Here is a 288,358-nt window from a genome sequence, read left to right as displayed (position 1 = left end):
ATATAATTTTTTTATGTTTTTAAATAAAAACAAAAAACTTAAATAAAATTTATGTTTTTATAAAATAAAAATAAAGAAACTTTATAAAACTTAAATATTTAACAAAATCTTAAAAATACTTATATTTTTGTTTTTCTTTTTATATTTTCGAATATTTAAAACGTATTTTTATAAAAACGAATTTTAATAGAAGTAATCTAAAAATCTTTTTTTTTTTATATAGCGTTGCACTTCCGGCTTTTAAGAGGTTTAATCCCCGGCAGCGGCGCCAAAAATACTTGATGCGATAGCGGAGTGGTATAAAATACTATTAAATTTTTGCAGGAAATACTATTAAATACGATACAATTTTACACAAGATATTTATTTATTTATAGAATGGATATACTTAAACCTTGCTACAACACTTATATTCAGTGTACCTAATCGTACAGTAGTGTAGTTTTTAGTAAGTCCGGTTCGTTCCACAGGGAAAATCTTTAAACAAAGCTTAACGCTATATTAGTTTATTTTTATAAAAATACAAATATATATATATATATATATATATATATATATATATATATATATATATATATATATATATATATATATATATATATATATATATATATATATATATATATATATATATATATATATATATATATATATATATATATATATAAGTAATATTATTATTATAAAGGGGGGTTTTTACCATTTAATGACCGGTTTGTCGATTTTAAAACTTTAGTCGCAGTTAAAACCAAATGTAAAATATTAAAAATGAATACAAGACTTAAATTAAAGCATAAAGTAAATAACGATAATGAAATTGCGAATAATAAAAATGCGATAAAATAAACTTGAGATAATTAAAAAGTATGATAATTAAAAGTGCAATTAAATACAATAATAATAAAAATGCGATATTTAGAAGTGCAATTAAATATAAAATAAAGGAAATTAAATATGAAATAAAAGAATTATGCTTATTTAAACTTCCGTAATCATGATGTTTGACGTGTTGATTTTTGTTCTATGCCCATGGGTTAATTGTCCTTTGTCCTGGATTATTTAACATGTCCGTCTGGTTTTTGTCCATAACAGTCCATCAGTCATAAATATAAAATGCGAGTGTCCTCGTCAAATTATCCTTATACCCGAAGTTAAATATTCCAACTAATTGGGGACTTAAACTGTAACAAGATTTTAATACTTTGTTTAATAATTACACCAGGATGTCGACTGAGTGTAACCCAAGGTTTTAATATTTTGTTATCAATTATACCAAGTGTCCTTGTACATAATTTCACCCCTGTTTTAATTATTCTAGTGGCTATTAATCCATTCCCGTGTCCGGTTAAATGAACGATTATTCGTTGGTATAAATACCCCGCCCATCGTGTCCGATCGAGTGTATATGGTAATTTATAGGGACGCCCAATTGTAAATCTTTATATTAACATTAACAAACTATCATTTAGTTAAACAAATATAAAGCCCATTAATAGCCCATAGTCTAATTTCCACAAGTGTCGTTCTTTTGTCAAAACCCCAATTATGGTACAAAGCCCAATTACCCAATTTTAGTAATTAGCCCAACATCATGATTACTTCGTTTTAAATAAGCATAATAATAACTTAGCTACGAGACATTAATGTAAAAAGGTTGAACATAACTTACAATGATTAAAAATAGCGTAGCGTTACACGGACAGAATTTCGACTTACACCCTTACAATATTCGCTAACATACCCTTATTATTAGAATTATAATTAAAATATAAATTATAAATATAAATATATCGTATGAATGAGGAGAAAAAAGATGATATTTTACGATCAGAATGCGCGAGCTTTATAGGGGGTTTCTGAATTTGGGGCTCCACGACTCGCGGCCTTTTTGGCCTTCAAACTCCGCGAGTTGCGGAGTTTACTTTTACAGCTAAGAGGAGTTTGGCTCTTTGTTTACCGACGGTTTAAATATAAATATAATATATTAAATAATTATAAGAATTATTTAAATATTATATTATATTTATGTGCATAGTTGACTTGTAATTTTTAGTCCGTTGCGTCGAGCGTTGAGAGTTGACTCTGGTCCCGGTTCCGGATTTTCGAACGTCCTTGCGTACAATTTAATATCTTGTACTTTGCGTTTTGAATCTTGTACTCTTGTAATTTCGAGACGTTTCTTATCAATAATTGGAACCTCTTTGATTGTCTTTTGTACTTTTGAGCTTTTTGGTCGTTTGCGTCTTCAATTCGTCGAATCTGTCTTTTGTCTTCACCTTTTATTATTTAAACGAATATCACTTGTAAATAGAACAATTGCAACTAAAAGCTTGTCTTTCTTGAGGAATAATGCTATGAAATATATGTTCATTTTTAGCATTATCAGATGATCACCTTACAAGATTGGAAGTGAGCTAGCAAACTTGAAAGTATTCTTGATTTTATGTAACTAGAACTTGTAGAATATATGAAGAACACTTAGAACTTGAAGATAGAACTTGAGAGAGATTAATTAGATGAAGAAAATTGAAGAATGAAAGTGTTTGTAGGTGTTTTTGGTCGTTGGTGTATGGATTAGATATAAAGGATATGTAATTTTGTTTTCATGTAAATAAGTCATGAATGATTACTCATATTTTTGTAATTTTATGAGATATTTCATGCTAGTTGCCAAATGATGGTTCCCACATGTGTTAGGTGACTCACATGGGCTGCTAAGAGCTGATCATTGGAGTGTATATACCAATAGTATATACATCTAAAAGCTGTGTATTGTACGAGTACGAATACGGGTGCATACGAGTAGAATTGTTGATGAAACTGAACGAGGATGTAATTGTAAGCATTTTTGTTAAGTAGAAGTATTTTGATAAGTGTATTGAAGTCTTTAAAAAGTGTATAAATACATATTAAAACACTACATGTATATACATTTTAACTGAGTCGTTAAGTCATCGTTAGTCGTTACATGTAAGTGTTGTTTTGAAACCTTTAGGTTAACGATCTTGTTAAATGTTGTTAACCCAATGTTTATAATATCAAATGAGATTTTAAATTATTATATTATCATGATATTATCATGTATGAATATCTCTTAATATGATATATATACATTAAATGTCTTTACAACGATAATCGTTACATATATGTCTCGTTTAAAAATCATTAAGTTAGTAGTCTTGTTTTTACATATGTAGTTCATTGTTAATATACTTAATGATATGTTTACTTATCATAGTATCATGTTAACTATATATATCCATATATATGTCATCATATAGTTTTTACAAGTTTTAACGTTCGTGAATCACTGGTCAACTTGGGTGGTCAATTGTCTGTATGAAACATATTTAAATTAATCAAGTCTTAATAAGTTTGATTGCTTAACATGTTGGAAACATTTAATCATGTAAATATCAATCTCAATTAATATATATAAACATGGAAAAGTTCGGGTCACTACAGTACCTACCCGTTAAATAAATTTCGTCCCGAAATTTTAAGCTGTTGAAGGTATTGACGAATCTTCTGGAAATAGATGCGGGTATTTCTTCTTCATCTGATCTTCACACTCCCATGTGAACTCGGGTCCTCTACGAGCATTCCATCGAACCTTAACAATTGGTATCTTGTTTTGCTTAAGTCTTTTAACCTCACGATCCATTATTTCGACGGGTTCTTCGATGAATTGAAGTTTTTCGTTGATTTGGATTTCATCTAACGGAATAGTGAGATCTTCTTTAGCAAAACATTTCTTAAAATTCAAGATGTGGAAAGTGTTATGTACAGCCGCGAGTTGTTGATGTAACTCAAGTCGGTAAGCTACTGGTCCGACACGATCAATAATCTTGAATGGTCCAATATACCTTGGATTTAATTTCCCTCGTTTACCAAATCGAACAACGCCTTTCCAAGGTGCAACTTTAAGCATGACCATCTCTCCAATTTCAAATTCTATATCTTTTCTTTTAATGTCAGTGTAGCTCTTTTGTCGACTTTGGGCGGTTTTCAACCGTTGTTGAATTTGGATGATCTTCTCGGTAGTTTCTTGTATAATCTCCGGACCCGTAATCTGTCTATCCCCCACTTCACTCCAACAAATCGGAGACCTGCACTTTCTACCATAAAGTGCTTCAAACGGCACCATCTCAATGCTTGAATGGTAGCTGTTGTTGTAGGAAAATTCTGCTAACTGTAGATGTCGATCCCAACTGTTTCCGAAATCAATAACACATGCTCGTAGCATGTCTTCAAGCGTTTGTATCATCCTTTCGCTCTGCCCATCAGTTTGTGGATGATAGGCAGTACTCATGTCTAGACGAGTTCCTAATGCTTGCTGTAATGTCTGCCAGAATCTTGAAATAAATCTGCCATCCCTATCAGAGATAATAGAGATTGGTATTCCATGTCTGGAGACGACTTCCTTCAAATACAGTCGTGCTAACTTCTCCATCTTGTCATCTTCTCTTATTGGCAGGAAGTGTGCTGATTTGGTGAGACGATCAACTATTACCCAAATAGTATCAAAACCACTTGCAGTCCTTGGCAATTTAGTGATGAAATCCATGGTAATGTTTTCCCATTTCCATTCCAGGATTTTGGGTTGTTGAAGTAGACCTGATGGTTTCTGATGCTCAGCTTTGACCTTAGAACACGTCAAACATTCTCCTACGTATTTAGCAACATCGGCTTTCATACCCGGCCACCAAAAATGTTTCTTGAGATCCTTGTACATCTTCCCCGTTCCAGGATGTATTGAGTATCTGGTTTTATGAGCTTCTCTAAGTACCATTTCTATCATATCTCTAAATTTTGGTACCCAAATCCTTTCAGCCCTATAACGGGTTCCGTCTTCCTAAATATTAAGATGCTTCTCCGATCCTTTGGGTATTTCATCCTTTAAATTTCCCTTTTTTAAAACTCCTTGTTGCGCCTCCTTTATTTGAGTAGTAAGGTTGTTATGAATCATTATATTCATAGATTTTACTCGAATGGGTTCTCTGTCCTTCCTGCTCAAGGCATCGGCTACCACATTTGCCTTCCCCGAGTGGTAACGAATCTCAAAGTCGTAATCATTCAATAATTCAATCCACCTACGCTGCCTTATATTCAGTTGTTTCTGATTAAATATGTGTTGAAGACTTTTATGGTCGGTATATATAATACTTTTGACCCCATATAAGTAGTGCCTCCAAGTCTTTAATGCAAAAACAACCGCGCCTAATTCCAAATCATGCATCGTATAATTTTGTTCGTGAATCTTCAATTGTCTAGACGCATAAGCAATCACCTTCGTTCATTGCATTAATACACAACCGAGACCTTGCTTTGATGCGTCACAATAAATCACAAAATCATCATTCCCTTTAGGCAATGACAATATAGGTGCCGTAGTTAGCTTTTTCTTCAATAACTGAAACGCTTTCTCTTGTTCATCATTCCATTCAAATTTCTTCCCTTTATGCGTTAATGCAGTCAAGGGTTTTGCTATTCTGGAAAAGTCTTGGATGAACCTTCTGTAGTAACCAGCTAGTCCTAAAAACTGGCGTATGTGTTTCGGAGTTTTCGGGGTTTCCCACTTTTCAACAGTTTCTATCTTTGCCGGATCCACCTTAATACCTTCTTTGTTCACTATGTGACCGAGGAATTGAACTTCTTCCAACCAAAATGCACACTTTGAAAACTTAGCGTACAATTTTTCATTCCTCAATACTTCTAACACCTTTCTCAAATGTTCACCGTGTTCTTGGTCATTCTTTGAGTAAATAAGTATGTCATCAATGAAAACAATGACAAACTTGTCAAGGTATGGTCCACGCACTCGGTTCATAAGGTCCATGAACACAGCTGGTGCATTAGTTAAACCAAACGGCATGACCATAAAATCGTAATGACCGTAACGTGTTCTGAAAGCGGTCTTTGGAATATCATCTTCTTTCACCCGCATTTGATGATACTCGGAATGTAAGTCAATCTTTGAATAAACAGACGAGCCTTGTAGTTGATCAAATAAGTCATCGATTCTCGGTAGTGGGTAGCGGTTCTTGATGGTAAGTTTGTTCAACTCTCGGTAGTCGATACACAACCTGAATGTACCATCTTTCTTCTTGACAAACAAAACAGGAGCTCCCCACGGTGATGTGCTTGGTCGAATGAAACCACGCTCTAAAAGTTCTTGTAATTGGCTTTGCAGTTCTTTCATCTCGCTGAGTGCGAGTCTGTAAGGAGCACGAGCTATTGGTGCAGCTCCTGGTACAAGATCTATTTTAAATTCAACGGATCGATGTGGGGGTAATCCTGGTAATTCTTTCGGAAATACATCGGGAAATTCTTTTGCAATGGGAACATCATTGTTACTCTTTTCTTCAGTTTGTACTTTCTCGACGTATGCTAGAACAGCATAGCAACCTTTTCTTATTAGTTTTTGTGCCTTCAAATTACTAATAAGATGTAGCTTCGTGTTGCCCTTTTCTCCGTACACCATTAAGGGTTTTCCTTTTTCTCGTATAATGCGAATTGCATTTTTGTAACAAATGATCTCTGCTTTCACTTCTTTCAACCAGTCCATACCGATTATCACATTAAAACTCCCTAACTCTACTGGTATCAAATCAATCTTAAATGTTTCGCCAACCAGTTTAATTTCTCGATTCCGACATATATTATCTGCTGAAATTAATTTACCATTTGCTAATTCGAGTAAAAATTTACTATCCAAAGGCGTCAATGGACAACTTAATTTAGCACAAAAATCTCTACTCATATAGCTTCTATCCGCACCCGAATCAAATAAAACGTAAGAAGATTTATTGTCAATAAGAAACGTACCCGTAACAAGCTCCGGGTCTTCCTGTGCCTCTGCCGCATTAATATTGAAAACTCTTCCACGGCCTTGTCCATTCGTGTTCTCCTGCTTCGGGCAATTTCTAATAATGTGGCCCGATTTTCCACATTTATAACAAACTACATTGGCATAACTTGCTCCGCCATTACTCGTTCCGACACCATTTGTTCCTTTCGTTCTATTAACCCCTGGTCTGTAGACCTCACACTTCGCCGCGCTATGACCATTTCTTTTACACTTGTTGCAAAATTTGGTGTAGAACCCCGAGTGATACTTTTCACACCTTTGGCATAGCTGCTTCTGATTGTTGTTGTTGTTACGGTTATTATTGTTGTTGGGATGATTGTTATAGTTGCTGTTATTGTTGTTGTTGTTGTTGTTGTTGGGCCGTTTGTTGTAGTTGCGATTGATGTTGCGATTGTTGGGATAATTATTGCGATTATTGGTGTAATTGCTGTTGTTGTTGTATTGGTGATTCTTATCACCGTTTTCCTCCCACTTTCTTTTGACTTGCTTCACATTGGCCTCTTCAGCAGTCTGTTCTTTAATTCTTTCTTTAATCTGGTTCACTAGTTTGTGAGCCACTCTACATGCCTGTTGTATGGAGGCGGGCTCGTGTGAACTTATATCTTCTTGGATTCTTTCCGGTAATCCTTTCACAAACGCGTCGATCTTCTCTTCCTCATCTTCGAATGCTCCCGGATACAATAGGCACAATTCTGTGAATCGTCTTTCGTACGTGGTAATATCAAATCCTTGGGTTCGTAACCCTCTAAGTTCTGTCTTGAGCTTATTGACCTCGGTTCTGGGACGGTACTTCTCGTTCATCAAGTGCTTGAATGCTGACCACGGTAGTGCGTACGCATCATCTTGTCCCACTTGCTCTAGATAGGTATTCCACCATGTTAACGCAGAACCTGTGAATGTATGCGTAGCGTAATTCACTTTGTCCTCTTCAGTACACTTACTTATGGCAAACACCGATTCGACCTTCTCGGTCCATCGTTTCAATCCGATCGGTCCTTCGGTTCCATCAAATTCCAAAGGTTTGCAGGCAGTGAATTCTTTGTAGGTGCATCCTACACGATTTCCTGTACTGCTAGATCCAAGGTTATTGTTGGTATGTAGCGCAGCCTGTACTGCGGCTATGTTTGAAGCTAGAAAAGTACGGAATTCCTCTTCATTCATATTCACGGTGTGTCGAGTAGTTGGTGCCATTTCCTTCAAAATAGTCAAATGGAACAAGTTAATCATACAGAATATTAAGAGTAGTTAATAGTATTTCGTAGCATAATATGAACTCATTTATAAAAGCTTTTTCTTCATATTAGCGTTTTATAAGTTTAAATTCGGGTAGTACCTACCCGTTAAGTTCATACTTAGTAGCTAATATACAATTCAACTACTACAAATCTATATGAAAAACTGATTATAATAATATTTCGCGTTCAAACTTTTACACAATATTTTACAAACTTACAATACCGCTTATTTTACATTTAGCATGAAATATAGCACACAATAAATTTGATACAAGATGGTTGTGAAGATAATTCTAGCTAGTACACAAGTCGTTCAGCAAAGGCAATAAAGACACGTAATTCATACGTCCAGAAACAAGTCATGCATTCTGGTTTTACTAGGATTACTTCCCATCCTTGGTCTTGTGGAACATAACCGTTATGGCCGTTGATAAGACAGTGTGTTGTAACGTCATCAAAGGGACGAGGGTTACGTAATGTCCAACAGTCCCGTAACAATCTAAAAACCTCATTTATTACCCCAATTACCGACTCCGTCACTTGTGGAAACGTTTTGTTTAATAGTTGTAGCCCGATGTTCTTGTTCTCACTTTGGTGAGAAGCGAACATTACTAATTCGTAAGCATAACATGCTTCTTTATGTTGCATGTTAGCCGCTTTTTCTAAATCACGAAGTCCAATATTCGGATATATTGAGTCAAAATAATTTCTTAACCCATTGCGTAAAATAGCATTTGGGTTCCCCGCAATATATGCGTCAAAGTAAACACATCATAACTTATGGATTTCCCAATGTGATATCCCCCATCTTTCGAACAAAAGCCTTTTATAAACCAAGGCATTCTTGGAACGTTCTTCGAATGTCTTACAAACTGATCTCGCCTTAAATAGTTGTGCCGAAGAATTCTGACCGACTCTAGACAAGATTTCATCAATCATGTCTCTGGGTAGGTCTCTTAAAATATTGGGTTGTCTATCCATTTTGTGTTTTTATACTGTAAAATAGACAAGAGTTAGATTCATAAAAAAAATACTTATTAATACAAGCAATTTTTACATATATCATAAAGCATAAGCACACTATATTACATATATTACACCACGCGAATACAACTATCTTATTCCGACTCGCTTGTTTATTCTTCTTCGGTTTTGGTTCGTTTTGCCAAGTTTCTAGGGATACATGATGTTCCCCTAATAAGAGCCGTCGTTTTCCACATTGGTTTAGAAAAACCTGGTGGTTTAGAGGTTCCCAGGTCATTGTTACAACTTAAGGACTTCGGGGGTTGACGATACATATAAAGTTCATCGGGGTTGGAATTAGATTTCTCTATTTTTATGCCCTTTCCCTTATTATTTTCTTTTACCTTTTTAAATTCAGTTGGGGTAATTTCTATAACATCATCGGAATTCTCGTCGGAATCCGATTCATCGGAGAATTGGTAATCCTCCCAATATTTTGCTTCCTTGGCGGAAACACCATTGACCATAATTAACCTTGGTCGGTTGGTTGAGGATTTTCTTTTACTTAACCGTTTTATTATTTCCCCCACCGGTTCTATTTCTTCATCCGGTTCCGATTCTTCTTCTGGTTCCGATTCTTCTTCCGGTTCCGACTCTTCTTCCGGTTCCTCTTCGGGAACTTGTGAATCAGTCCACGAATCATTCCAATTTACATTTGACTCTTCATTATTATTAGGTGAGTCAATGGGACTTGTTCTAGAGGTAGAAATCTATCACATAATATCAAACGCGTTAAGAGATTAATATATCACATAATATTCACATGTTAAAAATATATAGTTTCCAACAAAATTTGTTAAGCAATCATTTTTCAAGTAAACACGGTCGAAGTCCAGACTCACTAATGCATCCTAACAAACTCGATAAGACACACTAATGCAAAATTCTGGTTCTCTAAGACCAACGCTCTGATACCAACTGAAATGTCCCGTTCTTATTGATTAAAAACGTTCCATATTAATTGATTTCATTGCGAGGTTTTGACCTCTATATGAGACGTTTTTCAAAGACTGCATTCATTTTTAAAACAAACCATAACCTTTATTTCATAGATAAAGGTTTTAAAAAGCTTTACGTAGATTATCAAATAATGATAATCTAAAATATCCTGTTTACACACGACCATTACATAATGGTTTACAATACAAATATGTTACAATAAAATAAGTTTCTTGAATGCAGTTTTTACACAATATCATACAAGCATGGACTCCAAATCTCGTCCTTATTTAAGTATGCGATAGCGGAAGCTCTAAATAATCACCTGAGAATAAACATGCTCAAAACGTCAACAAAAATGTTGGTGAGTTATAGGTTTAACCTATATATATCAAATCATAATAATAGACCACAAGATTTCATATTTCAATACACATCCCATACATAGAGATAAAAATCATTCATATGGTGAACACCTGGTAGCCGACATTAACAAGATGCATATATAAAAATATCCCCATCATTCCGAGACACCCTTCGGATATGATATAAATTTCGAAGTACTAAAGCATCTGGTACTTTGGATGGGGTTTGTTAGGCCCAATAGATCTATCTTTAGGATTCGCGTCAATTAGGGTGTCTGTTCCCTAATTCTTAGATTACCAGACTTAATAAAAAGGGGCATATTCGATTTCGATAATTCAACCATAGAATGTAGTTTCACGTACTTGTGTCTATTTTGTAAATCATTTATAAAACCTGCATGTATTCTCATCCCAAAAATATTAGATTTTAAAAGTGGAACTATAACTCACTTTCACAGATTTTGACTTCGTCGGGAAGTAAGGCTTGGCCACTGGTTGATTCACGAACCTATAACAATATATACATATATATCAAAGTATGTTCAAAATATCTTTACAACACTTTTAATATATTTTGATGTTTTAAGTTTATTAAGTCAGCTGTCCTCGTTAGTAACCTACAACTAGTTGTCCACAGTTAGATGTACAGAAATAAATCGATAAATATTATCTTGAATCAATCCACGACCCAGTGTATACGTATCTCAGTATTGATCACAACTCAAACTATATATATTTTGGAATCAACCTCAACCCTGTATAGCTAACTCCAACATTCACATATAGAGTGTCTATGGTTGTTCCGAAATATATATAGATGTGTCGACATGATAGGTCGAAACATTGTATACGTGTCTATGGTATCTCAAGATTACATAATATACAATACAAGTTGATTAAGTTATGGTTGGAATAGATTTGTTACCAATTTTCACGTAGCTAAAATGAGAAAAATTATCCAATCTTGTTTTACCCATAACTTCTTCATTTTAAATCCGTTTTGAGTGAATCAAATTGCTATGGTTTCATATTGAACTCTATTTTATGAATCTAAAAAGAAAAATATAGGTTTATAGTCATAAAAATAAGTTACAAGTCATTTTTGTAAAGGTAGTCATTTCAGTCGAAAGAACGACGTCTAGATGACCATTTTAGAAAACATACTTCCACTTTGAGTTTAACCATAATTTTTGGATATAGTTTCATGTTCATAATACAAATCATTTTATCAGAATAACAACTTTTAAATCAAAGTTTATCATAGTTTTTAATTAACAAACCCAAAACAGCCCGCGGTGTTACTACGACGGCGTAAATCCGGTTTTACGGTGTTTTTCATGTTTCCAGGTTTTAAATCATTAAGTTAGCATATCATATAGATATAGAACATGTGTTTAGTTGATTTTAAAAGTCAAGTTAGAAGGATTAACTTTTGTTTGCGAACAAGTTTAGAATTAACTAAACTATGTTCTAGTGATTACAAGTTTAAACCTTCGAATAATATAGCTTTATATGTATGAATCGAATGATGTTATGAACATCATTACTACCTTAAGTTCCTTGGATAAACCTACTGGAAAAGAGAAAAATGGATCTAGCTTCAACGGATCGTTGGATGGCTCGAAGTTCTTGAAGCAGAATCATGACACGAAAAAAAGTTCAAGTAAGATCATCACTTGAAATAAGATTGTTATAGTTATAGAAATTGAACCAAAGTTTGAATATGATTATTACCTTGTATTAGAATGATAACCTACTGTAAGAAACAAAGATTTCTTGAGGTTAGATGATCACCTTACAAGATTGGAAGTGAGCTAGCAAACTTGAAAGTATTCTTGATTTTATGTAACTAGAACTTGTAGAATATATGAAGAACACTTAGAACTTGAAGATAGAACTTGAGAGAGATTAATTAGATGAAGAAAATTGAAGAATGAAAGTGTTTGTAGGTGTTTTTGGTCGTTGGTGTATGGATTAGATATAAAGGATATGTAATTTTGTTTTCATGTAAATAAGTCATGAATGATTACTCATATTTTTGTAATTTTATGAGATATTTCATGCTAGTTGCCAAATGATGGTTCCCACATGTGTTAGGTGACTCACATGGGCTGCTAAGAGCTGATCATTGGAGTGTATATACCAATAGTACATACATCTAAAAGCTGTGTATTGTACGAGTACGAATACGGGTGCATACGAGTAGAATTGTTGATGAAACTGAACGAGGATGTAATTGTAAGCATTTTTGTTAAGTAGAAGTATTTTGATAAGTGTATTGAAGTCTTTTAAAAGTGTATAAATACATATTAAAACACTACATGTATATACATTTTAACTGAGTCGTTAAGTCATCGTTAGTCGTTACATGTAAGTGTTGTTTTGAAACCTTTAGGTTAACGATCTTGTTAAATGTTGTTAACCCAATGTTTATAATATCAAATGAGATTTTAAATTATTATATTATCATGATATTATCATGTATGAATATCTCTTAATATGATATATATACATTAAATGTCTTTACAACGATAATCGTTACATATATGTCTCGTTTAAAAATCATTAAGTTAGTAGTCTTGTTTTTACATATGTAGTTCATTGTTAATATACTTAATGATATGTTTACTTATCATAGTATCATATTAACTATATATATATCCATATATATGTCATCATATAGTTTTTACAAGTTTTAACGTTCGTGAATCACCGGTCAACTTGGGTGGTCAATTGTCTATATGAAACATATTTCAATTAATCAAGTCTTAACAAGTTTGATTGCTTAACATGTTGGAAACATTTAATCATGTAAATATCAATCTCAATTAATATATATAAACATGGAAAATTTGGGGTCACTACACAATTTCTTACCAAACACGTCTATCATTGCTTTAGCCGTGTTTAAGAATGGTCTTCCTAATATGAGAGGAACTTGAGAATCTTCTTCCATGTCCGGAATAACAAAATCTACTGGAAATACTAAAGTACCAACTTTAACTAGCATGTTCTCCATTATCCCTCTAGGATATTTTATTGATCTATCGGCTAGTTGTATACTTATTCTTGTTGGTTTCAATTCTCCAAGGTCTAGTATAGCGTATAGTGAATACGGCATTAAATTTATACTAGCACCTAAGTCTGCCAATGCTTCTATTGAACTAAGACTACCCAGAAAACATGGAATTGTGAAACTTCCTGGATCAGATAGTTTTTCTGGTATCTTATTCAACAGCACTGCTGAACTATTAGCATTCATAGTAACAGCTGAGAGTTCTTTCATTTTCTTTCTATTTGTTATTAGATCTTTTAGAAATTTAGCATATCTAGGCATTCCTGAAATTACATCAATGAAAGGAAGATTGACATTTATCTGTTTAAACATATCCAAAAATTTGGATTGCTCGGCTTCAAGTTTCTCTTTTTTCATTTTACTCGGGTAAGGAAGTGGTGGTTGGTATGGTTTAACATAAGGTTTAGCCTTAACTGTGTTATCTTCATTAACCTTTTCAACTACCGGTTCTTTTTCCTTATCTTGTTCAGGTTGTGGTTCTTGTGGAGTAGGAATAGTTTCATCAGAAGTTACAGGTATTTCAGGTGGTTTAAGTGTTGTACCACTTCTTGTGGTAATGGCTTTAGCTTTTTCATTCCGGGGGTTAGCATTTGTATCACTAGGTAAACTTCCCGGTTTTCTTTCACCTATTAACCTTGTTAGGTTACTTACTTCTTGTTCCAAATTTTGAATAGAAGCTTGTTGATTTCTAAATGCTTGAGCATTTTGTTCATTGGTTTGTTTTTGAGATGTGAAAAACTGCGTTTGAGTTTCAACTAGCTTCGTCATCATATCTTCTAAATTTGGCTTTTTATCATCAGTTTGTGGTTTGTTTTGAAAATTAGGTCTTTGCTGGTTGTAAGTATTGTTGGATACTTGTTGATTGCTAGGACCTTGTTGGTTGTTGTATGGAATATTTCGATTATAATTCTGGTTTTGATTGTAAATCGGTCTTGGCGGTTGATAATTATTCTGATAATTATTTCCAGGCCTTTGGTTTATGTATGAAATATTCTCTCTTTGTTCCATTGTTAGTTCAATACTGAGACAATCTTTTGTCAAATGTGGTCCTCCACACTGCTCACAACTAATTCGTACTGAGTGTATATCCTTAGTCATCTTTTCCATTCGTCTCTCGACAGCATCTATCTTTGCTGAAATGGAATCCAAGTCATGGCTAGAATCGGCTCTAGCTGCTTTAGATGATCTAACGATATCTTTTTCTTGGTGCCACTCATGTGAGTGGGAAGCAGTGTTATCAATAATTTTGTAAGCATCAGTTTCGGTTTTCTTCATAATAGAACCACCAGCTGCTATATCGATGTCTTTCCTTGTAGTGATGTCGCATCCTTGGTAGAATATTTGTACTATTTGACAGGTGTCTAAACCATGTTGCGGACATCCTCTTAATAACTTTCCAAATCTTGTCCACGCCTCTTATAGAGTTTCATTTGGCTTCTGTGTGAACGTAACAATTTTTCCTTGAAGTCTTACGGCTTTAGATGCCGGAAAGAATTGTTTAAGAAATTTTTCAACTAAAACATCCCATGTATCAATCGCCCCTTCAGGTAACGATTCCAACCAATCTTTGGCTTCTCCCTTTAAAGTCCAGGGAAATAACATGAGATATATCTGTTCATCCTCAACTTCTCTAATTTTAAATAGTGTGCAGATCCTATTAAATGTACGAAGATGTTCATTTGGATCTTCCTTTGGCGCACCACTAATAGCATCAAACAGGGTCGCCAAGTGGTCAGACTTATCCTAACCATGAGAGGATCTGTCTCGTAAAATGGGGAGGGCGCCGTGCAAATTAGCTGGATAAGACTAATGAACCAGATCCCCAGAAAGGATAATCTCCTTAAAGATCAAAAATCTTAGCTTTTAAAACAATCGCTACAAAACTCAATTGTTAAGTCGGGTTCAAAAAATGAATTATCGGAAATTTGAATTAGAGTACTTGGTCGACTGGATGATGATTCTAAAGAAAAATCAACGGCGGCAATATTTGCTAAATGTCTTGATCTGGTTACAGGTGGTGAACGTACAAAAGGTGGTGAACGTTTTGCTCGGTGCATTCACTGAATATCCTATTAGTTTTTAAAAGGAAATAAAAATTATATAAGTTATCCAATATATAGACTTTTCTGATTTTGTCCACGTTTCGAATAGCCAAAAGATGCAGCAGAAGGGCTGGATTCGTTTGGTCTCAATATAATTGAGTACTGTTTGGCTCCAATAACCCGGTCCACGTACAAATCCAACTATTACTACGAACCAGAAAATTTTGATGTCTATCAATTTAACCACTTAAAATAAATTTTCGTAATTTTAAGAAATTTAGATAAGAAGTAGAATAAAAATCTATGTCCTAAAACTAGAATTGCGAGAAATAAGAAAGAAAAAGAGCGCGTCGAAAACGGTCGAAAAAGAAAAAGGGTTGAAAAATAAAAGGCGTCGAAAAATAAGAAAGAAAAAGAGATGACTTATAATACTTTAAAACACTCGACTAACCCAACCTTATTACTATCACTAACTTAAAATTAAAATTGCAAATTGAGATTACTAATTGGAGTGATAATTGATACATAGGTAAAAGGCGTCGAAAAATAAAAATAAGAAAATAGCGCGTCTAAACTTAAAAAGGAACTAAAAACTTAAAAATTAAAAGTGGCGTCTAAAAATATTAAAGCTTACAAGTAAAACTATATCCCAAATGACAATAACTTAAAAAGGTACTAAAACTTAAAAAGGCGTCGCAAAATTCTAAAGCATCTAGATCTTAGTCTAAAGAAAAAGCACTTAAGGGATTTTACGGCAAAGCCTAAAAATCTATAAATAAAAATAACTATGGCAAAAACTATATTTTAAAGCTAAAAATGAGCGAAAAATACAAATATTACGCTAAAACAATTAAAAAGGGACAAAATATAAAAGTTGTAAAAAGTACAATTTTTATAAAAATATTATTTTTATATTATTTATTTTATAAAACTATTAATTTTAATAAAACTAAATAAACTTAATATTACAAATTAAGTAAATAAAACTAAATTAATTAATATTAATTAACTAATCAAACCCTAATTAGGGTTTTATTAATAAAAATTAAAATATACTCCGTAATTAATGCAAGATTAGGGCTTCCTGTGGCCTGTCAGAGAGAACTCCGCGAGTCGCGGTACTCCCAGCTGGAAAACTCCGCAAGTCGCGGGGTTTGAAAATTCAGGTGACAGCTGGTTTCGACAGGTTTCGGTTTTTTAATATTTATATATATATATATATATATATATATATATATATATATATATATATATATATATATATATATATATATATATTCTGTTTTTAATTTAATTAATATATTTATATAAATTTAATAAAACTTATATTTTTAAAAACTAAAATAGAAATAAAATACTTTATAATTTTATAAATAAAAATCTTAAAACTAGATTTATATATATATATATATATATATATATATATATATATATATATTTTTTCTTCGGTTTTAAATTTTTTTTATATGTTTTAAATAAAAACAAAATATTTAGATAAGACTTATATTTTTATAAAATAAAAATAAAGAAACTTTATAAAACTTAAATATTTAACAAACTCTTAAAAATATTTATATTTTTGTTTTTCTTTTTATATTTTCGAATATTTAAAACGTATTTTTACAAAAACGTATTTTTATAAAAGTAAACTAAAAATAAAATTTTTTTTTTTATATTTTTATAGCGTTGCGCTTTCGGCTTTTAAGCTAGATGTCCCCGGCAGCGGCGCCAAAAATACTTGATAGTTAAAGCTAAGGGGTATAAAAAATACTATTAAATTTTACAACGAAATACTATTAAATATGATACAATTTTACACAAGATATTTATTTATTTATAGAATGGATATACTTAAATCTTGCTACAACACTTATAGACAGTCTACCTAATCGTAAAGTAGTGTAGTTTTTAGTAAGTCCGGTTCGTTCCACAGGGAATCTTTTAACAAAGCTTAACGCTATATTAGTTTTATTTTATAAAAATACAAATATATATATAAGTAATATTATTATTATAAAGAGGGGTTTTTACCGTTTAATGACCGGTTTGTCGATTTTTAAAACTTTAGTCGCAGTTAAAACCTAATGTAAAATATTAAAAATAAATACAAGACTTAATTTAAAGTGTAAAGTAAATAACGATAAAGAAATTGCGATAAATAAAAGTGCGATAAAATAAAATTGCGATAATTAAAAAGTATGATAATTAAAAGTGCAATTAAATACAATAACAATAAATAAAAGTGCGATAATTAGAAGTGCAATTAAATATAAAATAAAGGAAATTAAATATGAAATAAAATAATTATGCTTATTTAAACTTCCTTAATCATGATGCTCGACGTGTTGATTTTAGTTTTATGCCCATGGGTTAATTGTTCTTTGTCCTGGATTATTTAATATGTCCATACGGATTTGTCCATAATAGTCCATCAGTCATAAATATAAAGAGCGAAAGCCTTCGTCAAATTATTCTTATTCCCGAAGTCAAATATTCCAACTAATTGGGGATTCGAATTGTAACAAGGTTTTAATACTTTGTTTAATGAATACACCAGGTTATCGACTGCGTGTAAACCAAGGTTTTACTACTTTGTTAACAATTACACCAATTACCCTTGAATGTAATTCACCCCTATTTCAACAAGTCTATTAACTATTAATCCAGTTCCGTGTCCGGTAAAATGAATAATTATTGGTATTTATAGATATTCCGCCCACCGTACCCAGTCAAGCGTGTGTGGTTATAAATAAATACGTCAAATTATAAGTTTGTATATTAAATTAACAAGGTATTGTTTAGCTAATATAAAACCCATTAATAGCCCATAGTCTAATTTCCACAAGTGTCGTTCTTTTATCCAAACCCCAATTATGGTACAAAGCCCAATTACCCAATTTTAGTAATTAGCCCAACATCATGATTACTTCGGATTAAATAAGCATAATAATAACTTAGCTACGAGACATTAATGAAAATAATATAAACATAACTTACAATGATTAAAAATAGCGTAGCGTTACACGGACAGAATTTTGACTTACACCCTTACAACATTCGCTAACATACCCTTATTATTAGGATTTAAAATTAAAATTAAAATTTAAAAATATAAATATATATTACGTATATAGATAGAGAGATTGATAGAATTATATGATATTTTTACGATCAGAATTCGCTGGCTTTTATAGGGAGTTTCAACATTTGGGGCTCCGCGACTCGCGTAATTTTTTGCCTTCAAACTCCGCAAGTCGCGGAGTTTGTAATTCCAGCTCACATCATTTTGTCTTTTAATTTGCCGACGTTTTTTAAATATAATATAATATATATATTAATTTTAAGAATTAATTATATATTATATTATATTCATGTGCATAGTTGACTCGTAATTTTTAGTCCGTTGCGTCGAGCGTTGAGAGTTGACTCTGGTCCCGGTTCCGGATTTTCGAACGTCCTTGCGTACAATTTAATATCTTGTACTTTGCGTTTTGAATCTTGTACTCTTGTAATTTCGAGACGTTTCTTATCAATAATTGGAACCTCTTTGATTGTATTTTGTACTTTTGAGCTTTTTGGTCGTTTGTGTCTTCAATTCGTCGAATCTGTCTTTTGTCTTCACCTTTTATTATTTAAACGAATATCACTTGTAAATAGAACAATTGCAACTAAAAGCTTGTCTTTCTTGAGGAATAATGCTATGAAATATATGTTCGTTTTTAGCATAATCAGCCGCACTCAACAACTTGGAATCGATTGTCACGAAAAGTTTAGCCCCATTGTAAAACTCGCTACTATCCGTATAGTACTAAGCATTGCAATCTCAGAGTCATGGTCAATATACCAATTAGATGTGAAAATGCTTTCTTACACGGTCACCTAGCCGAAACCGTTTACATGCATCAACCCATGGGATTCTGGGATCCTCAACGACCACATCACGTTTGTTACTTAAACGATCACTCTATGGTTTTAAACAAGCACCGCGCGCATGGTACCAACGTTTAGCGGATTATGTTACAAAAATTGTTTTTACTCATAGGAAATGTGACCACTCGCTTTTTGTTTATCATCACGGGCCCGACACCGCATACTTGCTTCTTTATGTAGACGACATTTTCTTGGTTAATTTTTCTGGATAATCTGCACCACTCTCTAATACTAAACTGCTCTCTGACAAATTTGCCATGAAGGACTTAGGCCCTTTAAATTCCTTTTTGGGAATTTGTGTTACTAAATACTCACGGTTTTGTTTCTTTTACAACAAGCATATGCAATGGATATAATTGAACGACCTGGAATGTCATCATGTGATCCCGTCTCTCCTCCGGTTGACACTCAACGCAAGCTCAGCTCGTCTGTTAGTGACTTATATTCTAGGCCGACACTTTATAGAAACTTGGCATGGGCACTTCCATACTTAACATTCACGCATCCCGACATCTCTTATGTGGTTCAACAAAATATGTTTGTATGCTCCTCGCATCTCTCGTTTTGACGCCTTAAATTGCATAATTCGCTACTTAAAGGGTACACTTACTGTGGACTTGCATATCACGCCATCAGCATCCCATGATCTTGTTTCTTTTACGGATGCCGACTAGGCTGGATGCTCGAATAGTCAGTATTCCACATCCGGTTACTGTGTATATCTAGGAGATAACCTTATCTGATGGTCTTCTAAACGTCGGGCAATAGTTTCACGATCAAGTGCGGAAGCCGAGTATTGCAGAGTAGCCAATGTCGTCGTCGAATCTTGTTGGTTAAGAAATCTGCTTTTAGAGTTGGGATGGCCAATTCTGAAGGCCACTCTTGTGTTTTGTGATAATATGAGCGCAATTTATTTATCAGGGAACCTCGTGCAACATCAACGTACTAAGCATATAGAAATGGATATTCATTTTGTCCGTGAAAAAGTGGCTCGAGGACAAGTTCGGGTATTACATGTTCCAATCCGTTACCAAATCGCAGACATTTTCACTAAGGGGTTACCACGGTTATTATTTGAAAATTTTCGATCCAGTTTTGCATTTGACCACTGATAGCTACGACTGTGGGTGAGTAATAAAGTCAACATAGTCAATAGTCAACATAGTTTGTTAATTATCAGATATATACTCTTATATCTCGATCATTATATCTTCGCTAGTATAGTTTTAAGTTATTTAGACATTACCTAAAGAATAGCTATTTTATACTGTATATAAACGATGGTTAATGGAATGCAAAATATATAAGTTTTACATAATCTTTCTGGTAGTATATTAACGATCGCAACTGGTAATTATTTTGTAAGAACCAATTATAATCATGCATAGTTAGTACAACCTTTGACTTTAACTACATGTAATATAATATCTCATAATACTACTTGTTTAAGTATTTCTTAAGATTATAAACATACTTAATTTGGTGTGTTTTATGTCTGTTGGTTCACTGTTATTAGTTTTTAGTGAAATACATATTATAACTTTAGAATAAAAATATTTGTATGAAGTCAACTTTTGAATGTAAAGAAAATATGATAACTTACTTGATATTTCAATGCCTTCTTCAGTTCTGTTAAAACTGTTCTCATTGTAGGTCGTATCTCTCTATCATCACTTAAAAACTGATACACAATATTTAAGAATGTAGTCAATGATCTTGGCATGATTTCTTCACTTATAGCTTTGAAAACTACTTCATTTTGTTTCTTGCTTTTAAACAGATGTTTCATGAAACTAAGTAGAGATTGTCTATCATTTTTGGGGAGTTTATACGTTGGTCTACCAGATAAAATCTCAAACAAAGCCACCCCAAATGAATAAACATCAAATTTTACGGTTAAAATACCCGACTTCAAATACATCGGGTCCACGTAGTCCATTGTGCCACAAGGATGATCAATGGCGAAGTTTGTTTCCTCATTCATTGTACACCTCAAAGAAAGTCCAAAATCACAAACTTTCGCCTTCCAATTATTAAACAATAGGATGTTTGCACTTTTTATGTCCCTATGTATCACCACGCCTTTTCCTTCGATACCTTCATGAAGGAAATTCAATCCCATCGCAACATCTATGCATATTCTAAGTCTGTTTCTCCATGTAAGACTATCATTATTTAAATGATTATCAAGACTCCCTCTCGATGCATACTCATAAACAATGAGTTTTTCATTTGTTTCATTAATATATCCAATAAGACCTATAATATTTTCATGATTATACTCGCAAAGAATCTGTAGCTCATTGTAATATTGTTTTTCGCCTTGTCCTTGACTTTTATCCAGCTTCTTTACAACAATGGAAGAATGTTCATTAGCATTTCCGTGTGCAAGTTTTCCCTTGAATACTAGCCCAAAACCTCCTCCTCCAATGCAATTTGCAGGATCAAAATCATGTGTAGCCAATTTAATGTCAATAAATGACATTCTCATGGGGTCCTTGTGGTTTTCCTGTCAATCAAGAGACACTAAATGAATAAGTTCGCCAATGATAATTATCTAGTAGCACTAATATTTGCACTTAAGTTTGTTAAGTAGATAAATATCTTTATAAATACTCCTTGTGATTATTAAAGACCAATCATATACATAATTAGCACAAGGATTACTAATGGGGGATAAAAGAAATGGAAGAGGATAAGATATTAGAATTCAAACTTACGTGAAAAGATAAAGCTTTCTGAAGTTCTTTGTGGACGACTTTAATTTCGGGACGTTGATTCTGAGATTCGGCCAAACACTTATAGGTAATATTGATAAATGTATCCAATGAATTTTCGTTGGGCCCTTTCTTTAGAAATAAATTATTTTCATAGTTTTCTTCTTTAATTGCAGTAGCTAACTTCTTATGTATTTTTCTTTCATCAAACCATTGTCGCACCAAAGATGCTATTCCTTCGTCTTCTTTGCCCTTATTAAATAATACTTTAAAATGTTCCTTATCAAATAGAAAGTCACACATAACTAGTCCAAAACAAAATACATCAAATTCTCTCTTTAGTTTTCCGGCCCCAATATTCTGTTGAGAATCGTCATTTTGATTTGAATGCATGATTACTGATTTTTCAAATCCAACTATCTTTGCCCCGAAACTTTCATCCAACTCAATCTTTAGACTACTTAAGTCACCGTGAATTACCATCTTTTGGTCATCCATGCCATTATGAAGATAATCTAATCCATGTGCAACATCAATGCAGATTTTCAAACGTTTTTCCCACGTAAGATTAGCATCATCGAAAATTTCATGAAGGTATTTATGAGGTACATACTCATAAAAAAGTAATATCCTATCACCATTACTATAAAATCCAATAAAAGATTGTATATTGGGATGCCTACAACTGTCAAGTATTTCTACTTCACTAAGATACACATTTTCTTCATATAAAACCAATTTGGCCGTTACAGTGTGGCGTCTCTTGAGTAGTTCATCGTTATTCTCTTGTTTCACGTAAGAGGCATATTCATTATCGTAATATTCAATTTCTTGTTTAAACGTATAATGATGGGGGTCCTTATAGAACAGCTCATAGAGCTCAATAGGGGAGGGTGGGGATGAATGAATGTGCGTTAGTTCGATCCTCAAATGTTCCCATCTCTTTACCTATAGCAATGTGAAAAGAAAGGAACGAGATTTACAACTTATACTTGTTGGAAAAAGAAAGGTATTTTTAAGCAAAAATTGATCGAAAATATTAACTTTTTGTGTGAAAATATCAACATTTATTAAAAAAAATTATTTTACAAAAAAAATGTTAACGTTTTCGACAACATCAATAGCATTTTTTACATGTAATGCTGTTGATGCATATTTTGTATGGCCGTCACTGGGCGAATAACGTCTATTCTTACATTGTACACCTAGTTAATATACACGCGTGAAACTGACCAGTTATAGGAGCATATGTAACTGTTGAGCTATTCATGTCGATAGGCCCATTAGGGCAACCTAAGTCTAGGTCGTCTATATATATCAGTTTATGTGTGTTTTTAGGGTTAAGAGATCAGGAGTCTAAACCCTAATTTGGAAGAGCCGTATTTGGCGATCCTGTGCATAGGGGAGATCATGCTCGATCTCCCCTGGCCACCGATATTTCTCAGTTTAAATCAATTGTAAGTTTAACGTTCATATTAATAATATTGATTTATGTTTGATTCATCGTGTTTATCTCTTCCGTCTTTGATTTTTGCTCGTTAATGGTTGTTTTGATCCTTAACCGGACCATCAAATTGGTATCAGAGCTGGTACAACCGAGCTCATGATTGGATCGAAAAAGACGTTAAATTTGCTGAAATTCGTTTTTAGATCTCACAGTTGACTTTTGTTGACTTTTTATGGGTTTTGAAGATCTAGATCGAATTAAGAAAAAGTGTTTAAATAGAAAGGTTGAAAATTATTTAGTGATCATATCCTCAAAGTTTCAGGTCCTGAATCGGTGTATTCTTCAAGTTATGAATTTTTTTTTATTTTGATTTTCGGATCTGAGATGGAGTGTTCTTGAATTTTCGGGTGTTTATTTGAAAAATCTGAGAATGGGTTAATGTTTACCGGGTCCTAATTGTGCTTACTGCAAATTTTCATGAATTTTGGTGAACATTTGATGAATTTCGTATGTTTGAGTTAGGGTTTCATATGGTATTAAGGATGAAGAAGAAACAGATACCAACAAGCAAAAGTGACGGTGGCATGAGTTGTAATTTTCGTGAACTTTGGTTATGGGTCCCACATGTCACATGGTTTCTTCTTTCCTTTTAATTTTCGACGAAACCTTTTTAATTTTTTATTTATTATTCGGTGGACCCCACATGAATCATTTGACAGAATCCTTATTTTCTCTTTCATTCAGGAGGGTCCCACATTCATTTAAATGTCAATCTTGTATTAAATTTAGACAAAATTGCTGAAATAGTCCCTGTGGTTTGTAGCAAAAAGCTGGTTTCGTCCCTATGCTTTTTTTTTGATGAATTTGGTCTCAGTGGTTTGTCAATGTTGCTGATTTAGTCCCTATTGCTGACGGCCGTCAAAAAATTTTGTTAACTCCGGTCACTTGCCAGACATGTGAGGGTATTTTTGTCCTTTCCTTTCTTTATTGACAATATTGCTGAAATCGTCCCTGTGGTTTGTAACAAAATTGCAGTAATGGTCCCCATGGTTTGTAACAAAATTGCTGAAATCTTTATCCCCAAATTTTTTTTCTTCTTCACCTTCATCTTTATCCTCAATAATTATGAACAAACCCTAATCTTTTTTATTTTCTAACAAAATTATGAACAATCATCTATCTATAATATTCGTTGTTTATTTGCTGTGATCAGTTTGAGATTGGCTTTATTATCATTTAATTAAAACCATATGATCAAATACACCAACTCATCTATTCTTCACAAATCACAAATTTTAATCAAAACCATTTGTTTATTCTTTCATCTTAGTATCAATATCATATCTTAAATACTTAACTTTGAATTTCGTTTGCCAAAAACGGTTCAGTAACACTGTTAATCGTCGGATACCTGAACCGTCAACATCATCGCACGAGATCTATACTGTCAACATCATTGTCTGATACTAGATCTGAAGGATTTGTCGTCGTCACCGGAATGAGGTTCATCTGGTGGTGGTTATTTTCTTGGTGGCGGCGGTTTTCGATTGAAGGTATCAATTCGGTAATTTGCGACTGAAGGTGAAAACAGTAGGGTGAAGATGACGGGTTGCATTTTGGTGGTATAGAAAAGGTTGTACGAATCGTATTTTAACCTGGACTATCCAGCAAAGGTAAAATAACATCTTCAACTAATTAGTGCAAATAGAAAACATCAATATAATCAATACAAAGGATTTGGAGAAGAAGATGAAGTATATTTTGTGTTTGATATGGATTTGAGTATAATTTAGAGTTTATAGTTTGTATATTTATTGATTCAATGTTTTGGTGGATTTGATTTTACCATGCTAATTAAAGTGTTTGAATAAAATGAAAAATTTAGGGCTTGTTCATAATTATTGGGGATAAAGATGAAGGTGAGGAAGAAAATTTTTTTGGAGATAAAGATTCAGCAATTTTGTTACAAACCATGGGGACCATTACTGCAATTTTGTTATAAACCACGGGGACGATTTCAGCAATATTGTCAATAAAGAAAGGAAAGGACAAAAATACCCTCACATGTCTGGCACGTGACTGGATTTAACAGAATTTTTTGACGGCCGTCAGCAATAGGGACTAAATCAGCAACATTGACAAACCACTGGGGCCAAATCCATAAAAAAAAAAAAGTATAGGGACGAAACCAGCATTTTGCTACAAACCACAGGGACTATTTCAGCAATTTTGTCTTAAATTTATCTATTCAACACCCAACATTATTTAACAGCCGTTAATTTTCAATGTTAAATCTCTAACGACTGTTAACCTCAGGGACTATCAGTGTAAACTTTTCGAAAAAATTTCAGAATTTTCATTTTAAGTCCCTCGACTTTCTGACAGTTTCATTTTCATACCCTGATCTTTGAAAAATTTACAAATTTGGTCCCTAAAGTTTCAAAGTTTCACATCTTTGATCCTCAACTTTTGTAAATTTTTCACTAAAGGTCCTTAATGTTAATTATTCATTATTTTCACACGAAACCTTTCTATCTATTATTCACTGAAGAAATAATTTACAGATTTAATGGACAACCTCCTTGTCCATTAGACTTATTTAGTAGGTGAGTACAACAATTGTTTTGAGAAGTATTAGTGGGGTAGTCGGGAGCATACGACTATTTATGGGCCAACAACGTTTATTATTTCGCACTTCTCGATATTCCGCTTTAGAGGGAATATGTTTGTTCCAATTTCGCCTAGTAGAGCGAACTGAGGTTGATGTTTCGCGATCATGAGATACAAATTTGATTTTCTTTGGTAGTTTGATGGCAATAAAGACTTATTTGAGTTATTAATTGTGGAACGGACTCTTCTACATATTTTGCCTTTACAAGAAGCAAGTCAGGATGAACGTTAGTGCTACGATGTCTAATAGGATACAGCTAACAGTGAGGGGGAAGATTCTACATTTTATGATTCTGAGATAGTCGGTTTGTTTGAAGAATTTATCAGAGATATCGATAGGGATCTCAGCTCAGTCTTAGGGGGAATCTTGCTGCATTTGTACTATGAGTTACACGTACGAGTTAAAAGAAACTACAGGATGACAATTAGCATTTCGACCTCAATTAGCGGAAACATTGATGTTCGAAGTTTGGGTTTTCATGTATTCTGGAAGAATTTTGATGGAGCTTGTGATTCACAAGTTTATGGTACTACATCAGAGATTGACTGAAGATTGCAAGAGGTGTTTACAATCATTCGCCAGCAACGTCCAAGGGGGAAATTGTTGATGCATATTTTGTATGGCCGTCACTGGGCGAATAACGTCTATTCTTACATTGTACACCTAGTTTATATACACGCGTGAAACTGATCAGTTATAGGAGCATATGTAACTGTTGGGCTATTCATGTCGATAGGCCCATTAGGGCAACCTAAGTCTAGGTCGTCTATATATATATCAGTTTATGTGTGTCTTTAGGGTTAAGAGATCAGGAGTCTAAACCCTAATTTGGGAGAGCCGTATTTGGCGATCCTGTGCATAGGGGAGATCATGCTCGATCTCCCCTGGCCACCGATGTTTCTCAGTTTAAATCAATTGTAAGTTTAACGTTCATATTAATAATTTTGATTTATGTTTGATTCATCGTGTTTATCTCTTCTGTCTTTGATTTTTGCTCGTTAATGGTTGTTTTGATCCTTAACCGGACCATCAAATGCTTTATGGAAAAAATAATTAATAACATTCAGTACGTGTTCATTTTTAGCATTGCTTGTTAAGTATATATACAATTGCATAACTCGCCCCCAACTGCTGTCCAGAAGGAAACGCGACCCAGTCCGAGGGCATGGGCGGTAAAACCCCCTCCTTCACTGGCCCACAACGCGATGTGCGAAAGGCACTCTTGGGTGGAATTCAAGGGTAACGGGGAAACATTATGTGCAATGCTGCACTCCATGGGAGTCGAACACATGACCTCTCGCTATGAGAGTCAGACCACTACTACAGCTACAATATAATGTTTAAATTAACTACCATTAATCAGGTATATATAAAAAATTATTAATTAATTACCTTCCACATGTCGGGTGATGATTCGTCCAGCGAATTCTCAAATATAGGATGTTTATGCACCTTATCCTTCTTCATCTACATCAATTCGGGGAAATAAGACACTGTTATTGCCTATTTCTAGTAAAATTTTAAAAAGGAACGCGTGCACATTAACTAGCTTTAAGTTCACAAAGTTTTCAACAAATTCGAAATGCTACTCCTCGGCATTTCACAACTCCAGAAAGGCGGTCCGAATAGTCTTTCTGGACGATGTCTCCTTAATATACGTTAAAATATATTTATTAACTCATAATTTTCTTAAATACCATAATTTATAATTAGTACACACATGAAAAAGTACACACTAAACTAAATTAATAAATATTAATTACAAATTCTGACATTTAAAATTCACGAGTTTATCAATAGCACCTTTCATTCTTAATGTGCACAACATGGACATAAATTAACAAAACCTTGTTAACAACTTACAAAATTTTGAAGTGTTGTCGGAAATAGTCATAGGATAATTCTTATACATCCAACTAAAAATTATTCAACCCTTCACCAGTTAAACCACAACCTCACTCAAAAACCTTATTCATTTTCAAAGTTCTTTGATCTATTTCAAACTTTAACAGACTCCTCTTTTGTTACTTCTAATATTGTAAAAGATGTAATGTCATGGGGAAAGAAGTCTTTAGAGATTATAATAAGTCTTACTAGAAAAAAAAAAAAAAAAAAGCCATAAACGAAAGCATTGTCTTGCTTGTAAAAGATTTGCTTTCGAAAGTTGATGCCAAAGTTTATACGCGTCTGGACGTAGTGTTGGATCCTCTTGCAAGCAAGAATACGCTGCTTCTGAAAAACATTTTAATGATTTGGGTTTCATTTGATTCCATATTTCAGGATGAATTATATCCTTCAGTGTTCCATTTTCATAATGGAATTTGGCTAGTGGAGCTAGCAAGTTATTCTCTTCGGATGCTTTCCTCGCGCACAACAATTCAAATAAAACGACGCCAACTGAGTACATATCTGTCTTGTAATTTACGCCTTCATTTTTTTCAATTGCAGGGTCTAAATACCCTTGTGTCCCGATCGTTGTCGATTTCACAACTTGGTTCCTTCGTTCTTTTGAATCTCTAATGGAATATTCAAATCCAGATAACCTAGGAGAATAATTTTCATCTAATAGGATAGTAGAGCTATTAATGTTACTGTTGGACGGTGGTATTATTACCACATGTTTTGTGTGGCTGCACATTGAAATCAAGTAAGTCAAATACACTATTCTTTTGGAGGTCACCTACAATTTTAGTTTGACCACATGATTGATATGGTTTATTTTCATACGTAGGTGTAAAATGAATGGGGGTAGGTTGCTGACTTCTTGGTTGCATGCATGCCATTCCTTCAACTATAAAAGGATGTCATGTAATGCATTTAGAGATCATCCCATTCTTCACATATCCCATCCCAAATATTACATACTTGGAAGAGTTCACTAATAACTCTTGTAAAAGTATTAAGAGAAAGAGTTAATTAGTCTTGTTCTTGCGAGAAACATTATAGAGTGAGGGAAGTGTAATAATCTAGTGAGTGGTCCAAATACTTCATTAGTATTTTCGGAGCCTAGATTAGAGTGATACATTGTAACCTCGGGTTTGCCATATTTGCTAGTAAAATTCATCTCTGCTTCCGCCGGTGGACTAGGCCTCACGCCGAACCACGTAAATCCTTGTGTCTTTATTTATTGCTTAATTGTTCTATTAATTTCTCGGATCTTGAAAGTGCGCTAAATCACAACAAACTGGTATCAGAGCGTAGCTGTGATTAAATATTCATGATGACAATAATAAGGTCCGACGTAGAGAAATTTAATGGCCAAAACGATTTTGGTCTTTGGCGAATGAAGATGCGGGCTCTACTGAGCCAACAAGGTTATTTGTTACCTTTGAAAGGGAGAGAACATCTACCCAAAAAGTTGACAGATGAAGAGAAGGATGAACTTCTGGAGAAGGCACACGGCATGATTATTCTAAATCTTGCTGATTGTGTGCTTAGAGAAGTTGCGGCAGAAACTACACCGGCTGGACTTTGGAAATAGCTAGAATCTCTATATATGACTAAGAGTCTCACAAACCGGTTGTATATGAAACAACGGTTGTATACTCTTCGGATGAAAGAAGGTTCACTAAATGATCACATCAATGAGTTCAATAAAATAATTTTGGACTTGAATAATATTGGTGTGAAAATTGATGATGAAGATCAATCATTAATTTTCTTATGTTCCTTGCCAAAATCATACGAGCATTTGGTTACAACTCTACTATATAGTAAAGATACTATTTCCATGGAGGATGTCAAATCTACCTTGAACTCTGTTGAGTTAAGGAAGAAATCCTTGGCGAATTATGTGGAAGAAAGTGCAAATGGTTTGGTTGTGAGAGGAAGAAGTAATGATAGAGCATCAAGTAGTAACAACAAAGGTCGTTCTAGATCGAAACCAAGATCTAGAAAGATCAAGTGTTACAATTGTCACAAGGAAGGTCACATGCGTAGAGACTGTCCAGACTTAAAAGGAAAAAGAGAGACTTGGAATGCAGCGGGAGCCGATAAAGTTGCCGCGGTTGCAGAAAATTATTCTGATGGTGCAAATGTTCTTAGTATTACCGATGGCCGCTCAAGTAATGAGTGGATTCTTGACTCGGGTTGTTCTTATCATATGTGTCCTATTAGGGACTGGTTTACTACCTATCAACAAATAGATGGTGGTAAAGTGTGACACCGCTGATTTTTTTTTTAATACGTGGCGGAAGCATAATATTAATTTAATACGATATCCACATTAACTATTGTTAATACAACCTGTGTCACGTGTCATTACAAAATACTTGTTTATACAGAGAAGACATATTTACAAAAAGATTATTGTTTTCATAAAGCAAGACAACATCAGAGTTGACTCATGTCAAACATAACATCATCATGCCCGTCTTCTCCCAAAAGCACTATCTACAAAAGCTAACAACCTGCAGGGAGGAGATGGAGGGGAATTAGCACGAAGCTAAGTGAGTACGACTAACTACAGGCCATGGCATACATAAGTGTTATACTAATCATGTCACATAGTCTAACACACAAACATCACCCAGTAGTGCAGTCTACAGAGACTCCGGCGGTTCGGCCAAACCATTAACCTCCAGTTGATCGGGCTGGGGTTTACCGGAAGTTCCTCCTACATACCGTGCTGCATAAATCATCCACACGCGACGTACGCGTCATTCAAACATATACTACACGGATGCAAATAGGCTACCACATGAGGAACCCAACCCGCAGGTTGATCTCTCCTATCGAATTAGGCTACCACAAGATAGGGACGCACTGGGCTCCAGCAGACAAGCATCAACTAACATGCAGTCATCACAAGGTACTAACTAATCACAACAATGAGTATATCTAACAAGCATGGCAATCATAATATAACATGCTACAATATACTATATTCTCCAGTTAGTCCCACTCACCAAATACCAGCAAACGAGAAGGTATTCAGCTATCTAATCACTGAACCTTCTCTTTCTCCTTTTCTCCTGAGAAAACATATACACAAGTTAGTTTCTGTCCGTTAACACCAAATAACACAATATAAAAATTTTTGTCAGAAAAACTGTCCGCTAAAATTTTTCTCCTTAACACCAAAATTTACATCAAAATCATCAAAATACAAACGGGCAGCATAACGGCTAAAACTCAACACTTTGGTAAAATATTCTGCCCTGGACACTCAGTCAGTCGACTGACTCTTACAGTCGGTCGACTGACATTCCCAGTCGGCCGATTCATTTGGTATATCCACAATCGGCCGAAAGTCAATACTCAGTCGGTCGGTTGTCTGTCAATCGGTCGGTTCACTACGTCGGTCGGTCGACTGTCGACTGACAGTCGGCCGACTGTGTTCATCTTCTTCAGAAACTGAACATAGGCTACGGACTTCAAGCTAAATTCACCAAAACTCGATCTAGAGCTCGTTTTCGACATCAAAACTTACTACAACTCAATTACTACATGTTATAGACTATAAACCCACAACAATTTGACCATAACAACACTTAAATCACTTGTTTTGACACAAATTCAAGCTTTTGAACAAATACACTTAAAAACACCATTTTAACACCAAATTGATCATGAAAGCTCATGATTCATACCTTAAAAGAATCAGTAGAGTGTAAAGAATGTGATTCCAAGACCAATTCGAGCTCAAGATCAACAATGGGGAATTAGGGTTTTGGTAGTTGGAGAAGATGAAGAACGGGGTGGTTTGGGAAAATTCTGGAAAATGCAAGAAAGGGATAGACACAAGTCTATTATTTGGGATTAAATCCCATACTGTGTGACACACGGGTATTTATCAGTTATCTGATATCTTTCGTACATCATTTGGTAACCCAAACGAAGTCCAAATTAAATAAACAAATCTGTTCTGTGACCCTTGTCACAAACTGGTCCTAACCACATTATTATTTAATTATAAATATTAAATAAAAATAAAAGCACATAGTAACACAATACTAACTTAAGGGCACATTAGTAATCTTACATCTAGGCCCGAATGAGGATGTTACAAATCTACCCCCTTAAGAAGATTCCGACCTCGGAATCTGGTCAAGGTCAAACAACTGGGGATAGCGCGCCCTCATTAACTCCTCGGTTTCCCAGGTCAAGTTGGAACCTAAACTATGTCGCCACTCTACTAACACCATTAGAATCAGCTTCCTTCTTAACTTGGTGACTTTCTTATCTACTATCTTAATCGGCTCTTCCACTAATTTCTTAGTCAAATCAACTTTCAAGTCTTTCAATGGAAGAATCTGACTTTCATCGTCTACTTTACACTTTCTTAAATAACACACATTGAACGTGTTGTGAATTCCTGCTAACTCTGAAGGAAGATCTAAGACTACCGTTTGATCGTTCAAAATCTCTATGATCGGAAATGGCCCAATATACCTCGGAGCTAGTTTACCACGTTTGCCAAATCTGATCACCCCTTTCCACGGTGATACCTTCAAGTATACACGATCACCTACATGAAATGTTACCGGACGTCTGCGCGGATCAGCAAACATCTTTTGTCGATCTCTAGCTGCCTTTAATTTCTCACGTGCAATTTCAACTTTTTCTGCAGTTATCTGAACAATCTCGGGACCTGCAAATTGTTTCTCACCTGCTTCTAACCAACACGTAGGAGTTCTGCATTTTCGACCATACAACATTTCATACGGTGGCATTCCGATACTCGAATGATATGAATTGTTGTAAGCAAACTCTATCAATGGAAGATGCGAATCCCAAGAACCACCATATTCTAAGACACATGCTCTTAACATATCTTCTAATGTCTGAATTGTCCGTTCACTCTAACCGTCTGTCTGTGGATGATATGCTGTACTCAGATTTACACGCGTACCTAGATTCTGTTGTAAACTGTTCCAGAAGTTAGATACAAACCTAGTATCCCTGTCGGTAACTATTGACAATGGTACACCATGTCGACTAACGATTTCTTTCAAGTACAACTCTGCCAAATCACTCAACGAAGCTGTTTCACGAGTAGCTAAAAAGTGAGCACTCTTTGTTAAACGATCCATAATCACCCAGATCATGTCGTGTCCTTTCTGGGTTCGGGGTAACTTGGTTACAAAATCCATCGTTATATGATCCCACTTCCACTGAGGAATTTCTAACTGTCTTAGAGATCCATACGGTTTCTGATGTTCTGCCTTAACTTGCGCACAAATATGACATTTTTCGACAAAATTTGCAACATCTGTCTTCATTGTCGGCCACCAATACAATGTTTTCAAGTCTCTATACATCTTTGTACTACCTGGATGCACTGATAATCTCGATTTATGCGCTTCAGTAAGGATTAAATCTCTCAAATCTCCAAGCATAGGCACCCAAATTCGGTCTTTATAGGTCTTTAATCCTCTAGAGTCATTGCATAGGTCAAATTTTCTTTTAGTCACTTGTTCAGTCTTTAGATTTTCCTCATTCAAAGCTACTAACTGTACGGTTTTCAATCGATCAATCAAGTCTGAAACTATCTCAATTCTCATAAATCTAACATTTTTGACTGTTTTCTTGCGACTCAGAGCATCTGCGACCACATTTGCTTTACCCGGATGGTATTTAATCTCACAGTCATAGTCTTTAATCAATTCTAAACATCGACGTTGACGCATATTTAATTCTTTCTGCGAAAAGATATATTGAAGACTCTTATGATCTGTATAGATTTCACAATGTGTACCATACAAATAATGTCTCCAAAGCTTCAAAGCAAACACAACTGCAGTTAACTCTAAATCGTGAGTAGGGTAGTTTCGTTCATGATTCTTCAACTGTCGTGAAGCATATGCTATAACCTTATTTCTCTGCATCAAAACACAACCCAGACCTGCACGTGACGCATCGCAGTAAACCACAAAATCTTCTGTTCCCTCTGGTAAAGCTAAAATCGGCGCTTGACATAACAACTGCTTAAGGGTCTGAAAAGCCTTTTCTTGTTCATCAGTCCATCGAAAGGCTACATCTTTTCTGGTTAACTTATTTAATGGACCTGCTATTTTAGAAAAGTCTTTGATAAACCGGCGGTAATAACCTGCTAAACCCAGAAAACTTTTAATTTCTGTTAGCATTTTCGGCGAGTTCCAGTTCATTACAACTTCTATCTTAGACTGATCTACTTTAATACCCTGTTCACAAATCACATGACCCAGAAAATGTACTTCCCGCAACCAAAATTCACACTTAGAAAACTTACCGTACAACTGTTCCTGTTTCAAAAGTTCTAACACCAATCTCAGATGTGTAGCATGATCTTTCTCGGTTTTTGAATATATCAAGATATCATCTATGAAGACAATCACAAACTTGTCAAGATATTGACGACACACCCTGTTCATGAGATCCATAAACACTGCTGGCGCGTTGGTTAACCCGAATGGCATAACTAAAAACTCATAATGACCATATCTAGTTCTAAACGCTGTTTTCGGTATGTCGGTCTCTGCAACACGTACCTGATGATACCCTGAACGTAAATCAATCTTTGAAAAGTAAGAAGCACCCTGTAACTGATCGAATAAATCATCTATTCTTGGTAGCGGATACTTATTCTATATTGTTCTCTTGTTCAAATCGCGGTAATCTATACACATTCGAAGCGACCCATCTTTCTTTTTCACAAACAAAACAGGAGCACCCCACGGTGAAGAACTTGGTCGGATAAACCCCTTATCTAACAGTTCCTGAATCTGAGACATCATTTCTCGGATTTCTGACGGAGCTAATCTGTAAGGAGCTTTTGCCACTGGCGTAGCACCTGGAACCAAATCAATTTTATACTCTACTTCACGTACTGGAGGTAATCCTGGTAAATCATCTGGAAATACTTCTGGAAATTCTGACACAACGGGAATATCGGTCACCTGCTTCTTCTCTTTCTTAACATCAATCACGTAGGCTAAGAATGAATCACACCCTTTCGTTATTGCCTTCTGAGCTTTCATTAGGGAAACCATAGGGAAGTTAAATCCACTGCGCTCTCCCCTAGCTATCACTCAGGATCCGTCGGCCAAACGGAAAGAAATCATCTTCTTATAACACTTAATATTAGCCCTATTAGCTCTTAACCAATTCATACCTATGACTACATCAAAGCTAGGTATAGGCATCAACAAACAGGTTAAAGGAAAGGAATGGCCGTCAATTTCGATGGTAATTCCAGACACAGATGATGTGCATGGAACCATTTTACCATCAGCTACTTCTATTCCCAAAGGCGCATCTAATATTCTAACAGGCAACTTCAACTTATCACAGAAGCCTAAGGACATAAAAGATCGATTCGCTCCTGAATCAAATAACACACGAGCTGGCAAGGAATTAACCAAGAACATACCGGTAATGACGTCATCGGTAGCGGTTGCAGCGTCTACCGTCATCTGAAACGCCCTTGCCTCTGCGGTTGGAGGATTCTTCCTCTTCTGCCCGGCAGAAGAAGCAGAAGATCCCCCGAAAGTAACTGACCTCGCCCCTGACCCTGCCCCAGAACCGGCTCTTGACGCGAATGGACAATCCGCCGATCTATGACCTTCCTTATGGCAACTCCAACAAACATTTGACTTAAAAGAACAAGCTGTTGATTCATGACCTTTCACTCCACATTTCAAACATCTTCGGGTCATTGGAGAACACGGTCCGGCATGAGTCGACTTACAAACATTACACCAATCAGGCTGACTTGAACTCGATCCGCTTATACCGGACTTACTCTTCTGTTTAAACCCACTCGACTTCTTCCCACGAAATCCTGATTGCTTACTTGATTGCTGACCAGACTGACCACCAGTTTGACTTTCTGATTTTCCCCCAAAAGATCCACTTTTTAAACTTTCTCTTTTCGCTGCCACGATATCACCTTCAGTAATCTTAGCCATCTCATGAGCCTGTGCCAACGTGGTTGCAAATCTCGCAACTGTTCTATATTCTGGCTTAATCACCCGCATAAAATGCTGAATCTTATCCTTTTCAGTCGGTACCCACTGTTGAACAAACCTTAACTTCGATGTAAAATCTCTGAAAACTTCATCAATCGTCATACTTTCTGTCATCTTCATACTCAGAAACTCAGTTTTCAATCTTTCCATCTCATACTCAGAACAATACTGCTCCCGAACCTTAGCAGCGAACTGTTCCCAAGTTATCTGACTGATCTGTTCTTTGGGTAAATATACAGTAATAGAATCCCACCACTCCATTGCTTCACCTTTGAGAAGCCTACTAGCAAACAGTACCATAGATTCAGGCTCACAAAAACATGCTTCTAATGCTCGTTCTACTTCTCTTAACCAATTGAGCATCGCTGTAGGGTTTGTGTGACCACTGTACTCAGGAGGTTTGCAGTCCATAAACTGTTTATAGGTACACTTCCTTCTTGTCTCAGGGACTTGAAATGGGTACATCATTTGGTTAGGAAAAGTCTGGTTAAACGGAAATGGCATTTGATAGTTTTGATAGGTATTTTGTGGAAATTGTGACTGAGAACTGCCACCGGATTGATTATAAAAATTAGGAGGAAAGGTTGTGTTCAACGCAGTGGTATTTAGGTTCCATTGCGCCCGTTCTTGTTCTAATTCCTTAATTTTCTCCTGAGCTTCTAGTAACCGACTTTGAAGTTCTATTACTTCTTGAGAAGTTTCTTCTTCTGAAGACACATGTCTATCTTCGTCAGGGGCTCTAAAAGTACCAGTTCCAGGGACAGTGGGGCCAGTAGCGTTAGCTTCGTTATCTGCCATTACTGCACTACCACAACACTCACACCAAAGCTTAGTATAAACTCTGTTAGTACTAACAACTAACACATAACCTGTCCTAATACTCACTTAACCCATCCCCAGCATGTTATGTTTGACATGACTCTTCTAAGTTTGGGAACATGACATGTAGATCACAATGCACATGCTGCCAAACTCAGCTCTGATACCAACTTGTGACACCGCTGATTTTTTTTTTAATACGTGGCGGAAGCATAATATTAATTTAATACGATATCCACATTAACTATTGTTAATACAACCTGTGTCACGTGTCATTACAAAATACTTGTTTATACAGAGAAGACATATTTACAAAAAGATTATTGTTTTCATAAAGCAAGACAACATCAGAGTTGACTCATGTCAAACATAACATCATCATGCCCGTCTTCTCCCAAAAGCACTATCTACAAAAGCTAACAACCTGCAGGGAGGAGATGGAGGGGAATTAGAACGAAGCTAAGTGAGTACGACTAACTACAGGCCATAGCATACATAAGTGTTATACTAATCATGTCACATAGTCTAACACACAAACATCACCCAGTAGTGCAGTCTACAGAGACTCCGGCGGTTCGGCCAAACCATTAACCTCCAGTTGATCGGGCTGGGGTTTACCGGAAGTTCCTCCTACATACCGTGCTGCATAAATCATCCACACGCGACGTACGCGTCATTCAAACATATACTACACGGATGCAAATAGGCTACCACATGAGGAACCCAACCCGCAGGTTGATCTCTCCTATCGAATTAGGCTACCACAAGATAGGGACGCACTGGGCTCCAGCAGACAAGCATCAACTAACATGCAGTCATCACAAGGTACTAACTAATCACAACAATGAGTATATCTAACAAGCATGGCAATCATAATATAACATGCTACAATATACTATATTCTCCAGTTAGTCCCACTCACCAAATACCAGCAAACGAGAAGGTATTCAGCTATCTAATCACTGAACCTTCTCTTTCTCCTTTTCTCCTGAGAAAACATATACACAAGTTAGTTTCTGTCCGTTAACACCAAATAACACAATATAAAAATTTTTGTCAGAAAAACTGTCCGCTAAAATTTTTCTCCTTAACACCAAAATTTACATCAAAATCATCAAAATACAAACGGGCAGCATAACGGCTAAAACTCAACACTTTGGTAAAATATTCTGCCCTGGACACTCAGTCAGTCGACTGACTCTTACAGTCGGTCGACTGACATTCCCAGTCGACCGATTCATTGGGTATATCCACAATCGGTCGAAAGTCAATACTCAGTCGGTCGGTTGTCTGTCAATCGGTCAGTTCACTACGTCGGTCGGTCGACTGTCGACTGACAGTCGGCCGACTGTGTTCATCTTCTTCAGAAACTGAACATAGGCTACGGACTTCAAGCTAAATTCACCAAAACTCGATCTAGAGCTCGTTTTCGACATCAAAACTTACCACAACTCAATTACTACATGTTATAGACTATAAACCCACAACAATTTGACCATAACAACACTTAAATCACTTGTTTTGACACAAATTCAAGCTTTTGAACAAATACACTTAAAAACACCATTTTAACACCAAATTGATCATGAAAGCTCATGATTCATACCTTAAAAGAATCAGTAGAGTGTAAAGAACGTGATTCCAAGACCAATTCGAGCTCAAGATCAACAATGGGGAATTAGGGTTTTGGTAGTTGGAGAAGATGAAGAACGGGGTGGTTTGGGAAAATTCTGGAAAATGCAAGAAAGGGATAGACACAAGTCTATTATTTGGGATTAAATCCCATACTGTGTGACACATGGGTATTTATCAGTTATCTGATATCTTTCGTACATCATTTGGTAACCCAAACGAAGTCCAAATTAAATAAACAAACCTGTTCTGTGACCCTTGTCACAAACTGGTCCTAACCACATTATTATTTAATTATAAATATTAAATAAAAATAAAAGCACATAGTAACACAATACTAACTTAAGGGCACATTAGTAATCTTACATCTAGGCCCGAATGAGGATGTTACAAATCTACCCCCTTAAGAAGATTCCGACCTCGGAATCTGGTCAAGGTCAAACAACTGGGGATAGCGCGCCCTCATTAACTCCTCGGTTTCCCAGGTCAAGTTGGAACCTAAACTATGTCGCCACTCTACTAACACCATTGGAATCAGCTTCCTTCTTAACTTGGTGACTTTCTTATCTACTATCTTAATCGGCTCTTCCACTAATTTCTTAGTCAAATCAACTTTCAAGTCTTTCAATGGAAGAATCTGACTTTCATCGTCTACTTTACACTTTCTTAAATAACACACATTGTACGTGTTGTGAATTCCTGCTAACTCTGAAGGAAGATCTAAGACTACCGTTTGATCGTTCAAAATCTCTATGATCGGAAATGGCCCAATATACCTCGGAGCTAGTTTACCACGTTTGCCAAATCTGATCACCCCTTTCCACGGTGATACCTTCAAGTATACACGATCACCTACATGAAATGTTATCGGACGTCTGCGTGGGTCAGCATACATCTTTTGTCGATCTCTAGCTGCCTTTAATTTCTCACGTGCAATTTCAACTTTTTCTGCAGTTATCTGAACAATCTCGGGACCTGCAAATTGTTTCTCACCTGCTTCTAACCAACACGTAGGAGTTCTGCATTTTCGACCATACAACATTTCATACGGTGGCATTCCGATACTCGAATGATATGAATTGTTGTAAGCAAACTCTATCAATGGAAGATGCGAATCCCAAGAACCACCATATTCTAAGACACATGCTCTTAACATATCTTCTAATGTCTGAATTGTCCGTTCACTCTAACCGTCTGTCTGTGGATGATATGCTGTACTCAGATTTACACGCGTACCCAGATTCTGTTGTAAACTGTTCCAGAAGTTAGATACAAACCTAGTATCCCTGTCGAAAACTATTGACAATGGTACACCCTGTCGACTAACGATTTCTTTCAAGTACAACTCTGCCAAATCACTCAACGAAGCTGTTTCACGAGTAGCTAAAAAGTGAGCACTCTTTGTTAAACGATCCACAATCACTCAGATCATGTCGTGTCCTTTCTGGGTTCGGGGTAACTTGGTTACAAAATCCATCGTTATATGATCCCACTTCCACTGAGGAATTTCTAACAGTCTTAGAGATCCATACGGTTTCTGATGTTCTGCCTTAACTTGCGCACAAATATGACATTTTGCAACATCTGTCTTCATTGTCGGCCACCAATACAATGTTTTCAAGTCTCTATACATCTTTGTACTACCTGGATGCACTGATAATCTCGATTTATGCGCTTCAGTAAGGATTAAATCTCTCAAATCTCCAAGCATAGGCACCCAAATTCGGTCTTTATAGGTCTTTAATCCTCTAGAGTCATTGCATAGGTCAAATTTTCTTTTAGTCACTTGTTCAGTCTTTAGATTTTCCTCATTCAAAGCTACTAACTGTACGGTTTTCAATCGATCAATCAAGTCTGAAACTATCTCAATTCTCATAAATCTAACATTTTCGACTGTTTTCTTGCGACTCAGAGCATCTGCGACCACATTTGCTTTACCTGGATGGTATTTAATCTCACAGTCATAGTCTTTAATCAATTCTAAACATCGACGTTGACGCATATTTAATTCTTTCTGCGAAAAGATATATTGAAGACTCTTATGATCTGTATAGATTTCACAATGTGTACCATACAAATAATGTCTCCAAAGCTTCAAAGCAAACACAACTGCAGTTAACTCTAAATCGTGAGTAGGGTAGTTTCGTTCATGATTCTTCAACTGTCGTGAAGCATATGCTATAACCTTATTTCTCTGCATCAAAACACAACCCAGACCTGCACGTGACGCATCGCAGTAAACCACAAAATCTTCTGTTCCCTCTGGTAAAGCTAAAACCGGCGCTTGACATAACAACTGCTTAAGGGTCTGAAAAGCCTTTTCTTGTTCATCAGTCCATCGAAAGGCTACATCTTTTCTGGTTAACTTATTTAATGGACCTGCTATTTTAGAAAAGTCTTTGATAAACCGGCGGTAATAACCTGCTAAACCCAGAAAACTTTTAATTTCTGTTGGCATTTTCGGCGAGTTCCAGTTCATTACAACTTCTATCTTAGACTGATCTACTTTAATACCCTGTTCACAAATCACATGACCCAGAAAATGTACTTCCCGCAACCAAAATTCACACTTAGAAAACTTACCGTACAACTGTTCCTGTTTCAAAAGTTCTAACACCAATCTCAGATGTGTAGCATGATCTTTCTCGGTTTTTGAATATATCAAGATATCATCTATGAAGACAATCACAAACTTGTCAAGATATTGATGACACACCCTGTTCGTGAGATCCATAAACACTGCTGGCGCGTTGGTTAACCCGAATGGCGTAACTAAAAACTCATAATGACCATATCTAGTTCTAAACGCTGTTTTCGGTATGTCGGTCTCTGCAACACGTACCTGATGATACCCTGAACGTAAATCAATCTTTGAAAAGTAAGAAGCACCCTGTAACTGATCGAATAAATCATCTATTCTTGGTAGCGGATACTTATTCTTTATTGTTCTGTTATTCAAATCGCGGTAATCTATACACATTCGAAGCGACCCATCTTTCTTTTTCACAAACAAAACAGGAGCACCCCACGGTGAAGAACTTGGTCGGATAAACCCCTTATCTAACAGTTCCTGAATCTGAGACATCATTTCTCGGATTTCTGACGGAGCTAATCTGTAAGGAGCTTTTGCCACTGGCGTAGCACCTGGAACCAAATCAATTTTATACTCTACTTCACGTACTGGAGGTAATCCTGGTAAATCATCTGGAAATACTTCTGGAAATTCTGACACAACGGGAATATCGGTCACCTGCTTCTTCTCTTTCTTAACATCAATCACGTAGGCTAAGAATGAATCACACCCTTTCGTTATTGCCTTCTGAGCTTTCATTAGGGAAACCATAGGGAAGTTAAATCCACTGCGCTCTCCCCTAGCTATCACTCGGGATCCGTGGGCCAAACGGAAAGAAATCATCTTCTTATAACACTTAATATTAGCCCTATTAGCTCTTAACCAATTCATACCTATGACTACATCAAAGCTAGGTATAGGCATCAACAAACAGGTTAAAGGAAAGGAATGGCCGTCAATTTCGATGGTAATTCCAGACACAGATGATGTGCATGGAACCATTTTACCATCAGCTACTTCTATTCCCAAAGGCGCATCTAATATTCTAACAGGCAACTTCAACTTATCACAGAAGCCTAAGGACATAAAAGATCGATTCGCTCCTGAATCAAATAACACACGAGCTGGCAAGGAATTAACCAAGAACATACCGGTAATGACGTCATCGGTAGCGGTTGCAGCGTCTACCGTCATCTGAAACGCCCTTGCCTCTGCGGTTGGAGGATTCTTCCTCTTCTGCCCGGCAGAAGAAGCAGAAGATCCCCCGAAAGTAACTGACCTCACCCCTGACCCTGCCCCAGAACCGGCTCTTGACGCAGATGGACAATCCGCCGATCTATGACCTTCCTTATGGCAACTCCAACAAACATTTGACTTAAAAGAACAAGCTGTTGATTCATGACCTTTCACTCCACATTTCAAACATCTTCGGGTCATTGGAGAACACGGTCCGGCATGAGTCGACTTACAAACATTACACCAATCAGGCTGACTTGAACTCGAACCGCTTATACCGGACTTACTCTTCTGTTTAAACCCACCTGACTTCTTCCCACGAAATCCTGATTGCTTACTTGATTGCTGACCAGACTGACCACCAGTTTGACTTTCTGATTTTCCCCCAAAAGATCCACTTTTTAAACTTTCTCTTTTCGCTGCCACGATATCACCTTCAGTAATCTTCGCCATCTCATGAGCCTGTGCCAACGTGGTTGCAAATCTCGCAACTGTTCTATATTCTGGCTTAATCACCCGCATAAAATGCTGAATCTTATCCTTTTCAGTCGGTACCCACTGTTGAACAAACCTTAACTTCGATGTAAAATCTCTGAAAACTTCATCAATCGTCATACTTTCTGTCATCTTCATACTCAGAAACTCAGTTTTCAATCTTTCCATCTCATACTCAGAACAATACTGCTCCCGAACCTTAGCAGCGAACTGTTCCCAAGTTATCTGACTGATCTGTTCTTTGGGTAAATATACAGTAATAGAATCCCACCACTCCATTGCTTTACCTTTGAGAAGCCTACTAGCAAACAGTACCATAGATTCAGGCTCACAAAAACATGCTTCTAATGCTCGTTCTACTTCTCTTAACCAATTGAGCGTCGCTGTAGGGTTTGTGTGACCACTGTACTCAGGAGGTTTGCAGTCCATAAACTGTTTATAGGTACACTTTCTTCTTGTCTCAGGGACTTGAAATGGGTACATCATTTGGTTAGGAAAAGTCTGGTTAAACGGAAATGGCATTTGATAGTTTTGATAGGTATTTTGTGGAAATTGTGACTGAGAACTGCCACCGGATTGATTATAAAAATTAGGAGGAAAGGTTGTGTTCAACGCAGTGTTATTTGGGTTCCATTGTGCCCGTTCTTGTTCTAATTCCTTAATTTTCTCCTGAGCTTCTAGTAACCGACTTTGAAGTTCTATTACTTCTTGAGAAGTTTCTTCTTCTGAAGACACATGTCCATCTTCGTCAGGGGCTCTAAAAGTACCAGTTCCAGGGACAGTGGGGCCAGTAGCGTTAGCTTCGTTATCTGCCATTACTGCACTACCACAACACTCACACCAAATCTTAGTATAAACTCTGTTAGTACTAACAACTAACACATAACCTGTCCTAATACTCACTTAACCCATCCCCAGCATGTTATGTTTGACATGACTCTTCTAAGTTTGGGAACATGACATGTAGATCAAAATGCACATGCTGCCAAACTCAGCTCTGATACCAACTTGTGACACCGCTGATTTTTTTTTTTAATACGTGGCGGAAGCATAATATTAATTTAATATGATATCCACATTAACTATTGTTAATACAACCTGTGTCACGTGTCATTACAAAATACTTGTTTATACAGAGAAGACATATTTATAAAAAGATTATTATTTTCATAAAGCAAGACAACATCAGAGTTGACTCATGTCAAACATAACATCATCATGCCCGTCTTCTCCCAAAAGCACTATCTACAAAAGCTAACAACCTGCAGGGAGGAGATGGAGGGGAATTAGCACAAAGCTAAGTGAGTACGACTAACTACAGGCCATAGCATACATAAGTGTTATACTAATCATGTAACATAGTCTAACACACAAACATCACCCAGTAGTGCAGTCTACAGAGACTCCGGCGGTTCGGCCAAACCATTAACCTCCAGTTGATCGGGCTGGGGTTTACCGGAAGTTCCTCCTACATACCGTGCTGCAGAAATCATCCACACGCGACGTACGCGTCATTCAAACATATACTACACGGATGAAAATAGGCTACCACATGAGGAACCCAACCCGCAGGTTGATCTCTCCTATCGAATTAGGCTACCACAAGATAGGGACGCACTGGGCTCCAGCAGACAAGCATCAACTAACATGCAGTCATCACAAGGTACTAACTAATCACAACAATGAGTATATCTAACAAGCATGGCAATCATAATATAACATGCTACAATATACTACATTCTCCAGTTAGTCCCACTCACCAAATACCAGCAAACGAGAAGGTATTCAGCTATCTAATCACTGAACCTTCTCTTTCTCCTTTTCTCCTGAGAAAACATATACACAAGTTAGTTTCTGTCCGTTAACACCAAATAACACAATATAAAAATTTTTGTCAGAAAAACTGTCCGCTAAAATTTTTCTCCTTAACACCAAAATTTACATCAAAATCATCAAAATACAAACGGGCAGCATAACGGCTAAAACTCAACACTTTGGTAAAATATTCTGCCCTGGACACTCAGTCGGTCGACTGACTCTTACAGTCGGTCGACTGACTCTTACAGTCGGTCGACTGTCGACACAACCGGTCGACTGTCGACACAACCGGTCGACTGACATTCCCAGTCGGCCGATTCATTTGGTATATCCACAATCGGCCGAAAGTCAATACTCAGTCGGTCGGTTGTCTGTCAATCGGTTGTCTGTCAATCGGTCGGTCGAATGTCGACTGACAGTCGGCCGACTGTGTTCATCTTCTTCAGAAACTGAACATAGGCTACGGACTTCAAGCTAAATTCACCAAAACTCGATCTAGAGCTCGTTTTCGACATCAAAACTTACCACAACTCAATTACTACATGTTATAGACTATAAACCCACAACAATTTGACCATAACAACACTTAAATCACTTGTTTTGACACAAATTCAAGCTTTTGAACAAATACACTTAAAAACACCATTTTAACACCAAATTGATCATGAAAGCTCATGATTCATACCTTAAAAGAATCAGTAGAGTGTAAAGAACGTGATTCCAAGACCAATTCGAGCTCAAGATCAACAATGGGGAATTAGGATTTTGGTAGTTGGAGAAGATGAAGAACGGGGTGGTTTGGGAAAATTCTGGAAAATGCAAGAAAGGGATAGACACAAGTCTATTATTTGGGATTAAATCCCATACTGTGTGACACACGGGTATTTATCAGTTATCTGATATCTTTCGTACATCATTTGGTAACCCAAACGAAGTCCAAATTAAATAAACAAACCTGTTCTGTGACCCTTGTCACAAACTGGTCCTAACCACATTATTATTTAATTATAAATATTAAATAAAAATAAAAGCACATAGTAACACAATACTAACTTAAGGGCACATTAGTAATCTTACATCTAGGCCCGAATGAGGATGTTACATAAAGTCCTTATGGGAAATGATGTAGCTTGTGAAGTTGTTGGCATAGGAACGATCCAAATCAAGATGTATGATGGCACGGTGAGGACTTTGGCAGATGTCAGGCATGTTCCAGAATTGAGAAAGAATCTTATTTCCTTAGGTACGTTGGACTCCATCGGCTGCGAGTATCGATCCCGAGGTGGAGTATTAAAAGTTTCTAGAGGTGCACTTGTCGTGATGAAAGGTGAAAGGTGTAATGGCCTTTACATGTTAAAGGGTAGCACGGTTACTGGAGCGACTGGAGTTTCTTCATCGGCTAAAGATGTAGATACCACCAAGTTATGGCACATGCGCCTTGGGCACATGAGCGAGAGAGGAATGATGGAGCTTAGTAAACGAGGTTTGCTGTGCGGTCAGAATATCGAAAGATTGGAATTCTGCGAGCATTGTGTATTCGGAAAACAGAGCCGAATATAGTTTGGCACAGCCGTTCACAGGACGAAAGGTACTTTGGATTATATCCATTCAAATCTTTGGGGTCCATCTCCCGTTCCTTCAAAAGGTGGTGCGAGATACATGTTAACCTTTATTGATGACTATTTGAGAAGAGTGTGGATTTATATCCTTAAACGTAAGGATGAAGTCTTTGTCAATTTTAAGCAATGGAAGATGATGATAGAGAAGCAGACTGGAAAGTTCATCAAGCGCTTAAGAACTGACAATGGACTGGAATTCTGCAAAGGTAAATTCAGTGAGTTCTGTAAGAACGAATGCATTGTGAGACACCACAAAGTGCGGTTTACACCACAACAGAATGGCGTTGCAGAACGGATGAATAGAATGCTCCTTAAATGAGCGAGGTGTATGCTCTCAAATGCAAAATTACCAAATATATTTTGGGCTGAAGCTGTCAACACAGCATGTTATTTGGTAAATCGGTCTCCATCAACGGCAATTGATTGTCAAACTCCTTTGGAGAAATGGTCAGGTTCCCCTGCAAGTTACAGTGATTTGAAGATATTTGGTTGTCCTGCTTATGCTCATGTGAAAGATGGTAAACTTGAGCCGAGGGCCAAAAGATGCATATTTCTAGGGTATGTAGATGGGGTGAAGGGTTATAGATTGTGGTGCCCTGGTGGTAAATCATCCCGGTTTCTTATCAGCAGGGATGTGACATTTGATGAGTCTGCTATGTTAAAAAAGATAGAGGAGGAACAAGTAGTTGCTGGAAAAGATCGTGAAGTTGAAGAGAAGGTGGAGCAAGAAATAGAAGTTCCACAAGGAGTAGTACAAGATACTCCTGTCGAGCCCGTTGTAGAAGACGTACATGACTCTGGTGTTGATCAAATGACATCAGAAGATCAGTCAGATGAGCAACATGATCTACAGAATTATAATCTAGCAAGAGATAGAGAACGACGAGCAATAAAACCACCACAACAGTTCGGGCATGCAGATTTGGTAGCTTATGCCCTGAGTATGGCAAAAGATATAGAGGTCCAAGAACCTGCTACATATCGTGAAGCTATTAGTGGCCCAGAATCTGAAAAGTGGTCTATAGCTATGAATGAAGAGATAAAGTCTCTTTATAAGAATCATACGTGGGAGCTAATGAAACCGCCTAAAGGTCAGAAGATTGTTGGATGCAAATGGATCTTCAAGAAGAAGGAGGGAATTCAGGGTGTAGAAGATGAAAGGTTCAAAGCACGCCTTGTAGCAAAAGGCTTTACCCAGAGAGAGGGAGTTGACTTTAATGAAGTTTTCTCACCGGTCGTAAAGCATACATCTATTCGCGTGTTACTTGCCATGGTTACCTTACTTGATATGGAGCTGCAACAACTAGATGTCAAGACGGCATTCTTACACGGTGAGTTGGAGGAACGGATCTTTATGTGCCAGTCAGAGGGATTTGTGGTCAAAGGAAAGGAAGATTATGCTTGTTTGCTAAAAAAGTCATTATATGGTTTGAAGCAATCACCTCGACAATGGTATAAGCGGTTTGACGTATTCATGACTAGTAAATGTTACTCGCGGAGTGATTATGATAGTTGCGTATATCAGAAGAAGCTTTCTGATGGCTCGTACGTTTATTTACTATTATATGTGGATGATATGTTGATTGCTTCGAAAAACATGTCAGAGATCGATCAGTTAAAATCTCAACTCAAAAGTGAGTTTGAGATGAAAGATTTGGGTGCAGCTAAGAAGATATTGGGAATGGAGATTATTAGAGATAGACGTGAAGGAAAATTGTATTTGTCACAAAAGAAATATATTGACAAGGTTCTTCAGCATTTTGGGATGGATAACTCCAAACCGGTTAGTACTCCACTTGCTGCACATTTCAAACTTTCATCGGCGTTGTCACTGGAAACTGAGGAGGAGGTGGAGCATATGTCACATGTTCCATATGCTAGTGTTGTAGGTAGCATCATGTATGCTATGGTATGTACTAGACCGGATATTGCATAGGCAGTAAGCGTGGTGAGTAGATATATGGATTGTCCAGGGAAAGCTCATTGGAAAGCGGTGCAATGGATTCTTCGGTACCTCAAAGGGACAACTGATATTGGCTTAGTATTTGATAGCAGTGGTAATACTAATGTTATCGGATACGTTGATTCAGACTATGCTGGTGATTTGGATCGGAGGAGGTCTCAGATTGGTTATGTTTTTACTCTCGGAAGATGTGCTATTAGTTAGAAAGCAAAATTACAATCGACGGTTGCTTTGTCAACAACTGAAGTGGAATACATGGCTCTGACTGAGGCTGTGAAAGAAGCAAAGTGGCTGAGGGGTTTGGTTGGTGATCTGGGTTTGCAACAGGACGAAACTGTGGTGCATTGTGATAGCTAGAGTGCCATACATTTGACTAAAAACCAAGTGTATCATGAGAGAACCAAACACATTGATGTACGGTATCACTTTATTCGTGAAGTAATATCTAAAGGGGTTATAATTGTGAGAAAGATCAGTACATCAGATAATCCAGCAGATATGTTGACTAAGCCAGTTACTACAAACAAGTTCGAACATTGTTTGGACTTGGTTGGCGTTCGAAGAAAGTGATGAGCCCGGGAGGGCTGACAGGAAGCAGAGATTGAGAATCGATAGCAAAGGAATGGAATGTTCGCCAAGGTGGAGATTTGTTGGACAGTGGTATTATTACCACATGTTTTGTGTGGCTGCACATTGAAATCAAGGAAGTCAAATACACTTCTTTTGGAGGCCACCTATTTTGGAGGCCACCTACAATTTTAGTTTGACCACATGATTGATATGGTTTATTTTCATACGTAGGTGTAAAATGAATGAGGGTAGGTTGCTGACTTCTTGGTTGCATGTAACACCGGCCATTTTTTTTTAATACACAGCGGAAGACTTTAATAATAAACACAATATTAGTCACGTCATTACATTAAACCGTATAATTAAGTTTAAGCTTACACAACAGTGTTACGTTATTACAAAACATTATTTAAACAAAAGTCCACATCAGAGTAGGGTTGTCAAACATGTCTTCTGCATCCATACCCATCCCGACTAGCAGTACCTAAACCTGCAAAGGGGGAAACATGTGGGGGATTAGCGCACCGCTAAGTGAATGGAATCTATCTAACAGATATATCTTAAGCCACACACAAGCTATATACTAACAACAACACTTGATAACTTCCAACTAGCATACAATAAGACAATACGAGGATCGGCGGCTTGTACGAGCACATGACTCTCAGCTGATCGGGCCTGAGTCTACCGATAGTCCCTGCTACTCAATTCACAGTATAGTTTTCCAGATGCAGGGGATGCATCATTCACACTATACTCCACAATCAGTAGCCTATGGACCCAACCTCCCCCTGGCACGGTTGTGAAGATTTTTCGTATGCCCGAGAGACATATTAAATTAATGTGGCTAATATGTTTTGATCCAAGTCGGGTCATACCCAATAACAAGCTTACCGACACCTTATTCGTATTTGATCTTAACGATTGGATCATTGATTAAATACGCGACACTTGAATTTTAAGGAAAAGGTTTCTTAAATAATATTACTTGATATGTTTATATATAAGTTATGGAACAACTTATATAACAAGGATTTAATTATTTATAGGTTAAATAATTGATTAAGTTATGATACATTTTATAAAATTGGTTTTATAAAATATACATAACAAATAATATATATACAAGTTTATAAAATGTATTTTATGAAATCAAGTTTTATAAAAACTGATTTTATAAAATCAGTTTTTTTTATAAAAGTATATTATATTATCGCAATGTGAGTGGCATGGGAGTTAGAATAAGCATGCATTTGTTTAATACTTGCTACCCATGCTTAACTAAGACCAAGGGGACTTAGTATTCTACACACACATGCATTCAAACATATCAAAAGAGCTAGAAAACTGCACAAAAATTCTGTTGGAGCTGAGCAAAAGCCGTGGTCTTTTATTGCCAAAAGGGAGGTCCAAATTTGGTTTTTACAAGCTCATTTCTAGTGTCATTTAAATCCTAACTAATTACAAAGGTGTTGGGGTTATTACTTGTGGGTATTTCAAGCTTGAGGCTTCAAGTAAGAAGCTTGTTCATCATCATCTTCTTCATCATCTTGTAGTAACCCTCAACTAGCTTGAGGAGGTAAAACTCTAAACCCACTTTTAGTTTGTAAGTATATTTCATGACATGATCTATTATTGGGATTTAATTTTAATTGGTTAAAGTAAACAAGTTTCAAATCGGGTTACATGCTTCCGCTTTCATATGAATCTTAATATGATTTTAGTGTTTATGAACTTGTTAAATCCCAACAGGTTGACCTCGTACGGACTCTAACCTCTCCTAGGCACGGTCTCCAGTCCCTAGTCTCCCTAAGCCCGACTGGTGCCATTCACACAGTGTACACATAATTCACATACAACATCAGGCAAACGATATGATTCTATCATAGCAATTCCTACACTATGCATGGTAAAAGAGTCAACCACAGTAGAATGATATGCTACTTAAACTCTATCCGTAGATAGACCCACTCACCAATTACCAGCAACTGCTCAGTTATTATTTCTGAGCTTCCTCCTTGTCCTTATCTCCTGAGAACAGCAAAAACCAAGTTAGAATAGTGTTCCATCAAGATTAGACACACTGACAGCGAATTATAGCAAAAGAGTAAAAATTTGCGTCCGCTAAAATTTTCATGCTTAACACTTATGCACTTTCAAAATTTACATCCTGAAAATCATAAAAATACACGGACAGCATAACAGCTATAATTCAACACATAGTAAAAATTTCACTGCCCAAGACCATCGGTCGATGGTCCCATCCATCGGCCGATCGTCAACACACCATCGGTCGATGGTCTCCCCCAATCGGTCAATCGTCAAAATTACATCCGCTGGTCAGAAATCATACACCATCGGTCGATGGTCTCGTCCATCGGTCGATCGTCCTCACCATCGATCGATGGTCAACGACCATCGGCCGAAGGTAGTTCATCAGCTGCAACAGCAGAAAAGTGACGGGTTTCAACCCAAAATCACCAAATCTCGACTTTGGACACGTTTTTGACCTCAAAACTGATTACATCTTTTACACTAGACATTTAGAAACATAAACCCACAACTTTTATGCACTAACAACAATAAATTGAACCAATTTGACACAAAACCCCATTTTAACAAAAACTAACTTAAAAACCCATTTAATCACAGATTTGATCATGAAATCTTACAAACTTTACCTTGTTAGAACCACAATGACACAAGAAACGTTTTGACACCAAAATCAAGCTTCAATTTGAGATCAAATGATTTAGGGTTGTTTGAGATGATGAAGATGAGGTTAGGTGAGAGTGTGAGTGAGAGAAAGGAAAAATCAGGAAACTTCAAGAAAGGAGCTGGTCACCAGCTTTTATTTGTGTTAAAACACAATACCCCATCACACACGGGTATTTACCAGTTATCTGATATCTTTCGCACAAGATTAGGTAACCCAAATGAGGTCCAATTAAAATAAACAAACCTGTTCTGGGACCCTTGTTACAAACTGGTCACAACAAAATTATAATAAAACACTAATAAAATAATTAAAAATAAAAGCACTTAAGACTAAGCATAAACCCTAAGGGCAAAATAGGCAACTTACAACTAGCCCGGGTTTCAGTCTGTTACAAATCCACCCCCTTAAGGAGATTCCGTCCTCAGAATCTGGTCTTGGTCAAACAAATTAGGGTAGCGAGTCCTCATCAACTCTTATGTCTCTCACGTAAGATTAGAACCCAAGCTGTGTTTCCACTCGATCAATACCATCGGTATCTCTTTATTTCTCAACTTAGTCACCTTTCGGTCAACTACACGGACCGACTCTTCCACTAATTTCTTATTCAAATCGACCCTTAAATCTTCTAAAGGAAGGAGTTGCGTTTCATCATCGACTTTACACTTACGAATATAACAAACGTTAAATGTATTATGAATACCGGCTAACTCTGGCGGAAGATCTAACACCACAGTCTGATCATTCAATACTTCACTGATCTGAAATGGACCAATAAATCTTGGTGCTAACTTACCACGTTTACCGAATCTGATAACCCCTTTCCACGGCAAAACTTTTAGATACACTCGTTCACCCACATGAAAGGTTACCGGACGTCTACGCGGATCAGCATACATTTTCTGCCTATCTCTAGCGGCTTTCAACTTTTCTCTCGCAATTGCAACTTTTTCAGCTGTCATTTGAACAATTTCGGGACCTGCAAACTATTTCTCCCCGGCTTCTAACCAACAAGTCGGAGTTCTGCAACGACAACCGTACAACATTTCATAGGGCGGTATCCCTATACTCGAATGATATGAATTATTATACGCAAATTCTACCAACGGCAAATGTGTATCCCACGAACCACCGTATTCTAACACACAAGCCCTTAACATATCCTCTAAAGTCTGTATCGTTCTTTCACTCTGACCATCTGTCTGAGGATGATAAGTTGTACTTAAATTCACACGTGTACCTAGATTTTGTTGAAGACTATTCCAGAAATTCGACACAAATCTAGAATCCCTGTCTGAAACAATCGATAACGGCACACCATGTCGACTAACTATCTCTTTCACATAAAAATCGGTTAACTCACTTAACGAGGCTGTCTCACAAGTAGCAAGAAAATGAGCACTTTTAGTTAGACGATCCACTATTACCCAAATCATATCATGTCTTTTCTGAGTTCGAGGTAATTTTGTCACAAAATCCATCGTTATATGTTCCCACTTCCACTCTGGAATCTGTAACTGACGTAACGAACCATAAGGTTTCTGATGTTCTGCCTTCACTTGAGCACAAATATGACACTTTTCAACATATCGAGCGATATCTGTTTTCATTGTTGGCCACCAATACACTATTTTCAAATCATGATACATCTTATTACTACCAGAATGTACTGTTAATCTGGATTTGTTAGCTTCTATCATGATTAAATCTCTCAAATCTCCAAGCTTAGGCACCCAAACACGGTTGTTTAAGGTCTTTAGTCCACGTGAGTCATCAATTAAGTCCACTTTTCGTTTGATCATTTGTTCAGATTTAATATGTTCGTCCTCCAAAGCACAGGCCTGAACGGTTCTTAAGCTGTTAATCAAATCTGGAGTTATATTCAAACGAAGGAATTTCACATTTTCACTTGACTTTTTACGACTTAGCGCATCTGCAACCACATTTTCCTTACCCGGATGGTATTTAATTTCACAATCATAATCTTTGATCAACTCTTGCCATCGTCTCTGACGCATATTCAATTCTTTCTGTGAGAAGATATACTGCAAACTCTTGTGATCTGTACAAATAACACAATGGGTTCCATACAAATAGTGTCTCCAAAGTTTCAAAGCAAACACCACTGCAGCCATTTCAAGATCATGAACTGGATAATTCTTCTCATGAACTTTCAACTGTCGCTGTGATGACCCGGAGATTTTCGACCAAATTTAAACTTAATCTTTATATGATTTCGACACGATAAGCAAAGTCTGTAATGTTGAGTTTCAAAATTCTTTGAACTGTGTTTAATATATTCAATTGACCTTTGATTGCTCTCGACGATTCACGAACAACTATTTGTAAATAGATATGTGTGTATGTATATATAAATAATTACATAATTATATATAATAAATTAAATATAATAGTGAACTGTTGTGATTTAATTTTTATGAAAGATAATGTAAAATAATTAAAACTTATTATTTTAAACAGAGTATATTAAATAAAAATAAATTCAAACATAATTTGTCAACGTTAACAAGGTATTAAACGTATAATGTTATATTTTAAATTATTTGTTCCAATATATTTAAAATATTTTATTACATAATAAAACTTAATATTAAAACGTATTGAAGGTTAATGGTCTCGAATATAATTGTTTAAGGATTATAATGCGTTGGTCACTCGATTATTATTAAATTAGTTTAGATACAAATTTATAAGAACCTTAAAATAAACGTAGGTTCGTAGATAGATTATGTAAATATTAGATTTGTTAAAATTACATTTACTTTCTTCTAAGATTTACTACTCCGCATATCTTAATTGAGACTTTTACGCGTAAGATATCAACAACAGAGCACGAGGTACCATTCCGTAAAAATAAGAAATTTAAATAAAGGTGTCGGTCACATTGAGAGACCATATTGCACATTTTTTTTTATATTATTATTTTTTAATATTATAGGTTATAGATTATGTATAGACGTAAATTGACTACCACTAATTCTTGTTCCATAAGCTAGTCGACATATACATAATATATTTTACATTCATGAAAGATCATTACAACATTATTGTTAACTCTATTACTACTTTCCTGTTTCTATTTCTTCTCTTATTTTATATTCAATCATCACTCAAACATGCATCACTCATCACTATCTCTCTTATTTTATATTTAATCATCACTCAAACATGCATCACTCATCACTATCTTTGAAGATTAATTCACAATCACCCTAATTCACAAACAACAAACACCTTCACAGGCTATTACTTGTTACTCGATGAAGACAATTATAGACGAAGACCATGCCATAACCTCATGAGTTTTTGTTTTTGTTTTTTTATCATTGAACACTATCACCATAACCCACCATGAGAACTATCACTTGTTGTTGTCACCATTGCTGCACTTTATTCGGTTTTTCTGTTGAACTCCACAGCCCCACCTGCTATTATCTTCCAACACCATCAAACACCTCAAAAACCGTCACTTGTTATTGCTGTCTTTGGCCGCCACAAACCACCACAACCAGCTGTAATTCTCGTGTCTGTTTCAGCTGAAAAACATCACCATCATCGAGGTTACTTATTGCTATTATACGTTTCTGTTTCTATTTGTTGCAACCTTAAAACATACACCATCACTGGCACTGTTACAGCTGCAACTTCTGCAAGGTGCCTGCTTCCCGTTCAAATCAAAATCATTTCCTACAGCTGTAATACATATCTGTTTTCAATTACAGCTACTGCTGCTACACCTGCAAACCATCAAACTAGAACACTTCTGATTTCTAAAGCTAAATCATGAACCAACCCATAACACCATCGAAAATTTTCTTCCTAAATAGGATCTGTTTACAATTTAGTAAAGGAAAAACAAAATACCCAAATCTTTCATAAACAAACCAGTCATAGAATATCTATTCTCCTATATCATCATCACCATCAGGATCTATTATTTTTTTTATTTTATTTTTTTTACACTTGCTAAATCAACAAATTGATGAGATCCCTAGAACAACCAATTTAAATAAAAATTAACGATTTAATTCGATTCGTAATAACTTTTTGGGCCTCGTAAGGTATTAACCTTAATCGAATTACACTCCTAAATTCCAGAATTTAAAGTCAACAAATAAAGATTTTCGGTCAACCTTTTGATTCAAGAACTATGAGGTGTTCCTGGAACAAATTAATAATCACGAGTGTTCTATAGATAATTCTAAACACTTTTCAAGAAGAAAACTATACCTGAACCTCATTAGGCTTCGATTTCTTATTTTCATGTTCATCGTCACCATCGAATTTATGCTTAACCAAAAATCTGAATTGTTGATATTCATAATCGTAATTCCTTCACAAAACTTCTTAATCGTGGATCTAGAAATCAAGTTCACCCGATTTTGTGATCTGATTTTGATAAAAGTTAATCTGGAAGGAGTTTGAGGTTCGTATGAAATTGGGGAAAATAAATCGAGCTGGAGATATGGGAACCGAATGATTTTAAGAGGATACAGGCTGGTTAATGGACTTTAGATCCTTAAAAGGCCCAACAAGTAATGGGTAGATATAATACTCTTATAGCCCAACGATGGGAATTTATTATTCGAATTGTATCGGGCTCAAGCGCAACCCATGCTCATCTCTCGCACGAATTACAACAAGGGTATAAACCTTAATCCTTTACGTTTGATATTAACTGTAAATAATTAATGTATTGATATTTTATTCAAGAACTAAATAATATTAAGCAACATAACTATAGTTATAGTTTCATGCATGAATACAAATATGATAACTATTATGATTTAGTTAATAATATTGCTAAAATTATTATTATAATTATTATGATCATAAAGACAAATAAGAAAATGCTTAATGTTATAATTAGATTATGATTTAAAAGAAATATCATTATCATCATTAGAAATTATAAATATGATCATTAATAACATTATTATTATTAGTATTATTTTTTTATTATCGTTATTAAAAAAATATCATTATTTTTAAATTTATCATTTTTAGTAAACTTAACAATTTTTTATTAAAATTTATCATTTATTATTATTATAAATATTATCATTGTTATTATTATTATTATTCTTATCATCATTATTTTTATTTATTATTATCAATATTATTTTATCAAATAACTAACTTTTTATTTATTATTATCAATATTATTTTATCAAATAACTATTAGTTATGTAAAATCATATTTACTACAAATAACATAACTATATTAATAATTTTATAATAAATAGTAATAAATGTAATTAATTAGGTTATTAATAAAACACATAATTAAGATAACAATTAAATCACTAATAATATATAAATTTGTTCGATTACCATTATATGTGTTAATATATATAAATGATATAGGTTCGTGAATCCGAGGCCAACCCTACACTTGTTTAATGTTGTCATATGTATTTTTACTACAAAATACATTAAGTGAGTTTCATTAATCCCTTTTTAAATGCTTTTGCAATATATATTTTGGGACTGAGAATACATGTGCTGCTTTTATAACTGTTTTACGAAATAGACACGAGTAAATGAAACTACATTCTATGGCTGGATTATTAAACCGAATATGCCCCTTATTATTAAGTCTGATAATCTAAGAATTAGGGAACAGACACCCTAATTGACGCGAACTCTAAAGATAGATCTATCGGGCCCAACAAGCCCCATCCAAAGTACCGGATGCTTTAGTACTTCGTAATTTATATCATGTCCGAAGGAGGATCCCGGAATAATGGGGATATTCTTATTTACATATTGTGAATGTCGGTTACCAGGTGTTCAATCCATATGAATGATATTTTGTCTCTATGTATGGGACGCTTATTTATGAGAAATGGAAATCTTGTGGTCTATTAAAATGATGGAAATGATTATTTATGTTAAACTAATGAACTCACCAACCTTTTGGTTGACACTTGAAAACATGTTTATTCTCAGGTACGAAAGAAATCTTCCGCTGTGCATTTGCTCATTTTAAAGATATTACTTGGAGTCATTCATGACATAATTCAAAAGATGTTGCATTCGAGTCGTCAATTTTATCAAGATTATTATTAAGTTAATTATAGTTAGATATATTATAAAATGGTATGCATGACGTCAACCTTCGATATAATGAAAGATTGTCTTTTCAAAAACGAATACAATGTTTGTAAAATGTATCATATAGAGGTCAAGTACCTCGCAATGTAATCAACTGTTGTGAATCGTTTATAATCGATATCGACTTCGTCTGGATGGATTAGGACGGGTCTTCACAGTTGGTATCAGAGCGATGGTCTTAGAGAAACAGGTCTTGCATTAATGTGTCTAATTGATAGTTGTTTAGATACATTAGTAGATCTGGACTTCGGCCGTGTCTGCATGTCAAACGTTTTGCTTATCATTTTTGTTGGAAATCATCTGCTTATCATCTTTAGGAAATTACCTGCTCATTATTCTTAGTCTAGACACATCTTACTGCATTGACTGCATGATTAGTGTATAGACAAAACTCATATCTTAGCATATCTGCTAAATCATATCTTAGCGTATCTATTACGATAGACTTTGCCTGATATCTTCTGTAAATTTCTCCGTAATTTAGGGGAATCTGGTACTATATATATCTATGCATATGATGCATTGAGAATACCATCAAACTATCAATTGCTGTCACTAAACTCTTCATACCAAAAATCTTTTCTGAGATCGCGTAAGATGGCCTCTACGAATCGACCAAGTTCCTCTGACTCCGAAGACAGCGTGACAGGAGCACACCAACCAATCAACTACCGTGATTACTGGAGAAAATAGGGGTGGGTTCGCGACATACTCACACTATGGAGAAGGGAAGAAGGTACTCCATATCATGAACCAAATCTACCACCTAACCTTGGAGTACTTGACCCGCTAACCGGCGAACCCGTTCGCAACACCGTTTATACCCTTTTTGCAAGAATTTTTTGTCTTGAGACTACCATTAACGGAACTAGAGAAGATATCCGACCTTTACCTCACATTGATAACCAACCAGGGTTAGTAGAAGAAGTTAGAGAACTCCGAGCTCGAGTATTAACTTTAGAGAGCACGGTACACAATTTCCAAGCACCAGCAGTATCACCAACACCAGTAACATCACCAGCTTCAACACCAACGGTACCAGTACCACCAATAACCCAAGTTTCAACAATCCATGCCTCACCATCTCATTCTGTACCTCGAGTATAATCATCGTTCTACGAATCGTTCTACATAAACTATCTTCGTCCTTCATGGCAATTATGTAATCTTTAATGTTTTAGAGATTATGTACTCTAGTTTTAGCCGTAAATCTGATGAGTTTAATATCACATTGACTCATTAAATCCATGATTACATCTGAAGAAAATATATACGTATATATTTTTTCATAAAGATTGTAATTAAAATTTCTTTTGTACGAACTGTTAATGGTGAAAATATTTTAACGGGTAGGTAATACCCGAGGAATATTTAGATTTCACCTTAATAAGTTACACTGTACATTCGTCAAAGCTGATTCAACAGTCATTTACTATCCTACTTACAACCACCGATATATGTATCCGTTCACCGCAGAATAATCATTTTCATTCAATTTCATATTTGGATTTTGACCTATCAGAATCCAACGAGTGGCATCATGAAGAAAACATTTGACAAAATAAAATTTGTTAGAAACAAATAAATTAACTATGAGGAATTTTGTTAAGAATCCACGCTAACTGTTCCTAGCTAATTGTTCCTAGCTAACTGATTACATTTTATTTATCGCAATTTACATTCTCGCAATTTACATTCTCGCAATTTTATTTATCGTCATTTAATTTCTGTTATTTACTTTTACGCACTTTAAATAACAGGACACGTATACAAGGTTTCGACATATCATATTGACCCATCTATATATATATCTTGGAACAACCATAGACACTCTATATGCAAATGACGGAGTTAGCTATACATGGTTGAGGTTGATTCCAAAATATATATATATAGTTTGAGTTGTGATCAATACTGAGACCGGTACACGGGTCACGATACGTATTAATTAATTCGAATATTATATATTAAACTATATATGAATTATTGGACTGTTAACTGTGGACTATCAACTGAGGACTATAAACACTGGACAATTAAAATGAATTAAAATATTGATTATAACATATGAAACCAAACAATTCTTCAAGTTTGACACTTGATTTCATCCTAAACCTCATTTGAATCTTGACAATTCCAATCCATGTTCAAATCTTTCACGATTCTCGAAAATACCTCGATCGAGAGGATGAACCAGCCGCACTTCATCTACGGAAGAAAAGATTGATGCATATAGTTATGCATCTGAAAAACTCTCGGAAACTGAGTAAACGTTTAACACGTAGCTGTGCTAATTCCTTTAGTGTTATTATTACCCAAAATAATTTAGTAATCCCTTTCAAAGTAGCAAATTTTGTCACAGCTCCAGCTAGTCAACTTCGAATTTTCAGACCAACCTTATTATAACCTTGATATATACGTTGTCTTTTCCCCTTCGTTACCAGAAATATTTTATATTCCACCATATTACCATCAGCGTTTAATCATCTAAAAACACAATTCTCCTGAAACCACCTCGGTTTGATAACCGATGACCCAGACCCGTTAACTTTGAAAATGCTGACGAAGCAGTATGTTGTAGATGGTCTTAATGGCCAAAAGTTGATGATAAAGAAGGAAGTGTTAGGAACGCTCGATAGAAAATTTGGTACTGAAAATCGAATTGAGCACACCATGAAGGAGACCAAGGATAAATACAAAGACTAAACCCTATATTCAAAGAATCCAGGTAATTCTGGATCCGATGAAATCTTTAGAGAATATCTTGCTCCGAAGTCATGTTAAAATCTTGCGGAAAATTTTTCCTTATCAACTTTCGAACTTAGAAATTCCAAAATATCATCATAAATATCTTCGATATTTCTGACGATATTTTCATAAATATTCTTGTCCGAAATTATATACCTCTTCGTGCTTCCTGTGTATCATTATATTGGAAACATTCAATAGAAAATTTAGTACCGAAAAACGGATTATGCGAAACTATGAAGGAAGCCGTGGACAAATCACAAGGAATAAGTTTGACTTCAAATAATCCAAATGATTCGGTTTCTGATGAAATCTTTAGCGAATACCTTGCTTCCGAATCTAAACCCTTACGGATAAATCTTCTTCATCGCCCATCGATAATAGAAATTCCAAGATATCATCGTATATCCATTTATAAATATCCTCCATATTTCTGAAGATATTTTCATAACTATTCTTATCTGAAATCATTTATCTCTTTGTGCTATCAGTGTTACATCATATAGAAACTGTTAGTTTCTATATTCTGTAAACTTTCAAGCTTAAAATACGAATGTTATTGAAGTAATGTTGGGAACTGATGCATGAGTTAGTATAATATAATGACATTTGATCAACGTGATTATATTACAGTAAGTCATGCTGAGTTTCTAAATGGGACATGATGATTCACAGATTATAACGTCATCATGTGCCATGTTACACGACTCTTACATTTTATCTGATATATAAACATATCAAGAACATATTTTCTTGATAGATCTATCTTTCCTGGATATTCTGGTAAATTGACGAATCAAGATCGTGCTATTACCATTTCTTTCTTAGAACATTAACTATGTTCATTTCGAAATTCATATCTATGAATTCTGGACCGTTGCTCGCTTTACTAGAGGTCGAGAGGATAATAAAAAGGCAAAGAGATCCAAAATATAAGAGAAAATATAAAGCCCAATGACAACACTGAAATTACAAACCGTGGATATCAGTACGTATAGCAATATAAAGACACGGGAGGATTATAAATACAATAATCCCTAGAGCATAATAGAAATAAATAGATTCTTCAGGTGGGAGTTGGAAAAGAAGAACGATCATTGCGATAATTAGAATAAGAACAAGGATTAGAACAGGGTTAAGAATTTTCATAAATCTTTTGAATTTGGGAATTGAGTATAAAAGTGGTGAAAACTAATGGAACGGAAAAAGGTAAAATTATAAAGGAAATATCAGGCAGAGTAATCGAGACAGATCACCGTATTTAATTATAGAGATCTTAATTCCCTTATTCGCCGAAGAATCAAATCTTTTAGATTTAGAAGATTTTCTTTAAATCCCTTGAATTCCGGAATTCAAACCTAACTACGTCAAAAAGATAAAAACAAATCTTTACTTCTCATTTCAATATTTTGTGATAACTTCATTCGTACTCTTCGAATAATCGAATTGTTTTATCCATATTACTCAATAAAGATAAAATTCTATTTTATCAACTCATATTCGTCATGAAGACATTCTTATTGTTAGACATGACGACCACACTCAAATTTCGGGACGAAATTTCTTTAACGGGTAGGTACTGTGATGACCCGGAGATTTTCGACCAAATTTAAACTTAATCTTTATATGATTTCAACACGATAAGCAAAGTCTGTAATGTTGAGTTTCAAAAATCTTTGAACTGTGTTTAATATATTCAATTGACCTTTGACTGCTCTCGACGATTCACGAACAACTATTTGTAAATAGATATGTGTGTATGTATATATAAATAATTACATAATTATATATAATAAATTAAATATAATAGTGAACTGTTGTGATTTAATTTTTATGAAAGATAATGTAAAATAATTAAAACTTATTATTTTAAACAGAGTATATTAAATAAAAATAAATTCAAACATAATTTGTCAACGTTAACAAGGTATTAAACGTATAATGTTATATTTTAAATTATTTGTTCCAATATATTTAAAATATTTTATTACATAATAAAACTTAATATTAAAACGTATTGAAGGTTAATGGTCTCGAATATAATTGTTTAAGGATTATAATGCGTTGGTCACTCGATTATTATTAAATTAGTTTAGATACAAATTTATAAGAACCTTAAAATAAACGTAGGTTCGTAGATAGATTATGTAAATATTAGATTTGTTAAAATTACATTTACTTTCTTCTAAGATTTACTACTCCGCATATCTTAATTGAGACTTTTACGCGTAAGATATCAACAACAGAGCACGAGGTACCATTCCGTAAAAATAAGAAATTTAAATAAAGGTGTCGGTCACATTGAGAGACCATATTGCACATTTTTTTTTATATTATTATTTTTTAATATTATAGGTTATAGATTATGTATAGACGTAAATTGACTACCACTAATTCTTGTTCCATAAGCTAGTCGACATATACATAATATATTTTACATTCATGAAAGATCATTACAACATTATTGTTAACTCTATTACTACTTTCCTGTTTCTATTTCTTCTCTTATTTTATATTCAATCATCACTCAAACATGCATCACTCATCACTATCTCTCTTATTTTATATTTAATCATCACTCAAACATGCATCACTCATCACTATCTTTGAAGATTAATTCACAATCACCCTAATTCACAAACAACAAACACCTTCACAGGCTATTACTTGTTACTCGATGAAGACAATTATAGACGAAGACCATGCCATAACCTCATGAGTTTTTGTTTTTGTTTTTTTATCATTGAACACTATCACCATAACCCACCATGAGAACTATCACTTGTTGTTGTCACCATTGCTGCACTTTATTCGGTTTTTCTGTTAAACTCCGCAGCCCCACCTGCTATTATCTTCCAACACCATCAAGCACCTCAAAAACCGTCACTTGTTATTGCTGTCTTTGGCCGCCACAAACCACCACAACCAGCTGTAATTCTCGTGTCTGTTTCAGCTGAAAAACATCACCATCATCGAGGTTACTTATTGCTATTATACGTTTCTGTTTCTATTTGTTGCAACCTTAAAACATACACCATCACTGGCACTGTTACAGCTGCAACTTCTGCAAGGTGCCTGCTTCCCGTTCAAATCAAAATCATTTCCTACAGCTGTAATACATATCTGTTTTCAATTACAGCTACTGCTGCTACACCTGCAAACCATCAAACTAGAACACTTCTGATTTCTAAAGCTAAATCATGAACCAACCCATAACACCATCGAAAATTTTCTTCCTAAATAGGATCTGTTTACAAATTAGTAAAGGAAAAACAAAATACCCAAATCTTTCATAAACAAACCAGTCATAGAATATCTATTCTCCTATATCATCATCACCATCAGGATCTATTATTTTTTTTATTTTATTTTTTTTTACACTTGCTAAATCAACAAATTGATGAGATCCCTAGAACAACCAATTTAAATAAAAATTAACGATTTAATTCGATTCGTAATAACTTTTTGGGCCTCGTAAGGTATTAACCTTAACCGAATTACACTCCTAAATTCCAGAATTTAAAGTCAGCAAATAAAGATTTTCGGTCAACCTTTTGATTCAAGAACTATGAGGTGTTCCTGGAACAAATTAATAATCACGAGTGTTCTATAGATAATTCAAAACACTTTTCAAGAAGAAAACTATACCTGAACCTCATTAGGCTTCGATTTCTTATTTTCATGTTCATCGTCACCATCGAATTTATGCTTAACCAAAAATCTGGGTTGTTGATATTCATAATCGTAATTCCTTCACAAAACTTCTTAATCGTGGATCTAGAAATCAAGTTCACCCGATTTTGTGATCTGATTTTGATAAAAGTTAATCTGGAAGGAGTTTGAGGTTCGTATGAAATTGGGGAAAATAAATCGAGCTGGAGATATGGGAACCGAATGATTTTAAGAGGATACAGGCTGGTTAATGGACTTTAGATCCTTAAAAGGCCCAACAAGTAATGGGTAGATATAATACTCTTATAGCCCAACGATGGGAATTTATTATTCGAATTGTATCAGGCTCAAGCGCAACCCATGCTCATCTCTCGCTCGAATTACAACAAGGGTATAAACCTAAATCCTTTACGTTTGATATTAACTGTAAATAATTAATGTATTGATATTTTATTCAAGAACTAAATAATATTAAGCAACATAACTATAGTTATAGTTTCATGCATGAATACAAATATGATAACTATTATGATTTAGTTAATAATATTGCTAAAATTATGATTATAATTATTATGATCATAAAGACAAATAAGAAAACGCTTAATGTTATAATTAGATTATGATTTAAAAGAAATATCATTATCATCATTAGAAATTATAAATATGATCATTAATAACATTATTATTATTAGTATAAATTTTTTTTATTATCGTTATTAAAAAAAAATATCATTATTTTTAAATTTATCATTTTTAGTAAACTTAACAATTTTTTATTAAAATTTATCATTTATTATTATTATAAATATTATCATTGTTATTATTATTATTATTATTCTTATCCTCATTATTTTTATTTATTATTATCAATATTATTTTATCAAATAACTAACTTTTTATTTATTATTATCAATATTATTTTATCAAATAACTATTAATTATGTAAAACCATATTTACTACAAATAACATAACTATATTAATAATTTTATAATAAATAGTAATAAATGTAATTAATTAGGTTATTAATAAAACACATAATTAAGATAACAATTAAATCACTAATAATATATAAATTTGTTCGATTACCATTATATGTGTTAATATATATAAATGATATAGGTTCGTGAATCCGAGGCTAACCCTACACTTGTTTAATGTATTCATATGTATTTTTACTACAAAATACATTAAGTGAGTTTCATTAATCCCTTTTTAAATGCTTTTGCAATATATATTTTTGGGACTGAGAATACATGCGCTGCTTTTATAACTGTTTTACGAAATAGACACGAGTAAATGAAACTACATTCTATGGCTGGATTATTAAATCGAATATGCCCCTTATTATTAAGTCTGGTAATCTAAGAATTAGGGAACAGACACCCTAATTGACGCGAACTCTAAAGATAGATCTATCGGGCTCAACAAGCCCCATCCAAAGTACCGGATGCTTTAGTACTTCGAAATTTATATCATGTCCGAAGTAGGATCCCGGAATGATGGGGATATTCTTATTTACATATTGTGAATGTCGGTTACCAGGTGTTCAATCCATATGAATGATATTTTGTCTCTATGTATGGGACGCTTATTTATGAGAAATGGAAATCTTGTGGTCTATTAAAATGATGGAAATGATTATTTATGTTAAACTAATGAACTCACCAACCTTTTGGTTGACACTTGAAAACATGTTTATTCTCAGGTACGAAAGAAATCTTCCGCTGTGCATTTGCTCATTTTAAAGATATTACTTGGAGTCATTCATGACATAATTCAAAAGATGTTGCATTCGAGTCGTCAATTTTATCAAGATTATTATTAAGTTAATTATAGTTAGATATATTATAAAATGGTATGCATGACGTCAACCTTCGATATAATGAAAGATTGTCTTTTCAAAAACGAATGCAATGTTTGTAAAATGTATCATATAGAGGTCAAGTACCTCGCAATGTAATCAACTGTTGTGAATCGTTTATAATCGATATGGACTTCGTCCGGATGGATTAGGACGGGTCTTCACAGTCGCGAGGCGTAGGCGATTACTTTATCTCTCTGCATTAATACACAACCCAAACCAGCAAATGACGCATCACAGTATACCGCGAAGTCATCTGAACCTTCTGGTAAAGCTAACACTGGTGCCTGACACAGTAGCTGTTTCAAAATCTGAAAAGCCTTTTCCTGTTCATCAGTCCATCGAAAGGCTACATCTTTACGAGTCAACTTAGTCAACGGACCCGCTATTTTAGAAAAATCTTTGATAAACCTGCGATAATAACCAGCCAATCCCAGAAAACTCTTAATCTCAGTCGGAGTCTTCGGAGAATTCCAATTCATTACCGCTTCTATCTTTATTGGATCAACCTTTATACCTTCAGCACAAATCACGTGACCCAAAAACTGCACTTCACGTAACCAAAATTCACATTTTGAAAATTTTGCAAATAGCTGCTCACGTTTCAACAATTTCAAAACCTGTCTCAGGTGTTCAGCATGTTCACTCTCTGTCTTTGAATACACTAGTATATCGTCTATGAACACAATCACAAACTTATCTAAGAACGGACGACACACTCTATTCATTAAATCCATGAAGACTGCTGGCGCATTCGTCAACCCAAACGGCATGACAAGAAATTCATAATGACCATACCTAGTTCTGAACGCTGTTTTCGGTATATCTGATTCAGCAACACGAACCTGATGATACCCGGATCGTAAATCTATCTTGGAAAAGAATGAAGCACCCTGTAACTGATCGAACAAATCGTCTATTCGAGGTAATGGATACTTATTTTTCACTGTTCTTTTGTTCAATTCACGATAATCAATACACATACGCATTGATCCATCTTTCTTTTTAACAAACAATACCGGAGCACCCCACGGTGAAGAACTCGGTCGGATAAACCCACGATCTAATAACTCTTGAATCTGTGACATCATTTCACGGATTTCAAACGGCGCTAATCAGTATGGAGCTTTTGCAACTGGAGTTGTTCCAGGAACTAACTCAATCTTATATTCGACTTCCCTTACCGGAGGCAGACCTGGTAACTCATCTGGGAACACTTCGGGAAATTCTGATACTATCGGAATATCGGCCACTGTTCTCTTTTCTTTCTTCACATCAATCACATACGCAAGAAACGAATCACAACCCTTTGCCATCGACTTTTTCGCTTTCATCATGGTTATCAACGGAAAATTATACCCGCCCCGCTCCCCCCGGGCCACAACACGGGTTCCATCGGTCGAACGAAAGGTAATCATTTTCCTATCGCACTTAATGTTAGCCCTAAGCGAGCTCAGCCAATCCATTCCTAATACTACATCAAAGCTAGGAATAGGTAACACTAAACAAGTCACCGGGAAAGACTTCCCTTCGATCTCTATACAAACCCCAGACACATATGTTGTGACGGGTGTGATCTTACCATCGGCTACTTCTACACTAACTGGCTTAGGTAACATAGTAGCTGGTAAATTCAACTTAGCATAGAAATCTAGGGACATAAAACACCTATTGGCACCACAATCAAACAATACGCGAGCAGGTATTGAGTTGATTAGAAACATACCGGTGATCACTTCATCGGTTGCCACGACATTCTCAACCGACATCTGAAAAGCTCTAGCCTCTATTGTTGGAGGGTTCTTCCTCTTCTGCCCACTTGAGGCAGTTGACCCTCCGGCTGATGCCGAACGCGCCCCTAACCCTGCCCCGGAACTACCACTCTTCGATGGACAACTAACTACACGATGCCCTGGTTTGTGACAACTCCAACATACACTATTCGGATACGGACATGCTGAAGACTCATGCCCAACAACACCACACTTTAAACATCTTCTTGTAGCCTCCGAACATTGCCCACTGTGAGAAGTTCGACACGTGCGACACCAATTCCCTTTACCTGATCCAGAGCCATAACTACTCTGACCACTTTTACCCTTCGATTTAAACCCACTAGACTTCTTGGATTTAGATCCTGATTGACCAGATACTTGCCCACCTTGTTGTAGCACATTACCAAACATTTTATTCCTGGTGGCCTGAACATCACTTTCTACCATCTTAGCCATCACAACAGCTTGAGACAATGATGTAGCTAATCTAACAAAAGTTCGGTACTCTGGCAGAATTATATTAACAAAATGCTGGATACGAGATGCTTCGTCTGGCACCCATTATTGCACAAACCTCAGTTTATCCATATACGTCTCTACTACCTCATCGATCGTCATTTGAGGTGTCATCTTCATTTCAAGAAACTCAGTCTTGATTCGATTCATATCAAACAGATTACAATACTGTTCACACACCTTCCCATAAAACTTCTCCCACGTGATCATACTCACTTGCTCTTTTGGTATACTGGAAATCAAAGAATCCCACCAAATCATAGCCCTACCTTTCAACATTCGACTAGCATACGTTACTTTCAGCTCAAGTTCACACTGACACGCTTCAAATACCCTTTCAATTTCTCACAACCAATTGAGAGTTACAGTCGGATCAGTACTTCCAGAAAACTCAGAGGGTTTGCAATCACGGAAGTTCTTATAAGTACACCTTTTGGTTGGTTGCATGTAAGGTTGTTGGAACATTTTCATTTGATATGGGTTCATCATCATGGGATTTTGGTAAGTAAAAGTGTTTTGTGGTGGCATAAAGTGTTGGTTAGGTATTTGATTCTAAAACTGGTTCTGGTGCACATTAGGTATCGTTTGGGATTGTGCGGTTGGGAATCCAGGTGGTGTATCATCATTTCCAGAATGCCTTGCTAATTCAAGCTCATTAATTTTGTCTTCAGCCTCTTTTAGCTTACTTTCTAACTGAAGGATGTAACTATTCTGTTCATCATCTGACTCAACACCCTCTTCTGGTGCTCTGAATGTTCCGGGGTTGGATGGGCCAGTTGCGTTTCTATCAGCCATACCTGTGCTACAAAACAGCTCACACAAAAGCTCAGTGGATAACAGTTAGTTCAATCACAACTAACACACGTATATCCTATACACACGTATATCCTATTTTCACTTAGCCCCCCACTCTCACAGACATGTTTGACTTGCCTCAGGGTTTGGGAACAAAGTACGCGCACGCACTTGCTGCCAACCCATGCTCTGATACCAACTTGTAACACCGGTCATTTTTTTTAATACACAGCGGAAATTTTCATGCTTAACACTTATGCACTTTCAAAAGTTACATCCTGAAAATCATAAAAATACACGGACAGCATAACAGCTATAATTCAACACATAGTAAAAATTTCACTGCCCAAGACCATCGGTCGATGGTCCCATCCATCGGCCGATCGTCAACACACCATCGGTCGATGGTCTCCCCCAATCGGTCAATCGTCAAAATTGAAATGTCCCGTTCTTATTGATTAAAAACGTTCCATATTAATTGATTTCGTTGCGAGGTTTTGACCTCTATATGAGACGTTTTTCAAAGACTGCATTCATTTTTAAACAAACCATAACCTTTATTTCATCAATAAAGGTTTAAAAAGCTTTACGTAGATTATCAAATAATGATAATCTAATATATCCTGTTTACACACGACCATTACATAATGGTTTACAATACAAATATGTTACAACAAAATAAGTTTCTTGAATGCAGTTTTTACACAATATCATACAAGCATGGACTCCAAATCTTGTCCTTATTTAAGTATGCGACAGCGGAAGCTCTTAATAATCACCTGAGAATAAACATGCTTAAAACGTCAACAAAAATGTTGGTGAGTTATAGGTTTAACCTATATATATCAAATCGTAACAATAGACCACAAGATTTCATATTTCAATACACATCCCATACATAGAGATAAAAATCATTCATATGGTGAACACCTGGTAACCGACAATAACAAGATGCATATATAAGAATATCCCCATCATTCCGGGACACCCTTCGGATATGATATAAATTTCGAAGTACTAAAGCATCCGGTACTTTGGATGGGGTTTGTTAGGCCCAATAGATCTATCTTTAGGATTCGCGTCAATTAGGGTGTCTGTTCCCTAATTCTTAGATTACCAGACTTAATAAAAAGGGGCATATTCGATTTCGATAATTCAACCATAGAATGTAGTTTCACGTACTTGTGTCTATTTTGTAAATCATTTATAAAACCTGCATGTATTCTCATCCCAAAAATATTAGATTTTAAAAGTGGGACTATAACTCACTTTCACAGATTTTTACTTCGTCGGGAAGTAAGACTTGGCCACTGGTTGATTCACGAACCTATAACAATATATACATATATATATCAAAGTATGTTCAAAATATATTTACAACACTTTTAATATATTTTGATGTTTTAAGTTTATTAAGTCAGCTGTCCTCGTTAGTAACCTACAACTAGTTGTCCACAGTTAGATGTACAGAAATAAATCGATAAATATTATCTTGAATCAATCCACGACCCAGTGTATACGTATCTCAGTATTGATCACAACTCAAACTATATATATTTTGGAATCAACCTCAACCCTGTATAGCTAACTCCAACATTCACATATAGAGTGTCTATGGTTGTTCCGAAATATATATAGATGTGTCGACATGATAGGTCGAAACATTGTATACGTGTCTATGGTATCTCAAGATTACATAATATATAATACAAGTTGATTAAGTTATGGTTGGAATAGATTTGTTACCAATTTTCACGTAGCTAAAATGAGAAAAATTATCCAATCTTGTTTTACCCATAACTTCTTCATTTTAAATCCGTTTTGAGTGAATCAAATTGCTATGGTTTCATATTGAACTCTATTTTATGAATCTAAACAAAAAAAGTATAGGTTTCTAGTCGGAAAAATAAGTTACAAGTCGTTTTTGTAAAGGTAGTCATTTCAGTCGAAAGAACGACGTCTAGATGACCATTTTAGAAAACATACTTCCACTTTGAGTTTAACCATAATTTTTGGATATAGTTTCATGTTCATAATAAAAATCATTTTCTCAGAATAACAACTTTTAAATCAAAGTTTATCATAGTTTTTAATTAACTAACCCAAAACAGCCCGCGGTGTTACTACGACGGCGTAAATCCGGTTTTACGGTGTTTTTCGTGTTTCCAGGTTTTAAATCATTAAGTTAGCATATCATATAGATATAGAACATGTGTTTAGTTGATTTTAAAAGTCAAGTTAGAAGGATTAACTTTTGTTTGCGAACAAGTTTAGAATTAACTAAACTATGTTCTAGTGATTACAAGTTTAAACCTTCGAATAAGATAGCTTTATATGTATGAATCGAATGATGTTATGAACATCATTACTACCTTAAGTTCCTTGGATGAACCTACTGGAAAAGAGAAAAATGGATCTAGCTTCAATGGATCCTTGGATGGCTCAAAGTTCTTGAAGCAAAATCATGACACGAAAACAAGTTCAAGTAAGATCATCACTTGAAATAAGATTGTTATAGTTATAGAAATTGAACCAAAGTTTGAATATGATTATTACCTTGTATTAGAATGATAACCTACTGTAAGAAACAAAGATTTCTTGAGGTTGGATGATCACCTTACAAGATTGGAAGTGAGCTAGCAAACTTGAAAGTATTCTTGATTTTATGAAACTAGAACTTTTGGAATTTATGAAGAACACTTAGAACTTGAAGATAGAACTTGAGAGAGTTCAATTAGATGAAGAAAATTGAAGAATGAAAGTGTTTGTAGGTGTTTTTGGTCGTTGGTGTATGGATTAGATATAAAGGATATGTAATTTTGTTTTCATGTAAATAAGTCATGAATGATTACTCATATTTTTGTAATCTTATGAGATATTTCATGCTAGTTGCCAAATGATGGTTCCCACATGTGTTAGGTGACTCACATGGGCTGCTAAGAGCTGATCATTGGAGTGTATATACCAATAGTACATACATCTAAAAGCTGTGTATTGTACGAGTACGAATACGGGTGCATACGAGTAGAATTGTTGATGAAACTGAACGAGAATGTAATTGTAAGAATTTTTGTTAAGTAGAAGTATTTTGATAAGTGTATTGAAGTCTTTCAAAAGTGTATAAATACATATTAAAACACTACATGTATATACATTTTAACTGAGTCGTTAAGTCATCGTTAGTCGTTACATGTAAGTGTTGTTTTGAAACCTTTAGGTTAACGATCTTGTTAAATGTTGTTAACCCAATGTTTATAATAACAAAAGAGATTTTAAATTATTATATTATCATGATATTATAATGTACGAATATCTCTTAATATGATATATATATACATTAAATGTCGTTACAACGATAAACGTTACATATATGTCTCGTTTCAAAATCATTAAGTTAGTAGTCTTGTTTTTACATATGTAGTTCATTGTTAATATAATTAATGATATGTTTACTTATCATAATATCATGTTAACTATATATATAACCATATATATGTCATCATATAGTTTTTTTTACAAGTTTTAACGTTCGTGAATCACCGGTCAACTTGGGTGGTCAATTGTCTATATGAAACCTATTTCAATTAATCAAGTCTTAACAAGTTTGATTGCTTAACATGTTGGAAACATTTAATTATGTAAACATCAATCTCAATTAATATATATAAACATGGAAAAGTTCGGGTCACTACAGTACCTACCCGTTAAATAAATTTCGTCCCGAAATTTTAAGCTGTTGAAGGTGTTGACGAATCTTCTGGAAATAGATGCGGGTATTTCTTCTTCATCTGATCTTCACGCTCCCAGGTGAACTCGGGTCCTCTACGAGCATTCCATCGAACCTTAACAATTGGTATCTTGTTTTGCTTAAGTCTTTTAACCTCACGATCCATTATTTCGACGGGTTCTTCGATGAATTGGAGTTTTTCGTTGATTTGGATTTCATCTAACGGAATAGTGAGATCTTCTTTAGCAAAACATTTCTTCAAATTCGAGACGTGGAAAGTGTTATGTACAGCCGCGAGTTGTTGAGGTAACTCAAGTCGGTAAGCTACTGGTCCGACACGATCAATAATCTTGAATGGTCCAATATACCTTGGATTTAATTTCCCTCGTTTACCAAATCGAACAACGCCTTTCCAAGGTGAAACTTTAAGCATGACCATCTCTCCAATTTCAAATTCTATATCTTTTCTTTTAATGTCAGCGTAGCTCTTTTGTCGACTTTGGGCGGTTTTCAACCGTTGTTGAATTTGGATGATCTTCTCGGTAGTTTCTTGTATAATCTCCGGACCCGTAATCTGTCTATCCCCCACCTCACTCCAACAAATCGGAGACCTGCACTTTCTACCATAAAGTGCTTCAAACGGCGCCATCTCAATGCTTGAATGGTAGCTGTTGTTGTAGGAAAATTCTGCTAACGGTAGATGTCGATCCCAACTGTTTCCGAAATCAATAACACATGCTCGTAGCATGTCTTCAAGCGTTTGTATCGTCCTTTCGCTCTGCCCATCAGTTTGTGGATGATAGGCAGTACTCATGTCTAGACGAGTTCCTAATGCTTGCTGTAATGTCTGCCAGAATCTTGAAATAAATCTGCCATCCCTATCAGAGATAATAGAGATTGGTATTCCATGTCTGGAGACGACTTCCTTCAAATACAGTCGTGCTAACTTCTCCATCTTGTCATCTTCTCTTATTGGTAGGAAGTGTGCTGATTTAGTGAGACGATCAACTATTACCCAAATAGTATCAAAACCACTTGCAGTCCTTGGCAATTTAGTGATGAAATCCATGGTAATGTTTTCCCATTTCCATTCCGGGATTTCGGGTTGTTGAAGTAGACCTGATGGTTTCTGATGCTCAGCTTTGACCTTAGAACACGTCAAACATTCTCCTACGTATTTAGCAACATCGGCTTTCATACCCGGCCACCAAAAATGTTTCTTGAGATCCTTGTACATCTTCCCCGTTCCAGGATGTATTGAGTATCTGGTTTTATGAGCTTCTCTAAGTACCATTTCTCTCATATCTCCAAATTTTGGTACCCAAATCCTTTCAGCCCTATACTGGGTTCCGTCTTCCCGAATATTAAGATGTTTCTCCGATCCTTTGGGTATTTCATCCTTTAAATTTCCCTCTTTTAAAACTCCTTGTTGCGCCTCCTTTATTTGAGTAGTAATGTTATTATGAATCATTATATTCATAGATTTTACTCGAATGGGTTCTCTATCCTTCCTGCTCAAGGCATCGGCTACCACATTTGCCTTCCCCGGGTGGTAACGAATCTCAAAATCGTAATCATTCAATAATTCAATCCACCTACGCTGCCTCATATTCAGTTGTTTCTGATTAAATATGTGTTGAAGACTTTTGTGGTCGGTATATATAATACTTTTGACCCCATATAAGTAGTGCCTCCAAGTCTTTAATGCAAAAACAACCGCGCCTAATTCCAAATCATGCGTCGTATAATTTTGTTCGTGAATCTTCAATTGTCTAGACGCATAAGCAATCACCTTCGTTCGTTGCATTAATACACAACCGAGACCTTGCTTTGATGCGTCACAATAAATCACAAAATCATCATTCCCTTCAGGCAATGACAATATAGGTGCCGTAGTTAGCTTTTTCTTCAATAACTGAAACGCTTTCTCTTGTTCATCATTCCATTCAAATTTCTTCCCTTTATGCGTTAATGCAGTCAAGGGTTTTGCTATTCTGGAAAAGTCTTGGATGAACCTTCTGTAGTAACCAGCTAGTCCTAAAAACTGGCGTATGTGTTTCGGAGTTTTCGGGGTTTCCCACTTTTCAACAGTTTCTATCTTTGCCGGATCCACCTTAATACCTTCTTTGTTCACTATGTGACCGAGGAATTGAACTTCTTCCAACCAAAATGCACACTTTGAAAACTTAGCGTACAATTCTTCCTTCCTCAATACTTCTAACACTTTTCTCAAATGTTCACCGTGTTCTTGGTCATTCTTTGAGTAAATAAGTATGTCATCAATGAAAACAATGACAAACTTGTCAAGGTATGGTCCACACACTCGGTTCATAAGGTCCATGAACACAGCTGGTGCATTAGTTAAACCAAACGGCATGACCATAAACTCGTAATGACCGTAACGTGTTCTGAAAGCAGTCTTTGGAATATCATCTTCTTTCACCCGCATTTGATGATACCCGGAACGTAAGTCAATCTTTGAATAAACAGACGAGCCTTGTAGTTGATCAAATAAGTCGTCGATTCTCGGTAGTGGGTAGCGGTTCTTGATGGTAAGTTTGTTCAACTCTCGGTAGTCGATACACAACCTGAATGTACCATCTTTCTTCTTGACAAACAAAACAGGAGCTCCCCACGGTGATGTGCTTGGTCGAATGAAACCACGCTCTAAAAGTTCTTGTAATTGGCTTTGCAGTTCTTTCATCTCGCTGGGTGCGAGTCTGTAAGGAGCACGAGCTATTGGTGCAGCTCCTGGTACAAGATCTATTTGAAATTCAACGGATCGATGTGGGGGTAATCCCGGTAATTCTTTCGGAAATACATCGGGAAATTCTTTTGCAATGGGAACATCATTGATGCTCTTTTCTTCAGTTTGTACTTTCTCGACGTGTGCTAGAACAGCATAGCAACCTTTTCTTATTAGTTTTTGTGCCTTCAAATTACTAATAAGATGTAGCTTCGTGTTGCCCTTTTCTCCGTACACCATTAAGGGTTTTCCTTTTTCTCGTATAATGCGAATTGCATTTTTGTAACAAACGATCTCTGCTTTCACTTCTTTCAACCAGTCCATACCGATTATCACATCAAAACTCCCTAACTCTACTGGTATCAAATCAATCTTAAATGTTTCGCTAACCAGTTTAATTTCTCGATTCCGACATATATTATCTGCTGAAATTAATTTACCATTTGCTAATTCGAGTAAAAATTTACTATCCAAAGGCGTCAATGGACAACTTAATTTAGCACAAAAATCTCTACTCATATAGCTTCTATCCGCACCCGAATCAAATAAAACGTAAGCAGATTTATTGTCAATAAGAAACGTACCCGTAACAAGCTCCGGGTCTTCCTGTGCCTCTACCGCATTAATATTGAAAACTCTTCCACGGCCTTGTCCATTCGTGTTCTCCTGGTTCGGGCAATTTCTAATAATGTGGCCTGGTTTTCCACATTTATAACAAACTACATTGGCATAACTTGCTCCGACACTACTTGCTCCGCCATTACTCGTTCCGACACCATTTGTTCCTTTCGTTCTATTAACCCCTGGTCCGTAGACCTCACACTTCGCCGCGCTATGACCATTTCTTTTACACTTGTTGCAAAATTTGGTGCAGAACCCCGAGTGATTCTTTTCACACCTTTGGCATAGTTGCTTCTGATTGTTGTTGTTGTTGCGGTTATTATTGTTGTTGGGATGATTGTTGTAGTTGCTGTTGTTGTTGTTGTTGTTGTTGTTGTTGTTGGGCCGTTTGTTGTAGTTGCGATTGATGTTGCGATTGTTGGGATAATTGTTGCGATTATTGTTGTAATTGCTGTTGTTGTTGTATTGGTGATTCTTATCACCGTTTTCCTCCCACTTTCTTTTGACTTGCTTCACATTGGCCTCTTCAGCAGTCTGTTCTTTAATTCTTTCTTCAATCTGGTTCACTAGTTTGTGAGCCATTCTACATGCCTGTTGTATGGAGGCGGGCTCGTGTGAACTTATATCTTCTTGGATTCTTTCCGGTAATCCTTTCACAAACGCGTCGATCTTCTCTTCCTCATCTTCGAATGCTCCCGGACACAATAGGCACAATTCTGTGAATCGTCTTTCGTACGTGGTAATATCAAATCCTTGGGTTCGTAACCCTCTAAGTTCTGTCTTGAGCTTATTGACCTCGGTTCTGGGACGGTACTTCTCGTTCATCAAGTGCTTGAATGCTGACCACGGTAGTGCGTACGCATCATCTTGTCCCACTTGCTCTAGATAGGTATTCCACCATGTTAACGCAGAACCTGTGAAGGTATGCGTAGCGTACTTCACTTTGTCCTCTTCAGTACACTTACTTATGGCAAACACCGATTCAACCTTCTCGGTCCACCGTTTCAATCCGATCGGTCCTTCGGTTCCATCAAATTCCAAAGGTTTGCAGGCAGTGAATTCTTTGTAGGTGCATCCTACACGATTTCCTGTACTGCTAGATCCAAGGTTATTGTTGGTATGTAGCGCAGCCTGTACTGCGGCTATGTTTGAAGCTAGAAAAGTACGGAATTCCTCTTCATTCATATTCACGGTGTGTCGAGTAGTCGGTGCCATTTCCTTCAAAATAGTTAAATGGAACAAGTTAATCATACAGAATATTAAGAGTAGTTAATAGTATTTCGTAGCATAATATGAACTCATTTATAAAAGCTTTTTCTTCATATTAGCGTTTTATAAGTTTAAATTCGGGTAGTACCTACCCGTTAAGTTCATACTTAGTAGCTAATATACAATTCAACTACTACAATTCTATATGAAAAACTGATTATAATAATATTTCGCGTTCAAACTTTTATACAATATTTTACAAACTTACAATACCGCTTATTTTACATAAAGCATGAAATATAGCACACAATAACTTTGATACAAGATAGTTGTGAAGACAATTCTAGCTAGTACACAAGTCGTTCAGCAAAGGCAATAAATACACGTAATTCATACGTCCAGAAACAAGTCATGCATTCTGGTTTTACTAGGACTACTTCCCATCCTTGGTCTTGTGCAACATAACCGTTATGGCCGTTGATAAGACAGCGTGTTGTAACGTCATCAAAGGGACGAGGGTTACGTAATGTCCAACAGTCCCGTAATAATCTAAAAACCTCATTTCTTACCCCAATTACCGACTCCGTCACTTGTGGAAACGTTTTGTTTAATAGTTGTAGCCCGATGTTCTTGTTCTCACTTTGGTGAGAAGCGAACATTACTAATCCGTAAGCATAACATGCTTCTTTATGTTGCATGTTAGCCGCTTTTTCTAAATCACGAAGTCCAATATTCGGATATATTGAGTCAAAATAATTTCTTAACCCGTTGCGTAAAATAGCATTTGGGTTCCCCGCAATATATGCGTCAAAGTAAACACATCGTAACTTATGGGTTTCCCAATGTGATATCCCCCATCTTTCAAACGAAAGTCTCTTATAAACCAAGACATTCTTGGAACGTTCTTCGAATGTCTTACAAACTGATCTCGCCTTAAATAGTTGTGCCGAAGAATTCTGGCCGACTCTAGACAAGATTTCATCAATCATGTCTCCGGGTAGGTCTCTTAAAATATTGGGTTGTCTATCCATTTTGTATTTTTAAACTGTAAAATAGACAAGAGTTAGATTCATAAAAAAAAAATACTTATTAATACAAGCAATTTTTACATATATCATAAAGCATAAGAACACTATATTCCATATATTACACCACACGAATACAACTATCTTATTCCGACTCGCTCGTTTCTTCTTCTTCGGTTTTGGTTCGTTTTGCCAAGTTTCTAGGGATATATGATGTTCCCCTAATACGAACCGTCGTTGTCCACATTGGTTTAGAAAAACCTGGTGGTTTAGAGGTTCCCGGGTCATTGTTACAACTTAAGGACTTCGGGGGTTGACGATACATATAAAGTTCATCGGGGTTGGAATTAGATTTCTCTATTTTTATGCCCTTTCCCTTATTATTTTCTTTTGCCTTTTTAAATTCAGTTGGGGTAATTTCTATAACATCATCGGAATTCTCGTCGGAATCCGATTCATCGGAGAATTGGTAATCCTCCCAATATTTTGCTTCCTTGGCGGAAACACCATTGACCATAATTAACTTTGGTCGGTTGGTTGAGGATTTTCTTTTACTTAACCGTTTTATTATTTCCCCCACCGGTTCTATTTCTTCATCCGGTTCCGATTCTTCTTCCGGTTCCGATTCTTCTTCCGGTTCCGACTCTTCTTCCGGTTCCTCTTCGGGAACTTGTGAATCAGTCCACAAATTATTCCAATTTACATTTGACTCTTCATTATTATTAGGTGAGTCAATGGGACTTGTTCTAGAGGTAGACATCTATCACATAATATCAAACACGTTAAGAGATTAATATATCACATAATATTCATATGTTAAAAATATATAGTTTCCAACAAAAATGTTAAGCAATCATTTTTAAAGAAAACACGGTCGAAGTCCAGACTCACTAATGCATCCTAACAAACTCGATAAGACACACTAATGCAAATTTTCTGGTTCTCTAAGACCAACGCTCGGATACCAACTGAAATGTCCCGTTCTTATTGATTAAAAACGTTCCATATTAATTGATTTCGTTGCGAGGTTTTGACCTCTATATGAGACGTTTTTCAAAGACTGCATTCATTTTTAAACAAACCATAACCTTTATTTCATCAATAAAGGTTTAAAAAGCTTTACGTAGATTATCAAATAATGATAATCTAATATATCCTGTTTACACACGACCATTACATAATGGTTTACAATACAAATATGTTACAACAAAATAAGTTTCTTGAATGCAGTTTTTACACAATATCATACAAGCATGGACTCCAAATCTTGTCCTTATTTAAGTATGCGACAGCGGAAGCTCTTAATAATCACCTGAGAATAAACATGCTTAAAACGTCAACAAAAATGTTGGTGAGTTATAGGTTTAACCTATATATATCAAATCGTAACAATAGACCACAAGATTTCATATTTCAATACACATCCCATACATAGAGATAAAAATCATTCATATGGTGAACACCTGGTAACCGACAATAACAAGATGCATATATAAGAATATCCCCATCATTCCGGGACACCCTTCGGATATGATATAAATTTCGAAGTACTAAAGCATCCGGTACTTTGGATGGGGTTTGTTAGGCCCAATAGATCTATCTTTAGGATTCGCGTCAATTAGGGTGTCTGTTCCCTAATTCTTAGATTACCAGACTTAATAAAAAGGGGCATATTCGATTTCGATAATTCAACCATAGAATGTAGTTTCACGTACTTGTGTCTATTTTGTAAATCATTTATAAAACCTGCATGTATTCTCATCCCAAAAATATTAGATTTTAAAAGTGGGACTATAACTCACTTTCACAGATTTTTACTTCGTCGGGAAGTAAGACTTGGCCACTGGTTGATTCACGAACCTATAACAATATATACATATATATATCAAAGTATGTTCAAAATATATTTACAACACTTTTAATATATTTTGATGTTTTAAGTTTATTAAGTCAGCTGTCCTCGTTAGTAACCTACAACTAGTTGTCCACAGTTAGATGTACAGAAATAAATCGATAAATATTATCTTGAATCAATCCACGACCCAGTGTATACGTATCTCAGTATTGATCACAACTCAAACTATATATATTTTGGAATCAACCTCAACCCTGTATAGCTAACTCCAACATTCACATATAGAGTGTCTATGGTTGTTCCGAAATATATATAGATGTGTCGACATGATAGGTCGAAACATTGTATACGTGTCTATGGTATCTCAAGATTACATAATATATAATACAAGTTGATTAAGTTATGGTTGGAATAGATTTGTTACCAATTTTCACGTAGCTAAAATGAGAAAAATTATCCAATCTTGTTTTACCCATAACTTCTTCATTTTAAATCCGTTTTGAGTGAATCAAATTGCTATGGTTTCATATTGAACTCTATTTTATGAATCTAAACAAAAAAAGTATAGGTTTCTAGTCGGAAAAATAAGTTACAAGTCGTTTTTGTAAAGGTAGTCATTTCAGTCGAAAGAACGACGTCTAGATGACCATTTTAGAAAACATACTTCCACTTTGAGTTTAACCATAATTTTTGGATATAGTTTCATGTTCATAATAAAAATCATTTTCTCAGAATAACAACTTTTAAATCAAAGTTTATCATAGTTTTTAATTAACTAACCCAAAACAGCCCGCGGTGTTACTACGACGGCGTAAATCCGGTTTTACGGTGTTTTTCGTGTTTCCAGGTTTTAAATCATTAAGTTAGCATATCATATAGATATAGAACATGTGTTTAGTTGATTTTAAAAGTCAAGTTAGAAGGATTAACTTTTGTTTGCGAACAAGTTTAGAATTAACTAAACTATGTTCTAGTGATTACAAGTTTAAACCTTCGAATAAGATAGCTTTATATGTATGAATCGAATGATGTTATGAACATCATTACTACCTTAAGTTCCTTGGATGAACCTACTGGAAAAGAGAAAAATGGATCTAGCTTCAATGGATCCTTGGATGGCTCAAAGTTCTTGAAGCAAAATCATGACACGAAAACAAGTTCAAGTAAGATCATCACTTGAAATAAGATTGTTATAGTTATAGAAATTGAACCAAAGTTTGAATATGATTATTACCTTGTATTAGAATGATAACCTACTGTAAGAAACAAAGATTTCTTGAGGTTGGATGATCACCTTACAAGATTGGAAGTGAGCTAGCAAACTTGAAAGTATTCTTGATTTTATGAAACTAGAACTTTTGGAATTTATGAAGAACACTTAGAACTTGAAGATAGAACTTGAGAGAGTTCAATTAGATGAAGAAAATTGAAGAATGAAAGTGTTTGTAGGTGTTTTTGGTCGTTGGTGTATGGATTAGATATAAAGGATATGTAATTTTGTTTTCATGTAAATAAGTCATGAATGATTACTCATATTTTTGTAATCTTATGAGATATTTCATGCTAGTTGCCAAATGATGGTTCCCACATGTGTTAGGTGACTCACATGGGCTGCTAAGAGCTGATCATTGGAGTGTATATACCAATAGTACATACATCTAAAAGCTGTGTATTGTACGAGTACGAATACGGGTGCATACGAGTAGAATTGTTGATGAAACTGAACGAGAATGTAATTGTAAGAATTTTTGTTAAGTAGAAGTATTTTGATAAGTGTATTGAAGTCTTTCAAAAGTGTATAAATACATATTAAAACACTACATGTATATACATTTTAACTGAGTCGTTAAGTCATCGTTAGTCGTTACATGTAAGTGTTGTTTTGAAACCTTTAGGTTAACGATCTTGTTAAATGTTGTTAACCCAATGTTTATAATAACAAAAGAGATTTTAAATTATTATATTATCATGATATTATAATGTACGAATATCTCTTAATATGATATATATACATTAAATGTCGTTACAACGATAAACGTTACATATATGTCTCGTTTCAAAATCATTAAGTTAGTAGTCTTGTTTTTACATATGTAGTTCATTGTTAATATAATTAATGATATGTTTACTTATCATAATATCATGTTAACTATATATATAACCATATATATGTCATCATATAGTTTTTTTTACAAGTTTTAACGTTCGTGAATCACCGGTCAACTTGGGTGGTCAATTGTCTATATGAAACCTATTTCAATTAATCAAGTCTTAACAAGTTTGATTGCTTAACATGTTGGAAACATTTAATCATGTAAACATCAATCTCAATTAATATATATAAACATGGAAAAGTTCGGGTCACTACAAAAATTACATCCGCTGGTCAGAAATCATACACCATCGGTCGATGGTCTCGTCCATCGGCCGATCGTCCTCACCATCGGTCGATGGTCAACGACCATCGGCCGAAGGTAGTTCATCAGCTGCAACAGCAGCAAAGTGACTGGTTTCAACCCAAAATCACCAAATCTCGACTTTGGACACGTTTTTGACCACAAAACTGATTACATCTTTTACACTAGACATTTAGAAACATAAACCCACAACTTTTATGCACTAACAACAATAAATTGAACCAATTTGACACAAAACCCCATTTTAACAAAAACTAACTTAAAAACTCATTTAATCACAGATTTGATCATGAAATCTTACAAACTTTACCTTGTTAGAACCACAATGACACAAGAAACGTTTTGACACCAAAATCAAGCTTCAATTCGAGATCAAATGATTTAGGGTTGTTTGAGATGATGAAGATGAGGTTAGGTGAGAGTGTGAGTGAGAGAAAGGAAAAATCAGGAAACTTCAAGAAAGGAGCTGGTCACCAGCTTTTATTTGTGTTAAAACACAATACCCATCACACACGGGTATTTACCAGTTATCTGATATCTTTCGCACAAGATTAGGTAACCCAAACGAGGTCCAATTAAAATAAACAAACCTGTTCTGGGACCCTTGTCACAAACTGGTCACAACAAAATTATAATAAAACACTAATAAAATAATTAAAAATAAAAGCACTTAAGACTAAGCATAAACCCTAAGGGCAAAATAGGCAACTTACAACTAGCCCGGATTTCAGTCTGTTACATTGCATGCATGTCATTCCTTCAACTATAAAAGGATGTCATGTAATGCATTTAGAGATCATCTCATTCTTCACATATCCCATCCCAAATATTACATACTTGAAAGAGTTCACTAATAACTCTTGTAAAAGTATTAAGAGAAAGAGTTAATTACTCTTGTTCTTGTGAGAAACATTATAGAGTGAGGGAAGTGTAATAATCTAGTGAGTGGTCCAAATACTTCATTAGTATTTTCGGAGCCTAGATTAGAGTGATACATCGTAACCTCGGGTTTGCCATATTTGTTAGTAAAATTCATCTCTGCTTCCGCGATGGACTAGGCCTCACGCCGAACCACGTAAATCCTTGTGTCTTTATTTATTGCTTAATTGTTCTATTAATTTCTCGGGTCTTGAAAGTGCGCTAAATCACAACAGTTACGGTGTATGATATAATCACCTTCTAACTTTGTATGAATATCACGTATTCCCCAGCAAACTAACCAGGCAATAGACAATCTCCGGATAACGTCAACGGTCAACGGGTCGGTTATAAATCGTTGGAGACTTCCCTTGCGATAATGGCGGTTTATGACGATCTTCTCACCTTTTTCGTTACAAAACCCAATCATTTCGACTATGAATGTATTTCTCCGAAAATTAGAAAGCGAGGAAACCTCAGTCCAGAACTCGATGTCTCCGTACCTACGTTTACCATCTAATCTCCGAGCAGCAATTTTAATCATTTCTCCGTTGTGCTCAAGTTTCCCTCTGTAAACGTTTCCAAAATCGCCTTTCCCGATGATTCTCTTTTCGGAGAAGTTGTTGGTTGCATCTAGTATATTTTGAAGTGGGATTTGTAAGTGAGCGAGTTCTGTGATTGCAGATTCCATATTCGTATTAATCAAGTGAAAATTAAGAACAGGTTATAATTGTCTGACGGGAAAAATTAAAGAAGATAGAGAATGAGAGAAGGGATGGTATGCAATTTGTGTTTCTTTTCGGTCAAACCGATTGAACTAGTGAAAACTACCATTTTTTTTCAATAAAGTATGACAACTACTAGAACCCATACGCGTTTATTATTATTATTATTATTATTATTATTATTATTATTATTATTACGGCTCTAGTTTTTGAGTCGGCAGCAAGCGTCGATTTATTGGCGACTTGACTGACTCTTAGAGCCTAAAGTAATTTTCAGGCAGGATTTAAACCCATGAAAATTTGATTTTACCATTTTCATGGCGTCTCAATTTTATTTTTAATTTAATTTAATATTTTTAATATTTTTTTCCTACTTATTGGCCGGAGGTCCACTCGGAAGCAATCTCTCTATCCGTCGAATAGAGAGAGGGATGATTTTCTCTACTTTTGAGAGTGTTTTCACTCTGGGTGGAGAAATGACTTGTCTTTATTCTCGGATAGGGGAAGGATTGTCTACATCTCACCTCCCCCATACAACACTTATGTGGTATTGGGTTTTATTGTTGTTGTTGTTGTATTATTATTATTATTATTATTATTATTATTATTATTATTATTATTATTATTATTATTATTATTATTATTATTATTATTATTATTACTACTAGTTTATAACCCGCGACTTCGCGGGTTTACGCAAAAAACTATTCGTAATAAGTCTAAATAATGTATGGATGTATGTCAACTTATTTATATTGATAATTATATTTAGCTCATCAGCATGCAAAACTCGCTACTCGTGAGTGTTCTATTGGGACTTTCTAAGGAGTCATTGGCAACTCGGGGTTAATTCGAATTAGGCGTTTGACCAACAAATCCGGGCGAATTTGACCTATTAAATGACGTGGACAATTTAATTAAATGGATTTTATAAAAATTAAATCGCCATGTTTTTAAACAACATATACATTTTTAAACCAAATGTATACATCTAAGTACATATGAAGTTTAAATTGAACAAAATATTCATACGTAGCTCTTGAAGTAAAGGTATAATGGTTCTAAAGATATACCATTCTATGGTAAAATCAAAATAAGGTTCTGAAGTAAATCAAAGTTCCATCTACATAATAAAATATATGCAAGTATCTCTTAGTAAAATTGTTTCTAACCCTGCGGCTTCAATTTCACAGTCAACTAATCCAAGGTAGATGTACATGGGAAAACAATGCATGTTAATCAAAATGAAATGTAACCTATAAAACATAATTATAATTAATTGGAGCAGTTAATTTAACTTGCCTTCAATATAAATCATATGCGTTCCGCTAATTGCAAAGGTTACTCGTGCAGAAAAAGAAAAATAAGTTAATAAATAACCTTTTAGAATCGTCTCCATTTCAAATATTTCGTTTGGAATTCCATTTTCGTAACACATGACGATAACAATAGTTTCCTGCAGAAACCACAACAACATGTGTACGAACCATAGTAGAAATGCGAGCAACCTAACAAAAGTCACGGATAAATGATAGTTTGATGAGTAACTGATAACATCGAATAACATTATTGCAAATTAAAATGGCCACACATTCGTTATGAAACTTTAAATGATGGCATATATGCCGCATCAATAGACTACTAATAACTGGAAGCATTTACGTTATAGAGCTACCGCTCTTCAGAGCTTTGTGATCCTCCAGATTTCCAACCTGCTGCTGATTCTTATGCTAAGAAATTTGACCGTTTTCTCTTATTTTTGGAATTTACGTTTAAGATATAGTGGTCAAGTTTAAGTTTTCACTTGTCTTCACTTTTATTAATATTTGTATTATATGTTTGATCTGTATTTATATTTACATACAGAACTATTTAAATATATACTTATATACAAATCCGTCTATTCAGTAGATCAAAATCATTTAAAGGGTCGAAATCGAAATTAGTTGGTCAAAGTTCACTAAGGTTAGTTGGTGATTGATCAATATCAATGTTATTCAAGTTCATAGATCAAATAATTCAGGCCCTCTCAAGATCGGTGCTCAAGTTCCGAGTGTCCCCTATAATTTATACATTTAATTACCTAGATTTCAAACCATCGCCATACTATTAACTGTTCTAAACGGGTCACATATCTTTAACATGATATATAGTCCTCATAAGATGAGTTGTATTTTTAAAATATTTTCAAACACTTGTACTAAATTTGGAAGATTTTTTTTTTTTTTTAAAATCATCTTATACAGTCCCTTTTCTAAGCAAAGGTATTTTAGAACAGGACTCACTTGCGGAACGAACTATCTCTATACAAAAATCAGAGATAGAAAGGTTATCTCGAGAAAACTTACAGTCTGTTGTAAAACCATTCCATAATGCCACAATCTTGGTCTTCATATTGGTTAATGCTTCATGGTCTGTAGTTCTGCGCTGACCAGGAAAACTATCAACGTCATCGATAAATATTATTGCATGTTGGATCTTATGTGCCAAACTAAAAACAATAGCCATTCCAAATAACGATCATCACCACTAATCAATACTTTGTAAAGAGAGAATATATCAAATATAAGGTAACAATATCCTGTACAATACTAAAAAATAACTACCTGCAATCAAAGTGCTTACGACCAAAAAGTTTCCCATTAGAAAAAAGGTCGGGCCTACGTAAAGGTAATATGACCGATTCATATAGTGTTTGCTTGATAGATTCCAACCCTCCAATGGAGTTAAACTTATATCTTTTGATCCGGGTTTATCACATTGCAAGCAATGACATCCTGGTACACATCGATCATAAGCAAAAACTAATCAAACTACTTATTAAATAATAAACTTTCTTTGCATATAACACCCCTTTATTCAAAAGTTCTCTTGTATTGTCAAAAGGGTGTTATAAAAAGAAAAGGTGCTAAGTGCAAAAACAGTAGTTTTTAATTTTTGAAAAATGTTTTACAGATTTGGCAGCCATTCCTAATCATATTGTATCCTTGGTTATTTATCAGAGGTTATCATATTATTGGTATTTCGTGGTTAATGGGTCATTTTGCGAAATTGACTAAACTATTTTGTTCCAGAGTATTAAAATGTTAGTGCAAAGTGTCACTAAAGATGAAATGCAATATTTAAGTGCCACTAAAAGTGAACCTATGTCTTGTACGAATTTTGAAGATTTCGGTATGCGTGATTCACCTGAATGCGGCGCATCACTTCACTGATGCGGCGCATCTATACACCAAAAATGTCCCGACAGTTTTAGATGCGGAGCTTCACTTAAATGCTGCGTGTCAAAAGAAGCCAATGCGGCGCATCACACTAGGATGCGGCGCATCCATGTCTGCAGGAAGTTGGTCACTCACCAACTTTCCCACTCCGGATTTTCTTGCTTTTCTTTTGCTTTTCTTGTTTAATGGGCATCTTGTCATCATGTTTTATGACTTTAATAAGTATGTTTGGTGTGTGCTTAATCATTTTGTTTTCCTTTAATCTTGTATTTAAGCAAGCTTGTAATTCATTTGGAAATCAATCCAAACACATTTAATTTTTCAATTGTTCTTACTTATTGTTTTCTTATTCTTTCATTTACAGCACTTAAACTAGTTGTTTTATGGTATCTAGAGCTTGGTTCTAAGATAAACTATTGCGTGCAAATACTCAAAGTTTACTCAAAGTTCCTAACTAGTTATCTTGCTATCAAAAATGGAAGGCTCAAATGGAAATAATGGTGGTATGGTCAATGGAATGGAGAATCTTGTAGGCAACAACTACAAGTATTGGAAGATGTGTATGGAGGCTTTTCTTCAAGGTCATGATCTATGGGAACTTGTGTCCGGAGGTGAAGCCATAATTCCCATAGAAACTCTAGAAAATGTAGAGTCAAGAAGAAAATGGAAGGTACGCTGTGGAAAGGCTCTATTTGCATTGAGAACTTCAATTAGCAAAGAGTTCATTGAACACGTTCGTGATATTACTTCTCCAAAAGAAGTATGGGATACTCTTGAGAAACTCTTTTCTAAGAAAAACACCGCAAGGTTGCAATTCTTGGAAAACGAGTTAGCAATCTCAAGACAAGAAGGTATGAGTGTTTCCGAATATTTCTTACGGGTCAAAAATCTATGTTCTGAAATTTCAGAGATTGATGACAAAGAGAAAATTAGTGAAGCTCGTTTGCGAAGATATTTAATTCGCGGTTTGAAGAAAGAGTATGTCCCGTTCATAACCTCTATTCAGGGGTGGGCTACTCAACCTTCGGTTGAAGAATTGGAGAATTTACTCTCTAATCAAGAAGCTTTGGCCAAGCAAATGGCTAAAGGATTTGAAAATGACGCAGTTTTGTTTTCAAAGGGAAAGAATCACAAGAAAGGTCCTTCAAGCAAAGAAAAAGAAGAAGAGCAAACTAGTTACAAAGGTAACTATGAGAAGAAACCTCCTAAATGTTACAAGTGTGGGAAGGTTGGTCACATCAAGAGATATTGTCGTTCCAAAGTCACAAAAGCAAACGTGGCTTGTTCAAGCAACGATGATGATGAAGTCAAATGGGAGCAATGTTTTACCGTTGATACGGTTGTCAAGAAGAATCAATGGATTGTTGATTCGGGTTGCTCTCATCATGTGACCGGTGATGGAACTCTTCTTCATGACGTTAGAGATGACAATCAAAATCGAGTTGTAATCACGGCCGACAACTCAACTCATCCAGTGAAAAAGGAAGGTAATGCTATTATTGATGTTAAGAATGATACATTTACTTTGGAAGATGTTTATCTTGTTCCTAAATTAACCAAGAACTTAGTTTCTGTACCTCAAATTACCGAATTCGGGAAGTATGTTCTTTTTGGTCCAACGAATGTGAAAGTCCTTGAGAATGTCAAGGAGATTGTGGGTGATGTTCTTTTCACGGGAGAAAAGAAAGGTTCTTTATTTGTGTTGTCCCCAGGTGAAGCTTATGTGAAGAAAACAAGCCAAACCGACAACGAAGCTATTTGGCATGCAAGACTAGGCCATGTGGGATATCAAATGTTGCAAAAGATATTCTCACATAAGCTAATTGATGGAATTCCTCAACTCAAGAATGTCCGTGAAGAGGTGATATGCCAAGGATGTCAATATGGAAAGTGTGACGATCGCTCCAAATCCATATGGACGAACACGTCATTCATTGATTTCATTGCGAGGTATTTGACCTCTATATGATACGTTTTGTAAACATTGCATTCTTTTGAAAAGGCACACCATAAATGAATATTTAAATCAAAGGTTTTCGACATCTGATGATTTCTACATATAGACAATCACCATAAATAATAGTTTACAACAGTACTTCCGTTGACAATGCAGTCAAAATAAGATACATGGTGATGATTTGGTGAATGCAACGTTTCCTTGGAAAATATGTCATGTAAGACTCCATGCACATAGCTTGTTTAACATCTAAGCAAACAGCGGAAGACTTCTAGGGAACCTGAGAATAAACATGCTAACAAGTGTCAACACAAAGGTTGGTGAGTTCATAGTTTTAGTGTTTCGCATAATCTGTATATAAAGGTGGATCACAAGATTTCAGTTGTTTCATCCGAAACGTTTATCAAAATATTCTACGAAATTGAGCACCCTGGTAACTAAACTTAACGTATATATAATTTGTACCTTTTGTATAATCATCTTAATAATACACGTAAACCAACGTGTACGCTTCTCAAATAGCATACGTCCGTTAAAAAGTTAGCGCTCTAGCTCGGACGGGGATATCAAGCCCTATGGATCCATATACAACTACTCGCGCCCACCAGTTCTTATAACTGGCACTTACTAGTTACCAAAGCTAAGGGATTTTCGGTTCAAACTCAGTGTAGAATTTAGTATGTACTTGAATCCATTGTGTTTAAAATAAAGTGCATGTATTCTCAGCCCAAAAATATAGATTGCAAAAGTAATTAAAAAGGGAGCAAATGAAACTCAACTTAGCAGCATATAAAGTCATTCACCAAAATGTGATCGAAACTCGGATTACCAAATAACCGTAGATCTCAACCTAGAGAACATATATTGGTCAACAAATGTCTATCAAGCTAGGTCAGGTCATAGTTTATAACAATCCTAATGCTCGAGATCGACATACAAAAGTTATCCAATGTCGTTTCAAAAAGTCAATTTTGACAATAATTCAACAAAACGAGACGTGCCTTATATATCGATTCATTTACTTGGCTGGTAATATTCAAAAATCCAATTTATCATTCTTACAAACAAGTTTCAAAAGCAATTTCAATCAATGTCAATCATAATTCAGTTGATCATATCTTTTAATTCGTTCACCGAAATTACGCGATTTTTAAATGAAAAGTTATTGATTTTTCGCCAGCTTTTCAAAAACATGCATATCATATACCTTTTATCAGTAATATATGTATTTACTTCGTGATTCATCATAACTGTTTAACGACAAAATTTAGCATACAAGCATGCATAAATATATATACTCGAGCACTAGACATGGATACACAATTAATGTATAAAAGATAAAATATGAGTGCTTACGTATCAATATTGAGATTCAATATTGTAGGAAAGTACGTAGACGTAACAGAGATGATAAACACTAGATTTGATTCACAAATATACCCTCGAACATTACCCATAACCTCCTTGGCAATAACCCACAATTTCCTTAGCTCTATCCCGCTCACAAACCCATTTTGAAGGTGACACGCTCATAACCTCGTCGTAGTATTTTAGGTATATATACTACTAATAATAATATTATAATAAGATTAATAATAATAATAATAATAATAATAATAATAATAATAATAATATAAAAAAATAATAATACGGAGGAATGAATCTGTCACGACCCGAAAAATTTTGACTAATTTTAAACCAAACTCTCAATACGATTTAGTATTTTTGACACAATAAGCAAAGTCTGTTATGTTGCGTCTCAAAATTTTGAACTGTTTCATATATTCAATTGACCTTCGACCATTCTCGATGATTCACGAATGATTATTTGTAAATAGATATGTATATATAAATAATTATATATAATTAAATATATATAATAATTTTAAATATATTAATAAACATAAAGACGAATGGCAATTGTATTTTTTTACATATTTAATTATTATATATATGTAAATAGATATGTGGAAGATTTTTATGATTGCTAATTGATAATGTGAATTAAATGGTACCACTTAATACTGTAAACGATATCGTTCAATATCAATAAAGGTCGACATATATACATCAGACAAATAAAAGAACAGGATATAAAATATAAAAAAAAAATTAAAGCAGATTAGGATCATTAACAGAAATTGTCTTATAGCTAATTGGAATTTGACATAATTCAAATATGGTACAAATCATTAACAGAAGAAAGTGGATAGAAAGAATCGCATAAAGTGAAATAAAATATACTGAATGTGGACGTGAAACAGATTAGTATTATTGAATCTGATTTGTATAATTTATAAATATATAATTAATATTAATAATTTTATAAATGTAAATATATTAACTGTTAATAATAAATAATAATAATACCGTTAATATTAATTAATAATAATACATAATAATTCTGTTATTTATAATAATAATTATAGTAGTATTAATATTAATATCTAATAATATTTAGATTACAGCTAAAGACTAAATTTAATCATATTTATTATTTTAAGTATTTATTATAGATTTGCGATAATCATAATTCTAAATTAATATATAAAAAATTTAATATTTAATATTACTAATATTGATTGATATTAATATTTATAATAATGAAAGTAGTAATGATATCAATAACATTATTAATCAATTGTGTCCAATTATATACATAATATTGGTAATACTGATATATAATAAGTAATAATAATTATCTTTTAACTTATAAATATCAATATATTAATATATAATATTTGATAATTATATACATATAATGTTTACGGTAGCAAAGTCATTTTCACTGTAGCACTGTAGCAAAATACGGTTTCACTGTAGCAATTTCACTGGCAATTATTATATATATATATAATAATTAAATATGTAAAAAATACAATTTCCATTCGTCTTTATGTTTATTAATATATTTAAAAATATTATATATATTTATTTATATATAATTATTTATATATACATATCTATTTACAAATAATCGTTCGTGAATCATCGAGAATGGTCGAAGGTCAATTGAATATATGAAACAGTTCAAAATTTTGAGACGCAACATAACAGACTTTGCTTATTGTGTCAAAAATACTAAATCGTATTGAGAGTTTGGTTTAAAATTAGTCGAAATTTTCCGGGTCGTGACAGTACCTACCCGTTAAAGAAATTTCGTCCCCGAAATTTGATTGAGGTTGTTATGGCTAACAGTAAAAATGTTTTCATGATGAATATGAGTTGATAATTAGGGTTTTATCATTATTGAGTAATATTGATAAAATAATTGAATTACTCGAAGCGTATGAATGAAGCTATCACAAATGAGTGAACTGAAGAAATAGAGATTCGTCTTAACTTTTGACAGAGTCACGTTTGAATTCCGTAATTCAAAGGAATTTAAAGAAAATCTTTTAATCAGAAAGAAAATGAAATAGCACAATTTATTAGGAATTTGTTGGAATTACGGAAGAACAGAAATATCAAGGAAATATTTCCGTGATATGCTCAGAAATTAAGTAGAATGAAAGAGTCGTGTAACATGGCACATGATGAAGGTATGATCTGTGAACCATCATTACGTTCCATTAGAAATTCAACATGACTTACTGTAATATAATCACGTTGGCCAAGCGCATTATATTATACTAACTCATGCATCAATTCCCAACACCTCTCCACAATTCATTCATAATTTATACTTAGACTTTACAGAAGTTTTCAATATAACAGAATACAGAAAACACGAAGAGGTAGATTATTTCGGACAACAATATTTATGAAAATATCCTCAGAAATATCAAAGATATTTATGATGATATTTTGGAGTTTCTAAGTTCGAAGGTTGACGAAGAAAGATTTTCCGCAAGATTTTAACATGACTTCAGAACGAGATATTCTCTAAAGATTTCTTCGGATACAGAATCATCAGGATTCTTTATGTACAAGTTTAGTCCTTGTAATTTGTTCACGGTCTCCTTCATAGTTTCGCATAATCTGCTTTTCGATACTAAATTTTCTATTGAGTGTTTCTAACTTTCCGTTCTTTATCATCAAACTCTTGGCCATCAAGACTATCTAAAACATGCTACTTCGTGCATTTTCAAAGTTAACGGATCTGGTTCATCGGTTATCAATTCGAGGTGCTTTCAGGTGTATTGTGTTTTGAGATGATTAAACGCTGATGGTAGTATGGTGGAATATAAAAGGTTCCCCAGTAACAATAAAGAGTACACATATATATCAAGGTTATAATAAGGTTGTTTCGGATGAAGAGTCGGAGTTGACTTGCTGGAGCTGTGACAAAATTGACTAATTTGAAAAGAATTGAAATGTTATTTTCGGTAATAACAAGGCCAAAGGAGCTAGCAATGATATGTGTTAAACGTTTACTCAGGTTCCGAGTGTTTTCAGGTGCATAACTATATGCATCAATCTTTTCTTCCGTAGATGAAGTGCGGCTGGTTCATCCTCTCGATCGAGGTGTTTTCAAGAATCATGAAAGGTTTGAGCGCAGATTGGAATCGTCAAGATACAAATGAGGTTTAAGATGAAATCAAGTGGCAAACTTGAAGAATTGTTTAGTTTAATATGTTATAATCAATATTTTAGTTCAATTTAATTGTCCAAAGTTATTAGTCCAATAGTCCAATAGTTCATATATATAGTTTAATATATAACATTCGAATTAATTAATACGTATCGTGACCCGTGTACCGGTCTCAGTATTGATCACAACTCAAACTATATATATATTTTAGAATCAACCTCAACCCTGTATAGCTAACTCCATCGTTTGCATATAGAGTGTCTATGGTTGTTCCAAGATAAATATATAGATGGGTCAATATGATATGTCGAAACCTTGTATACGTGTCCCGTTATTTAAAGTGCGTAAAATAAATACAGAAATTAAATGACGATAAATAAAATTGCGAGAATGTAAATTGCGATAATTAAATTGTAATAAATAAAATGTAACCAGTTAGCTAGGAACAGTTAGCTAGGTTCAGTTAGCGTAGATTCTTAACAAAATTCTTCTCATGATTAAATTGTTTGTTTCTAACAAATTTTATTTTTCTAATGTTTTCTTCATTATGCCAATTGTTGGATTCTGATGGGTCGAAATTCAAATATGAAATTGAATGAAAATGATTACACTGTGGTAAACGGATTCGTATGTCGGTGGATGTAAGTAGGATAGTAAATGACCATTGAATCAGATTCGAAGAATGTACAGTGTAACTTATTAATGTGAAATAAAAAAAATTCCTCGGGTATTACCTACCCGTTAAATTATTTTCACCATTAACAGTTTGTACGAATAAATTTTTAATTACAATCTTTATGAAAACATATATACACATATATTTTCTTCAGATATAATCATGGATTTAATGAGTTAATATGATATTAAGCTCATATGATTTTCGGTTTGAGCTAGAATATGTAATCTCTAAAACTATTAGGAACCACATATTCTTCGCAAAATATCAATGAAGTCATGGATCAATACTTCATCTTTCATTGTTGTTGATACTCCATGGTATATATGGTGCGTATGATGTTGATGTTTGTGGTAAAGATTTTGATATTGAGATGTGGGATGCAGATATTGATGTTGGTGGTGGTGATGGTACTGTTGGTGCCGGTGATGTTGCTGAAGCTGGTAAATTTTGCACCATATTCTCCAAATTGATTACTCGAGCACGAAGTTCGTTGACTTCTTCTATTATTCCGGGATGATTGTCGGTCGGAACGAGCGGATGAATAAGATTTAGAATTGTGGATAGAATATAATTGCGTCGAGCTACTCTGGAAATGAGGCTGAAAATGGTGTTTTGGATAGGTTCACCGGTAAGTGTTTCAGGTTCTTCACCCAGAGGTGAATTCGGTTGGTGGAAGGGATCACCTTCTTCTTGCCTCCAACGATTAAGTAGACTACGAACCCATCAGATGAATTGGGGATGGCTGATTGATTGATTCATTTTGGTGACGCTGCTTTTGAAGCTGGAGTGGGACTCCATATCGGAATTCGGGGCTTGAACTAGTGGTGAGTTCCATTTCGTACGATTAGATAAAGGGTTTTCGATATGAAAAGAATTTCGGATATCAGATGATATTCTAATTACATAGAATACTTAGGTTCAGTATAGAAGATCCCGTAGATTACGGGGAGAATTAAGGAAACGTGTCAGATAAAGTCTACAGTAACAGATACGCTAAGATATGAATTAGCAGATAGGCTAAGATATGAATTTTGTCTATACACTATCTATCAAATAAGTGCAGGAAGTCGTGTCTAGACTTAGGAATGATAATCAGGAAATTTTTCCACTAGGAATGATAAACAATACTTATAATATGCAGCTAAGGTCGAAGTCCAGACTCGCTAATACATACTAACGACTATCAGTTAGACACACTAATGCAAGACCTGGTTCACTAAGACCAACGCTCTGATACCACCTGTGATGACCCGTCCTAATCCATCTGGACGAAGTCATCAACATTTGATCCCATTGCGAGGCGTTGACTTAAATATGCCATGAATGACTCCATGTAGTATCTTTTAAATGAGCAAATGCACAGCGGAAGACTTAATTCGTACCTGAGAATAAACATGCTTAAAAGTGTCAACCAAAAGGTTGGTGAGTTCATAGGTGTATCGTAAACAATCATTTCAATATTTTAATAGACCACAAGATTTCATAATCATAAACATAATACACTCGCAAATGTATGTAAAGCATTCTAAGTGGTTGAGCACTTGGTAACCATACTTAACTATTAATCAACGTCGCATATTCCCTTTATTATGAAATCTCACTACAATGTACCAAGAGTAGTCACCGAAATGAAGTACTGTGCAACCGTTGAATACTGGTCGTCCAGTCCGGTTGGGGTTGTCAGGCCCGATAGATCTATCAACAGGATTCGCGTTTACAATGTCACATGTAAATATTAGTTACCAAGCTACAGGGAAGTATGCCAGTGGTACAACTCAACGTAGAATGTATTTTTAAGCACTTGTGTCTATTTCGTAAACATTTATAAAAACAGCGCATGTATTCTCAGTCCCAAAAATATATATTGCAAAAGCAATTAAAAAGGGAGCAAATGAAACTCACCATACTGTATTTTGTAGTAAAAATATATATGACGTCATTAAACAGGTGTAGGGTTGGTCTTGGATTCACGAACCTATATCAGTTATATATATTAATACATATTATTGTAATCGAACAAATATATTTATTTATATTTTTCTCTTTATATACGTAGATATATTAATATAATTAAGTTATGTAATTTTAATATATTTTTGTATATAGAAATCTTTATTTTTATACCTATAACCTTAACAACGTTGTCAAAACTTTTAATCTTAGTAATCATAATTATTTTAGTAACGATAATATAGATAATTTTGATAATTATAATAATGGTGGTTTTAACGATAGTAAAATAATAATTTTAGTAAAAATGATATAAAAAAATTTTTTAAAATTCTTTAATAATATCAACATAATTAATAATAATAATATTAGTACTAAAAATGATAATATCTATAATAATACTTATGCTTCTATTAATAATAATAATAATAATAATAATAATAATAATAATAATAATAATAATAATAATAATAGTACTAATTTGTTAACCTCAATAATAATACTAATTTTAATACTAATAATAATACTACTGATAATAATAATAACTAAAATGATAATTTTACTACTAGTGAGAGTTATGATAATAATACTAGTAATAACAATAATAATAATAATGATAATCGTAATTGTAATTATATTCATAATAATAATAATAAATGATAACTATACTTATATTAATAATAATAATAACTATAATTAACACTAGTAACAAGAACAATTTATAATTATAGTTATATCCTTAATAACTAATAATAATAATCATAACAATAATAATAATAATCTTAATAATAAGAATAAAAATAAAAGAAATTTGGTATACCCTTAAAAGTTTTGTGTAAAAAGAATTGCCATGGACAGGACTCGAACCCGAGACCTCCCGCTCGACCATAAATACATCAAACCGTTCCTCCAGCTTCATTTTATCTGATTAACCCTCACACCCAATTTATTTAATCTGTTTTATTTATTTCAAATTTTATTCTCCTACCTCTTCAGTAAAAACAAGTCGACCGAATACCATACTTTATAAAATGATTTACCAATTATGATTTGAGACTTGGAATTTACCTACAATTATCGATTGCAAATTTATAATGGTTGAAAAATAACTGAAAATAAAAAAAAAATTGAAAATAGCAGCGGCAGTCTGCTCGTGTAAAAGGAATAAGAACTCGAAATTGGTTTGAAAATTTGATGATGTTTTAGACTATAATTCCTGAACGAAATACATTCTAAATCTTCTTTATAAACTTATGGAATCCTCAATTTGACTCAAAACACTAAAACATGATCGAATTTAAACATGAACACTTAGTTTGACTTTGTAAAATAAACTTTGACTTCGAAAATTAAAAGTTGATATGAGGAATTGGAATTCGAGTTTTTGCAGAAAGTTTTAAAGGAGGATTACTAATAGAACTGTATTAATAGATTTTTTTATAAAACACAAATTCGATGTTTTTAGAAAATTAACTCAAGAACAGAGTTAATAACTGTTCTTCATTCTCTCCTGGTTTCTTTCGTTTAATTAAGGGCTGTGGAAGATTTTTATGATTGCTAATTGATAATGTGAATTAAATGGTACCACTTAATACTGTAAACGATATCGTTCAATATCAATAAAGGTCGACATATATACATCAGACAAATAAAAGAACAGGATATAAAATATAAAAAAAAAAAAATTAAAGCATATTAGGATCGTTAACAGAAATTGTCTTATAGCTAATTGGAATTTGACATAATTCAAATATGGTACAAATCATTAACAGAAGAAAGTGGATAGAAAGAATCGCATAAAGTGAAACAAAATATACTGAATGTGGACGTGAAACAGATTAGTATTATTGAATCTGATTTGTATAATTTATAAATATATAATTAATATTAATAATTTTATAAATGTAAATATATTAACTGTTAATAATAAATAATAATAATACCGTTAATATTAATTAATAATAATACATAATAATTCTGTTATTTATAATAATAATTATAGTAGTATTAATATTAATATCTAATAATATTTAGATTACAGCTAAAGACTAAATTTAATCATATTTATTATTTTAAGTATTTATTATAGATTTGCGATAATCATAATTCTAAATTAATATATAAAAAATTTAATATTTAATATTACTAATATTGATTGATATTAATATTTATAATAATGAAAGTAGTAATGATATCAATAACATTATTAATCAATTGTGTCCAATTATATACATAATATTGGTAATACTGATATATAATAAGTAATAATAATTATCTTTTAACTTATAAATATCAATATATTAATATATAATATTTGATAATTATATACATATAATGTTTACTGTAGAAAAGTCATTTTCACTGTAGCACTGTAGCAAAATACGGTTTCACTGTAGCAAATAGTGTTTTACTGTAGCAAATAGTGTTTTACGGTAGGAAAGTCGTTTTTTACTTGTATATATATATATATATATATATATATATATATATATATATATATATATATATATACATACATATAATTGTTCATGAATCATCGAGAGCAGTCAAATGTAATTTAATACATGAAACATTTCTAAAATTTTGAGATTCAACTTCATAGACTTTGCTTATCGTGTCGGAAACATTAAATCATTTAAAGATAAAGTTTAAATTTGGTCAGAAATTTCCGGGTCATCACAGTTAGGGGTGTTCATTTTCGGATATCCGAAATTCGGATATCCGAATTTTCGGATATCCGAAAATTCGGATAGTGAAAAACCCCATCCGAAATCCGAATCTGAAATTTCGGATATCCGAAGATATCCGATTTTCGGATATCCGAAATTTCGGATTCGGATATCGGATTATCCGAATATCCGATATTTTTTAAGAACTTCCAATATTTTCGGATATTTTGGATATTTTTCGGATATTTCGGACATTTTTTCGGATATTTCGGATAGTTTTCGAATATTTCGGATAATTTTCAAATAATTTTCGGATTTTTTCGGATTCTTTTCGAAATTTCGGATATCCGAATATCCGAAAATTTTGAAAACTCCATCCGATATCCGAATCCGAAAAATCGGATATCCGATTTTTCGGATATTTTCGGATTTGGATTCGGATTTCGGATTCGGATATTTTGAACACCCCTAATCACAGTACCTACCCGTTAAAGAAATTTCGTCCTGAAATTTAAGTGAGGTCGTCATGGCTAACAATAGAAATGTTTTCATGACGAATATGAGTTGATAATAGAGTTTTATCTATGTTTGAATAATATGGATAAAATAATCCAATTACTCGAAGCGTATGAGAGAAGTTATCGTAATCAAGTGAAATGGAGAATAGAGATGCGTCTTATCCCTTGATGTAGTAACGACTGATTTTCGGATTTTAAGGAATAGAAAATCTTCATAATTTAAATAAGATTTGATTTTTCGGATTTTGCAGAAATTAGGATTTTCTTTGATTAAATGCGTAATCTGCCTCGATTGCTATGTCTGATATTTTGCTATAAATTAACCTCTTCCGTTTCATTTATTTTCACCACTCCTATAATCTTCTTCCTTATTTCATACTTTCAAAAGATTGTGAAATGCTTCATCCAGTTCTGATTCTTGATATGCTCCTAACTTTCATATCTGTCATTCTTCTTTTTCATCTACCACCAGAGGAAGTTATTTTCTTCTACCATTACCTTGGGGTTATAGTGTTTTTCATTCTCCCGTGTCTTTATATTGCTATACGCATTGATATACATGGTTTGTAATTTATGTGTTGTCATTGGACTTTATATCTTTCCTTATTTTTCAGAGTCCCTGCTTCTGTCTTTTTATAATCATTGACATCCACAGTTAATGCTCCCTCCTATTTGCTGCGATTTATACTCCAATTTCTATTTCGGAGCTTTGTCCCTTCGTTTCTTCTTCTTGCGATTAGACATCTCTTGTAATGGTCCAGAATTCGTAGGTATGGAGTTTTGGATGAACATAGTTAATGTTCTGAGAAGGTAATTGTAATGGCACGATCTTGATTTGTCAAATTACCAGAATATCTGGAAAAGACCGAATCATTAAGAAAAATATTTTCTTGATATGTTTAGAGGTTAAATAGAATAAAAGAGTTATGTAACATGGGTCATGATGAGGGTGTGATCTGTGAACATTTATCAAGTTCCATTAGAAACTCAGCATGACTTACTGTAATATAATCACGTTGATCAAATGTCATTATATTATACTAACCCATGCTTCAATTCCTAACACTACTTCAAAAACATCTATTTTTCGAAATTTTCAGAAATTAGAAACTAAAATAGTTTCTTTTATGATGTAACACAGATAGCGTGAAGAGATAAATAATTTCGGATGATAATAGTTATGAAGATATCTTCAGAAATATCGAAGATATTTATAATGAAAGATATGATAATATCTTAGAATTTCTAATATCAGAGGATGATGAAGAATATTGTCCGCAAGGGTTTAGATTCGGAAGCAAGGTATTCATTAATGGCTTCAGCAAATACTGAATCATTTGGATTCTTGGAAGGCAGGTTTCGTCTTTGTGATTTATCCACAGCCTCCTTCATACTTTGCTCAATCTGTTTTCCAGTTTCAAACCTTTTCTTTTTCTGAGCTTTGCCAACACACTACTCTTTATCATCAAACTTTTGACTGTTAAGGTCGTTTACAGTTTTTGCTGCTTCATCAACATTTTTCTGAAATTCGGAGAACTAGTTTCGTAGTTTGGGGTGTTTTTCGGAAATTTCACATTCGAAGTATGTAAGTCCAGGAGGTAGACGTTATATGAACACATATAACTGTTGGCGTAGACGTGCTGCACGATTTCAAAATACTGCTTGCTAATTCCCGATAGTTGGTATGGCAATTGCTGTTACAAGATGTGGATGAGTACATGATACGGTTTCAATGAGTATAAGGATTTTTCGGAAGGTCAAAGATCAATGAAGTTGTTGGTAAATTTACTGCTAATGTGGTGGAACATGAAAGATTCCCCGATAACAAAAATGTATATGCCAAAGTTACAAGTCTGAAAAGTCATCGTTGACTGGTTGAACGGTTGATAATACTGGATACTTTGAAAAGAAATTGCAAGGTTATTTTCAGTAATAACAATGCTAAAGGATCTTTCACATTTTTGAAGTCAAAGTATAGCTTTGAAAGATGTAGAGATCTAAGAATGATATCACCCGTTAAATCTTGACTTGAATTCTGATCCGTCAATATCAGAATATGTAATTGAATTTGTATGAAAACGATTGTATATCGTTGTGAGCATTGTTAATAATTTTTGAATCAAAGTTGAAGAATGTACAGTGTAACATATTAATTGCAAACTTAAATATTTCCCGGGTATTACCTACCCGTAAAATTTTTTTTCACAATTAATACTTTGTACAAAGAATTTTCGTTACAGTCTTTATGAAAATATATGTATGTATATTTTCTTCAGATGTAATACAGATTTAATGAGTTAATATCATATTAAGCTCATTTGATTTTTGGCTTGAATTAGAAATGAATAATCTCCAAAACATTAGAGATTACCTAATCTTCGCGGAGTATTTCACTAATGAAATTAATACTTCATTATTTATTCTTATTGATATTCCTTGGTGAAGGATGTTGATGCTCGTGGAATTTTTGTAAACCTTACAAGGCACAGATAATGTTTTCTGGAAAGTTTCGAGTACATCAAAAATGAAAATGTAAAATCAATTATGTAATTGAATAATACACTTGGTTTATTAGGAAATGGAATTCATTGAGTTGAAACAGAGATTGTAGTTAACGATTGTTAAGTCATTAACGAAGGATGTATAGCATATTAGTAACATGAACTAACCGAGTAGTACCTACCAGTTATGATTCACATGTAATAGCTTAGTACGAAAAGATTTATTTTATTTTGAAATTTCATATATATATATATATATATATATATATATATATATATATATATATATATATACATATATATATATATATATATATTATATATATATATATATATATATAATATACATATAATTTCTTCAGGGAAAATGAGTTAATACTTCATAACTCGTTGATACAATATACGCGTTGTTGATTTGTGATGATGTTGGTGATTATGAAATTGGCAGAACTTGTAGTGCTACAGGTTTTGCCGGTGTTGGTGATACTGACGATACTGTTTATAATGCTGGTAAAACAAGTCTAGCTTGTAAATCGTGCACCATTCCGGTCAGGGTTTCTACTCTTCCTTCTATCATTTCGGTCCACTCATCTGATTTACGGTTACGGCTGGAATAGATTATCTCTAAGACTTTAGAGATTACATAATCGCCGCAGAATATTTCTCCAATGAAATTATGAATCAATATTTCATCGGTTATTGTTGTTGGTACTCCTTGGTACCTATGGTGCGTATGATGTTGATATCCGAGGTATAGATTGTGATGTTGGGGCGTGTGATGAGGATGTTATTGTTGGTGGTGGTAATGGTACTGTTGGTGTTGTTATCGGTGGTACTGTTTATGCTGCTGGTGCTGCTGCTGGTGTTTGTAATCCTTGCACCATATTCTCCAAAGCCACTACCCGGGCACGAAGCTCGTTGACTTCTTCTATTATACTGGGATGATTGGCGGTTCGGACAAGCGAATGAATAAGATTTAAAATATTGGATATTACATAGTCGTTGCGAGCTGTTCTGGAAATGAGGGTGAAAATGGTGTTACGAACGGGTTCACAGGTAAGTGCTTCAGGTTCTTCGCCAAGAGGTGAATGTGGTGGATGGAAGGGATCACCTTCTTCTTGTCTCCAATGATTAAGTAGATTACGAACCCATCCCCTATTCATCCAGAATATATGATGGCTAATTGGTTGATCCATTCCGGTTACACTGTCTTCGGAATTCAGGTGAATATCCATATCGGAATAGCTGTAAGAGTTTAAGGAATTTGAACTAGATACGGGATCCATCTTGTATAATTAGGGAGATGATTTTTGATATGAATTAGATTATAGAATTTAGTTTGATATTCTTCAATACATAATTTACATATGTATATATAATACCAAATTCCATAAATCACGGAGAAATTTTCGGAAGATGTTAGGAAAAGTTTACAGTAACAGATACGCTAAGATATGAATTTTGTCTATACACTATTCATGCAATCAATGCAGTAAAACGTGTCTAGACTAGGAATGATAAGCAGGTAATTTCTGACAAAAATGATAAGCAAAACTTTTGACATGCAGACACGGTCGAAGTCCAGACTTACTAATGCATCCTAACAACTATCAGTTAGACACACTCATGCAAGACCTGGTTCACTAGGACCAACGTTCTGATACCAACTGTGACGATCGCTCTAAATCCATATGGACGAACACGTCATTCATTGATTTCATTGCGAGGTATTTGACCTCTATATGATACGTTTTGTAAACATTGCATTCTTTTGAAAAGACACACCATAAATGAATATTTAAATCAAAGGTTTTCGACATCTGATGATTTCTACATATAGACAATCACCATAAATAATAGTTTACAACAGTACTTTCGTTGACAATGCAGTCAAAATAAGATACATGGTGATGATTTGGTGAATGCAACGTTTCCTTGAAAAATATGTCATGTAAGACTCCATGCACATAGCTTGTTTAACATCTAAGCAAACAGCGGAAGACTTCTAGGGAACCTGAGAATAAACATGCTAACAAGTGTCAATACAAAGGTTGGTGAGTTCATAGTTTTAGTGTTTCGCATAATCTGTATATAAAGGTGGATCACAAGATTTCAGTTGTTTCATCCGAAACGTTTATCAAAATATTCTACGAAATTGAGCACCCTGGTAACTAAACTTAACGTATATATAATTTATACCCTTTGTATAATCATCTTAATAATACACGTAAACCAACGTGTACGCTTCTCAAATAGCATACGTCCGTTAAAAGGCTAGCGCTCTAGCTCGGACGGGGATATCAAGCCCTATGGATCCATATACAACTACTCGCGCCCACCAGTTCTTATAACTGGCAGTTACTAGTTACCAAAGCTAAGGGATTTTCGGTTCAAACTCAGTGTAGAATTTAGTATGTACTTGTATCCATTGTGTTTAAAATAAAGTGCATGTATTCTCAGCCCAAAAATATAGATTGCAAAAGTAATTAAAAAGGGAGCAAATGAAACTCACCTTAGCAGCATATAAAGTCGTTCACCAAAATGTGATCGAAACTCGGATTACCAAATAACCGTAGATCTCAACCTAGAGAACATATGTTGGTCAATAAATGTCTATCAAGCTAGGTCAAGTCATAGTGTATAACAATCCTAATGCTCGAGATCGACATACAAAAGTTATCCAATGTCGTTTCAAAAAGTCAATTTTGACAATAATTCAACAAAACGAGACGTGCCTTATATATGGATTCATTTACTTGGCTGGTAATATTCAAAAATCCAATTTATCATTCTTACAAACAAGTTTCAAAAGCAATTTCAATCAATGTCAATCATAATTCAGTTGATCATATCTTTTAATTCGTTCACCGAAATTACGCGATTTCTAAATGAAAAGTTATTGATTTTTCGCCAGCTTTCCAAAAACATGCATATCATATACCTTTTATCAGTAATATATGTATTTACTTCGTGATTCATCATAACTGTTTAACGACAAAATTTTGCATACAAGCATGCATAAATATATATACTCGAGCACTAGACATTGATACACAATTAATGTATAAAAGATAAAATATGAGTGCTTACGTATCAATATTGAGATTCAATATTGTAGGAAAGTACGTAGATGCAACAGAGATGATAAACACTAGATATGATTCACAAATATACCCTCGAACATTACCCATAACCTCCTTGGCAATAACCCATAATTTCCTTAGCTCTATCCCGCTCAAAAACCCATTTTGAAGGTGACACGCTCATAACCTCGTCGTAGTATTTTAGGTATATATACTACTAATAATAATATTATAATAAGATTAATAATAATAATATTAATCTTAATAATAATAATAATAATAATAATAATAATAATAATAATAATAATAATAATAATAATAATAATAATAATAATAATAATAATAATAATAATAATAAGTTTAGTTATTTTAGGGTGTTTGGTTCTATTTGTTATGTTCATGTTCCAAAAGCTAACCGAACCAAACTTGACCCAAAAGCTCGAAAATGTATTTTTGTTGGTTATGATTCTCACAGGAAAGGTTGGAGGTGTATGGATCAAGAAACAAAGAAGTTTACCACTTCAAGAGATGTGGTATTTGATGAAGTGTCTTCTCAATTTTCTGAATCAAGCAAAAATGGTGAAGAAAATAGAGATTACAAATTTATGTTTCCTAGCTTCGACACTCAAGAAGAAAGTGAGAATGATGGTGTTTCTCAAACTCAAGAAGAGGCACCTAGTGAAGAAGTACCAACTCAAGTTAGAAGGTCAACAAGAGAAAAGAGACAACCAAAACATCTAAGTGACTATGAGGTGAACACAGTCACAACTTGTTTCTTTTCAGGTGGCTTAACCGAAGAACCGACATGTTATAAAGAAGCTAAAGATTCTTCGGATTGGAGAAAAGCAATGCAAGAGGAGATTGATGCATTGGAAAAGAATGAAACTTGGGAACTTGTTAAGAAACCGGAAGCATGTAAACCGGTTACTTGCAAATGGGTCTACCGTTTGAAGAAGAACTCAGATGGAACCATTAATAGGTTCAAGGCTCGATTGGTGGCTCGTGGCTTTTGTCAAAGTTATGGGCTTGATTATGAGGAAACTTTTAGCCCCGTGGCTAAAATGGTAACGGTGAGAACAATAATCTCACTAGCGGCTTACAAAGGGTGGAAATTGTGGCAACTTGATGTGAAGAATGCTTTTCTATATGGAGAGCTTGATCGTGAGGTGTTCATGGAACAACCTACTGGGTTCATTTCAAATCAATTTCCAGAATATGTGTGGCGGTTGAAGAAAGCTCTTTATGGCTTGAAACAAGCTCCGGGAGCTTGGTATGGTAAGGTTGCACAATACCTTGTCTTTTGTGATTTTAAGATTTCTGATGCGGATTCTAGTTTGTTTGTAAATAAAGAATTAGGTTTTCATATTTTGGTGTTATTATATGTTGATGACATGATTATCACCGGAGGAAGCGAGTCAGAAATCTCTCGTTTAAGTGATGATCTTTCAGTTCGTTTTGAAATGAAGAATCTGGGGGAGATTGGATGTTTTCTGAAATGTCCCGTTCATATTGATTATAAACGTTCCATATTAATTGATTTCGTTGCGAGGTTTTGACCCTTATATGAGACGTTTTTCAAAGACTGCATTCATTTTTAAAACAACCATAACCTTTATTTTATCAATAAAGGTTTTAAAAACAATACGTAGATTATCAAATAATGATAATCTAAAATATACTATTTATACTCGACCATTACATAATGGTTTACAATAGAAATATATTACATCGACATATGTTTCTTGAATGCAGTTTTTACACAATATCATACAAACATGGACTCCAAATCTTGTCCTTATTTTAGTAGGCAACATCGGAAGCTCTTAATATTCACCTGAGAATAAACATGCTTTAAACGTCAACAAAAATGTTGGTGAGTTATAGGTTTAACCTATATATATCAAATCGTAACAATAGACCACAAGATTTCATATTTCAATACACATCCCATACATAGAGATAAAAATCATTCATATGGTGAACACCTGGTAACCGACATTAACAAGATGCATATATAAGAATATCCCCATCATTCCAGAACACCCTTCGGATATGATATAAATTTCGAAGTACTAAACCATCTGGTACTTTGGATGGGGTTCGTTAGGCCCAATAGATCTATCTTTAGGATTCGCGTCAATTAGGGTGTATGTTCCCTAATTCTTAGATTACCAGACTTAATAAAAAGAGGCATATTCGATTTCGATAATTCAACCATAGAATGTAGTTTCACGTACTTGTGTCTATTTTGTAAATCATTTATAAAACCTGCATGTATTCTCATCCCAAAAATATTAGATTTTTAAAAGTGGGACTATAACTCACTTTCACAGATATTTCCTTCCTCGAAAATAAGACTTGGCCACGGATCGATTCACGAACCTATACAAATATGTACATATATATCAAAGTATGATCAAAATATAATTACAACCATTTTTATTATGTTTTAAAGATTTGAGTGTATTAAGTCAGCTGTCCTCGTTAGTAACCTACAACTAGTTGTCCACAGTTTGATGTACAGAAATAAATCGATATATATTATCTTGAATCAATCCACGACCTAGTGTATACATGTCTCAGGCTAGATCACAACTCAAAGTATATATATATTTTTGGAATCAACCCCAACCCTGTATAGCTAACTCCAACATTACTGCATATAGAGTGTCTATGGTTGTTCCAAATAATATATATACATGGGTCGATATGATATGTCAAAACATTTGCATACGTGTCTATGGTATCCCAAGATTACATAATATATTAAAATACATGTATAATACAATATAAGTTAGCTAGGATATGATTTGTATAGATTTGTTAAACATTTCCCGTAGCTAAAAAGATCAAAAATATCCAATCTTGTTTTACCCATAACTTCTTCATTTTAAATTCGTTTTGATTGAATCAAATTGCTATGGTTTCATATTGAACTCTAATTTAAGAATCCAAACAGAAAAAGTATAGGTTTATCGTCAGAAATTTAAGTTACATGTCAATTACTAAAGAGGTAGTCATTTTCGTCGAAAGAACGACATCTTGATGACCATTTTGAAAAACATACTTTCACTTTGAGTTTAACCAAGTTTTTTGGATATAGTTTCATGTTCATATGAAAAATTATTTTCCCAAAAGAACAACTTTTAAATCAAAGTTTATCATAGTTTTTATTTATCCAAACCAAAACAGCCCCCGGTTTCACTACGACGGCCTATATTCGATTTTATGGTGTTCATCGTGTTTCCAGGTTTTAAATCATTAAGTTAGCATATCATATAGATATAGAACATGTGTTTAGTTGATTTTAAAAGTCAATTTAGAAGGATTAACTTTTGTTTGCGAACAAGTTTAGAATTAACTAAACTATGTTCTAGTGATTACAAGTTTAAACCTTCGAATAAGATAGCTTTATATGTATGAATCGAATGATGTTATGAACATCATTACTACCTCAAGTTTTCTGGATAAAACTACTGGAAATGAGAAAAATGGATCTAGCTTTAAAGGATCCTTGGGTGGCTTGAAAGTTCTTGAAGCAGAATCATGACACGAAAACAGTTCAAGTAAGATTTTCACTCGAAATAAGATTGTTATAGTTGTAGAAATTGAATCAAAATTTGAATATGAATATTACCTTGAATTAGAAAGATAACCTACTGTAAATAACAAAGGTTCCTTGATCTTAGATGATTACTTGGAATGGATTAGAAAGCTTGGAAGTAGACTTGCAAACTTGGAAGTATTCTTGATTTTTATGAAACTATACTTATGGAATTTATGAAGAACACTTAGAACTTGAAGATGGAACTTGAGAGAGATCAATTAGATGAAGAAAATTGAAGAATGAAAGTGTTTGTAGGTGTTTTTGGTCGTTGGTATATGGATTATATATAAAGGATATGTAATTTTGTTTTCATGTAAATAAGTCATGAATGATTACTAATATTTTTGTAATTTTATGAGATATTTCATGCAAGTTTCCAAATGATGGTTCCTACATATGTTAGGTGACTCACATGGGCTGCTAAGAGCTGATCATTGGAGTGTATATACAAATAGTACATACATCTAAAAGCTGTGTATTGTATGAGTACAAATACGGGTGCATACGAGTAGAATTGTTGATGAAACTGAACGAGGATGTAATTGTAAGCATTTTTGTTAAGTAAAAGTACTTTGATATGTGTCTTGAAGTCTTTCAAAAGTGTAAGAATACATATCAAAACACAACATGTATATACATTCTAATGGAGTTGTTAAGTCTTAGTTAGTCATTACATGTAAGTGTTGTTTTGAAACCTTTAAGTTAACGATCTCAATTAATGTTGTTAACCCAATGTTTATTATATCAAATGAGATGTTAAATTATTATATTATTATGATATTATGATGTATGAATATCTCTTAATATGATATATACATTAAAATATCGTTACAACGATAATCATTAAATATAAGTCTCGTTTCGTAATTCTTGAGTTAGTAGTCTTGTTTTTACATATGTAGTTCATTGTTAACACACTTAATGATATATTTAAATATCATTTTATCATGTTAAATATAGTGTATCAATATCTTAATATGATACATATATAGTTAGTAGACGTTATCATAACGATAATCGTTATATATATCATTTCGAGTTTCTTAACTTAGTAATCTCATTTCTTATGTATATCACACATTGTTAATATACTTAGTGAGATACTTACTCATCATAATCTCATGTCAACCATATATATATATGTCTATATATACCACAACATGTAGTTTTTACAATTTTGTAACGTTCGTGAATCGCCGGTCAACTTGGGTGATCAATTGTCTATATGAAACTTATTTCATTTAATCAAGTCTTAACAAGTTTGATTGCTTAACATGTTGGAAACATTTAGTCATGTAAATATCAATATCAATTAATATATATAAACATGGAAAAGTTCGGGTCACTACAGTACCTACCCGTTAAATAAATTTCGTCCCGAAATTTTAAGCTGTTGAAGGTGTTGACGAATCTTCTGGATATAGATGCGGGTATTTCTTCTTCATATGATCTTCATACTCCCAGGTGAATTCGGGTCCTCTACGAGCATTTCATCGAACCTTAACAATCGGTATCTTGTTTTGCTTAAGTCTCTTAACCTCACGATCCATTATTTCGACGGGTTCTTCAATGAATTGAAGTTTTTCATTGATTTGGATTTCGTCCAACGGAATAGTGAGATCTTCTTTAGCAAAACATTTCTTCAAATTCGAGACGTGGAAAGTGTTATGTACAGCCGCGAGTTGTTGAGGTAGCTCCAGTTGGTAAGCTACTGGTCCGACACGATCTATAATCTTGAATGGTCCAATGTACCTTGGATTTAGTTTCCCCCTTTTACCAAATCGAACATCGCCTTTCCAAGGTGAAACCTTAAGCATGACCATTTCTCCAATTTCAAACTCTATATCTTTTCTTTTACTGTCCGCGTAGCTCTTTTGTCGACTCTGGGCGGTTTTCAATCGTTGTTGAATTTGGATGATTTTCTCGATAGTTTCTTGTATTATCTCTGGACCCGTAATCTCTATATCCCCCACTTCATTCCAAAAAATCAGAGACCTGCACTTTCTACCATAAAGTACCTCAAACAGCACCATCTCAATACTAGAATGATAACTGTTATTGTAGGAAAATTCTGCTAACGGTAGGTGTCGATCCCAACTATTTCCAAAATCAATAACACATGCTCGTAGCATATTTTCAAGCGTTTGTATCGTTCTTTCGCTCTGCCCATCAATTTGTGGATGATAGGCAGTACTCATGTCTAGACGAGCCCCAATGCTTGTTGCAACGTCTGCCAGAACCTTGAAACAAATCTACCATCCCTATCAGAGATAATAGAGACGGGTATTCCATGTCTGGAGACAACCTCCTTCAAACACAATCGCGCCAACTTCTCCATCTTCTCTCATTGGCAGGAAGTGTGCTGAATTGGTGAGACGATCAACTATTACCTAAATAGTATCATAACCACTTGCAGTCCTTGGCAATTTAGTAATGAAATCCATGGTAATGTTTTCCCATTTCCATTTCGGGATTTCAGGTTGTTGTAGTAGACCTGATGGTTTCTGATGTTCAGCTTTGACCTTAGAATACGTCAAACATTCTCCTACATATTTAGTAATATCGGCTTTCATACCCGGCCACCAAAAGTGTTTCTTGAGATCTTTATACATCTTCCCCGCTCCGGAATGTATTGAATATATGGTTTTATGTGCTTCTTTAAGTACCATTACTCTCACATCTCCAATCCTTGGTACCCAAATTCTATCAGCCCTATATCGGGTTCTGTCTTCTCGAATATTAAGATGTTTCTCTGATCCTTTAGGTATCTCATTCTTCAACTTTTCTTCTTTTACAACCCCCTATTGCGCTTCCTTTATTTGAGTAGTAAGGTCAGTACGAATAATTATATTCATAGCTTTTACCCGTATAGGTTCTCTGTCCTTTCTACTCAAAGCGTCGGCTACCACATTCGCCTTCTCCGGGTGGTATCGAATCTCAAAATCATAATCATTCAACAATTCAATCCACATGCGTTGTCTCATATACAGTTGCTTCTGATTAAATATATGTTGGAGACTTTTGTGGTCGGTGTATATAATACTTTTGACCCCATATAAATAATGCCTCCAAGTCTTTAATGCAAAAACAATAACACCCAATTCCAAATCGTGAGTTGTATAATTTTGCTCGTGAATCTTCAATTGTCTAGACGCATAAGCAATCACCTTCGTTCGTTGCATTAATACACAACCGAGACCTTGCTTTGATGCGTCACAATAAATCACAAAATCATCATTCCCTTCAGGCAATGAAAATATAGGTGCCGTACTTAGCTTTTTCTTCAATAACTGAAACGCCTTTTCTTGTTCATCCTTCCATTCAAATTTCTTCCCTTTATGCGTTAATGCGGTCAAGGGTTTTTCTATTTTGGAGAAATCTTGGATGAATATTCTGTAGTAACCAGCCAATCCTAAAAATTGACGTATATGCTTCGGAGTTTTTGGGGTTTCCCACTTTTCAACGGTTTCGATCTTTACCGGGTCCACCTGGATACCTTCTTTGTTCACTATGCGACCGAGGAATTGAACTTCTTCCAACTAAAATGCACACTTTGAAAACTTAGCGTACAGTTTTTCTTTCCTCAATACTTCTAGCACTTTTCTCAAATGTTCTTCGTGCTCTTAATCATTCTTTCAGTAAATAAGTATGTCATCGATGAAAACAATGACAAACTTGTCAAGATATGGCCCAAACACTCGGTTCATAAGGTCCATGAACACAGCTGGTACGTTAGTCAATCCAAACGGCATAACCATAAACTCATAATGACCGTAACGCGTCCTAAAAGCAGTTTTTGGAATATCATCCTCCTTTACTAGCATTTGATGATATCCAGAACGTAAATCGATTTTTGAATAAACTGACGAGTCTTGTAGTTGATCAAATAAGTCGTCAGTTCTCGGCAGTGGATAACGGTTTTTGATAGTAAGTTTATTCAACTCTCTGTAGTCAATACACAATCTAAATGTACCATCCTTCTTCTTGACAAACAAAACAGGAGCTCCCCATGGTGATGTGCTTGGTCGAATGAAACCACGATCTAATAGTTCTTGCAGTTGGCTTTGCAGTTCTTTCATCTCACTGGGTGCTAGTCTGTAAGGAGCACGAGCTATTGGTGCAGCTCCTGGTATAAGATCTATTTAAAATTCAACAGATCGATGTGGAGGTAGTCCCAGTAATTCTTTCAAAAATACATCGGGAAATTCTTTTGCGACGGGAACATCATTGATGCTCTTTTCTTCAGTTTGTACTTTTTCAACGTGTGCTAGAACAGCATAGCAACCTTTTCTTATTAGTTTTTGTGCCTTCAAATTACTAATAAGATGTAGCTTCGTATTGCCCTTTTCTCCATACACCATTAAGGGTTCTCCTTCTTCTCGTACAATGCAAATTGCATTTTTGTAACATACGATCTCTGCTTTCATCTCCTTCAGCCAGTCCATGTCAACTATTACATCAAAACTCCCTAACTCTACTGGTATCAAATCAATCTTAAATATTTCGCTACCCAGTTTAATTTCTCGATTCTGGCATATATAATCTGCTAAAATTAATTTACCGTTTGCTAATTCGAGTAAAAATTTACTATCCAACGGTGTCAATGGACAACTTAATTTAGCACAAAAATCTCTGCTCATATAGCTTCTATCCATACCCGAATCAAATAAAGCGTAAGAAGATTTATTGTCAATAAGAAACGTACCTGTAACAAGCTCCGGGTCTTCCTGTGCCTCTGCCACATTAATATTGAAAACTCTTCTGCGACCTTGTCCATTCGTGTTCTCCTGGTTCGGGTAATTTTTAATAATGTGGCCCGGTTTTCCACATTTATAACAAACTACATTGGCATAACTTGCTCCGACACTACTTGCTCCACCATTACTCCTTTCGACACCATTTGTTCTTTTCGTTCTGTTAACCCCTAGTCCGTAGACCTCACACGTCACCGCGCTATGACCATTTCTTTTACACTTGTTGCAAAATTTGGTGCAGAACCCCGAGTGATACTTTTCACACCTTTGGCATAGCTGCTTCTGATTGTTGTTGTTGTTGTTGTTGTTGTTGCGGTTGTTATTGTTGTTGGGATGATTGTTGTTGTTGTTGTTGTTGTTGTTGTTGCTGTTGTTGCTGTTGTGCCGTTTGTTGTAGTTGCGATTGATGTTGCGATTGTTGGGATAGTTGTTGTTGTTTTGGTGATTCTTATCACCGTTTTCCTCCCACTTTTTTTTGACTAACTTCACGTTGGCCTCTTCGGCCGCCTGTTCTTTAATTCTTCCCTCAATCTGGTTCACTAGTTTGTGAGCCATTCTACATGCCTTTTGTATGGAGGCAGGCTCATGTGAACTTATATCTTCTTAGATTCTCTCCGGTAACCCTTTCACAAACGCGTCGATCTTCTCTTCCTCATCTTCGAACGCTCTCGGACACAATAGGCACAATTCTGTGAATCGTCTTTCGTACGAAGTAATATCGAATCCTTGTGTTCGTAACCCTCTAAGTTCTGACTTGAGCTTATTGACCTCGGTTCTGGGACGGTACTTCTCGTTCATCAAGTGCTTGAATGCTGACCACGGTAGCGCGTAAGCAGCATCTTGTCCCACTTGCTCTAGATAGGTATTCCACCATGTTAACGCAATACCTTTGAAGGTATGCGTAGCGTACTTCACTTTGTCTCCTTCAGCACACTTACTTATGGCAAACACCGATTCAACTTTCTCGGTCCACCGTTTCAATCCGATTGGTCCTTTGGTCCCATCAAATTCTGAAGGTTTGCATGCAGTGAATTCCTTGTAGGAGCATCCTACACGATTTCTTGCGCCGTTAGTTGTATTGCTAGATTCAGAGTTATTGTTGGTATGTAGCGCGGCCTGTACTGCGGCTATGTTTGAAGCAAGAAAGGCACGAAATTCCTCTTCGCTCATATTCAAGGTGTGTCGAGTAGTCGGTGTCATTTCCTTCAAAATAGTCAAATGAAACAATTTAATCATACAGAATATTAAGAGTAGTCAATAGTATCTCGTAGCATAATATGAACTCATTTATAAAAGCTTTTTCTTCATATTAGCATTTTATAAGTTTAAATTCGGGTAGTACCTACCCGTTAAGTTCATACTTAGTAACTAATATACAATTCAACTACTACAATTCCATATGAAAAACTGATTATAATAATATATCACATACAAATATTCTTCAAACTTACAACTTCGCTATATTACATATAACATGAAATATAGTACACTATGATACATGACAGATTTGAAGATAAATCTAGTTAATACGCAAGTTGTTCAGCAAAGGAAATAAAGACACGTAATTCATAAGTCCAGAAACAAGTCATGCATTCTGGTTTTACTAAGACGACTTCCCATCCTTGGTCTTGTGGAAAATAACCGTTATGACCATTAGCTAGGCAGCATGTTGTAATGTCGTCAAAAGTACGAGGGTTTTGTAATGTCCAAAAGCCCCGTAATAATCTAAAAACCTTGTTTCTCACCTCAACTACTGAATCCGTCACTTGTGGGAAAGTTTTATTTAAAAGCTGTAATCCGATGTTCTTTTTCTCACTTTGGTAAGAAGCGAACATCACTAACCCGTAAGTATAACATGCTTCTTTATGTTGCATGTTAGAAGCTCTTTCTAATTCACGAAATCCTATGTTGGGATATGTTGAGTCAAAATAGGTTCTTAACCCGTAGCGTAAAATTGCATTTGGGTTCCCCGCATTTAACGCTTTAAAGAAAACACGGCGTAACTTAAAGTCTCCCCAATGTGATATACCTCACCTATCAAAGGAAAGCCTTTTATAAACTAAGGCATTTATGGAAAGTCTTTCAAATGTTTGACAAGTTAATTTCTCCATAACTAAATGTGCTGATGAATTCTGACCGACTCTAGACAAGATTTCCTCAATCATATCCTCTGGTAGGTCTTCTAAAATCTTCGGTTGTCTACCCTTAACGTCCATTTTGTTTTTATACTATAAAATAGACAAGGATTAGATTAGTAATAACAAACAATACCAGCAATTTTTACATAGAATATAAAAGTACAAGCACACTACAATACATTTATTACACAACATGCTCACACCCCTCTAATCTGAATCACTGGTTTCTTCTTCTTCGGACTTGGTTCTTTTTCCTAATCTTCTAGGGATATATGATGTTCCTCTAATACGAGTCATCATTTTCCACATTGGTTTAGAAAAACCTAGTGGTTTAGAGGTTCCCGGGTTATTGTCACGATATTAAAAATACGGGTGTTGACGGTACATATAAAGTTCATCGGGGTCGGAATCAGATTTCTCTATTTTGATGCCTTTTCCCTTATTATTTTCTTTTGCCTCATTAAATTAGGTCGGGGTAATTTCTATAACATCATCGGAATCCTCATCAGGATCCGATTCATCGAAAAATTGGTAATTTTCCTAATATTTTACTTCCTTAGCGGAAACACCATTGACCATTATTAACTTTGGTCCATTGGTTGAGGATTTTCTTTTATTTGACCGGTTTTTTGTGGTTCCTACTATTCCCCCCTCCGGAACCTCTTTTTCTTCCGGTTCCTCTTCTTCCGGTTCCTCTTCTTCCGGTTCTGTTTCCTCTTCTTCCGGTTCTTTGGGAACTTGTGAATCTTGCCAATAAATATTCGACTCTTCGTTATTATTAGGTGAGTCAATGGGATTTGTGCTAGAGGTAGACATCTATCATACAATATCAAACATGTTAAGAGATTAATATATCACATAATATTTAATGTTAATAATATATAGTTTCCAACAAAAATGTTAAGCAATCATTTTTAAAGAAAACACGGTCGAAGTCCAGACTCACTAATGCATCCTATCAAACTCGATAAGACACACTAATGCAAATTTTCTGGTTCTCTAAGACCAACGCTCGGATACCAACTGAAATGTCCCGTTCATATTGATTATAAACATTCCATATTAATTGATTTCGTTGCGAGGTTTTGACCTCTATATGAGACGTTTTTCAAAGACTGCATTCATTTTTAAAACAACCATAACCTTTATTTTATCAATAAAGGTTTTAAAAACATTACGTAGATTATCAAAAATGATAATCTAAAATATACTGTTTATACTCGACCATTACATAATGGTTTACAATAGAAATATATTACATCGACATATGTTTCTTGAATGCAGTTTTTACACAATATTATACAAACATGGACTCCAAATCTTATCCTTATTTTAGTAGGCAACATCGGAAGCTCTTAATATTCACCTGAGAATAAACATGCTTTAAACGTCAACAAAAATGTTGGTGAGTTATAGGTTTAACCTATATATATCAAATCGTAACAATAGACCACAAGATTTCATATTTCAATACACATCCCATACATAGAGATAAAAATCATTCATATGGTGAACACCTGGTAACCGACATTAACAAGATGTATATATAAGAATATCCCCATCATTCCGGGACACCCTTCGGATATGATATAAATTTCGAAGTACTAAAGCATCCGGTACTTTGGATGGGGTTCGTTAGGCCCAATAGAACTATCTTTAGGATTCGCGTCAATTAGGGTGTCTGTTCCCTAATTCTTAGATTACCAGACTTAATAAAAAGGGGCATATTCGATTTCGATAATTCAACCATAGAATGTAGTTTCACGTACTTGTGTCTATTTTGTAAATCATTTATAAAACCTGCATGTATTCTCATCCCAAAAATATTAGATTTTTAAAAGTGGGACTATAACTCACTTTCACAGATATTTCCTTCCTCGGAAATAAGACTTGGCCACGGATCGATTCACGAACCTATACAAATATGTACATATATATCAAAGTATGATCAAAATATAATTACAACCATTTTTATTATGTTTTAAAGATTTGAGTGTATTAAGTCAGCTGTCCTCATTAGTAACCTACAACTAGTTGTCCACAGTTAGATGTACAGAAATAAATCGATATATATATTATCTTGAATCAATCCACGACCCAGTGTATACACGTCTCAGGCTAGATCACAACTCAAAGTATATATATTTTTGGAATCAACCTCAACCCTGTATAGCTAACTCCAACATTACTGCATATAGAGTGTCTATGGTTGTTCCAAATAATATATATACATGGGTCGATATGATATGTCAAAACATTTGCATACGTGTCTATGGTATCTCAAGATTATATAATATATTAGAATACATGTATAATACAATATAAGTTAGCTAGGATATGATTTGTATAGATTTGTTAAACATTTCCCGTAGCTAAAAAGATCAAAAATATCCAATCTTATTTTACCCATAACTTCTTCATTTTAAATCCGTTTTGAGTGAATCAAATTGCTATCGTTTCATATTGAACTATATTTTAAGAATCCAAACATAAAAAGTATAGGTTTATAGTCAGAAATTTAAGTTACATGTCAATTACTAAAGAGGTAGTCATTTTCATCGAAAGAACGACATCTTGATGACCATTTTGAAAAACATACTTTCACTTTGAGTATAACCAAGTTTTTTGGATATAGTTTCATGTTCATATGAAAAATCATTTTCCCAGAAGAACAACTTTTAAATCAAAGTTTATCATAGTTTTTAATTATCCAAACCAAAACAGCCCCCCGGTTTCACTACGACGGTGTATATCCGATTTTATGGTGCTCATCGTTTTTCAGGTTTTAAATCATTAAGTTAGCATATCATATAGATATAGAAAATGGGTTTAGTTGATTTTAAAAGTCAAGTTATAAGGATTAACTTTTGTTTGCGAATAAGTTTAGAATTAACTAAACTATGTTCTAGTGATTACAAGTTTAAACCTTCGAATAAGATAGCTTTATATGTATGAATCGAATGATGTTATGAACATCATTACTACCTCAAGTTTTTAGGATAAAACTACTAGAAATGAGAAAAATAGATCTAGTTTCAAAGGATCCTTGGATGTCTTGAAAGTTCTTGAAGCAGAATAATGACACGAAAACAGTTCAAGTAAGATTTTCACTCGAAATAAGATTGTTATAGTTGTAGAAATTGAATCAAAGTTTGAATATGAATATTACCTTGAATTAGAAAGATAACATACTGTAAATAACAAAGGTTCCTTGATCTTAGATGATTACTTGGAATGGATTAGAAAGCTTGGAAGTAGACTTGCAAACTTGGAAGTATTCTTGATTTTTATGAAACTATACTTATGGAATTTATGAAGAACACTTAGAACTTGAAGATGGAACTTGAGAGAGATCAATTAGATGAAGAAAATTGAAGAATGAAAGTGTTTGTAGGTGTTTTTGTTCGTTGGTATATGGATTAGATATAAATGATATGTAATTTTGTTTTCATGTAAATAAGTCATGAATGATTACTAATATTTTTGTAATTTTATGAGATATTTCTTGCTAGTTGCCAAATGATGGTTCTCACATGTGTTAGGTGACTCACATGGGCTGCTAAGAGCTGATCATTGGAGTGTATATACCAATAGTACATACATCTAAAAGCTGTGTATTGTACGAGTACGAATACGGGTGCATACGAGTAGAATTGTTGATGAAACTGAACGAGGATGTAATTGTAAGCATTTTTGTTAAGTAAAAGTACTTTGATATGTGTCTTGAAGTCTTTCAAAAGTGTATGAATACATATCAAAACACAACATGTATATACATTCTAATGGAGTCGTTAAGTCTTCGTTAGTCGTTACATGTAAGTGTTGTTTTGAAACCTTTAAGTTAACGATCTCAATTAATGTTGTTAACCCAATGTTTATTATATCAAATGAGATGTTAAATTATTATATTATCATGATATTATGATGTATGAATATCTCTTAATATGATATATACATTAAAATATCGTTACAACGATAATCGTTACATATAAGTCTCGTTTCGTAATTCTTGAGTTAGTAGTCTTGTTTTTACATATGTAGTTCATTATTAACACACTTAATGATATATTTAAATATCATTTTATCATGTTAAATATAGTGTATCAATATCTTAATATGATACATATATAGTTAGTAGACGTTATCATAACGATAATCGTTATATATATCATTTCGAGTTTCTTAACTTAGTAATCTCATTTCTTATGTATATCACACATTGTTAATATACTTAGTGAGATACTTACTCATCATAATCTCATGTAAACCATATATATATATATATATATATATATATATATATATATATATATATATATATATATATATGTCTATATATACCACAACATGTAGTTTTTACAATTTTGTAACGTTCGTGAATCGCCGGTCAACTTGGGTGATCAATTGTCAATATGAAACTTATTTCATTTAATCAAGTCTTAACAAGTTTGATTGCTTAACACGTTGGAAACATTTAGTCATGTAAATATCAATCTCAATTAATATATAAACATGGAAAAGTTCGGGTCACTACATTTTCTTGGCTTGGAAGTTGATAAATTAGAAAACGGGTACTTTATCTCTCAAAGGGGTTATGCAAGAAGTCTCTTGGAACATTTCAACATGGGGGAGTCAAAGCCTATGACTACTCCGATGGAACCAAACCTCAAAATGAAGAAAGATCAAGGAAAAGAGCTCAAAGATGTGAAGTTGTTTCGACAAATGGTTGGAAGTTTAATCTATCTAACCATCACAAGGCCAGAAATTGCTTACTCGGTTGGCATTGTTTCACAATTTATGAAATGTCCAACTAATGTTCATCTTGATGCAGCAAAAAGGATCCTTCGTTATGTGAAAGGATCAATAGGCCACGGCTTGTGGTATAAGAAGTGCAATAATGTTTTGTTAAATGGTTTTGTGGATGCAGATTGGATGGGAGATGCAAATGATCGCCATTCAACTTCGGGTTACTGTTTTAACATGGGTTCTGCGGTTATTTCATGGTGTAGCAAAAAGCAAGATGTTGTTGCTTTGTCTAGTACGGAAGCGGAATACATAACTGCAACAATGGCGGCTCAAGAATGTATTTGGTTAAGAAGATTGATTGGTGACATACTTGAAAAAGTAGATTATGTTGTCAAACTGAGATGTGACAACGAAAGTGCAATCAAGCTTGCTTCGAATCCATTTTTTCATGCACGTTGATGTTATGCGAGGTGTATATAAAATAGCTTTATATTTTACAAGGAAATACTATTAAATACGATACAATTTTACACAAGATATTTATTTATTTATTGAATGGATATACTTAAACCTTGCTACAACACTTATAGGTAGTGTACCTAATCGTACAGTAGTGTAGTTTTTAGTAAGTCCGGTTTGTTCCACAGGGAATCTTTTTCACAAAGCTTAACGCTATATTAGTTTAAATTTATTAAAATACAAATATATATATAAGTAATATTATTATTATAAAGGGGGGTTTTTACCGTTTAATGACCGGTTTGTCGATTTTAAAACTTTAGTCGCAGTTAAAACAAAATGTAAAATATTAAATAAATAAAAGACTTAATTTAAAGCATAAAGTAAATAACGATAATGAAATTGCGAATAATAAAAGTGCGATAAAATAAACTTGCGATAATTAAAAAGTACGATAATTAAAAGTGCAATTAAATACAATAACAATAAAAATGCGATAATTAGAAGTGCAATTAAATATAAAATTAAAGGAAATTAAATATGAAATAAAATAATTATGCTTATTTAAACTTCCGTAATCATGATGTTTGACGTGTTGATTTTAGTTTTATGCCCATGGGTTAATTGTCCTTTGTCCTGGATTATTTAATATGTCCGTCTGGTTTTTGTCCATAACAGTCCATCAGTCATAAATATAAAGTGCGAGTGTCCTCGTCAAATTATCCTTATACCCGAAGTTAAATATTCCAACTAATTGGGGACTTAAACTGTAACAAGGTTTTATTACTTTGTTTAATAATTACACCAGGATGTCGACTGAGTGTAACCCAAGGTTTTAATACTTTGTTAACAATTATGTCAAGTGTCCTTGTACATAATTTCACCCCTGTTTTAATAATTCTAGTGGCTATTAATCCATTCCCATGTCCGGTTAAATGAACGATCATTCGTACATATAAATACCCCGCCCATCGTGTTCGGTCGAGTGTATGTGGTTTTTTATGGGTACGTCCAATTATAAATCTTTATATTAACATTAACAAACTATCATTTAGTTAAACAAATATAAAGCCCATTAATAGCTCATAGTTTAATTTCCACAAGTGTCGTTCTTTTGTCCAAACCCCAATTATGGTACAAAGCCCAATTACCCAATTTTAGTAATTAGCCCAATATCATGATTACTTCGGATTAAATAAGCATAATAATAACTTAGCTACAAGACATTAAATTAAAAAGGTTAAACATAACTTATAATGATTAAAAATAGCGTAGCGTTACACGGACAGAATTTTGACTTACACCCTTACAACATTCGCTAACATACCCTTATTATTAGGATTAAAATTAAAATTAAAATTAAAATATAAATTATAAATATAAATATTACGTATAGATAGATGGATGGATATATTGGATGATAAAAATGATCAGAATTCGTTGGGTTTTATAGGAATTTTCGTATTTGGCTGCTCCGCGAGTCGCGGCATTTTTGGCCTCCATACTCCGCAACTCGCGGAGTTCGTAATTCCAGCTCACAAAGGTTTGTCTTTTAATTTGCCGACGTTTTATAAATATATTATAATATATATATTAATTTTAAGAATTAATTATATATTATATTATATTTATATACATAGTTAACTTGTAATTTTTAGTCCGTTGCGTCGAGCGTTGAGAGTTGACTCTGGTCCCGGTTCCGGATTTTCGAACGTCCTTGCGTACAATTTAATATCTTGTACTTTGCGTTTTGAATCTTGTACTCTTGTAATTTCGAGACGTTTCTTATCAATAATTGGAACCTCTTTGATTATATTTTGTACTTTTGAGCTTTTTGGTCGTTTGCGTCTTCAATTCGTCGAATCTGTCTTTTGTCTTCACCTTTTATTATTTAAACGAATATCACTTGTAAATAGAACAATTGCAACTAAAAGCTTGTCTTTCTTGAGGAATAATGCTATGAAATATATGTTCGTTTTTAGCATTATCAAATATTCCCACACTTGAGCGTTGCTTGTCCTCAAGCAATATAGTCTTGAAATACTAGAATCACTTCTTTATTCTTCACACTTTGTACATCAGTGATTTCTATACGGTGGTATAAACAATGGTAGTAACGATATGGTTTACAGTCCCACATGACTATAAAAATTTAGATCCTTTAAGGAAATTGGATCTTTATGAAAATATTTGATCTTTTGAAAATTAAATCTAGCTTTTACCCTAGATAAGTTTTCCAGAATAACCCCTCACCGGTGTTTGCAAATTATTTTTGTGGGTTTGGTGGGTTTCATATTTGAAAATTTTAGCTCAAAACTTATAGTTTTGTGTCACCCACTTGCTAACCTTGTATTAGGAAAGCAACACGTCCAGTTTACTTGTCCCGTATATTACCTTTCGGTAAACTACCGTCCGGTTGTAAAGGAAAGCGTTGAACAAGCAACTGTTAAGGCAATGTCCCCTGGCATGCTTTTAATTATGGTCTATAACGTGTCGGACGCAATTACTATCCTTGGTAGGAGCAATAGTAAAGCTCACCCTTATGATTTTTCGATCTGGCACAAGGTCCTGTCTTTGACCATGCTATGCAACCACCGTTCTTACGGTTGACACCCGATTTGGTTCAGGTGACCTAATGAATTCCAGGTGAATTCCTAGGATTTTACGTTCAATGGTAATGAACGCATTGAAAATGGGTTTTTAGAAAACAAATCGGTTTGTAATTTTGAACAAAATATTTTCTCGTTCAAGCTCGAGTTTAGATATCATCGAATTCCATGAGTTTGTAATTCTCAATCTTTAAGGTCAATCTCTAGGATTGAGTAATATCAGTCTTAAAAGCTGATTTTTGATCTTTAAGGAGATTATCCTTTCTGGGGATCTGATTCATTAGTCTTATCAAGCTAATTTGCACGGTGCCCCCCCATTTTACGAGATAAATCCTTCTCATGGTTAGGATAAATCTGACCACTTGGCGACCCTGTTTAATGCTGAGGTTCGTGGATTTCCTGCTGATTTTAGTGATGACTTTTCTAGATTTTTCGTCAACCTACAGCTGGTCTGGACGACAACTTCCTGACCTAAATCAAGAAGCGCGTTTCTTTTTCGGAAGACTTTACTTCCTTTTAATGATGGAATTGATTCATCGTGTAGATCCATCTCTTCTTTTCTTTCATCGGGTAAAACAGTTTAGTTTAGTCCAAAGCAAAGTATTTTCAGTTATTTGTTACAGAAATATGTGACATATGTTTAAGATAACTTGGTGATTTTTCCCACACTTGGCTTTTATTTTCCTTTTTATTGTCCTCTATTCCATTTTAAATGAATTCTAACATTTTGGTTTGTTTCTCAATTTATGTCCTTTCCAAGGTAACAATAATTTCGGTGTTAACACCTAGTTTTATCATTCATAAATATGTATAAACATGATTTTGAGTTCATTTAGTTGAAAATTTTGAAAAATTTTACTAGAAGTGGGTAGTGTAGTGACCCGAACTTTTCCATGTTTATATATATTAATTGAGATTGATATTTACATGATTAAATATTTCCAACATGTTAAGCAATCAAACTTGTTAAGACTTGATTAATTGAAATATGTTTCATATAGACAATTGACCACCCAAGTTGACAGTCGATTCACGAACGTTAAAACTTGTAAAAATGACATGACGATATATATATGGATATACATATGATTAACATGAGATTATGATAAGTAAGTATCTCCATAAGTATATTAACAATGAGTTATATACATATAAACAAGACTACTAACTTAAGGATTTCGAAACGAGACATATATGTAACGATTATCGTTGTAACGACATTTAAATGTATATATATCATATTAAGATATATTAATATATCATAATATCATGATAATATAATAATTTAACATCTCATTAGATATAATAAACAATGGGTTAACAACATTAATTGAGATCGTTAACTTAAAGGTTTCAAAACAACACTTACATGTAACGACTAACGAGACTCAGTTAAAATGTATATACATGTAGTGTATTTAGATGTATTAAAATACTTTTAGAAGACTTCAAGACATATATCAAAACACTCATACTTAACGAAAATGGTTACAGTTACTTTTCCATTCTTTTCTTTCATCAAGAATTCTAGTCGTATTCTTACCCGTATTATACACAGCTTCAAAACGTACTTACTATGAGTATATACCAATAGGAACTAGCATGGGATTCCACTCTTGATTATGTCATGTATGACTAATCAATTTTAACTTCTACCATGTGCTAGTCAACTAACTAGAACTCCTTTTAACCCCACTCACCACTCACCAATTACCACTCATCATTCACTCCATTTCACTTCCAATTCTCTTTCTAATTCTCTCTCAACACACACACACACACACACACACTATTATGAACGTATTTTTCCAGTAGTTAATCATCATCTTCATCAAAAATCACTTCAAGAATCAAGCTATAATCATCATAGGAAGAACACTTCAAGAACACTTCAAAAATCCCTTCAAGTTTACTAATTTACTTCCAAGCTTTCTAATCCATTCCAAGTAATCATCTAAGATCAAGAAACCTTTGTTATATACAGTAGGTTATCTTTCTTATTCAAGGTAATATTCATATTCAAACTTTGATTCAATTTCTATAACTATAAACTATCTTAATTCGAGTAAAAATCTTACTTGAACTTGTTTTTGTGTCATGATCCTACTTCAAGAACTTTCAAGCCATCCAAGATCCTTTGAAGCTAGATCATTTCTTGTCACTTCCAATAGGTTTACCTACTAAACTTGAGGTAGTAATGATGTTCATAACATCATTCGATTCATATATATAAAACTATCTTATTCGAAGGTTTAAACTCGTAATCACTAGAACATAGTTTAGTTAATTCTAAACTTGTTCGCAAACAAAAGTTAATCCTTCTAACTTGACTTTTAAAATTAACTACACACATGTTCTATATCTATATGATATGCTAACTTAATGATTTAAAACCTGGAAACACGAAAAACACCGTAAAACCGGATTTACGCCGTCGTAGTAACACAGCGGACTGTTTTGGGTTAGTTAATTAAAAACTATGATAAACTTTGATTTAAAAGTTTTTATTCTGAGAAAATGATTTTTATTATGAACATGAAACTATATCCAAAAATTATGGTTAAACTCAAAGTGGAAGTATGTTTTCTAAAATGGTCATCTAGACGTCGTTCTTTCGACTGAAATGACTACCTTTACAAAAATGACTTGTAACTTATTTTTCCGACTATAAACCTATACTTTTCTGTTTAGATTCATAAAATAGAGTTCAATATGAAACCATAGCAATTTGATTCACTCAAAACGGATTTAAAATGAAGAAGTTATGGGTAAAACAAGATTGGATAATTTTTCTCATTTTAGCTACGTGAAAATTGGTAACAAATCTATTCCAACCATAACTTAATCAACTTGTATTGTATATTATGTAATCTTGAGATACCATAGACACGTATACAATGTTTCGACCTATCATGTCGACACATCTATATATATTTCGGAACAACCATAGACACTCTATATGTGAATGTTGGAGTTAGCTATACAGGGTTGAGGTTGATTCCAAAATATATATAGTTTGAGTTGTGATCAATACTGAGATACGTATACACTGGGTCGTGGATTGATTCAAGATAATATTTATTGATTTATTTCTGTACATCTAACTGTGGACAATTAGTTGTAGGTTACTAACGAGGACAGCTGACTTAATAAACTTAAAACATCAAAATATATTAAAAGTGTTATAAATATATTTTAAACATACTTTGATATATATGTATATATTGTTATAGGTTCGTGAATCAACCAGTGGCCAAGTCTTACTTCCCGACGAAGTAAAAATCTATGAAAGTGAGTTATAGTCCCACTTTTAAAATCTAATATTTTTGGGATGAGAATACATGCAGGTTTTATAAATGATTTACAAAATAGACACAAGTACGTGAAACTACATTCTATGGTTGAATTATCGAAATCGAATATGCCCCTTTTTATTAAGTCTGGTAATCTAAGAATTAGGGAACAGACACCCTAATTGACGCGAATCTTAAAGATAGATCTATTGGGCCTAACAAACCCCATCCAAAGTACCGGATGCTTTAGTACTTCGAAATTTATATCATATCCGAAGGGTGTCCCGGAATGATGGGGATATTCTTATATATATGCATCTTGTTAATGTCGGTTACCAGGTGTTCACCATATGAATGATTTTTATCTCTATGTATGGGATGTGTATTGAAATATGAAATCTTGTGGTCTATTGTTATGATTTGATATATATAGGTTAAACCTATAACTCACCAACATTTTTGTTGACGTTTAAAGCATGTTTATTCTCAGGTGAATACTAAGAGCTTCCGCTGTTGCATACTAAAATAAGGACAAGATTTGGAGTCCATATTTGTATGATATTGTGTAAAAACTGCATTCAAGAAACTGATTTCGATGTAACATATTTGTATTGTAAACCATTATGTAATGGTCGTATGTAAACAGGATATTTTAGATTATCATTATTTGATAATCTACGTAAAGCTTTTTAAACCTTTATTGATGAAATAAAGGTTATGGTTTGTTTTAAAAATGAATGCAGTCTTTGAAAAACATCTCATATAGAGGTCAAAACCTCGCAACGAAATCAATTAATATGGAACGTTTTTAATCAATAAGAACGGGACATTTCAGTTGGTATCAGAGCGTTGGACTTAGAGAACCAGAAAATTTGCATTAGTGTGTCTTATCTAGTTTGTTAGGATGCATTAGTGAGTCTGGACTTCGACCGTGTTTTCTTTAAAAATGATTGCTTAACATTTTTGTTGGAAACTATATATTTTTAACATATGAATATTATGTGATATATTAATCTCTTAACGTGTTTGATATTATGTGATAGATGTCCACCTCTAGAACAAGTCCCATTGACTCACCTAATAATAATGAAGAGTCAAATGTAAATTGGAATGATTCGTGGACTGATTCACAAGTTCCCGAAGAGGAACCTGAAGAAGAGTCGAAACCGGAAGAAGAATTGGAACCGGAAGAAGAATCGGAACCGGAAGAAGAAATAGAACCGGTGGGGGAAATAATAAAACGGTTAAGTAAAAGAGAATCCTCAACCAACCGACCAAGGTTAATTATGGTCAATGGTGTTTCCGCCAAGGAAGCAAAATATTGGGAGGATTACCAATTCTCCGATGAATCGGATTCCGACGAGAATTCCGATGATGTTATAGAAATTACCCCAACTGAATTTAAAAAGGCAAAAGAAAATAATAAGGGAAAGGGCATAAAAATAGAGAAATCTAATTCCAACCCCGATGAACTTTATATGTATCGTCAACCCTCGAAGTCCTTAAGTTGTAACAATGACCCGGGAACCTCTAAACCACCAGGTTTTTCTAAACCAATGTGGACAACGACGGCTCGTATTAGGGGAACATCATATATCCCTAGAAACTTGGCAAAACGAACCAAAACCAAACAAGAAGAAACAAGCGAGTCGGAATAAGATAGTTATATTCGTGTGGTGTAATATATGTAATATAGTGTGCTTATGCTTTATGATATATGTAAAAATTGCTTGTATTAATAAGTATTTTTTTTATGAATCTAACTCTTGTCTATTTTACAGTATAAAAACACAAAATGGATAGACAACCCAATATTTTAAGAGACCTACCCGGAGACATGATTGATGAAATCTTGTCTAGAGTCGGTCAGAATTCCTCGGCACAACTATTTAAGGCGAGATCAGTTTGTAAGACATTCGAAGAACGTTCCAAGAATGCCTTGGTTTATAAAAGGCTTTCGTTCGAAAGATGGGGGATATCACATTGGGAAATCCATAAGTTACGATGTGTTTACTTTGACGCATATATTGCGGGGAACCCAAATGCTATTTTACGCAACGGGTTAAGAAATTATTTTGACTCAGTATATCCGAATATAGGACTTCGTGATTTAGAAAAAGCGGCTAACATGCAACATAAAGAAGCATGTTATGCTTACAGGTTAGTAATGTTCGCTTCTCACCAAAGTGAGAACAAGAACATCGGGCTACAACTATTAAACAAAACGTTCCCACAAGTGACGGAGTCGGTAATTGGGGTAAGAAATGAGGTTTTTAGGTTATTACGAGACTGTTGGTCATTACGTAACCCTCGTCCCTTTGACGACGTTACAACACGCTGTCTTATCAACGGCCATAACGGTTATGTTCCACAAGACCAAGGATGGGATGTAGTCCTAGTAAAACCAGAATGCATGACTTGTTTCTGGACGTATGAATTACGTGTCTTTATTGCCTTTGCTGAACGACTTGTGTACTAGCTACAATTATCTTCACAACTATCTTGTATCAAAGTTATTGTGTGCTATATTTCATGCTTTATGTAAAATAAGCGGTATTGTAAGTTTGTAAAATATTGTATAAAAGTTTGAACGCGAAATATTATTACAATCAGTTTTTCATATAGAATTGTAGTAGTTGAATTGTATATTAGCTACTAAGTATGAACTTAATGGGTAGGTACTACCCGAATTTAAACTTATAAAACGCTAATATGAAGAAAAAGCTTTTATAAATGAGTTCATATTATGCTACGAAATACTATTAACTACTCTTAATATTCTGTATGATTAACTTGTTCCATTTGACTATTTTGAAAGAAATGGCACCGACTACTCGACACACCGTGAATATGAATGAAGAGGAATTCCGTAATTTTCTAGCTTCAAACATAGCCGCAGTACAGGCTGCACTACATACCAACAATAACCTTGGATCTGGCAGTACAGGAAATCGTGTAGGATGCACCTACAAAGAATTCACTGCCTGCAAACCTTTAGAATTTGATGGAACCAAAGGACCGATCGGATTGAAACGGTGGACCGAGAAGGTCGAATCGGTGTTTGCCATAAGTAAGTGTACTGAAGAGGACAAAGTGAAGTACGCTACGCATACCTTCACAGGTTCTGCGTTAACATGGTGGAATACCTATCTAGAGCAAGTGGGACAAGTACGCACTACCGTGGTCAGCATTCAAGCACTTGATGAACGAGAAGTACCGTCCCAGGACCGAGGTCAATAAGCTCAAGACAGAACTTAGAGGGTTACGAACCCAAGGATTTGATATTACCACGTACGAAAGACGATTCACAGAATTGTGCCTATTGTGTCCGGGAGCATTCGAAGATGAGGAAGAGAAGATCGACGCGTTTGTGAAAGGATTACCGGAAAGAATCCAAGAAGATATAAGTTCACACGAGCCCGCCTCCATACAACAGGCATGTAGAATGGCTCACAAACTAGTGAACCAGATTGAAGAAAGAATTAAAGAACAGACTGCTGAAGAGGCCAATGTGAAGCAAGTCAAAAGAAAGTGGGAGGAAAACGGTGATAAGAATCACCAATACAACAACAACAGCAATACAACAATAATCGCAACAATTATCCCAACAATCGCAACATCAATCGCAACTACAACAAATGGCCCAACAACAACAACAACAACAATAACAACAACAACAACAACAACAACAACAACAACAACAACAACAACAACTACAACAATCATCCCAACAACAATAATAACCGCAACAACAACAACAATCAGAAGCAGCTATGCCAAAGGTGTAAAAAGTATCACTCGGGGTTCTGCACCAAATTTTGCAACAAGTGTAAAAGAAATGGTCATAGCGCGGTGAAGTGTGAGGTCTACGGACCAGGGGTTAATAGAACGAAAGGAACAAATGGTGTCGGAACGAGTAATGGCGGAGCAAGTAGTGGCGGAGCAAGTTATGCCAATGTAGTTTGTTATAAATGTGGAAAACCGGGCCACATTATTAGAAATTGCCCGAACCAGGAGAACACGAATGGACAAGGCCGCAGAAGAGTTTTCAATATTAATGCGGCAGAGGCACAGGAAGACCCGGAGCTTGTTACGGGTACGTTTCTTATTGACAATAAATCTGCTTACGTTTTATTTGATTCGGGTGCGGATAGAAGCTATATGAGTAGAGATTTTTGTGCTAAATTAAGTTGTCCATTGACGCCTTTGGATAGTAAATTTTTACTCGAATTAGCAAATGGTAAATTAATTTCAGCAGATAGTATATGTCGGAATCGAGAAATTAAACTGGTTAGCGAAACATTTAAGATTGATTTGATACCAGTAGAGTTAGGGATGTGATAATCGGTATGGACTGGTTGAAAGAAGTGAAAGCAGAGATCGTTTGTTACAAAAATGCAATTCGCATTATACGAGAAAAAGGAAAACCCTTAATGGTGTACGGAGAAAAGGGCAACACGAAGCTACATATTATTAGTAATTTGAAGGCACAAAAACTAATAAGAAAAGGTTGCTATGCTATTCTAGCACACGTCGAGAAAGTACAAACTGAAGAAAAGATCATCAATGATGTTCCCATTGCAAAAGAATTTCCCGATGTATTTCCGAAAAAATTACCGGGATTACCCCCACAGCGATCCGTTGAATTTCAAATAGATCTTGTACCAGGAGCTGCACCAATAGCTCGTGCTCCTTACAAACTCGCACCCAGTGAGATGAAAGAACTGCAAAGCTAATTACAAGAACTTTTAGAGCGTGGTTTCATTCGACCAAGCACATCACCGTGGGGAGCTCCTGTTTTGTTTTTCAAGAAGAAAGATGGTACATTCAGGTTGTGTATCGACTACCGAGAGTTGAACAAACTTACCATCAAGAACCGCTACCCACTACCGAGAATCGACGACTTATTTGATCAACTACAAGGCTCGTCTGTTTATTCAAAGATTGACTTACGTTCCAGGTATCATCAAATGTGGGTGAAAGAAGATGATATTCCAAAGACTGCTTTCAGAACACGTTACGGTCATTACAAGTTTATGGTCATGCCGTTTGGTTTAACTAATGCACCAGCTGTGTTCATGGACCTTATGAACCGAGTGTGTGGAACATACCTTGACAAGTTTGTCATTGTTTTCATTGATGACATACTTATTTACTCAAAGAATGACCAAGAACACGGTGAACATTTGAGAAAGGTGTTAGAAGTATTGAGGAAGGAAGAATTGTACGCTAAGTTTTCAAAGTGTGCATTTTGGTTGGAAGAAGTTCAATTCCTCGGTCACATAGTGAACAAAGAAGGTATTAAGGTGGATCCGGCAAAGATAGAAACTGTTGAAAAGTGGAAACCCCGAAAACTCCGAAACACATACGCCAGTTTTTAGGACTACCTGGTTACTACAGAAGGTTTATCCAAGACTTTTCCAGAATAGCAAAACCCTTGACTGCATTAACGCATAAAGGGAAGAAATTTGAATGGAATGATGAACAAGAGAAAGCGTTTCAGTTATTGAAGAAAAAGCTAACTACGGCACCTATATTGTCATTGCCTGAAGGGAATGATGATTTTGTGATTTATTGTGATGCATCAAAGCAAGGTCTCGGTTGTGTATTAATGCAATGAATGAAGGTGATTGCTTATGCGTCTAGACAATTGAAGATTCACGAACAAAATTATACGACGCATGATTTAGAATTAGGCGCGATTGTTTTTGCATTAAAGACTTGGAGGCACTACTTATATGGGGTCAAAAGTATTATATATACCGACCACAAAAGTCTTCAACACATATTTAATCAGAAACTACTGAATATGAGGCAGCGTAGGTGGATTGAATTATTGAATGATTACGACTTTGAGATTCGTTACCACCCGGGGAAGGCAAATGTGGTAGCCGATGCCTTGAGCAGGAAGGACAGAGAACTCATTCGAGTAAAATCTATGAATATAATGATTCATAATAACCTTACTACTCAAATAAAGGAGGCGCAACAAGGAGTTTTAAAAGAGGGAAATTTAAAGGATGAAATACCCAAGGGATCGGAGAAACATCTTAATATTCGGGAAGACGGAACCCTGTATAGGGCTGAAAGGATTTGGGTACCAAAATTTGGAGATATGAGAGAAATGGTACTTATAGAAGCTCATAAAACCATATACTCAATACATCCTGGAACGGGGAAGATGTACAAGGATCTCAGGAAATATTTTTGGTGGCCGGGTATGAAAGCCGATGTTGCTAAATACGTAGGAGAATGTTTGACGTGTTCTAAGGTCAAAGCTGAGCATCAGAAACCATCAGGTCTACTTCAACAACCCGAAATCCCGGAATGGAAATGGGAAAACATTACCATGGATTTCATCACTAAATTGCCAAGGACTGCAAGTGGTTTTGATACTATTTGGGTAATAGTTGATCATCTCACCAAATCAGCACATTTCCTGCCAATAAGAGAAGATGACAAGATGGAGAAGTTAGCACGACTGTATTTGAAGGAAGTCGTCTCCAGACATGGAATACCAATCTCTATTATCTCTGATAGGGATGGCAGATTTATTTCAAGATTCTGGCAGACATTACAGCAAGCATTAGGAACTCGTCTAGACATGAGTACTACCTATCATCCATAAACTGATGGGCAGAGCGAAAGGACGATACAAACGCTTGAAGACATGCTACGAGCATGTGTTATTGATTTCGGAAACAGTTGGGATCGACATCTACCATTAGCAGAATTTTCGTACAACAACAGCTACCATTCAAGCATTGAGATGGCGCCGTTTGAAGCACTTTATGGTAGAAAGTGCAGGTCTCCGATTTGTTGGAGTGAAGTGGGGGATAGACAGATTACGGGTCCGGAGATTATACAAGAAACTACCGAGAAGATCATCCAAATTCAACAACGGTTGAAAACCGCCTAAAGTCGACAAAAGAGCTACGCTGATATTAAAAGAAAAGATATAGAATTTGAAATTGGAGAGATGGTCATGCTTAAAGTTGCACCTTGGAAAGGCGTTGTTCGATTTGGTAAACGAGGGAAATTAAATCCAAGGTATATTGGACCATTCAAGATTATTGATCGTGTCAGACCAGTAGCTTACCGACTTGAGTTACCTCAACAACTCGCGGCTGTACATAACACTTTCCACGTCTCGAATTTGAAGAAATGTTTTGCTAAAGAAGATCTCACTATTCCGTTAGATGAAATCCAAATCAACGAAAACTCCAATTCATCGAAGAACCCGTCGAAATAATGGATCGTGAGGTTAAAAGACTTAAGCAAAACAAGATACCAATTGTTAAGGTTCGATGGAATGCTTGTAGAGGACCCGAGTTCACCTGGGAGCGTGAAGATCAGATGAAGAAGAAATACCAGCATCTATTTCCAGAAGATTCGTCAACACCTTCAACAGCTTAAAATTTCGGGACGAAATTTATTTAACGGGTAGGTACTGTAGTGACCCGAACTTTTCCATGTTTATATATATTAATTGAGATTGATATTTACATGATTAAATGTTTCCAACATGTTAAGCAATCAAATTTGTTAAGACTTGATTAATTGAAATATGTTTCATATAGACAATTGACCACCCAAGTTGACCGGCGATTCACGAACGTTAAAACTTGTAAAAACGACATGACGATATATATATGGATATACATATGGTTAACATGAGATTATGATAAGTAAGTATCTCCATAAGTATATTAACAATGAGTTATATACATATAAACAAGACTACTAACTTAAGGATTTCGAAACGAGACATATATGTAACGATTATCGTTGTAACGACATTTAAATATATATATATCATATTGATAATGCTAAAAACGAACATATATTTCATAGCATTATTCCTCAAGAAAGACAAGCTTTTAGTTGCAATTGTTCTATTTACAAGTGATATTCGTTTAAATAATAAAAGGTGAAGACAGAAGACAGATTCGACGAATTGAAGATGCAAACGACCAAAAAGCTCAAAAGAACAAAAGACAATCAAAGAGGTTCCAATTATTAATAAGAAACGTCTCGAAATTACAAGAGTACAAGATTCAAAACGCAAAGTACAAAATATAAAATTGTACGCAAGGACGTTCGAAAATCCGGAACCGGGACCAGAGTCAACTCTTAACGCTCGACGCAACGGACTAAAAATTACAAGTTAACTATGTATATAAATATAATATAATATATAATTAATTATATTAATTATATATATATTATATTTATAAATAAAAACCGTCGGCAGAGAAAGACTCCAAGGGATTGAGCTGTAATTTCATTCTCCGCGACTCGCGGAGTTTGAAGGCAAAAATGCCGCGAGTCGCGGAGCCCCAAAAGTCGACTTTTCCTATAAAAGCAACCGAATTCTGATCGCAAATGATAATCTTTTTCTTCTTCTCTCATATATACGTAAAATATATATATATAATTTTAATTTTAATTTTAATTATAATTCTAATAATAAGGGTATGTTAGCGAATGTTGTAAGGGTGTAAGTCGAAATTCTGTCCGTGTAACGCTACGCTATTTTTAATCATTGTAAGTTATGTTCAACCTTTTTACATTAATGTCTCGTAGCTAAGTTATTATTATGCTTATTTAAAACGAAGTAATCATGATGTTGGGCTAATTACTAAAATTGGGTAATTGGGCTTTGTACCATAATTGGGGTTTGGACAAAAGAACGACACTTGTGGAAATTAGACTATGGGCTATTAATGGGTTTTATATTTGTTTAACTAAATGATAGTTTGTTAATGTTAATATAAAGATTTACAATTGGGCGTCCCTATAAATTACCATATACACTCGATCGGACACGATGGGCGGGGTATTTATATGTACGAATAATCGTTCATTTAACCGGACACGGGAATGGATTAATAGCCACTAGAATAATTAAAACAAGGGTGAAATTACATTCAAGGGTAATTGGTGTAATTGCTAACAAAGTAGTAAAATCTTGGTTTACACGTAGTTGATAACCTGGTGTATTCATTAAACAAAGTATTAAAACCTTGTTACAATTCGAATCCCCAATTAGTTGGAATATTTAACTTCGGGTATAAGAATAATTTGACGAGGACACTCGCACTTTATATTTATGACTGATGGACTGTTATGGACAAAAACCAGACGGACATATTAAATAATCCAGGACAAAGGACAATTAACCAATGAGCATAAAACTAAAATCAACACGTCAAACATCATGATTACGGAAGTTTAAATAAGCATAATTCTTTATTTCATATTTAATTTCCTTTATTTTATATTTAATTGCACTTCTAATTATCGCACTTTTATTTATTGTTATTTAATCGCACTTTTAATTATCGTACTTTTTAATTATCGCAATTTTATTTTATCGTACTTTTATTGCAATTTCATTATCGTTATTTATTTTACGCTTTAAATTAAGTCTTTTATTTATTTAATATTTTACATTAGGTTTTAACTGCGACTAAAGTTTTAAAATCGACAAACCGGTCATTAAACGGTAAAAACCCCCCCTTTATAATAATAATATTACTTATATATATGTTTGTATTTTTATAAAAGTAAACTAATATAGCGTTGAGCTTTGTTTAAAAAAGATTCCATGTGGAACGAACCGGACTTACTAAAAACTACACTACTGTACGATTAGGTACACTGCCTATAAGTGTTGTAGCAAGGTTTAAGTATATCCGTTCTCTAAATAAATAAATATCTTGTGTAAAAATGTATCGTATTTAATAGTATTTCCTGCAAAAATTTAATACTATTTTGTATACACCCCCTACGACATCAAGTATTTTTGGCGCCGCTGCCGGGGAACTCTTAAACGCCGGAAGCGCAACGCTATATATATAAAAAAAAAGATTTTTAGTTAACTTTTATTAAAATTCGTTTTTGTAAAAATACGTTTTAATTATTCAAATTAAAAAAAAAAACGCGTAAATTTTAAACTGTTTCAGAGTTGAATTTCTGAACCCCGCGACTCGCAGGGTTTGCAGCTTTGAGAACCGCGACTCGCGGAGTTTCTCTGACACCGACAGAAACCCTAATCCTGCATTTATTACGGATTATTATTAATTATTATTATTATTAACCCTAATTATTATTATTATTATTATTATTATTAAGTTTATTTTTAATTTAAGTTTTATTTAATTTATATTTTAGTTAAATTAGTTTAATTAAATTATAAAATTAATAGTTTTATTAAATAAATAATATAAAAATAATATTTTTATAAAAATTGTAATTTTTACAACTTTTTGTATATTTTTATATTTTGTCCCTTTTTAATCGTTGTAGCGTAATATTTGTATTTTTTCGCTCATATTTAATTTTAAACTTAGTTTTTGCCATAGTCATTTTTACTCCTAGATTTTTAGGATTTGCCGTAGAATTCCTTAAGTGCTTTTTCTTTAGACTAAGATTTAGGTACTTTAGAATTTTGCGACGCCTTTTTAAGTTTTAGTTTCTTTTTAAGTTATTTCCATTTGGGATATAGTTTTTCCTGTAAGCTTTAATATTTTTAGACGACTTTTACCTATGTATCAATTATCATTCCAATTAGTAATTTCAATTTGCGATTATAATTTTAAGTTAGTTGTAGTAATAAGGTTAGGTTAGTCAAGTATTTTTAAGTTTTATAAGTTTCTTTTATTTTTTCGTCACCTTTTATTTTTCAACCATTTTTCTTTTTCGACCTTTTTCCGAGGAACTCTTTTTCTTTCTTATTTCTCGCTATTCTAGTTTTAGGACATAGATTTTTATTCTACTTCTTATCTAAATTTCTTAAAATTACGAAAATTTATTTTAAGTGGTTAAATTAATAGACATCAAAATTTTCTGGTTCGTAGTAATAGTTGGATTTGTACGTGGACCGGGTTATTGGAGCCAAACAGTCCTCAATTATATTGAGACCAAACGAATCCTGCCCCTCTGCTGCATCTTTTGGCTATTCGAAACGTGGGCAAAATCAGAAAAGTCTATTGATTGGATAACTTATTATAATTTTTCTTTCCTTTTTAAAACTAATAGGATATTCAGTGAATGCACCGAGCAAGACGTTCAACACCTTTTGTACGTTCACCACCTGTAACTAGATCAAGACATTTAGCAAATATAACCGCCGTTGATTTTTCTTTAGAATCGTCATCCAGTCGACCAAGTACTTCAGTTCAAATTTCCGATAATCCATTTTTTAAACCCGACCTCACAATTGAGAATCTGGAGAATATTCAGGAACGGTTCGTAGATCCTGAACCATTAAACTTTCCTCCGAAACCACCAATCATTCAAACAGAGATTGTTGAGGAACGAACCATTAAATCAGAATCATCTAGTGATACCGATTCAACAAATTCAATTATGGAGAATCTGGAACCTTTAAGTATGGAAGACCGAATGAGAGCTAAACGCACTGGCCAAGGAAACGCAATTACTCATCCAGACATTAATGCGCCAGATTATGAAATCAAAGGACAAATTCTACACATGGTAACTAATCAATGCCAATTTAGTGGTGCGCCGAAGGAAGATCCAAATGAACATCTACGTACCTTTAATAGGATCTGCACACTATTTAAAATCCGAGAAGTGGAGGATGAACAGATATATCTCATGTTATTTCCCTGGACTTTAAAGGGAGAAGCCAAAGATTGGTTAGAATCGTTACCTGAAGGGGCGATTGATACATGGGATGTTTTAGTTGACAAATTTCTTAAACAATTCTTTCCTGCATCTAAAGCCGTAAAAGCAGAAATTGTTACGTTCACACAGAAGCCAAATGAAACTCTATATGAGGCATGGACAAGATATGGAAAGTTGTTAAGAGGATGTCCGCAACATGGTTTAGACACCTGTCAAATAGTACAAATATTCTACCAAGGATGCGACATCACTACAAGGAAAGACATAGATATAGCAGCTGGTGGTTCTATTATGAAGAAAACCGAAACTGATGCTTACAAAATTATTGATAACACTGCTTCCCACTCACATGAGTGGCACCAAGAAAAAGACATCGTTAGATCATCTAAAGCAGCTAGAGCCGATTCTAGCCATGACTTAGATTCCATTTCCGCAAAGATAGATGCTGTGGAGAGACGAATGGAAAAGATGACTAAAGATATTCACTCAATACGAATTAGTTGTGAGCAGTGTGGAGGACCACATTTGACAAAAGATTGTCTCAGTATTGAATTAACAATGGAACAAAGAGAGAATATTTCATACATAAACCAAAGGCCTGGAAATAATTATCAGAATAATTATCAACCGCCAAGACCGATTTACAATCAAAACCAGAATTATAACAGAAATATTCCATACAACAACCAACAAGGTCCTAGCAATCAACAAGTATCCAATAATACTTATAATCAGCAAAGACCTAATTTTCAAAACAAACCACCACAACAAACCGATGATAAAAAGCCGAATTTAGAAGATATGATGACGAAGCTAGTTGAAACTCAAACACAGTTTTTCACATCTCAAAAACAAACCAATGAACAAAATGCTCAAGCATTTAGAAATCAACAAGCTTCTATTCAAAATCTGGAACAAGAAGTAAGTAACCTAGCAAGGTTAATAGGTGAAAGAAAACCAGGAAGTCTACCTAGTGATACAAATGCTAACCCCCGGAATGAAACAGCTAAAGCTATTACCACAAGAAGTGGTACAACACTTAAACCACCTGAAATAACTGTAACTTCTGATGAAGCTATTCCTACTCCACGAGAACCAAAACCTGATCAAGATAAGGAAAAAGAACCGGTAGTTGAAAAGATTAATGAAGATAACACAGCTAAGGCTAAACCTTATGTTAAACCATATCAACCACCACTTCCTTATCCGAGTAAAATGAAGAAAGAAAAACTTGAAGCCGAGCAGTCCAAATTCTTGGATATGTTTAAACAGATAAATGTAAATCTTCCTTTCATTGATGTGAATTCAGGAATGCCTAGATATACTAAATTCTTGAAAGATCTAATCTCAAATAGAAAGAAAATGGAAGAACTCTCGGCTGTTACTATGAATGCTAATTGTTCAGCAGTGCTGTTGAATAAGATACCAGAAAAATTATCTGATCCAGGAAGTTTCACAATTCCATGTTTTCTGGGTAGTCTTAGTTCAATAGAAGCATTGGCAGACTTAGGTGCTAGTATAAATCTAATGCCGTATTCACTATACACTAAACTAGACCTTGGAGAATTGAAACCAACAAGAATAAGTATACAACTAGCCGATAGATCAATAAAATATCCTAGAGGGATAATGGAGAACATGCTAGTTAAAGTTGGTACTTTAGTATTTCCAGTAGATTTTGTTGTTCTGGACATGGAAGAAGATTCTCAAGTTCCTCTCATATTAGGAAGACCATTCTTAAACACGGCTAAAGCAATGATAGACGTGTTCGGTAAGAAATTGACCCTAAGTATAGAGGATGAGAGTGTTACCTTTTCAGTTGATAGAGCAATGCAACAACCACAATCTACAGATGATACTTGTTATTATATTCAAACTATAGATGCACATGCAGAATTATTAGAAGAATTTCCAGAATTACAAGGAACAGGAGAATGTTCTTTAGGAGAAGGTAATGAACCAATTGATGAAGCTGAAATGTTAGCCACACTTATAGCTAATGGATATGAACCAACAACAGAAGAAATTCAAATGCTAAAAGAAGAAGACAGATATCGATATAAATCATCGATAGAAGAACCTCCGAAATTAGAGTTAAAACCACTTCCAAACCATTTGGAATACGCTTATTTACATGGTGAATCTGAATTACCTGTAATAATATCGTCTTCTCTTACTGAAAATGAGAAATCACAACTCATTTCTGTGTTGAAAGCTCATAAACCAGCCATTGCATGGAAGATTCATGATATTAAAGGAATAAGTCCTTCGTATTGCACACATAAAATCCTTATGGAAGAAGGTCATAAAACGTATGTGCAACGCCAACGAAGACTAAATCCTAATATGCAAGATGTAGTTAAGAAAGAGATTATTAAACTGATAGATGCAGGTTTGATATATCCAATTTCTGATAGTCCATGGGTAAGCCCAGTTCAATGCGTACCTAAGAAGGGTGGCATGACTGTCATTACAAATGAGAAAAATGAGCTTATTCCTACTAGGACTGTAACAGGATGGCGTGTGTGTATTGATTATAGAAAATTAAATGACGCCACCAGAAAAGATCACTTTCCCTTACCTTTCATAGATCAAATGTTGGAAAGATTAGCCGGAAATAGTTACTATTGTTTTCAAGATGGATTTTCCGGATATTTTCAAATTCCAATAGCACCCGAGGACCAAGAGAAAACCACATTCACGTGCCCTTATGGTACTTTTGCTTACAAACGCATGCCATTTGGACTTTGTAACGCCCCTGCAACCTTTCAAAGGTGTATGATGGCGATTTTTCACGACATGATAGAAGAATGCATGGAAGTTTTCATGGATGACTTTTCAGTCTTCGGTGATACATTTGAATCATGTCTAGTTAATCTGGAACGAATGCTAATTAGATGCGAACAATCAAATCTAGTACTTAATTGGGAGAAATGCCATTTCATGGTTAAAGAAGGCATCGTTCTTGGACATAAAATTTCAAAAGAAGGAATTGAAGTGGATAGAGCTAAAGTAGATGTAATTGCTAAACTTCCACATCCCACCAATGTTAGAGGAGTTAGGAGTTTTCTAGGGCATGCCGGTTTTTACCGACGTTTCATAAAAGATTTTTCTAAAATTGCCACTCCTATGAATAAACTCCTAGAAAAGGATGCTCCATTCATCTTTTCAGATGAGTGTATCAAATCTTTTAATATTCTTAAAGAGAAACTCACTAATGCGCCGATCATGATAACACCAAATTGGAATCTACCATTTGAACTAATGTGCGATGCAAGTGATTTTGCAATGGGAGCCGTTTTAGGACAAAGGATTGAAAAACGATTTCAACCTATATATTATGCTAGTAAGACGTTACAAGGAGCACAAACAAACTATACAACTACTGAAAAAGAACTCCTTGCTATTGTCTTTGCTTTTGACAAATTTTGATCATATCTCGTTCTAGCAAAAACGGTGGTCTATACCGACCATTCTGCTCTTAGATACCTATTTTCAAAACAAGATGCTAAACCAAGATTAATCCGTTGGATCTTACTCTTACAAGAGTTTGATATTGAAATCCGAGATAAAAGAGGAGCAGAAAATCTCGCCGCTGATCATCTTTTTCGTCTTGAAAATCCCGAATTAGAAGTTCTGAATGAATCGGCCATACAAGACAACTTTCCTGATGAATATCTATTGAAGATAGATTATAAAGAAATCCCATGGTTTGCAGACTATGCAAACTACTTAGTTTGTAGATTCCTGGAAAAAGGATTATCGTACCAAAGACGAAAGAAATTCTTCAGTGATATAAAACACTATTTCTGGGAAGATCCACATCTGTTTAAAAGTTGTCCCGATGGAATAATACGCTGATGTGTATTTGGAGATGAAGCTAGTAAAATATTAAACCATTGTCACACAGGACCAACAGGAGGGCATTATGGGCCTCAACTAACAGCAAGAAAAGTTTATGAAGCTGGATTCTATTGGCCTACAATTTACAAAGACGCACATCTTCTTTGCAAATCCTGTGATGCATGTCAAAGGGCCGGAAAAATAAGTCAACGTGATGAAATGCCACAAAATGTCATCCAAGTATGTGAAGTATTTGACATTTGGGGTATTGACTTTATGGGTCCATTTCCGAAATCTCATAATAATCTATATATACTCGTAGCCATTGATTATGTATCTAAATGGGCGGAAGCACAAGCTCTCCCAACTAACGATGCACGAGTTGTAGTCAACTTTTTAAAACGTCTTTTTGCAAGGTTTGGAACACCGAAAGCTTTAATAAGTGATCGGGGTACTCATTTCTGTAATAATCAACTTGAGAAAGTTCTTAAAAGATATGGAGTAACTCATAAAATCTCCACCGCATATCATCCACAAACAAGTGGACAAGTTGAAAACACCAACCGAGCTTTAAAACGTATTCTAGAGAAAACCGTAGGATCAAATCAGAAGGAATGGTCCATTAAATTGGAGGATGCACTCTGGGCTTTTAGAACAGCCTACAAAACTCCAATTGGAACCACACCTTTTAGACTTGTTTATGGAAAAGCATGTCATCTTCCAGTAGAAATTGAACACAAAGCATTTTGGGCTTTGAAGACATGTAATCTTGATTTACATGAAGCCGGACGTCTACGATTAAGTCAACTAAACGAATTAGAAGAATTAAGACATGAAGCATACGAAAATTCGTTAATCTATAAAGAAAGAACGAAGAAATGGCATGATAAAAGAATCAGAAGTTCAAAAGAATTTAAAGAAGGAGACAGAGTTCTTCTTTTCAATTCACGATTCAAGCTATTTCCAGGAAAATTGAAATCAAGATGGTCTGGACCATTCATAGTCAAAAGAGTTTTCCCATACGGAACGATAGAATTAATAAATTCAAATGGGATTGAATTTAAAGTTAATGGTCACAGAGTTAACATTACATACATGGTCCGATGGAAGTCGACAACGAAGTTAATCACAATTTCGATACCACAGCTAACTAAGTGTGGGGAGAATCAAGTCTTTAAAGGATAATATGTATTTCTGTTAGAGTTAGATTGTCTGTTTTCATGTAGTTCTCGAAAATGGAACCCGAATGGTCTTTCCCTAGCAGACCCTAAAGAACTAGTCTTCTCCCCCCATTCTGAACTTTCATTTTTTTTAGGTTTTTAGGAAATGAAGACTGCCTGTGAACTAAACCATGGTCTAATGCTACACGCTTTGATCACTAAAAGAAATAATGACATACTACCAAGTGAAATAGTATCAGTAATCAGAGAAAGAATGGACGGAGTTAGAAAAGAATCCAGATGCGAAGATAATAAGTTACAATTTGGTAAAGGAAAATCAAAATCCGCAGCGAAAAGAAGAGCACGACACCTAGAAAGATGTCACAAATGCGGAAAATGGTCACATGGAGGTAAATGTTCAAATAATCAAACCTATTCAAATACCGAATTTGTTACTTTATGCAGATACGGACCGTTCATATGTTTAGAAGAAAAGACACTGAATGCTCGAGGTTACGCCTATGTAGCCATGGAAAACCAATTAAACCGACTATCTTATGAATGGGATAGATCATATAACTAAGAAATCTATCTCACAGGTATGTCTGTACAGTTTTTATTTTTATTTTTATTTTTAACCTTTTGATAATAAACGCTAATTTGTTCGCTAAAAAGTATTAAATTGGTATTGAATAAAATTAGGTTTGGCGACCGAAATTATTGATATCATTCAAAAATTTATTACATCACTGCGAAATTTAACGTTTATTCTTAAGGTATAAATATCTTTAATCAATCAACCCAAAATATTTCAAAAATTTGTCATGAGTTAAATTAGGTCTTGGAACCTAAATTACTTTACCGAAAAGAGGGGCGCATATTTTTGATAATATTTGATTGATTAAAGTGGGATAAAAAGACAAAAAGATTTTTAACTTTATTTTTACCATGTTTTTAAAATTAATATTTAAATCTTAAATTAATATTGTAAACTTTGTAAAAACAATATATTTAAAATTGTAAATATTTGAAAAATTAATATAAGTTTGGTGTGAATTTTTAAAGTATGAATTTTTAATTTTATGCATTTTAAGTTTGGTGTGAATTTTTAATATTAATTTTGAATTTTATATTTAAGTTGTGTGAATTAAAAAACAAAAATTTACTTTATCTCATTAAGTTAAAAATATGATTTTTAAAATTCGTCGTAAGTTGAAGACTAGGTCTTTGAACCGAAATTGCTTTACCCGAGGGAGGGACGAGAACTTTTATTATCATTATTTTTAATCTTATTGAATTAAAGTATGCCAAAAACATTAAAAAAACCCAAAAATCTTAGCTTTTAAAACAATCGCTACAAAAAGACAAATTTTAAAATTTTGTCGAGGGACGGACTAGGACATCGATCCGAAACGACCTCGTCTTAAATAACAAAGGAAACAAAATTTTAAAATTAAGTAATTAATTGTTTTATAAATTAGTGATTATAAAAAAAATATATATATATATATATATCAAACTCCGCGACTCGCGGAGTTTGAAGAGTAATTCACCGCGAGTCGCGGAGGGATCAAAATACAGAAAAAAAATATAAACGCATAACAGATCAGTCCCAACCCAAAACAAAAACATACTGCGAATTCTGCACGAAAAAACCCGAGAAAAAACCCCCAAAATCACAATTTTTAACCGTTAATCACCAAATCTTTTACTAAAATCATGTTGAGAAGGATGCTATCTAGGAATTACTCAAGAAAAACGGTAAATTTCTACACCTAAACACCATTTAATCTGAAATTTGGTGTTCTTCAGTCATTTTTTTCCCAATTTGATTTTGATGCTTTTTAGTGTAATTAGGCTTAAATTGTTTATGTATTATACTTGTATAACCTAGATTGATGCTATTTAACATGATTAGAAGCCTTAAACTTCAAATTTTGAATAATCTAGGGTTTGTGTTCTTGAGCAATTTGGGGCTTTTTGATATAAACAGGTTATGGCCAATTTTTGTCATAAATTGTTGCTAAATTGAGTAGTGTAACATGTCTAGGTAGTTAAATGATCCAAACTTTGAGCCTAAACATGATTTTGAGAATTAAAGTGGACTTTTTCAAGTCTAAAATTCATGAACTTGATTTTTGAAAGATAATGCCATTTGAGACTTGTTTAATTGCTAGTAATGATTATTTTGACATGTTATTTGAGTTGAATGCTTATGAACTTGGCGAACATTTTCGTATATGCTTATTTGAAAAAGTGTAGATTTGATAAAAATGTGAAAATAAGCTTAAGTTTAATATAAATTGATAATGTCATTATAATTATTTTGATTGATGATTTTGCTGACACTAATGCATATTTGGATGCACAAAAATTGTGTTTGATGTGTTTTGCAGACTGAAAGGGGTGAATCTTCATCCCAAGCCCGCAATGCTCCTGCTGAGAATATGGAACAACGGGAGGTGGATAACTACTACAAGCAGGATATACCTCATCCAGTCATGACCTTTTCTGATATGCACTTGGAAGAGTTGCACCCGAACCTGAGATTTGATAGACTTTGGATAGATTATCCAAAATATCAAAGGGGTTTGCATACTCTTCATTCTAAGGTTGTTGAGGTACCGAGGGTCATAGAATGGGGACCCTTAGAAGCTGTAGAATTGGCCGGGCCAATTAGGGAATTACTTGTACAGAGGTATGGTAATTCTTCTTTTAATGACTGGGTACGTTTATTCACCATGCGTAGACCTGTATATAAAGTATGGTGTGAAGAATTGTTATGTAGTATAGAGTTGAATGATCGGGTAGCTAGTTTAACCGATCGTTCTTTTATTAGATTTTTGTTAGGCGGTTCGATGCACCACATGTCTTTACTGGACATGGCTTAGGCTTTACCTATATATACGCCTGAGGAGTTAGCATCCGCTGATTGTAGAGGGTTGATACTAAACGGTAGAAAGATAGATGAAAATTTTGATACACACGGTGTGTGGAGTCAAATGACAAGCCATCACCGTTTCAAAGGGGGAAATTACTCTTATTTGGATATAGATAGAGCCGAATTAAGAGTGATACATAGGTTTTTAGCTAATTCGATTACACAAAGGGGTAAGAACAAGGAAAAAGTAAATGAACAGGATTTGTTTTACCATATGTGTATTCGAGACCCATAAAGCGCTGTAAGTATACCATATTGTGTGGGTTATTATTTATCAGCTATGGTTCGGGGGATGCGACCGCATAGCATAATAGGAGGTGGTATTTTTATTACTTTGATTGGTGAATATCTCGGTGTGGATATAAGTCGGGGGGATTATTAGTAGAAGAACCAGAACCCCGCGATAGTATAGGTTTAAATGTATACCATGGTGCGAAAGTTTTGAAGAGGCGAAATAACGCCGCAGTACGATACCATGGTAGACATCCACAGGTGGAGAGAAACCAACAGCAAGGTAATGTAGGAGGGGGGAATGAGATGCAAGAAATGCAAAGGTTTATAGCTTCTCAGGAATACGAAAATGCTAGACAGAGAGCATTTGAAGATTGGCAAGTTCATCAGAACCAAATCATAGCTCATTGCCAACATATAGGTAGAAACTATATTCCTACACCGAAACCCATATTCCCTCCCTGGTCTATAGAGATGCAGCCACCATATCCTACGTATAACCCTGCCGAAGCATTCTATAGCACCTATGGTTATGCCTGGAACCCCTATTGGTACCAGTATCATCCCTAGTATACTTAGTTTTATTTATTTTGTAATTTGTAATTATTGATACGTTTAATACTTTTGTTAATATTGTAATCATTTTTATAATTATCTAACTTTTATTCTTAGATTTTAATAATTTTTGAATGTGGGGTAATATACCAAACTTCAAAAATATATATATATATGTTTACAGTTTATCTTATGTACACAACAGGGTAAAACAGCGCATTTTCAAAGACTGGAATTAAGTTCAGCAAAAGCAACTAATTTTGACGACAAGATGCAAAATATATGTGAAATAACAACAAGACGGAATGAACAAATGATGTGCACCATTTATCATTCAGCAAACAAACGCCAATATATTTGGAAACTTTGGTAAAAATTTAATCATTTTCACACAAATCACCCTCAATAATTTAAATTGTTACTGATTTCTTGCAAATGAGGGCATTGCAAGATCTTAAGTGTGGGAAGGGGTTAAATTCTTTCGGATTTTAAAATTTTTATCTTAAACACTTGGTTACCATTAAAAATACTAGTAAAGCAGTAGTTGTATTAGAATCTAGTGCTCTCTGATAAAAAAGAACAGCCCTAGTCTTATATACTAACTACCCAATTCTAGTAAAATTTTTCAAAATTTTCAATTAAATGAACTAAAAATCATGTTTATACATATTTATGAACGATAAAACTAGGTTTTAACACCGAAATTATTGTTACCTCAAAAAGGACATAAATTGAGAAACAAACCAAAATGTTAAAATTCATTTAAAATGGAATAGAGGACGATAAAAAGGAAAATAAAAGCCAAGTGTGGGAAAATTTACCAAGTTATCTTAAACATATGTCACATATATCTGTAACAAATAACTGAAAATACTTTTGCTTTGGACTAAACTAAACTGTTTTACCCGATGAAAGAAAAAAAGAGATGGATCTACACGATGAATCAATTCCATCATTAAAAGGAAGTAAAGTCTTCCGAAAAAGAAACGCGCTTCTTGATTTAGGTCATGAAGTTGTCGTCCAGACCAGCTGTAGGTTGACGAAAAATCTAGAAAAGTCATCTCTAAAATTAGCAGGAAAGCCACGGACCTCAGCATCAAACAGGGTCGCCAAGTGGTCAGATTTATCCTAACCATGAGAAGGATTTATCTCGTACAATGGGGGGGCACCGTGCAAATTAGCTTGATAAGACTAATGAATCAGATCCCCAGAAAGGATAATCTCCTTAAAGATCAAAAATCAGCTTTTAAGCCTGATATTACTCAATTCTTGAGATTGACCTTAAAGATTGAGAATTCAAACTCATGGAATTCAATGATATCTAAACTCGAGCTTGAACGAGAAAATATTTTGATCAAAATTACAAACCGATTTGTTTTCTGAAAACCCAATTTTTAATGCGTTCATTACCATTGAACGTAAAATCCTAGGAATTCACCTAGGAATTCATTTGGTCACCTGAACCAAATCGGGTGTCAACCGTAAGAACGGTGGTTGCATAGTGGTCAAAGACAGGACCTTGTGCCATACCGAAAAATCATAAGGGTGAGCTTTACTATTGCTCCTACCAAGGATAGTAATTGCGTCCGACACGTTATAGACCATAATTAAAAGCATGTCAGGGGACATTGCCTTAACAGTTGCTTGTTCAAATGCTTTCCTTTACAACCGGACGGTAGTTTACCGAAAGGTAATATACGGGACAAGTAAACTGGACGTGTTGCTTTCCAAATACAAGGTTAGCAAGTGGGTGACACAAAACCATAAGTTTTGAGCTAAAATTTTCAAATCTGAAACCCACCAAATCCACAAAAATATTTTGCAAACACCGGTAAAGGGTTATTCCGGAAAACTTATCTAGGGTAAAAACTAGATTTAATTTTCAAAAGATCAAATGTTTTCATAAAGATCCAATTTCCTTAATGGATCTAAATTTTTATAGTCATGTGGGACTGTAAACCATATCGTTACTACCATTGTTTATACCGCCGTATAAAAAAATCACTGATATACAAAATATGAAGAATAAAGAAGTGATTCTAGTATTTCAAGACGATATTGCTTGAGGACAAGCAACGCTCAAGTGTGGGAATATTTGATAATGCTAAAAACGAACATATATTTCATAGCATTATTCCTCAAGAAAGACAAGCTTTTAGTTGCAATTGTTCTATTTACAAGTGATATTCGTTTAAATAATAAAAGGTGAAGACAAAAGACAGATTCGACGAATTGAAGATGCAAACGACCAAAAAGCTCAAAAGAACAAAAGACAATCAAAGAGGTTCCAATTATTAATAAGAAACGTCTCGAAATTACAAGAGTACAAGATTCAAAACCCAAAGTACAAAATATAAAATTGTACGCAAGGACGTTCGAAAATCGGGAACTGGGACCAGAGTCAACTCTTAACGCTCGACGCAACGGACTAAAAATTACAAGTTAACTATGTATATAAATATAATATAATATATAATTAATTATATTAATTATATATATATTATATTTATAAATAAAAACCGTCGGCAGAGAAAGACTCCAAGGGACTGAGCTGTAATTTCATTCTCCGCGACTCGCGGAGTTTGAAGGCAAAAATGCCGCGAGTCGCGGAGCCCCAAAATTCGACTTTTCCTATAAAAGCAACCGAATTCTGATCGCAAATGATAATCTTTTTCTTCTTCTCTCATATATACGTAAAATATATATATAATTTATATTTTAATTTTAATTTTAATTATAATTCTAATAATAAGGGTATGTTAGCGAATGTTGTAAGGGTGTAAGTCGAAATTCTGTCCGTGTAACGCTACGCTATTTTTAATCATTGTAAGTTATGTTCAACCTTTTTACATTAATGTCTCGTAGCTAAGTTATTATTATGCTTATTTAAAACGAAGTAATCATGATGTTGGGCTAATTACTAAAATTGGGTAATTGGGCTTTGTACCATAATTGGGGTTTGGACAAAAGAACGACACTTGTGGAAATTAGACTATGGGCTATTAATGGGTTTTATATTTGTTTAACTAAATGATAGTTTGTTAATGTTAATATAAAGATTTACAATTGGGCGTCCCTATAAATTACCATATACACTCGATCGGACACGATGGGCGGGGTATTTATATGTACGAATAATCGTTCATTTAACCGGACACGGGAATGGATTAATAGCCACTAGAATAATTAAAACAAGGGTGAAATTACATTCAAGGGTAATTGGTGTAATTGCTAACAAAGTAGTAAAATCTTGGTTTACACGCAGTTGATAACCTGGTGTATTCATTAAACAAAGTATTAAAAACTTGTTACAATTCGAATCCCCAATTAGTTGGAATATTTAACTTTGGGTATAAGAATAATTTGACGAGGACACTCGCACTTTATATTTATGACTGATGGACTGTTATGGACAAAAACCAGACGGACATATTAAATAATCCAGGACAAAGGACAATTAACCAATGAGCATAAAACTAAAATCAACACGTCAAACATCATGATTACGGAAGTTTAAATAAGCATAATTCTTTATTTCATATTTAATTTCCTTTATTTTATATTTAATTGCACTTCTAATTATCGCACTTTTATTTATTGTTATTTAATCGTACTTTTAATTATCGTACTTTTTAATTATCGCAATTTTATTTTATCGCACTTTTATTGCAATTTCATTATCGTTATTTATTTTACGCTTTAAATTAAGTCTTTTATTTATTTAATATTTTACATTAGGTTTTAACTGCGACTAAAGTTTTAAAATCGACAAACCGGTCATTAAACGGTAAAAACCCCCCCTTTATAATAATAATATTACTTATATTTATGTTTGCATTTTTATAAAAGTAAACTAATATAGCGTTGAGCTTTGTTTAAAAAAGATTCCCTGTGGAACGAACCGGACTTACTAAAAACTACACTACTGTACGATTAGGTACACTGCCTATAAGTGTTGTAGCAAGGTTTAAGTATATCCGTTCTCTAAATAAATAAATATCTTGTGTAAAAATGTATCGTATTTAATAGTATTTCCTGCAAAAATTTAATACTATTTTGTATACACCCCCTACGACATCACATATTAAGATATATTAATATATCATAATATCATGATAATATAATAATTTAACATCTCATTAGATATAATAAATAATGGGTTAACAACATTAATTGAGATCGTTAACTTAAAGGTTTCAAAACAACACTTACATGTAACGACTAACGATGACTTAACGACTCAGTTAAAATGTATATACATGTAGTGTATTTAGATGTATTAAAATACTTTTGGAAGACTTCAAGATATATATCAAAACACTCATACTTAACGAAAATGGTTACAGTTACTTTTCCATTCTTTTCTTTCATCAAGAATTCTAGTCGTATTCTTACCCGTATTATACACAGCTTTAAAACGTACTTACTATGAGTATATACCAATAGGAACTAGCATGGGATTCCACTCTTGATTATGTCATGCATGACTAATCAATTTTAACTTCTACCATGAGCTAGTCAACTAACTAGAACTCCTTTTAACCCCACTCACCACTCACCAATTACCACTCATCATTCACTCCATTTCACTTCCAATTCTCTTTCTAATTCTATCTCAACACACACACACACACTATTATGAACGTATTTTTCCCGTAGTTAATCATCATCTTCATCAAAAATCACTTCAAGAATCAAGCTATAATCATCATAGGAAGAACACTTCAAGAACACTTCAAAAATCCCTTCAAGTTTACTAATTTACTTCCAAGCTTTCTAATCCATTCCAAGTAATCATCTAAGATCAAGAAACCTTTGTTATATACAGTAGGTTATCTTTCTTATTCAAGATAATATTCATATTCAAACTTTGATTCAATTTCTATAACTATAAACTATCTTAATTCGAGTAAAAATCTTACTTGAACTTGTTTTTGTGTCATGATCCTACTTCAAGAACTTTCAAGCCATCCAAGATCCTTTGAAGCTAGATCATTTCTTGTCACTTCCAATAGGTTTACCTACTAAAATTGAGGTAGTAATGATATTCATAACATCATTCGATTCATATATATAAAACTATCTTATTCGAAGGTTTAAACTCGTAATCACTAGAACATAGTTTAGTTAATTCTAAACTTGTTCGCAAACAAAAGTTAATCCTTCTAACTTGACTTTTAAAATTAACTACACACATGTTCTATATCTATATGATATGCTAACTTAATGATTTAAAACCTGGAAACACGAAAAATACCGTAAAACCGGATTTACGCCGTCGTAGTAACACCGCGGGCTGTTTTGGGTTAGTTAATTAAAAACTATGATAAACTTTGATTTAAAAGTTGTTATTCTGAGAAAATGATTTTTATTATGAACATGAAACTATATCCAAAAATTATGGTTAAACTCAAAGTGGAAGTATGTTTTCTAAAATGGTCATCTAGACGTCGTTCTTTCGACTGAAATGACTACCTTTACAAAAATGACTTGTAACTTATTTTTCCGACTATAAACCTATACTTTTCTATTTAGATTCATAAAATAGAGTTCAATATGAAACCATAGCAATTTTATTCACTCAAAACGGATTTAAAATGAAGAAGTTATGGGTAAAACAAGATTGGATAATTTTTCTCATTTTAGCTACGTGAAAATTGGTAACAAATCTATTCCAACCATAACTTAATCAACTTGTATTGTATATTATGTAATCTTGAGATACCATAGACACGTATACAATGTTTCGACCTATCATGTCGACACATCTATATATATTTCGGAACAACCATAGACACTCTATATGTGAATGTTGGAGTTAGCTATACAGGGTTGAGGTTGATTCCAAAATATATATAGTTTGAGTTGTGATCAATACTGAGATACGTATACACTGGGTCGTGGATTGATTCAAGATAATATTTATCGATTTATTTTTGTACATCTAACTGTGGACAACTAGTTGTAGGTTACTAACGAGGACAGCTGACTTAATAAACTTAAAACATCAAAATATATTAAAAGTGTTGTAAATATATTTTAAACATACTTTGATATATATGTATATATTGTTATAGGTTCGTGAATCAACCAGTGGCCAAGTCTTACTTCCCGACGAAGTAAAAATCTGTGAAAGTGAGTTATAGTCTCACTTTTAAAATCTAATATTTTTGGGATGAGAATACATGCAGGTTTTATAAATGATTTACAAAATAGACACAAGTACGTGAAACTACATTCTATGGTTGAATTATCGAAATCGAATATGCCCCTTTTTATTAAGTCTGGTAATCTAAGAATTAGGGAACAGACACCCTAATTGACGCGAATCCTAAAGATAGATCTATTGGGCCTAACAAACCCCATCCAAAGTACCGGATGCTTTAGTACTTCGAAATTTATATCATATCCGAAGGGTGTCCCGGAATGATGGGGATATTCTTATATATATGCATCTTGTTAATGTCGGTTACCAGGTGTTCACCATATGAATGATTTTTATCTCTATGTATGGGATGTGTATTGAAATATGAAATCTTGTGGTCTATTGTTATGATTTGATATATATAGGTTAAACCTATAACCCACTAACATTTTTGTTGACGTTTAAAGCATGTTTATTCTTAGGTGAATATTAAGAGCTTCCGCTGTTGCATACTAAAATAAGGACAAGATTTGGAGTCCATGTTTGTATGATATTGTGTAAAAACTGCATTCAAGAAACTGATTTCGATGTAACATATTTGTATTGTAAACCATTATGTAATGGTCGTGTGTAAACAGGATATTTTAGATTATCATTATTTGATAATCTACGTAAAGCTTTTTAAACCTTTATTTATGAAATAAAGGTTATGTTTTGTTTTAAAAATGAATGCAGCCTTTGAAAAACGTCTCATATAGAGGTCAAAACCTCGCAACGAAATCAATTAATATGGAACGTTTTTAATCAATAAGAACGGGACATTTCAGGTAGTCAGTATATAAGACTAGGGCTGTTCTTTATTATCAGAGAGCACTAGATTCTAATACAACTACTGCTTTACTAGTATTTTAATGGTAACCAAGTGTATGAAGTAAAAAATATTAAAAATCCGAAAGAATTTAACCCCTTCCCACACTTAAGATCTTGCAATGCCCTCACTTGCAAGAAATCAGTAGCAATTTAAATTATTGAGGGTGATTAGCGTAGAAATGATTAAATTTTACCAAATTTTCCAAACATATTTGTGTTTGCTTGCTGAATGATAAATGGTGCATATCATTTGTTCATTCCGTCTTGTTGTTATTTCACATATATTTTGCATCTTGTCGTCAAAATTAGTTGCTGTTTCTGAACTTAATGCCAGTCTTTGAAAATGCGTTATTTTACCCTGTTGTGTACATAAGATAAACTGCAAACATATATACATATTTTTGAAGTTTGGTATATTACCCCACATTCAAAAATTATTAAAATCTAATAATAAAATTTAGAAAATTATAAAACTATTACAAATCCAACATAAGTATTAAATGTATCAACATTACAAATAATAAAATAAAAAAAACTAAGTAGACTAGGGATGATACTAATACGAGAAGGGGTTCCATGCATAACCATATGTGCTATAAAATGCTTCGGCTGGGTTATACTTAGGATACGGTGGTTGGATCTCTATAGACCAGGGAGGGAATATGGGCGATGGAGTAGGAATATAGTTTCTACCTATATGTTGGCAATAAGCTATGATTTGGTTTTGATGAATTTGCCAATCTTCAAATGCTCTATGTCTAGCATTTTCATACTCTTGTGAAGCTATAAACCTTTGCATTTCTGCCATTTCATTTCCCCCTCCTACATTACCTTGCTGTTGGTTTCTCTCAACCTGTGGATGTCTACCATTATATCGTACTGCGGCGTTATTTCGCCTCTTCAAAACTTTCGCACCATGGTATACATTTAAACCTATTGTATCTCGGGGTTCTGGTTCTTCGATTAGTAATCCCCCCAACTTATATCCACACCGAGATATTCAGCAATCAAAGTAATAAATATACCACCTCCTATTATGCTATGCGGTCTCATCCCCCTAACCATAGCTGATAAATAATAACCCACACAATAAGGTATACTTACAGCGCTTTGTGGGTCTCGAATACACATGTGGTAAAACAAATCCTGTTCATTTACCTTTTCCTTGTTCTTACCTCATTGTGTAATCGAATTGGCTAAAAACCTATGAATTACTCTTAATTCAGCTCTATCTATATCCAAATAAGAGTAATTTCCTCCTTTAAATCGGTGATGGCTAGTCATTTGACTCCATACACCATGCGTATCAAAATTTTCGTCTATCTTTCTACCATTTAGTATCAACCCTCTACAATCAGCAGATGCTAACTCCTCAGGCGTATATATACGTAAAGCCTGAGCCATGTCTAGTAAAGACATGTGGCACATCGAACCTCCTAACAAAAATCTAATAAAAGATCGATCGATTAAACTAGCTACCCGATCATTTAATTCTATACTACACAACAATTCTTCACACCATACTTTATATACAGGTCTACGCATGTTGAATAACCGTACCCAATCGTTAAAAGTAGAATTACCATACCTCTGTGCAAGTAATTCCCTAATTGGCCCGACCAATTCTACAGCTTCTAATGGTCCCCATTCTATGACCCTAGGTACTTCAACAGCTTTAGAATGAAGGGTATGCAAACCCCTTTGGTATTTTGGATAATATATCCAAAGTCTGTCAAATCTCAAGTTCGGGTGCAAATCTTCCAAGTGCATATCAGAAAATGTCATGACTGGATGAGGTATATCTTGTTTGTAGTAGTTTTCCACCTCCTGTTGTTCCGTATTCTCAGTAGGAGCATTGCGAGCTTGGGATGAAGATTCACCCCTTTCAGTCTGCAAAACACATCAAACACAATTTTTGTGCATCCAAATATGCATTAGTGTCAGCAAAATCATCAATCAAAATAATTACAATGACATGATCAATTTATATCAAACTTAAGCTCATTTTCATATTTTCATCAAATCTACACTTTTTTCAAATAAGCATATACGAAAATGTTCGCCAAGTTCATAAGCATTCAACTCAAATATCATGTTAAAATAATCATTACTAGCAATTAAGCAAGTCTCAATTGGCATTATCTCTCAAAAATCAAGTTCATTAATTTTAGACTTGAAAAAGTCCACTTTAATTCTCAAAATCATGTTTAGGCTCAAAGTTTGGATCATTTAACTACCTAAACATGTTACATTACTTAATTTAGCAACAATTCATGACAAAAATCGGCCATAACCTGTTTATATCAAAAAGTCCCAAATTTGCTCAAGAACACAAACCCTAGATTACTCAAAATTTGAAGTTTAAGGCATCTAATCATGTTAAATAGCATCAATCTAGGTTATACAAGTATAATACATAAGCAATTTAAACATAATTACACTAAAAAGCACAAAATCAAATTGGGTATAAAATTGCTCAAGAACACTAATTTTCGAATTAAATGGTGTTTAGGTGTAGAAATTTACCATTTTTCTTGAGTAATTCCTTGATAGCATCCTTCTCAACATGATTTTAGTAAAAGATTTGATGATTAATGGTCAAAAATTGTGAATTTGGTGTGTGTTTTTCGGGTTTTTTCGGGTTATTTTCGCAGTATTTTTGTTTTTGTGGTGTGTGGACTGAGCTGATTACGTTTTTATTTTTTTCCCTTGTTATTTAGGACGAGGTCGTTTCGGATCGATGTCCTAGTCCGTCCTTCGACAAAATTTTAAAATTTGTCTTTTTGTAGCGATTGTTTTAAAAGCTAAGATTTTTGGGTTTTTTTTTTTTTTTTGTTTTGTTTTTGGCATACTTTAATTCAATAAGATTAAAAATAATGATAATAAAAGTTCTCATCCCTCCCTCGGGTAAAGCAATTTTGGTTTAACGACCTAGTCTTCAACTTACGACGAATTTTAAAAATCATATTTTAACTTAGCGAAATAAAGTAAATTTTTGTTTTTAAATTCACACCAACTTTAAAAATACATAAAATTCAAAATTAATATTAAAAATTCACACCAAACTTACAATTTAAAATGCATAAAAATAAAATTCATATTTTAAAAATTAAAAATTCACACCAAACTTAATTTAAAAATTCATATTATAAAATCACACCAAACTTATATTATATTTTTCAAATATTTACAATTTTAAATATATTGTTTTTACAAAGTTTACAATATTAATTTAAGATTTATATATTAATTTTAAAAACATGGTAAAAATAAAATTAAAAATCTTTTTGGCTTTTTATCCCACTTTAATCAATCAAATATTATCAAAAATATGCGCCCCTCTTTTCGGTAAAGTAATTTCGGTTCCATGACCTAATTTAACTCATGACGAATTTTTGAAATATTTTGGGTTGATTGATTAAAGATAGTTATACCTTAAGAATAAACGTTAAATTTCGCAGTGATGTAATAAATTTTTGAATGATATCAATAATTTCGGTCGCCAAACCTAATTTTATTTAATACCAATTTAATACTTTATAGCGAACAAATTAGCGTTTATTATTAAACGGTTAAAAATAAAAATAAAAATAAAAACTGTACAGACTTACCTGTGAGATAGTATTCTTAGTTATACGATCTATCTCATTCATAAGATAGTCGGTTTAATTGGTTTTCCATGGCTACATAGGCGTAACCTCGAGCATTCAGTGTTTTTCTTCTAAACATATGAACGGTCCGTCTCTGCATAAAGTAACAAATTCGGTATTTGAATAGGTTTGATTATTTGAACATTTACCTCCATGTGACCATTTTCCGCATTTTTGACATCTTTCTAGGTGTCGTGCTCTTCTTTTCGCTGCGGATTTTGATTTTCCTTTACCAAATTGTAACTTATTATCTTCGCATCTGGATTCTTTTCTTACTCCGTCCAATCTTTCTCTGATTACTGATACTATTTCACTCGGTAGTGTGTCATTATTACGTTTAGTGATCAAAGCGTGTAGCATTAGACCATGGTTTAGTTCACAGGCAGTCTTCATTTCCTAAAAAAAATAAAAATTCAGAATGGGGGAAGAAGACTAGTTCTTTAGGGTCTGCTAGGGAAAGACCATTCGGGTTCCATTTTCGAGAACTACACGAAAACAGACAATCTAACTCTAACAGAAATACATAAAATCCTTTAAAGATTTGATTCTCCCCACACTTAGTTAGCTGTGGTATCGAAATTGTGATTAACTTCGTTGTCGAATTCCATTGGACTATCTATGTAATGTTTAACTCTGTGACCATTAATCTTAAATTCAATCCCATTTGAATTTATTAATTCTATCGTTCCGTATGGGAAAACTCTTTTAACTATGAATGGTCCAGACCATCTTGATTTCAATTTTCCAGGAAATAGCTTGAATCGTGAATTGAAAAGAAGAACACTGTCTCCTTCTCTAAATTCTTTTAAACTTCTGATTCTTTTATCATGCCATTTCTTTGTTCTTTCTTTATAGATTAATGAATTTTCGTATGCTTCATGTCTTAACTCTTCTAATTCGTTTAGTTGACTTAATCGTAGACGTCTAGCTTCATGTATATCAAGATTACATGTCTTCAAAGCCCAAAATGCTTTGTGTTCAATTTCTACTAGAAGATGACATGCTTTTCCATAAACAAGTCTAAAAGGTGTGGTTCCAATTGGAGTTTTGTAGGCTGTTCTAAAAGCCCAGAGTGCATCCTCCAATTTAATGGACCATTCCTTCGGATTTGATCCTACGGTTTTCTCTAGAATACGTTTTAAAGCTCGGTTGGTATCTTCAACTTGTCCACTTGTTTGTGGATGATATGCGGTGGAGATTTTATGAGTTACTCCATATCTTTTAAGAACTTTTTCAAGTTGATTATTACAGAAATGAGTTCCCCGATCACTTATTAAAGCTTTCGGTGTTCCAAACCTTGCAAAAAGACGTTTTAAAAAGGTGACTACAACTCGTGAATCGTTAGTTGGGAGAGCTTGTGCTTTCGCCCATTTATATACATAATCAATGGCAACGAGAATATAGAGATTATTATGAGATTTTAGAAATGGACCCATAAAGTCAATACCCCAAATGTCAAATACTTCACATACTTGTATGACATTTTGTGGCATTTCATCACGTTGACTTATTTTTCCGGCCCTTTGACATGCATCACAGGATTTGCAAAGAAGGTGTGCGTCTTTGTAAATTGTAGGCCAATAGAATCCAGCATCGTAAACTTTTCTTGCTGTTAGTTGAGGCCCATAATGCCCTCATGTTGGTCCTGTGTGACATTGGTTTAAAATTTTACTAGCTTCATCTCCGAATACACATCGGCGTATCATTCCATCTGGACAACTTTTAAAAAGATGTGGATCTTCCCAGAAATAGTGTTTTATATCACTAAAGAATTTCTTTCGTTTTTGGTACGACAATCCTTTTTCAAGGAATCCACAAACTAAGTAATTTGCATAGTCTGCAAACCATGGAATTTCATTATAATCTATCTTCAATAGATATTCATCAGGAAAGTTGTCTTGTATGGCCGATTCATTTAGAATTTCTAATTCGGGATTTTCAAGACGAGAAAGATGATCAGCGGCGAGATTTTCTGCTCCTTTTTTATCTCGGATTTCAATATCGAACTCTTGTAAGAGTAAGATCCAACGGATTAATCTTGATTTGGCATCTTGTTTCGAAAATAGGTATCTAAGAGCAGAATGGTCGGTATAGACCACCGTTTTTGCTAGAACGAGATATGAACGAAATTTGTCAAAAGCAAAGACAATAGCAAGGAGTTCTTTTTCAGTAGTTGTGTAATTTGTTTGTGCTCCTTGTAACGTCTTACTAGCATAATATATAGGTTGAAATCGTTTTTCAATCCTTTGTCCTAAAACGGCTCCCATTGCAAAATCACTTGCATCGCACATTAGTTCAAATGGTAGATTCTAATTTGGTGTTATCATGATCGGCGCATTAGTGAGTTTCTCTTTAAGAATATTAAAAGATTTGATACATTCATCTGAAAAGATGAATGGAGCATCCTTTTCTAGGAGTTTATTCATAGGAGTGGCAATTTTAGAAAAATCTTTTATGAAACGTCGGTAAAAACCGACATGCCCTAGAAAACTCCTAACTCCTCTAACATTAGTGGGATGTGGAAGTTTAGAAATTACATCTACTTTAGCTCTATCCACTTCAATTCCTTCTTTTGAGATTTTATGTCCAAGAACGATGCCTTCTTTAACCATAAAATGGCATTTCTCCCAATTAAGTACTAGATTTGATTGTTCGCATCTAATCAGCATTCGTTCAAGATTAGCTAGACATGTTTCAAATGTATCACTGAAGACTGAAAAGTCATCCATGAAAACTTCCATGCATTCTTCTATCATGTCGTGAAAAATCGCCATCATACACCTTTGAAAGGTTGCAGGGGCGTTGCAAAGTCCAAATGGCATGCGTTTGTAAGCAAAAGTACCATAAGGGCACGTGAACGTAGTTTTCTCTTGATCTTCGGGTGCTATTGGAATTTGAAAATATCCAGAAAAACCATCTAGAAAACAATAGTAACTATTTCCGGCTAATCTTTCCAACATTTGATCAATGAAAGGTAAGGGAAAGTGATCTTTTCTGGTGGCGTCATTTAATTTTCTATAATCAATACACACACGCCATCCTGTTATAGTCCTAGTAGGAATAAGCTCATTTTTCTCATTTGTGATGACAGTCATGCCACCCTTCTTAGGCACGCATTGAACTGGGCTTACCCATGGACTATCAGAAATTGGATATATCAAACCTGCATCTAGCAGTTTAATAATCTCTTTCTTAACTACATCTTGCATATTAGGATTTAGTCTTCGTTGGCGTTGCACATACGTTTTATGACCTTCTTCCATAAGGATTTTATGTGTGCAATACGAAGGACTTATTCCTTTAATATCATGAATCTTCCATGCAATGGCTGGTTTATGAGCTTTCAACACAGAAATGAGTTGTGATTTCTCATTTTCAGTAAGAGAAGACGATATTATTACAGGTAATTCAGATTCACCATGTAAATAAGCGTATTCCAAATGGTTTGGAAGTGGCTTTAACTCTAATTTCGGAGGTTCTTCTATTGATGATTTATATCGATATCTGTCTTCTTCTTTTAGCATTTGAATTTCTTCTGTTGTTGGTTCATATCCATTAGCCATAAGTGTAGCTAGCATTTCAACTTCATCAATTGGTTCAGTTCCTTCTCCTAAAGAACATTCTCCTGTTCCTTGTAATTCTGGAAATTCTTCTAATAATTCTGCATGTGCATCTATAGTTTGAATATAATAACATGTATCATCTGCAGATTGTGGTTGTTGCATTGCTCTATCAACTGAAAAGGTAACACTCTCGTCCTCTATACTTAGGGTCAATTTCTTACCGAACACGTCTATCATTGCTTTAGCCGTGTTTAAGAATGGTCTTCCTAATATGAGAGGAACTTGAGAATCTTCTTCCATGTCCAGAACAACAAAATCTACTGGAAATACTAAAGTACCAACTTTAACTAGCATGTTCTCCATTATCCCTCTAGGATATTTTATTGATCGATCGGCTAGTTGTATGCTTATTCTTGTTGGTTTCAATTCTCCAAGGTCTAGTTTAGCGTATAGTGATAACGGCATTAAATTTATACTAGCACCTAAGTCTGCCAATGCTTCTATTGAACTAAGACTACCCAGAAAATATGGAATTGTGAAACTTCCTGGATCAGATAATTTTTCTGGTATCTTATTCAACAGCACTGCTGAACAATTAGCATTCATAGTAACAGCCGAGAGTTCTTCCATTTTCTTTCTATTTGAGATTAGATCTTTCAAGAATTTAGCATATCTAGGCATTCCTGAAATCACATCAATGAAAGGAAGATTTACATTTATCTATTTAAACATATCCAAGAATTTGGATTGCTCGGCTTCAAGTTTCTCTTTCTTCATTTTACTCGGGTAAGGAAGTGGTGGTTGGTATGGTTTAACATAAGGTTTATCCTTAGCTGTGTTATCTTCATTAACCTTCTCAACTACCGGTTCTTTTTCCTTATCTTGATCAGGTTGTGGTTCTTGTGGAGCAGGAATAGCTTCATCAGAAGTTACAGGTATTTCAGGTGGTTTAAGTATTGTACCACTTCTTGTGGTAATGGCTTTAGCTGTTTCATTCCGGGGGTTAGCATTTGTATCACTAGGTAGATTTCCCGGTTTTCTTTCACCTATTAACCTTGCTAGGTTACTTACTTCTTGTTCCAAGTTTTGAATAGAAGCTTGTTGATTTCTAAATGCTTGAGCATTTTGTTCATTGGTTTGTTTTTGAGATGTGAAAACTGCGTTTGAGTTTCAACTAGCTTCGTTATCATATCTTCTAAATTTGGCTTTTTATCATCGGTTTGTTGTGGTGGTTTGTTTTGAAAATTAGGTCTTTGCTGATTATAAATATTATTGGATACTTGTTGATTGCTAGGACCTTGTTGGTTGTTGTATGGAATATTTCAGTTATAGTTATGGTTTTGATTGTAATTAGGTCTTGGCGGTTGATAATTATTCTGATAATTATTTCCAGGTCTTTGGTTTAGATATGAAACATTCTCTCTTTGTTCCATTGTTAGTTCAATACTGAGACAATCTTTTGTCAAATGTGGTCCTCCACACTGCTCACAACTAATTCGTATTGAGTGGATATCTTTAGTCATTTTTTCCATTCGTCTCTTGACAGCATCTATCTTTGCGGAAATGGAATCTAAGTCATGGCTAGAATCGGCTCTAGCTGCTTTAGATGATCTAACGATATCTTTTTCTTGGTGCCACTTATGTGAGTGGGAAGCAGTGTTATCAATAATTTTGTAAGCATCAGTTTCGGTTTTCTTCATAATGGAACCACCAGCTGCTATATCTATGTCTTTCCTTGTGGTGATGTCACATCCTTGGTAGAATATTTGTACTATTTGACAGGTGTCTAAACCATGTTGCGGACATCCTCTTAATAACTTTCCAAATCTTGTCCACGCCTCATATAGAGTTTCATTCGGTTTCTGTGTAAACGTAACAATTTCTCCTTGAAGTCTTACGGCTTTAGATGCCGGAAAGAATTGTTTAAGAAATTTTTCAACTAAAACATCTCATGTATCAATCGCCCCTTCAGGTAACGATTCCAACCAATCTTTGGCTTCTCCCTTTAAATTCCAGGGAAATAACATGAGATATATCTGTTCATCCTCCACTTCTCTTATTTTAAATAGTGTGCAGATCCTATTAAAGGTACGAAGATGTTCATTTGGATCTTCCTTCGGCGCACCACTAAATTGGCATTGATTAGTCACCATATGTAGAATTTGTCCTTTGATTTCATAATCTGGCGCATTAATGTCAGGATGAGTAATTGCGTGACCTTGGCCAGTGCGTTTAGCGCTCATTCGGTCTTCCATACTTAAAGGTTCCAGATTCTCCATAATTGAATTTGTTGAATCGGAATCACTAGAGGATTCTGATTTAATGGTTCGTTCCTCAACAATCTCTGTTTGAATGATTGGTGGTTCCGGAGGAAAGTTTAGTGGTTCAGGATCTATGAATCGTCCCTGAATATTCTCCGGATTCTCAATTGTGAGGTCGGGTTCAAAAAATGGATTATCGGAAATTTGAACTGGAGTACTTGGTCGACTGGATGATGATTCTAAAGAAAAATCAACTGTGGTAATATTTGCTAAATGTCTTGATCTAGTTACAGGTGGTGAACGTACAAAAGGTGGTGAACGTCTTGCTCGTTGCATTCACTGAATATCCTATTAGTTTTTAAAAAGAAAGAAAAATTATATAAGTTATCCAATTAATAGACTTTTCTGATTTTGCCCACGTTTCGAATAGCCAAAAGATGCAGCAGAGGGGCATGATTCGTTTAGTCTCAATATAATTGAGGACTGTTTGGCTCCAATAACCCGGTCCACGTACAAATCCAACTATTACTACGAACCAAAAATTTTTGATGTCTATCAATTTAACCACTTAAAATAAATTTTCGTAATTTTAAGAAATTTAGATAAGAAGTAGAATAAAAATCTATGTCCTAAAACTAGGATAACGAGAAATAAGAAAGAAAAAGAGTGCGTCGGAAAAAGGTCGAAAAATAAAAGATCGAAAAAAAATAAAAGGCGTCGAAAAATAAGAAATAAAAAGAGTGACTTATAAAACTTTAAAACACTTGCCTAACCCAACCTTATTACTACCACTAACTTAAAATTATAATCGCAAATTGAGATTACTAATTGGAATGATAATTGATACATAGGTAAAAGGTGTCTAAAAATATTAAAGCTTACAAGAAAAACTATATCCCAAATGGCAATAACTTAAAAAGAAACTAAAACTTAAAAAGGCGTCGCAAAATTCTAAAGCACCTAAATCTTAGTCTAAAGAAAAAGCACTTAAGGAATTTTACGGCAAAGCCTAAAAATCTAGAAGTAAAAAAATAACTATGGCAAAAACTATATCTTAAAACTAAATACGAGCGAAAAATACAAATATTACGCTAAAATAATTAAAAAGGGACAAAATATAAAAATATATAAAAAGTTATAAAAAGTACAATTTTTATAAAAATATTATTTTTATATTATTTATTTTATTAAACTATTAATTTTATATTTTAATTAAACTAATTTAACTAAAATACAATTTAATTTAAAAACTTAAAACTAATTATAATAATAAATAAGTAATTAGGAATAATAATAATAAATAAATAATAATTACCCCGTATTTAATGCTGAAAGGACCCGTTCATATACATTATAAACGATTCATAATAGTTGATTACATCGCGAGGTATTTTGACCTCTATATGATACATTTTACAAACATTGCATTCGTTTTTAAAAGACAAATTTTCTTTACAACGAAAGTTGACGGAATGCACACCATTTCATAATACATCCAACTATAATTGACATAATAATAATCTTGATGAACTCAATGACTCGAATGCAACGTCTTTTAAAATATGCCATGAATGACTCCAAGTAATATCCTTAAAATGAGCTAATGCACAGCGGAAGATTTCTTTAATACCTGAGAATAAACATGCTTTAAAGTGTCAACCAAAAGGTTGTTGAGTTCATAGGTTTATCATAATAATCATTTCAATATATTAATAGACCACAAGATTTCTGTTTATAAATATATGTACACTCGCAAGTGTATAAAAGTATTCTATAAGTTGTAGGCACCCGGTAACAAGCCTTAACGTTCATGTTTTACCCTCTGAAGTACACCAGATCAGGTGTGTTTAAAATAACCTCGAAGTACTAAAGCATCCCATAGTCAGGATGGGGTTTGTCAGGCCCAATAGATCTATCTTTAGGATTCGCGCCTACCGTACATAGACAAGTAGTTTAATGTTACCAAGCTAAGGGTATATTTATGGTTTAAACCCACGTAGAATTAGTTTTAGTACTTGTGCCTATTTCGTAAAACATTTATAAAACAGCGCATGTATTCTTAGCCCAAAAATATATATATATAAAAAGGAGCAAATGAAACTCACCATACTGTATTTCGTAGTAAAAATACATATAACGTCATTTAACAAGTGCAAGGTTGGCCTCGGATTCACGAACCTATATTAATTATATATATTTATATGTTGGTCAATATTTGTCTAACAATTTTTGGTCAAGTCATAGTGTACCACAATCCTAATGCTCGAGACTAATGTGCAAAAGTCAACTTGACCCAAAATGACTTCTAAAATTTATACGTGTTTATTATATAACTTAGCTATAGTCGTTTTATATATTTAAATATATTTATTAGATTTTATAACAATAAAAGTCATTTATTAATAAAAATTTATATTAACGTTTATATATGATAAAATATACTTTTATATATCTTAAGTAGTAAAATTTATAAAGTTCACTTAATATCGTAAAACTATAGTGGTAAGTATTATTAATGTAATTATATTACGCGTGGTGAAAAATATCTTTGTATCCCCTATTTATTTGATAAAATAATATTGATCATAATAATAATAAGTAAAAGTTATATTATTTTGTAATAATAATTATTATTATTCTATAAAAAAAAATAACAATATTTATATTTACTAAAAATGTTATTATGATAAAATGATAATACTAACATAATAGTAATAATGATATTTTATAATAACAATGATATTTCTATTAAAATAATAACGACGATAGTAATAATAATCATTTTAACAATAATACTAAAATTCAGTTGACTATAACTTCAAATCCGTTCATCGAAACCATTCGATATCTAAATGAAAAGTTCTTAATTTTTTGCTAACTTTCCAATGACATGCATATCATATACCCTATCTCAGTAGCATATGTATCTAATTCAGGATTCAACAAACTTATCTAAGGACAATATCGAATGTACAAGCATGCATAATCCTATATACTCGAGCACTAGTCAGGGATACACTATTGATATATAAAAGTTAAGTTATGAGTGCTCACGTATCAATATTGAGATTCAATATTGTAGGAAAGTACGTAGACGCAACGGAGATGATAAAAACTAGATTGACCTCACGAGCATACCCATGAACCATACCCATCACCTCCATAGCTATAACCCATAATTTCCTTAGCTTCGACTCATTCAAAAAACTATTTTGAAATCACTCGGACATCACTCCGTCGTAATATTTTATGTATACTAATAATATCTTGAAATAATATAGAGCAAATATATATATATATATATATATATATATATATATATATATATATATATATATATATATATATATATATATATATATATATATATATAAATCGATTGAGAGAGTTTAGAGAAATATATTTTCAAGTTTCTATGAAATAATGAAACCTATTGAATTCTATTTATAATAGATTTTTGAATTATTAAAGTGAATTATTAAAGTATGAATTATTAAAGTGAATTATTAAAGTATGAATTATTAAAGTGAATTATTAAAGTATGAATTATTAAAGTGAATTATTAAAGTATGAATTATTAAAGTGAATTATTAAAGTATGAATTATTAAAGTGAATTATTAAAGTATGAATTATTAAAGTGAATTATTAAAGTATGAATTATTAAAGTATGAATTATTAAAGTAAATTATTAAAGTTAAAGTAAAGGTAAAGTAAAGTAAAGGTAAAGTTAAAGTATAGTAAAAATATAAAAACTATGTATGTATAATACGTGTATAAATATATATAATATTAATTTAAATCATTATATATATTTAATGAAATAAAATATAAATATCGTTATATTTATTATACTGGTTAAGTAATGAGTTGTCAAAAGTGATTCTAGATATTAATAAAAGTTATATACGTTTTAATAATAAAGTTCTTTTTAAACTGAAAACGTTTTTGTACGTTTGAAAATAGATTAATAGAATATTATGGAAACCAATTCTCCAATAGCTTTTGTCTAACTTTCGTAAATGACACTTTTTATTTTTATTTATAAATAGCTTTACAAATTATTCCGAATATCGTTAAGAGGAATAGATTTCTCAAATCATAGTGGACCTCTCAACAGAGACTTGTAATCATAATTCAATGTTTCTGATAATTCAATCATTTAATATATATTTTTTTTAATTTCGTCGATAATCATATTGAAACAAATACATTCATATAAAGCATTATACTTTTAAATACTTTGTTGACATTTTCAATTTATAACATATACACATATACATACATATTCATATATGTTCATTTAATGGTTCGTGAATCATTGGAATTTGGTCGAGGTTTAAATGAATGTATAAACATAGTTTAAAATCCTTGAGATTTAACTTAACAAACATTGCTTATCGTGTCAGAATAATATAAAGATAAAGTTTAAATTTAGTCGAAAATTTCCGGGTCGTCACAGTACCTACCCGTTAAAGAAATTTCGTCCCCGAAATTTGATAGAGGTCGTTATGGCTAACAATGAGAATGTTATTATGACGATTATGAAGTTTTATCATGTCTAAGAAGTATGGATAAAATAATTCGATTACTCAAAGCGTATGAGGGAAGTTATCGTAAATGAAGGAAATAAGATTATAGTGATTCGTCATATCTTTTGACGTCATCACAATTGATCTCCGAATTTAAAGAAAATCTTTGTAATCTATGTTGGATTTGATGCTTCGGTGATTAAGGGGATTATGATTCTCTTCGAATTAATACGATAATCCATCTTGATTTCTCTGTCGGGTATTTCACTATAAATCCACCTCCTTCGTTTCCTTACAACTCACACCTTCTATTCTTTCTCCCTCAACTCATATTTTAAAGTATTTGTCAATATGCTTCATCCAGTACTGATTCTTGATATACTCCTCACTTTCATATCTGTCATTCTTCTTTTTCATCTGCCTCCGGAAGAATCTATTTACTTCTACTATATTCTCGGTTTTATAGTGTTTTTAGTTCTTCCGTGTCTTTATATTGCTATATGCATCGATATATACGGTTTATAATTTTTAGGTGGTTGTTGGGTTTTATATCTTCCCTTATATTTCAAAGCCCCTGCTTTTGTCTTCTATAATCATTGACATCTAAGTTAATGCTCCCTTCTATTTGCTGCGATTTATACTCCAATTTCTATTTTGGAGTTTTGTCCTTTCGTTTCTTCTTCTTGCGATTAAGCAACGTTTGTAATGGTCTAGTATTCGCAGATATGAATTTTAGAATGAACATAGTTAATGTTCTAAGAAGGAAATGGTAATGGCACGATCTTGATTTGTTAATTTACCAGAATACCCTGAAAAGACCGAATCATCAAGAAAATATATTCTTGATATTTTTAGAGATTAAATAGAATACAAGAGTCATGTAACATGGAACATGATGACGGCATGGTCTGTGAATCGTCATGTCCCATTAGAAACTCAGCATGACTTACTGTAATATAATCACGTTGATCAAGTGTCATTATATTATACTAACTCATGCTTCAATTCCCAACACTACTTCAAAACATTCATAATTTAAACTCGAAAGTTTATAGAATATAGAAACTAATAGTTTCTTATATGATGTAACACTGATAGCGCAAAGAGATAAATGACTTCAGATAAGATTAGTTGTGAAAATATCTTCAGATATATCGCGGATATTTATAATGAAAGATATGATAATATCTTAGAATTTCTAATATTGATGAATGATGATGAAGATTTGTCTGTAAAGGTTTAGAATAAAGAGTAAGGTATTTGTTAATGACTTTAGCAGGCACTGAATCATTTGGATTCTTTGAAGGCAAATTTAGTGTTTGTGATTTGTCCACAGCCTCCTTCATAGCCTGTTCAATCCGTTTTCCAGTTTCAAACCTTCTCTTTTTCTCAGCTTTACCACCTTACTATTCTTTGTCATCAAACTTTTTACTGTTAAGATCGTTTACAGTTTTTGATGCTTCGTCAGCATTTCAAGAACTAGTTTGCAGTTCAGAATATTTTTCAGAACTTCACATTCAAAGTATGTAAGTCCAGGAGATAGACGTTTTACGTACACATATAACTGTTGGCGTAGACATGCTGCGAGATTTCAAAATACTGGTTACTGTTTTTCGATGATTCGTATGACAATTCTCGTTACAAGATGCGAATGAGTAAATGATGTGATTTCAATAAATATAATGATTTTTCGAAAAGTCAAAGATAAATGAAGTTGTTGGTAAGTTTATTACTAAGGTGGCGAGATATGAAAGGTCCCCAGTAACGATGACGAAAGGGCAACGTATCTATCGAGGTTATAATAAGACTAGTCCGACTGAAAAGTCGAAGTTGACTTGCTGGAGCTGTGACAAAACTGTCTACTTTGAAAAGGAATTGAAAAGTCATTTTAGCTAATAAATGCCAAAGGGTCTGACACGGATACGCGTCGAACTATGACTTTGGCTTCGAGAGCTTTTAAGGTACATAAATGTGGGTAATATGTGATTGGATCATCATCTCGATTGTTCATTGTTTGAAGTGTCTTCGAAAACTTCGGAGAGTTTGAACACAGTTTGTAATCGTTAATATACATATGATGTTCTAACACGGTTTTGAAGTCAAAGTATAGCTTTGAAAGATGTAGGAATCTAAGAGTGATGTCTTCTGTTAAATCATGACTTGGATTTTGATTTGTCAAAATCAGAATGCGTAATCAAATTTGGGTGAGAATGGTTGTTTTGATTTTTATACAAGAATGTATATTGTTGTGAGATTTTGATAGTATAGTTGATGATTTGCTTATTCAGATTCGAAAAATGTAATATATTAATTTATGAATTTATATATCTCTCGGGTATTACCTACCCGTTAAAAAAAAATTTCACAATTAATATTTTGTACAACAGAATTTTATTACAGTCTTTATGAAAATATATATGTGCATATTTTCTTCAGATGTAACATAGATTTAATGAGTTAATATTAAATTAAACTCATTTGATTTACGGTTGAAACTAGAACTGAATAATCCCTAAAGACTTTAGAAATTACATAACTTTTACGGAGTATTTATTCAATAAAATTGAAATTATGAATTAATACTTCGTTATTTGTTGGTGTTTGTAACCCTTGCACCATATTCTCTAAAGCCACTACTCGAGCGCGAAGCTCGTTGACTTCTTCTATTACATCGGGGTGATTGTCGGTTCGGACGAGCGGATAAATAAAATCTAGAATTTGATGTAGTATATAATCGTGACGAGATACTCTGAAAATGAGAGAGAAAATGGTGTTTCAGACCGGTTCGCTGGTAAGTGCTTCAGGTTCATCGCCAAGAGGGCAATGTGGTGGATGGAAGGGATCACCTTCTTCTTGTCTCCAATTATTGAGGAGGCTACGAACCTATCCCCAATTCATTCATAATAGATGATGGCTAATTGGTTGATCCATTCCGGTCACACTGCTTTCGGAGCTTGAGTGGGATTCCATATCGGAATTCGAGGGACTTGAACTAATGACGAATTCCATTTTGTTCGATTGAATAAAGAATTTTTCGATATGAAATGATTTTTCGGCTATCGGGTGGTATTCTAATTACATAGAATATCTATATATATAGCGCAAAAGATTTCGTAGATTACGGAGGAAATTACGGGATATGTCAGGCAAAGTTTACAGTAACAGATACGCTAAGATATGGATTAGCAGATACGCTAAGATATGAATTTTGTCTATACACTATTCATGCAATCAATGCAGTAAGACGTGTCTAGACTAAGAATGATAAGCAGGCAATTTCCGACAAAAATGATAAGCAAAACTTTTGACATGCAGACTGTAGTGACCCGAACTTTTCCATGTTTATATATATTAATTGAGATTGATATTTACATGATTAAATGTTTCCAACATGTTAAGCAATCAAACTTGTTAAGACTTGATTAATTGAAATATGTTTCATATAGACAATTGACCACCCAAGTTGACCGGTGATTCACGAACGTTAAAACTTGTAAAAACTATACGATGACATATATATGGTTATATATATAGTTAACATGTTTTTATTATAAGTATGTATCTCATTAGGTATTTTAACAATGAGTTATATACATAAAAATGAGACTATTAATTTAAGAAACCCGAAAACGATATATATAACGATTATCGTTATAACAACGTCTTACTAGGTACATATGAATCATATTAAGATATTGATACACTTGGTTAATTATGTTAAATGATAAGTAAATATATTATTAAGTGTATTAACAATGAAATACATATGTAAAAATAAGACTACTAACTTAATGATTTCGAAACGAGACATATATGTAACGATTATCGTTGTAACGACATTTAACTGTATATACATCATACTAAGATATATTATATATCATAATATCATGATAATATAATAATTTAACATCTCATTTATTTTAATAAACAATGGGTTAACAACATTCAACAAGATCGTTAACCTAAAGGTTTCAAAACAACATTTACATGTAACGACTAACGATGACTTAACGACTCAGTTAAAATGTATATACATGTAGTGTTTTAATATGTATTCATACACTTTTGAAAGACTTCAATACACTTATCAAAATACTTCTACTTAACAAAAATGCTTACAATTACATCCTCGTTCAGTTTCATCAACAATTCTACTCGTATGCACCCGTATTCGTACTCGTACAATACACAGCTTTTAGATGTATGTACTATTGGTATATACACTCCAATGATCAGCTCTTAGCAGCCCATGTGAGTCACCTAACACATGTGGGAACCATCATTTGGCAACTAGCATGAAATATCTCATAAAATTACAAAAATATGAGTAATCATTCATGACTTATTTACATGAAAACAAAATTACATATCCTTTATATCTAATCCATACACCAACGACCAAAAACACCTACAAACACTTTCATTCTTCAATTTTCTTCATCTAATTGATCTCTCTCAAGTTCTATCTTCAAGTTCTAAGTGTTCTTCATAAATTCCAAAAGTTCTAGTTACATAAAATCAAGAATACTTTCAAGTTTGCTAGCTCACTTCCAATCTTGTAAGGTGATCATCCAACCTCAAGAAATCTTTGTTTCTTACAGTAGGTTATCATTCTAATACAAGGTAATAATCATATTCAAACTTTGGTTCAATTTCTATAACTATAACAATCTTATTTCAAGTGATGATCTTACTTGAACTTGTTTTCGTGTCATGATTCTGCTTCAAGAACTTCGAGCCATCCAAAGATCCGTTGAAGCTAGATCCATTTCTATATTTTCCAGTAGGTTTATCCAAGGAACTTAAGGTAGTAATGGTGTTCATAACATCATTCGATTCATACATATAAAGCTATCTTATTCGAAGGTTTAAACTTGTAATCACTAGAACATAGTTTAGTTAATTCTAAACTTGTTCGCAAACAAAAGTTAATCCTTCTAACTTGACTTTTAAAATCAACTAAACACATGTTCTATATCTATATGATATGATAACTTAATGATTTAAAACCTGGAAACACGAAAAACACCGTAAAACCGGATTTACGCCGTCGTAGTAACACCGCGGGCTGTTTTGGGTTAGTTAATTAAAAACTATGATAAACTTTGATTTAAAAGTTGTTATTCTGAGAAAATTATTTTTATTATGAACATGAAACTATATCCAAAAATTATGGTTAAACTCAAAGTGGAAGTATGTTTTCTAAAATGGTCATCTAGACGTTGTTCTTTCGACTGAAATGACTACCTTTACAAAAACGACTTGTAACTTATTTTTACGACTATAAACCTATACTTTTTCTGTTTAGATTCATAAAATAGAGTTCAATATGAAACCATAGCAATTTGATTCACTCAAAACGGATTTAAAATGAAGAAGTTATGGGTAAAACAAGATTGGATAATTTTTCTCATTTTAGCTACGTGAAAATTGGTAACAAATCTATTCCAACCATAACTTAATCAACTTGTATTGTATATTATGTAATCTTGAGATACCATAGACACGTATACAATGTTTCGACCTATCATGTCGACACATCTATATATATTTCGGAACAACCATAGACACTCTATATGTGAATGTTGGAGTTAGCTATACAGGGTTGAGGTTGATTCCAAAATATATATAGTTTGAGTTGTGATCAATACTGAGATACGTATACACTGGGTCGTGGATTGATTCAAGATAATATTTATCGATTTATTTCTGTACATCTAATTGTGGACAACTAGTTGTAGGTTACTAACGAGGACAGCTGACTTAATAAACTTAAAACATCAAAATATATTAAAAGTGTTGTAAATATATTTTGAACATACTTTGATATATATGTATATATTGTTATAGGTTCGTGAATCAACCAGTGGCCAAGTCTTACTTCCCGACGAAGTAAAAAAATCTGTGAAAGTGAGTTATAGTCCCACTTTTAAAATCTAATATTTTTGGGATGAGAATACATGCAGGTTTTATAAATGATTTACAAAATAGACACAAGTACGTGAAACTACATTCTATGGTTGAATTATCGAAATCGAATATGCCCCTTTTTATTAAGTCTGGTAATCTAAGGATTAGGGAACAGACACCCTAATTGACGCGAATCCTAAAGATAGATCTATTGGGCCTAACAAACCCCATCCAAAGTACCGGATGCTTTAGTACTTCGAAATTTATATCATATCCGAAGGGTGTCCCGGAATGATGGGGATATTCTTATATATATGCATCTTGTTAATGTCGGTTGCCAGGTGTTCACCATATGAATGATTTTTTATCTCTATGTATGGGATGTGTATTGAAATATGAAATCTTGTGGTCTATTGTTACGATTTGATATATATAGGTTAAACCTATAACTCACCAACATTTTTGTTGACGTTTAAAGCATGTTTATTCTCAGGTGAATACTAAGAGCTTCCGCTGTTGCATACTAAAATAAGGACAAGATTTGGAGTCCATGTTTGTATGATATTGTGTAAAAACTGCATTCAAGAAACTGATTTCGATGTAACATATTTGTATTGTAAACCATTATGTAATGGTCGTGTGTAAACAGGATATTTTAGATTATCATTATTTGATAATCTACGTAAAGCTTTTTAAACCTTTATTTATGAAATAAAGGTTATGGTTTGTTTTAAAATGAATGCAGTCTTTGAAAAACGTCTCATATAGAGGTCAAAACCTCGCAACGAAATCAATTAATATGGAACGTTTTTAATCAATAAGAACGGGACATTTCAGTTGGTATCCGAGCGTTGGTCTTAGAGAACCAGAAAATTTGCATTAGTGTGTCTTATCGAGTTTGTTAGGATGCATTAGTGAGTCTGGACTTCGACCGTGTTTTCTTTAAAAATGATTGCTTAACATTTTTGTTGGAAACTATATATTTTTAACATATGAATATTATGTGATATATTAATATCTTAACGTGTTTGATATTATGTGATAGATGTCTACCTCTAGAATAAGTCCCATTGACTCACCTAATAATAATGAAGAGTCAAATGTAAATTGGAATGATTCGTGGACTGATTCACAAGTTCCCGAAGAGGAACCGGAAGAAGAGTCAGAACCGGAAGAAGAGTCAGAACCGGAAGAAGAATCGGAACCGGAGGAAGAATCGGAACCGGAGGAAGAATCGGAACCGGAAGAAGAAATAGAACCGGTGGGGGAAATAATAAAACGGTTAAGTAAAAGAGAATCCTCAACCAACCGACCAAGGTTAATTATTGTCAATGGTGTTTCCGCCAAGGAAGCAAAATATTGGGAGGATTACCAATTCTCTGATGAATCGGATTCCGACGAGAATTCCGATGATGTTATAGAAATTACCCCAATTGAATTTAAAAAGGCAAAAGAAAATAATAAGGGAAAGGGCATAAAAATAGAGAAATCTAATTCCAACCCCGATGAACTTTATATGTATCGTCAACCCCCGAAGTCCTTAAGTTGTAACAATGACCCGGGAACCTCTAAACCACCAGGTTTTTCTAAACCAATGTGGACAACGATGGCTCGTATTAGGGGAACATCATATATCCCTAGAAACTTGGCAAAACGAACCAAAACCGAACAAGAAGAAACGAGCGAGTCGGAATAAGATAGTTGTATTCGTGTGGTGTAATATATGTAATATAGTGTGCTTATGCTTTATGATATATGTAAAAATTGCTTGTATTAATAAGTATTTTTTTTTTATGAATCTAACTCTTGTCTATTTTACAGTATAAAAACACAAAATGGATAGACAACTCAATATTTTAAGAGACCTACCCGGAGACATGATTGATGAAATCTTGTCTAGAGTCGGTCAGAATTCCTTGGCACAACTATTTAAGGCGAGATCAGTTTGTAAGACATTCGAAGAACGTTCCAAGAATGTCTTGGTTTATAAGAGACTTTCGTTTGAAAGATGGGGGATATCACATTGGGAAATCCATAAGTTACGATGTGTTTACTTTGACGCATATATTGCGGGGAACCCAAATGCTATTTTACGCAACGGGTTAAGAAATTATTTTGACTCAATATATCCGAATATTGGACTTCGTGATTTAGAAAAAGCGGCTAACATGCAACATAAAGAAGCATGTTATGCTTACGGATTAGTAATGTTCGCTTCTCACCAAAGTGAGAACAAGAACATCGGGCTACAACTATTAAACAAAACGTTTTCACAAGTGACGGAGTCGGTAATTGGGGTAAGAAATGAGGTTTTTAGATTGTTACGGGACTGTTGGACATTACGTAACCCTCGTCCCTTTGACGATGTTACAACACGCTGTCTTATCAACGGCTATAACGGTTATGTTCCACAAGACCAAGGATGGGAAGTAATCCTAGTAAAACCAGAATGCATGACTTGTTTCTGGACGTATGAATTACGTGTCTTTATTGCCTTTGCTGAACGACTTGTGTACTAGCTAGAATTATCTTCACAACTATCTTGTATCAAAGTTATTGTGTGCTATATTTCATGCTTTATGTAAAATAAGCGGTATTGTAAGTTTATAAAATATTGTATAAAAGTTTGAACGCGAAATATTATTATAATCAATTTTTCATATAGAATTGTAGTAGTTGAATTGTATATTAGCTACTAAGTATGAACTTAACGGGTAGGTACTACCCGAATTTAAACTTATAAAACGCTAATATGAAGAAAAAGCTTTTATAAATGAGTTCATATTATGCTACGAAATACTATTAACTACTCTTAATATTCTGTATGATTAACTTGTTCCATTTGACTATTTTGAAGGAAATGGCACCGACTACTCGACACACCGTGAATATGAATGAAGAGGAATTCCGTACTTTTCTAGCTTCAAACATAGCCGCAGTACAGGCTGCGCTACATACCAACAATAACCTTGGATCTAGCAGTACAGGAAATCGTGTAGGATGCACCTACAAAGAATTCACTGCCTGCAAACCTTTGGAATTTGATGGAACCGAAGGACCGATCGGATTGAAACGGTGGACCGAGAAGGTCGAATCGGTGTTTGCCATAAGTAAGTGTACTGAAGAGGACAAAGTGAAGTACGCTACGCATACCTTCACAGGTTCTGCGTTAACATGGTGGAATACCTATCTAGAGCAAGTGGGACAAGACGATGCATACGCACTACCGTGGTCAGCATTCAAGCACTTGATGAACGAGAAGTACCGTCCCAGAACCGAGGTCAATAAGCTCAAGACAGAACTTAGAGGGTTACGAACCCAAGGATTTGATATTACCACGTACGAAAGATGATTCACAGAATTGTGCCTATTGTGCCCGGGAGCATTCGAAGATGAGGAAGAGAAGATCGACGCGTTTGTGAAAGGATTACCGGAAATAATCCAAGAAGATATAAGTTCACACGAGCCCGCCTCCATACAACAGGCATGTAGAATGGCTCACAAACTAGTGAACCAGATTGAAGAAAGAATTAAAGAACAGACTGCTGAAGAGGCCAATGTAAAGCAAGTCAAAAGAAAGTGGGAGGAAAACGGTGATAAGAATCACCAATACAACAACAACAGCAATTACAACAATAATCGCAACAATTATCCCAACAATCGCAACATCAATCGCAACTACAACAAATGGCCCAACAACAACAACAACAACAACAGCAACTATAACAATCATCCCAACAACAATAATAACCGCAACAACAACAACAATCAGAAGCAGCTATGCCAAAGGTGTGAAAAGAATCACTCGGGGTTCTGCACCAAATTTTGCAACAAGTGTAAAAGAAATGGTCATAGCGCGGCAAAGTGTGAGGTCTACGGACCAGGGGTTAATAGAACGAAAGGAACAAATGGTGTCGGAACGAGTAATGGCAGAGCAAGTAGTGTCAGAGCAAGTTATGCCAATGTAGTTTGTTATAAATGTGGAAAACCGGGCCACATTATTAGAAATTGCCCGAACCAGGAGAACACGAATGGACAAGGCCGCGGAAGAGTTTTCAATATTAATGCGGCAAAGGCACAAGAAGACCCGGAGCTTGTTACGGGTACGTTTCTTATTGACAATAAATCTGCTTACGTTTTATTTGATTCGGGTGCGGATAGAAGCTATATGAGTAGAGATTTTTGTGCTAAATTAAGTTGTCCATTGACGCCTTTGGATAGTAAATTTTTACTCGAATTAGCAAATGGTAAATTAATTTCAGCAGATAATATATGTCGGAATCGAGAAATTAAACTGGTTAGCGAAACATTTAAGATTGATTTGATACCAGTAGAGTTAGGGAGTTTTGATGTGATAATCGGTATGGACTGGTTGAAAGAAGTGAAAGCAGAGATCGTTTGTTACAAAAATGTAATTCGCATTATACGAGAAAAAGGAAAACCCTTAATGGTGTACGGAGAAAAGGGCAACACGAAGCTACATCTTATTAGTAATTTGAAGGCACAAAAACTAATAAGAAAAGGTTGTTATGCTGTTCTAGCACACGTCGAGAAAGTACAAACTGAAGAAAAGAGCATCAATGATGTTCCCATTGCAAAAGAATTTCCCGATGTATTTCCGAAAGAATTACCGGGATTACCCCCACATCGATCCGTTGAATTTCAAATAGATCTTGTACCAGGAGCTGCACCAATAGCTCGTGCTCCTTATAGACTCGCACCCAGCGAGATGAAAGAACTACAAAGCCAATTACAAGAACTTTTAGAGCGTGGTTTCATTCGACCAAGCACATCACCGTGGGGAGCTCCTGTTTTGTTTGTCAAGAAAAAAGATGGTACATTCAGGTTGTGTATCGACTACCGAGAGTTGAACAAACTTACCATCAAGAACCGCTACCCACTACTGAGAATCGACGACTTATTTGATCAACTACAAGGCTCGTCTGTTTATTCAAAGATTGACTTACGTTCCGGGTATCATCAAATGCGGGTGAAAGAAGATGATATTCCAAAGACTGCTTTCAGAACACGTTACGGTCATTACGAGTTTATGGTCATGCCGTTTGGTTTAACTAATGCACCAGCTGTGTTCATGGACCTTATGAACCGAGTGTGTGGACCATACCTTGACAAGTTTGTCATTGTTTTCATTGATGACATACTTATTTACTCAAAGAATGACCAAGAACACGGTGAACATTTGAGAAAGGTGTTAGAAGTATTGAGGAAGGAAGAATTGTACGCTAAGTTTTCAAAGTGTGCATTTTGGTTGGAAGAAGTTCAATTCCTCGGTCACATAGTGAACAAAGAAGGTATTAAGGTGGATCCGGCAAAGATAGAAACTGTTGAAAAGTGGGAAACCCCGAAAACTCCGAAACACATACGCCAGTTTTTAGGACTAGCTGGTTACTACAGAAGGTTCATCCAAGACTTTTCCAGAATAGCAAAACCCTTGACTGCATTAACGCATAAAGGGAAGAAATTTGAATGGAATGATGAACAAGAGAAAGCGTTTCAGTTATTGAAGAAAAAGCTAACTACGGCACCTATATTGTCATTGCCTAAAGGGAATGATGATTTTGTGATTTATTGTGACGCATCAAAGCAAGGTCTCGGTTGTGTATTAATGCAACGAACGAAGGTGATTGCTTATGCGTCTAGACAATTGAAGATTCACGAACAAAATTATACGACGCATGATTTGGAATTAGGCGCGGTTGTTTTTGCATTAAAGACTTGGAGGCACTACTTATATGGGGTCAAAAGTATTATATATACCGACCACAAAAGTCTTCAACACATATTTAATCAGAAACAACTGAATATGAGGCAGCGTAGGTGGATTGAATTGTTGAATGATTACGACTTTGAGATTCGTTACCACCCGGGGAAGGCAAATGTGGTAGCCGATGCCTTTAGCAGGAAGGACAGAGAACCCATTCGAGTAAAATCTATGAATATAATGATTCATAATAACCTTACTACTCAAATAAAGGAGGCGCAACAAGGAGTTTTAAAAGAGGGAAATTTAAAGGATGAAATACCCAAAGGATCGGAGAAGCATCTTAATATTCAGGAAGACGGAACCCGGTATAGGGCTGAAAGGATTTGGGTACCAAAATTTGGAGATATGAGAGAAATGGTACTTAGAGAAGCTCATAAAACCAGATACTCAATACATCCTGGAACGGGGAAGATGTACAAGGATCTCAAGAAACATTTTTGGTGGCCGGGTATGAAAGCCGATGTTGCTAAATACGTAGGAGAATGTTTGACGTGTTCTAAGGTCAAAGCTGAGCATCAGAAACCATCAGGTCTACTTCAGCAACCCGAAATCCCGGAATGGAAATGGGAAAACATTACCATGGATTTCATCACTAAATTGCCAAGGACTGCAAGTGGTTTTGATACTATTTGGGTAATAGTTGATCGTCTCACCAAATCAGCACACTTCCTGCCAATAAGAGAAGATGACAAGATGGAGAAGTTAGCACGACTGTATTTGAAGGAAGTCGTCTCCAGACATGGAATACCAATCTCTATTATCTCTGATAGGGATGGCAGATTTATTTCAAGATTCTGGCAGACATTACAGCAAGCATTAGGAACTCGTCTAGACATGAGTACTGCCTATCATCCACAAACTGATGGGCAGAGCGAAAGGACGATACAAACTCTTGAAGACATGCTACAAGCATGTGTTATTGATTTCGGAAACAGTTGGGATCGACATCTACCGTTAGCAGAATTTTCCTACAACAACAGCTACCATTCAAGCATTAAGATGGCGCCGTTTGAAGCACTTTATGGTAGAAAGTGCAGGTCTCCTATTTGTTGGAGTGAAGTGGGGGATAGATAGATTACGGGTCCGGAGATTATACAAGAAACTACCGAGAAGATCATCCAAATTCAACAACGGTTGAAAACCGCCCAAAGTCGACAAAAGAGCTACGCTGACATTAAAAGAAAAGATATAGAATTTGAAATTGGAGAGATGGTCATGCTTAAAGTTGCACCTTGGAAAGGCGTTGTTCGATTTGGTAAACGAGGGAAATTAAATCCAAGGTATATTGGACCATTCAAGATTATTGATCGTGTCGGACCAGTAGCTTACCGACTTGATTTACCTCAACAACTCGCGGCTGTACATAACACTTTCCACGTCTCGAATTTGAAGAAATGTTTTGCTAAAGAAGATCTCACTATTCCGTTAGATGAAATCCAAATCAACGAAAAACTTCAATTCATCGAAGAACCCGTCGAAATAATGGATCGTAAGGTTAAAAGACTTAAGCAAAACAAGATACCAATTGTTAAGGTTCGATGGAATGCTCGTAGAGGACCCGAGTTCACCTGGGAGCGTGAAGATCAGATGATGAAGAAATACCCGCATCTATTTCCAGAAGATTCGTCAACACCTTCAACAGCTTAAAATTTCGGGACGAAATTTATTTAACGGGTAGGTACTGTAGTGACCCGAACTTTTTCATGTTTATATATATTAATTGAGATTGATATTTACATGATTAAATGTTTCCAACATGTTAAGCAATCAAACTTGTTAAGACTTGATTAATTGAAATATGTTTCATATAGACAATTGACCACCCAAGTTGACCGGTGATTCACGAACGTTAAAACTTGTAAAAACTATACGATGACATATATATGGTTATATATATAGTTAACATGTTTTTATTATAAGTATGTATCTCATTAGGTATTTTAACAATGAGTTATATACATAAAAATGAGACTATTAATTTAAGAAACCCGAAAACGATATATATAACGATTATCGTTATAACAACGTCTTACTAGGTACATATGAATCATATTAAGATATTGATACACTTGGTTAATTATGTTAAATGATAAGTAAATATATTATTAAGTGTATTAACAATGAAATACATATGTAAAAATAAGACTACTAACTTAATGATTTCGAAACGAGACATATATGTAACGATTATCGTTGTAACGACATTTAACTGTATATACATCATACTAAGATATATTATATATCATAATATCATGATAATATAATAATTTAACATCTCATTTATTTTAATAAACAATGGGTTAACAACATTCAACAAGATCGTTAACCTAAAGGTTTCAAAACAACATTTACATGTAACGACTAACGATGACTTAACGACTCAGTTAAAATGTATATACATGTAGTGTTTTAATATGTATTCATACACTTTTGAAAGACTTCAATACACTTATCAAAATACTTCTACTTAACAAAAATGCTTACAATTACATCCTCGTTCAGTTTCATCAACAATTCTACTCGTATGCACCCGTATTCGTACTCGTACAATACACAGCTTTTAGATGTATGTACTATTGGTATATACACTCCAATATTCAGCTCTTAGCAGCCCATGTGAGTCACCTAACACATGTGAGAACCATCATTTGGCAACTAGCATGAAATATCTCATAAAATTACAAAAATATGAGTAATCATTCATGACTTATTTACATGAAAACAAAATTACATATCCTTTATATCTAATCCATACACCAACGACCAAAAACACCTACAAACACTTTCATTCTTCAATTTTCTTCATCTAATTGATCTCTCTCAAGTTCTATCTTCAAGTTCTAAGTGTTCTTCATATATTTTACAAGTTCTAGTTACATAAAATCAAGAATACTTTCAAGTTTGCTAGCTCACTTCCAATCTTGTAAGGTGATCATCCAACCTCAAGAAATCTTTGTTTCTTACAGTAGGTTATCATTCTAATACAAGGTAATAATCATATTCAAACTTTGGTTCAATTTCTATAACTATAACAATCTTATTTCAAGTGATGATCTTACTTGAACTTGTTTTCGTGTCATGATTCTGCTTCAAGAACTTCGAGCCATCCAAAGATCCGTTGAAGCTAGATCCATTTCTCTCTTTTCCAGTAGGTTTATCCAAGGAACTTAAGGTAGTAATGGTGTTCATAACATCATTCGATTCATACATATAAAGCTATCTTATTCGAAGGTTTAAACTTGTAATCACTAGAACATAGTTTAGTTAATTCTAAACTTGTTCGCAAACAAAAGTTAATCCTTCTAACTTGACTTTTAAAATCAACTAAACACATGTTCTATATCTATATGATATGCTAACTTAATGATTTAAAACCTGGAAACACGAAAAACACCGTAAAACCGAATTTACGCCGTCGTAGTAACACCGCGGGCTGTTTTGGGTTAGTTAATTAAAAACTATGATAAACTTTGATTTAAAAGTTGTTATTCTGAGAAAATGATTTTTATTATGAACATGAAACTATATCCAAAAATTATGGTTAAACTCAAAGTGGAAGTATGTTTTCTAAAATGGTCATCTAGACGTCGTTCTTTCGACTGAAATGACTACCTTTACAAAAAAGACTTGTAACTTATTTTTACGACTATAAACCTATACTTTTTCTGTTTAGATTCATAAAATAGAGTTCAATATGAAACCATAGCAATTTGATTCACTCAAAACGGATTTAAAATGAAGAAGTTATGGGTAAAACAAGATTGGATAATTTTTCTCATTTTAGCTACGTGAAAATTGGTAACAAATCTATTCCAACCATAACTTAATCAACTTGTATTGTATATTATGTAATCTTGAGATACCATAGACACGTATACAATGTTTCGACCTATCATATCGACACATCTATATATATTTCGGAACAACCATAGACACTCTATATGTGAATGTTGGAGTTAGCTATACAGGGTTGAGGTTGATTCCAAAATATATATAGTTTGAGTTGTGATCAATACTGAGATACGTATACACTGGGTCGTGGATTGATTCAAGATAATATTTATCGATTTATTTCTGTACATCTAATTGTGGACAACTAGTTGTAGGTTACTAACGAGGACAGCTGACTTAATAAACTTAAAACATCAAAATATATTAAAAGTGTTGTAAATATATTTTGAACATACTTTGATATATATGTATATATTGTTATAGGTTCGTGAATCAACCAGTGGCCAAGTCTTACTTCCCGACGAAGTAAAAAAATCTGTGAAAGTGAGTTATAGTCCCACTTTTAAAATCTAATATTTTTGGGATGAGAATACATGCAGGTTTTATAAATGATTTACAAAATAGACACAAGTACGTGAAACTACATTCTATGGTTGAATTATCGAAATCGAATATGCCCCTTTTTATTAAGTCTGGTAATCTAAGGATTAGGGAACAGACAACCTAATTGACGCGAATCCTAAAGATAGATCTATTGGGCCTAACAAACCCCATCCAAAGTACCGGATGCTTTAGTACTTCGAAATTTATATCATATCCGAAGGGTGTCCCGGAATGATGGGGATATTCTTATATATATGCATCTTGTTAATGTCGGTTGCCAGGTGTTCACCATATGAATGATTTTTTATCTCTATGTATGGGATGTGTATTGAAATATGAAATCTTGTGGTCTATTGTTACGATTTGATATATATATAGGTTAAACCTATAACTCACCAACATTTTTGTTGACGTTTAAAGCATGTTTATTCTCAGGTGAATACTAAGAGCTTCCGCTGTTGCATACTAAAATAAGGACAAGATTTGGAGTCCATGTTTGTATGATATTGTGTAAAAACTGCATTCAAGAAACTGATTTCGATGTAACATATTTGTATTGTAAACCATTATGTAATGGTCGTGTGTAAACAGGATATTTTAGATTATCATTATTTGATAATCTACGTAAAGCTTTTTAAACCTTTATTTATGAAATAAAGGTTATGGTTTGTTTTAAAATGAATGCAGTCTTTGAAAAACGTCTCATATAGAGGTCAAAACCTCGCAACGAAATCAATTAATATGGAACGTTTTTAATCATTAAGAACGGGACATTTCACAGACACGGTCGAAGTCCAGGCTCATTAATGCATTCTAACGACTATCAGTTAGACACACTAATGCAGACCTGGTTCGCTAAGACCACCGCTCTGATACCAACTGAAAGTTGGGGACGCATCCCACTCAGTGCCTTCTCAGCTAACCGCCTGTGACCACTGAGCGTACCTCAGACACTGATTTTACGGCCCGCCTCTCGGCAGTACAGCCAACCCTAATAGGGACTGCGAGGAGTAAGAGCCAATGCTTCGTCACAGGTAACACTGTGAGAACCCCCTCTACGATTAACCCGCTAATAAACGGCATTAAACCAGCTCTGATACCAACTGAAAGGACCCGTACATATACATTATAAACGATTCATAATAGTTGATTACTTCGCGAGGTATTTTGACCTCTATATGATACATTTTACAAACATTGCATTCGTTTTTGAAAGACAAATTTTCTTTACAACGAAAGTTGACGGAATGCACACCATTTCATAATACATCCAACTATAATTGACATAATAATAATCTTGATGAACTCAATGACTCGAATGCAACGTCTTTCAAAATATGCCATGAATGACTCCAAGTAATATCCTTAAAATGAGCTAATGCACAGCGGAAGATTTCTTTAATACCTGAGAATAAACATGCTTTAAAGTGTCAACCAAAAGGTTGGTGAGTTCATAGGTTTATCATAATAATCATTTCAATATATTAATAGACCACAAGATTTTCGTTTATAAATATATGTACACTCGCAAGTGTATAAAAGTATTCTATAAGTTGTAGGCACCCGGTAACAAGCCTTAACGTTCATGTTTTACCCTCTGAAGTACACCAGATCAGGTGCGTTTAAAATAACCTCGAAGTACTAAAGCATCCCATAGTCAGGATGGGGTTTGTCAGGCCCAATAGATCTATCTTTAGGATTCGCACCTACCGTACATAGACAAGTAGTTTAATGTTACCAAGCTAAGGGTATATTTCTGGTTTAAACCCACGTAGAATTAGTTTTAGTACTTGTGCCTATTTCGTAAAACATTTATAAAACAGCGCATGTATTCTCAGCCCAAAAATATATATATAAAAAGGAGCAAATGAAACTCACCATACTGTATTTCGTAGTAAAAATACATATAACGTCATTTAACAAGTGCAAGGTTGGCCTCGGATTCACGAACCTATATTAATTATATATATTTATATGTTTGTCAATATTTGTCTAACAATTTTTGGTCAAGTCATAGTGTATCACAATCCTAATACTCGAGACTAATGTGCAAAAGTCAACTTGACCCAAAATTGAAATGTCCCGTTCTTATTGATTAAAAACGTTCCATATTAATTGATTTCGTTACGAGGTTTTGACCTCTATATGAGACGTTTTTCAAAGACTGCATTCATTTTTAAAACAAGCCATAACCTTTATTTCATAGATAAAGGTTTTAAAAAAACTTTACGTAGATTATCAAATAATGATAATCTAAAATATCCTGTTTACACACGACCATTACATAATGGTTTACAATACAAATATGTTACAACAAAATAAGTTTCTTGAATGCAGTTTTTACACAATATCATATAAGTATGGACTCCAAATCTCATCCTTATTTAAGTATGCGACAGCGGAAGCTCTTAATAATCACCTGAGAATAAACATGCTTAAAACGTCAACAAAAATGTTGGTGAATTATGTAGTGACCCGAACTTTTCCATGTTTATATATATTAATTGAGATTGATATTTACATGATTAAATGTTTCTAACCTGTTAAGCAATCAAACTTGTTAAGACTTGATTAATTGAAATATGTTTCATATAGACAATTGACCACCCAAGTTGACCGGTGATTCACGAACGTTAAAACTTGTAAAAACTATACGATGACATATATATGGTTATATATATAGTTAACATGTTTTTATTATAAGTATGTATCTCATTAGGTATTTTAACAATGAGTTATATACATAAAAATGAGACTATTAATTTAAGAAACTCGAAAACGATATATATAACGATTATCGTTATAACAACGTCTTACTAGGTACATATGAATCATATTAAGATATTGATACACTTGGTTAATTATGTTAAATGATAAGTAAATATATTATTAAGTGTATTAACAATGAAATACATATGTAAAAATAAGACTACTAACTTAATGATTTCGAAACGAGACATATATGTAACGATTATCGTTGTAACGACATTTAACTGTATATACATCATACTAAGATATATTATATATCATAATATCATGATAATATAACAATTTAACATCTCATTTGTTATAATAAACAATGGGTTAACAACATTCAACAAGATCGTTAACCTAAAGGTTTCAAAACAACATTTACATGTAACGACTAACGATGACTTAACGACTCAGTTAAAATGTATATACATGTAGTGTTTTAATATGTATTCATACACTTTTGAAAGACTTCAAGACACTTATCAAAATACTTCTACTTAACAAAAATGTTTACAATTACATCCTCGTTCAGTTTCATCAACAATTCTACTCGTATGCACCCGTATTCGTACTCGTACAATACCCAGCTTTTAGATGTATGTACTATTGGTATATACACTCCAATGATCAGCTCTTAGCAGCCCATGTGAGTCACCTAACACATGTGGGAACCATCATTTGGCAACTAGCATGAAATATCTCATAAAATTACAAAAGTATGAGTAATCATTCATGACTTATTTACATGAAAACAAAATTACATATCCTTTATATCTAATCCATACACCAACGACCAAAAACACCTACAAACACTTTCATTCTTCAATTTTCTTCATCTAATTGATATCTCTCAAGTTCTATCTTCAAGTTCTAAGTGTTCTTCATAAATTCCAAAAGTTCTAGTTACATAAAATCAAGAATACTTTCAAGTTTGCTAGCTCACTTCCAATCTTGTAAGGTGATCATCCAACCTCAAGAAATCTTTGTTTCTTACAGTAGGTTATCATTCTAATACAAGGTAATAATCATATTCAAACTTTGGTTCAATTTCTATAACTATAACAATCTTATTTCAAGTGATGATCTTACTTGAACTTGTTTTCGTGTCATGATTCTGCTTCAAGAACTTCGAGCCATCCAAGGATCCATTGAAGCTAGATCCATTTTTCTCTTTTCCAGTAGGTTTATCCAAGGAACTTAAGGTAGTAATGATGTTCATAACATCATTCGATTCATACATATAAAGCTATCTTATTCGAAGGTTTAAACTTGTAATAACTAGAACATAGTTTAGTTAATTCTAAACTTGTTCGCAAACAAAAGTTAATCCTTCTAACTTGACTTTTAAAATCAACTAAACACATGTTCTATATCTATATGATATGCTAACTTAATGATTTAAAACCTGGAAACACGAAAAACACCGTAAAACCGGATTTACGCCGTCGTAGTAACACCGCGGGCTGTTTTGGGTTAGTTAATTAAAAACTATGATAAACTTTGATTTAAAAGTTGTTATTCTGAGAAAATGATTTTTATTATCAACATGAAACTATATCCAAAAATTATGGTTAAACTCAAAGTGGAAGTATATTTTCTAAAATGGTCATCTAGACGTCGTTCTTTCGACTGAAATGACTACCTTTACAAAAATGACTTGTAACTTATTTTTCTGACTATAAACCTATACTTTTTCTGTTTAGATTCATAAAATAGAGTTCAATATGAAACCATAGTAATTTGATTCACTCAAAACGGATTTAAAATGAAGAAGTTATGGGTAAAACAAGATTGGATAATTTTTTTCATTTTAGCTACGTGAAAATTGGTAACAAATCTATTCCAACCATAACTTAATCAACTTGTATTGTATATTATGTAATCTTGAGATACCATAGACACGTATACAATGTTTCGACCTATCATGTCGACACATCTATATATATTTCGGAACAACCATAGACACTCTATATGTGAATGTTGGAGTTAGCTATACAGGGTTGAGGTTGATTCCAAATTATATATAGTTTGAGTTGTGATCAATACTGAGATACGTATACACTGGGTCGTGGATTGATTCAAGATAATATTTATCGATTTATTTCTGTACATCTAACTGTGGACAACTAGTTGTAGGTTACTAACGAGGACAGCTGACTTAATAAACTTAAAATATCAAAATATATTAAAAGTATTGTAAATATATTTTGAACATACTTTGATATATATGTATATATTGTTATAGGTTCGTGAATCAACCAGTGGCCAAGTCTTACTTCCCGACGAAGTAAAAATCTGTGAAAGTGAGTTATAGTCCCACTTTTAAAATCTAATATTTTTGGGATGAGAATACATGCAGGTTTTATAAATGATTTACAAAATAGACACAAGTACGTGAAACTACTTTCTATGGTTGAATTATCGAAATCGAATATGCCCCGTTTTATTAAGTCTGGTAATCTAAGAATTAGGGAACAGACACCCTAATTGACGCGAATCCTAAAGATAGATCTATTGGGCTTAACAAACCCCATCCAAAGTACCGGATGCTTTAGTACTTCGAAATTTATATCATATCTGAAGGGTGTCCCGGAATGATGGGGATATTCTTATATATGCATCTTGTTAATGTCGGTTACCAGGTGTTCACCATATGAATGATTTTTATCTCTATGTATGGGATGTGTATTGAAATATGAAATCTTGTGGTCTATTATTATGATTTGATATATATAGGTTAAACCTATAACTCACCAACATTTTTGTTGACGTTTTAAGCATGTTTATTCTCAGGTGATTATTAAGAGCTTCCGCTGTCGCATACTTAAATAAGGACGAGATTTGGAGTTCATGCTTGTATGATATTATGTAAAAACTGCATTCAAGAAACTTATTTTGTTGTAACATATTTGTATTGTAAACCATTATGTAATGGTCATGTGTAAACAGGATATTTTAGATTATCATTATTTGATAATCTACGTAAAGCTTTTTAAAACCTTTATCTATGAAATAAAGGTTATGGTTTGTTTTAAAAATGAATGCAGTCTTTGAAAAACGTCTCATATAGAGGTCAAAACCTCGCAACGAAATCAATTAATATGGAACGTTTTTAATCAATAAGAACGGGACATTTCAGTTGGTATCCGAGCGTTGGTCTTAGAGAACCAGAAAATTTGCATTAGTGTGTCTTATCGAGTTTGTTAGGATGCATTAGTGAGTCTGGACTTCGACCGTGTTTTCTTTAAAAATGATTGCTTAACATTTTTGTTGGAAACTATATATTTTTAACATATGAATATTATGTGATATATTAATCTCTTAACGTGTTTGATATTACGTGATAGATGTCTACCTCTAGAACAAGTCCCATTGACTCACCTAATAATAATGAAGAGTCAAATGTAAATTGGAATGATTCGTGGACTGATTCACAAGTTCCCGAAGAGGAACCGGAAGAAGAGTCGGAACCGGAAGAAGAATCAGAACCGGAAGAAGAATCGGAACCGGAAGAAGAAATAGAACCGGTGGGGGAAATAATAAAACAGTTAAGTAAAAGAGAATCCTCAACCAACCGACCAAGGTTAATTATGGTCAATGGTGTTTCCACCAAGGAAGCAAAATATTGGGAGGATTACCAATTCTCCGATGAATCGGATTCCGACGAGAATTCCGATGATGTTATAGAAATTACCCCAACTGAATTTAAAAAGGCAAAATAAAATAATAAGGGAAAGGGCATAAAAATAGAGAAATCTAATTCCAACCCCGATGAACTTTATATGTGTCGTCAACCCCCGAAGTCCTTAAGTTGTAACAATGACCCGGGAACCTCTAAACCACCAGGTTTTTCTAAACCAATGTGGACAACGACGGCTCGTATTAGGGGAACATCATATATCCCTAGAAACTTGGCAAAACGAACCAAAATCGAACAAGAAGAAACGAGCGAGTCGGAATAAGATAGTTATATTCGTGTGGTGTAATATATGTAATATAGTGTGCTTATGCTTTATGATATATGTAAAAATTGCTTGTATTAATAAGTATTTTTTTTATGAATCTAACTCTTGTCTATTTTACAGTATAAAAACACAAAATGGTTAGACAACCCAATATTTTAAGAGACCTACCCGGAGACATGATTGATGAAATCTTGTCTAGAGTCGGTCAGAATTCCTCGGCACAACTATTTAAGGCGAGATCAGTTTGTAAGACATTCGAAGAACGTTCCAAGAATGCCTTGGTTTATAAAAGGCTTTCGTTCGGAAGATGGGGGATATCACATTGGGAAATCCATAAGTTACGATGTGTTTACTTTGACGCATATATTGCGGGGAACCCAAATGCTATTTTACGCAACGGGTTAAGAAATTATTTTGACTCAGTATATCCGAATATAGGACTTCGTGATTTAGAAAAAGCGGCTAACATGCAACATAAAGAAGCATGTTATGCTTACGGGTTAGTAATGTTCGCTTCTCACCAAAGTGAGAACAAGAACATCGGGCTACAACTATTAAACAAAACGTTCCCACAAGTAACGGAGTCGGTAATTGGGATAAGAAATGAGGTTTTTAGGTTATTACGAGACTGTTGGTCATTACGTAACCCTCGTCCCTTTGACGACGTTACAACACGCTGTCTTATCAACGGCCATAACGGTTATGTTCCGCAAGACCAAGGATGGGAAGTAGTCCTAGTAAAACCAGAATGCATGACTTGTTTCTGGACGTATGAATTACGTGTCTTTATTGTCTTTGCTGAACGACTTGTGTACTAGATAGAATTATCTTCACAACTATATCTTGTATCAAAGTTATTGTGTGCTATATTTCATGCTTTATGTAAAATAAGCGGTATTGTAAGTTTGTAAAATATTGTATAAAAGTTTGAACGTGAAATATTATTACAATCAGTTTTTCATATAGAATTGTAGTAGTTGAATTGTATATTAGCTACTAAGTATGAACTTAACGGGTAGGTACTACCCGAACTTAAACTTATAAAATGCTAATATGAAGAAAAAGCTTTTATAAATGAGTTCATATTATGCTACGAAATACTATTAACTACTCTTAATATTCTGTATGATTAACTTGTTCCATTTGACTATTTTGAAGGAAATGGCACCGACTACTCGACACACCGTGAATATGAATGAAGAGGAATTCCGTACTTTTTTAGCTTCAAACATAGCCGCGGTACAGGCTGCGCTACATACCAACAATAACCTTGGATCTGGCAGTACAGGAAATCGTGTAGGATGCACCTACAAAGAATTCACTGCCTGCAAACCTTTGGAATTTGATGGAACCGAAGGACCGATCGGATTGAAACGGTGGACTGAGAAGGTCGAATCGGTGTTTGCCATAAGTAAGTGTACTGAAGAGGACAAAGTGAAGTACGCTACGCATACCTTCACAGGTTCTGCGTTAACATGGTGGAATACCTATCTAGAGCAAGTGGGACAAGATGATGTGTACGCACTACCGTGGTCAGCATTCAAGCACTTGATGAACGAGAAGTACCGTCCCAGAACCGAGGTCAATAAGCTCAAGACAGAACTTAGAGGGTTACGAACCCAGGGATTTGATATTACCACGTACGAAAGACGATTCACAGAATTGTGCCTATTGTGTCCGGGAGCATTCGAAGATGAGGAAGAGAAGATCGACGCGTTTGTGAAAGGATTACCGGAAAGAATCCAAGAAGATATAAGTTCACACGAGCCTGCCTCCATACAACAGGCATGTAGAATGGCTCACAAACTAGTGAACCAGATTGAAGAAAGAATTAAAGAACAGACTGCTGAAGAGGCCAATGTGAAGCAAGTCAAAAGAAAGTGGGAGGAAAACGGTGATAAGAATCACCAATACAACAACAACAGTAATTACAACAATAATCGCAACAATTATCCCAACAATCGCAACATCAATCGCAACTACAACAAACGGCCCAACAACAACAACAACAACAACAACAGCAACTACAACAATCATCCCAACAACAATAATAACCGCAACAACAACAACAATCAGAAGCAGCTATGCCAAAGGTGTGAAAAGTATCACTCGGGGTTCTGCACCAAATTTTGCAACAAGTGTAAAAGAAATGGTCATAGCGCGGCGAAGTGTGAGGTCTACGGACCAGGGGTTAATAGAACGAAAGGAACAAATGGTGTCGAAACGAGTAATGGCGGAGCAAGTAGTGTCGGAGCAAGTTATGCCAATGTAGTTTGTTATAAATGTGGAAAACCGGGCCACATTATTAGAAATTGCCCGAACCAGGAGAACACGAATGGACAAGGCCGCGGAAGAGTTTTCAATATTAATGCGGCAGAGGCACAGGAAGACCCGGAGCTTGTTACGGGTACGTTTCTTATTGACAATAAATCTGCTTACGTTTTATTTGATTCGGGTGCGGATAGAAGCTATATGAGTAGAGATTTTTGTGCTAAATTAAGTTGTCCATCGACGCCTTTGGATAGTAAATTTTTACTCGAATTAGCAAATGGTAAATTAATTTCAGCAGATAATATATGTCAGAATCGAGAAATTAAACTGGTTAGCGAAACATTTAAGATTGATTTGATACCAGTAGAGTTAGGGAGTTTTGATGTGATAATCGGTATGGACTGGTTGAAAGAGGTGAAAGCAGAGATCGTTTGTTACAAAAATGCAATTCGCATTATACGAGAAAAAGGAAAACCCTTAATGGTGTACGGAGAAAAGGGCAACACGAAGCTACATCTTATTAGTAATTTCAAGGCACAAAAACTAATAAGAAAAGGTTGCTATGTTGTTCTAGCACACGTCGAGAAAGTACAAACTGAAGAAAAGAGCATCAATGATGTTCCCATTGCAAAAGAATTTCCCGATGTATTTCCGAAAGAATTACCGGGATTACCCCCACATCGATCCGTTGAATTTCAAATAGATCTTGTACCAGGAGCTGCACCAATAGCTCGTGCTCCTTACAGACTCGCACCCAGCGAGATGAAAGAACTGCAAAGCCAATTACAAGAACTTTTAGAGCGTGGTTTCATTCGACCAAGTACATCACCGTGGGGAGCACCTGTTTTGTTTGTCAAGAAGAAAGATGGTACATTCAGGTTGTGTATCGACTACCGAGAGTTGAACAAACTTACCATCAAGAACCGCTACCCACTACCGATAATCGACGACTTATTTGATCAACTACAAGGCTCGTCTGTTTATTCAAAGATTGACTTACGTTCCGGGTATCATCAAATGCGGGTGAAAGAAGATGATATTCCAAAGACTGCTTTCAGAACACGTTACGGTCATTACGAGTTTATGGTCATGCCGTTTGGTTTAACTAATGCACCAGCTGTGTTCATGGACCTTATGAACCGAGTGTGTGGACCATACCTTGACAAGTTTGTCATTGTTTTCATTGATGACATACTTATTTACTCAAAGAATGACCAAGAACACGGTGAACATTTGAGAAAGGTGTTAGAAGTATTGAGGAAGGAAGAATTGTACGCTAAGTTTTCAAAGTGTGCATTTTGGTTGGAAGAAGTTCAATTCCTCGGTCACATAGTGAACAAAGAAGGTATTAAGGTGGATCCGGCAAAGACAGAAACTGTTGAAAAGTGGGAAACCCCGAAAACTCCGAAACACATACGCCAGTTTTTAGGACTAGCTGGTTACTACAGAAGGTTCATCCAAGACTTTTCCAGAATAGCAAAACCCTTGACTGCATTAACGCATAAAGGGAAGAAATTTGAATGGAATGATGAACAAGAGAAAGCGTTTCAGTTATTGAAGAAAAAGCTAACTACGGCACCTATATTGTCATTGCCTGAAGGGAATGATGATTTTGTGATTTATTATGACGCATCAAAGCAAGGTCTCGGTTGTGTATTAATGCAACGAACGAAGGTGATTGCTTATGCGTCTAGACAATTGAAGATTCACGAGCAAAATTATACGACGCATGATTTGGAATTAGGCGCGGTTGTTTTTGCATTAAAGACTTGGAGGCACTACTTATATGGGGTCAAAAGTATTATATATACCGACCACAAAAGTCTTCAACACATATTTAATCAGAAACAACTGAATATGAGGCAGCGTAGGTGGATTGAATTGTTGAATGATTACGACTTTGAGATTCGTTACCACCCGGAAAAGGCAAATGTGGTAGCCGATGCCTTGAGCAGGAAGGACAGAGAACCCATTCGAGTAAAATCTATGAATATAATGATTCATAATAACCTTACTACTCAAATAAAGGAGGCGCAACAAGGAGTTTTAAAAGAGGGAAATTTAAAGGATGAAATACCCAAAGGATCGGAGAAACATCTTAATATTCGGGAACACGGAACCCGGTATAGGGCTGAAAGGATTTGGGTACCAAAATTTGGAGATATGAGAGAAATGGTACTTAGAGAAGCTCATAAAACCAGATACTCAATACATCCTGGAACGGGGAAGATGTACAAGGATCTCAAGAAACATTTTTGGTGGCCGGGTATGAAAGCCGATGTTGCTAAATACGTAGGAGAATGTTTGACGTGTTCTAAGGTCAAAGCTGAGCATCAGAAACCATCAGGTCTACTTCAACAACCCGAAATCCCGGAATGGAAATGGGAAAACATTACCATGGATTTCATCACTAAATTGCCAAGGACTGCAAGTGGTTTTGATACTATTTGGGTAATAGTTGATCGTCTCACCAAATCAGCACATTTCCTGCCAATAAGAGAAGATGACAAGATGGAGAAGTTAGCACGACTGTATTTGAAGGAAGTCATCTCCAGACATGGAATACCAATCTCTATTATCTCTGATAGGGATGGCAGATTTATTTCAAGATTCTGGCAGACATTACAGCAAGCATTAGGAACTCGTCTAGACATGAGTACTGCCTATCATCCACAAACTGATGGGCAGAGCGAAAGGACGATACAAACGCTTGAAGACATGCTACAAGCATGTGTTATTGATTTCGGAAACAGTTGGGATCGACATCTACCGTTAGCAGAATTTTCCTACAACAACAGCTACCATTCAAGCATTGAGATGGCGCCGTTTGAAGCACTTTATGGTAGAAAGTGCAGGTCTCCTATTTGTTGGAGTGAAGTGGGGGATAGATAGATTACGGGTCCGGAGATTATACAAGAAACTACCGAGAAGATCATCCAAATTCAACAACGGTTGAAAACCGCCCAAAGTCGACAAAAGAGCTACGCTGACATTAAAAGAAAAGATATAGAATTTGAAATTAGAGAGATGGTCATTGATGTCGAACGAGGTGTATATAAAATAGCTATTATTTTTCTAGGAAATACTATTAAATACGATACAATTTTACACAAGATATTTATTTATTTATAGAATGGATATACTTAAACCTTGCTACAACACTTATAGGCAGTGTACCTAATCGTACAGTAGTGTAGTTTTTAGTAAGTCCGGTTCGTTCCACAGGGAGATCTTTAAGCAAAGCTCAACGCTATATTAGTTTACTTTTATTAAAATTACAAATATATATATAAGTAATATTATTATTATAAAGGGGGGGGTTTTTACCGTTTAATGACCGGTTTGTCGATTTTAAAACTTTAGTCGCAGTTAAAACCTAATGTAAAATATAAAATAAATACAAGACTTTAAATTAAAGCGTAAAGTAAATAACGATAATGAAATTGCGAATAATAAAAATGCGATAAAATAAAATTGCGATAATTAAAAGTACGATAATTAAAAGTGCGATAAAATAAAATAACAATAAATAAAAGTGCGATAATTAGAAGTGCAATTAAATATAAAATAAAGGAAATTAAATATGAAATAAAAGAATTATGCTTATTTAAACTTCCGTAATCATGATGTTTGACGTGTTGATTTTAGTTTTATGCCCATGGGTTAATTGTCCTTTGTCCTGGATTATTCAATATGTCCGTCTGGTTTTTGTCCATAACAGTCCATCAGTCATAAATATAAATTGCAAGTGTCCTTGTCAAATTATTATTATACCCGAAGATAAATATTCCAACTAATTGGGGATTCGAATTGTAACAAGGTTTTAATACTTTGTTTAATGAATACACCAGGTTATCGACTGCGTGTAAACCAAGGTTTTACTACTTTGTTAACAATTACACCAATTACCCTTGAATGTAATTTCACCCCTGTTTTAATTATTCTAGTGGCTATTAATTCATTCCCGTGTCCGGTTAAATGAACGATTATTCGTACATATAAATACCCCGCCCATCGTGTCCGATCGAGTTTATAGGTAATTTATAGGGACGCCCAATTGTAAATCTTTATATTAACATTAACAAACTTTCATTTAGTTAAACAAATATAAAGCCCATTAATAGCCCATAGTCTAGTTTCCACAAGTGTCGTTCTTTTGTCCAAACCCCAATTATGGTACAAAGCCCAATTACCCAATTTTAGTAATTAGCCCAACATCATGATTACTTCGTTTTAAACAAGCATAATAATAACTTAGCTACGAAACATTAATATAAAAAGGTTGAACATAACTTACAATGATTAAAAATAGCGTAGCGTTACACGGACAGAATTTCGACTTACACCCTTACAACATTCGCTAACATACCCTTATTATTAGAATTATAATTAAAATTAAAATATAAATTATAAATATAAATATATATTACGTATATATTGAGAGAGATTGAGAAAAAAGGATGTTAAATTCGATCAGAATTCGGTTGGCTTTATAGCCAGAAATGAAATTTGGGGCTCCGCGACTCGCGGCAAAAAGCCCTTCAAACTCCGCGAGTCGCGGAGAGGTATTTTCATTTCACACCCTTGGAGTTTCTGGCTGCCGACGGTTTTAATAATATATATATATAATATATATATAATTAATATAATTAATTATATATTATATTATATTTATATACATAGCTAACTTGTAATTTTTAGTCCGTTGCGTCGAGCGTTAAGAGTTGACTCTAGTCCCGGTTCCGGATTTTCGAACGTCCTCGCGTACAATTTAATATCTTGTACTTTGCGTTTTGAATCTTGTACTCTTGTGATTTCGAGACGTTTCTTATCAATAATTGGAACCTTTTTGATTGTCTTTTGTTCTTTTGAGCTTTTTGGTCGTTTGCGTCTTCAATTCGTCGAATCTGTCTTTTGTCTTCACCTTTTATTATTTAAACGAATATCACTTGTAAATAGAACAATTGCAACTAAAAGCTTGTCTTTCTTGAGGAATAATGCTATGAAATATATGTTCGTTTTTTGCATTATCAAATATTCCCACACTTGAGCGTTGCTTGTCCTCAAGCAATATTGTCTTGAAATACTAGAATCACTTCTTTATTCTTCACACTTTGTACATCAGTGATTTCTATACGGCGGTATAAACAATGGTAGTAACGATATGGTTTACAGTCCCACATGACTATAAAAATTTAGATCCATTAAGGAAATTGGATCTTCATGAAAACATTTGATCTTTTGAAAATTAAATCTAGTTTTTACCCTAGATAAATTTTCCGGAATAACCCTTTACCGGTGTTTGCAAAATATTTGTGGGTTTGGTGGGTTTCAGATTTGAAAATTTTAGCTCAAAACTTGCGGTTTTGTGTCACCCACTTGCTAACCTTGTATTTGGAAAGCAACACGTCCAGTTTACTTGTTCCGTATATTACCTTTCGGCAAACTACCGTCCGGTTGTAAAGGAAAGCGTTGAACAAGCAACTGTTTAAGGCAATGTCCCGTGACATGCTTTTGATTATGGTCTATAACGTGTCGGACGCAATTACTATCCTTGGTAGGAGCAATAGTAAAGCTCACCCTTATAATTTTTCGGTCTGGCACAAGGTCCTGTCTTTGACCATGCTATGCAACCACCGTTCTTACGGTTGACACCCGATTTAGTTCAGGTGACCTAATGAATTCCAGGTGAATTCCTAGGATTTTACGTTCAATGGTAATGAACGCATTGAAAATAGGGTTTTCAGAAAACAAATCGGTTTGTATTTTTGATCAAAATATTTTCTCGTTTAAGCTCGAGTTTAGATATCATTGAATTCCATGAGTTTGTAATTCTCAATCTTTAAGGTCAATCTCAAGGATTGAGTAATATCAGGCTTAAAAGCTGATTTTTAATCTTTAAGGAGATTATCCTTTCTGGGGATCTGATTCATTAGTCTTATCCAGCTAATTTGCATAGTGCCCCCCCATTGTACGAGATAAATCCTTCTCATGGTTAGGATAAATCTGACCACTTGGCGACCCTGTTTAATGCTGAGGTCCGTGGATTTCCAGCTGATTTTAGTGATGACTTTTCTAGATTTTTCGTCAACCTACAGCTGGTCTGGACGACAACTTCATGACCTAAATCAAGAAGCGTGTGTCTTTTTCGGAAGACTTTACTTCCTTTTAATGATGGAATTGATTCATCGTGTAGATCCATCTCTTCTTTTCTTTCATCGGGTAAAACAGTTTAGTTTAGTTCAAAGCAAAAGTATTTTCAGTTATTTGTTACAAATATATGTGGCATATGTTTAAAATAACTTGGTAAATTTTCCCACACTTGGCTTTTTATTTTTCTTTTTATCGTCCTCTATTCCATTTTAAATGAATTTTAACATTTTCGTTTGTTTCTCAATTTATGTCCTTTCCGAGGTAACAATAATTTCGGTGTTAAAACCTAGTTTTATCGTTCATAAATATGTATAAACATGATTTGAATTCATTTAATTAAAAATTTTGAAAAATTTTACTAGAATTGGGTAGTCAGTATATAAGACTAGGGCTGTTCTTTTTTATCAGAGAGCACTAGATTCTAATACAACTACTGCTTTACTAGTATTTTTAATGGTAACCAAGTGTATAAAGTAAAAGTTTAAAAATCCGAAAGAATTTAACCCCTTCCCACACTTAAGATCTTGCAATGCCCTCATTTGCAAGAAATCAGTAACAATTTAAATTATTGAGGGTGATTTGTGTGAAAATGATTAAATTTTTACCAAAGTTTCCAAATATATTGGCGTTTGTTTGCTGAATGATAAATGGTGCACGTCATTTGTTCATTCCGTCTTGTTGTTATTTCACATATATTTTGCATCATTGTCGTCAAAATTAGTTGCTTTTGCTGAACTTAATGCCAGTCTTTGAAAATGCGTTGTTTTACCCTGTTGTGTACATAAGATAAACTGCAAACATATATACATATTTTTGAAGTTTGGTTTATTACCCCACATTCAAAAATTATTAAAATCTAAGAATAAAAGTTAGATAATTATAAAAATGATTACAATATTAACAAAAATATTAAATATATCAATAATTACAAATTACAAAATAAAAATAAAAATAAGTAAACTAAGGATGATATTGGTACCAATAGGGGTTCCACGCATAACCATAAGTGCTATAGAATGCTTTGGCAGGGTCATACGTAGGATATGGTGGCTGCATCTCTATCGACCAAGGAGGGAAGACGGGTTTCGGTGTAGGAATATAGTTTCTACCTATATGTTGGCAATGCGCTATGATCTGGTTCTGATGAACTTGCCAATCTTCAAATGCTCTCTGTCTAGCATTTTCGTATTCCTGAGAAGCTATAAACCTATGCATTTCTTGCCCCCCTCCTACATTACCTTGTTCCTGGTTTCTCTCTACCTGTGGATGTCTACCATTGTATCGTACTGCGGCGTTGTTTCGCCGCTTCAAAACTTTCGCACCATGGTACACATTTAAACCTATAGTGTCGCGGGGTTCCGGCTCTTCTACTAATAATCCCCCCCGACTTATATCCACACCGAGATATTTACCAATCAAAGTAATAAAAATACCACCCCCTATTATGCTATGTGGACGCATCCCTCGAACCATAGCTGATAAATAATAACCCACACAATATGGTATACTTACAGCGCTGTGTGGGTCTCGAATACACATATGGTAAAACAAATCTTGTTCATTTACCTTTTCTTTGTTTTTACCCCTTTGTGTAATCGAGTTAGCTAAAAACCTATGTATTACTCTTAATTCGGCTCTATCTATATCCAAATAAGAGTAGTTTCCCCCTTTGAAACGGTGGTGGCTTGTCATTTGACTCCACACACCGTGTGTATCAAAATTCTCATCTATTTTCCTACCGTTTAGTATCAATCCTCTACAATCGGCAGACGCTAATTCCTCAGGCGTATATATACGTAAAGCCTGAGCCATGTCCAGTAAAGACATGTGGCGCATCGAACCGCCTAACAAAAATCTAATAAAAGAACGATCGGTTAAACTGGCTACCCGATCATTCAACTCTATACTACATAACAACTCTTCACACCATACTTTATATACAGGTCTGCGTATGGTGAATAAACATATCCAGTCATTAAAAGAAGAATTACCATACCTCTGTACCAGTAATTCCCTAATTGGCCCGGCCAATTCTACAGCTTCCAAGGGTCCCCATTCTATGACCCTCGGTACCTCAACAACCTTAGAGTGAAGAGTATGCAAACCCCGTTGATATTTTGGATAATCTATCCAAAGTCTGTCAAATCGCAAGTTCGGGTGCAACTGTTCCAAGTGCATATCTGAAAAGGTCATGACTGGATGAGGTACATCCTGCTTGTAGTAGTTATCTACCTCCTGTTGTTCCAAGTTCTCAGCAGGAGCATGGCGGGCTTGGGATGAAGATTCACCCCTTTCATTCTGCAAAACACATCAAACACAAATTTTGTGCATCCAAATATGCATTAGTGTCAGCAAAATCATCAATTAAAATAATTACAATGACATTATCAATTTATATCAAACTTAAGCTTATTTTCACATTTTTATCAATTCTACACTTTTTCAAATAAGCATATACGAAAATTTTCGCCAAGTTCATAAGCATTCAACTCAAATAACATGTCAAAATAATCATTACTAGCAAATAAACAAGTCTCAAATGGCATTATCTTTCAAAAATCAAGTTCATGAATTTTGGACTTGAAAAAGTCCACTTTAATTCTCAAAATCATGTTTAGGCTCAAAGTTTGGATCATTTAACTACCTAGACATGTTACACTACTCAATTTAGCAACAATTCATGACAAAAATCGGCCATAACCTGTTTATATCAAAAAGCCCCAAATTGCTCAAGAACACAAACCCTAGATTCTAAAGATTTTGAAGTTTTTGGCTTCAAATCATGTTAACAAGCATCAATCTAGGTTATACATGCATAATATACTAACAATTTAACACTAATTACACTAAAAATTAACAAAATTCAAATTATGAAAATATGCTCAAGAACACACTAAAATTCGGATTTAAAGGTGATTTGGGGTGTAATTGTACCTGTTTTCTTGAGTAGTTCCTAGATATCATCCTTCTCAACATGATTGTAGTGAAAAATTTGAAGATTAACGGTGAAAAATCGAGTTTTTGGGATGATTTTCGTGGGTTTTCTTGGGTTTTTTTCGAGCTGTATTTGGGTGTTTTTGTGTGTGTGTGAGTGATCAGTCGAGCAGCTCTTTTATTTTTTTTTTTCTGGGTTTTGGACCCTCCGCGAGTCGCGGAGGTTTTCACTGAAAACTCCGCGAGTCGCGGAGTTATTTTTTTTTTTTTTTTTTTTTTTTTTTTTTTTTTTTTTATAATCTTTAACTTATAAAACAATTAAGAAATTAATTTTAAAATTTTGTTTCCCTTGTTATTTAGGACGAGGTCGATTCGGATCGATGTCCTAGTCCGTCCCTCGACAAAATTTTAAAATTTGTCTTTTTGTAGCGATTGTTTTAAAAGCTAAGATTTTTGGGTTTTTTCAATGTTTTTGGCATACTTTAAATCAATAAGATTAAAAATAATGATAATAAAAGTTCTCGTCCCTCCCTCGGGTAAAGCAATTTCGGTTCAAAGACCTAGTCTTCAACTTACGACGAATTTTAAAATCATATTTTTAACTTAATGAGATAAAGTAAATTTTTGTTTTTAAATTCACACAACTTAAATATAAAATTCAAAATTAAAATTAAAAATTCACACCAAACTCAAAATTTAAAATGCATAAAATTAAAATTTCATATTTTAAAAATTAAAAATTCACACCAAACTTAATTTAAAAATTCATAAATTCATACCAAACTTATATTAATTTTTCAAATATTTACAATTTTAAAAATATTGTTTTTACAAAGTTTACAATATTAATTTAAGATTTAAATATTAATTTTAAAAACATGGTAAAAAATAAAATTAAAAATCTTTTTGTCTTTTTATCCCACTTTAATCAATCAAATATTATCAAAAATATGCGCCCCTCTTTTCGGTAAAGTATTTTCGGTTCCAAGACCTAATTTAACTCATGACGAATTTTTGAAATATTTTGGGTTGATTGATTAAAGATATTTATACCTTAAGAATAAACGTTAAATTTCGCAGTGATGTAATAAATTTTTGAATGATATCAATAATTTCGGTCGCCAAACCTAATTTTATTTAATACCAATTTAATACTTTTTAGCGAACAAATTAGCATTTATTATCAAAAGGTTAAAAATAAAAATAAAAATAAAAACTGTACAGACATACCTGTGAAATAGATTTCTTAGTTATATGATCTATTATATTCATAAGATAGTCGGTTTAATTGGTCTTCCATGGCTGCATAGGCGTAACCTCGAGCATTCATTGTCTTTTCTTCTAAACATATGAACGGTCCGTCTCTGCATAAAGTAACAAATTCGGTATTTGAATAGGTTTGATTATTTGAACATTTACCTCCATGTGACCATTTTCCGCATTTGTGACATTTTTCTAGGTGTCGTGCTCTTCTTTTCGCTGCGGATTTTGATTTTCCTTTACCAAATTGTAACTTATTATCTTCACATCTGGATCCTTTTCTAACTCCGTCCATTCTTTCTCTGATTACTGATACTAATTCACTCGGTAGTATGTCATTATTTCTTTTAGTGATCAAAGCGTGTAGCATTAGACCATGGTTTAATTCACAGGCAGTCTTCATTACGTAAAAACCTAAAAAAATAAAAATTCAGAATGGGGGGAGAAGACTAGTTCTTTAGGGTCTGCTAGGGAAAGACCATACGTGTTCCATTTTCGAGAACTACACGAAAACAGACAATCTAACTCTAACAGAAATACATATTATCCTTTAAAGACTTGATTCTCCCCACACTTAGTTAGCTGTGGTGTCGAAATTGTGATTAACTTCGTTGTCGACTTCCATCGGACCATGTATGTAATGTTTAACTCTGTGACCATTAACTTTAAATTCAATCCCATTTGAATTTATCAATTCTATCGTTCCGTATGGGAAAACTCTTTTTACTATGAATGGTCCAGACCATCTTGATTTCAATTTTCCAGGAAATAGCTTGAATCGTGAATTGAAAAGAAGAACTCTGTCTCCTTCTTTGAATTCTTTTGAACTTCTGATTCTTTTATCATGCCATTTCTTCGTTCTTTCTTTATAGATTAACGAATTTTCGTATGCTTCATGTCTTAATTCTTCTAATTCGTTTAGTTGACTTAATCGTAGACGTCCGGCTTCATGTAAATCAAGATTACATGTCTTCAAAGCCCAAAATGCTTTGTGTTCAATTTCTACTGGAAGATGACACGCTTTTCCATAAACAAGTCTAAAAGGTGTGGTTCCAATTGGAGTTTTGTAGGCTGTTCTAAAAGCCCAGAGTGCATCCTCCAATTTAATGGACCATTCCTTCGAATTTGATCCTACGGTTTTCTCAAGAATACGTTTTAAAGCTCGGTTGGTATTTTCAACTTGTCCACTTGTTTGTGGATGATATGCGGTGGAGATTTTATGAGTTACTCCATATCTTTTAAGAACTTTCTCAAGTTGATTATTACAGAAATGAATACCCCGATCACTTATTAAAGCTTTCGGTGTTCCAAACCTTGCAAAAAGACATTTTAAAAAGTTGACTACAACTCGTGCATCGTTAGTTGGGAGAGCTTGTGCTTCCGCCCATTTAGATACATAATCAATGGCTACGAGTATATATAGATTATTATGAGATTTTGGAAATGGACCCATAAAGTCAATACCCCAAATGTCAAATACTTCACATACTTGGATGACATTTTGTGGCATTTCATCACGTTGACTTATTTTTCCGGCCCTTTGACATGCATCACAGGATTTGCAAAGAAGGTGTGCGTCTTTGTAAATTGTAGGCCAATAGAATCCAGCTTCATAAACTTTTCTTGCTGTTAGTTGAGGCCCATAATGCCCTCCTGTTGGTCCTGTGTGACAATGGTTTAAAATTTTACTAGCTTCATCTCCAAATACACATCGGCGTATTATTCCATCGGGACAACTTTTAAACAGATGTGGATCTTCCCAGAAATAGTGTTTTATATCACTGAAGAATTTCTTTCGTCTTTGGTACGATAATCCTTTTTCAAGGAATCCACAAACTAAGTAGTTTGCATAGTCTGCAAACCATGGGATTTCTTTATAATCTATCTTCAATAGATATTCATCAGGAAAGTTGTCTTGTATGGCCGATTCATTTAGAACTTCTAATTCGGGATTTTCAAGACGAGAAAGATGATCAGCAGCGAGATTTTCTGCTCCTTTTTTATCTCGGATTTCAATATCAAACTCTTGTAAGAGTAAAATCCAACGGATTAATCTTGGTTTAGCATCTTGTTTTGAAAATAGGTATCTAAGAGCAGAATGGTCGGTATAGACCACCGTTTTTGCTAGAACGAGATATGATCGAAATTTGTCAAAAGCAAAGACAATAGCAAGGAGTTCTTTTTCAGTAGTTGTATAGTTCGTTTGTGCTCCTTGTAATGTCTTACTAGCATAATATATAGGTTGAAATCGTTTTTCAATCCTTTGTCCTAAAACGGCTCCCATTGCAAAATCACTTGCATCGCACATTAGTTCAAATGGTAGATTCCAATTTGGTGTTATCATGATCGGTGCATTAGTGAGTTTTTCTTTAAGAATATTAAAAGATTTGATACATTCATCTGAAAAGATGAATGGCGCATCCTTTTCTAGGAGTTTATTCATAGGAGTGGCAATTTTAGAAAAATCTTTTATGAAACGTCGGTAAAAACCGGCATGCCCTAGAAAACTCCTAACTCCTCTAACATTTGTGGGATGTGGAAGTTTAGTAATTACATCTACTTTAGCTCTATCCACTTCAATTCCTTCTTTTGAAATTTTATGTCCAAGAACGATGCCTTCTTTAACCATGAAATGGCATTTCTCCCAATTAAGTACTAGATTTGATTTTTCGCATCTAATTAGCATTCGTTCCAGATTAACTAGACATGATTTAAATGTATCACCGAAGACTGAAAAGTCATCCATGAATACTTCCATGCATTCTTCTATCATGTCGTGAAAAATCGCCATCATACACCTTTGAAAGGTTGCAGGGGCGTTACAAAGTCCAAATGGCATTCTTTTGTAAGCAAAAGTACCATAAGGGCACGTGAATGTGGTTTTCTCTTGGTCCTCGGGTGCTATTGGAATTTGAAAATATCCGGAAAATCCATCTAGAAAACAATAGTAACTATTTCCGGCTAATCTTTCCAACATTTGATCTATGAAAGGTAAGGGAAAGTGATCTTTTCTGGTGGCGTCATTTAATTTTCTATAATCAATACATACACGCCATCCTGTTACAGTCCTAGTAGGAATAAGCTCATTTTTCTCATTTGTGATGACAGTCATGCCACCCTTCTTAGGTACGCATTGAACTGGGCTTACCCATGGACTATCAGAAATTGGATATATCAAACCTGCATCTAGCAGTTTAATAATTTCTTTCTTAACTACATCTTGCATATTAGGATTTAGTCTTCATTGGCGTTGCACATACGTTTTATGACCTTCTTCCATAAGGATTTTATGTGTGCAATACGAAGGACTTATTCCTTTAATATCATGAATCTTCCATGCAATGGCTGGTTTATGAGCTTTCAACACAGAAATGAGTTGTGATTTCTCATTTTCAGTAAGAGAAGACGATATTATTACAGGTAATTCAGATTCACCATGTAAATAAGCGTATTCCAAATGGTTTGGAAGTGGCTTTAATTCTAATTTCGGAGGTTCTTCTATCGATGATTTATATCGATATCTGTCTTCTTCTTTTAGCATTTGAATTTCTTCTGTTGTTGGTTCATATCCATTAGCTATAAGTGTAGCTAACATTTCAGCTTCATCAATTGGTTCATTACCTTCTCCTAAAGAACATTCTCCTGTTCCTTGTAATTCTGGAAATTCTTTTAATAATTCTGCATGTGCATCTATAGTTTGAATATAATAACATGTATCATCTGCAGATTGTGGTTGTTGCATGGCTCTATCCACTGAAAAGGTAACACTCTCATCCTCTATACTTAGGGTCAGTTTCTTACCGAACACGTCTATCATTGCTTTAGCCGTGTTTAAGAATGGTCTTCCTAATATGAGAGGAACTTGAGAATCTTCTTCCATGTCCAAAACAACAAAATCTACTGGGAATACTAAAGTACCAACTTTAACTAGCATGTTCTCCATTATCCCTCTAGGATATTTTATTGATCTATCGGCTAGTTGTATGCTTATTCTGGTTGGTTTCAATTCTCCAAGGTCTAGTTTAGCGTATAGTGAATACGGCATTAGATTTATACTAGCACCTAAATCTGCTAATGCTTCTATTGAACTAAGACTACCCAGAAAACATGGAATTGTGAAACTTCCTGGATCAGATAGTTTTTCTGGTATCTTATTCAACAGCACTGCTGAACAATTAGCATTCATAGTAACAGCCGAGAGTTCTTCCATTTTCTTTCTATTCGTGATTAGATCTTTCAAGAATTTAGCATACCTTGGCATTCCTGAAATCACATCAATGAAAGGAAGATTTACATTTATCTGTTTAAACATATCCAAGAATTTGGATTGCTCGGCTTCAAGTTTTTCTTTCTTCATTTTACTTGGATAAGGAAGAGGTGGTTGGTATGGTTTAACATAAGGTTTAGCCTTAACTGTGTTATCTTCATTAACCTTTTCAACTACCGGTTCTTTTTCCTTATCTTGATCAGGTTGTGGTTCTTGTGGAGTAGGAATAGTTTCATCAGAAGTTACAGGTATTTCAGGTGGTTTAAGTGTTGTACCACTTCTTGTGGTAATAGCTTTAGCTGTTTCATTCCGGGGGTTAGCGTTTGTATCGCTAGGTAGACTTCCCGGTTTTCTTTCACCTATTAACCTTGCTAGGTTACTTACTTCTTGTTCTAGATTTTGAATAGAAGCTTGTTGATTTCTAAATGCTTGAGCATTTTGTTCATTAGTTTGTTTTTGAGATGTGAAAAACTGCGTTTGAGTTTCAACTAGCTTCGTCATCATATCTTCTAAATTCGGCTTTTTATCATCGGTTTGTTGTGGTGGTTTGTTTTGAAAATTCGGTCTTTGCTGATTGTAAGTATTATTGGATACTTGTTGATTGCTAGGACCTTGTTGGTTGTTGTATGGAATATTTCGGTTATAATTCTGGTTTTGATTGTAAATCGGTCTTGGCGGTTGATAATTATTCTGATAATTATTTCCAGGCCTTTGGTTTATGTATGAAATATTCTCTCTTTGTTCCATTGTTAATTCAATACTGAGACAATCTTTTGTCAAATGTGGTCCTCCACACTGCTCACAACTAATTCGTATAGCATGAATATCTTTAGTCATCTTTTCCATTCGTCTCTCGAAAGCATCTATCTTTGCCGAAATGGAATCTAAGTCATGGCTAGAATCGGCTCTAGCTGCTTTAGATGATCTAATGATATCTTTTTCTTGGTGCCACTCATGTGAGTGGGAAGCAGTGTTATCAATAATTTTGTAAGCATCAGTTTCGGTTTTCTTCATAATAGAACCACCAGCTGCTATATCTATATCTTTCCTTGTAGTGATGTCGCATCCTTGGTAAAATATTTGTACTATTTGACAGGTGTCTAAACCATGCTGCGGACATCCTCTTAACAACTTTCCATATCTTGTCCACGCCTCATATAGAGTTTCATTTGGTTTCTGTGTGAACGTAACAATTTCTGCTTGAAGTCTTACGGCTTTAGATGCAGGAAAAAATTGTTTAAGAAATTTATCAATTAAAACGTCCCATGTATCGATCGCCCCTTCAGGTAACGATTCCAACCAATCTTTGGCTTCTCCCTTTAAAGTCCAGGGAAATAACATGAGATATATCTGTTCATCCTCCACTTCTCGGATTTTAAATAGTGTGCAGATCCTATTAAAGGTACGTAGATGTTCATTTGGATCTTCCTTCGGCGCACCACTAAATTGGCATTGATTAGTCACCATGTGTAAAATTTGTCCTTTGATTTCATAATCTGGCGCATTAATGTCTGGATGAGTAATTGCGTGACCTTGGCCAGTGCGTTTAGCTCTCATTCGGTCTTCCATACTTAAAGGTTCCAGATTCTCCATAATTGAATTTGTTGAATCAGTATCACTAGATGATTCTGATTTAATAGTTCGTTCCTCAACAATCTCTGTTTGAATGATTGGTGGTTCCGGAGGAAAGTTTAATGGTTCAGGATCTATGAACCGTTCCTGAATATTTTCTGGATTCTCAATTGTGAGGTTTGTTTCAAAAACTGGATTATCGGAAATTTGAACTGAAGTACTTGGTCGACTGGATGACGATTCTAAAGAAAAATCAACGGCGGTTATATTTGTTAAACGATGTCTTGATCTAGTTACAGGTGGTGAACGTACAAAAGGTGATGAACGTCTTGCTCGGTGCATTCACAGAATATCCTATTAGTTTTTAAAAGGAAAGAAAAATTATAATAAGTTATCCAATCAATAGACTTTTCTGATTTTGCCCACGTTTCGAATAGCCAAAAGATGCAGCAGAGGGGCAGGATTCGTTTGGTCTCAATATAATTGAGGACTGTTTGGCTCCAATAACCCGGTCCACGTACAAATCCAACTATTACTACGAACCAGAAAATTTTGATGTCTATCAATTTAACCACTTAAAATAAATTTTCGTAATTTTAAGAAATTTAGATAAGAAGTAGAAAAAATTCTAAGTCCTAAAAACTAGAATAGCGAGAAATAAGAAAGAAAAAGATTGCGCGTCGAAAAATGTCGAAAAAGAAAAAATGGTTGAAAAATAAAAGGTGACGGAAAATTAAAAGAAACTTATCAAAACTTAAAAATACTTAACTAATTTAACCTTATTACTACAACTAACTTAAAATTATAATCGCAAATTGAAATTACTAATTGGAATGATAATTGATACATAGTAAAAGGTGTCTAAAAATATTAAAGCTTACAGGAAAAACTAAATCCCAAATGGAAATAACTTAAAAAGAAACTAAAACTTAAAAAGGTGTCGCAAAATTCTAAAGCACCTAAATCTTAGTCTAAAGAAAAAGCACTTAAGGAATTCTACGGCAAAGCCTAAAAATATAGGAGTAAAAATAACTATAGCAAAAACTAAGTTTAAAATTAATTATGAGCTAAAAATACAAATATTACGCTACAACGATTAAAAAGGGACAAAATATTAAAAATATACAAAAAGTTGTAAAAAGTACAAAAAATATTATTTTTATATTATTTATTTTACTAAACTATTAATTTTACAATTTTAATAAAACTAATTAAACAAAATACATATATAAAGTAAAAAGTAAAAATAAAACTAAAATTAATAATAATAATAATAATAATTAAGTTAAATAATAATAATAATAATTAAAACCCCGTAATCAATGCGAAATTAGGGTTTTGTCCGTGTGTCAGAGGGTCTCCGCGAGTCGCGGCTAATAAAGAGGAAAACCCCGCGAGTCGCGGGGTTCAGAAAAACAGTTGACAGGTTTCACTTTTTTACGCGTTTTTCTTTATTTTTTTTTTTTTTATTTATTTTCTTTTTTCTGTTTTTAATTTAAATAAACGATTTTTAATAAAATTTATATTTTTATAAATTAAAATAAAGATAAAGAAACTTATAAAACTTAAATATTTAACAAAATCCTAAAAATACTTATATTTTTGTTTTTCTTTTTATATTTTTGAATAATTAAAACGTAATTTTTACAAAAACGACTTTTAATAAAAGTAGATAAAAATCTTTTTTTTTTTTTTCTATATTAGCGTTGCGCTTCCGGCTTTTAAGATAATCCCCGGCAGCGGCGCCAAAAATACTTGATGTCGAACGAGGTGTATATAAAATAGCTATTATTTTTCTAGGAAATACTATTAAATACGATACAATTTTACACAAGATATTTATTTATTTATAGAATGGATATACTTAAACCTTGCTACAACACTTATAGCCAGTGTACCTAATCGTACAGTAGTGTAGTTTTTAGTAAGTCCGGTTCGTTCCACAGGGAGATCTTTAAGCAAAGCTCAACGCTATATTAGTTTACTTTTATTAAAATTACAAATATATATATAAGTAATATTATTATTATAAAGGGGGGGGGTTTTTACCGTTTAATGACCGGTTTGTCGATTTTAAAACTTTAGTCGCAGTTAAAACCTAATGTAAAATATAAAATAAATACAAGACTTTAAATTAAAGCGTAAAGTAAATAACGATAATGAAATTGCGAATAATAAAAATGCGATAAAATAAAATTGCGATAATTAAAAGTACGATAATTAAAAGTGCGATAAAATAAAATAACAATAAATAAAAGTGCGATAATTAGAAGTGCAATTAAATATAAAATAAAGGAAATTAAATATGAAATAAAAGAATTATGCTTATTTAAACTTCCGTAATCATGATGTTTGACGTGTTGATTTTAGTTTTATGCCCATGGGTTAATTGTCCTTTGTCCTGGATTATTCAATATGTCCGTCTGGTTTTTGTCCATAACAGTCCATCAGTCATAAATATAAATTGCAAGTGTCCTTGTCAAATTATTATTATACCCGAAGATAAATATTCCAACTAATTGGGGATTCGAATTGTAACAAGGTTTTAATACTTTGTTTAATGAATACACCAGGTTATCGACTGCGTGTAAACCAAGGTTTTACTACTTTGTTAACAATTACACCAATTACCCTTGAATGTAATTTCACCCCTGTTTTAATTATTCTAGTGGCTATTAATTCATTCCCGTGTCCGGTTAAATGAACGATTATTCGTACATATAAATACCCCGCCCATCGTGTCCGATCGAGTTTATAGGTAATTTATAGGGACGCCCAATTGTAAATCTTTATATTAACATTAACAAACTTTCATTTAGTTAAACAAATATAAAGCCCATTAATAGCCCATAGTCTAGTTTCCACAAGTGTCGTTCTTTTGTCCAAACCCCAATTATGGTACAAAGCCCAATTACCCAATTTTAGTAATTAGCCCAACATCATGATTACTTCGTTTTAAACAAGCATAATAATAACTTAGCTACGAGACATTAATATAAAAAGGTTGAACATAACTTACAATGATTAAAAATAGCGTAGCGTTACACGGACAGAATTTCGACTTACACCCTTACAACATTCGCTAACATACCCTTATTATTAGAATTATAATTAAAATTAAAATATAAATTATAAATATAAATATATATTACGTATATATTGAGAGAGATTGAGAAAAAAGGATGTTAAATTCGATCAGAATTCGGTTGGCTTTATAGCCAGAAATGAAATTTGGGGCTCCGCGACTCGCGGCAAAAAGCCCTTCAAACTCCGCGAGTCGCGGAGAGGTATTTTCATTTCACACCCTTGGAGTTTCTGGCTGCCGACGGTTTTAATAATATATATATATAATATATATATAATTAATATAATTAATTATATATTATATTATATTTATATACATAGCTAACTTGTAATTTTTAGTCCGTTGCGTCGAGCGTTAAGAGTTGACTCTAGTCCCGGTTCCGGATTTTCGAACGTCCTCGCGTACAATTTAATATCTTGTACTTTGCGTTTTGAATCTTGTACTCTTGTGATTTCGAGACGTTTCTTATCAATAATTGGAACCTTTTTGATTGTCTTTTGTTCTTTTGAGCTTTTTGGTCGTTTGCGTCTTCAATTCGTCGAATCTGTCTTTTGTCTTCACCTTTTATTATTTAAACGAATATCACTTGTAAATAGAACAATTGCAACTAAAAGCTTGTCTTTCTTGAGGAATAATGCTATGAAATATATGTTCGTTTTTTGCATTATCAGTCATGCTTAAAGTTGCACCTTGGAAAGGCGTTGTTCGATTTGGTAAACGAGGGAAATTAAATCCAAGGTATATTGGACCATTCAAGATTATTGATCGTGTCGGACCAGTAGCTTACCGACTTGAGTTACCTCAACAACTCGCGGCTGTACATAACACTTTCCACGTCTCGAATTTGAAGAAATGTTTTGCTAAAGAAGATCTCACTATTCCGTTAGATGAAATCCAAATCAACGAAAAACTTCAATTCATCGAAGAACCCGTCGAAATAATGGATCGTGAGGTTAAAAGACTTAAGCAAAACAAGATACCAATTGTTAAGGTTCGATGGAATGCTCGTAGAGGACCCGAGTTCACCTGGGAGCGTGAAGATCAGATGAAGAAGAAATACCCGCATCTATTTCCAGAAGATTCGTCAACACCTTCAACAGCTTAAAATTTCGGGACGAAATTTATTTAACGGGTAGGTACTGTAGTGACCCGAACTTTTCCATGTTTATATATATTAATTGAGATTGATATTTACATGATTAAATGTTTCTAACCTGTTAAGCAATCAAACTTGTTAAGACTTGATTAATTGAAATATGTTTCATATAGACAATTGACCACCCAAGTTGACCGGTGATTCACGAACGTTAAAACTTGTAAAAACTATACGATGACATATATATGGTTATATATATAGTTAACATGTTTTTATTATAAGTATGTATCTCATTAGGTATTTTAACAATGAGTTATATACATAAAAATGAGACTATTAATTTAAGAAACTCGAAAACGATATATATAACGATTATCGTTATAACAACGTCTTACTAGGTACATATGAATCATATTAAGATATTGATACACTTGGTTAATTATGTTAAATGATAAGTAAATATATTATTAAGTGTATTAACAATGAAATACATATGTAAAAATAAGACTACTAACTTAATGATTTCGAAACGAGACATATATGTAACGATTATCGTTGTAACGACATTTAACTGTATATACATCATACTAAGATATATTATATATCATAATATCATGATAATATAACAATTTAACATCTCATTTGTTATAATAAACAATGGGTTAACAACATTCAACAAGATCGTTAACCTAAAGGTTTCAAAACAACATTTACATGTAACGACTAACGATGACTTAACGACTCAGTTAAAATGTATATACATGTAGTGTTTTAATATGTATTCATACACTTTTGAAAGACTTCAAGACACTTATCAAAATACTTCTACTTAACAAAAATGCTTACAATTACATCCTCGTTCAGTTTCATCAACAATTCTACTCGTATGCACCCGTATTCGTACTCGTACAATACCCAGCTTTTAGATGTATGTACTATTGGTATATACACTCCAATGATCAGCTCTTAGCAGCCCATGTGAGTCACCTAACACATGTGGGAACCATCATTTGGCAACTAGCATGAAATATCTCATAAAATTACAAAAATATGAGTAATCATTCATGACTTATTTACATGAAAACAAAATTACATATCCTTTATATCTAATCCATACACCAACGACCAAAAACACCTACAAACACTTTCATTCTTCAATTTTCTTCATCTAATTGATCTCTCTCAAGTTCTATCTTCAAGTTCTAAGTGTTCTTCATAAATTCCAAAAGTTCTAGTTACATAAAATCAAGAATACTTTCAAGTTTGCTAGCTCACTTCCAATCTTGTAAGGTGATCATCCAACCTCAAGAAATCTTTGTTTCTTACAGTAGGTTATCATTCTAATACAAGGTAATAATCATATTCAAACTTTGGTTCAATTTCTATAACTATAACAATCTTATTTCAAGTGATGATCTTACTTGAACTTGTTTTCGTGTCATGATTCTGCTTCAAGAACTTCGAGCCATCCAAGGATCCATTGAAGCTAGATCCATTTTTCTCTTTTCCAGTAGGTTTATCCAAGGAACTTAAGGTAGTAATGATGTTCATAACATCATTCGATTCATACATATAAAGCTATCTTATTCGAAGGTTTAAACTTGTAATCACTAGAACATAGTTTAGTTAATTCTAAACTTGTTCGCAAACAAAAGTTAATCCTTCTAACTTGACTTTTAAAATCAACTAAACACATGTTCTATATCTATATGATATGCTAACTTAATGATTTAAAACCTGGAAACACGAAAAACACCGTAAAACCGGATTTACGCCATCGTAGTAACACCGCGGGCTGTTTTGGGTTAGTTAATTAAAAACTATGATAAACTTTGATTTAAAAGTTGTTATTCTGAGAAAATGATTTTTATTATCAACATGAAACTATATCCAAAAATTATGGTTAAACTCAAAGTGGAAGTATGTTTTCTAAAATGGTCATCTAGACGTCGTTCTTTCGACTGAAATGACTACCTTTACAAAAACGACTTGTAACTTATTTTTCCGACTATAAACCTATACTTTTTCTGTTTAGATTCATAAAATAGAGTTCAATATGAAACCATAGCAATTTGATTCACTCAAAACGGATTTAAAATGAAGAAGTTATGGGTAAAACAAGATTGGATAATTTTTCTCATTTTAGCTACGTGAAAATTGGTAACAAATCTATTCCAACCATAACTTAATCAACTTGTATTGTATATTATGTAATCTTGAGATACCATAGACACGTATACAATGTTTCGACCTATCATGTCGACACATCTATATATATTTCGGAACAACCATAGACACTCTATATGTGAATGTTGGAGTTAGCTATACAGGGTTGAGGTTGATTCCAAATTATATATAGTTTGAGTTGTGATCAATACTGAGATACGTATACACTGGGTCGTGGATTGATTCAAGATAATATTTATCGATTTATTTCTGTACATCTAACTGTGGACAACTAGTTGTAGGTTACTAACGAGGACAGCTGACTTAATAAACTTAAAATATCAAAATATATTAAAAGTATTGTAAATATATTTTGAACATACTTTGATATATATGTATATATTGTTATAGGTTCGTGAATCAACCAGTGGCCAAGTCTTACTTCCCGACGAAGTAAAAATCTGTGAAAGTGAGTTATAGTCCCACTTTTAAAATCTAATATTTTTGGGATGAGAATACATGCAGGTTTTATAAATGATTTACAAAATAGACACAAGTACGTGAAACTACTTTCTATGGTTGAATTATCGAAATCGAATATGCCCCTTTTTATTAAGTCTGGTAATCTAAGAATTAGGGAACAGACACCCTAATTGACGCGAATCCTAAAGATAGATCTATTGGGCTTAACAAACCCCATCCAAAGTACCGGATGCTTTAGTACTTCGAAATTTATATCATATCCGAAGGGTGTCCCGGAATGATGGGGATATTCTTATATATGCATCTTGTTAATGTCGGTTACCAGGTGTTCACCATATGAATGATTTTTATCTCTATGTATGGGATGTGTATTGAAATATGAAATCTTGTGGTCTATTATTATGATTTGATATATATAGGTTAAACCTATAACTCACCAACATTTTTGTTGACGTTTTAAGCATGTTTATTCTCAGGTGATTATTAAGAGCTTCCGCTGTCGCATACTTAAATAAGGACGAGATTTGGAGTTCATGCTTGTATGATATTATGTAAAAACTGCATTCAAGAAACTTATTTTGTTGTAACATATTTGTATTGTAAACCATTATGTAATGGTCATGTGTAAACAGGATATTTTAGATTATCATTATTTGATAATCTACGTAAAGCTTTTTAAAACCTTTATCTATGAAATAAAGGTTATGGTTTGTTTTAAAAATGAATGCAGTCTTTGAAAAACGTCTCATATAGAGGTCAAAACCTCGCAACGAAATCAATTAATATGGAACGTTTTTAATCAATAAGAACGGGACATTTCAAATTATAGATTTAACCTATATATATCAAATTATAATAATAGACCACAAGATTTCATATTTCAATACACATCCCATACATAGAGATAAAAATCATTCATATGGTAAACACCTGGTAACCGACATTAACAAGATGCATATATAAGAATATCCCCATCATTCCGGGACACCCTTCGGATATGATATAAATTTCGAAGTACTAAAGCATCCAGTACTTTGGATGGGGTTTGTTAGGCCCAATAGATCTATCTTTAGGATTCGCGTCAATTAGGGTGTCTGTTCCCTAATTCTTAGATTACCAGACTTAATAAAAAGGGGCATATTCGATTTCGATAATTCAACCATAGAATGTAGTTTCACGTACTTGTGTCTATTTTGTAAATCATTTATAAAACCTGCATGTATTCTCATCCCAAAAATATTAGATTTTAAAAGTGGGACTATAACTCACTTTCACAGATTTTTACTTCGTCGGAAAGTAAGACTTGGCCACTGGTTGATTCACAAACCTATAACAATATATACATATATATCAAAGTATGTTCAAAATATATTTACAACACTTTTAATATATTTTGATGTTTTAAGTTTATTAAGTCAGCTGTCCTCGTTAGTAACCTACAACTAGTTGTCCACAGTTAGATGTACAGAAATAAATCGATAAATATTATCTTGAATCAATCCACGACCCAGTGTATACGTATCTCAGTATTGATCACAACTCAAACTATATATATTTTGGAATCAACCTCAACCCTGTATAGCTAACTCCAACATTCACATATAGAGTGTCTATGGTTGTTCCGAAATATATATAGATGTGTCGACATGATAGGTCGAAACATTGTATACGTGTTTATGGTATCTCAAGATTACATAATATAAAATACAAGTTGATTAAGTTATGGTTGGAATAGATTTGTTACCAATTTTCACGTAGCTAAAATGAGAAAAATTATCCAATCTTGTTTTACCCATAACTTATTCATTTTAATTCCGTTTTGAGTGAATAAAATTTCTATGGTTTCATATTGAACTCTATTTTATGAATCTAAACAGAAAAAATATAGGTTTATAGTCGGAAAAATAAGTTACAAGTCATTTTTGTAAAGGTAGTCATTTCAGTCGAAAGAACGACGTCTAGATGACCATTTTAGAAAACATACTTCCACTTTGAGTATAACCATACTTTTTGGATATAGTTTCATGTTCATAATAAAAATCATTTTTTTCAGAATAACAACTTTTAAATCAAAGTTTATCATAGTTTTTAATTAACTAACCCAAAACAGCCCGCGGTGTTACTACGACGGCGTAAATCCGGTTTTATGGTGTTTTTCGTGTTTCCAGGTTTTGAATCATTAAGTTAACATATCATATAGATATATAACATGTGTTTAGTTGATTTTAAAAGTCAAGTTAGAAGGATTAACTTTTGTTTGCGAACAAGTTTAGAATTAACTAAACTATGTTCTAGTGATTACAAGTTTAAACCTTCGAATAAGATAGCTTTATATGTATGAATCGAATGATGTTATGAACATCATTACTACCTTAAGTTCCTTGGATAAACCTACTGGAAAATAGAAAAATGGATCTAGCTTCAACGGATCCTTGGATGGCTCGAAGTTCTTGAAGCAGAATCATGACACGAAAACAAGTTCAAGTAAGATCATCACTTGAAATAAGATTGTTATAGTTATAGAAATTGAACCAAAGTTTGAATATGATTATTACCTTGTATTAGAATGATAACCTACTATAAGAAACAAAGATTTCTTAAGGTTGGATGATCACCTTACAAGATTGGAAGTGAGCTAGCAAACTTGAAAGTATTCTTGATTTTATGTAACTAGAACTTGTAGAATATATGAAGAACACTTAGAACTTGAAGATAGAACTTGAGAGAGATCAATTAGATGAAGAAAATTGAAGAATGAAAGTGTTTTTAGGTGTTTTTGGTCGTTGGTGTATGGATTAGATATAAAGGATATGTAATTTTGTTTTCATGTAAATAAGTCATGAATGATTACTCATATTTTTGTAATTTTATAAGATATTTCATGCTAGTTGCCAAATGATGGTTCCCACATGTGTTAGGTGACTCACATGGGCTGCTAAGAGCTGATCATTGGAGTGTATATACCAATAGTACATACATCTAAAAGCTGTGTATTGTACGAGTACGAATACGGGTGCATACGAGTAGAATTGTTGATGAAACTGAACGAGGATGTAATTGTAAGCATTTTTGTTAAGTAGAAGTATTTTGATAAGTTTATTGAAGTCTTTCAAAAGTGTATAAATACATATTAAAAAACTACATGTATATACATTTTAACTGAGTCGTTAAGTCATCGTTAGTCGTTACATGTAAGTGTTGTTTTGAAACCTTTAGGTTAACGGTCTTGTTAAATGTTGTTAACCCAATGTTTATAATATCAAATGAGATTTTAAATTATTATATTATCATGATATTATCATGTATGAATATCTCTTAATATGATATATATACATTAAATGTCTTTACAACGATAATCGTTACATATATGTCTCGTTTAAAAATCATTAAGTTAGTAGTCTTGTTTTTACATATGTAGTTCATTGTTAATATACTTAATGATATGTTTATTTATCATAGTATCATGTTAACTATATATATATCGATATATATGTCATCATATAGTTTTTACAAGTTTTAACGTTCGTGAATCACCGGTCAACTTGGGTGGTCAATTGTCTATATGAAACATATTTCAATTAATCAAGTCTTAACAAGTTTGATTGCTTAACATGTTGGAAACATTTAATCATGTAAATATCAATCTCAATTAATATATATAAACATGGAAAAGTTCGGGTCACTACAGTACCTACCCGTTAAATAAATTTCGTCCCGAAATTTTAAGCTGTTGAAGGTGTTGACGAATCTTCTGGAAATAGATGCGGGTATTCCTTCTTCATCTGATCTTCACGCTCCCAGGTGAACTCGGGTCCTCTACGAGCATTCCATCGAACCTTAACAATTGGTATCTTGTTTTGCTTAAGTCTTTTAACCTCACGATCCATTATTTCGACGGGTTCTTCGATTAATTGAAGTTTTTCGTTGATTTGGATTTCATCTAATGGAATAGTGAGATCTTCTTTAGCAAAACATTTCTTCAAATTCGAGACGTGGAAAGTGTTATGTACAGCCGCGAGTTGTTAAGGTAACTCAAGTCAGTAAGCTACTGGTCCGACACGATCAATAATCTTGAATGGTCCAATATACCTTGGATTTAATTTCCCTCGTTTACCAAATCGAACAACGCCTTTCCAAGGTGCAACTTTAAGCATGACCATCTCTCCAATTTCAAATTCTATATCTTTTCTTTTAATGTCAGCGTAGCTCTTTTGTCGACTTTGGGCGGTTTTCAACCGTTGTTGAATTTGGATGATCTTCTCGGTAGTTTCTTGTAAAATCTCCGGACCCGTAATCTGTCTATCCCCCACTTCACTCCAACAAATCGGAGACCTGCACTTTCTACCATAAAGTGCTTCAAACGGCGCTATCTCAATGCTTGAATGGTAGCTGTTGTTGTAGGAAAATTCTGCTAATGGTAGATGTCGATCCCAACTGTTTCCGAAATCAATAACACATGCTCGTAGCATGTCTTCAAGCGTTTGTATCATCCTTTTGCTCTGCCCATCAGTTTGTGGATGATAGGCAGTACTCATGTCTAGACGAGTTCCTAATGCTTGCTGTAATGTCTGCCAGAATCTTGAAATAAATCTGCCATCCCTATCAGAGATAATAGAGATTGGTATTCCATGTCTGGAGACGACTTCCTTCAAATACAGTCGTGCTAACTTCTCCATCTTGTCATCTTCTCTTATTGGCAGGAAGTGTGCTGATTTGGTGAGACGATCAACTATTACCCAAATAGTATCAAAACCACTTGCAGTCCTTGGCAATTTAGTGATGAAATCCATGGTAATGTTTTCCCATTTCCATTCTGGGATTTCGGGTTGTTGAAGTAGACCTGATGGTTTCTGATGCTCAGCTTTGACCTTAGAACACGTCAAACATTCTCCTACGTATTTAGCAACATCGGCTTTCATACCCGGCCACCAAAAATGTTTCTTGAGATCCTTGTACATCTTCCCCGTTCCAGGATGTATTGAGTATCTGGTTTTATGAGCTTCTCTAAGTACCATTTCTCTCATATCTCCAAATTTTGGTACCCAAATCCTTTCAGCCCTATACCGGGTTCCGTCTTCCCGAATATTAAGATGTTTCTCCGATCCTTTGGGTATTTCATCCTTTAAATTTCCCTCTTTTAAAACTCCTTGTTGCGCCTCCTTTATTTGAGTAGTAAGATTATTATGAATCATTATATTCATAGATTTTACTCGAATGGGTTCTCTGTCCTTCCTGCTCAAGGCATCGGCTACCACATTTGCCTTCCCCGGGTGGTAACGAATCTCAAAGTCATAATCATTCAATAATTCAATCCACCTACGCTGCCTCATATTCAGTTGTTTCTGATTAAATATGTGTTGAAGACTTTTGTGGTCGGTATATATAATACTTTTGACCCCATATAAGTAGTGCCTCCAAGTCTTTAATGCAAAAACAACCGCGCCTAATTCCAAATCATGTGTCGTATAGTTTTGTTCGTGAATCTTCAATTGTCTAGACGCATAAGCAATCACCTTCGTTCGTTGCATTAATACACAACCGAGACCTTGCTTTGATGCGTCACAATAAATCACAAAATCATCATTCCCTTCAGGCAATGACAATATAGGTGCCGTAGTTAGCTTTTTCTTCAATAACTGAAACGCTTTCTCTTGTTCATCATTCCATTCAAATTTCTTCCCTTTATGCGTTAATGCAGTCAAGGGTTTTGCTATTCTGGAAAAGTCTTGGATGAACCTTCTGTAGTAACCAGCTAGTCCTAAAAACTGGCGTATGTGTTTCGGAGTTTTTGGGGTTTCCCACTTTTCAACAGTTTCTATCTTTGCCGGATCCACCTTAATACCTTCTTTGTTCACTATGTGACCGAGGAATTGAACTTCTTCTAACCAAAATGCACACTTTGAAAACTTAGCGTACAATTCTTCCTTCCTTAATACTTCTAACACCTTTCTCAAATGTTCACCGTGTTCTTGGTCATTCTTTGAGTAAATAAGTATGTCATCAATGAAAACAATGACAAACTTGTCAAGGTATGGTCCACACACTCGGTTCATAAGGTCCATGAACACAGCTGGTGCATTAGTTAAACCAAACGGCATGACCATAAACTCGTAATGACCGTAACGTGTTCTAAAAGCAGTCTTTGGAATATCATCTTCTTTCACCCGCATTTGATGATACCCGGAACGTAAGTCAATCTTTGAATAAACAGACGAGCCTTGTAGTTGATCAAATAAGTTGTCGATTCTCGGTAGTGGGTAGCGGTTCTTGATGGTAAGTTTGTTCAACTCTCGGTAGTCGATACACAACCTGAATGTACCATCTTTCTTCTTGACAAACAAAACAGGAGCTCCCCACGGTGATGTGCTTGGTCGAATGAAACCACGCTCAAAAAGTTCTTGTAATTGGCTTTGCAGTTCTTTCATCTCGCTGGGTGCGAGTTTGTAAGGAGCACGAGCTATTGGTGCAGCTCCTGGTACAAGATCTATTTGAAATTCAACGGATCGCTGTGGGGGTAATCCCGGTAATTCTTTCGGAAATACATCGGGAAATTCTTTTGCAATGGGAACATCATTGATGCTCTTTTCTACAGTTTGTACCTTCTCGACGTGTGCTAGAACAGCATAGCAACCTTTTCTTATTAGTTTTTGTGCCTTCAAATTACTAATAAGATGTAGCTTCGTGTCGCCCTTTTCTCCGTACACCATTAAGGGTTTTCCTTTTTCTCGTATAATGCGAATTGCATTTTTGTAACAAACGATCTCTGCTTTCACTTCTTTCAACCAGTCCATACCGATTATCACATCAAAACTCCCTAACTCTACTGGTATCAAATCAATCTTAAATGTTTCGCTAACCAGTTTAATTTCTCGATTCCGACATATATTATCTGCTGAAATTAATTTACCATTTGCTAATTCGAGTAAAAATTTACTATCCAAAGGCGTCAATGGACAACTTAATTTAGCACAAAAATCTCTACTCATATAGCTTCTATCCGCACCCGAATCAAATAAAACGTAAGCAGATTTATTGTCAATAAGAAACGTACCCGTAACAAGCTCCGGGTCTTCCTGTGCCTCTGCCGCATTAATATTGAAAACTCTTCCGCGGCCTTGTCCATTCGTGTTCTCCTGGTTCGGGCAATTTCTAATAATGTGGCCCAGTTTTCCACATTTATAACAAACTAGATTAGCATAACTTGCTCCGACACTACTTGCTCCACCATTACTCGTTCCGACACCATTTGTTCCTTTCGTTCTATTAACCCCTGGTCCATAGACCTCACACTTCGCCGCGCTATGACCATTTCTTTTACACTTGTTGCAAAATTTGGTGCAGAACCCCGAGTGATACTTTTCACACCTTTGGCATAGCTGCTTCTGATTGTTGTTGTTGTTGCGGTTATTATTGTTGTTGGGATGATTGTTGTAGTTGCTGTTGTTGTTGTTGTTGTTGTTGTTGTTGTTGTTGTTGGGCCGTTTGTTGTAGTTGCGATTGATGTTGCGATTGTTGGGATAATTGTTGCGATTATTGTTGTAATTGCTGTTGTTGTTGTATTGGTGATTCTTATCACCGTTTTCCTCCCACTTTTTTTGACTTGCTTCACATTGGCCTCTTCAGCAGTCTATTCTTTTATTCTTTCTTCAATCTGGTTCACTAGTTTGTGAGCCATTCTACATGCCTGTTGTATGGAGACAGGCTCGTGTGAACTTATATCTTCTTGGATTCTTTCCGGTAATCCTTTCACAAACGCGTCGATCTTCTCTTCCTCATCTTCGAATGCTCCCGGACACAATAGGCACAATTCTGTGAATCGTCTTTCGTACGTGGTAATATCAAATCCTTGGGTTCGTAACCCTCTAAGTTCTGTCTTGAGCTTATTGACCTCGGTTCTGGGACGGTACTTCTCGTTCATCAAGTGCTTGAATGCTGACCACGGTAGTGCGTACGCATCGTCTTGTCCCACTTGCTCTAGATAGGTATTCCATCATGTTAACGCAGAACCTGTGAAGGTATGCGTAGCGTACTTCACTTTGTCCTCTTCAGTACACTTACTTATGGCAAACACCGATTCGACCTTCTCGGTCCACCGTTTCAATCCGATCGGTCCTTCGGTTCCATCAAATTCCAAAGGTTTGCAGGCAGTGAATTCTTTGTAGGTGCATCCTACACGATTTCCTGTACTGCTAGATCCAAGGTTATTGTTGGTATGTAGCGCAGCCTGTACTGCGGCTATGTTTGAAGCAAGAAAAGTACGGAATTCCTCTTCATTCATATTCACGGTGTGTCGAGTAGTCGGTGCCATTTCCTTTAAAATAGTCAAATGGAACAAGTTAATCATACAGAATATTAAGAGTAGTTAATAGTATTTCGTAGCATAATATGAACTCATTTATAAAAGCTTTTTCTTCATATTAGCGTTTTATAAGTTTAAATTCGGGTAGTACCTACCCGTTAAGTTCATACTTAGTAGCTAATATACAATTCAACTACTGCAATTCTATATGAAAAACTGATTATAATAATATTTCGCGTTCAAACTTTTACACAATATTTTACAAACTTACAATACCGCTTATTTTACATATAGCATGAAATATAGCACACAATAAATTTGATACAAGATGGTTGTGAAGATAATTATAGCTAGTACACAAGTCGTTCAGCAAAGGCAATAAAGACACGTAATTCATACGTCCAGAAACAAGTCATGCAATCTGGTTTTACTAGGATTACTTCCCATCCTTGGTCTTGTGGAACATAACCGTTATGGCCGTTGATAAGACAGCGTGTTGTAATGTCGTCAAAGGGACGAGGGTTACGTAATGTCCAACAGTCCCGTAACAATCTAAAAACCTCATTTCTTACCACAATTACCGACTCCGTCACTTGTGGGAACGTTTTGTTTAATAGTTGTAGCCCGATGTTCTTGTTCTCACTTTGGTGAGAAGCGAACATTACTAATCCGTAAGCATAACATGCTTCTTTATGTTGCATGTTAGCCGCTTTTTCTAAATCACGAAGTCCAATATTCGAATATATTGAGTCAAAATAATTTCTTAACTCATTGCGTAAAATAGCATTTGGGTTCCCCGCAATATATGCGTCAAAGTAAACACATCGTAACTTATGGATTTCCCAATGTGATATCCCCCATCTTTCGAACGAAAGCCTTTTATAAACCAAGGCATTCTTGGAACGTTCTTCGAATGTCTTACAAACTGATCTTGCCTTAAATAGTTGTGCCGAAGAATTCTGACCGACTCTAGACAAGATTTCATCAATCATGTCTCCGGGTAGGTCTCTTAAAATATTGGGTTGTCTATCCATTTTGTGTTTTTATACTGTAAAATAGACAAGAGTTAGATTCATAAAAAAAATACTTATTAATACTAGCAATTTTTACATATATCATAAAGCATAAGCACACTATATTACATATATTACACCACACGAATACAACTATCTTATTCCGACTCGCTTGTTTCTTCTTCTTCGGTTTTGGTTCATTTTACCAAGTTTCTAGGGATATATGATGTTCCCCTAATACGAGCCGTCGTTATCCACATTGGTTTAGAAAAACCTGGTGGTTTAGAGGTTCCCGGGTCATTATTACAACTTAAAGACTTCGGGGGTTGACGATACATATAAAGTTCATCGGGGTTGGAATTAGATTTCTCTATTTTTATGCCCTTTCCCTTATTATTTTCTTTTGCCTTTTTAAATTCAGTTGGGGTAATTTCTATAACATCATCTGAATTCTCGTCGGAATCCAATTCATCGGAGAATTGGTAATCCTCCCAATATTTTGCTTCCTTGGCGGAAACACCGTTGACCATAATTAACCTTGGTCGGTTGGTTGAGGATTTTCTTTTACTTAACCGTTTTATTATTTCCCCCACCGATTCTATTTCTTCATCCGGTTCCGATTCTTCTTCCGGTTCCGATTCTTCTTCCGGTTCCGACTCTTCTTCCGGTTCCTCTTCGGGAACTTGTGAATCAGTCCACGAATCATTCCAATTTATATTTGTCTCTTTATTATTATTAGGTGAGTCAATGGAACTTGTTCTAGAGGTAGATATCTATCACATAATATCAAACGCGTTAAGAGATTAATATATCACATAATATTCACATGTTAAAAATATATAGTTTCCAACAAAATTTGTTAAGCAAACATTTTTTAAGTAAACACGGTCGAAGTCCAGACTCACTAATGCATCCTAACAAACTCGATAAGACACACTAATGCAAAATTCTGGTTCTCTAAGACCAACGCTCTGATACCAACTGAAATGTCCCGTTCTTATTGATTAAAAACGTTCCATATTAATTGATTTCGTTGCGAGGTTTTGACCTCTATATGAGACGTTTTTCAAAGACTGCATTCATTTTTAAAACAAACCATAACCTTTATTTCATAGATAAAGGTTTTAAAAAAACTTTACGTAGATTATCAAATAATGATAATCTAAAATATCCTGTTTACACACGACCATTACATAATGGTTTACAATACATATATGTTACAACAAAATAAGTTTCTTGAATGCAGTTTTTACACAATATCATACAAGAATATACTCCAAATCTCGTCCTTATTTAAGTATGCGACAGCGGAAGCTCTTAATAATCACCTGAGAATAAACATGCTTAAAACGTCAACAAAAATGTTGGTGAGCTATAGGTTTAACCTATATATATCAAATTATAATAATAGACCACAAGATTTCATATTTCAATACACATCCCATACATAGAGATAAAAATCATTCATATGGTAAACACCTGGTAACCGACATTAACAAGATGCATATATAAGAATATCCCCATCATTCCGGGACACCCTTCGGATATGATATAAATTTCGAAGTACTAAAGCATCCGGTACTTTGGATGGGGTTTGTTAGGCCCAATAGATCTATCTTTAGGATTCGTGTCAATTAGGGTGTCTGTTCCCTAATTCTTAGATTACCAGACTTAATAAAAAGGGGCATATTCGATTTCGATAATTCAACCATAGAATGTAGTTTCACGTACTTGTGTCTATTTTGTAAATCATGTATAAAACCTGCATGTATTCTCATCCCAAAAATATTAGATTTTAAAAGTGGGACTATAACTCACTTTCACAGATTTTTACTTCGTCGGAAAGTAAGACTTGGCCACTGGTTGATTCACGAACCTATAACAATATATACATATATATCAAAGTATGTTCAAAATATATTTACAACACTTTTAATATATTTTGATGTTTTAAGTTTATTAAGTCAGCTGTCCTCGTTAGTAACCTACAACTAGTTGTCCACAGTTAGATGTACAGAAATAAATCGATAAATATTATCTTGAATCAATCCACGACCCAGTGTATACGTATCTCAGTATTGATCACAACTCAAACTATATATATTTTGGAATCAACCTCAACCCTGTATAGCTAACTCCAACATTCACATATAGAGTGTCTATGGTTGTTCCGAAATATATATAGATGTGTCGACATGATAGGTCGAAACATTGTATACGTGTCTATGTTATCTCAAGATTACATAATATACAATACAAGTTGATTAAGTTATGGTTGGAATAGATTTGTTACCAATTTTCACGTAGCTAAAATGAGAAAAATTATCCAATCTTGTTTTACCCATAACTTATTCATTTTAATTCCGTTTTGAGTGAATAAAATTTCTATGGTTTCATATTGAACTCTATTTTATGAATCTAAACAGAAAAAATATAGGTTTATAGTCGGAAAAATAAGTTACAAGTCATTTTTGTAAAGGTAGTCATTTCAGTCGAAAGAACGACGTCTAGATGACCATTTTAGAAAACATACTTCCACTTTGAGTTTAACCATACTTTTTGGATATAGTTGCATGTTCATAATAAAAATCATTTTTTCAGAATAACAACTTTTAAATCAAAGTTTATCATAGTTTTTAATTAACTAACCCAAAACAGCCCGCGGTGTTACTACGACGGCGTAAATCCGATTTTATGGTGTTTTTCGTGTTTCCAGGTTTTAAATCATTAAGTTAACATATCATATAGATATATAACATGTGTTTAGTTGATTTTAAAAGTCAAGTTAGAAGGATTAAATTTTGTTTGCGAACAAGTTTAGAATTAACTAAACTATGTTCTAGTGATTACAAGTTTAAACCTTCGAATAAGATAGCTTTATATGTATGAATCGAATGATGTTATGAACATCATTACTACCTTAAGTTCCTTGGATAAACCTACTGGAAAAGAGAAAAATGGATCTAGCTTCAACGGATCCTTGGATGGCTCGAAGTTCTTGAAGCAGAATCATGACACGAAAACAAGTTCAAGTAAGATCATCACTTGAAATAAGATTGTTATAGTTATAGAAATTGAACCAAAGTTTGAATATGATTATTACCTTGTATTAGAATGATAACCTACTGTAAGAAACAAAGATTTCTTGAGGTTGGATGATCACCTTACAAGATTGGAAGTGAGCTAGCAAACTTGAAAGTATTCTTGATTTTATGTAACTAGAACTTGTAGAATATATGAAGAACACTTAGAACTTGAAGATAGAACTTGAGAGAGATCAATTAGATGAAGAAAATTGAAGAATGAAAGTGTTTGTAGGTGTTTTTGGTCGTTGGTGTATGGATTAGATATAAAGGATATGTAATTTTGTTTTCATGTAAATAAGTCATGAATGATTACTCATATTTTTGTAATTTTATAAGATATTTCATGCTAGTTGCCAAATGATGGTTCCCACATGTGTTAGGTGACTCACATGGGCTGCTAAGAGCTGATCATTGGAGTATATATACCAATAGTACATACATCTAAAAGCTGTGTATTGTACGAGTACGAATACGGGTGCATACGAGTAGAATTGTTGATGAAACTGAACGAGGATGTAATTGTAAGCATTTTTGTTAAGTAGAAGTATTTTGATAAGTGTATTGAAGTCTTTCAAAAGTGTATAAATACATATTAAAAAACTACATGTATATACATTTTAACTGAGTCGTTAAGTCATCGTTAGTCGTTACATGTAAGTGTTGTTTTGAAACCTTTAGGTTAACGGTCTTGTTAAATGTTGTTAACCCAATGTTTATAATATCAAATGAGATTTTAAATTATTATATTATCATGATATTATCATGTATGAATATCTCTTAATATGATATATATACATTAAATGTCTTTACAACGATAATCGTTACATATATGTCTCGTTTAAAAATCATTAAGTTAGTAGTCTTGTTTTTACATATGTAGTTCATTGTTAATATACTTAATGATATGTTTATTTATCATAGTATCATGTTAACTATATATGTCATCATATAGTTTTTACAAGTTTTAACGTTCGTGAATCACCGGTCAACTTGGGTGGTCAATTGTCTATATGAAACATATTTCAATTAATCAAGTCTTAACAAGTTTGATTGCTTAACATGTTGGAAACATTTAATCATGTAAATATCAATCTCAATTAATATATATAAACATGGAAAAGTTCGGGTCACTACAAAAATGACTTCTAAAATTTATACGTGTTTATTATATAACTTAGCTATAGTCGTTTTATATATTTAAATATATTTATTAGATTTTATAACAATAAAAGTCATTTATTAATAAAAATTTATATTAACGTTTATATATGATAAAATATACTTTTATATATCTTAACTAGTAAAATTTATAAAGTTCACTTAATATCGTAAAACTATAGTGGTAAGTATTATTAATGTAATTATATTACGCGTGGTGAAAAATATCTTTGTATCCTCTATTTATTTGATAAAATAATATTGATCATAATAATAATAAGTAAAAGTTGTATTATTTTGTAATAATAATTATTATTATTCTATAAAAAAATAACAATATTTATATTTACTAAAAATGTTATTATGATAAAATGATAATACTAACATAATAGTAATAATGATATTTTATAATAACAATGATATTTCTATTAAAATAATAACGACGATAGTAATAATAATCATTTTAATAATAATACTAAAATTCAGTTGACTATAACTTCAAATCCGTTCATCGAAACCATTCGATATCTAAATGAAAAGTTCTTAATTTTTTGCTAACTTTCCAATGACATGCATATCATATACCCTATCTCAGTAGCATATGTATCTAATTCAGGATTCAACAAACTTATCTAAGGACAATATCGAATGTACAAGCATGCATAATCCTATATACTCGAGCACTAGTCAGGGATACACTATTGATATATAAAAGTTAAGTTATGAGTGCTCACGTATCAATATTGAGATTCAATATTGCAGGAAAGTACGTAGACGCAACGGAGATGATAAAAACTAGATTGACCTCACGAGCATACCCATGAACCATACCTATCACCTCCATAGCTATAACCCATAATTTCCTTAGCTTCGACTCATTCAAAAAACTATTTTGAAATCACTCGGACATCACTCCGTCGTAATATTTTATGTATACTAATAATATCTTGAAATAATATATATATATATATATATATATATATATATATATATATATATATATATATATATATATATATATATAATCGATTGAGAGAGTTTAGAGAAATATATTTTCAAGTTTCTATGAAATAATGAAACCTATTGAATTCTATTTATAATATATTTTTGAATTATTAAAGTGAATTATTAAAGTATGAATTATTAAAGTGAATTATTAAAGTATGAATTATTAAAGTGAATTATTAAAGTATGAATTATTAAAGTGAATTATTAAAGTATGAATTATTAAAGTGAATTATTAAAGTATGAATTATTAAAGTAAATTATTAAAGTATGAATTATTAAAGTATGAATTATTAAAGTGAATTATTAAAGTTAAAGTAAAGGTAAAGTAAAGTAAAGGTAAAGTTAAAGTATAGTAAAAATATAAAAACTATGTATGTATAATACGTGTATAAATATATATAATATTAATTTAAATCGTTATATATATTTAATAAAATAAAATATAAATATCGTTATATTTATTATACTGGTTAAGTAATGAGTTGTCAAAAGTGATTCTAGATATTTATAAAAGTTATATACGTTTTAATAATAAAGTTCTTTTTAAACTGAAAACGTTTTTGTATGTTTGAAAATAGATTAATATAATATTATGGAAACCAATTCTCCAATAGCTTTTGTCTAACTTTCGTAAATGACACTTTTTATTTTTATTTATAAATAGCTTTACAAATTATTCCGAATATCGTTAAGAGGAATAGATTTCTCAAATCATAGTGGACCTCTCAACAGAGACTTGTAATCATAATTCAATGTTTCTGATAATTCAATCATTTAATATATATTTTTCTTAATTTCGTCGATAATCATATTGAAACAAATACATTCATATAAAGCATTATACTTTTAAATACTTTGTTGACATTTTCAATTTATACATACATATTCATATATGTTCATTTAATGGTTCGTGAATCATTGGAATTTGGTCGAGGTTTAAATGAATGTATAAACATAGTTTAAAATCCTTGAGATTTAACTTAACAAACATTGCTTATCGTGTCAGAATAATATAAAGATAAAGTTTAAATTTAGTCGAAAATTTCCGGGTCGTCACAAATGCTGATTAGGGTTTCTGTCACGTGTGTCAGGGAGGCTCCGCGAGTTGCGGTATTCGAAGCTGCAAACTCCGCGAGTCGCGGGGTTCCAATTTTCAGATGACAGGTTGATTAAAATTCGACGCGTTTTTTTTTATTTTTTTATATTCTGTTTTATATTTTCTGTTTAAATAAAAATATTTATATAATAAAAACTTATATTTAAAAACTAAAATAAAAATAGAACTACTTTATAATTTTAAAAATATCTTAAAAATAGATTTATATATATATTAATTTTTTTCGGTTTTTTTTTATGTTTTAAATAAAAATATTTAAATAAAACTTATATTTTTATAAAATAAAAATAAAGAAACTTTATAAAACTTAAATATTTAACAAAATCTTTAAAAAATGTATAAATTTTTGTTTTCTTTTTATATTTTCGAATAATTAAAAACGTATTTTTATAAAAGTGAATTTTAATAAAAGTAAACTAAAAATAAAAATCTTTTTTTTTAAAAAAAATTTAGCGTTACGTTTCCGGCTTTTAAGCTAGATTGTTCCCCGGCAGCGGCGCCAAAAATACTTGATGTTATGCGAGGTGTATATAAAATAGCTTTATATTTTACAAGGAAATACTATTAAATACGATACAATTTTACACAAGATATTTATTTATTTATTGAATGGATATACTTAAACCTTGCTACAACACTTATAGGCAGTGTACCTAATCGTACAGTAGTGTAGTTTTTAGTAAGTCCGGTTCGTTCCACAGGGAATCTTTTTCACAAAGCTTAACGCTATATTAGTTTAAATTTATAAAAATACAAATATATATATAAGTAATATTATTATTATAAAGGGGGGTTTTTACCGTTTAATGACCGGTTTGTCGATTTTAAAACTTTAGTCGCAGTTAAAACAAAATGTAAAATATTAAATAAATAAAAGACTTAATTTAAAGCATAAAGTAAATAACGATAATGAAATTGCGAATAATAAAAGTGCGATAAAATAAACTTGCGATAATTAAAAGTGCAATTAAATACAATAACAATAAAAATGCGATAATTAGAAGTGCAATTAAATATAAAATTAAAGGAAATTAAATATGAAATAAAATAATTATGCTTATTTAAACTTCCGTAATCATGATGTTTGACGTGTTGATTTTAGTTTTATGCCCATGGGTTAATTGTCCTTTGTCCTGGATTATTTAATATGTCCGTCTGGTTTTTGTCCATAACATTCCATCAGTCATAAATATAAAGTGCGAGTGTCCTCGTCAAATTATCCTTATACCCGAAGTTAAATATTCCAACTAATTGGGACTTAAACTGTAACAAGGTTTTATTACTTTGTTTAATAATTACACCAGGATGTCGACTGAGTGTAACCCAAGGTTTTAATACTTTGTTAACAATTATGCCAAGTGTCCTTGTACATAATTTCACCCCTGTTTTAACAATTCTAGTGGCTATTAATCCATTCCCGTGTCTGGTTAAATGAACGATTATTCGTACATATAAATACCCCGCCCATCGTGTCCGATCGAGTGTATGTGGTTTTTTATGGGTACGTCCAATTATAAATCTTTATATTAACATTAACAAACTATCATTTAGTTAAACAAATATAAAGCCCATTAATAGCCCATAGTCTAATTTCCACAAGTGTCGTTCTTTTGTCCAAACCCCAATTATGGTACAAAGCCCAATTACCCAATTTTAGTAATTAGCCCAACATCATGATTACTTCGGATTAAATAAGCATAATAATAACTTAGCTACGAGACATTAAATTAAAAAGGTTGAACATAACTTACAATGATTAAAAATAGCGTAGCGTTACACGGACAGAATTTCGACTTACACCCTTACAACATTCGCTAACATACCCTTATTATTAGGATTAAAATTAAAATTAAAATTAAAATATAAATTATAAATATAAATATTACGTATAGATAGATGGATGGATATATTGGATGATAAAAATGATCAGAATTCGTTGGGTTTTATAGGGATTTTCGTATTTGGCTGCTCCGCGAGTCGCGGCATTTTTGGCCTCCATACTCCGCAACTCGCAGAGTTCGTAATTCCAGCTCACAAAGGTTTGTCTTTTAATTTGCCGACATTTTATAAATATATTATAATATATATATTAATTTTAAGAATTAATTATATATTATATTATATTTATATACATAGTTAACTTGTAATTTTTAGTCCGTTGCGTCGAGCGTTGAGAGTTGACTCTGGTCCCGGTTCCGGATTTTCGAACGTCCTTGCGTACAATTTAATATCTTGTACTTTGCGTTTTGAATCTTGTACTCTTGAAATTTCGAGACGTTTCTTATCAATAATTGGAACCTCTTTGATTGTATTTTGTAATTTTGAGCTTTTTGGTCATTTGCGTCTTCAATTCGTCGAATCTGTCTTTTGTCTTCACCTTTTATTATTTAAACGAATATCACTTGTAAATAGAACAATTGCAACTAAAAGCTTGTCTTTCTTGAGGAATAATGCTATGAAATATATGTTCGTTTTTAGCATTATCACACGTACTAAGCATATTGAAATGAGATATCATTTTATTCATGAAAAGGTTCTTAGCGGGGAGATCGAGCTAGCAAATGTAAGGACTAATGCTCAAGTAGCCGACATCTTTACTAAAGCTCTAATGAAGGCCAAGTTCATGAAATTTCGGATGGCGTTGGGAATTGTTGATCGGGATTTTGCACTAAGGGGGAGTATTAAAATGTTAGTGCAAAGTGTCACTAAAGATGAATTGCAATATTTAAGTGCGACTAAAAGTGAACCTATGTCTTGTACGAATTATGAAGATTTCGGTATGCGTGATTCACCTGAATGCGGCGCATCACTTCACTGATGCGGCGCATCTATACACCAAAAATGTCCCGACAGTTTTAGATGCGGAGCTTCACTTAAATGCTGCGTGTCAAAAGAAGCCAATGCGGCGCATCACACTAGGATGCGGCGCATCCATGTCTGCAGGAAGTTGGTCACTCACCAACTTTCCCACTCCGGATTTTCTTGCTTTTCTTTTGCTTTTCTTGTTTGATGGGCATCTTGTCATCATGTTTTATGGCTTTAATAAGTATGTTTGGTGTGTGCTTAATCATTTTGTTTTCCTTTAATCTTGTATTTAAGAAAGCTTGTAATTCATTTGGAAATCAATCCAAACACATTCAATTTTTCAGTTGTTCTTACTTATTGTTTTCTTATTCTTTCATTTACAGCATTTAAACTAGTAGTTTTATGGTATCTAGAGCTTGGTTCTCAGATAAACTATTGCGTGCAAATACTCAAAGTTTACTCAAAGTTCCTAACTAGTTATCTTGCTATCAAAAATGGAAGGCTCAAATGGAAACAATGGTGGTATGGTCAATGGAATGGAAAAACTTGTAGGCAACAACTACAAGTATTGAAAGATGTGTATGGAGGCTTTTCTTCAAGGTCATGATCTATGGGAACTTGTGTCCGGAGGTGAAGCCATAATTCCCATAGAAACTCTAGAAAATGTAGAGTCAAGAAGAAAATGGAAGGTACGATGTGGAAAGGCTCTCTTTGCATTGAGAACTTCAATTTGCAAAGAGTTCATTGAACACGTTCGTGATATTACTTCTCCAAAAGAAGTATGGGATACTCTTGAGAAACTCTTTTCTAAGAAAAACACCGCAAGGTTGCAATTCTTGGAAAACGACTTAGCAATCTCAAGACAAGAATGTATGAGTGTTTCCGAATATTTCTTACGGGACAAAAATCTATGTTCTGAAATTTCAGAGATTGATGACAAAGAGAAAATTAGTAAAGCTCGTTTGCGAAGATATTTAATTCGCGATTTGAAGAAAGAGTATGTCCCGTTCATAACCTCTATTCAGGGGTGGGCTACTCAACCTTCGGTTGAAGAGTTGGAGAATTTACTCTCTAATCAAGAAGCTTTGGCCAAGCAAATGGCTAAAGGATTTGAAAATGATGCAGTTTTGTTTTCAAAGGGAAAGAATCACAAGAAAGGTCCTTCAAGCAAAGAAAAAGAAGAAGAGCAAACTAGTTACAAAGGTAACTATGAGAAGAAACATCCTACATGTTACAAGTGTGGTAAGGTTGGTCACATCAAGAGATATTGTCGTTCCAAAGCCACAAAAGCAAACGTGGCTTGTTCAAGCAACGATGATGATGAAGTCAAATGGGAGCAATGTTTTACTGTTGATACGGTTGTCAAGAAGAATCAATGGATTGTTGATTCGGGTTGCTCTCATCATGTGACCGGTGATGGAACTCTTCTTCATGACGTTAGAGATCACAATCAAAATCGAGTTGTAATCATGGCCGACAACTCAACTCATCCGGTGAAAAAGGAAGGTAATGCTATTATTGATGTTAATAATGATACATTTACTTTGGAAGATGTTTATCTTGTTCCTAAATTGACCAAGTACTTAGTTTCTGTACCTCAAATTACCGAATCTGGGAAGTATGTTCTTTTTGGTCCAACGGATGTGAAAGTCCTTGAGAATGTCAAGGAGATTGTGGGTGATGTTCTTTTCACGGGAGAAAAGAAAGGTTCTTTATTTGTATTGTCCGCAGGTGAAGCTTATGTGAAGAAAACAAGCCAAACCGACAACAGAGCTATTTGGCATGCAAGACTAGGCCATGTGGGATATCAAATGTTGCAAAAGATATTCTCACATAAGCTAGTTGATGGAATTCCTCAACTCAAGAATGTTCGTAAAGAGGTTATATGCCAAGGATGTCAATATGGAAAGTCGCACCGGCTTCCATATAAGAAGTCAACAAACCGAAAACAAGGTTTACTTGACTTGATTCATACGGATTTGATGGGGCCAACAAGAACACCAAGTTATAGCGGTCATTGCTATGTCATGGTGTTAATCGATGACTATTCTCGGTTCACTTGGGTGAAGTTTTTAAAGGAGAAGAGTGAAGCCTTATCAAAGTTCATAGAGTTCAAAGAAGCGGTCGAATCCGAATTTAGAAGAAAGGTAAAAGCTCTTAGGAGTGATAACGGTGGAGAATTCATGTCAAATGATTTCTTTACTTATTGAAAAGTTAATGGTATTTCTCGCCAAATGACTTGTCCGGACACCCCTCAACAAAATGGTATCGCGGAAAGGAAGATTGCTTACCTTGTTTCAATATGCTTATCTTGGTTACATGATAAAGGGTTGCCTAGGGAGCTATGGGCGGAAGCACTTCAATGTGCTTGTCATGTGTCTAATTGGTTACCATCTTGGCCATGTACACAAAAATCATCTTTTGAGCTAGCTTATGGTCAAAAGCCAAATGTAAGCTATTTTAGGGTGTTTGGTTCTATTTGTTATGTTCATGTTCCAAAAGCTAACCGAACCAAACTTGACCCAAAAGCTCGAAAGTGTATTTTTGTTGGTTATGATTCTCACAGGAAAGGTTGGAGGTGTATGGATCAAGAAACAAAGAAGTTTACCACTTCAAGAGATGTGGTATTTGATGAAGTGTCTTCTCAATTTTCTGAATCAAGCAAAAATGGTGAAGAAAATAGAGATTACAAATTTATGTTTCCTAGCTTCAACACTCAAGAAGAAAGTGAGAATGATGGTTTTTCTCAAACTCAAGAAGAGGCACCTAGTGAAGAAGTACCAACTCAAGTTAGAAGGTCAACAAGAGAAAAGAGACAACCAAAACATGTAAGTGACTATGAGGTAAACACAGTCACAACTTGTTTCTTTTCAGGTGGCTTAACCGAAGAACCAACATGTTATGAAGAAGCTAAAGATTCTTCGGATTGGAGAAAAGCAATGTAAGAGGAGATTGATGCATTGGAAAAGAATGAAACTTGGGAACTTGTCAAGAAACCGGAAGCATGTAAACCGGTTACTTGCAAATGGGTCTACCGTTTGAAGAAGAACTCAGATGAAACCATTAATAGGTTCAAGGCTCGGTTGGTGGATCGTGGCTTTTGTCAAAGTTATGGGCTTGATTATGAGGAAACATTTAGCCCCGTGGCTAAAATGGTAACGGTGAGAACAATAATCTCACTAGCGGCTTACAAAGGGTGGAAATTGTGGCAACTTGATGTGAAGAATTCTTTTCTATATGGAAAGCTTGATCGTGAGGTGTTCATGGAACAACCTACTGGGTTCATTGCAAATCAATTTCCAGAATATGTGTGCCGGTTGAAGAAAGCTCTTTATGGCTTGAAACAAGCTCCGAGAGCTTGGTATGGTAAGGTTGAACAATACCTTGTCTTTTGTGGTTTTAAGATTTCTGATGCGGATTCTAGTTTGTTTGTAAAGAAAGAATTAGGTTTTCATATTTTGGTGTTATTATATGTTGATGGCATGATTATCACCGGAGGAAACGAGTCAGAAATCTCTCGTTTAAGTGATGATCTTTCAGTTCATTTTGAAATGAAGAATCTGGGGGAGATTGGATGTTTTCTTGGCTTGGAAGTTGATAAATTAGAAAACTGATACTTTATCTCTCAAAGGGGTTATGCAAGAAGTCTCTTGGAACGTTTCAACATGGGGGAGTTAAAGCCTATGACTACTCCGATGGAACCAAACCTCAAAATGAAGAAAGATCAAGGAAAAGAGCTCAAAGATGTGAAGTTGTTCCGATAAATGGTTGGTAGTTTAATCTATCTAACCATCACAAGGCCGTAAATTGCTTACTCGGTTGGCATTGTTTTACAATTTATGCAATGTCCAACTAATGTTCATCTTGATGCAGCAAAAAGGATCCTTCGTTATGTGAAAGGATCAATAGGCCACGGCTTGTGGTATAAGAAGTGCAATAATGTTTTGTTAAATGGTTTTGTGGATGCAGATTGGATGGGAGACGCAAATGATTGCCATTCAACTTCGGGTTACTGTTTTAACATGGGTTTCGCGGTTATTTCATGGTGTAGCAAGAAGCAAGATGTTGTTGCTTTGCCTAGTACGGAAGCGGAATACATAGCTGCAACAATGGAAGCTCAAGAATGTATTTGGTTAAGAAGATTGATTGGTGACATACTTGAAAAAGTAGATTATGTTGTCAAACTGAGATGTGACAACGAAAGTGCAATCAAGCTTGCTTCGAATCCAGTTTTTCATGCACGTACTAAGCATATTGAAATGAGATATCATTTTATTCATGAAAAGGTTCTTAGCGGGGAGATCAAGCTAGCAAATGTAAGGACTAATGCTCAAGTAGCCGACATCTTTACTAAAGCTCTAATGAAGGCCAAGTTCATGAAATTTCGGATGGCGTTGGGAATTGTTGATCGGGATTTTGCACTAAGGGGGAGTATTAAAATGTTAGTGCGAAGTGTCACTAAAGATGAAATGCAATATTTAAGTGCCACTAAAAGTGAACCTATGTCTTGTACGAATTTTGAAGATTTCGGTATGCGTGATTCACCTGAATGCGGCGCATCACTTCACTGATGCAGCGCATCTATACACCAAAAATGTCCTGATAGTTTTAGATGCGGAGCTTCACTTAAATGCTGCGTGTCAAAAGAAGCCAATGCGGCACATCACACTAGGATGCGGCGCATCCATGTCTGCAGGAAGTTGGTCACTCACCAACTTTCCCACTCTGGATTTTCTTGCTTTTCTTTTGCTTTTCTTGTTTGATGGGCATCTTGTCATCATGTTTTATGGCTTTAATAAGTATGTTTGGTGTGTGCTTAATCATTTTGTTTTCCTTTAATCTTGTATTTAAGCAAGCTTGTAATTCATTTGGAAATCAATCCAAATACATTCAATTTTTCAATTGTTCTTACTTATTGTTTTCTTATTCTTTCATTTACAGCATTTAAAATAATTGTTTTATGGTATCTAGAGCTTGGTTCTAAGATAAACTATTGCGTGCAAATACTCAAAGTTTACTCAAAATTCCTAACTAGTTATCTTGCTATCAAAAATGGAAGGCTCAAATGAAAATAATGGTGGTATGGTCAATGGAATGGAGAAACTTGTAGGCAACAATTACAAGTATTGGAAGATGTGTATGGAGGCTTTTCTTCAAGGTCATGATCTATGAGAACTTGTGTCCGGAGGTGAAGCCATACTTCCCATAGAAACTCTAGAAAATGTAGAGTCAAGAAGAAAATGGAAGGTACGATGTGGAAAGGCTCTCTTTGCATTGAGAACTTCAATTAGCAAAGAGTTCATTGAACACGTTCGTGATATTACTTCTCCAAAAGAAGTATGGGATACTCTTGAGAAACTCTTTTCTAAGAAAAACACCGCAAGGTTGCAATTCTTGGAAAACGAGTTAGCAATCTCAAGACAAGAAGGTATGAGTGTTTCCGAATATTTCTTACGGGTCAAAATCTATGTTCTAAAATTTCAGAGATTGATGACAAAGAGAAAATTAGTGAAGCTCGTTTGCGAAGATATTTAATTCGCGGTTTGAAGAAAGAGTATGTCCTGTTCATAACCTCTATTCAGGGGTGGGCTACTCAACCTTCGGTTGAAGAATTGGAGAATTTACTCTCTAATCAAGAAGCTTTGGCCAAGCAAATGGCTAAAGGATTTGAAAATGACGCAGTTTTGTTTTCAAAGGGAAAGAATCACAAGAAAGGTCCTTCAAGCAAAGAAAAAGAAGAAGAGCAAACTAGTTACAAAGGTAACTATGAGAAGAAACCTCCTACATGTTACAAGTGTGGGAAGGTTGGTCACATCAAGAGATATTGTCGTTCCAAAGTCACAAAAGCAAACGTGGCTTGTTCAAGCAACGATGATGATGAAGTCAAATGGGAGCAATGTTTTACCGTTGATACGGTTGTCAAGAAGAATCAATGGATTGTTGATTCGGGTTGCTCTCATCATGTAACCGGTGATGGAACTCTTCTTCATGACGTTAGAGATCACAATCAAAATCGAGTTGTAATCACGGCCGAAAACTCAACTCATCCGGTGAAAAGGGAAGGTAATGCTATTATTGATGTTAATAATGATACATTTACTTTGGAAAATGTTTATCTTGTTCCTAAATTGACCAAGAACTTAGTTTCTGTACCTCAAATTACCAAATCTGGGAAGTATGTTCTTTTTGGTCCAACGGATGTGAAAGTCCTTGAGAATTTCAAGGAGATTGTGGGTGATGTTCTTTTCACGGGAGAAAAGAAAGGTTCTTTATTTGTGTTGTCTGCAGGTGAAGCTTATGTGAAGAAAACAAGCCAAACCGACAACGGAGCTATTTGGCATGCAAGACTAGGCCATGTGGGATATCAAATATTGCAAAAGATATTCTCACATAAGCTAGTTGATGGAATTCCTCAACTCAAGAATGTTCGTGAAGAGGTGATATGCCAAGGATGTCAATATGGAAAGTCGCACTGACTTCCATATAAGAAGTCAACAAACCAAAAACAAGGTTTACTTGACTTGATTCATACGGATTTGATGGGGCCAACAAGAACACCAAGTTATAGCGGTCATTGCTATGTCATGGTGTTAATTGATGACTATTCTCGGTTCACTTGGATGAAGTTTTTAAAGGAGAAGAGTGAAGCCTTATCAAAGTTCATAGAGTTCAAAGAAGCGGTCGAATCCGAATTTGGAAGAAAGGTAAAAGCTCTTAGGAGTGATAACGGTGGAGAATTCATGTCAAATAATTTCTTTACTTATTGAAAAGTTAATGGTATTTCTCGCCAAATGACTTGTCCGGACACCCCTCAACAAAATGGTGTCGCGGAAAGGAAGATTGCTTACCTTGTTTCGATATGCTTATCTTGGTTACGTGACAAAGAGTTGCCTAGGGAGCTATGGGCAGAAGCACTTCAATGTGCTTGTCATGTGTCTAATCGGTTACCATCTTGGCCAGGTACACAAAAATCATCTTTTGAGCTAGCTTATGGTCAAAAGCCAAATGTAAGCTATTTTAGGGTGTTTGGTTCTATTTGTTATGTTCATGTTCCAAAAGCTAACCGAACCAAACTTGACCCAAAAGCTCGAAAGTGTATTTTTGTTGGTTATGATTCTCACAGGAAAGGTTGGAGGTGTATGGATCAAGAAACAAAGAAGTTTACCACTTCAAGAGATGTGGTATTTGATGAAGTGTCTTCTCAATTTTCTGAATCAAGCAAAAATGGTGAAGAAAATAGAGATTACAAATTTATGTTTCCTAGCTTCGACACTCAAGAAGAAAGTGAGAATGATGGTGTTTCTCAAACTCAAGAAGAGGTACCTAGTGAAGAAGTACCAACTCAAGTTAGAAGGTCAACAAGAGAAAAGAGACAACCAAAACATCTAAGTGACTATGAGGTGAACACAGTCACAACTTGTTTCTTTTCAGGTGGCTTAACCGAAGAACCAACATGTTATGAAGAAGCTAAAGATTCTTCGGATTGGAGAAAAGCAATGCAAGAGGAGATTGATGCATTGGAAAAGAATGAAACTTGGGAACTTGTCAAGAAACCGGAAGCATGTAAACCGGTTACTTGCAAATGGGTCTACCGTTTGAAGAAGAACTCAGATGGAACCATTAATAGGTTCAAGGCTCGGTTGGTGGCTCGTGGCTTTTGTCAAAGTTATGGGCTTTATTATGAGGAAACTTTTAGCCCCGTGGCTAAAATGCTAACGGTGAGAACAATAATCTCACTAGCGGCTTGCAAAGGGTGAAAATTGTGGCAACTTGATGTGAAGAATGCTTTTCTATATGGAGAGCTTTATCGTGAGGTGTTCATGGAACAACCTACTGGGTTCATTTCAAATCAATTTCCAGAATATGTGTGCCGGTTGAAGAAAGCTCTTTATGGCTTGAAACAAGCTACAAGAGCTTGGTATGGTAAGGTTGCACAATACCTAGTCTTTTGTGGTTTTAAGATTTCTGATGCGAATTCTAGTTTGTTTGTAAAGAAAGAATTAGGTTTTCATATTTTGGTGTTATTATATGTTGATGACATGATTATCACCGGAGGAAACGAGTCAGAAATCTCTCGTTTAAGTGATGATCTTTCGGTTCATTTTGATATGAAGAATCTGGGGGAGATTGGATGTTTTCTTGGCTTGGAAGTTGATAAATTAGAAAACGGGTACTTTATCTCTCAAAGGGGTTATGTAAGAAGTCTCTTAGAACGTTTCAACATGGGGGAGTCAAAGCCTATGACTACTCCGATGGAACCAAACCTCAAAATGAAGAAAGATCAAGGAAAATAGCTCAAAGATGTGAAGTTGTTCCGACAAATGGTTGGAAGTTTAATCTATCTAACCATCACAAGGCCGGAAATTGCTTACTCGATTGGCATTGTTTCACAATTTATGCAATGTCCAACTAATGTTCATCTTGATGCAGCAAAAAGGATCCTTCGTTATGTAAAAGGATCAATAGGCCACGGCTTGTGGTATAAGAAGTGCAATAATATTTTGTTAAATGGTTTTGTGGATGCAGATTGGATGGGAGACGCAAATGATCGCCATTCAACTTCGGGTTACTGTTTTAACATGGGTTCCGCGGTTATTTCATGGTGTAGCAAGAAGCAAGATGTTGTTGCTTTGTCTAGTACGGAAGCGGAATACATAGCTGCAACAATGGCGGCTCAAGAATGTATTTGGTTAAGAAGATTGATTGGTGACATACTTGAAAAAGTAGATTATGTTGTCAAACTGAGATGTGACAACGAAAGTGCAATCAAGCTTGCTTCGAATCCAGTTTTTCATGCACGTACTAAGCATATTGAAATGAGATATCATTTTATTCGTGAAAAGGTTCTTAGCGGGGAGATCGAGCTAGCAAATGTAAGGACCAATGCTCAAGTAGCCGACATCTTTACTAAAGCTCTAATGAAGGCCAAGTTCATGAAATTTCGGATGGCGTTGGGAATTGTTGATCGGGATTTTGCACTAAGGGGGAGTATTAAAATGTTAGTGCAAAGTGTCACTAAAGATGAAATGCAATATTTAAGTGCCACTAAAAGTGAACCTATGTCTTGTACGAATTTTGAAGATTTCGGTATGCGTGATTCACCTGAATGCGGCGCATCACTTCACTGATGCGGCGCATCTATACACCAAAAATGTCCCGACAGTTTTAGATGCGGAGCTTCACTTAAATGCTGCGTGTCAAAAGAAGCCAATGCGGCGCATCACACTAGGATGCGGCGTATCCATGTCTGCAGGAAGTTGGTCACTCACCAACTTTCCCACTCCGGATTTTCTTGCTTTTCTTTTGCTTTTCTTGTTTGATGGGCATCTTGTCATCATGTTTTATGGCTTTAATAAGTATGTTTGGTGTGTGCTTAATCATTTTGTTTTCCTTTAATCTTGTATTTAAGCAAGCTTGTAATTCATTTGGAAATCAATCCAAACACATTCAATTTTTCAATTGTTCTTACTTATTGTTTTCTTATTCTTTCATTTACAGCATTTAAACTAGTTGTTTTATGGTATCTAGAGCTTGGTTCTAAGATAAACTATTGCGTGCAAATACTCAAAGTTTACTCAAAGTTCCTAACTAGTGCTATAAAAAATGGAAGGCTCAAATGGAAACAAAGGTGGTATGGTCAATGGAATGGAGAAACTTGTAGGCAACAACTACAAGTATTGGAAGATGTGTATGGAGGCTTTTCTTCAAGGTCATGATCTATGAGAACTTTTGTCCGGAGGTGAAGCCATAATTCCCATAGAAACTCTAGAAAATGTAGAGTCAATAAGAAAATGGAAGGTACGATGTGAAAAGGCTCTCTTTGCATTGAGAACTTCAATTAGCAAAGAGTTCATTGAACACGTTCATGATATTACTTCTCCAAAAGAAGTATGGGATACTCTTGAGAAACTCTTTTCTAAGAAAAACACCGCAAGGTTGCAATTCTTGGAAAACGAGTTAGCAATCTCAAGACAAGAAGGTATGAGTGTTTCCGAATATTTCTTACGGGTCAAAAATCTATGTTCTGAAATTTCAGAGATTGATGACAAAGAGAAAATTAGTGAAGCTCGTTTGCGAAGATATTTAATTCGCGGTTTGAAGAAAGAGTATGTCCCGTTCATAACCTCTATTCAGGGGTGGGCTACTCAACCTTCGGTTGAAGAATTGGAGAATTTACTCTCTAATCAAGAAGCTTTGGTCAAGCAAATGGCTAAAGGATTTGAAAATGACGCAGTTTTGTTTCCAAAGGGAAAGAATCACAAGAAAGGTCCTTCAAGCAAAGAAAAAGAAGAAGAGCAAACTAGTTACAAAGGTAACTATGAGAAGAAACCTCCTACATGTTACAAGTGTGGGAAGGTTGGTCACATCAAGAGATATTGTCGTTCTAAAGTCATAAAAGCAAACGTGGCTTGTTCAAGCAACGATGATGATGAAGTCAAATGGGAGCAATATTTTACCGTTGATACGGTTGTCAAGAAGAATCAATGGATTGTTGATTCGGGTTGCTCTCATCATGTGACCGGTGATGGAACTCTTCTTCATGACGTTAGAGATCACAATAAAAATCGAGTTGTAATCACGGCCGACAACTCAACTCATCCGGTGAAAAAGGAAGGTAATACTATTATTGATGTTAATAATGATACATTTACTTTGGAAGATGTTTATCTTGTTCCTAAATTGACCAAGAACTTAGTTTATGTACCTCAAATTACCGAATCCGGGAAGTATGTTCTTTTTGGTCCAACTGATGTGAAAGTCCTTGAGAATGTCAAGGAGATTGTGGGTGATGTTCTTTTCACGGGAGAAAAGAAAGGTTCTTTATTTGTGTTGTCTGCAGGTGAAGCTTATGTGAAGAAAACAAGCCAAACCGACAACGGAGCTATTTGGCATGCAAGACTATGCCATGTGGGATATCAAATGTTGCAAAAGATATTCTCACATAAGATAGTTGATGGAATTCCTCAACTCAAGAATGTTCGTGAATAGGTGATATGCCAAGGATATCAATATGGAAAGTCGCACCGGCTTCCATATAAGAAGTCAACAAATCGAAAACAAGGTTTACTTGACTTGATTCATACGGATTTGATGGGGCCAACAAGAACACCAAGTTATAGCGGCCATTGCTATGTCATGGTGTTAATCGATGACTATTCTCGGTTCACTTGGGTGAAGTTTTTAAAGGAGAAGAGTGAAGCCTTATCAAAGTTCATAGAGTTCAAAGAAGCGGTCGAATCCGAATTTGGAAGAAAGGTAAAAGCTCTTAGGAGTGATAACGGTGGAGAATTCATGTCAAATGATTTCTTTACTTATTGCAAAGTTAATGGTATTTCTCACCAAATGACTTGTCCGGACACCCCTCAACAAAATGGTGACGCAGAAAGGAAGATTGCTTACCTTGTTTCAATATGCTTATCTTGGTTACATGACAAAGGGTTGCCTAGGGAGCTATGGGCGGAAGCACTTCAATGTGCTTGTCATGTGTCTAATCGGTTACCATCTTGGCCATGTACACAAAAATCATCTTTTGAGCTAGCTTATGGTCAAAAGCCAAATGTAAGCTATTTTAGGGTGTTTGGTTCTATTTGTTATGTTCATGTTCCAAAAGCTAACCGAACCAAACTTGACCCAAAAGCTCGAAAGTGTATTTTTGTTGGTTATGATTCTCACAGGAAAGGTTGGAGGTGTATGGATCAAGAAACAAAGAAGTTTACCACTTCAAGAGATGTGGTATTTGATGAAGTGTCTTCTCAATTTTCTGAATCAAGCAAAAATGGTGAAGAAAATAGAGATTACAAATTTATGTTTCCTAGCTTCGATACTCAAGAAGAAAGTGAGAATGATGGTGTTTCTCAAACTCAAGAAGAGGCACCTACTGAAGAAGTACCAACTCAAGTTAGAAGGTCAACAAGAGAAAAGAGACAACCAAAACATCTAAGTGACTATGAGGTGAACACAGTCACAACTTGTTTCTTTTCAGGTGGCTTAACAGAAGCTAAAGATTCTTCGGATTGGATAAAATAAATGCAAAAGGAGATTGATTCATTGGAAAAGAATGAAACTTGGGAACTTGTTAAGAAACCGGAAGCATGTAAACCGGTTACATGCAAATGGGTTTACCGTTTGAAGAAGAACTCGGATGGAACCATTAATAGGTTCAAGGCTCGGTTGGTGGCTCGTAGCTTTTGTCAAAGTTATGGGCTTGATTATGAGTAAACTTTTAGCCCCGTGGCTAAAATGGTAACGGTGAGAATAATAATCTCACTAGCGGCTTACAAAGGGTGGAAATTGTGGCAACTTGATGTGAAGAATGCTTTTCTATATGGAGAGCTTGATCGTGAGGTGTTCATGGAACAACCTACTGGGTTCATTTCAAATCAATTTCCAGAATATGTGTGCCGGTTAAAGAAAGCTCTTTATGGCTTGAAACAAGCTCCGAGAGCTTGGTATGGTAAGGTTGCACAATACCTTGTCTTTTGTGGTTTTAAGATTTCTGATGCGGATTCTAGTTTGTTTGTAAAGAAAGAATTATGTTTTCATATTTTGGTGTTATTATATGTTGATGACATGATTATCACCGGAGGAAACGAGTCAGAAATCTCTCGTTTAAGTGATGATCTTTTGGTTCGTTTTGAAATGAAGAATCTGGGGGAGATTGGATGTCTTCTTGGCTTGGAAGTTGATAAATTAGAAAACGGGTACTTTATCTCTCAAAGGGGTTATGCAAGAAGTCTCTTGGAACGTTTCAACATGGGGGAGTCAAAGCCTATGACTACTCCGATGGAACCAAACCTCAAAATGAAGAAAGATCAAGGAAAAGAGCTCAAAGATGTGAAGTTGTTTCGACAAATGGTTGGAAGTTTAATCTATCTAACCATCACAAGGCCGGAAATTGCTTACTCAGTTGGCATTGTTTCACAATTTATGCAATGTCCAACTAATGTTCATCTTGATGCAGCAAAAAGGATCCTTCGTTATGTGAAAGGATCAATAGGCCACGGCTTGTGGTATAAGAAGTATAATAATGTTTTGTTAAATGGTTTTGTAGATGCAGATTGGATGGGAGACGCAAATGATCGCCATTCAACTTCGGGTTACTGTTTTAACATGGGTTCCGCGGTTATTTCATGGTGTAGCAAGAAGCAAGATGTTGTTGCTTTGTCTAGTACGGAAGCAGAATACATAGCTGCAACAATGGCGACTCAAGAATGTATTTGGTTAAGAAGATTGATTGGTGACATACTTGAAAAAGTAGATTATGTTGTCAAACTGAGATGTGACAACGAAAGTGCAATCAAGCTTGCTTCGAATCCAGTTTTTCATGTATGTACTAAGCATATTGAAATGAGATATCATTTTATTCGTGAAAAGGTTCTTAGCGGGGAGATCGAGCTAGCAAATGTAAGGACTAATGCTCAAGTAGCCGACATCTTTACTAAAGCTCTAATGAAGGCCAAGTTCATGGAATTTCGGATGGCGTTGGGAATTGTTGATCGGGATTTTGCACTAAGAGGGAGTATTAAAATGTTAGTGAAAAGTGTCACTAAAGATGAAATGCAATATTTAAGTGCCACTAAAAGTGAACCTACGTCTTGTACAAATTTTGAAGATTTCGGTATGCGTGATTCACCTGAATGCGGCGCATCACTTCACTGATGCGGCACATCTATGCACCAAAAATGTCCCGACAGTTTTAGATGCGGAGCTTCACTTAAATGCTGAGTGTCAAAAGAAGCCAATGCGGCGCATCACACTAGGATGCGGCACATCCATGTTTGCAGGAAGTTGGTCACTCGCCAACTTTCCCACTCCGGATTTTCTTGCTTTTCTTTTGCTTTTCTTATTTGATGGGCATCTTGTCATCATGTTTTATGGCTTTAATAAGTATGTTTGGTGTGTGCTTAATCATTTTGTTCTCCTTTAATCCTGTATTTAAGCAAGCTTGTAATTCATTTGGAAATCAATCCAAACACATTCAATTTTTCAATTATTCTTACTTATTGTTTTCTTATTCTTTCATTTACAGCATTTAAACTAGTTGTTTTATGGTATCTAGAGCTTGGTTCTAAGATAAACTATTGCGTGCAAATACTCAAAGTTTACTCAAAGTTCCTAACTAGTTATCTTGCTATCAAAAATGGAAGGCTCAAATGGAAATAATGGTGGTATGGTCAATGGAATGGAGATACTTGTAGGCAACAACTACAAGTATTGGAAGATGTGTATGGAGGCTTTTCTTCAAGGTCATGATCTATGAGAACTTGTGTCCGGAGGTGAAGCCATAATTCCCATAGAAACTCTAGAAAATGTAGAGTCAAGAAGAAAATGAAAGGTACGATGTGGAAAGGCTCTCTTTGCATTGAGAACTTCAATTAGCAAAGAGTTCATTGAACACGTTCGTGATATTACCTCTCCAAAAGAAGTATGGGGATACTCTTGAGAAACTCTTTTCTAAGAAAAACACCGCAAGGTTTCAATTCTTGGAAAACGAGTTAGCAATCTCAAGACAAGAAGGTATGAGTGTTTCCGAATATTTCTTACGGGTCAAAAATCTATGTTCTGAAATTTCAGAGAATGATGACAAAGAGAAAATTAGTGAAGCTCGTTTGTGAAGATATTTAATTCGCGGTTTGAAGAAAGAGTATGTCCCGTTCATAACCTCAATTCAGGGGTGGGCTACTCAACCTTCGGTTGAAGAATTGGAGAATTTACTCCCTAATCAAGAAGCTTTGGCCAAGCAAATGGCTAAAGGATTTGAAAATGACGCAGTTTTGTTTTCAAAGGGAAAGAATCCCAAGAAAGGTTCTTCAAGCAAAGAAAAAGAAGAAGAGCAAACTAGTTACAAAGGTAACTATGAGAAGAAACCTCCTACATGTTACAAGTGTGGGAAGGTTGGTCACATCAAGAGATATTGTCGTTCCAAAATCAAAAAAGTAAACGTGGCTTGTTCAAGCAACGATGATGATGAAGTCAAATGGGAGGAATGTTTTACCGTTGATACGGTTATCAAGAATAATCAATGGATTGTTGATTCGGGTTGCTCTCATCATGTGACCGGTGATGGAACTCTTCTTCATGACGTTAGAGATCACAATCAAAATCGAGTTGTAATCACGGCCGACAACTCAACTCATCCGGTGAAAAAGGAAGGTAATGCTATTATTGATGTTAATAATGATACATTTACTTTGGAAGATGTTTATCTTGTTCCTAAATTGACCAAGAACTTAATTTCTGTACCTCAAATTACCGAATCTGGGAAGTATGTTCTTTTTGGTCCAACGGATGTGAAAGTCCTTGAGAATGTCAAGGAGATTGTGGGTGATGTTCTTTTCAAGGGAGAAAAGAAAGGTTCTTTATTTGTGTTGTCCGCAGGTGAAGCTTATGTGAAGAAAACAAGCCAAACCGACAACGGAGCTATTTGGCATACAAGACTAGGCCATGTGGGATATCAAATGTTGCAAAAGATATTCTTACATAGGCTAGTTGATGGAATTACTCAACTCAAGAATGTTCGTGAAGAGGTGATATGCCAAGGATGTCAATATGGAAAGTCGCACCGGCTTCCATATAAGAAGTCAACAAACCGAAAACAAGGTTTACTTGACTTGATTCATACGGATTTGATGGGGCTAAGAAGAACACCAAGTTATAGCGATCATTGCTATGTCATGGTGTTAATCGATGACAATTCTTGGTTCACTTGGGTGAAGTTTTTAAAGGAGAAGAGTGAAGCCTTATCAAAGTTCATAGAGTTCAAAGAAGCGGTCGAATCCGAATTTGGAAGAAAGGTAAAAGCTCTTAGGAGTGATAACGGTGGAGAATTCATGTCAAATGATTTCTTTACTTATTGCAAAGTTAATGGTATTTCTCGCCAAATGACTTGTCCGGACACCCCTCAACAAAATGGTGTCGCGGAAAGGAAGATTGCTTACCTTGTTTCAATATGCTTATCTTGGTTACATGACACAGGGTTGCCTAGGGAGCTATGGGCGGAAGCACTTCAATGTGCTTGTCATGTATCTAATCGGTTACCATCTTGTCCAGGTACACAAAAATCATCTTTTGAGCTAGCTTATGGTCAAAAGCCAAATGTAAGCTATTTTAGGGTGTTTGGTTCTATTTGTTATGTGAAAGGATCAATAGGCCACGGCTTGTGGTATAAGAAGTGCAATAATGTTTTGTTAAATGGATTTGTGGATGCAGATTGGATGGGAGACGCAAATGATCGCCATTCAACTTCAGGTTACTGTCTTAACATGGGTTCCGCGGTTATTTCATGGTGTAGCAAGAAGCAAGATGTTGTTGCTTTGTCTAGTACGGAAGCGGAATACATAGCTGCAATAATGGCGGCTCAAGAATGTATTTGGTTAAGAAGATTGATTGGTGACATACTTGAAAAAGTAGATTATGTTGTCAAACTGAGATGTGACAACGAAAGTGCAATCAAGCTTGCTTCGAATCCAGTTTTTCATGCACGTACTAAGCATATTGAAATGAGATATCATTTTATTCGTGAAAAGGTTCTTAGCGGGGAGATCGAGCTAGAAAATGTAAGGACTAATGCTCAAGTAGCCGACATCTTTACTAAAGCTCTAATGAAGGCTAAGTTCATGGAATTTCGGATGGCGTTGGGAATTGTTGATCGGGATTTTGCACTAAGGGGGAGTATTAAAATGTTAGTGAAAAGTGTCACTAAAGATGAAATGCAATATTTAAGTGCCACTAAAAGTGAACCTATGTCTTGTACGAATTTTGAAGATTTCGGTATGCGTGATTCACCTGAATGCGGCGCATCACTTCATTGATGCGGCGCATCTATGCTCCAAAAATGTCCCGACAGTTTTAGATGCGGAGCTTCACTTAAATGTTGCGTGTCAAAAGAAGCCAATGCGGCGCATCACACTAGAATGCGGCGCATCCATGTCTGCAGGAAGTTGGTCACTCACCAACTTTCCCACTCCGGATTTTCTTGCTTTTCTTTTGCTTTTCTTGTTTGATGGGCATCTTGTCATCATGTTTTATGGCTTTAATAAGTATGTTTGGTGTGTGCTTAATCATTTTGTTTTCCTTTAATCTTGTATTTAAGCAAGCTTGTAATTCATTTGGAAATCAATCCAAACATATTCAATTTTTCAATTGTTCTTACTTATTGTTTTCTTATTCTTTCATTTACAGCATTTAAACTAGTTGTTTTACAGAGTTTATTTTTGCTACCACGATGCAAATATGTTACTCCAGCCCGCCGACCTTTGATCACTAAAAATGACCCATTTTAACCATAACCCAGTATTCAAACGTACTTTTTTCCATATCTACTTATATTAGCAAAAATGAATCTTGGTATATTGTTATGTGCCATGTATATAATTTTTCATATTATTATTGCTCCATGGTCTATCTGCAAAATTAAAAAAAAAAAAAAAATAACGCATTTACTCTCAGAAAAAGTGATAGTTAATTAATAGAAAGTTATGACATATGAGTACAAAACAATCAACCTTCTCCATTTTTAGATTACTGTTATAAAAAACTACATGTCACATTCATATCAAGAATAACTAAAATAAATTTACAACAAATCTAACCACTTTTGTGTATTTTAACCATCAAAAGTCAAACTAACCCTTTTGAACTCTACATCCTTTATGATGCACTTCAATACCCATAATTTGTTTTGATTACTTCCAATCTGACTATGTATTATAAAAACAACATGAACATCATAGACTCTATAACCTTCACTAACCCTTTAAATCCCAATAACCAAAACATATAAACATTCAAATTCCAATCCAGATTCTGAATATTCTAACAATGACCGAACCAAAAAACAGTTTGACTATTAAAAGTCAAACTAATAGTCAAGCTGACCTTTCACATGAATTTGAAAACAAAGTTGACATTACTTAAAATCATAAAATGTTAAGGGAAAAAAAACCAGGATCATTTATGTAAAACATAAACACGCACATTATCATACAAACAATTAAAATCGTGAAGAAGGAAATAGATTACCAGAAAATATATTCTAAAATCAGATGTAAATCATATATCGCGACTTACTAATTGATGGATCGATACATTAGAATGGATTATTAAAAGGTATGATAAAATTAAACAATTTTAGAAATCGTGAAGGATAAAGATTCGACCATACCTAATTGCATATGGTTGAATGCTTCGATACGTAAGAGTTTTGTGAGCCCTAATTGATACGAGAACGCGGCTTCTTGGTTTCTTACTGATTTTAATTATCAAAAACGTAAGTGTTGTTCATCAACGCTACTAAGGATCGATCTGCATCTGATCACGAAGAACCCTAATTTTAGTTTCGTAATTGTTGTTTCATGAGCCCAATTATCGTAAGAATTCTTCAGAGAGAAAAGTGTATTTTTAATCTGCAATTGGTTGTGGTTTAGTGATAATGGCAGAGTAGGATAGACCCCGTATTTTTTTAAGAGGAAGGGTGTTGGGGTAAAGTTGTCAATATATAATTAGGAATAGATTTGTTGCCTGATCATTGAATTGGAAGGCTGAGATTAAAATTTGTTATTGGATCCAAGGGTCCCTATTTTGCCATGTAAAATTTTTTAAATATTGATTAGGTGAAAGAAAGTTTGTTATTATATATAACTAGATAGATATATTATTATTATTATTATATTATTATTATTAAAATAAAGTAAAATACTCGATCCCTCCGTCCCAAAATAATTGTCCTGTTGGACTTTTCAAAATTGCCAAGTTTTGAATTTAAATATTTGTTGGTTTTTGCTATGGAATATTTGATGAAATTTATATGAATAGATTAATTTCGAATGTGTTTTCATTTGGTATAACTTTGAATCGATATTATGTAACACAAAGAAAGATATTTAAAGTCAAAGTAGAAGAAAAAAGACTCAAAAAGTCTGACAATTATTTTGAAATGGTGGGAGTATATAAATAGCCCCGTGCTTTACACCGAATTATACTAATAGTATTTATCTCTTAAAAGTCATCCCTATATTTTATAAAATGGGGGGTGATATCTCCAAATTCAATTTTGATAGATCCACTTATATTAGGTGGTTTCGTATTTTTTTAAGAGGAAGGGTGTTGGGGTAAAGTTGTCACTATATAATTAGGAATAGATTTGTTGCATGATCATTGAATTGGAAGGCTGAGATTAAAATTTGTTATTGGATCCAAGGGTCCCTATTTTGCCATGTAAAATTTTTTAAATGTTGATTAGGTGAAAGAGACTTTGTTATTATATATAACTAGATAGATTATATTATTATTATATTATTATTATTATTAAAATAAAGTAAAATACACGATCCCTCCTGTAGTGACCCGAACTTTTCCATGTTTATATATATTAATTGAGATTGATATTTACATGATTAAGTGTTTCCAACATGTTAAGCAATCAAACTTGTTAAGACTTGATTAATTGAAATAGGTTTCATATAGACAATTGACCACCCAAGTTGACCGGTGATTCACGAACGTTAAAACTTGTAAAAACTATATGATGTCATATATATAGATATATATATATAGTTAACATACTATTATGATAAGTAAACATATCATTAAGTATATTAACAATGAACTACATATGTAAAAACAAGACTACTAACTTAATGATTTCGAAACGAGGCATATATGTAACGATTATCGTTGTAACGACATTTAATGTATATATATATCATATTAAGATATATTAATACATCATGTTATCATGATAATGTAATAATTTAACATTTCATTTGATATAATAAACAATGGGTTAACAACATTTAACAAGATCGTTAAACTAAAGGTTTCAAAACAACACTTAGATGTAACGACTAACGATGACTTAACGACTCAGTTAAAATGTATATACATGTAATGTTTTAATATGTATTCATACACTTTTTAAAGACTTAAAGACACTTATCAAAGTACTTCTACTTAACAAAAATGCTTACAATTACATCCTCATTCATTTTCATCAACAATTCTACTCGTATGCACCCGTATTCGTACTCGTACAATACACAGCTTTTAGATGTATGTACTATTGGTATATACACTCCAATGATCAGCTCTTAGCAGCCCATGTGAGTCACCTAACACATGTGGGAACCATCATTTGGCAACTAGCATGAAATATCTCATAAAATTACAAAAATATTAGTAATCATTCATGACTTATTTACATGTAAACAAAATTACACATCCTTTATATCTAATCCATATACCAACGTCCAAAAATACCTACAAACACTTTCATTCTTCAATTTTATTCATCTAATTGATCTCTCTCAAGTTCTATCTTCAAGTTCTAAGTGTTCTTCATAAATTCTATAAGTTCTAGTTTCATAAAATCAAGAATACTTCCAAATTTGCTAGCTTACTTCCAATCTTGTAAAGTGATCATTCAACCTCAAGAAATCTTTCTTATTTACAGTAAGATATCTTTCTAATATAAGTTAATACTCATATTCAAACTTTGTTTCAATTTCTATAACTATAACAATCTTATTTCGAGTGGAAATCTTACTTGAACATGTTTTCGTGTCATGATTTTGCTTCAAGAACTCTCAAGCCATCCAAGGATCCTTTTAAGCTAGATCTATTTTTCTCATTTCCAGTAGGTTTATCCACAAAACCTAAGGTAGTAATGATGTTCATAACATCATTCGATTCATATATATAAAACTACCTTATTCGAAAGTTTAAACTTGTAATCACTAGAACATAGTTTAGTTAATTCTAAACTTGTTCGCAAACAAAAGTTAATCCTTCTAACTTGACTTTTAAAATCAAATAGACACATGTTCTATATCTATATGATATGCTAACTTAATGATTTAAAACCTGAAAACACAAAAAACACGGTAAGACCGGATATACGCCGTCATAGTAACACCGCGGGCTGTTTTGGGTTAGTTAATTAAAAACTATGATAAACTTTAATTTAAAAGTTGTTCTTCTGGGAAAATGATTTTTCTTATGAACATGAAACTATATCAAAAAATCATGGTTAAACTAAAAGTGAAAGTATGTTTTCCAAAATGGTAATCTAGACGTCGTTCTTTCGACTGAAATGACTACCTTTACAAAAATGACTTGTAACCTGTATTTCCGACTATAAACTTATACTTTTTATGTTTAGATTCAGAAACTTAAGATCAATATGAAACCATAGCAACTTGAAACACTCAAAACGGATTTAAAACGAAGAAGTTATAGGTAAAACAAGATTGAATAATTTTTGTTGTTGTAGCTACGTGAAAATTGATAACAAATCTATATTAATCATATCCTAGCTAACTCATATTGTATTACATGTATTCTAATATATTATGTAATCTTGGAATACCATAGACACGTATGCAAATGTTTTGACTTATCATATCGACCCATGTATATATATTATTTGGAACAACCATTGACACTCTATATGCAGTAATGTTGGAGTTAGCTATACAGGGTTGAGGTTGATTCCAAAAATATATATATACTTTGAGTTGTGATCTAACCTGAGACGTGTATACATTGGGTCGTGTATTGATTCAAGATAATATATATCGATTTATTTCTGTACATCTAACTATAGACAACTAGTTATAGGTTACTAACGAGGACAGCTGACTTAATAAACTTAAAACAGTAAAACGTATTAAAAATATTGTAAATATATTTTGAACATACTTTGATATATATGTACATATTTGTTATAGGTTCGTGAATCGACCAGTGGCCAAGTCTTACTTCCCGACGAAGTAAAAAATCTGTGAAAGTGAGTTATAGTCCCACTTTTAAAATTTAATATCTTGGGATGAGAATACATGCAATTTTATAAATGTTTTACGAAATAGACACAAGTAAATGAAACTACATTATATGGGTGAATGATCGAAGTCGAATATGCCCCTTTTTAGCTTGGTAGCCTAAGAATTTAGGAACAGACCCCCAAATTGACGCGAATCCTAAAGATAGATCTATCGGGCCCAACAAGCCCCATTCTGGAATTTGGAATGCTTTAGTACTTCGAAATTATCATGTACGATGGGTGTCCTGGAATGATGGGGATATTCTATATGCATCTTGTTAATGTCGGTTACCAGGTGTTCACCGTATGAATGAATTTTATCTCTATGTATGGGATGTATTGAAATATGAAATCTTGTGGTCTATTATTATGATTTGATAATATATAGGTTAAACCTATAACTCACCAACATTTTGTTGACGTTTTAAAGCATGTTTATTCTCAGGTGATTATTAAGAGCTTCCGCTGTTGCATACTAAAATAAGGACAAGATTTGGAGTCCATGCTTGTATGATATTATATAAAAACTGCATTCAAGAAACATATTTTCGATGTAATATATTCTTATTGTAAACCATTATGTAATGGTCGTGTGTAAACGGTATATTTTAGATTATCATTATTTGATAATCAACGTAATGCTTTTTAAACCTTTATCGATAGAATAAAGGTTATGGTTGTTTTAAAAATGAATGCAGTCTTTGAAAAACGTCTCATATAGAGGTCAAAACCTCGCGACGAAATCAATTAATATGGAACGTTTATAATCAATATGAACGGAACATTTCAGTTGGTATCAGAGCGTTGGTCTTAGAGAACCAGAAATTTGCATTAGTGTGTCTTATCGAGTTTGTTAGGATACATTAGTGAGTCTGGACTTCGACCGTGTTTTCTTTAAAAACAATTGCTTAACACTTTTGTTGGAAATTATATATTATTAACATGTAAATATTATGTGATATATTAACCTGTTAATGTGTTTGATATTGTGTGATAGATGTCTACCACTAGTACAAATTTCATCGACTCACCTAATAATAATGAATAGTCGAATATACTTTGGGAAGATTCACAAATTCCCGAAGAGGAACCGGAAGAAGAGGAACCGGAAGAAGAGGAATCGAAAGAGGAGGAACTGGAAGAAGAAGAGGTTTCGGAGGAAGAAATATTGATACCTACAGTAAATCGAATAAATAAAAGAAAATCCTCAACCAGCGGACCAAAGTTAAAAATGGTCAATGGTGTTTCCGCCGAGGAAGTAAAATATTGGTAAGATTACCAATTTTCTGATGAATCGGATCCCGATGAGGATTCCAATGATGTTATAGAAATTACCTCGACCCAATTTAATATAGCAAAAGAAAATAATAAGGGAAAAGGTATAAAAATAGAGAAACCTGATTCCAACCCCGATGAACTTTATATGTATCGGCAACGTCCGTATTTCCTAAATTATAACAATAGCCCGGGAACCTCTAAACCACTAGGTTTTTCTAAACCATTTTGGAAAACGACGGATCGTATTAGAGGAGCACCATATATCCCTAGAAAATTAGGAAAACGAACCAAGTCCGAAGAAGAACAAACCAGTGATTCAGATTAGAGGGTTGTAATCATGTTGTGTATTATATGTAATGTAGTGTGCTTGTACTTTTATGTTCTATGTAAAAATTGCTTGTATTGTTTGTTAATTATCTTTTACGAATCTAATCCTTGTCTATTTTACAGTATAAAAACACAAAATGGACGTTAAGGATAGACAACCAAAAATTTTAGAAGACCTACCAGGAGATATGATTGATGAAATCTTGTCTAGAGTCGGGCAGAATTCATCAGCACAATTAGTTACGGCAAAATTAGTTTGTCAAACGTTTAAAAGACATTCCAGGCATGCCTTAGTATATAAAAGGCTTTCCTTTGAAAGATGGGATATATCACATTGGGGAGACTTTAAGTTACGCCAAGTTTTCTTTAAGGCATTTAATGCGAAAAACCCAGATGCAATTTTACGCTACGGGTTACGAACCTATTTTGACTCAACATATCCCAACATAGGATTTCGTGAGTTAGAAAGAGCTTCTAACATGCAACATAAAGAAGCATGTTATACTTACGGGTTAGTGATGTTCGCTTCTTACCAAAGTGAGAAAAAGAATATCGGGTTACAACTTTTAAATAAAACCTTCCCACAAGTGACGGACTCAGTAGTTGGAGTAAGAAACAAGGTTTTTAGATTGCTACGAGGCTGTTGGGCATTACAAAACCCTCGTCCTTTTGACGACATTACAACATGCTGCCTAGCCAATGATCATAATGGTTACTTTCCACAAGACCAAGGATGGGATGTCGTCTTAGTAAAACCTGAATGCATGACTTGTTTCTGGACTTATGAATTATGTGTCTTTATTTCTTTTGATGAAAAACTTGCGTATTAACTAGAATTGCCTTAATAGCTGCTGAGTAGCAAAGATATTATGTGCTATATTTCATCCTATATGTATAATAGTGGTATTGTAAGTTTGTAAAATATTGTATAAAGATTTGAACGCGAAATATTATTGTAATAAGTTTTTCATATAGAAGTGTAGTAGTTGAGTTGTATAGTAGCTAGTAAGTATGAACTTAACGGGTAGGTATTACCCGAATTAAAACTATAAAATGCTAATATGAAGAAAAAGCTTTTATAAATAAGTTCATATAATGCTACGAGATACTATTGACTACTCTTAAATTCTATATGATTAACTCAATTCTTTTGGCTATTTTTGAAGGAAATGGCACCGGCGACTCGTCAGAATTTGAACATGAGCAAGGAAGACTTCCGTGTTTTCCTTGCTGCGAACATAGCCGCAGTACAGGCTGCAATGCAAAATAACAATAACTCTGGATCTAGCAGTGGAACTAATTCCACAAGAAATCGTGTAGGATGCTCCTACAAAGAATTCACTGCCTGTAAACCTTTGGAATTTGATGGAACCGAAGGACCAATTGGATTGAAACGGTGGACCGAGAAAGTTGTATCGGTGTTTGCCATAAGTGTACTGAAGAGGACAAAGTTAAGTACGTTATGCATACCTTCACAGGTACTGCGTTAACGTGGTGGAACACCTATCTTGAATAGGTAGGACAAAATGCTGCTTACGCACTACCGTGGTCGGCATTCAAGCAATTGATGAACGAGCAGTACCGTCCTAGAAACGAAGTCAATAAGCTCAAAGTAGAACTTAGGGAGTTACGAACACAAGGGTTCGACGTTACCACATATGAACGACGATTCACAGAGTTGTGCCTATTGTGTCCGGGAGCATTCGAAGATGAAGAAAAGAAGATCAACACATTTGTAAAAGGATTACCAGTAAGGATTCAAGAAGATGTGAGTTCACACGAGCCCGATTCTATACAGAAGGCAAGTCGAATGGCTCATAAACTCATAAATCAGGTTGAGGGAAGAATTAAAGAGCAGGCAGCCGAAGAAGCCAACACGAAACAACTCAATAGGAAGTGGGAGGAAAACGGTGACAAGAGTCACCAGTACAACAACAACAACAATTACAACCACAATCGCAACAACTATCCCAACAACGGCAACAACAATCGCAACGATAACCGCAATCCTAACAATAACTACAACAAACATCCCAACAACAACAACAACTACAACAACCGTTTCAACAACAATAACAATCCCAACAATAATCTCAATAACAACAACGACAACAAAAACCAAAAACAGCCATGTCATAGGTGTGAAGAAAATCATCAGGGGTTTTGCACGACATTTTGCAACAGGTGTAAAAGAAATGGTCATAGCGCGACAAAGTTTGAGGTCTACGGACTAAAGTTTAACAGAACTAAAGGAGCAAATAATGTCGGAACAAGTAATGCCGAAACGAATAGTGTCGGAGCAAGTAATACCAACGCTGTTTGTTATAAATGTGGAAAACCGGGCCACATTATTAAAAATTTCCCGAATCAGGAGAATACTAATGGGCAGGGCCGTGGAAGAGTTTTCAATATTAATGCGGCAGAAGCACAGGAAGACCCGGAGCTTGTTACAGGTACGTTTCTTATTGACGAAAAATCTGCTTATGTTTTATTTGATTCGGGTGCGGATAGAAGCTATATGAGTAGAGAATTTTGTGCTAAATTAAATTGCCCATTGACGCCTTTGGATAGTAAATTTTTACTCGAATTAGCAAACGGTAAATTAATTTCAGCAGATAATATATGTCGGGAGAGAGAAATTAAACTTGGGGATGAAACGTTTAAAATTTATTTAATACCAGTCGAGTTAGGGAGTTTTGATGTAAAAATTGGCATGGACTGGTTGAAAAAGGTGAGAGCAGAGGTCGTTTGTTACAAAAATGCGATTCGCATTATGCGTGAAAAAGGAAAACCTTTAATGGTGTACGGAGAAAAGAACAACGCGAAATTAAATCTTATTAGTAGTTTGAAGGCGCAAAAACTAATAAGAAAAAGTTGTTACGTCATTCTAGCACACATCGAGGAAGTTAAACCTGAAGAAAAGAACATCAGTGATGTTCCCGTCAAAAGAATTTCTCGATGTATTTCCGAAAGAATTACCTGGATTACCCCCACATCGATCCGTTGAATTTCAAATAGACCTTGTACCAGGAGCAGCACCAATAGCTCGTGCTCCATACAGACTCGCACCCAGCGAAATGAAAGAATTACAAAGTCAGTTACAGGAACTTTTAGAGCGTGGTTTCATTCGACCAAGCACATCACCATGGGGAGCTCCTATTTTGTTTGTCAAGAAGAAAGATTGTACATTCAGGTTGTGTATCGACTACCGAGATTTGAACAAACTTACCATCAAGAACCGCTACCCACTACCGAGAATCGATGACTTATTTGATCAACTACAAGGCTCATCTGTTTATTCGAAGATTGATTTACATTCTGGATATCATCAAATGCGGGTGAAGGAGGATGATATTCCAAAGACTGCTTTTAGGACGCGTTACAGTCATTACGAGTTTATGGTTATGCTGTTTGGATTGACTAACGCACCAGTTGTGTTCTTGGACCTCATGAACCGAGTGTGTGGGTCATATCTTGACAAATTTGTCATTGTTTTCATCGATGACTTACTTATTTACTCGAAGAATGATCAAGAGCACGAAGAACATTTAAGAAAAGTGCTAGAGTTGCTGAGAAAAGAAAAAATGTACACTAAGTTTTCAAAGTGTGCATTTTGGTTGGAAGAAGTTCAATTCCTTGGTCATATAGTGAATAAAGAAGGTGTTCAGGTGGATCCAGTAAAGATTGAAACCGTTGAAAAGTGGGAAACCCCGAAAACTCCGAAACACATACGCCAATTTTTAGGGCTAGCTGGTTATTACAGGAGATTCATCCAAGATTTTTCTAAAATAGCAAAACCCTTGACTGCATTAACGCATAAAGGGAGGAAATTTGAATGGAAGGATGAACAAGAAAAAGCGTTTCAATTGTTGAAGAAAAAGTTAACTACGGCACCTATATTGTCATTACCTGAAGGGAATGATGATTTTGTGATATATTGTGACGCTTCAAAGCAAGGTCTCGGTTGTGTATTAATGCAACGAATGAAGGTAATTGATTATGCGTCTAGACAATTGAAGATTCACGAGCAAAATTATACGACGCATGATTTAGAATTAGGCGCGGTTGTTTTTGCATTAAAGACTTGGAGGCACTACTTATATGGAGTCAAAAGTATTATATATACCGACCACAAAAGTCTTCAACACATATTTAATCAGAAACAACTGAACATGAGGCAGCGCAGATGGATTGAATTGTTGAATGATTACGACTTTGAGATTCGTTACCACTCGGGGAAGGCAAATGTGGTACCCGACGCCTTGAGCAGAAAGGACAGAGAACCCATTCGTGTAAAATCTATGAATATAATGATTCACACTAACCTTACTACTCAAATAAAGGAGGCGCAACAAGGAGTTTTAAAAGAGGGAAACTTAAAGAATGAAATACCCAAAGGATCGGAGAAGCATCTTAATATTCGGGAAGACGGAACCCGGTATAGGGCTGAAAGAATTTGGGTACCAAAATTTGGAGATATGAGAGAAATGGTACTTAGAGAAGCTCATAAAACCAGATACTCAATACACCCTGGAACGGGGATGATGTACAAGGATCTCAAGAAACATTTTTGGTGGCCAGATATGAAAGCCGATGTTGCTAAATACGTAGGGGAATGTTCGACGTGTTCTAAGGTCAAAGCGGAGCAACAGAAATCATCAGGTCTACTTCAACAACCAAAAATTCCGGAATGGAAATGGGAAAACATTACCATGGATTTCATCACTAAATTGCCAAGGACTGCAATTGATTTTGATACTATTTGGGTAATAGTTGATCGTCTCACCAAATAAGCACACTTCCTGCCAATAAGAGAAGATGATAAGATGGAGAAGTTAGCACGACTGTATTTGAAGGAAGTCGTCTCCAGACATGGAATAACAATCTCTATTATCTCTGATAGGAATGGCAGATTTATTTCAAGATTCTAGCAGACATTACAGCAAGCATTAGGAACTCGTCTAGACATGAGTACTGCTTATCATCCACAAACTGATGGGCAGAGTGAAAGGACGATACAAATGCTTGAATACATGCTACGAGCATGTGTTATTGATTTAGGAAACAGTTGGGATCGACATCTACCGTTAGCCGAATTTTTCTACAACAACAGCTACCATTCAAGCATTGAGATGGCGCTGTTTGAAGCGCTTTATGGTAGAAAGTACAGGTCTCCGATTTGTTGGAGTGAAGTGGGGGATAGATAGATTACGATTCCGGAGATAATACAAGAAACTACTGAGAAGATCATCCAAATTCAACAACGGTTGAAAACCGCCCAAAGTCGACAAAAGAGCTACGCCGACATTAAAAGAAAAGATATAGAATTTGAAATTAGAGAGATGGTCATGCTTAAGGTTGCACCTTGGAAAGGCATTGTTCGATTTGATAAACGAGGGAAATTAAATCCAAGGTATATTGGACCATTCAAAATTATTGATCGTGTCGGACCAGTAGCTTACCGACTTGAGTTACCTCATCAACTCGCGGCTGTACATAACACTTTCCACGTCTCAAATTTGAAGAAATATTTTTCTAAAGAAGATCTCACTATTCCGTTAGACGAAATCCAAATTAACGAAAAACTTCAATTCGTCGAAGAACCCGTCGAAATAATGGATCGTGAGGTTAAAAGACTTAAGCAAAACAAGATACCAATTGTTAAAGTTCGATGGAATGCTCGTATAGGACCCGAGTTCACCTGGGAACAACAAAGATCAGATGAAGAAGAAATACCCGCACTTATTTCCAGAAGATACGTCAACACCTCCAACTTCTTAAAATTTCGGGACGAAATTTATTTAACGGGTAGGTACTGTAGTGACCCGAACTTTTCCATGTTTATATATATTAAATGAACTTGATATTTACATGATTAAGTGTTTCCAACAATATAAGCAATCAAACTTGTTAAGACTTGATTAATTGAAATAGGTTTCATATAGACAATTGACCACCCAAGTTGACCGGTGATTCACGAACGTTAAAACTTGTAAAAACTATATGATGTCATATATATGGAGATATATATAGTTAACATACTATTATGATAAGTAAACATATCATTAAGTATATAAACAACGAACTACACATGTAAAAACAAGACTACTAACTTAATGATTTCGAAACGAGGCATATATGTAACAATTATCGTTGTAACGACATTTAATGTATATATATCATATTAAGATATATTAATACATCATGTTATCATGATAATGTAATAATTTAACATCTCATTTGATATAATAAACAATGGGTTAACAACATTTAACAAGATCGTTAAACTAAAGGTTTCAAAACAAAACTTAGATGTAACGACTAACAATGACTTAACGACTCAGTTAAAATGTATATACATGTAGTGTTTTAATATGTATTCATACACTTTTTAAAGACTTCAAGACACTTATCAAAGTACTTCTACTTAACAAAAATGCTTACAATTACATCCTCAATCATTTTCATCAACAATTCTACTCGTATGCACCCGTATTCGTACTCGTACAATACACAGCTTTTAGATGTATGTACTATTGGTATATATACTCCAATGATCAGATCTTAGCAGCCCATGTGAGTCACCTAACACATGTGGGAATCATCATTTGGCAACTAGCATGAAATATCTCATAAAATTACAAAAATATTAGTAATCATTCATGACTTATTTATATGTAAACAAAATTACACATCCTTTATATCTAATCCTTATACCAACGACCAAAAACACCTACAAACACTTTCATTCTTCAATTTTCTTCATCTAATTGATCTCTCTCAAGTTCTATCTTCAAGTTCTAAGTGTTCTTCATAAATTCTATAAGTTATAGTTTCATAAAATCAAGAATACTTCCAAGTTTGCTAGCTTACTTCCAATCTTGTAAAGTGATCATCCAACCTCAAGAAATCTTTCTTATTTATAGTAAGATATCTTTTTAATATAAGGTAATACTCATATTCAAACTTTGTTTCAATTTCTATAACTATAACAATCTTATTTCGAGTGGAAATCTTACTTGAACTTGTTTTCGTGTCATGATTTTGCTTCAAGAACTCTCAAGCCATTCAAGGATCCTTTGAAGCTAGATCTATTTTTTTCATTTCCACTAGGTTTATCCACAAAACCTGAGGTAGTAATAATGTTCATAACATCATTCGGTTCATATATATAAAACTACCTTATTCGAATGTTTAAACTTGTAATCACTAGAACATAGTTTAGTTGATTCTAAACTTGTTCGCAAACAAAAGTTAATCCTTCTAACTTGACTTTTAAAATCAACTAGACGCATTTTCTATATCTATATGATATGCTAACTTAATGATTTAAAACCTGAAAACACGAAAAACACAGTAAAACCGGATATACGCCGTCGTAGTAACACCGCGGGCTGTTTTGGGTTAGTTAATTAAAAACTATGATAAACTTTGATTTAAAAGTTTTTCTTCTGGGAAAATGATTTTTCTTATGAACATGAAACTATATCCAAAAATCATGGTTAAACTAAAAGTGGAAGTATGTTTTCCAAAATGGTCATCTAGACGTCGTTCTTTCGACTGAAATGACTACCTTTACAAAAATGACTTGTAACCTGTATTTCTGACTATAAATTTATACTTTTTCTGTTTAGATTCATAAACTTAAGATCAATATGAAACCATATCAACTTGAAACACTCAAAACGGATTTAAAACGAAGAAGTTATAGGTAAAACAAGATTGGATAATTTTTGTTGTTGTAGCTACGTGAAAATTGATAACAAATCTATATTAATCATATCCTAGCTAACTCATATTATATTACATGTATTCTAATATATTATGTAATCTTGGAATACCATAGACACGTATGCAAATGTTTTGACATATCATATTGTGACAACCCGGAAATTTCCAACCAAATTTAAACTTTAATCTTTATATGTTTCCGACACGATAAGCAATATTTGTTAAGTTAAATTGTAAGAATTTTAAACTATGTTCATACATTCATTAAACCTCGACCATGTTCCAACGATTCACGAACCATTAAACGAATATGATTATATATGTATTTGTGTATATATATTATAACTTGAAACGTAAACAAAATATTAGATTAAATACTTTATATGATTGTATCTGTTTCAAAATATTTATCAATGGAATTAGAAGATAAGATCAAATGATTGAATTATCAGATATATTGAATTATGATTACAAGTCTCTGTTGAAAGGCCCACGTTGATTTGAGAAATCTTTCCATTTTAACAATATTCGGAAAATGGTAAAGTGATTTATAAATATGAACAAATTGTCAATCATTGAGAACTAGACAAAGGATAGTGGAAGATTGAATCTCATAAAGACTCGATTGATCTATTTAGTTTCAAACGTACAAAAACGTTTTCAGTTTAAAAATAACTTTATTATTAAAACGTATATAACTTTTATAAATATCTAGAACCACTTTTGACAATTCATTACTTAACTAGTATGATAAAGATAACGATATTTATATTTTATTTTATTAAATATATATAACGATTTAAATTAATATTATATATATTTATACGCGTATTATACGTACATAGTTTTATACTTTTACTATACTTAAACTTTAGCTTTACTTTATTTTTACTTTACTTTAACTTTAATAATTCACTTTAATAATTCATACTTTAATAATTCACTTTAATAATTCATACTTTAATAATTCACTTTAATAATTCATACTTTAATAATTCACTTTAATAATTCAAAAATCTATTATAAATAGAATTCAATAGGTTTCATTATTTCATAGAAACTTGAAAATATTTTTCTCTAAACTCTCTCAATCGATTTACATATATATATTTACTCCGTATTATTTCAAGATATTATTAGTATACATAAAATATTACGACGGAGTGCTGTCCGAGTGATTTCGAAATTGTTTTTCGAGTAGGATAGGATTAAGGAAATTATGGTTATAGCTATGGAGGTGATTGAGTATGGTTCATGGGTATGCTTGTGAGGTCAATATAGTGTTTATCATTTCCGTTGCATCTACGTACCTTTCCTGCAATATTGAATCTCAATATTGATACGTGAGTACTCATAATTTAACTTTTACATACTAATAGTGTATCCCTGACTAGTGCTCGAGTATTTAGGATTATGCATGCTTGTACTTTTGATATTGCCCTTAGACAGGTTAGGTTGAATATTGAATTAGTTACACTTGCAGTTGAGATAAGGTATAAGATATGCATGTCCTTGGAAAGCTAGCGAAAAATTAAGGACTTTTCCTTTAGATATCGAATGGTTTCGATGAACGGATTAGAAGTTATAATCAATTGAATTTTCTATATTTTTATTAAAAATGATTATTATTATCGTCGTTTTTATCGTCATTCTAGTTTTATCTTATTATTATCATTATTATTATCTTTATCAATAAAAGGGATTTATCATTAAAAATTATTTTTTTTTTATTATTACTATCGTTATTATCGTTAAAGTTATAATTAGTATTATTATTATTATTATCCAATTATTATTATTATTATTATTATTATTATTATTATTATTATTATTATTATTAGTATTATTATCATTATTATTATTATTAATATATATATCATTATTTAAAAATGGATATTGTCATTGTTATTATTATTATTACTATATTATCATTAAGATAATTATTAGTATTATCGTTAAAAATGTAATAGTAACTATCATTATTAATATTAGTGTAATTAAAACAAATATTTGTAACACCTAATTATTTTGATTACTATTATTATCATTATTATGAACACGATAAAAAAGACGATTAAAAGCTATTAAACGAAACGATTAGGAAATAATGAGTAAGAGTATCATGATGAAATTAAAATATTATAAGATATTGATTTAGATAAAATTATCGTTCTTATTATTTTTATCATTACTATTATTATTAAAAATATCGTTAGTATTAAAACTATCATTTTAACAAAAATTATCATTTTAATAGAAATGTCATTGTTACTATAAAATATCATTATTATTATTATTTTAAATAGAATTATTATTTTAAAGATAATATTAAAAATTATCGTAAATATTAAAGTTATCATAATTAGAATTATCGTTTTATCATAATGTCATCTTAGTAATTATAAATATTGATATTTTTATAATAATAATTATTATTACAAAATAATACAACTTTTACTTACTATCATTATAGATATTATTTTATCAAATAAATATGTGATACAAACATATTTTACTACGTGTAATAACTTACTTTAATAATACCTATCATATTATCTTTATGATATTAAATGAACCCTATAAATTTTATTACTTAATATATATAAAAGTATATTATATTATATAAATTTAATATAAAATTTTATTTATTAATAAATAAATTATATTATTTACTCTAATAAATCTTTTAAAAATATTTAAAAATATAAAATGACGATATTTAAACTATATATTAATCATGTATAGATTTTTGGAAATTATTTTGAGTCAAATTTACTTTTATTGACTTTTGCATATTAGTCTCGAGCATTAGGATTGTGGTACACTATGACTTGGCCTAATTTGTTAGACAAATATTGACCAACACATAATTATATATAATTAATTTAGGTTCGTGAATCCGAGGCCAACCTTGCACTTGTTCAATGACGTTATATGTATTTTTACTACGAAATACAGTATGGTGAGTTTCATTTGCCTTTTTACCCTTTATATTTTTGGGACTGAGAATACATGCGCTTTTATAAATGTTTGACGAAATAGACACAAGTAATTGAAACTACATTCTATGGTTGAATTATCGAAATCGAATATGCCCCTTTTTATTAAAGTCTGGTAATCTAAGAATTAGGGAACAGACACCCTAATTGACGCGAATCCTAAAGATAGATCTATTGGGCCTAACAAACCCCATCCAAAGTACCGGATGCTTTAGTACTTCGAAATTTATATCATGTCCGAAGGAGGATCCCGGAATGATAGGGGATATTCTTATATGTATCTAGTTAATGTCGGTTACCAGGTGTTCACCATATGAATGATTATTTTTGTCTCTATGCATGGGACGTATATTTATGAGAACTGGAAATGAAATTCTTGTGGTCTATTAAAATGATGGAAATAAATGATTATGATAAACTAATGAACTCACCAACCTTTTGGTTTACACTTTAAAGCATGTTTATTCTCAGGTGTTAAAGAAATCTTCCGCTGTGCATTTGCTCATTTTAAAGATATTACTTGGAGTCTTTCATAGCATATTTCGAAGAACGTTGCATTCGAGTCATTGAGTTCATCAAAGATTATTATTAAATCAATTTATAGTTGGATAGTGAATATTATGAAATGGTATGCATGCCTGTCAATTTTCGATGTAAAGAAATTTTGTCTTTTAAAAACGAATGCAATGTTTGTAAAATGTATCATATAGAGGTCAAATACCTCGCAATGTAATCAACTATTGTGAATCGTTTATAATGTATATGAACGGGTCATTTCAGTTGGTATCAGAGCGGTGGTCTTAGTGAACCGGGTCTACATTAGTGTGTCTAACTGATAAGTCGTTAGGATGCATTAGTGAGTCTGGACTTCGATCGTGTCGGCATGTCAAAAGTTTTGCTTATCATTTTTGTCGAAAATCATTTGCTTATCATCCTTAGTAAATTACCTGCTTATTATCCTTAGTCTAGACACATCTTATTGCATTAATTGCATGATTAGTGTATAGAAAAAAATTTATATCTTAGCATATCTGCTAATTCATATCTTAGCGTACCTGTTATTGTTGCCGATGCCTGACAGCTTCCATAGATTCCTCAGTAACTTATGGGATTTTAGTATTATATATGCATATGTAAATTATGTATTACAGGGTACTAATCTATATCCTATAATTTATTTCTTATCGAAAATCCTTCATCTGATCGTACGAGATGAATCCTTCAACTAGTTCGAGTCCCTCGGATTCCGACAGCTATTCCGATAGTTATCCCGACAGTTATTCCGAATGGATAGTCATCTAAGCTCCGGAAGGCCACGTCACCAGAGTGAATCAACCAATCATCCATCCCCAATTCATCTGATGGATTCGTAGTCGACTTAATCAATGGAGACGCGCAGAAGTCGATTCCTTCCACTAACCGAATTCACCTTTTGGCGAAGAACCTGAAGCACTTACCGGTGAACCTGTTCGTAACACCATTTTCACCCTCATCTCTCGAATATATCGCCACGACTATATCATAACTCAGATTCTAAACCTTATTCATCCGTTCGTTCTGACCGACAATCATCCCAGAGTAATACAAGAAGTCAATGAACTTCGCGCTCTAGTAACCAATTTGGAGAATATGGTGCAAAACGTACCAGCTTCAGCAACATCACCAGCACCAACATCAATACCAGTACCACCAACAACTCAAGTTCACATCATACACCTCAAGATTTAATTATGTACCTCAAGCAAAATCATCAATCTGCGAATCGTTCTACATCATTTATCTTCGTTCGACATGACGATTATGAAATCTTTAATGTTTTAGAGATTATATATTCTAATTCTAATGGTAAATCAAATGAGATTAATATTATATTAACTCATTAAATATATGATTACATCTGAAGAAAATATATATGTAAGTATATTTTCATGAAGATTGTAATTAAAAATTCTTTTGTACAAACTGTTAATGGTGAAAATATTTTAACGGGTAGGTAATACCCGAGGAATATTTAAATTTCACATTAATAAGTTACACTGTATATTCTTCGAATCTGATTCAACAGTTATTCACTATCCTATTTACAACCACCGATATACGTATCCGTTCACCGCAAAATAACCCTTTTCATTCAATTTCATATTTGGATTTTAATCTATCAGAATCCAACAAGTGGCATAATGAAGAAAACATTTGACGAAATAAAAATTTGATAGAAACAAACAAATTTAACTACGAAAAATTTTGTTAAGAATCCACGCTAACTGTTCCTAGCTAATGGTTCCTAGCTAACTGATTACATTTTATTTATCGCAATTTAATTATCGCAATTTACATATTCGCAATTTTTATCGTCATTTAATTTCTGTTAATTACTTTACGCACTTTATTTATCGTCATTTAATTTATGTTATTTATTTTTACGTACTTTAAATATCGGGACACGTATACAAGGTTTTGACATATCATATCGACGCATCTATATATATTATTTGGAATCACCATAGACACTCTATATGCAGTAATGATCGAGTTCTCTATACAGGGTTGAGGTTGATTCTATAATAATATATGTACTTTGAGTTGTGATCGAGTCTGAGACATATACGGGTCACGATACACATTAATTAATTCGGATATTATATATTAAGCTATATATGAATTATCAGACTGTTAATTGTGGACTATCAACTGTGGACTGCCGACATTGGACAATTAAAATGAATTAAAATATTGATTATAACATATGAAACTAAACATTTCTTCAAGTTTGCCACTTGATTTCATCTTGAACCATAATTGTAACTTGACGATTACTATCTGCGTTCAAACCTTTCATGATTCTTGAAAATACCTCAATCGAGAGGATGAACCAACCGCACTTCATCTACGGAAGAAAAGATTGATGCATATAGCTATTCACCTGAGAAACTCTCGGCAACTGAGAAAACGTTTAAAACATAGCTATGCTAATTTCTTAGTGTTATTATTACCCAAAATAACTTTGCAATCTCTTTCCAAATTAGTAAATTTTGTCACAGCTCCAGCAAGCCAACTTTGACTTTTCGTTCGAAACAACCTTATTATAACCGTGATTTATATGTGTGCTCTTTTATTGTTACCGGGGAACCTTTTATTATATTCCACCATATTACCAGCAGATGTATCAGCAACCTCGTTGCTTCTTGGTTTAAATCTCTCCGACAAATCACTATATTTATCTATTGAAGTCTCGTCATGTACTCATCAACATCTTGTAACGAGAACTGCCATAACAATTACCGGGAATCAGCAATCAGTACTTTGAAAACTCACAGCATATCTACATCAACAGTTATATGTATGACATTTATCTCTTAGAATTATGATCTCTCATTCTGAAATTTTGAAAAGCACTCAGTCACAAATCAATACTCTGAATGTTGAAAAAGCTGAATGAAGCAGCAGAAACCATAGACAACCGTAAACGACCTTAATCATCGAAAGTTTGATGATAAAGAATAGTATGTTGGAAAAGCTCAGAAAAGTTGGAATTGGAAAACGGATTGAGCTAACCACGAAGGAGACCAAGGACAAATACAAGGACCATACCATATATTTAAAGAATCCAGGTAATTTTGGATCCGATAAAACCTTCAATGAATATCTTGCCCCTTACTCATGTTAAAATCTTGCGGAAAATCTTCCTCATCAACCATCAAACTTAGAAACTCCAAAATATCATCATAAATACCTTCGATATTTCTGAAGATATTTTCATAAATATTCTCGTCCGAAATTATTTATCTCTTCGTGCAATCTATATTACATCATAAAGGAAACTACTTTAGTTTCTAAATTTTTTTTTAAATTCAAGTTTAAATTATGAATGTTTTTGAAGTAGTGTTGGGAATTGATGCATGAGTTAGTATAATATAATGACACTTGATCAACGTGATTATATTACAGTAAGTCATGCTGAGTTTCTAAATGGAACGTGATGATTCATAGATTATAACATCATCATGTGCCATGTTATACGACTCTTGTATTCTATTTAACCTCTAAAATATCAAGAAAATATTTCTTGATGATTCGGCCTTTTCCAAGGTATTCTAGTAATTTGACAAGTCAAGATCGTGCCATCACAATTTCCTTCCTAGAACATTAACAATGTTCATTCCGAAATTCATATCTGTGAATTCTGGACCATTACAAGCGGTGCTTAATCGCAAGAAGAAGAAACGAAAGGACAAAACTCCGAAATAGAAATTGAGGTATAAATTGCAGCAAATAAAAGAGAGCATTAACTGTGAATGATAATGATTATAGAAGACAGAAGCAGATACTTTGAAATATAAGGGAACATATAAATCCCAATGACAAACCAGAAATTATAAACCATATATATCGATGCATATAGCAATATAAAGACACGGGAGAACTAGAAACACTATAAACCCAAGAGTATAGTAGAAGTAAATAGATTCTTCCGGCGGTAGATGAAAAAGAAGAATGACCGATATGAAAGTTAGAAGTATATCGAGAATCAGAACTGAATGGAGCATATTGATGAATACTTTAAAATATGAGTTGAGGGGGAAAGAATAGAAGGTGATGAAACATGACTAGGAACTTAGAAATCAATAGATTTAAGTCACACAATGGCGGAATAAGTGAATCAAACCCTCTAGTGAATAGGTTAAGTTTTTTTTGATTAATTTAGTCAAACCACAACTAAATCAAGTGTGATTAGATCAACACCTAGAGCTATTATTCACCACCTGGGTGATTTGGACTGAGAGAGAATCGGAGGAGCTCACTAGATCTGAGTGTGTGTAACAAATGAGAGGCTTAACCTAAAATGAAGAACATAAGACTTTATATACCCCTGCTGTTGACTCACCTATACGATTCATTCATCACACGTACGAGTTGGCTTCATCAGTCGTACGGGTGATCACTCACTCGTGTCTTCTCATTTAGGTTGTAATTGTGACTTAGCTCAGCATCAACCGTGCGTATGAGCCTGTCAGCTGTACTAGTGAGGCTTCACTCGTACGTCTGACTAAGTCTAACATAGTTAAACATCTAAATCTCGTTCCTGCAGTTCCTGTAACCACATACAAACACGGATAGGATAATAACGAGCAATCATGGTGGCCTGTAAACTGTTGTACCTGCAATGTACGCAGGTAGATGTCTAGGAACTTGCATAAAATGCATCAACAGAAGGTGTAAGTTGTAAGGAAACGAAGGAGGTAAATTTATAAGAAAATCTCCTACAGAACAATTAAAATGGACGATCGCATTTAAAGCGGATCCTAATTCCCTTGATTACCGGAGAGTCAAATCTTATTAAGAAGATTTTCTTCAAATCCCTTGAAATCTGGAAAAAAATCATATCTACGTCAAATGATAAGATGAATCTACACTTACTCATTTCACTCTTCTATGTTAGCTTCATTCGTACTCTTCATATAAATGGATTGTTTATCCAAATTATTCGCTGATGATAAAACTCTAATTTTCAGCCCGTATGCATCATGAAAACATACTTATTATCATTCACGACCTTTCCACTCAAATTTCGGGACGAAATTTATTTAACGGGTAGGTACTGTGACAACCCGGAAATTTCCAACCAAATTTAAACTTTAATCTTTATATGTTTCCGACACGATAAGCAATATTTGTTAAGTTAAATTGTAAGAATTTTAAACTATGTTCATACATTCATTCAACCTCGACCATGTTCCAACGATTCACGAACCATTAAACGAATACGATTATATATGTATATGTGTATATATATTATAACTTGAAACGTAAACAAAATATTAGATTAAATACTTTATATGATTGTATCTGTTTCAAAATATTTATCAATGGAATTAGAAGATAAGATCAAATGATTGAATTATCAGATATATTGAATTATGATTACAAGTCTCTGTTGAAAGGCCCACGTTGATTTGAGAAATCTTTCCATTTTAACAATATTCGGAAAATGGTAAAGTGATTTATAAATAAGAACAAATTGTCAATCATTGAGAACTAGACAAAGGATAGTGGAAGATTGAATCTCATAAAGACTCGATTGATCTATTTAGTTTCAAACGTACAAAAACGTTTTCAGTTTAAAAAGAACTTTATTATTAAAACGTATATAACTTTTATAAATATCTAGAACCACTTTTGACAACTCATTACTTAACTAGTATGATAAAGATAACGATATTTATATTTTATTTTATTAAATATATATAACGATTTAAATTAATATTATATATATTTATACGCGTATTATACGTACATAATTTTATACTTTTACTATACTTAAACTTTACCTTTACTTTATTTTTACTTTACTTTAACTTTAATAATTCACTTTAATAATTCATACTTTAATAATTCACTTTAATAATTCATACTTTAATAATTCACTTTAATAATTCATACTTTAATAATTCACTTTAATAATTCATACTTTAATAATTCACTTTAATAATTCACTTTAATAATTCATACTTTAATAATTCACTTTAATAATTCAAAAATCTATTATAAATAGAATTCAATAGGTTTCATTATTTCATAGAAACTTGAAAATATTTTTCTCTAAACTCTCTCAATCGATTTACATATATATATTTACTCCGTATTATTTCAAGATATTATTAGTATACATAAAATATTACGACGGAGTGCTGTCCGAGTGATTTCGAAATTGTTTTTCGAGTAGGATAGGATTAAGGAAATTATGGTTATAGCTATGGAGGTGATTGAGTATGGTTCATGGGTATGCTCGTGAGGTCAATATAGTGTTTATCATTTCCGTTGCATCTACGTACCTTTCCTACAATATTGAATCTCAATATTGATACGTGAGTACTCATAATTTAACTTTTACATACTAATAGTGTATCCCTGACTAGTGCTCGAGTATTTAGGATTATGCATGCTTGTACTTTTGATATTGCCCTTAGATAGGTTAGGTTGAATATTGAATTAGTTACACTTGCGGTTGAGATAAGGTATAAGATATGCATATCCTTGGAAAGCTAGCGAAAAATTAAGGACTTTTCCTTTAGATATCGAATGGTTTCGATGAACGGATTAGAAGTTATAATCAATTGAATTTTCTATATTTTTATTAAAAATGATTATTATTATCGTCGTTTTTATCGTCGTTCTAGTTTTATCTTATTATTATCATTATTATTATCTTTATTAATAAAAGGGATTTATCATTAAAAATTGTTATTTTTTTTATTATTACTGTCGTTATTATCGTTAAAGTTATAATTAGTATTATTATTATTATTATCCAATTATTATTATTATTATTATTATTATTATTATTATTATTATTATTATCATTATTATCATTATTAATATATATATCATTATTTAAAAATGGATATTGTCATTGTTATTATTATTATTACTATATTATCATTAAGATAATTATTAGTATTATCGTTAAAAATGTAATAGTAACTATCATTATTAATATTAGTGTAATTAAAACAAATATTTGTAACACCTAATTATTTTGATTACTATTATTATCATTATTATGAACACGATAAAAAAAGACGATTAAAAGCTATTAAACGAAACGATTAGGAAATAATGAGTAAGAGTATCATGATGAAATTAAAATATTATAAGATATTGATTTAGATAAAATTATCGTTCTTATTATTTTTATCATTACTATTATTATTAAAAATATCGTTAGTATTAAAACTATCATTTTAACAAAAATTATCATTTTAATAGAAATGTCATTGTTACTATAAAATATCATTATTATTATTATTTTAAATAGAATTATTATTTTAAAGATAATATTAAAAATTATCGTAAATATTAAAGTTATCATAATTAGAATTATCGTTTTATCATAATGTCATCTTAGTAATTATAAATATTGATATTTTTATAATAATAATTATTATTACAAAATAATACAACTTTTACTTACTATCATTATAGATATTATTTTATCAAATAAATATGTGATACAAACATATTTTACTACGTGTAATAACTTACTTTAATAATACCTATCATATTATCTTTATGATATTAAATGAACCCTATAAATTTTATTACTTAATATATATAAAAGTATATTATATTATATAAATTTAATATAAAATTTTATTTATTAATAAATAAATTATATTATTTACTCTAATAAATCTTTTAAAAATATTTAAAAATATAAAACGACGATATTTAAACTATATATTAATCATGTATAGATTTTTGGAAATTTTTTTGAGTCAAATTTACTTTTGTTGACTTTTGCATATTAGTCTCGAGCATTAGGATTGTGGTACACTATGACTTGGCCTAATTTGTTAGACAAATATTGACCAACACATAATTATATATAATTAATTTAGGTTCGTGAATCCGAGGCCAACCTTGCACTTGTTCAATGACGTTATATGTATTTTTACTACGAAATACAGTATGGTGAGTTTCATTTGCCTTTTTACCCTTTATATTTTTGGGACTGAGAATACATGCGCTTTTATAAATGTTTGACGAAATAGACACAAGTAATTGAAACTACATTCTATGGTTGAATTATCGAAATCGAATATGCCCCTTTTTATTAAAGTCTGGTAATCTAAGAATTAGGGAACAGACACCCTAATTGACGCGAATCCTAAAGATAGATCTATTGGGCCTAACAAACCCCATCCAAAGTACCGGATGCTTTAGTACTTCGAAATTTATATCATGTCCGAAGGAGGATCCCGGAATGATAGGGGATATTCTTATATGTATCTAGTTAATGTCGGTTACCAGGTGTTCACCATATGAATGATTATTTTTGTCTCTATGCATGGGACGTATATTTATGAGAACTGGAAATGAAATTCTTGTGGTCTATTAAAATGATGGAAATAAATGATTATGATAAACTAATGAACTCACCAACCTTTTGGTTGACACTTTAAAGCATGTTTATTCTCAGGTGTTAAAGAAATATTCCGCTGTGCATTTGCTCATTTTAAAGATATTACTTGGAGTCTTTCATAGCATATTTCGAAGAATGTTGCATTCGAGTCATTGAGTTCATCAAAGATTATTATTAAATCAATTTATAGTTGGATAGTGAATATTATGAAATGGTATGCATGCCTGTCAATTTTCGATGTAAAGAAATTTTGTCTTTTAAAAACGAATGCAATGTTTGTAAAATGTATCATATAGAGGTCAAATACCTCGCAATGTAATCAACTATTGTGAATCGTTTATAATGTATATGAACGGGTCATTTCACATATCGACCCATGTATATATATTATTTGGAACAACCATAGACACTCTATATACAGTAATGTTGGAGTTAGCTATACAGGATTGAGGTTGATTCCAAAAATATATATACTTTGAGTTGTGATCTAGCCTGAGACGTGTATACACTGGGTCGTGGATTGATTCAAGATAATATATATCGATTTATTTCTGTACATCTAACTATAGACAACTAGTTATAGGTTACTAACGAGGACAGCTGACTTAATAAACTTAAAACAGTAAAACGTATTAAAAATATTGTAAATATATTTTGAACATACTTTGATATATATGTACATATTTGTTATAGGTTCGTGAATCGACCAGTGGCCAAGTCTTACTTCCCGACGAAGTAAAAATCTATGAAAGTGAGTTATAGTCCCACTTTTAAAATTTAATATTTTGGGATGAGAATACATGCAATTTTATAAATGTTTTACGAAATAGACACAAGTAAATGAAACTACATTATATGGGTGAATGATCGAAGCCGAATATTCCCCTTTTTAGCTTGGTAGCCTAAGAATTTGGGAACAGGTCCCCAAATTGACGCGAATCCTAAAGATAGATCTATCGAGCCCAACAAGCCCCATTCTGAAATTTGGAATGCTTTAGTACTTTGAAATTATCATGTCCGATGGGTGTCCCGGAATGATGGGGATATTCTATATGCATCTTGTTAATTTCGGTTACCAGGTGTTCACTTTATGAATGAATTTTATCTCTATGTATGGGATGTATTGAAATATGAAATCTTGTGGTCTATTATTATGATTTGATAATATATAGGTTAAACCTATAACTCACCAACATTTTGTTGACGTTTTAAAGCATGTTTATTCTCCGGTGATTATTAAGAGCTTCCGCTGTTGCATACTAAAATAAGGACAAGATTTGGAGTCCATTATGTAATGGTCGTGTGTAAACGGTATATTTTAGATTATCATTATTTGATAATCAACGTAATGCTTTTTAAACCTTTATCGATAGAATAAAGGTTATGGTTGTTTTAAAAATGAATGCAGTCTTTGAAAAACGTCTCATCTAGAGGTCAAAACCTTGCGACGAAATCAATTAATATGGAACGTTTATAATCAATATGAACGGGACATTTCACCTCCGTCCCAAAATAATTGTCCTGTTGGGTGATATCTCCAAAGTCATCCCTATATTTTATAAAATTGCACACCGTTCATGATCCATATCATTTACACCCATTAAATTATGTAGGTAAATTGTATACGAAACTGATACAATTATACATATTATCACAAACATATAGAAAATATGTATAATAAATAATCAGAATAAGAGCGGAAAAATAGAACGATCTAACCGAATTGAAGGGTTGAACCGGGCTTGTGTTTGACACAATTCCCTTAAACAGATTCGACGTCTGTTTCCAGGGTACACCGGTTTCGAAGCAGCGTACTGCCGGACTAGACCACTTGCCTGAAAAATGACCGGAAGCGGGGTGACCGAAGTTGAAGAAGAAGAAGCTTAAAGGTTATGGAAATGTGTTTGTTAGTTGATACATTTTTCTCAATACCAAAGTTTGGTATATATAGTGCAAACAAAATCCTTGGTTGATATTGTAAATCTTTTAGGATCTGTTAAAAGGAAAGAGAAGATTTACAAAATCACAAAGAAAACAAACAAAATCCTGTTGATATTGTAATCTTTTAGGATTTAAAAAAGGAAAGAAAAGATTTACAAATCACAAAAAAGATTTACAAAATCCTTGGTTGATAGCTTCTACTTTGCACTTAAACTAACAACTTTGAGAGTCGATATCTCATTCACCATTAACCCGTTTTGGACACACTTTAGTACGTTTTTAAAGCTCTTATTAGTGGCTAGAAAACCCACTACATAGTCGTTAATAAATATCACTTTATTATATATTAATTTGTGTCCAAAAATTGGTGGAACATACTTTTCCGACTAAATCCTCCAACAAATTATTCGTCAAATCTAACAAATTATTTTACTCAGGTCCCTTTCTTCTCCACTAAAATACAAGCTCCAATGGATTAATGCCCTTTTAACTTTCAAATTGAGAAACATAAATTTAAATATCTATATCGTTATTAATAAAAAAGACAACTACAAACAACAATTTTATTATCATCAATCACTAAAATTCGTCAACACCACATGCGTATCGTAATATTCGATAATTTACTATTTAATTTTCTTTCATAAATGATTACAAACAAAAAAACAACACGACTGCGGAGACAATGATGGTGATTGTGATGGGGATGGTTGCCCGGAGATGGTGACAAAGACGGAGATGGTGACAAAGACAACGACGGCGGAGACAACGATGGTGGTTGTGACGGGAATGGTTGCCTGGAGATGGTTAAAACCCTAAGCATATGGAGCAGTGGAGATTGAGATTGTTCCAAATAAGAAATTAAGTGCACATAGCAAGGGTGCTAAAATACGTAAATACCTTTTAAGCAATAAAATATTGATATGAACAGTACATGCATAGTTTCTATTGATAAAATGTATAATTTAGCTCAAGAATAAATTATTAAAACTGCAATAAGAAGGTGACACTACTACAATAATGAGCAAAGAAACCCCAATTAGGAACCTCTTTTTAAAAGAGTCTAAAAAAAGAGGTTTTAAAAACCATAAGAGACCGGTTTGGTTAAGTTACTTAGAAACAGATTTCTTTGATCCACTTTACAAACCTCTTTTTTATTAAAAACCGCTATCAACTTTTGGAACCTCTTTTTTCTAAGGAACCGGTCCCTTTACTTTCACTTTAGGAACCTCTTTTTTATTACCGGTTTCAAACGTTTGAAACCTCTTTTTTATTTAAAACCGGTTCCAATTTTACTTTTTTTAGATGGACCAGAAAGCGGGAGATGAAAAATCAAAAACTAATTTGAGTCATTTCATATACCTGCACCAAACCTCACACTTTCTTTTTTAAACAAACCCTCACACTTTCTTTTGGAACCTCACACATTTTTTTCTTAAATAAACAACCTACACAATTTCTTGTTTAGCCTCATGTTATAGATAATATCAAGCTTTTCATGGAGACTATAGGCTACGGAGTACTTTTCTTGCTGCCAAGGGAACTAAATTACGTAAGATTTTACTTTAAGCACAATTCTTGATACTTGATATTAGTTGTATATGTATCACTATATATCTGTATCAGTTAGTTCATTAGCTTTCAACATTAATCCACGATGTAAGCCCATATATATTTGTGTATTTATATGATATTGAAATATTGAATGTGAAGGACAGAGGCATTCAAAAATAATTGATTTTATATGATATTGCTTATTGTTTATAGACAAATGATGTTTAGGGGTATTCCGATGTGTTTGACAAAATTTAATTTTTTGTTACTATAAAGCCATGTGATATAATTTAGATATCCATCAATTTTTGTAATTGGATATTATTTGGTTGTGATTATTAATTATATCCTCACTTGTTTGTACAGGTGATATTGCATCTGCCATTAAGCATCCAAGGCCATTAAGCATCCAAGGCCATCAAGCCATTAACTCCAAGGCCATCAAGCCATCAAGAACTATCTTTTTGAATACTAGTAGTAGTTTACTCGTTTGTTTCAGATCCACATTTCTTTGTAAATTTGAATTCATATATCTTATCAAGATTATTAATATATGTAACTTTGTTTGTATACATATAAGTTTATCATCAAACTTTAATATTGTTCCGTTCTCAACGTTAAACGTTAAGTATGTCGCAGAACTTCTTTTTTGTTATACAACTACTGAGAAACAAAACATTATCTTTATAAAAAAAAAAAAAAAAAAAAAAAAAAAAAACCCTAAGAAACCGGTTTTTTATTAAAAACACCTCTCTTTGGTCAAGCAAAGGAACCTGTTTTTAAGACAAAACAGGTTTCCAAAGTTAGTCAAAGGAACCTCTTTTATAACCGGTTCTCTACTTTAGGAACCCCTAGTGATAGAAACCTCTTCTAAAACCGGTTCCAAATACCTTAAAAACCGGTTCCAAAAGTCATTTTTTGTAGTAGTGACATGCGAGTTTTTTTCAAAGTAATATAAAAGACGAAGTTTTAGTCAGGTCCGAAGAAAGAAATATACATGTACTGTTTTTCTTTATATTTATATTTATATTTATATATAACAATAGAAAAAGTAAAGCGACAAAATCGAGATGTTTTTTTTAAAATGGTAATTTTTATAATCACACTTTCAAAAATGGAAACTGAATCAAAATCTTTGCAAAAATGGTAAAACCGAACTTCCAAAGTTCGGTTTTGGTCAAAATCGAAGTTTGGAAGTTCGGTGTTGTTATTTTATTCATTTGGTCCGTCGAATTGGTGACTGGATGGGCGACGTGGCAAAACCGAAGTTTGGAACTTCGGTTTTGCTTTAACTTCCAGCTACCCCATTTACTGTATTTTTATCCACAATAAATACAATCCGTAAAAATTTAAACTGGCGAATAAAAAAACGACACGTGGAAACCGAAGTTTCAAACTTCGGTTTTGGGTTCTGTATAAATCCGAACTCTTTAACTTCGGTGGTCACACACAAATCAGATCCAAAGCAAAAAAAAAAAAAAAAAAAAAACCAAATATTCGAAAATCCTATAGTTTTTAACAAAACTGATGGCTCAAACGAACCAAGTACGTGCTAGATCGGAGCCGGTTGATAGTTATTTATTATTTTTACAAGCCGAAAGGAATCATAGATCGTATGCGGTATTTACAAAGAAGCTTGACCAGGAGACGTTGGTCAAACCACGAAGAGCTGATCTGAGCTTTTGGCAGCATATTAAACGGCTACCAAACGGAAGAATTAATGAGCATGTGCAGGTGTATCTCGATAATGTGGGTTTGGGTTTAGTTTATAAATTGGGTAAACAAAGACTGGATTGGTCACTTGTTACTGCTATGTTTAAAAGATGGCGCCCGAAGACACATACGTTTCATTTACCGATTGGTACAAAATCATTACCTTATATATATATATATTAATTATTTATTTTAATATATATTATTATACCTTCGTAATATATATCATTATTTTAGTCAAGTTTATATTATATATATATATATATATATATATATATATATATATATATATATATATATATATATATATATATATATATATATATATATATATATATATATATATATATATATATATATATATATATATATATAATATTAGATAATTGTTTAAAATAGTATTTACGAATATATATATATTTATAAATTTAGTCAAGTTTATATTTTATATATATATATATATATATATATATATATATATATATATATATATATATATATATATATTAATCCATATTAATATTTGTAGGAGAAGCAACTGTAACGTTGCAAGACGTTCAGGTTTTATTTGGTTTACCAATAGACGGGGATGTGTTCTCCGGTATTTGGTATGAAACAAATGATAGCGATTGGATACCGTTTGTTGTTACCTACTTAGGGATCTCCCCTGAGGCTATTGGTGATAGGGGTATACGTAGAGGGAGGATATTAATTTCCGTTTTAATGACGGAGTTGAATGAAGAAGTTGGAGACACTATCGAGTCTCACCAACAGCGGGCTAGAGTATATATTTTAGCCATGATGGGTGGCATTCTATTTTCTGATACTAATGCGTATGATGTCCTTTTGAATTTCTTGCATACCATCCTGGACTTAGTCCAGCTAATCGTATTAGTTGGGGTAGTGCGGTTCTCGCCAGTGTTGTAAAAAACGGAAAAAACGGGGGTCTAGACGGGGGTGTAGACGGATTTTGGAGTGCCCCGTCCCGTTTATACATAAAACGTTTGAAAAAACGGAAATCGGCCAAAAAACGGTCAAAAGACGGTCAAACACGGTCCGAGACGGGAAAAAACGGGTTTTTCTGATTTTTTCAAGTTTTTTTTTTTATAAAAAAAAAAAATAAACGTTGTGCTATTACTTAGGGTTTCTTTTTTTATGTTTGAAATGTTGAAGTATTTAAACATGTGTGAAATGATTATGTTTGAAATAATGTAATGTACAATATATATATAATATATAACATTTTTATTTAAAAGTCAACGTTAGTCAACATCCGTCTAGACCTCCGTCTCGACCCCGTCTCGACCGTCTCGACCCTTTTAGGACCCGACCGTCTCGATCCCGTCTCGCGTCTTTTGCAACCTTGGTTCTCGCACATCTTTATAGAAATTTGTGTAAAGCGGCCACAAACTATGAAGCCAAGGCCATTAATGGTTCGCTACTTTTAGTACAACAGTGGGTGTATGAACGAATTCCATCCCTCGCGCCAATTCTCAAAAATGATGTACGAAAGATTCCAGTGGACTTGCCACCGAACCATATTCCACTTATTCCAGCACCCTATGGTTCTAGGTAAGAGATCATTGTAACTTTAAACCTTTAGTTATTGTAACTATATTCATTTGTATGTGTTATTCATATGTAGGTGGCAAGGTAAACAGACTAACAAAAATACGCCAGTACATGTATTGTCAACAGTTCGCTCCCTACTTTCGGCGTTAACGCCTAGACAGGTAACATTTATTTGGTGTGAAACTATAGAAGCTATGTTAAAGTCAAAACATTTATTAACTTTTATAATATGTTGATGCAGTTTATATGGCAACCCTATGATGATGAGTTATTCGCCCGACTACCCGAGCAGTGCGCAGCTGACAGACCCTTATGGTCATACCGTGGGGCTATTATATTCTGGGCTACTATTGAGACACATCTACCCGATCGGGTCTGTAGGCAATTTGGATGGGGTCAGCCAATTCCAGGCGTTGAACACTTGCTTCCCGCTCAGACGCATCATCATTTGCACAAAACAAACCTTAGCATGAAAAGAAGTGTTGATATGAGGACTAATGCCCCTCAGGCCACGTACATCGCACAATGGAATGACCAAGTCAACCGTATATTTGTTGGTAGAGATGGTGGGGGTGTCAGCAGGGGTTACTATGACTGGTACAAGGCTCGCACTGTTGTGCACATTACAGATCCAGGAACCGACGAGGGTACCAACACATATCCTAATTGGGCAGGGACTACCAATGTCTATGTAAGATACAATTGTGTGAAATTTTAATTATTTATAAACAATAACCTCACGATCGATTATATTGGGTTACTTTTAACTATATACAGGAGGAAGGGCTTTGGAGGATGCAAGATATGGCATTTGCACAAATGCAACCAAACAGTCAACCTAACCCGCAAGCATTTTATGACATGCCACATAACCTACTTTCATATGTGCATCACCAACAGCCAGGTGCTCCATTTGAATACTATCCGTCACAAAACTTCGAGTTCCCGGCTTATGATTACGGTGATCAGTCGCATTATCATGATCCTCGCCAAACCTATCCTAACCCTCTAGACATATACAGTACCCATCGAAACACATACCTTACCCATCAAAACGTCTACAATACCCATCAGAACGTCTTCAACAGCCCTCCAAACATATACAATACCCCGTTGAACACGCATCTTGGATCATCCTCTCGGACCCCTCAAGAAACATATCATGGATCTTCTTCTCGGACCCCTATCCGACCATATGTAGGTGCCTCGTCCTCTCGAAGCCCTCTTGACGTGAGTGTTTCTGATTACCCACTTGAGGATGAGCCTGTCGAGGATTTAACCGTAGGCGATGATGAAAATCGGGAGCAACTACCGAGGAGGAGTACAAGGCAATCTGTCCCAACAAGGTGTGGAACTAGTCATCACCTGCGATATATACGTGGGGGACGTCATGGGCACTGATTAGTTGTATTTTATGATGATTTGGTTGTAATGTTTATCTTTTGAACTTGTTTTAATAAATTCGTTGCGTTTGTGATATACATTTAGTATCGTTTTTAAACAAAACTAACAACTAATTTAATTTAAATAACAATAACAACATATAACAATACATTATTTAAAACAACAATAACAATAGTTTATTTTAAACAACAACAACAACAACACAATGCTCTACGTAGATCCACCGTCTTTAAAGAACACCTTAATTAACGTCTTGCGTGTAATGTTAAGGATTTTAACCTTCACACTAGCGCAAAAGATAGAGCAGTTTTGTAGCACCAGAACAGCCCCCTCACGTATACCTTTTACACCTTCATACTTCCCATGTACACCATCGATGATCTTGCTAGATACTGTTCCTCGAATAGTACCCGTAGTGTCCTATTAAACATAAATGAATATAGTTACATTAACCTGTTTTAGTCAACGCAATACAAATATGAAAATATACATAAGTTAGTGATGTAAACTCACTTTGAGCGTTACAGACAGATCACCGAGAACATTTTTCTCACAAGTCTTAACAACACCAACAACTTGATCAGCTGGTAAGAATCTACGTTGTCTCAAAATGCTTGATATATCAGATCTACCTACAGTTACAACAATACACATAAACTGTTGGCTTACGGTTTCAAGAATAAGTATACAATTTTGTTGTTTACTTCCGTACGGATATGCAAACTCCATCGCGCGTAGCCACGGATCCAGTGTAAACGAATCACCCGCTTCAGGTCTGTTGATTATTTCCCTTACAAAATCTTGCGTAGACATGTCATCCACAACGTTATTCTCGTTATTTCGAAGTTCATACGCATCTTGGAAAACACCAGCGGGTCCAGGGATTCGGTAGGATAATTTGTTCTTTTTGTTAGACCCGGAACCGCGAAGAACATGTCGTTGCGGTGAAATAGGTTGCTTTTGTTTTTGACGGTTAAGTTGGGGGGACTCTAAAGGTCGGGGGAATGGTGGCGACTCAGTGGGCACCAATATGGTTTGAGTGGGTTTTGAAACTAATACAGATTGAGTGAGATCGGAATCATCAATATCAAGTAGGTATTCCCATCCATCGTTCTCATCATTGGCCATTTTTTTAGAATGTGATTTTGTGTTTTTTTAGTTTTAAACTGCTGAATTCAGTGAAAATTAAAACTCAGTTTATGGTGTTTGAAATGTGGTTGTGTTGTATGTGATGTTGTTATTGAGAATGAAGTTTCAACTGGTATAAATAGATGTATAAAAGCATACATTTCGACCTGCAAAAAGCAAGATTCGGCTGAGAAGTGAACAAAATATGGCAGGACCCAAAACCGAAGTTTCAAACTTCGGTTTTGCTGAAAAGCCTGCAAAACCGAAGTTTAAAACTTCGATTTAGGGCACGGGTGGCTAACCTAGTACACATGTCGCCAAGTCACTGTGGAAATGAGTAAAATAACAAAACCGAACTTCCAAACTTCGGGTTTGACCAAAACCGAACTTTGGAAGTTCGGTTTTACCATTTTTGCAACGATTTTGTTTCAGTTTCCATTTTTAAAAGTTTGATTCAAAAAATTACTATTTTAAAAAAAATTCCAAAATCGAATATACAAATTTACGGAGTATCAATCAGGAGGCTATAAAGCTTTTGAAACGAAGGATCAATAGGAACAATGACACAACATTAGGGGATGATTGATAATAATAAAATATTTTTTGGTTGTTTTCATTTGTTAACGATAAATGATGATATAAGTTTTTAGATTTGTGTGTTTTAATTTGGTGAAAAAGGTTTTAATGGATTGAAGTTTGTAGGTTAGTAGAGAAGAAAGGTACCTGTCATGTCATATAATTTGTTAGGTTTAAGGAATATTTTGATGTGTGTTAATAATAGGGATGAACAATGTGCATTTTTATAGGTTCTACATGAATTACCACCTTTTGGTTCATCTCATTATCAAGATAGTCTAAACCGTAAGCAACAT

General features: G+C 33.9%; 2 protein-coding genes across 2 annotated transcripts; one reads left to right on the top strand and one right to left on the bottom strand.

The window, feature by feature from the left end:
- Positions 1-120,737: 120,737 nt before the first annotated feature.
- LOC139874490 (secreted RxLR effector protein 161-like) lies at positions 120,738-121,271 on the top strand. The gene has a single exon (XM_071861917.1). It carries the CDS (start codon positions 120,738-120,740, stop codon positions 121,269-121,271), a length of 534 nt encoding a protein of 177 aa, XP_071718018.1.
- Positions 121,272-286,568: 165,297 nt separating this feature from the next.
- Positions 286,569-287,957, bottom strand: LOC139877875 (uncharacterized). The gene is made up of 3 exons (XM_071865270.1): positions 287,063-287,957; positions 286,872-286,990; positions 286,569-286,778 (listed from the first exon to the last, which is right to left on the bottom strand). Exons 1-3 carry the CDS (start codon positions 287,484-287,486, stop codon positions 286,569-286,571), a joined length of 753 nt encoding a protein of 250 aa, XP_071721371.1. The 5' UTR covers positions 287,487-287,957.
- Positions 287,958-288,358: the final 401 nt, after the last annotated feature.

This window comes from Rutidosis leptorrhynchoides, chromosome 11 (genome assembly GCF_046630445.1).
Source record: "Rutidosis leptorrhynchoides isolate AG116_Rl617_1_P2 chromosome 11, CSIRO_AGI_Rlap_v1, whole genome shotgun sequence".
Lineage (NCBI taxonomy): Eukaryota > Viridiplantae > Streptophyta > Magnoliopsida > Asterales > Asteraceae > Rutidosis > Rutidosis leptorrhynchoides.
The sequence above is the reverse complement of the archived record's forward strand: the minus strand, read 5'-3'. Positions and strand labels throughout refer to the sequence as shown.

Coding starts and splice junctions, on each gene's coding strand:
- LOC139874490 (XM_071861917.1), top strand. CDS start 120,738: ATGAAGAAAGATCAAGGAAAAGAGCTCAAAGATGTGAAGTTGTTTCGA.
- LOC139877875 (XM_071865270.1), bottom strand. CDS start 287,486: ATGGCCAATGATGAGAACGATGGATGGGAATACCTACTTGATATTGAT. Junction 286,991..287,062: donor GTTTGCATATCCGTACGGAA/GTAAACAACAAA, acceptor TTGTAACTGTAG/GTAGATCTGATATATCAAGC. Junction 286,779..286,871: donor ATCTGTCTGTAACGCTCAAA/GTGAGTTTACAT, acceptor TATGTTTAATAG/GACACTACGGGTACTATTCG.